This window comes from Coregonus lavaretus (assembly GCF_964263955.1).
Source record: "Coregonus lavaretus genome assembly, chromosome: 23".
Taxonomy (NCBI): domain Eukaryota; kingdom Metazoa; phylum Chordata; class Actinopteri; order Salmoniformes; family Salmonidae; genus Coregonus; species Coregonus lavaretus.
Window position 1 is genome coordinate 42775414 of NC_140010.1, and position 288358 is coordinate 43063771.

Here is a 288358-nt window from a genome sequence, read left to right on the forward strand (position 1 = left end):
AGCTTGCATCGCGTGAGACATGCAGCGTGACCCTAATCTGGGTCAATCCCCCCCCCACCCCACCCCATTCACATAACATTATTGAACATTTTTCCATTCTAAACCCCTTTAACATTTTAAACCCCTTTTCTACCAACTGAGTTTAATACTAACTACAGTGCCTTCAGAAAGTATTTACACCCCTTGACTTTTTCCGTATTTTGTTGTGTTACAGCCTGAATTTAAAGATTTTGTGTCACTGGCCTTCACACAATACACCATAATGTCAAAGTGGAATTATGTTTTTAGACATTTTTACAAATTAATTTGTAAAAATGAAAAGCTGAAATGTCTTGAGTCAATAAGTATTCAACCACTTTGTTATGGCAAGCCTAAATAAGTTCAGGAGTAAATAAGTAATATAATAAGTTGCATGAACTCACTCTGTGTGCAATAATAGTGTTTAATATGATTGTTGAATGATTACCTCAATCTCTGTACCCCACACATACAATTATCTGTAAAGTCCCTCAGTCAAGCAGTGAATTTCAAACACAGATTCAACCACAAAGACCAGGGAGGTTTTCCAATGCACAGGCAAAATCCTAGAGGAAAACCTGGTTTAGACCGCTTTCTAACAGACACTGGGAGACAAATTCACCTTTCCAGTAGTGGAAAAATTACCCAATAGTCATACTTGAGTAAAAGTATAAATACCTTAATAGAAAGTTACTCAAGTAAAAGTGAAAGTCACCCAGTAAAATACTATTTAAGTAAAAGTCTTGGTTTTAAATATACTTAAGTATCAAAAGTAAAAGTATAAATCATTTCAAATTCCTTATATTAAGCAAAGCAGACGGCACCATTTTCTGCATTTATGTTTAGTGAGTCCGCCATACCATAGGCAGTAGGGATGACCATGTTTCTCTTGATAAGTGCGTGAATTTCACAATTTTCCTGTTCTGCTACGTATTCAAACTGTAACGAGTACTTTGGGTTGTCAGGGAAAATGTATGGAGTAAAAAGTACAATATTTTCTTTAGGAGTGTAGTGAAGTAAAAGTTGTCAAAAATATAAATAGTAAAGTAAAGTACAATACCCCAAAAAACTACTTAAGTAGTACTTTAAAGTATTTTTAGTTAAGTACTTTACAACACTGCACCTTTCAGCAGGACAATAACCTAAAACACAAGGCCAAATCTAAACTGTTGCTTACCAAGATGACATTGAATGTTCCTGAGTGGCATAGTTACAGTTTTGACTTAAATTGGCTTGAAAATCTATGGTAGACTTGAAAATGGCTGTCTAGCAATGATCAAGAACCAATTTGACAGAGCTTGAAGAAATTCAAAAATAATAATGTGCAAATATTGTTCAATCCAGGTGTGTAAAGCTCTTAGAGACTTACCCAGAAAGACTCACAGCTGTAATTGCTGCCAAAGGTGATTCTAGCATGTATTGACTCAGGGGTGTGAATACTTATGTAAATGAGATATTTCTGCATTTAATTTTCAATAAATGTGCAAATATGTCAAAAAACATGTTTTCACTTTGTCATTATGGGGTACTTTGTGTTGATGGGTGAGAAAAAAATATACACTACCGTTCAAAAGTTTGGGGTCACTTAGAAATGTCCTTGTTTTCGAAAGAAAAGCAATTTATTTTCCATTAAAATAACATCAAATTGATCAGACAGTGTAGACATTGTTAATGTTGTAAATGGCTATTGCAGCTGGAAACGGCTGATTTTTTTATGGAATATCTACATAGGCGTACAGAGGCCCATTATCAGCAACCATCAGTCCTGTGTTCCAATGGCACGTTGTGTTTGCTAATCCAAGTTTATCATTTTAAAAGGCTAATTGATCATTACAAAACCCTTTTGCAATTATGTTAGCACAGCTGAAAATTGTTGTGCTGATTAAAGAAGCAATAAATCTGGCCTTCTTGAGACTAGTTGAGTATCTGGAGCATCAGCAATTGTGGGTTCGATTACAGGCTCAAAATGGCCAGAAACAAATAACTTTCTTCTGAAACTCGTCAGTATTCTTGTTCTGAGAAATGAAGGCTATTCCATGCGAGAAATTGCCAAGAAACTGAAGATCTCGTACAACGCTGTGTACTACTCCCTTCACAGAACAGCGCAAACTGGCTCTAACCAGAATAGAAAGAGGAGTGGGAGGCCCCGGTGCACAACTGAGCAAGAGGACAAATACATTAGAGTGTCTAGTTTGAGAAACAGACGCCTCACAGGTCCTCAACTGGCAGCTTCATTAAATAGTACCCGCAAAACACCAGTCTCAACGTCAACAGTGAAGAGGCGACTCCGGGAGCTGACCTTCTAGGCAAAGTTGCAAAGAAAAAGCCATATCTCAGACTGGCCAATAAAAAGAAAAGCTTAAGATGGGCAGTCTGAGATATGGTTTTTTCTTTGCAACTCTGCCTAGAAGGTCAGCATCCCAGAGTCGCCTCTTCACTGTTGACGTTGAGACTGGTGTTTTGCGGGTACAATTATTTTACACATGTAAATAAATGCCCACTTTGTGGGTTAATGGTAATACTGTCTCCTGCCTCCTCTCTGAACACCTTCACCACTAGGGTGGCCTTGTAACAATAATACAACTTTATTTGTTTTCCACCTGGACAACACACACACTCACGAGGGTGGAGGCAGCACATTGGTTAATTGCCTTGCTCAAGGCCACAACGGCAACGTAACAAAATGTGGAAAAAGTCAAGAGGTCAGAATACTTTCCTAACGCACTGTATATCTGGGGAAGGGTATAAAACAATTTCTACAGTGTTGAAAGTTTCCAAGAGCACAGTGGTCTCCATCATTGGGAAATTGAAAAAATATGTAACTACCCAGACTCTGCCTAGAGCTGGTTGTCCGACCAAACTGAGCAACCAGGCAAGAAGGACCTTGGTCAGGGAGGGGACCAAGAACCCAATGACTCTGACAGAACTACAGAGGTCCTTGGCTGAAATGGGGGGAACCTGCCAGAAGGACAACAGTCTCTACAGCACTTCACCAATCTGGGCTTTATGGGAGAGTGGCCAGACGGAAGCCACTCCTGAGAAAAAGGAACAAAGTACTTAAGTAAACACACTTTAAAGTACTACTTAAGTAGTTTTTTTGGGTATCTGTACTTTACTTTTTTTACTTTTGCCAACTTTTACTTTTACTTCACTACATTCCTAAAGAAAATAATGTACTTTTTACTCCATAGATTTTTCCTGACACCCAAAAGTACTTGTTACATTTTGACAGGAAAATGGTCCAATTCACGCTTTTATGAAGAGAACATCCCTGGTCATAATTAATGCCTCTGCAAGTTTTATCTTATTTTGTTGACTTCAAATAAATTGATTGTTTTAATGAGTATGTACAGCACTTTCCACATTTTGATTGGAATATTTTCAAAATCCAATAGAAGGTACTTAGCTAACATACAGTGCATTCAGAAAGTTTTCAGACCCCTTGACTTTATCCACATTTTGTTACGTTACAGCCTTATTATAAAATTGATTAAATAGTTTTTTCCCCTCACTAATCTACACACAATACCCCATAATCACAAAGCAAAAACAGGTTTGTAATTTGTTTTGCACATTTATGTCACGCCCTGACTTATGGAACTCTTGTATGTTGAGTCAGGGTGTGGAGATCTATGCTATTATTTCTATGTTTACATTCTAGGTATTGTGTTTCTATGTTTGGCCGGGTGTGATTCCCAATCAGAGGCAGCTGTCGCTCGTTGTCTCTGATTGGGGATCATACTTAAGTAGCCTGTTTGCAATCATTAGTTGTGGGATCTTGTTCCGTGCAAAGGCTTGTATTGTGTTTAGCCTGAGGACTTCACGTTACGTTGGTTTGTTGTTTTGTTCGTGTGTTTATTTTGATAAATAAACATGTATGCATTTCACGCTGCGCCTTGGTCTGACCCGTCCTTCAACGTCCGTGACAATTTATAACAAATAAAAAACGGAAATATCACATTTACATAAGTATTCAGACCCTTTAATCTGTACTTTGTTGATGCACCTTTGGCAGCGATTACAGCTTTGAGTCTTCTTGGATTTGACGCCACAAGCTCACACCTGTATTTGGGGAGTTTCTCCCATTCTTCTCTGCAGATCCTCTCAAGCTCTGTCAAGTTGGATGGGGAGCGTCGCTGCTCAGCTATTTTCAGGTCTATTCAGAGATGTTCAATCGGGTTCAAGTCCAGGCTCTGGCTGGGCCACTCAAGGACATTCAGAGACTTGTCCCGAAGCCACTCCTGCGTTGTCTTGGCTGTGTGGTTACGGTCATTGTCCTGTTGGAAGGTGAACCTTCGCCCTAGTCTGAGGTCCTGAGTGCTCTGGAGCAGGTTTTCATCAAGGATCTCTCTGTACTTTGCTCCGTTCATCTTCCCCTCGATCCTGATTAGTCTCCCAGTCCCTGCCACTGAAAAACCTCCCCACAGCATGATGCTGCCACCACCATGCTTCACCGTAGGGATGGTGCCAGGTTTCCTCCAGACGTGACACTTGGCATTCAGGCCAAAGAGTTCAATCTTGGTTTAATCAGACCAGAGAATCTTGTTTCTCATGGTCTGAGAGTCCTTTAGGTGCCTTTTGGCAAACTCCAAGCGGGCTGTCATGTGCTTCTACTGAGGAGTGGCTTCCGTCTGGCCACAATACCATAAAGGCCTGATTGGTGGAATGCTGCAGAGATGGTTGTCCTTCTGGAAGATTCTCCCATCTCCACAGAGGAACTCTGGATCTCTGTCAGAGTGACCGTCGGGTTCTTGGTCACCTCCCTGACCAAGGCCCTTCTTCCCTGATTGCTCAGTTTGGACAGGCAGCCAGCTCTAGGAAGAGTCTTGGTGGTTCCAAACTTCTTCCATTTAAGAATGATGGAGGCCACTGTGTACTTGGGGGACCTTCAATGCTGCAGAATTGTTTTGGTACCCTTCCCCAGATCTAAGCCTCAACACAGTCCTGTCTTGGAGCTCTACGGACAATTCCTTCGACCTCATAGCTTGGTTTTTGCTCTGACATGCACTGTCAACTGTGGGACCTTATATAGACAGGTGTGTGCCTTTCCAAATCATGTCCAACCAATTGAATTTACCACAGGTGGACTCCAATCAAGTTGTAGAAACATCTCAAGGATGATCAATTTCGGAAACAGGATGCACCTGAGCTCAATTTCGAGTCTTATAGCAAAAGGGTCTGAATACGTATGTAAATAAGGTATTTCAGTTTTGTATTTTTGATAAATTTGCAGAAAACCTGTTTTCGCTTTGTCATTATGGGGTATTGTGTGTAGATTAATGAGGATTCCCCAAAAAAATTCATCCATTTTAGAATAAGGTTGTAACGTAACAAAATGTGGAAAAAGGGAAGGGGTCTGAATACTTTCCAAATGCACTGTATTTAATCTGTTTTGTTTTATGTTCATAGTAACATTGTTGAGTAGTGTATGTGTGTGCGCGCATGTGCATGTATGTCTGTTTTTCACAACAAGAGGAACCAGAGACTGACAGGAGGGAAGGTTATTCTGACCTCAACTTCCCCTTCTGAACTTGAACTTCAAAACCTTGCATATAAAATGGCGTAAGCTCCTTTTCTAGACGTTTTGTACTAAAATAGACATAACCAGAGGCACAAATCTCACTCTTACAAGTCAATCAATTGCTTTTACCTAAGAAGCATAAACATAGCGCCTCCTCTTGAATCCGTTATCTTTGCTCACTAAGTTTGTGTATAGTGAACTAGGCTACACACAAAATATGTTTGGGGTGTTTGAAGACGATGCATTATCTAAACATATATCAATAAGGGGAACGTTTTCAGAACAATCTTCCTATAACCCCCTTTTAAAATCCTCTTAAAATCCCCTTAAAGTTAACCACCCCTCCCCTTCCTCCATCACTTCACCTCTCAGTGTGGGGACTTTTTCTGGTCAGGAAACCCTCGTCCCCCCTCCCTTTTGCCTGACACCCCCCAACTGCTGAGAACTCTAAGTCACTCCCAAGGCTTGTTTTGCTGCGGAGCCAGCGACTGTCATGTCTCTCTCTTCCCTCGTCTCTCTTTTGTGTCTCTCCCTCTCTCCACCTCCTCTCTCTCTCTCTCTTTCCTCCTCCCCACTCTCTCTCCCCACTCCTCTCTCACCCGGTCTCTCTCTTCCCTCCTCTCTCTTTTGTGTCTCTCCCTCTCTCCACCTCCTCTCTCCTCCCCCCTCGCTCTCCCCCCTCATCTCTCTACCCACTCCTCTCTCCTCCCCCCTCTCTCCTCCCCCCTCTCTCTCCTCCATCCTCTCTCTCCTCCCCCCTCTCTCTCCCCACTCCTCTCACCTCCCTCCTCTTTCCTCCTCCCTCTCTCTCCCCCCTCCTCTCTCTCCCAACTCCTCTCTCTCCTCCCCGTCTCTCCTCCCTCCTCTCTCTCCCCACTCCTCTCTCCTCCCTCCTCTTTCCTCCTCCCCCCTCTCTCTTCACTCCTCTCTCACTAACTCTTGCTTTGACTCTTCTCAGTATCGCTTCATCATCTCTCGTTCTTTCCCCTCCTCTCCTTTCACTTGTCTCTTCCACTCTCACTTTTTATCTTGTGATCAACCCTCCTGCCCCCCATCTCTCTCTCTACCCTCCCAATTCCTCCCTCCCTCCCTCCCTCCCTCTCCGTCTCCTCCACCTCTCCTCTTTCTTGCTCTCACACTGATAAACCCCTCTGTGTGTGTGTGTGTGTGTGTGCGTGTGCTCACTCCCCTACCTGCACTTGTTTGACAACTGACTCCGAGGTCAGAGAAGAGAAAATAGGGCAAACGAAAGAACAGGAGAGAGTGGAGAGGAGAGAGAGAGAGAGAGAGAGAGAGCGAGAGAGAGAGAGAGCAAGAGAGAGAGAGAGAGAGAGAGAGAGAGAAGGAGCATGTGGGGTGAGATGACAGAAAAGGTGATAGGAATGGGGTAGAGACCAGGGTAAAATGATTTTTAAAAGGATGTTATCGGAAGAATGAGAGAAAGACAGAAGGTAGAAGGAGAGAGGATGAAGTGAGATAGATGTGAAAGATGAGGGGTGCTGTGGCAGACATGTCTTAAGGGGTGACATTCCGACCTTCAAACAACGTGTGCGTGCGTGTGTGTTTTACAGTTCTCGCCTAAGGCTCAGTATTTACCATTGGAATTATGTTTAGAGGAACAAGCTCAGACAGTAGGGGCTTGGGTTGAAGAGGAGAAGCAAACAACATCTCGGCCCATCTTTACAGAGATCTTGTGGAACATTTTGTAATACAACCATGGGCTGCGTCTCAATCTACCACATCAGCCTATGTCGGCCTTCTGCATCTACGCTGGAAGGTGGCTGAACTACAGGAAGGTGGCCGAGCTAGTTTGTCAGATCATGAGACATCCCAAAAATAGGTCTTCTCACGAAAACGAACGGTTTGGCCTAAAAGCTACTATGACCACTCTATGGAAAGGGGGACTCTCACTAACACGATGGTGTTCTCCGTTTTGCTCTACAACCCACAAGTGTCACGGGACTCGTCTGAAGGTAACCCATACAAACGAATGGAGGTAGTTTTGTGCCAACAAAAAATAAGGGGTTAAATGTGTCCAAAAAAACAAAAATATTTCCTGAGCTTTCTTAGATCTCCTAGCTATAGGACAGATATTTCAAAAGCGTATTCATTTTTGACTGTCTTTTTGGCCATTTATGAATGTATTATTCAATGTGTTTCTATTGGCTATAGTAGTAAAGGCCAAATTCAATTAAATCATAAAAAAATGAAGGGAACCTAAAATTCAAAATCAAATAGCTAAATGATTCATGGTATGACCATCTTAAAACAATTCCATATGTTAGCTTAGTACCCCCCCCCAAACAGCTTAGACTTTTAGTTACGTGCCTTTGAATGGGGTATGGTAGTAGGTGCCAGGCACACCGGTTTGAGTGTGTCAAGAACTGCAACGCTGCTGGGTTTTTCACGCTCAACAGTTTCCCTTGTGTATCAAGAATGGTCCACCACCCAAAGGACATCCAGCCAACTTGACACAACTGTGGGAAGCATTGGAGTCAACATGGGCCAGCATCCCTGTGGAACGCTTTCTACACCTTGTAGAGTCCATGCCACGATGAATTAAGGCTGTTCTAAGGGCAAAATGGGGTGCAACTCAATATTAGGAAAGTGTTCCTAATGTTATGTATACTCAGTGTATATTTAAGCAATAAGGCCCGAGGGGGTGTGGTCTATGGCCAATATACCACGGCTAAGGGCTGTTCTTATGCACGACGCAACACGGAGTGCCTCGAAACAGCCCTTAGCTTTGGTATATTGGCAATATACCACAAACACCCGAGGTGCCTTACTGCCATTATGAACTGTTTACCAACGTAATTAGAGCAGTACAACATTTCATATTTTTGATGTCTTCACTATTATTCTACAATGTAGAAAATAGTAAAAAATAAAGAAAAACCCTGGAATGAGTAGGTGTGTCCAAACTTTTCACTGGTACTGTATATACTGTATATATAGCAGGCTCTTTTATCCAAAGCGACTTACAGTGTAGGTTGAAGATAAAGGTTAAGCCAACGTAACAATTCCATGCAGAAGCGTTAGAAAATAAACAAATTCATTGGACCAGCGCCGGAATGAAAACTACTGGACTTGAATGTTAGCAGTACAGAAAGTTCACCATCAAAGTAGAAAATAAACACAATCATAGTGATTTTAGCTTATAGTCACATGCATGCATTTTCGCATGGGTGGTCCCAGCGGGAATTAAACTCACGACCCTTGGCGTTGCAAGCGCCATGCTCTACCAAGTGAGACACACAGGACCTCCAACTTCCCAATATAAAGTTGCTAGGTCAGAAAATGCCAAAATAGTCTCTTAAAAGTACCTGGTCTTCTATTAGAGGCCCCCCCAAACACACCCTATTTTAGACCCCATTAAGGCATTATGTGCCTTTGTGCTGGATGCATTAACTTCAACACAAAATACAGATGAAGACGCCACTGTAATCGGTTAGCATTATGGCTAACAATAGGAAGTGTATAGCTCAGTTTGTGGGGAAACCCTTTGTTGCCACACACAGATCACTGTATCTGTGCTGTGGGGTTCAAATAATCCCTCAAGGTGTTTTGGGTTCTCCTCATTTCCCAATTAGAGATTTTACTCAATTAATTTAATAAACAGTGTTGTTAAAACATTACCCTCCCAAAAGCAGTATACTGGCTTGTGTCATCCAACTAGGTTATGTCAAATGACACGGAATATGCTGTTTATGGTCCTAAAATTACTCTTCAGGTAGTCAGAACATCAGTCAGAATATCTGATTTAAAAACAGACAGAACTAAAGTTACCAGTATTCTATATGCATTTTTGTTGTTTAATATTCTAGGTGCCACTGTTGAGTCATGCAAAGATAGAGAACCCTGTTTCGATACAGGTATAAACAGAAGTACTGCCTACAGTTGAAAGTGATCTTTTGTGATCCTATTCCCCATAGCAATATCCATATCAAAACTCCATGTATGTATTTCTTCAGCAAGAGATCCAGCAATATAAGCTGTATTTCTTGTCCTATGAATACTGATCCCTCAAGCTTGTGTGTGTGTGTTTTTCGACTTCCATGTCCATTGATTCAGTATACAAATTGGTCACGTATCCTCACACATTTCTGAATGAAGGCCTCTGTGTGTTTTGACTTCAGTGATTAGTAGGTTAATAGGGCAGTAGCCTACCCCATTTACAGGCAGGAGTGCCAGAACTGGCTAGGAATAGTGTCACTGCAGTGGCAGCACTTTCTTTTACATTATTGTTTCAACTGTGATTTTCTTGGAAATTATTTTGAAATGGGTGAGGGTGGACATTCCATTTTCCAAACAATGAACCATACATCCCACCCAAATGGGTCCCTCAATAATTGAACCCTTGCAACGAAGAACCATATACAGTGCATTCGGAAAGTGTTCAGACCCCTTCCCCTTTTCCACATTTTGTTACGTTACAGCCTTTTTCTAAAATTGATTAAAAACATGTTTTTCTCATCTATCTACACACAATACCCCATAATGACGACGCGAAAACAGGTTTTTAGACATTTTTGCTAATTTATTACAAATAAAAAACAGAAATACCTTATTTACATAAGTATTCAGACCTTTTGCTATGAGACTCCAACTTGAGCTCAGGTGCATCCTGTTTCCATTGATCATCCTTGAGATGTTTCTACAACTTGATTGGAGTCCACCTGTGGTAAATTCAATTGATTGGACATGATTTGGAAAGGCACACACCTGTCTATATAAGGTCCAACAGTTGACAGTGCATGTCAGAGCAAAAACCAAGCCATGAGGTCGAAGGAGCTGTAGAGCTCCAAGACATGATTGTGTCGAGGCACAGATCTGGGGAAGGTACCAAAACATTTCTGCAGCATTGAAGGTCCCCAAGAACACAGTTCGTTTGGAACCACCAAGAATCTTCCTAGAGCTGGCCGCCCGGCCAAACTGAACAATCTGGGGAGAAGGGCCTTGGTCAGGGAGGTGACCAAGAACCAGATGGTCACTCTGACAGAGCTCCAGAGTTCCTCTGTGGAGATGGGAGAACCTTCCAGAAGGACAACCATCTCTGCAGCACTCTTGGAGTTTGCCAAAAGGCACCTAAAGACTCTCAGACCATGAGAAACAAGATTCTCTGGTCTGATGAAACCAAGATTGAACTCTTTGGCCTGAATGCCAAGTGTCACGTCTGGAAGAAACCTGGCACCATCCCTACGGTGAAGCATGGTGGTGGCAGCATCATGCTGTGGGGATGTTTTTCAGCGGCAGGGACTGGGAGACTAGTCAGGATCGAGGCAAAGATGAACGGAGCAAAGTACAGAGAGGTCCTTGATGAAAACCTGCTCCAGAGCCCTCAGGACCTCAGACTAGGGCAAAGGTTCACCTTCCAACAGGACAACGACCCTAAGCACACAGCCAAGACAACGCAGGAGTGGCTTCGGGACAAGTTTCTGAATGTCCTTGAGTGGCCTAGCCAGAGCACGGACTTGCTATCATCTCAAGCAAAAGTGTGTCAGATTAGACAATATCTATATCATAGTCTATCAAGAGTGTGCATAAATAATTCAGGAATCCATTTATTTATTTGTAGACTACACAAAGCCCTAAATGTTTTAATCACATTGCATTTAAATTTGTAATGACATCACAACCAAAACATGATAAAGCATTCCTTGTGATGAGAACACTAAATGCAATGCAGTCCTTTCATGTAATGTCTTAAATCATTGCCTTCATAAGAATTTGTTAGATTATCAGATTAATTTTTGCTGTTTATTGGGTTGTCACCGTAAATCTTGATTTTTATGAGCGCCACAGCAGAGAAACAAATACCTTTTTTATTGAGCTTCCATGACATCACTTGCAATGTGAAATGGCGGATTGAGCAGTAAAATCTGAACCAAGGAGTGAAAGGGAAGCGTAAAGTCCGGAAAGGATCAATATCCAGAATTGGATCAGGAGTCGAGCTCTACACTAGGCTTAGCTTTCCCCAGACCAATTATTTCCTGTGTAATCCACTGTTTATGAATATAAATGTGATAAATTAAAGTAGCATTATGCCTACTCAGTTTGACCATTAGATCCAAAATGAAAACCAACCAATTCTAGGTCTAGGCCAGGGTTCTTCAATTCCGGTCCTGGAGGGCCGAAACACCTCTGTTTTTCATCCTCTCCTTCTAATCAGGGGCTAATTCAGACCTGGGACACCAGGTGAGTGCAATTAACTACCAGGTAGAAATAAAAAACAGAAGTGTTTCGGCCCTCCAGGACCTGAAATGAAGAACCCTGGTCTAGGCTATTTGGTCTAGGCCACATGTCAAACTCATTCCACGGAGGGCTAGGTACCTGCGGGTTTTCACTTCTACTTGATTGATGAATTAAGGTCACTGATTAGTAAGGAACTCCCCTCACCTGGTTGTCTAGGTCTTAATTAAAAGGAAAAAACTAAAACCCGCCGACCCTTGGGCCTCCATGTAATGAGTTTGACACCCCTGGTCTAGGCCCCTCAAGCTCAACTCTGGACCACGAAGCCAGTTCCACAGCTTCCACACTCTTACATAATACAGTGTAACATGCTTCTGAAAATAACACAGATAGAATACAGGAAAAAGTCACTCCCTGTCAAATTTGGGCAAAACTTATCTCTCTCCTCTCACCCGTCCCAATACCATACATGGGCTTGGTTGAGGAGAAGACTCCAAATGGAGAGAGATGGGTTCAGGACCTGGGAAAGCGTGCAATAGGGAAGAGTGGATGAAGAGGAGGGATGGATGTGCTGTGTCCTGAACACACACACTCACTAGTGTACAACAGTGGAGGCTGCTGAGGGGAGGACAGCTCATAATAATGGTCTGGAAAGGAGCTAATGGAATGGCATCAATGTGTTTTATGTATTTGATAACATTCCTATTCTGCTCCAGCCATTACCATGAGCGTGTTCTCCCCAATTAAAGTGCCACCAACCACCAACCTCCTGTTGTGGAGAAACTTGCCACTGGCACTTCTGCAAGATCAACCTTCCTATCCTTATCCTAACTGTAACCTTCACTTTATGGGACAAAACAAGGCTGCTTGGGTTATCATTGGACACTTCTAGCTACACAACTTGTAGAGAAGATGAATATTTGATCGAGCATCAGGGTGGAAATTTGAAGAATGAGGAACTGTTGTTCATCTAGTGCAACGTTTTTCTATCTGGTGCAACTGTTTCAGAAAAATGAATGGTTAGGAGTGCATTCTTTCAAAGAGGATGGGTCTATGTCTCTCTCGGTTTTCTGGTCAATAGAAGGACAATTATGAGCTCACATGCTTACTTAGGGCATCTGTGGTTCTGTCACCGAATTGGGAAGGTTAGGGATACAGACCTTTCCGTTCAAAATCACTGCATTTTAACAGACACAGGTTTAAAAGTATCGAGCGTCATGTGTTGTTGATAACAAGCACTTGTGTTATGCACTTTATCTTGCGTTGACCTTAGCTCTATTGACAAAGATTTTTTTCAGATCCACAAAGTGAATTGCACCCTACTCAGAGATATAGACATAGCCGTTATATTGGTGACAGAAGTATATAACCACTGATGTCAGAGGTGGGATTTTTTTTTTCTTGCTACGAGTGTACTACATCAACACACTGCCTGGGCTCAGGAGGCAGGTGGTGGTGGAGGAGGGTAACTCCAGACCCACTTCCTGAATCACAAAAACTGAGGGGTAGTGCTAGACAAACAGTATGAGCTTGCCTGTCGAGAAAATGTCAAAAGAAGCACAGTTTCTTACTCATTTTATAAATCTGAAAAAACCATTTCACAAACAACAGTTGTAGGCAACACTAAGCTTATACAATTTGCAGGTCGCTAGCTATACCCTCAACTCCTGCTTGTATGTATGTTTGTTTATCCATATGTGTTCTTACATGGCTTTCAGAGGGTGAATGGGCAAGACAAAGGATTTAAGTGCCTTTGAATGGGGTATGGTAGTAGGTGCCGGGCGCACCGGTTTGAGTGTGTCAAGAACTGCAACGCTGCTGGGTTTTTCACGCTCAAAAGTTTCCTGTGTGTATCAAGAATGGTCCACCACCAAAAAGGACATTCAGTCCATGACCTGACGAGTTGAGGCTGTTCTGAGGTCAAAAGGAGGTGCAACTCAATATTAGGAAGGTGTTCCTAATGTTTTGTACACTCAGTACATGTATTATGTTTATACATTAAATATTGTCTACTCCAAAAAATTGACATTGCAGTATTCAGACGTAGCCTCTAAACGTCAACGGATAAGGTGAACCGTCTGTTTTACCGTTAACCTGCGCTTTGGATTGGATCGCATAGAACAAAATACTTTAAATAGCTTATCTACTTACTACTGAGACGTGGGTCCAATTAAATGAGAGATGGGACAAATGGTAGCCTATACTAACTTGTTGTAGGCCTATAGGCTATTTCGTGACACGAAAGCCTATGAAACCATCACAGTCAGAAAAGGTGAGGAATTTACATTGATCATGTAAATGAAATAAATAGGAAATATATGCCTATTTCTAATTATTTTAGAATGCAAAGAAAAATTTTTTTTTGCTCTTCTCACTAACGGCAAATGTTTACATCTTGTTATTATATTTAGCTAGGCTACATGTTTTTTTGTTATGAATAAGAGTGTCATATATTCCCCATTTGCACAAGGCTACTACTTTTGCCTTCACACATGTTTTGGGGCATATTTTGTGCGTATGCAACATTTTATAAATGTGGCCCCAGGGCTTTTGGCACCGCTAGGTTGCTACGCAGTAGCCAACCAGCAGAGCTCGTGACTTCACGCTCCAGACCAGACACTGGGGGCCTGGTCATAATTGGCAACCCTTGTAAATACAGAAAACCAGAATTTAAGAACATCTTGTTTCGGAGTTGTGCTTGCAAGATACACTGATGATCCATCAGTCAAAGAAAGCAATCACGGGGCTCGTTTACTTTTCCTTGGCAGGTAATTTGAGAGCTCCTAACACGAGCATTACGGAACACCACTTTCTGAACTAGGGCATGGTTCTTCAATTCCCCCTGTATGTTCTAATGAGGCCAGCAGGGAAACAAGAAGCAGGTTAATTAGCTAAATTAAGTGTGGGGCCTTCTCCAATGGCAGGTGGCACATATGTATTAAACCTAGAGGGGAAGAGAAGAATTAGCAGATCTCTGCCAGATTATTGATAATCTGATGAACCCAATTGGAATGAGTCCCAAATGGGATTTGGAATTGGAATTCTGAGGACGGCACTGAGAAGGCCTTGGAATATCAGCACTGCAAATGCCGAAAACAGCCTACATAGCAATCTCAAATTCCCTCATTCTATTACCTTGTGTTTGTTATATGCCAAAGATACAGACAGTCTCTTGAAAGGACTTGAGGCACAGACAGAAAAGGCAGGCTTTTTAGGGTTTATCGGCCTGGAGAGGAGATATCAGTGCTTGAAGTGGAATGAAATAGGTGTAATATAATATTTTAGAGACAATATTCTGTAAGAGGTGCCGATACTGAAACAGTAGAAAATTCAAGGTGCTCATGATCTTTCAAGACAATATACTGATGTCAAAATTTAACTAATGGAGTCTTGTTAGTTTATATAGCCAGCCATTCACAGCAAGACAGGCACTCAATCATCAGTCTCAAACGACAGGCTGAGAATGCCGGCTTCAAGCTAACATGATAGAGGGGCACATACATACAGTGCATTCGGAAAGTATTCAGACCCCTTGACTTGTTACAGATTTTGTTACACTATAGCCTTATTCTAAAATGGATTAGATGGTTGTTTTTTTCACTCATCAACCTACACACAATACCCCATATTGACAAAGCAAAAACTGGTTTTTAGAAATGTTTGCAAAAACTGAAATATTACATTTACATACACTACCGGTCAAAAGTTTTAGAACACCTACTCATTCAAGGGTTTTTCTTTATTTTTACTATTTTCTACATTGTAGAATAATAGTGAAGACATCAAAACTATGAAATAACACATATGGAATCATGTAGTAACCAGAAAAGTGTTCAACAAATCTAAATATATTTTATATTTGAGATTCTTCAAATAGCCACCCTTTGCCTTGATGACAGCTTTGCACGTAACAAAATGTGGAAAATGTGGAAAACTGTACATAGGACAAGGAAGGTTTAGAAGGGCTGTGGTTGAGCACTGATACCCAGACAGAGATAAGACGTGCATACAATGCGATGTCCTGTGGAAAATGTGAGCGCTTTTCCACTCACAGCAACAAAAACAACAACAAAAACAGACATGTTCCTGTACTGGAGTCTTCAGAGCCACTGGCAGTGCCATAGCAACCATGGAATGGGATTTGATGTAATAGAAGGGGCGAATGGCCATGGTGACCAGCCCAGATTGCTGGTCAGTGTGAGCTATTATTTCCATGGAAATGGACCAGCTGAACGGTAATCCCTCCTTGTTTATGCCCTGCAGAAAGGGGAGGGGAGGGGGGTTTGAGCCTATGAACATTCAGAGTCAAGCTTCCCGCCCACTATGGTCAGAGAGAATAGTCTCTTTGCAATTTGACCCTGCAAGGCACCTATAGGGTCTCGAGAGCACTTATCCCCCGTTTTGAACCACCCTGAAGAGTAGACTCACTAACTCTCGGTTGAGGAACGTGAATGGAACACCATGGGTGTATTCAGTGAGGTGAAACGTTCAGGACGTTGCAGATAGAAATATAACATATAGGGCTGACAAGATTGTCTATTTTCCATGAATTCTCCATATCTGTTCTACAACATTTCTATCTCAATGTTTTGCCTTGTGACATACACACAATAGGATATGTAAGCACTCCCCCTTCCTTCCTGCCTTGTCTTTCATCTCTGGGACTAGTGGGAAGGGAAAATGCAATGCCACAACAATGTCTGCAGGCTTATTCTCATGCAAGGCAATAAATAACTGAAGTCATCGTGAGGGAAGCAATCAATGAAAACCCTATTAAGATAAAATAGTAACCTGAATGCCAATGCAAAATTAAACACAACCTTTGACAAAGTAGCATTTGAAGTCCCTAGTTTCTTCAAAGCATTGCAGTTTGCACTTATTCAATGTGCTCTTTGTAGGAGTAAATAACTGCATAGAGTACTTGTGCATAAGTATACTGAACAAAAATATAAAACTTAACATACAACAATTTCAAAGATTTTACTGTTACAGTTCATATAAGGAAGTCAGGCAATTGAAATAAATTATTTTGGCCCTAATCGATGGATTTCACATGACGAGGAATATAGATACGCATCTGGTTGTACACGTCGATCCAGAGCATCCCAAACATGCTCAATGGGTGACATGTCTGGTGAGTATGCAGGCTATGAAAGAACTGGGACATTTTCAGCTTCCAGGAATTGTGTTCCGATCCTTGCGACATGGAGCCGTTCATTATCATGCTGAAACAGGTGATGGCGGCAGATGAATGGCATGACGATGGGCCTCAGGATCTCGTCACGGTATCTCTGTGCATTCAAATTGCCATTTATAAAATGCAATTGTATTCGTTGTCAGTAGCTTTATGCCTGCCCATCCCATAACCCACCGCCACCATGGGGCACTTCTGTTCACATCAGCAAACTGCGGTTGTGAGGCCGGTTGGACTTACTGCCAAATTTACATTTTAGTCATTGAGCAGACGCTCAGTTAGTGAGTGCATAAATTCTTTCATACTGCCCCCCCCCGTGGGAAACGAACCCACAACCCTGGCGTTGCAAGCGCCATACTCTACCAACTGAGCTACACGGGGCCAATTCTCCCTCAACTTGAGACATTTGTGACAAAACTGCACATTTTAGGGTGGCTTTTCATTGTCCCCAGCAGAAGGTGCACCTGTGTAATGATCATGCTCTTTAAATCAGCTTCTTGATATGCCACACCTGTCACGTGGATGGATTATTTTAGCAAAGGAGAAAAGCTCACTAACCGGGATGTAAACCAAATGAGAGAAATAAGCTTTTTGTGTGAGTAGAACATTTCTGGGATATTTTATTTCAGCTCATGAAACCAACACTCTACATGTTGCATTTATACTTTTTTTGTTCAGTATAGTATGGCTTAAGGTAGTGTTTCCCAAACTCTGTCCTCGGGACCCCAATGGGTGCACATTTTGGTTTTTGCCCTAGCACTACACAGCTGATTCAAATAACCAACTAATCATCAAGCTTTATTTATTTGAGAATCAGCTGTGTAGTGCTAGGGCAAAAACCAAAACGTGCACAGAGTTTGGGAAACACTGGCTTAAGGGATAGTTCAGCCAAATTACCAAAATGTCTACATTTGTTTCCTGATATTGAAAGCAGTCTATGGCAAAGGAGAGACTGCAACCCACGCTCTGGTTTTTGTTGAACTAGCCACAAATGGCTAATGTTAGCATTTTCTAACCAAACACTCAATGAACTATGTCTTTACAGACCAACTGCCCCTAAAAACCAACTTCTCATGTAGAAAACAGACTGTGGCATCAATATGCGTCAGAAACATTTATTCTACTGTCAAATTTTACTAAAAAAGTGTAAATAGGAACATTTTGGTCATGAAGTCAGTCTCGTCCAAAACTGAGTTTTGAGACTTGTGGTCATGACTGCATCCCAACGTAACTGAAGGTTGGGTTTGTTTCAATCCTGCCCACACGTAAATCATCAATTCGGAGTGTAGCTGCACGCGACCCGATTGTAATGCCTGTGGTACATTTGGGTTACCTTTGGATATCCCTAATGAGCTAGTTAGGGTAAATTACACAAATGTACTGGGACAACATGCAAAAATTCCAATAGCTCCAAATTTCAATGATTTAAAAACCTCAAACCAACTAAATTGTAGAAATTCATTAATATTGAAAGCATTTAATAACTGAAAAGAATGTTATTGAACATAGTCTAATTTACATTGTGTAATTTATTGACGGTTCCTAACTAGCCCGGGAGATAGGCTATCCAAAGTCAACCCAACATCAAACCAACTTCCCACCTGCGAACACACAAACCACACCCCGAAACCAACTCACTTTTGAATTCTGTCATGGCTGCTAGTATTTCTTAAATTAACCAAATCTAAAACGAAGCCAAAGGGTGTGAAAGGTACTACTAAAATATCACGGGGTCAATAAAGCGACAGATAGATCTGAATGTCAATAAATAGTAGCCAGCTAGGTGGGTGCGGGACTTCACGCTGCATGACTCAGCTCATACCGAGACTCCAACTCAGGACCTCTGCTCCCAAACACACTAGACCACCCTCCTGAAGCATTCCAACCCATCGCCCTATTGAAAACGTTATTTTCAATGGCGCAAGGGGCGACACCTCAAATGTTTTGCTCTACAAAATTTAAATTTTATGGCATCTGATAGGGTTGGGCAGTATCCAGATTTTCATACCATCATACCGTTTCTGTACCATACCAGGGTATACTGTATTACCGAAAGTGCACACAATTTAGGCAAAGGGATCTTGATCCAGGAGTGGATTTAATGTCTCTAGTCTTTTTAGCTAACAATCCATTCCATGTCATTGCCAAAGAGACAAGCCTTTCTGCCATCTTCAGATATTAACATTCTATTATTAAATGAGCTCGAGGAAGACAGAGGAGTTGATCCTGATTCGATAACCCAAACAGCTTAAACGGTATTGAAACGCATACCGTCAGTATTTCAAAATACCTGGTATATCGCCCAAGCCTAGCATCTGATACACCCCAATTTGTTAAAGAAGCTAGCATAACTGTTATGGAAAACACTGAAATACTTGCTGCAGATTTGTTGCACGGTATCATGACAAATATCACAGGACAGCCTGATATTATTGTACATGTGGGATTAAACAGATTTGTATCAAGTCTGATGTTAGAGATTACGCATTTTGTGATCCAAAAACATTTATTCAAACCCAATTTGAGTGCTTCAGCCTCTAGTTCGGATTAAGAATACACAGTAATGAAGACCTTTTTCTGGAGCCAAGCAGAAGACGAACAAATGGTTTGAATTGCACTGAACACACACAAAAAAGGGGGGGGATACATGAACCAAAGAAATACATATTTGCATTACATTTATAAGTATTTAGCTGGTGTAACATGATTCGTGACACAGGACATTAAGATTCATTGGTATTCATGACACTGCATTAAACTTGATCGTGAAGATCCGGCATGACACTTAACAGGTATGAAACTGAGGTATATCCAGGACAAAAACTGCTTATGTTGTGTGTTACAGAATACAAATATAGTAATTGTAAATGTATGGAGGAGCCCGTCTCCTGGAATTGTCAGAGTAGGAGTCTATGGTTGGTTCTCCAATGCATGTTGCCGTCACATCTTCATTTAACTAAATAATATAAAGGCAGGGTGGTGATGACACTTGTGGAGAGTAAGAAACCACTGAGTTGCTTCTGCTGTGTAGTTAGTTGATTTAGTGTCCCTATGGAGTTTGGTTAACTCAAACCAGGGCCCATACCCAAAAAGCATCTCAGAGTAAGAGCGCTGATCTAAGATCAGGTCCCCCTTTCCATATAATATTTTTCAATATGATCTAAAAGGCTAAACTAATGCTACTGTATAGCAGCACTCCAACTCTGAGGCTCTGTGAATACAGGCCAAGAGCTAGGCACTGACAAGGAGATAAGACATTTGTAGAAACGGTACACTGGTCCTAACAAGTAAGTGCTCCTTTGTGCTGGTCCGTTAGGACCCCGATACAATCCGGTTTAAAAACGCCAAATGGTTTCTATTCATCTGTTCATCATTACATTTTAATACAAGGTAAAACCAGGCAACTGTCTGTAACATGATACCATATGTGGAAAGCCATTTCAAAGACGAATTGAACAGAACATAATTCAAGGAGTGAATGACTGGACAGAAAAACCTGTCTGCATAGGGGTCTTCCAGGACCAGTGTTGAAAACTACTGTGTGGCGAAGAGGTATAACGTGTAAAGATGGCTCAAATTGAAGATAGGGAATGCATACACTCTTCAGGGATGCTTCCCTTTACCTCGGCAACGATAAACTGAAAAAAAGAAAGAAAAGAAGAGTTTCAATAAAAATAAAGAGTAGACCTACATTTTAAGACAAGGCCGTTCACAAGCAATCAGATACAGTTTGATGATATTCTTTGAATATATTTTTAGTTCATCAAATCAAAGGACTATTCTTTCCCATGCATTTTACCAGTACCATCTCGTCAGCATTGGGTAAGAAATTGTCTTAACCCCTCCCCCCCCTCATCCACGCACCCTACGTTCAAGCCTCGCCATTTTGCTCCACGCCCCCAGGACCCGCCGCCGCAATATTGGGGACCAGGTATTCTCCTGCCTCACTCCTCGTCTCTGGAACAACGACCATCTCATGGATCTTCAATTCTTGTTCTTCCTCAATCTCTGGAACAGCCATGCTGACAATTTCAGGGCTCTTCGAGACGTTTTGTTCATCAAGCCCTGGAAGCATCTCAGGAACACTGGCCATCTCAGGGGTCTTCAATTCTTCCTCAATCTCTGGAAGTGTCACTGGAACAGCCATGCTCAACATCTCAGGGTTCTTCAATTCTTCCTCAATCTCTGGAAGCGTCTCTGGAACAGCCTTGCTGATAATCTCAGGGCTCATCCAGCCTATTTCTCCCAACCTGCTCAAACTGTTGGGGCAGTTAAAGCAGGCCTTTAAAAAAAAGGTCCAAAGCAGCCGTTTCTATCTTAATATCAAATCATTTCTGGGTAACAATTAAGTACCCTACCATTGATTACTTATAATTAAAATGATTTTTTTTTAAAGAAACAAATTGCTTCTTAGCAAAAGAGCAATTTCAAGCAGGAAATTTGCTAGGACTGTCTGGGAGTGGTCTGAGTGGGGAAGGGAAATCTGAAAACTAGCTGTTATTGGCAGAGAGATTTGGTACCTTCTTTCTTATTGGTCTATTAAGTACTTTACCACCTGGTTATGTCACCAGGCAGGTCAAAACTCCATCCCACCAAAACAGACTGAAATTTCAGGCTGTCTTTTCTAAAAGTGTTTACACTAAAAGGGCATCATCATAACTTTCACAATATCACAGTATTATTCCAACCTCATAATGTGCAAATATATATCAAACACAGGGAAATCACATTTTTGACTACACTGAGCCTTTAAGGCTTACTTCCACCCCTGGCACACCTTTCCTCTTTCGTCAGTGTGTGTGTGTGTGTGTGTGTGTGTGTGTGTGTGTGTGTGTGTGTGTGTGTGTGTGTGTGTATGTATGTATGTATGTATGTATGTATGTATATATATATATATATATATATATATATATATATATATTTCTTGTTTGTTATATTTTTTATTTTCATTTCATTTTTAATATGAATATTTATAATTTTTTTAAACTCTAAACCAAAGTGCTTTTAAATGAATAAAATAAATAATAAACAGAATGCATACAGGTCGTGTTCATTAGGGCACACAATGGAAAACGTTTTACAACACGAAAAACAAGAATGAGCGTTTCTTATTGGACAAGTCTAAGTAGTCCCGCCCTGTTTCAGCCTGTCGTCTTCCATTTGGTGCCTAATGAACACAACCCAGGTAAAACAGTCTTTGAGGGGAACAGAAGGGAACATACTTGCTGAAGCTGTTGCTTGTGTTGTCCTGGAGGTTCAACACCAGGTTATCTGCACTCAGGTACACCTTGTTCTGCGACGTCGCCACCTGGAGATCAAACAGTAGTCAGTAGGGTTGGGCGATGTCTGGAATGATACATTGTCCCATCATCCTGTCCAAACATCGTGGATATACGATTGTATTGTAAAAAAAAAAATTATCCGTTGCACACAGAGGGGTCAATTTGCGAGAGGAACGCAACTATTAAAATCCAGATGCATCCTGCTATAGAAAGTGGTCATTGTGCACCATCTAGTGGGCTAAGGAAAAAAGAAATCACTATTGCCCTTTTGACCACCCTTCCTTCCTACCTTCTTCACTGATCTCACACAAATTGATAGATGTAACAATGGTTTCATCACATAGCTTTCACCAATCCCACCATGTCTGATTAGTTAAGGGAGGAAGGAAGGATGCAATCTTAAAGTATTTCAACAGGGCCTATGAACGATTAACAAACAACTGGATTTCCGTACCGTCTTGGCAATATTCTGAGCCGCTCGGATCTTCCGGAGTTTCAGGTAGCCAGGGTTCTTTGTCACCGCCTCACCCAACTACAGTTACACAAATAAGAAAAGGCAAATTGGTTAATGTATCCCCATCTTGGTTCCTCAATATACCCCAGAGGGCATAGCCTAGCCCACATCCAGCAGGTTCTACTAGTCTGGCTTTGTCTATGATCCAGCCAGGACACAAATCACATTAGTCAACTCATTAAGTTGTGTCAGTTAAATTACACAAAGTTTTAAAAGGTGAAATGTGGCATGCACACGTCCTAAAAGCACCAGAAAGGTATTTCAAAGAGTGAATAAAATCAAGATAAACCCAGTGCACTTGTTCTTTTCAGTCAATGATGTGTAGACCAGAAATGGTTAATGTTATTTTTTTTGTTTTTTTAAAGGTGAACCTTTAGTTCATTCCATTTTAGACATGGTTAGCTTAACATTTCATGACACAATGAAGGCCGGATGGGCAAAATAAACCTACAAGCAAACAAAGAAGCCTGACAGACATCGGATGTGTTTGAAAACAGCTAGAAATGTAAATAAGCGTCAGTGAGCAAAATGTAGTATCCACTTGATCTCGCCAAACACCTTTCAGAGTGGTCAGAGAGCTTGAAGCAACAAAAATATAGATGTAGACTTTCCAAGGTAGATAGGAGCTCATCACTTTTCTGAGATCTCTGGCATCTTGTTTGAGATGGAACTAAGTTACAACTGATGTAAACAGAGGAACTGAACATCCCGTTGGAGATGTCAAAAATGAAGCATTGTTTTTGATTTTTACAAAATATGGAGATGCATTACTACCTGCCTGTATTGGATTTTTTTAAAGACAAAATCAGTGTACAGTCTCATATCTGCAGTGCATTTCTACCAGCATTACCATCTTATCTAGGGTCGCAAAATTCTGGTAATTTCCCCAGAATTCCCTGGTTTTCCAGAAATCCTGGTTGAAAGCCTCTGGATTTCCTGCTAATTCTGGGAATCTTCCAAATGGGATTTCTGGAAAACTTCCGGAATGTTGTTACACAAATCTTATCTATACACCACTGGAGACTGGTCGCATCTGTGAGATTAAAATTAAGAGCAATAGCTCACTACTGTTTAACCTAAAAACCACAACAAGAGAGTGACGTGCTGCCATAGAAATAGATCAAATAATAATACATCCATTTCTATGGATGCAGCAGTGTGTGTATGGTAGACCAACATGAGTGCAAGGGAAGGGAAAGTGTAACAGCTGGTCCAAATCGCTCCCTAAACCTCCATTTGGCCTTAGCCCTTCAATGTTTGCAGATCTGTAAGGTGGAAGCAATATTGTAGAGGTTCTTCCACTAAACCTATCCAGACCCTTCATATATATATAACATTGAAGGGTTAGGAAGCGATTTGGGACCGGCTTTAGCTGTGCGTGTGGTTGAGTGGAGTCTCCTCTTCAGAGCTCACCATTTTAGCGGCCTCTGCCTCTCCTTCAGCCTGGATGATCTTCTGCCTCTGGTCCTGCAAGGCTTTCTCGACATAGAAGAAGGCCCTCTGCGCCTCCTGCTGGGCTGGGGTGAAAATGCAGAGCGAGGTGATTACGTTACCGTGACCAGAGAAATGGTTCTAGAACTTTCTTTACTACATCAGGCAAACTCAATGAAGCATAGCCTTAAGCTACAGTCCAAGATTTGGAAAGCAGTTCAATGGTCATTGTAATTTTTGATATTTTCCCTTTGATTCTTTAAGAATTTAGGTCTAACTATTGTCTTTCTTTATCATAACCCAAAATATAAGGTTCATTACTCAATTGTTTATACAACAACAAGAAGGTAAACAACTAGTGCATAGCTTCAAATGGTTAAAACTGTGGATATCAGCAGTGAAGAATGTAACCAATTGTAAAATATACCTTAATAGAAAATTACTCAAGTAAAAGTGAAAAGAATTGCTCAAGTAATTGCTAAAATATACCCATTAGCCAACACTGTGGGTCACGTCAGGGGTTCAGGTGGGTTCGAAAAAAAAAGACTTTCAGTGCAAACTTAAAACGACTAAAACACATAATGTACCTCGTACCCGGCTCAATAAGGGGGCAAAAGCGGGCTTAGCCCCCTCAGTTGAAACTTGTGCCGTTTTAGTTTTATGTCCCTATATAAAAATAGCTAAAAAGTTCTAATGATTGAGGTTGCCGCAAAATATGTATCGTCGCTGCTCGGTGTCAGCACAATGGACAGAGCGTGTCGCGGTGTGTGTAGGGGGGCTATAGAAAGCCACTGGGATGCAGGGTTTCCGTTAGCCGGTAATTGCTGGCTTTTGGCCGATAAAATAAATTAAAAAGCCGATAAATACAATTGTAGCCGGCCAAACTGTCCGGGGCTGCCCTGCTGCTGAGGAGAGAGAACGCGAGAGAGGAGCCTTGGCCTAGGCTACTACTGTTTGCAAAGGGAGGTATTTATCATTGTAGTAAAACGAAAGTTTGAGTACGCCTATAGTGAAAAGCCTACAGGGCAGGACTCCAGACTGCGACCCTTTAGTCGCATCTTTGCGACCCTTTGACACCTGGCTGTGGGAGCACTTCTTTTTATTTTATTGGTTGCATTGGTGCGGGCTGCAGATTCATTCACCTCACTAAAAACATCCTATTTTTTAGGAGGCTTTTACCATTATTTGGTCAAACAGTGAAGTACATTATCCTCATGATTCCTGTAATGAATTGTTTTTGGAAAGTAAATACCAATAAAACATTAAGCTATAAAGTTTTGCATATGCTACAGATCCAAACAAGGAATAGTGTTTCTGAAATTAGTTATAGGCTGTTTTTAAGGACACGTAAATGTGGCTCCTCTGAAAAGGTAAGAAACAATCTAGCTGGTTGTTTTTTTTATCAAAATCTTGCTTTTGGATGTAGGGCGCTGTCCATGGTGCTGATAGAGCGCAGCAGAGATTTCGCGCCAACCGGTCACTTCTTGGTCAAAAGCATTTGAACGTATGTTTATTGTGGTATAGCGTGATTGATATAAGCAGAGTTCTATATAATCCCAATGCAAGACCCAAATGACGACACTGTGTATAGGTACATATCAGTATGTTTAATCATAGAAATAGATACATTCTAAATATTAAAGGTTTTCTTGGTAGTCTATTGGTTTTTGTGGTTGTAAATGGACCTGTACGTATTAGAAACGTGTTTATGGTAGGCTGGCATTGCTTAATTGTTTATATGGGTCGAACTTGATTCACAGAAGTGTATTGTGCCATATCACAACGGCAGGAGGCACTGTAGTAGGCCGTTTTGGTTATTTGGATCTCCATTCACCTTTAGTTTACTGCGTTTGGGTCACCAAGATCACTTTGTGTCTAAAAGCAAGCAGAGATCTACTGCTCAGATTTTTTTTTAAATCACTTAAAAAAAAAAAAAACACAAAAAAACATAAGCCTATGCAACATTAACCTATTAAAAACAGTTCTGTAGCAATGAGGTTTACGCAGTAGGCTACAGGCCCAATACATTATCACTGCATATTGGCTATTTTTACATTTTATTTTATTCACTTAGCAGACGCTCTTATCCAGAGCGACTTACAGTTAGTGAGTGCATACATTTTCATACACTTGCCCTGCCAACGTTGTTCTTCTCAGACCATTTTGAAATTATATTTCAAAATTGTAGGTATATGATCACACTGGTAATAGATAATGTGTTTTATTACTTGTGAAGCACAGAGAGCATAATAATTTGCTGTTCTTATTTTACTGGACTGATGGCCTGCATCTGATGGTCAGTCTGAGGGAGCAATGATTAACAACCAACTTGACAGAGCTTGTAGAATTAAAATCTAATAATAATGTGCACATTTTGTACAATCCAGGTGTGCAAAGCTCTTAGAGACTTATCCAGAAAGACTCACAGCTGTAATCGCTGCCAAAGGTCATTCTAACATGTATTGACTCAGGGGGTTGAATACTTACCTAATCAAGATGTATTGTTTTTATTTTTTATGTTAGAATTTTTCTTCCACTTTGACATTACAGAATATTTTGTGTAGATCGTAAAAATAAAATAATCACAATTAAATAAATTGTAATCCTACTTTGTAACAACAAAATGTGGAAAGTCAAGGGGTATGAACAATTTCTGAAGGCACTGTAATCAGAATTCAATATAATTCCAATGCAAGAAGCCCCAAAAAATGTGGCCCCTCGCCGATTTCAACTTCCCCCTTAGTCACTTTATCCTGCCGCCAGTCTGATGGACCAAAATAATTTTCAATATTAGCCTTTGAGAATTTACAATCAACAAAATAAAAAGCTAGACAATCAGGCCCCCATTGATTTTGTTTGAATGTTTGAGCATAACACAGCATTAGCCGTGTCAAAATGCGTACAATTGTAGGAAATTAGCTTAACTGCAAAAAAGATCAAGCTCCACGGCAAAATGTATAGAATTGCAGGAAATTGGCTTTAAAATGGCAACATTTTCTTTCAGCTCCATGGCAGGATGTGTGGAATTGCAGGAGATTAGCTTTGAAACAGCATTTTTTTCTCTGCTGCCAAGATAATATTTTTTACTTATTCTTTCCCCACTGTATGTTTTTTCACCGCTCAACAATTATGGTGGGTCGTGACTCAAAAGACACTTCAATTGGTGGGTCACGAAGCAAAAATATTTGGGGAACCCCTGATCTAGAGTGCAGTCTATGATTTTGAGTGGTTACATTTCCCCAGTCCCATCCCTCAGCTGTATACCAAAACAATGGGGACCCAGTTTAGTTTTTCAAATACCAGAATGTAGTTTTTAGTATTTGAAAGATTTTAAATCCTATAGGGTTCTGGTAAAAAAAAAGTAGTCTACTATATACGGAATAGCGAGGGTATGAGTGTGAGCCTCCTCACCGACTTGCTTGGCTTCCACGGCGGCTGTGTACTCCCTGCTGAAGCTCAGCTCGGTGATGGCCACGTCATCCAGGATGATGTTGAAGTCCTTGGCCCGTTCAAAGAGCTCCCGCCGAATCATCAGGGACACCTAATGACAGAAGAACCCTTTTAGTTCCATTGGTCCATCATTCTAAAACGCATTTCGATTAGAAAAGAAACTATTAAAACCTATTCCAAGTGAGAAGGCCATTACTGAGTTCAATTCGTTAAAGTACATTCAGTATGCTGCAGGTGCATGGAGCCAGGACAAATGTTGTGTAAATTTTTGCATAATGCAGAAAACTTCTTCAGACTCATTTATTTAACAAAATTAAAGGTGATAAAGTGCATATCGGTAGTGCAAAAGTTTAATAGAGCAACTACCTAGCTCTACTACAACTTTACCATAGCACTTTATCACTTTAAGAGAAACAGCATTCCCAAAACCACCCCTTCCTGTATACCTGAGCTCTCTGTGTGATGAGCTGCGAGGCGTTGAACTTGGCCACCACACTCTTCAGCACCTCATTGACAATGGAGGGCAGCACCTTCTCATCGTAGTCCTTGCCCAGCTGCTGGTACATGGCAGGTAGGTTGGAGGCCACAGGACGGGACAGCACACGCAGGGCGATGTTCACCATCTGCAGGTCTGTACCGGGACAGAGACAATAATGGGGAGGAGAGTCAGTGCCATTTTAGGTGATTTTCTAGACGCAATAGTGGAAAGGTGTCTTCCACATTTAACCCAACCCCTTTGAATCAGAGAGGTACGGGGGGCTGCCTTAATCAACGTCCATGTCATTCGCATCCGGGGAGCAGTTTTTTGGGGTTAACTGCCTTGCTCTAGGGCAGAACAGCAGATTTTTCCATCTTGCCGGCTCGGGATTCAAACCAGCAACCTTTTGGTAACTGCTCCAACGCTCTTAACCACTAGGCTAAAATGGTTGTAAATATCACAGTGGGCCTTTAACATAGCCTCCACTCACTGTTTGCCAGTCTTTCCTTCTCTATGAAAATAATGAATGTTCTTTATCCAATATTTCTTCCACTTGCCTCACTGCACCCAGGAGGCAAGACAATGTTTTGAATACATTCTGTACTGACACCACAGCAATAACAAAATAAATAAATTAAATCCATCCTGCCAAGGAATCAATGTGTTGCAATAACAACAGCAGGAATAATGGACCTCGTTACAATTCAGTAGATGTGGATCTAGTTTTAGTGGATGTCATTCTCTACAAATATACAGTTTAGAATGGCCCAGGCCACTGAATGAAGTGCTGTTGTTAAGTCCTTAATCAAATCACAAAAAGGACTGTTTAAAAAAGGTACAGTTTGTTCCTAGATGTGTTCCATCTAACAAAACTGAATAGCATCTCATATGCTACAAACAAGATAAGGTTTTATTTGATCCCAAGACACAGGATCATTTTGACCAGGATTAAATGTTCTGAAAAAAAAAAACTGTCCACTGCAGACACAAAAAAAGTGTAGCATCAAATCACCTTTGCTTCCGGTTAGGGATGATATCTTTCTTGGTCTCGCCCTTATGTCATAGATGACAGGGTACTGGAACCATGGCATCCTGTTAACGAGAATGTAGAATTAGGATAGCCTTGTTTAAACAGTCCACCAAAGACATGGATCACCCTCATCCCCCGCTGTGAAAACAGTTCAGGGTCGTTCGTGTTCATTAGGGCACACAACAGAAAACATTAAAACGTTTTGCAAAGGAAAACGAACATGAGTTTCTTATTGGACATGTGCAGGTAGTCCTTCCCTATTTCAGTCAGTTTTCTTCCATTATGAGCCTAATGAACACGACCAAACTCTGCACTGCCAGTCAAAGAGGTCAAAGGTGAGAGGTCAGCGATAATGAAGGACACCTACCTAAAGTGGAGCCCCTCAGCGAGTACCGTGTCCATCTGCATCCCACCAATCCTGTTGAAGATTATGGCCCTCTGACCACCTTCCACTGAGGAGAAAAGGAACAACTCATTTAAAACCAGTTGCAATACAGTCTATCAATGACGATTCAAACATGTGATCCAGGGGTAATGAGGATGTAAAGACATACGCGCAACTAGTCCCCCACTGATGCAATAGTGTTAATAGAAAATGTCCTGACAACTCCCCGGGATAGCCGTGTGAATGAAGGTTGAATTGCGGGAGGGGTCCGTACTGTTTGACAAGCAAGAGACAACACTGCTCTTTCTCAATGCCTTTCCTCTACTCGCGTCCTCTCTCTAAGTCGCATTGGAGAACATCCAATAACTCTACTTTTGAACCTTTCCTCCAATGTATTTGAGAAGGTGGTGAGTAAAGGAGAGAGGAATCGAGTTAAGATTGAGAAAGAGCCCTTGGGTCCTTGTAGCGCAGTGTTGTCTCTAGTCTGTCAAGCAGTAAGGTCACCCTCCCCCAATTCTCCTTTAATTTACAATGTTATCCCAGCTAAAGGTTGTCCATTACCATTAAAAAAGGTAGAGTCAGCAATGCATGACATAAATAGCAATATACGGTTGATTTCCACAACAACTTTGAGCATTGAAGTGCGAGGCTAAACTTGGTCTTGCAGCGATCACGTTGTAAGTATAGGCACAAAACTCTGATAGGGAAGAGGGTGGTAAGTTGAGCCAACCCTTGTTTCTATGAAACCATACACAAAATGTATCATGTGACCAAATATTTAGGAAGAGGTCATCATTTCATGAGTCTGAAGGAAGAAACCACATGGAAAAAGTGCTAAGCAAGTTCGGTCCAAAAAACAGATTTTCACAAAGTCAAATTAATGTGTTTTAGATTTCATGATGCTTGTATCTAAACCAAAGTAGATCGTTTCAAGATGTTTTGTACATCAGTTGGGGTCTCTATAAGCTACAATATGGAGGTCCTAAAAGCCAGGGTTGTGGATTCGATTCCCATGGAGGACCAGTACGAAAATGTATTCACTCACCACTGTAAGTCGCTCTGGATAAGAGCGTCTGCTAAAATAATTAATGTTTTCATGTAGCATGAAAGTGCATCCTTGTAGCTGTGTGGGCTAATATAGTCAAAATGTTTGCCTTGGGGTAAGTCACACCAATGGCCACCATTCCCCATACAAATGATGATTATGCAAATAAATAAATAAATATATATATATATATATATATATATATATGGGATGTAATGATTCACCGATACGCTTCAGTCTCCGATTCAAATGTTTAAGATGCAAGTGCGTCGGTCCCCGGACCCCAAACCGATCAAAATGTAGCATGCTTTAGTCAGAAAATGTATTTAAAAACATTACAAAATCACCAGTTCACTATTTTTTGTGGGGGGGCTCAATTGGTAGGGCATGGCGCTTGTAACGCCAGGGTAGTGGGTTCGATCCCCGGGACCACCCATACGTAAAAATGTATGCACGCATGACTAAGTCGCTTTGGATAAAAGCGTCTGCTAAATGGCATATTATTATATTACATTACATTACATTCTACCTTCGAAAATACCTCATCTTTTGTGAGCACTAATGCGTAACTGTATTGACCTACAAGTCATTTTGCATGACGAACAACCCCAGGCAATATCAGTAGCCTAGTCAAACTGCGCACTATGCCCAGCTTCGCGCGCTGACCAACGCGAGGTAGGCAGCCTGTTCCTGATCTTGCACATCTGTGCAGCACCTTCAGCATTCAAATGCTAAAGCGGCTTGCGTGATTAGGTTTTATTTAGTTGAGTGACAACCTATGTCATTTTCTAGGTTATGGTTCTCTATGTTCAGTTGAAAATGGTGTTTCACCGGGAATAAAAAGTAAGCTACCGGGAAACAACTCTCAACTGGCTATACCTGCTGAACGGGCTTACAATAGATTTTATTTGGATTGTTCAGATTCACCATCTGCAATAGTTTTGCTTTAAACAATCAGTGTATATGGTCATTTTTAGACAGGGTAAAGTAAGTCATTTCTTAACGAGGACACCAATCAATTTTGCATGGCCTAAGCGAGAGGAGATCACTTCTTAAACTTCCAAGTGGTAAAATCCAAAGTTGAATATTTACCACATTGGCTATGTCATAGCTAAGTTGTAAACGATAAATATGGATACATTACTAGCTCAAACATTTACATCTGCAATAATTACAAGTTGAATTAATGGGTGATGGTGATTTCAGAACCCCCAAAACATATGCTACACTGCCCTCTCTAATCTGATAGTGGGGTGGTACATCCCTAGTCTTCTTTATGGCTCAGCTCAGGTGCATATATAATTTAGTACATACATCATTTACACACACAAACAGAGAAGTCAGCTCAGACAGATCCAGCTCATGAACTCCATCAGCAGCAGATTTTAAATTTAGAATGGAAAATGAATGTGTTTACGCAACAAATGTTAGTACATCGATTTGTTTTCTAATCAAACCAAATATTTTCAAACTAAAACGTATTGTTCCTGTATCGTAGCCCATGTATCTAAATACTAAAAGATATGCATCTTTCCCTTTCAAGACGATGCAATACGTATCTAGATACATGGGCTCCGATACAGGAACGATACGTTTTAGTTTGAAATTATTCTGTGCAATTTGGTTTGATTAGAGAACTCGTTTATGCAACATTTGTTGATTTATTGATCAGCATTTTGATATGCTCTGAAAAGATATCTGATACATCGAAGCGAACAAGAGAAGAACTTTCCTCAAGCTCTGGGAGCGAAACTGAAAAGGAAGCCGCAGTCTTTACAGTTGAAGAAGTCGGAAGTTTACATACACCTTAGCCAAATACATTTAAACTCAGTTTTTCACAATTCCTGACATTTAATCCTGGTATAAATTCCCTGTCTTAGGTCAGTTAGGATCACCACTTTATTTTAAGAATGTGAAATGTCAGAATAATAGTAGAGAGAATGATTCATTTCAGCTTTTATTTCCTTCATCACATTCCCAGTGGGTCAGAAGTTTACATACTCAATTAGTATTTGGTAGCATTGCCTTTAATTTTTTTTAAACTTGGTTAAACGTTTTGGGTAGCCTTCCACAAGCTTCCCACAATAAGTTGGGTGAATTTTGGCCCATTCCTCCTGACAGAGGTGGAGTAACTGAGTCAGGTTTGAAGGCCTCCTTGCTCGCATACGCTTTTTCAGTTCTGCCCACAAATGTTCTATAGGATTGAGAAGCCATTTTGCCACAACTCTGGAAGTATGCTTGGGGTCATTGTCCATTTGGAAGACCATTTTGCGACAAAGCTTTAACTTCCTGACTGATGTCTTGAGCTGTTGCTTCAATATATCCACATAATTTTCCTTCCTCATGATGCCATCTATTTTGTGAAGTGCACCAGTCCCTCCTGCAGCAAAGCACCCCCACAGCATGATGCTGCCACCCCCGTGCTTCACGGTTGGGATGGTGTTATTCGGCTTGCAAGGCACGACCTTTTTCCTCCAAACATAATGATGGTCATTATGGCCAAACAGTTCTATTTTTGTTTCATCAGACCAGAGGGCATTTCTCCAAAAAGTACGATCTTTGTCCCCATGTGCAGATGCAAACCGTAGTCTGGCTTTTTTGTGGCAATTTTGGAGCAGTGGCTTTTTCCTTGCTTAGCGGCCTTTCAGGTTATGTCGATATAGGACTCGTTTTACTGTGGATACAGATACTTTTGTACCTGTTTCCTCCAGCATCTTCACAAGGTCCTTTGCTGTTGTTCTGGGATTGATTAGCACTTTTCGCACCAAAGTACGTTCATCTCTAGGAGACAGAAAGAGTCTCCTTCCTGAGCGGTATGACAGCTGCGTGGTCCCATGGTGTTTATACTTGTGTACTATTGTTTGTACAGATGAACGTGGTACTTTCAGGCGTTTGGAAATTGCTCCCTAGGATGAACCAGACTTGTGGAGGTCTACCATTTTTTTTCCTGAGGTCTTGGCTGATTTCTTTTGATTTTCCCATGATGTCAAGCAAAGAGGCACTGCGTTTGAAGGTAGGCCTTGAAATACATCCACAGGAACACCTCCAATTGACTCAAATGATGTCAATTAGCCTATCAGAAGCTTCTAAAGCCATGACATCATTTTCTGGAATTTTCCAAGCTGTTTAAAAGGCACAGTCAACATAGTGTATGTAAACTTCTGACCCACTGGAATTGTGATACAGTGAATTATAAGTTAAATAATCTGTCTGTAAACAAATGTTGGAAAAATGACTTGTGTCATGCACAACGTAGATGTCCTAACAGACTTGCCAAAACTATAGTTTGTTAACAAGAAATGTGTGGAGTGGTTGAAAAACGAGTTTTAATGACTCCAACCTAAGTGTATGTAAATGCTTGCAAGCCGAACATCACCATCCCAACCGTGACACACAGGGGTGACAGCATCATGCTGTGGGGGTGCTTTGCTGCAGGAGGGCCTGGTGCACTACACAAAATAGATGGCATCACAAGTAAGGAAATTATGTGGATATATTGAAGCAACAGCTGACTAAAAATGTTTATGCAGGCAAACGCTTGCACTGGTTTTAGTAACATGCATTGTAATTTAGCAAGCTAGCTGGCTAGTTATAACAACCTTATCTCATGCAAGCACATGGACTAAAGGAACTGCACCAACTGTCTTGCTTTTTGTAGATTGCATATTTCGGAAAACTAACTAAACCGACACATAATAGGCCCAGACAGTAACAGTGTTATTTTTGTATTAAGTCAAAGACGAGTTCACTTATGCGCCAGTCCAGCACTAGCTAACAGCTGTTAGCACATCAGCAGCAAAGGATTGCTAGCTAGCTAGGCTAACTACCACCCTGCTGGCTAGCTTTCAATGGTTACCTAGCCAGTTAACTATCCAGCTAAGTGAAGACATGATAAGGACAACCCTGCTTGCTTGGTGAAGTGTACTTTTGATTATTTAAATGCTCTGGCAGTGCAGGCTACTCACCGTCAAACCACCATACTCTCACGTTATAACCTAGGGCTGAATGATATTCAATGAGCAGCTCACATAGCGTGCCCTCTTCAGGCAACCATTGAACATTTTAGCATTTGATTCGCAGAAGTATTTGTTCATTCTATCGGCGCTTTATCCGTGGAATAAAGACCGATACAAATATATCTGTGAACGGCTAATATCAGTCAAACGATACATTGGTCAGGCTCTAATAGTATGGCTTGTCCTTACCTGTGTAGGTGGCTTCCTTGACTCCATAGGCAAGTGCTCCTGCCCCTATAAGCAGCTTGACCCCGAGACCTGCACCCCTTGGACCTGAGCCCATTCTGATAGCAATCTGCCTCAACTGCCCTAGCAAACCCTGTAAGATGGAGGGAGAGAACTTAAAACAATGGCAGCTTACAGGTCAGTCACAGACATCAGAGATGACATCAGTCACAGTGGTAGCTAGCTGGACTTTAAGAGCGTGTGGTTATCACATAAGAGCGAGCGTACTTCAAAATAGATTGTGTAACATTATCTACTACTAGCAAAATCTGTAGCTAGTGTTATTATGGTCTGATTAAAATCAGGCTCTAATACACAATTAATTGGTATATACAGCCCAAGACTTGTGCAAAATCGTAAAATGTTCCTTACAAGCCACAATATTTAATAAAATTACATTTAAAGTTACGATACCGGTAGTGCAGTTTTTCCTTTTGCTGCTTGAAATTTGACAAAATAACCACTTCTGGGGGGGAATGGCCCTAGTCCTAACCCTCCGATCCAACAGGTCCCAGACATGCTCTATTGGATTGAGATCCGGGCTCTTCGCTGGCCATGGCAGAACACTGACATTCCTGAATTACAGGAAATCACGCACAGAACAAGCAGTATGGCTGATGGCATTGTCATGCTGGAGGGTCATGTCAGGATGAGCCTGCAGGAAGGGTACCACATGAGGGAGGAGGATGTCTTCCCTGTAACGCACAGCGTTGAGATTTCCTGCACTGACAAGCTCAGTCCGATGATGCTGTGACACACCGCCCCAGACCATGACGGACCCTCCACCTCCAAATCGATCCCGCTCCAGAGTACAGTCCTCGGTGTAACGCTCATTCCGTCGACGATAAACGCGAATCCGACCATCACCCCTGGTGAGACAGGGAGAGCACTTTTTGCCAGTCCTGTCCAGCGACTGTGGGTTTGTGCCCATAGGCAACGTTGTTGCCGGTGATGTCTGGTGAGGACCTGCCTTACAACAGGCCTACAAGCCCACAGTCTAGCCTCTCTCAGCCTATTGCGGACAGTCTGCGCACTGATGGAGGGATTGTGCATTCCTGGGGTAACTCGGGCAGTTGTTGCCATCCTGTACCTGTCCCGCAGGTGTGATGTTCGGATGTACCGATCCTGTGCAGGTGTTGTTACACATGGTCTGCCACTGTGAGGACGATCAGCTGTCCGTGCTGTCTCCCTGTAGCTCTGTCTTAGGCGTCTCACAGTACAGACATTGCAATTTATTGCCCTGGCCACATCTGCAGTCCTCATGCCTCCTTGCAGCATGCCTAAGGCACGTTCACGCAGATGAGCAGGGACCCTGGGCATCTTTCTTTTGGTGTTTTTCAGAGTCAGTAGAAAGGCCTCTTTAGTATCCTAAATCTTCATAACTCCACAGGTGCATGTTCATTAATTGTTTATGGTTCATTGAACAAGCATGGGAAACAGTGTTAAACCCTTTACAATGAAGATCTGTGAAGTTATTTGGATTTTTACGAATTATCTTTGAAAGACAGGGTCCTGAAAAGGGGACGTTTCTTTTTTTGCTTAATAAATATATATAGCTTCATTTACTCTGATTTAAAAAATGGTAATTGGCATCAATGCACGTCATCTCTAGCCGACACCTTTGCTAACAGGTATTGTGTCAATTTAAAACTTGCACAAGACAGTTCACAGAATTGTCCATTTAAAGAAATGTACCCAATTTATTCATTACTACATTTAACTAACATTAGATAGTCCATCATAGATTCTTACCTTAGGCTCGATTCGGCAGTCTCGTTATCAAAACGTCACGCCAGGGTAAGCCGACACTAAACAGAGACCATAAGTGTTTCTAAAATCCCATATGGGAAAATTGAATGGTGGAAAAACGATTACAACCATTTCCCTGTTTGACCGCTAGGTTCTATTGCCATTATAACACCTCCACTGTGGAGCTCTATTTTATCTCAAATTTCGAGCTGCAGAAGGCGAAACGGCACAGACATCCAGTACGAGTATATTGTAATTGTATTCAACATTCTGGCTTGTAAGGAACGTTTACGATTTTGCACACGTCTCAGTTACAAAACAAGGGGGTGTGGACTAACGTTAGTAGCTAGCAAAGATACTCAAATGGGCAGTATACTTGCAACAGCACGAGGCATTTGGACGTCGTACTCAGTAACTGTGATATTAGCTATTTTAGCCTGCCTTTCTATAAGAATCTAAATGGTCTACCTCACAAGTTGCTTGCGAGCTATCATTCAAAAGCTTATGCTAGGTTGCAAAGCTAGCTAACATGGTTGCCTCTACGGCGTTCCGTTTATGTTCATTATTGCATAAGTTATTGCACCAAGTTAATTACACAATAAATCATGTAGCTAGTGTATTCACTAGCTGCTAAAAATGATGGGGTCAACTTACACCGGGCTCTTTATTCGCCATGCTGCGGACTTGTTGGAAAACGTAATTTGAAATGAATCCAAGGTCGCGTGTGTAGAAAGAAGCACTTCCTGTGGGTGGAGCGTCATTGAAAATGTAGTCTTTATTTATTTAGGCTAGCTAAACACAGCTGCTGCAAAAAGGCTCAAATTGCATACATTCCAGTATGATGCCATTTCCAGTATGCTGAAATTGTTAAATTATAAAAAACCGGAGGTAAAGCAATGGTCTCATTCTGAAATGTACAGAAGTTGAATTCACTGAAGACAATGACATTTTACACATTGCACATACATTTGGGTCAAATGTATTCAGTCCCTACATGGTCTATTGGCCCCTATCAGTCTCTAAAGCCTTGTTCACACTGGCAGTTTGAAGTGACTCAATTGTTTTTGTATATGACTCAAATGTTTTGTATGATCTTTTTCCTGCAGTCGGAACAGCCAAAAAGCACATGGAATCAAGATATTTCTAACCACATTTCAAACCACCTTCATAGGTGGTTTGAAATTAGATACAAATCTGATTCCTGCCATATGACTTGTGTCTGAATGGTCAGATCTGATTTATTTGTCCTCAAGTGGTTTGTAGACTAATTTGATATATCTTGTTACAACTAGCTAGCTACTCTGTTGACAGTTTGACAAGAACAACACTAACTTGTTAATTGTTTACAAACAAATGAGTGAATGTGCTAGCTAGCTAAACAGCTACCTAGCTAGCTAGTTGACTGCTGTCGCTAGCCAAAAAGGTTTTGAAAGTTGGATCATCTTATCCTTTGAGGCTTTAAAAGTGTTCTTACACTATGATTTTGAACATTCAAAGCAACTGGGAGACTTCCATGGCAGGCATAGAGTTGTTGTGCGTAAAACCAGTCTATTAATGCCAAATAATACAGTCAGTCCACCCTCAAAACACTAGCTTACTAGGGATTGTTTCATTATGCAGTGTAGTCTACGATCTATAGCTATATAGCCTACCATATTTAGCTGCTATTTACAGTGAGGGAAAAAAGTATTTGATCCCCTGCTGATTTTGTACGTTTTCCCACTGACAAAGAAATGATCAGTCTATAATTTTAATGGTAAGTTTATTTGAACAGTGAGAGACAGAATAACAAACAAACAAAAATCAAGAAAAACCCATGTCAAAAATGTTATAAATTGATTTGCATTTTAATGAGGGAAATAAGTATTTGACCAATTGACCCCCTCTCAATCATAAAGATTTCTGGCTCCCAGGTGTCTTTTATACAGGCAACGAGCTGAGATTAGGAGCACACTCTTAAAGGGAGTGCTCCTAATCTCAGCTTGTTACCTGTATAAAAGACACCTGTCAACAGAAGCAATCAATCAATCAGATTCCAAACTCTCCACCATGGCCAAGACCAAAGAGCTCTCCAAGGATGTCAGGGACAAGATTGTAGACCTACACAAGGCTGGAATGGGCTACAAGACCATCGCCAAGCAGCTTGGTGAGAAGGTGACAACAGTTGGTGCGATTATTCGCAAATGGAAGAAACACAAAATAACTGTCAATCTCCCTCGGCCTGGGGCTCCATGCAAGATCTCACCTCGTGGAGTTGCAATGATCATGAGAACGGTGAGGAATCAGCCCAGAACTACACGGGAGGATCTTGTCAATGATCTCAAGGCAGCTGGGACCATAGTTACCAAGAAAACAATTGGTAACACATTACGCCGTGAAGGACTGAAATCCTGCAGCGCCCGCAAGGTCCCCCTGCTCATGAAAGCACATATACAGGGCCGTCTGAAGTTTGCCAATGAACATCTGAATGATTCAGAGGAGAACTGGGTGAAAGTGTTGTGGTCAGATGAGACCAAAATCGAGCTCTTTGGCATCAACTCAACTCGCCGTGTTTGGAGGAGGAGGAATGCTGCCTATGACCCCAAGAACACCATCCCCACCGTCAAACATGGAGGTGGAAACATTATGCTTTGGGGGTGTTTTTCTGCTAAGGGGACAGGACAACTTCACCGCATCAAAGGGATGATGGACGGGGCCATGTACCGTCAAATCTTTGGATGAGAACCTCCTTCCCTCAGCCAGGGCATTGAAAATGGGTCGTGGATGGGTATTCCAGCATGACAATGACCCAAAACACACGGCCAAGGCAACAAAGGAGTGGCTCAAGAAGAAGCACATTAAGGTCCTGGAGTGGCCTAGCCAGTCTCCAGACCTTAATCCCATAGAAAATCTGTGGAGGGAGCTGAAGGTTTGAGTTGCCAAATGTCAGCCTCGAAACCTTAATGACTTGGAGAAGATCTGCAAAGAGGAGTGGAACAAAATCCCTCCTGAGATGTGTGCAAACCTGGTGACCAACTACAAGAAACGTCTGACCTCTGTGATTTCCAACAAGGGTTTTGCCACCAAGTACTAAGTCATGTTTTGCAGAGGGGTCAAATACTTATTTCCCTCATTAAAATGCAAATCAATTTATAACATTTTTGACATGCGTTTTTTCTGGATTTTTGTTGTTGTTATTTTGTCTCTCACTGTTCAAATAAACCTACCATTAAAATTATAGACTGATCATGTCTTTGTCAGTGGGCAAACGTACAAAATTAGCAGGGGATCAAATACTTTTTTCCTTCACTGTAGGTGCTATTTATAAAGGAGAAATTAAGGAGAATGAGAGGCTCATCACTCCCCCCTCTTTTATGCTGCTGCTACTCTCTGTTTATCATCTATGCATAGTCACTTTAACGTTTACATTTTAGTAATTTAGCAGACGCTCTTATCCAGAGCGACTTACAGTTAGTGAGTGCATACATTTTATTTTATTTTTATACTGGAATCGAACCCACAACCCTGGCGTTGCAAATGCCATGCTCTACCAACTGAGCTACATCCCTGCCGGCCATTCCCTCCCCTACCCTACCCTGGACGACGCTGGGCCAATTGTGCGCCGCCCCATGGGTCTCCCGGTCGCGGCCGGCTACGACAGAGCCTGGATTCAAACCAGGATCTCTAGTGGCACAGCTAGCACTGCGATGCAGTGCCTTAGACCACTGCGCCACTCACTGTACCTACAGTACATGTACAAACATTTTATTACCCAATTACCTCGACTAACCGGTGCCCCCGCACATTGACTCTGTACCGGTACCCCCTGTATATAGCCTCGCTACTGTTATTTTACTGCTTTTATTTTGTACTTATCTATTGTTTACTTAACACTTATATTTTTCTTAAAACTGCATTGTTGGTTAAGGGCTTGTAAGTAAGCATTTCACTGTAAGGTCTACACCTGTTGTATTCCGCGCATGTAACAATTGCAATTTGATTTGATTTGAAGATGTTGCAGAACTGATGTATTTGAAACACTACTCCCTTCTGCCCAGTTTCTCTGATGTTGTTACGGCAATCAAGCAGTTTTTACCATCCCTGTTACTGTCGCTTCTGCAGAGAGATCGTTTTCTAAACTAAAACTCATAAAGAACTACCTAAGAAGCTCTCGGTCTGATATGCGCTTTTGAACACCTGAGTAAGCTCCACATTTATTGCACTGGTGCCGTCGTAGCCTTGACCACGGCATTTGTTCATCGATATTCCCTTACTTTCAATCAGTTAAATTTGTTATTTTTCCAATGCCTGAGGTACTTTTTCAGTCACATTCCTGAAGCCCAAGAAAAAAACACTTCCTAGTACATATGGAAATGAACAAGGTTTATGACTTTTTGGAGAGTTACTGTCAAAATGATTTATTTGACAGTAACATGACAGGCGCATAGGCCCCCAGAGCTCGTAGGTCCCACCGCCCCCCCCCCCCCCCCCGTCCGTCTTGCGGGGGCTGTGTGTGATGAGGTGATTACAAAGGAGTCAGGCGCAGTAGGGTAAATCACAGAATAACAGATTTATTCTGAAACACAGAGTTACGCAGTAATGCATCAAAACACTCCAGGGTACAAAACAGCACTGGAAAATACAAGGCACACGGTGAATATTCCTGGCGATACAAAATACACGGAGCTCCACCGAGCTTCTCTATCCCCCACAATAAACAATCACACACAAAGACAAGGGGGCAGAGGGAACACTTATACAGGTACTGATGAGGGGATATGAACCAGGTGTGTGTAATAAACAAGACAAAACAAATGGAATGATGAGATGAGGAGCGGCAGTGCCTAGAAGGCCGGTGACGACGAACTCCGAAGCCTGCCTGAACAAGGAGAGGTGGCAGCTTCGGAGGAAGTCGTGACAGTACCCCCCCCCCCCCCCCCCCCTTGATGCGCAGCTCCAGCAGCGCGCCGACACAGGCCTCGGGGACGGCCAGGAGCACGCGGAGCAGGGCGAGCCGGATGGCGACGGTGGAAATCCCGCAATAGGGAAGGATCGAGGATATCCCTCACCGGAACCCAGCACCGCTCCTCCGGACCGTACCCCTCCCACTCCACGAAGTACTGAAGGCCCCCTACCCGACGCCTCGAATCCAGGATGGAACGGATTGAGTATGCTGGGGCCCCCTCGATGTCCAGAGGGGGCGGAGGAACCTCCCGCACCTCATACTCCTGGAGCGGACCAGCCACCACTGGCCTGAGGAGAGACACATGGAACGAGGGGTTAATATGGTAATCTGGAGGAAGTAATAACCTATATTTTACATTTACATAATTTAGCAGACGCTCTTATCCAGAGCGACTTACAAATTGGTGCATTCAACTTATGATAGCCAGTGGGACAACCACCTTTTTTTTATGGGGGGTGGGGGAAGAAGGATTACTTTATACTCTTCCAGGTATTCCTTAAAGAGGTAGGGTTTCAAGTGTCTCCGGAAGGTGGTCAGTGACTCCGCTGTCCTGGCGTAGTGGGGGAGCTTGTTCCACCATTGGGGTGCCAGAGCAGCGAATAGCTTTGACTGGGCTGAGCGGGAACTGTGCTTCCGTAGAGGTAGGGGAGCTAGCAGGCCAGAGGTGGATGAACGTAGTGCCCTCTTTGGGTGTAGGGTCTGATCAGAGCCTGAAGGTAAGGAGGTGCCGTTCCCCTCACAGCTCCATAGGCAAGCACCATGGTCTTGTAGTAGATGCGAGCCTCAACTGGAAGCCAGTGGAGTGTGCGGAGGAGCGGGGTGACATGAGAGAACTTGGGAAGGTTGAACACCAGACAAGCTGCAGCGTTCTGGATGAGTTGTAGGGGTTTAATGGCACAGACAGGGAGCCCAGCCAACAGTGAGTTGCAGTAATCCAGACGGGAGATGACAAGTGCCTGGATTAGGACCTGTGCCGCTTTCTGTGTAAGGTAGGGTCGTACTCTGCGAATGTTGTAGAGCATGAACCTGCAGGATCGGGTCACCGCTTTGATGTTAGCGGAGAACGACAGGGTGTTGTCCAGGGTCACGCCAAGGTTCTTTGCACTCTGGGAGGAGGACGTATGTTTCCATAGCCTCCGTTTTCGCCTGCGACAGGGGATATACATGACTCCTGGGCGGCACAGTGTCTAACCGGAGGTGGTGGTAATTTGGTTGCCTGCGTTTTGGAAAACGCTTGCGCCAAATCGAGGTATTCGGGGGGAATGCGCACAGAGGTATTGTCTGGACTTTCCACTGTGGTCGCACCAACGGAAACAGCTAGACACCTACCCTGACACTCCCGCGACCACCCTGTGAGAGCCCTCTGTGGCCATGAAAAGGTGGGGTCATGTAGTGCTAGCCAGGGAAGGCCCAACACAACAGGGAAATCAGGGGACTCAATAATGTGTAACGTGATTAGCTCATTATGGGTCTCATGCGTAATCATCGTGACTGGTGCTGTAACCTCCCTAACAAAACCTGACCCTAATGGTCGATTGTCAAGTGCTTTGATGGGTAATGGAATAGACAGGGGAACCAATGGAATACATAGACAAAGAGCTAAAGATCTGTCCATAAAGTTCCCAGCTGCGCCTGAATCTACCAGCGCCTTACACTTGGGAACTACCGTGTATTCAGGGAAATTGATGGTGAAATGCGCAGCAGAGAGCTCTGAGCGAGTGTGGGTTTGCGCTACCTGGGGTGACGCGAAAGTTCCCTGCCTGCCGCCTCCAGAACCAGAAGAACTCTGACGACATTGTGCAGCAGAATGTCCTCTCTTGCCACAAAAGTGACACTGGATCTGTCGTCCTCCGTTCTCCCGAAACGGGCAGGCCCCTTCCAGGACGTCCTCTCGAAGCCAGCAGGTTGTCCAACCGGATGGCCATGTCCACGAGTTGGTTGAAGGTCAACGTGGTATCCCGACAGGCTAGCTCCCTTCGGACGTCCTCACACAGGCTACATTGGAAGTGGTCGGTGAGGGCCCGCACGTTCCACCCGGACCCAGCCGCTAGAGTTCTAAACTCCAGGGCAAAGTCTTGCGCGGTCCTTGTCCCCAGGCTCAGATGGACCAGAAGTCTCCATAGTTGTCCAACGCGTCTCCTCCTTCACTCCAGACCGCGTTGGCCCACTCCAGGGCTTTCTCTGAGAGGCAGGAGATGAGGGCGGACACCTTCTCCCGATCCAAGGGAGCAGGGCTGATGGTGTTTAAATAGAGGTCCAGCTGCATGAGGAAACCCTGGCAGCGGGCCGCTGTCCCATCGTATTCCCTCGGTCGAGACAGGTGAATACCTCCGGGTGCTGGTGTGTGGGTGGCTGGATCCGGTCGCTCAGCTGGTTCCGCAGGGTCCGGTCCTCTCCTCTCCAGGCGCTGGACGGCCTGGAGAACCCAATCCATCGCTTCGCCCATGCTGGCTAACATGTTGGAATGCTCCTGGACCCGCTCAAAGACTCCAGGCATATTCCCCTCTCCTGCTGACTCCATGCTGTTGGGTGTGTGATTCTGTAGTGTGTGATTAGGACGGAGTCAGGCGCAGGAGGTGTGAATCACAGAATAATGGTTTATTCGGCCAGTACAGCAGTTCGCAGCAATACGTAAAACAACTACAGTGCGACTTAACGGCGTACTGGGAAAAACAAAATACATGGGTGAATATCCCGGTGAAAAGGTACATAAAACTCCACCGAGCTATCGACACCTCCACATGGAAACAATCACACACAAAGACATTGGGGGCAGAGGGAATACTTATACAGGGACTGATGAGGGGATATGAACCAGGTGTGTGTGAAAACCAAGACAAAACAAATGGAAGAGGAGCGGCAGTGGCTAGAAGGCCGGTGACGCCGAACGCCGAACAAGGAGAGGAGGCAGCTTCGGAGGAAGTCGTGACAGTATCACACACATAGTTTTTTCTCTTAGAGATTATTCTGAACTGAAGACACGTGTAACCACATTAAGTCTTAGCCTATTGGTGATAGTCGTTTACTCCGAGTAGTCTGTAATGTATCATGTATTTCATGTACACTGTAATTGTTTGAGAGTTAATTATTTAGTGACTAATAAATTGTATTAGTTAAATTGAGTAAATGCATTCCTCGTTTTACAGAGTAATTCCTTGATTGACTATATGCTTATAATTTAGTAGGTCTTTATATACAGTATACACATAGCATATTCTTAGGTATCACCTTGACATCCTTGATCTGCTTGCCTCAAATTAATGCTAGAACTTTGGTCACCAGGATTAGCTATTTGTATCTAGTCTCTTAATAATTGCATAATGGTGCAAGTTAGACACATGTTCATTATAGTCATACTAGTCTCTTAATAATTGCATAATGGTGCAAGTTAGACACATGTTCATTATAGTCATACTAAGTTGTGACGCAAGGTTCGCTACCTTGACTAGATCCTCTAGAGACGCACAGAGCCTGTTGCATTTATTCACATACTATTGGAGTCAGATTGATAAATGTAGTTTATTATTATATTCAACATAATTTCTACATAATGGTTGGATCATTTCCATTCCACTACAGGAGTACTATCCGTACCAAACTTTACATTGTATTCCCAGGTACTAGCATTTCATCCCATCCTAAAGGTATAGACATCATTCTTCCGCACCCTGGCTGAGTATAGAGGGATATGGTGTCTCCTATTGCCCTGGAAGAGGTGGTCTTCAGTGATAAATTACTTAAACAATGTAAACTACACTTTGGTCCTATTGTTAATTTCCGTTTGGTGCAAAATTGAAAAACTATGTAACTGGGAATCAAAATGGCATGCTAATACCTCAATAATTGATTGCGATCAGAACGGCAGCCTTTTGCATTCCCCCAATGGTCCAAATGATTAATCCGTACCCTTGCCGATATCGTGGAGAGTAATTGTTTGAGAACATTCCAAATTTTGAAAGACACACACATTACCATGCAACTCATTTTTTCCGTATTTACCACTTAGGTCAGCTATGCTGGCCTATGGAGTCCCTTGAGAAACCCAACTACCGAACCATCCAATGATGGGATATATAAATAAATTACCTTGGCTCCCGAAGGGACTGATCTCTTTAAAATACAGTATAAGCAACTTTTGGAAAGCTCATTTCTGAGCTAGCCATTAAAAAGTATGGTCCACAGATCTAAGTGAATCTGAACATCCCTTTAACGGAACCGAATATGGAAAAATATTACCTTGCCATCCCGTAATCCAAACCATGAATTTATACATTCTAAATTTGTTCACAGACTATATTTAACACCAAGGAAAAGTTTTATGATGAAATTGGCCCCAACTCCCAACTGTTCACTGTGGCCCCTAAATCAGGTAGGCACATTCCTTGATATGATGTGGGGGTGCCCTGCAGTTAAATGCTTCTGGGACAAAATTACAAAGTTAATTACAAAGTGCATGAATGTAAATATTCAATGTTGTTGCATCTGCTATGTTACTTAACGATGATAGCTCCTTGAATCTCTCAATCAGAGACGATTACTCTTGGCAGGCAGCACTGCCACAAAAAATATGTTGGCTTTTAGATGACGATCACCTCACTCTCTCCCAATCCGCTAGCGGATACAGTTACTATTAGAAGTTATAACATTAGAATTATCGACAGCGAGAATTAATGGTGCTAGTCTAGGAATATTTGAGGCCTAGAAAAATATACTTGACTCTGTAAAGAATAATCTCAGCTAAACAAATATAAATAAACAATCTATAAAGCCCAACACATACGTACAGTATATGTACAGTATATACTGTATACCTATTTTCATATTTTGTACTTTCTTTGATTTCAGGCCCACAGCGAAGGGGTGGTGTGGGGAGGGTTTTTCTCTGGTCGCCGGGAGGGGGAGCGGGAGGGTGGATCAATGTACTGTTTGAAGATTATTGCCTGTCTGTGATTTGAGCCCCTCACAAAAAAAGGAACAAAATAATAAAAAGTTGTTCACAAAACAAGGTCTGCCAACGGTATAAATACTTGATAGAACTGCAATACAGAACTCTGATACGCTCTGAATCTACACAGATAGCTGTATTGGTGTGTATTCTCCGGAAGTAGTTATTCTAAGGCAAATCTAAAAAAATATTTATTTGAAGTTATACATATCCTTAGAGGGTGGAGGGGGTCCTGTTGGAGTGATCTTGACCTGATAGACAGATCACCTGCAGAGATGGAGCACCTTATGGTTATAACTGGTTATCACTAGGTATGACCGTGTACAAAATCTAAATTGCCTTACATTTATGCTTAGTTGCAGTCAAAACAGCTCATAAACGTCTGTCAGTGGTATGAATACTTGGTAGAACTGCAGAAACCAGTTACCCACTATATGTACACATAGTGCTCTATTGGTGTATATTCTCCCCCAAATAAGTTATTCTACAGGAAATGTTATCTAAATACGAGAATTCCTATAATATCCTCCAATATTCTATATGTGCAACCTATTTTGGTATGTGGGTTGCTATAACATTTGGTTTGAAGTGACTTTTGAGGATTTGGGCATGCGTTTTTTTGCATCCTGCCATAGGCCCTTCCACTCCCATTGCTTCACTAGGAGCAATGCTAATGTTGGATGTGGGGTAAGTAAATAAAAACTAAGCCATATTTTTGGTCATTGTCTCTCAGGATCAGTGGATGAATCACTTTTTGTTAATACAATTAAGTATATTTCAAATTTCGGTGTACCGCCCCTTTAAATGGCAGTCATTTTTACCACAGAAATATGAGAACATATTTACTTCAAAATTCTGAAAACTAAATGATAGTACAATAAAATGATGGTAAATCAGCTTTTTAGTACTTTGGCAAAAAGCTGCACATTATTTAAGGGAAACATTTATATTTTTCGTTTTCCAGAAAATTTAAATTAACTGTACTTTGCTAAAAAAACTGTCTGTTTTGGTTAATCTTTCTTCTTCAGATAACATCATTTACATGTCTAATGATGTTTTGATAAGAATTAAGTTGATATTTTGCTATGATTGTTGCTTTTTCCAATAGTTTCTTCTTGGGGTCAAAATGACCCCAGTTGGTAATCCATGTATGTGAAATACTGTATGTTGTAGTATGAGGGTTAAGGCCTGCAATGTGAACAAGGCATAATTCATAGGCTAATGTAATAGAGTATTGTCATTAGTTACAGAATGTGTAAGAAAAGGCCCCATGAAGGTGCTTCAACTCATGAGTTTTGACCTTCGCGAGCATAATGCTGCAGGTCTAGGCAGCTCGGGCATGTGCTAAATTATGGATGATGTAGATTTGCATATGAAAAGTGCTGATATTTGGAAAAGTGCTGATGTCAGTAGAACACGTACTGTCTACACTGTGGCCATATGGTATCTAGTCTAGAGAATGTGTCCTCAATGACTTACCTGGTTAAATAAAGGCAAAATAAATACATACTTCTGGAAAAGAATGTGAGAAATAAAAGAGGCAGATTCATACACAAGGAGAAAAAGGCAGGTAGAATGACCCAATCTTTCCAACGAATGACTAGCAGAAGCACAATTGACATGTACACAACATTTTGGGTTTGAATTTTGGTTTTACACCCTGAAAATATTGATACGACAATATGTATTGACTTCTCATCTACAGGAGATGGAAGCACATCACCTTAGGCAGAGACAATGATTGCAGTCCAATTCTCTACCTACTTACAGTGAAGTCATAGCTATACTGAACAGAACACTTGATTTGTCTGCCCTGTATGGCAACATCCCTTTCCTTAAAAAAGTTCTGAACAATGTTACAGCTAGTGCACCTGATTTAGACATGGTCACCTAGACTAGTGCTCTGTAGTCCCATTTCAGCACCATGCCGCTGTCTTCAAGTGCTGCACAGTCTCTACAGGGCTCAAACTATTTCAGCACCGAGGTGTTGTCTGTCAATGCATAGACACGTGCTGAACGGTGTTATGATACTGATGGTTTGTACAGTTGTGGCTAGATGGAGTACAGTTTTATCTAGTTGTCGCGTCGGAGATAACAGCTGTTGACAACTGTAGCATTTTAGCCAAACCTAACCCTTTTCCTAACCTTAACCTCATTCTTCTAACCTGCTATGTTAATTCTCCTAACCTGCTGCGTTAATTCTCTTAATCTGCTGCGTTAATTCTCCTAACCTGCTACATGAAGTCACTTATGTCCGTAGCTGGGTTAGGCTTAGATAAAAAATGTGTTGTCAACAAACCATCAGTCCCGACAAACCATCAGTATCATCACAGCTCCAGTCATACACACACACCTGATACCAACTTCACTTAATTGTCTACAATATGTTTGCTCTGTGTCTGCTATGGGTTCTCATTCTAATGTAGACCAAGGTGTCCGAAATATCTATATTTTATTTACTCTCCTAAATAAAGGATGTTTTTACTTCATGAGCGAGAGCTGCACTTGTTCTCTCAAGACACGGTCACAAAAATAAATTTTGAAAGACTGTACAAGGACACAATCATATGAAATAACTTAATTTGGCAAACATTTGGCAAACCTACAGTTGAAGTCGGAAGTTTACATACATCTTAGCCAAACACATTTAAACTCTGTTTTTCACAATTCTTGACATTTAATCCTAGTAAAAATTCCCTGTCTTAGGTCAGTTAGGATCACCACTTTATTTTAAGAATGTGAAATGTCAGAATAATAGTAGAGAGAATGATTTATTTCAGCACATTCCCAGAAGTTTACATACACTCAATTAGTATTTGGTAGCATTGCCTTTAAATTGTTTAACTTGGGTCAAAGGTTTCGGGTAGCCTTCTACAAGCTTCCCACAATATGTTGGGTGCATTTTGGCCCATTCCTCCTGAGAGCTGGTGTAACTGAGTCAGGTTTGTAGGCCTCCTTGCTCGCACACGCTTTTTCAGTTCTGCCCACAAATGTTCCATAAGATTGAGGTCAGGGCTTTGTGACGGCCACTCCAATACCTTGACTTTGTTGTCCTTAAGCCATTTTGCCACAACTTTGGAAGTATGCTTGGGGTCATTGTCCATTTGGAAGACCCATTTGCGACCAAGCTTTAACTTCCTGACTGATGTCTTGAGATGTTGCTTCAATATATCCACATCATTTTCCTTCCTCATGATGCCATCTATTTTGTGAAGTGCACCAGTCCCTCCTACAGCAAAGCACCCCCACAGCATGATGCTGCCACCCCGTGCTTCACTATTGGGATGGTGTTCTTCGGCTTGCAAGCATCCCCCTTTTTCCTCCAAACATAACGATGGTCATTATGGCCAAACAGTTCTATTTTTGTTTCATCAGACCAGAGGACATTTCTCTAAAAAGTATGATCTTTGTCCCCATGTGCAGTTGCAAACCGTAGTCTGCCTTTTTTATGGCGGTTTTGAAGCAGTGGCTTCTTCCTTGCTGAGCGGCCTTTCAGGTTATGTCGATATAGGACTTGTTTTACTGTGGATATAGATACTTTTGTACCTGTTTCCTCCAGCATCTTCACAAGGTCCTTTGCTGTTGTTCTGGGATTGATTTGCTTTTTTCGCACCAAAGTACGTTCATCTCTAGGAGACAGAACGCGTCTCCTTCTTGAGCCGTATGACGGCTGCGTGGTCCCATGGTGTTTATACTTGCGTACTATTGTTTGTACAGATGAACATGGTACCTTCAGGCGTTTGGAAATTGCTCCCAAGGATGAACCAGACGTGGAGGTCTACAAATTTTTTTCTGAGGTCTTGGCTGATTTCTTTTGATTTTCCCATGATGTCAAGCAAAGAGGCACTGAGTTTGAAGGTAGGCCTTGAAATACATCCACAGGTACACCTCCAATTGACTGAAATGATGTCAATTAGCCTATCAGAAGCTTCTAAAGCCATGACTTTATTTTTTGGAATTTTCCAAGCTGTTTAAAGGCACAGTCAACTTAGTGTATGTAAACGTCTGACCCACTGGAATTGTGATACAGTGAATTATAGGTGAAATAATCTGTCTGTAAACAATTGTTGGAAAAATTACTTGTGTCATGCACAAAGTGGATGTCCTAACAGACTTGCCAAAACTATAGTTTGTTAACAAGAAATTTGTGGAGTGGTTGAAAAAAACTAGTTTTAAGACTCCAACCTAAGTGTATGTAAACTTCCGACTTCAAGTGCACAAATGATGATCCCTAGTCCTAGATTCAATCCAGACCCCAGAAGATCCGCTGTAAAGGAGTGTACTTTCACTAATGTCTCTAGTCGTACAAAAAAATGTGCCTAAACTCTCGGTAAGAAGAATGTCAGCAACTCCAGTTCCAGTTATGATGTTTAATGACAGATTATTTATTCATGAGTAAAGATGTGTGGTTTCTGGTAGTACAGAATGAAGATGAATTAGTAAAATATCAGGCTATCAACAATAGTACAATATTACAATGAAGTAACAAAACTGCTAGAGTACAATAAATAATATGTCACATTAACAATGACAGTTATAATTGCGTCAGTTATTCACATAGGGAAACCATACCTGGAAAGCTCCACAAGGAGGCAGGGCAGAGCTATAACTAAACAGGACAAATGGCTTTCAGCATGGAAATATGACAGCAACTTAAAAGAATGAGGAAGGAGGCAGTCTTGTGGTGCTTTCAAGACAACTCGGAAAATCAGAACTTCAGAGTTGAAACTTGCTTAGGTTTTTGGCGTAGCGCTTACTATTGGTTGATTATGATACCTTCCAAGTGAGAAACTCGTAGCTCATCTTTCTACGAGTTTCCAAGTCGAAAATGTCTGAGTTTTCCAAGTTCTGAGTTGTCTTGAACGCGGAATTAGCAATGCAAACCAGCAATTCTCCATCTCCATATTAGCATACAAGTTATAAAGAACTAGTGGAGGAATGTACATATGCTCATGGACACAATAGGATACAATAAAGGTTATGAAAAATACCTTGCGGTAAAATACCTTACGTGTCCACGGTTATAACAAAAACCCTGTATACTTTTGAAAAGGAAAAAGCGCAATGCTCGCTCACCATAAAAAATGTGTTGTTTATTTAAGCAAGGTTAGAAGATTAACGTTTCAGCCTTTATCAGAATAATCACACAAAGATAATGGACAAGTTCATATAGGGCACGGGAAAGACAATTAGGGAGAAAACTCTCTTCAGCTGGTGGTGCTAATGAGAGAGGGGGTGGTAGACTATACAGGTTGGTCCTCAGGAAGAGGGGTATTGTGGTCAATGTCTAGACCCACCTAATGATTTGCATATTCGCTATACATATGCGCAATTGGGCATTAGGCCACCACTGCAATCAATTAGCGAACGTAGGCTACAAGTTTAACTCGTGTGCTAAAGTAGAAAACCTAACGCAATATACAAGGAAATATGTGTCACGTGTGCCTATGGCTCTATTTAGTCATTTTTCTTTATTCCCTCGTGTGCTTTATTTTGAATGAATTAACCTAGAAGTGCTTTAAATATTTAACCTATTGTGTGCTGTGTTTTGGTTGATTTCTTATTTACTTATTTGAGTGACTTCGGGACCGGATGAGTGTGACCCTGCTCGGGATGAAGAGCTGAATGACGTGCGAGTGCGTACCAATGGTTTCCAGTTTGATGACGTTACTGATTAAGCTTTCTCCACCCTCTCCAGACATGACCTGCTATGACAAGACTGCAGAGGCCGCGACTACCGCATCGGAACCCCATGATGCCAACGCTGAAGTGACAAACGCTCCATGCCAAGCAACTACAGTGAAGGAAAAAAGTATTTGATCCCCTGCTGATTTTGTATGTTTGCCCACTGACAAAGACATGATCAGTCTATAATTTTAATGGTAGGTTTATTTGAACAGTGAGAGACAGAATAACAACCAAAAAATCCAGAAAAACGCATGTCAAAAATGTTATAAATTGGTTTGCATTTTAATGAGGGAAATAAGTATTTGACCCCTCTGCAAAACATGACTTAGTACTTGGTGGCAAAACCCTTGTTGGAAATCACAGAGGTCAGACGTTTCTTGTAGTTGGCCACCAGGTTTGCACACATCTCAGGAGGGATTTTGTTCCACTCCTGCAGATCTTCTCCAAGTCATTAAGGTTTTGAGGCTGACATTTGGCAACTCAAACCTTCAGCTCCCTCCACAGATTTTCTCTGGGATTAAGGTCTGGAGACTGGCTAGGCCATTCCAGGACCTTAATGTGCTTCTTCTTGAGCCACTCCTTTGTTGCCTTGGCCGTGTGTTTTGGGTCATTGTCATGCTGGAATACCCATCCACGACCCATTTTCAAAGCCCTGGCTGAGGGAAGGAGGTTCTCACCCAAAGATTTGACGGTACATGGCCCCGTCCATCGTCCCTTTGATGCGGTGAAGTTGTCCTGTCCCCTTAGCAGAAAAACACCCCCAAAGCATAATGTTTCCACCTCCACGTTTGACGATGGGGATGGTGTTCTTGGGGTCATAGGCAGCATTCCTCCTCCTCCAAACACGGCGAGTTGAGTTGATGCCAAAGAGCTCGATTTTGGTCTCATCTGACCACAACACTTTCACCCAGTTCTCCTCTGAATCATTCAGATGTTCATTGGCAAACTTCAGACGGCCCTGTATATGTGCTTTCATGAGCAGGGGGACCTTGCGGGCGCTGCAGGATTTCAATCCTTCACGGCGTAATGTGTTACCAATTGTTTTCTTGGTAACTATGGTCCCAGCTGCCTTGAGATCATTGACAAGATCCTCCCGTGTAGTTCTGCGCTGATTCCTCACCGTTCTCATGATCATTGCAACTCCACGAGGTGAGATCTTGCATGGAGCCCCAGGCCGAGGGAGATTGACAGTTATTTTGTGTTTCTTCCATTTGCGAATAATCGCACCAACTGTTGTCACCTTCTCACCAAGCTGCTTGGCGGTGGTCTTGTAGCCCATTCCAGCCTTGTGTAGGTCTACAATCTTGTCCCTGACATCCTTGGAGAGATCTTTGGTCTTGGCCATGGTGGAGAGTTTGGAATCTGATTGATTGATTGCTTCTGTTGACAGGTGTCTTTTATACAGGTAACAAGCTGAGATTAGGAGCACTCCCTTTAAGAGTGTGCTCCTAATCTCAGCTCGTTACCTGTATAAAAGACACCTGGGAGCCAGAAATCTTTCTGATTGAGAGGGGGTCAAATACTTATTTCCCTCATTAAAATGCAAATCAAGTTATAACATTTTTGACATGGGTTTTTCTTGATTTTTTTTTTGTTATTCTGTCTCTCACTGTTCAAATAAACCTACCATTAAAATTATAGACTGATCATTTCTTTGTCAGTGGGAAAACGTACAAAATCAGTAGGGGATCAAATACTTTTTTCCCTCACTGTATGGACTCTTGCGTGTAATTGGTGTGAGTGTGCCTGGGCCTGTCCTTGTGTTTTGTTCTGTGTTGCTTTCATATTATAACCCCTTTTAATATTAAGAAAAAATTAAAGATATTAAAGAACCGTAAACATTGACTTCTGCCTGTGTCTGTGGTATTGGGATTGAAATAACTTTGGTTTTTGACATATGCATTATGATAAGGTACTGTTGCATGAACGCACACATATATATAAAGGTATTATTGGTTAGGAAACAACAAAAGACAAAGGTGCGCCAGGGGGAAAATATGCTGAGGCATACAACAAGGTCGGGCAGGTTCTGGACAGAGAATATGCAAATGTATTCATGCACAGAACAGGTGAGTGATGTAGCACCCAAAACGGCAGGGAACGACAGGGAATATTGTACATCCTTGTTATAGTACGATTGACATTTATAGGTAATTTCCAATTGAGCTGACATATGCAGCCTTTACCGTGAATGTAGTCTTTGCGAAAGCAGTAAAACGTGCATAGCGAACCAACCATGATCGGATTGAATCTGGCCTTTAGAATTTCCCTAGTGAAAGGACTTTCCACCCAGTTTCAATTGTTGTACTGACCTCTTAGAGATGGACTGCTACCCACCACCTTGAGAGAGATTTACGCTTAGGTCTGCAGAGGGACAGATGGCCCTGGGAGGAACGCCATGGACAGAGTGTGAGAGGGGGACATAAAGAGACAGAGAGAGAGCGAAGGAGGGTGGGGGGGGGTTGGTATAGAGAGAGACAGGGAGAAAAAGAGGGCGAAGGGTGGGGGAGAACGAGAAGGGGCGTAGGGCTATTTTTTGACAAGCTCCATGTCCAACACAGACTGACCTCTACATTGGCCGGAATCCTTCCCATCGCCAAAGACACCTGGCAATCCGCCAGAGACCTGCCCTGACGTCAGCACCAGCTTGGGTTGCCAGATTCCAGACGTTGCCCGCGACCTTTGCAGGCCGCCCACTCTGGCCATAGCATGGAGCCAACTAAGCTGATTTAATAGTTATTTGATTACTCTGAAATCCAACGGCATTGAGAGATTAGAGCCAGCTCAGAGGGTCAGCTCAGAGTTTTTACCTCGAAATATGGTTCACAGACATTTTAGTTTTCAGAAAAACCAAAACACAAACAGACGTAACAATGGTATGATGCTTTTGCACATGGTCCAAATGTGAGTGATAGCTATAGTGGATAGGACCATTCACATCAAGCTTGGTGTGAATGGTCCTATCCACTATGGCTATACAGATGTAGGAACTTCATTTGAGCCAGTTTGCTACAGCAGGAAAATAATCCTGCCGCAACAGGAAATGTGAATTATGTGAATTATAATTCATGGACATTTTTTGTAAGGTTTGATACATTTCTCATTAGGGTAAATCAAGTCTGACATTTTAAAGTGCAAATTACAAACTTTAGAAGCCTTTTTAAACCTTGAATACACTTCAAGTTTGCATTTCCTGCTGAGTGATCAAATTTAAGTTACTACATACAGTGGGGAGAACAAGTATTTGATACACTGCCGATTTTGCAGGTTTTCCTACTTACAAAGCATGTAGAGGTCTGTAATTCTTATCATAGGTACACTTCAACTGTGTGAGACGGAATCTAAAACAAAAATCCAGAAAATCACATTGTATGATTTTTAAGTAATTAATTTGCATGTTATTGCATGACATAAGTATTTGATACATCAGAAAAGCAGAACTTAATATTTGGTACAGAAACCTTTGTTTGCAATTACAGAGATCATACGTTTCCTGTAGGTCTTGACCAGGTTTGCACACACTGCAGCAGGGATTTTGGCCCTCTCCTCCATACAGACCTTCTCCAGATCCTTCAGGTTTCGGGGCTGTCGCTGGGCAATACGGACTTTCAGCTCCCTCCAAAGATTTTCTATTGGGTTCAGGTCTGGAGACTTGCTAGGCCACTCCAGGACCTTGAGATGCTTCTTACGGAGCCACTCCTTAGTTGCCCTGGCTGTGTGTTTCGGGTCGTTGTCATGCTGGAAGACCCAGCCACGACCCATCTTCAATGCTCTTACTGAGGGAAGGAGGTTGTTGGCCAAGATCTCGCGATACATGGCCCCATCCATCCTCCCCTCAATATGGTGCAGTCATCCTATCCCCTTTGCAGAAAAGCATCCCCAAAGAATGATGTTTCCACCTCCATGCTTCACGGTTGGGATGGTGTTCTTGGGGTTGTACTCATCCTTCTTCTTCCTCCAAACACGGCGAGTGGAGATTAGACCAAAAAGCTATATTTTTGTCTCATCAGACCACATTACCTTCTCCCATTCCTTCTCTGGATCATCCAGATGGTCATTGGCAAACTTCAGACCGGCCTGGACATGCGCTGGCTTGAGCAGGGGGACCTTGCGTGCGCTGCAGGATTTGAATCCATGACGGCGTAGTGTGTTACTAATCGTTTTCTTTGAGACAGTGGTCCCAGCTCTCTTCAGGTCATTGACCAGGTCCTGCCGTGTAGTTATGGGCTGATCCCTCACCTTCCTCATGATCATTGATGCCACACGAGGTAAGATCTTGCATGGAGCCCCAGACTGAGGGTGATTGACCGTCATCTTGAACTTCTTCCATTTTCTAATAATTGCGCCAACAGTTGTTGCCTTCTCACCAAGCTGCTTGCCTATTGTCCTGTAGCCCATCCCAGCCCTGTGCAGGTCTACAATTTTATCCCTGATGTCCTTACACAGCTCTCTGGTCTTGGCCATTGTGGAGAGGTTGGAGTCTGTTTGATTGAGTGTGTGGACAGGTGTCTTTTATACAGGTAACGAGTTCAAACAGGTGCAGTTAATACAGGTAATGAGTGGAGAACAGGAGGGCTTCTTAAAGAAAAACTAACAGGTCTGTGAGAGCCGGAATTCTTACTGGTTGGTAGGTGATCAAATACTTATGTCATGCAATAAAATGCAAATTAATTACTTAAAAATCATAGAATGTGATTTTCTGGATTTTTGTTTTAGATTCCGTCTCTCACAGTTGAAGTGTACCTATGATAAAAATTACAGACCTCTACATGCTTTGTAAGTAGGAAAACCTGCAAAATCGGCAGTGTATCAAATACTTGTTCTCCCCACTGTATGTACTGATCCACTAAATTCCAAGGTCTGTCCAGCAGTGGACATGGAAACGAATCGAAAGCCCACTATTCTTTTTTTGTTTTTGTGATCAACATTTTATAAAAGCCAACTATTATTGATCAATTGATTAGTGTATCAAGAGAGTTATCACATCTGTTTTCTATGAGTTTTGATCAGTCACTAATCAATCTGTCATGAGTCATGACAGCCTTAACGCTACAAAAGTAGTTGATTTGGCTCTGGATGCTGAGACTAGTCACTCATTGAAAGGAAGGGAACTGGTGGCTCTCAAATACCAGAATTGAGCATACCAGATGGTATGGTGATGAGACTTTGTGGATGTAAAACGAAATTAATGTCCTTCTGTCTGTAAACAAAACATGTAGGATTAACCACAGATTCCTAGAATTAAGTCAGAATGCCCAGTTAGAGTAAGAGAGAGCACGAATTACAAAGAAAGAGAGAAAAAGAGAGAGAGGGAAAGAGAGAGAATGAGAAAGGGAAGGAGAGAGAGAGAGAGAGAGAGAGAGAGAGTGAGAGAGCGAGAGAGAGAGCGAGAGAGAGAGCGAGAGAGAGAGAGAGAGCGTGTACCACTAATGGATTCATCATTCTGTTGCACAGTTTATCATTTATCATCAGTTTATCATCTATCCAGATGCTAGCTAGCTACTGTAAGTAGCCTTGTCAGATAGCTTGAACATTGAACACACCAAGGTTAGCAGGTAACGTAACTAGCAGGCTAAAAACGCAATCCAACACTTACCTACCAGTCCATGAGAACGGTGGCGATTTCGGCATCACTCTTCCACCTTGTTTTTGTTCAAAGTGAAAACACAATACAAGAAGTAGGGTGACATTGGGGTGCCCATGACCTGCAGATTCCATCTTTAACTTCTTCCAGTGTGAAGTAATTGGTAGCTTGGTAAACTATATTTTCAGAGTAGGTTCCCCAACACTGGTATCGAGTTCACAAAAAAATGCACATCTGGCCAGTAGTTCAAAGAAGATTATAGAAGGTTTACACCACTCACTTACGGAAGTCTTATGTTTGTTAAGACTGAAAGCATCCAAATCTGAACCCACATGCATAGGATGAAACACATAGAAATAGTACCAATGAGTGTGCTGTCAAATTGCTGTGTTTGTTTGACAATTTTTCCTGTTCTAGTAATTCTGTTTCTATGCTGAAACATATATTTCATAGAGCCCACTCCATGCTGTCACCACTGGGCAAAAAGGGTCAATATCAGGGTCAAGTCTTTACCTAGAAATTTCAGGATATCTGATTGTTATTTTTTATATATAAGCAGTAGACATGCTCCAGATACGCATGTCCTTAATTCCAACCTGGTCTCAGAGCATTTCGTATTATTCTATATATAAATCCTAGACACTCCATTTAGTATGATATGTTATTGTTTCGTATGGTATGTATTAATTTGTGGATGTCCATCACCCAATTCGCATATGTTACGAATTACAATTTGAATTATATGTTACGAATTTGCAAAACATACAATATGTTACGAATTTGCTAAATGTACAATATGTTACGAATTTCAAATGTATGATATGTTACGAATTCTAAGTAAGTGGATAACGTTAGCTAGCTTGCTAACGTTAGTTAGGGTAGGTGCAGTGGTGGAAAAAGTACCCATACTTGAGTAAAAGTAAAGATACTCAATTAAAAGTGAATGTCACCCAGTAAAATATTACTTGAGTAAAAGTCTAAAAGTATTTGGTTTTAAATATAGTTAAGTATCAAAAGTAAACATAACTGCTAAAATATACTTTAGTATCAAAAGTAAAAATAAAAGTATCAATTATTTCACATTCCTTATATTAAGCAAACCAGACGGCACGATTTTCTTGTTTTATTATTTTACGGAAGATAGCCAAGGGCACACTGATGACATAATAGATACAAAGCATTTGTGTTTAGTGAGTCCGCCAGATCAGAGGCAGTAGGGATGACCAGGGATGTTCTCTTGATAAGTGTTTGAATTGGACAAAAAATCTGTCCTGCTAGGCATTCCAAATATAATTAGTACTTTTGGGTGTCAGGGAAAATGTATGGAGTAAAAAGTACATTATTTTATTTAGGAATGTAGTAGAGTAAAAGTAAAAGTAGTCAAAAATACAAGTAGTAAAGTAAAGTACAGATACTCCCAAAAATGACTTAAGTAGTACTTTAAAGTATTTTTACTTAAGTACTTTACAACACTGGCTAGGGGTTGAGAGCGAGAGTTGCACCCCTTCTCAAAAAACCTGCACTCGATCCCTCCGATGTCAACAACTACAGACCAGTATCCCTTCTTTCTTTTCTCTCCAAAACTCTTGAACGTGCCGTCTTTAGCCAACTCTCTTGCTATCTCTCTCAGAATGACCTTCTTGATCCAAACCAGTCAGGTTTCAAGACTGGTCATTCAACTGAGACTGCTCTTCTCTGTGTCACAGAGGCTCTCCCCACTGCTAAAGCTAACTCTCTCTCCTCTGCTCTTGTCCTTCTAGACCTGTCTGCTGCCTTTAATACTGTGAACCATCAGATCCTCCTCTCCACCCTCTCCGAGTTGGGCATCTCCGGCGCGGCTCACTCTTGGATTGCATCCTACCTGACCGGTCGCTCCTACCAAGTGGCGTGGCGAGAATCTGTCTCCGCACCACGTGCTCTTACCACTGGTGTCCCCCAGGGCTCAGTTCTAGGCCTTCTCCTATTCTCGCTATACACCAAGTCACTTGGCTCTGTCATATCCTCACATGGCCTCTCCTATCATTGCTACCCAGACGACACACAACTAATCTTCTCCTTTCCCCCTTCTCATAACCAGGTGGCGAATCACATCTCTGCATGTCTGGCAGACATATCAGTGTGGATGACAGATCACCACCTCAAGCTGAACCTCGGCAAGACGGAGCTGCTCTTCCTCCCGGGGAAGGACTGCCCGTTCCATGATCTCGCCATCACGGGTGACAACTCCGTTGTGTCCTCCTCCCAGAGTGCAAAGAGCCTTGGCGTGACCCTGGACAACACCCTGTCGTTCTCCGCTAACATCAAGGCGGTGACCCGATCCTGTAGGTTCATGCTCTACAACATTCGGAGAGTACGACCCTGCCTTACACAGGAAGCGGCACAGGTCCTAATCCAGGCACTTGTCATCTCCCGTCTGGATTACTGCAACTCGCTGTTGGCTGGGCTCCCTGCCTGTGCTATTAAACCTCTACAACTCATCCAGAATGACGCAGCCCGTCTGGTGTTCAACCTTCCCAAGTTCTCTCACGTCACCCCGCTCCTCCGCACACTCCACTGGCTTCCAGTTGAAGCTCGCATTTGCTACAAGACCATGGTGCTTGCCTACGGAGCTGTGAGGGGAACGGCACCTCCGTACCTTCAGGCTCTGATCAGTCCCTACACCCAAATGAGGGCATTGCGTTCATCCACCTCTGGCCTGCTGGCCCCCCTACCTCTGTGGAAGCACAGTTCCCGCTCAGCCCAGTCAAAACTGTTCGCTGCTCTGGCACCCCAATGGTGGAACAAGCTCCCTAACGACGCCAGGACAGCGGAGTCACTCACCACCTTCCGGAGACACTTGAAACCCCACCTCTTTAAGGAATACCTGGGATAGGATAAAGCAATCCTTCTACCCCCCCCTTACCCCACCCCAAAGAAAGAAAAAAAGAAAAAATAAATATTGTAAAGTGGTTATCCCACTAATAAGGTGAATGCACCAATTTGTAAGTCGCTCTGGATAAGAGCGTCTGCTAAATGACGTAAATGTAAATGGGTTAGGGGTTAAGGTTAGGGTTAAGTTTAGGAGTTAGGTTAAAGGGTTAAGGTTAGGGTTATGGAAAGGGTTAAGGTTAGGGTTAGGTTAAAGGGTTAGCAAACATGTTAAGTAGTTACAAAGTTACTAATTAGCTAAAATCCTAAAGTTGACATTGATGAGATTCGAACTCGCAACCTTTGGGTTGCTAGACGTTCACTTTATCATTTGTGTATCCGTATAAAAATAAATACATTCAATAGATATAATTTTTTTACATTTTTAGTCATTTAGCAGACGCTCTTATCCAGAGCGACTTACAGTTAGTGAATACATATTTTTTTATACTGGCCCCCCGTGGGAATCGAACCCACAACCCTGGCGTTGCAAACGCCATGCTCTATCAACTGAGCTACATCCCTGCCGGCCATTCCCTCCCCTACCCTGGACCAATTGTGCGCCGCCCATGAGTCTCCCGGTCGCGGCCGGCTGCGACAGAGCCTGGATTTGAACCAGGATCTCTAGTGGCACAGTTAGCACTGCGATGCAGTGCCTTAGACCACTGCGCCACTCAGGAGTTATATGATATGTAATATTCATCCTCATATGTCTGATGGAAAATGGGCTAAATCCAACTCATGAAAGGATGGTCAAACGCCCAAATAATTTTACCTGTTCAGGGGCCGAAAATCATTGTACTTCACATGGTGACATATTTGAGCGTACATTTGCACCATATTCTGTAGTAGGCTATACAAGACATGGAAAGGCAAAAATCGGCCTATATAATCCAAGGTGCTATTTCCAAAACACGTCTCTGCTATTTCTGTAAAAACAAAAAAGCAGTATAGCAAATTGAGAGCTCAAATCACAACACGTTTTCTGTAAAGATGCAAACGTAGGCCAATCTTTGCTAAAAATGTATTTGTCTTTTATTTACTTAACAGAAAATAAAAGTTGCATATCCTTTATACCCCTGCTTGCCCTATTTGTTATGGATGATGGATGCGATCGGTGCAGATTGGGTCATCAGCAGCGGTCCCTTGCAGTCCAGACCCAATGTGGTGGTAGTGTCGGTCTGTGATCCACTCCAAACTGCAAATGCATAAATCATGAATCATAATAACCATACAACAAGGTAGCTACTCTACCTGCTTCATTCATGACAAGAAAACTAACTGTAACAAGCTTTGCTGGCTAGCTAGCTAAGTTAGTTAGCTTGCTAGGTTATATTAACCAGTAATACAAAATACGCCTAAACGTTTTAAAACGTTAGCTGTCACCTTGAGGCTTGAAAAAAAAATACCCTTAGGGGAAGGCAATTTCGTTATTTGTTAGCTAGCTAGGCTACCAGTTAGCTTTTACCCCCTGTCAAGCCTAGCTAGTTGGCCCTACTGGCTGCTGGCCAAACTAAGATATTAAGATAAATAAAACATCTCAAATTAGCTACTCACTTTAGCGTTAACTTCTTTGAGGTCTTTTCTGAACAGCTTCTCACTTCTTTGTTTATCCAGTTGTAAATTTGAACACACATATCCAGTTGTAAGTTTGAACACACACGCAGTGTTGCCAACTCCTCAGTAAGGAAAGTAGCTATTGGCTGTCCTAAAAGTCGCTAGAAGTCGCTAAATGACGTCATCATCAAATCTGCATAATTTGCCATGTGCATGTAATCGTGATGGACGCTGTAGGAGAGAGGAATAACATCGTGGGAGAGACAAAGAGTGAGTAAAAAACACCCTAAATATGTTTAGAACTACAAATGAACTTTCTTCTGTTGATTCTTGTTTTTTTTTTGTCACAATTCTAACCCTCCTCCTTTATCCGGGCTTGGGACTGGCAAAAGTGACCCAAAAGATACACTCTGGCAGAGTTACTTTTTTTAATTTTTAAAAAATTTTTTTGTTTAGTTTTCTTAAGTTTGGTTTCGTTTTTAACCTTATGGTCCACTTAGGAGCCTACAACAAGTCACAGTAAAACATGAAAACATTTTGTTGTATACAATCTACATTAACAATCTAAATGGACCAAAAAGAGACAATAAAAAAAACTGTCAATGACAATGTGAGAAAATGATGGTAACTAGTCTGGCCCTAATTCAGGTTACATTTAATTTTTTTTCAGACCCCCCTCCACACACACACAGGCTGTGCTGGCTCACAGAAAGAGTGGGTCATCGTCATTTTGGTCAAGGTTCAGCAACTGAGGGAGCTGACTTAAATGAGTAAGCAGCTGATGTGCCAAAAAGCTACAAAACATTATCAGGCAGCTGGTGCTCATAACAAGCCTCACCAGACAGCTTCAGTCCATATCGAATGTACAGGATGGAGTTAAGGGTCTGCAAGGACATCCGATTTCTAAGTTTGCATTTTACCACACTCATCTGGCTGAATACTCTCTCGACTTCAGCATTCGAGTGTGGCAAGGACAACACAGACACAGCAGCCATGGCAATTTCTTGAAATGGGTTGATATCAGCTGCATCCCTGAACTTCCAAATCTCACTCCAGAAGTCCAGTGTGTTTTTTGACTCATTCCATTTACTTAGATGGATGGCACACCATTGCTGGACAATCTTGTCTATCTCTGCAGAGGAGTAGCCAAGGAGCTTGGCTATTTTTTCTATTTCTCCAGGGATCTTATTGTGCTTTAGAGTTTCCTCCACATTGAAAACTGACATGTACTGCAATGCTTCGATGTTGTCCGGCAGTCTCACCCTCAACTCATTAGTGAGGGAGATGGTGAAGGCTACACACCACTTTCGGACATTGTTTTCATCCTCAGACGCAAGGTGGAGCTCAGCTGCCTTTGACTCAAAAAGGTAACCAAGGTACGGTTTGGGACTGATGTATCCATCTATTGGCCCTTTGAGTACATCAACATTAGCCAGTGGATTCATTACCCTGCTGCTCACAGACTTGATCAGGCTAACCAAGCTGTCAAGTAGCTTAAGAGGATCTACTTGCTCTCCCTCAAAAGCCTTGATGGCCAACTGTACCTCACCCAGCACTGACTTCAAAAAAGTCAGATACAATATGTTTTGAGGATCACTGTACATGGAGTATAAAACCTCAGCCATGTAGCAGTGTTCACTGGACTTGGTGACTGCGAAATGCAGCCTAAGTTCCTCCCACTGGTCCAAAAATGCGTGAAACCGCGGGTTCAATGGAGAGCCAACGTGTGGCCCACACCTTGGTTATCTGTAAAGGTTTCTCCCAACAGTTCATGGTCTCATATATGGCATTGTAGGCCTCCCTGCGCTTTGGAGACACTGAAAACCAGTTATAAGTCTCTCGTACCAAGTACTCCACACTACGGGGGATGGTGTCATTGGAAGCATGACTTACAGCAAGCTGCAGAGAGTGGCACACAAAGCGAATAAGAACCAGATCTTTGAGCCCATACTCCTCCTTCAGCACTTAATGGACCCCATTGTTAATCCCCGTCATAACAGTGGCATTGTCAGTCCATATCCCCAGGAGTTTCTCTTTTTTAAGACAACACTTCTTGAGCAAAGCCACAACAGCACAGGCTATAGATTTGGCATCTCCTCCCTCCAACTCAACAAGCCCCAGAAATGTTGATACAATTGTCTGCTTGGTGTCACTAAAGTACCTTATCACAACCCCCAGGTACTTAGAAACACTTACATCCGTGGACTCATCGAGGAGGAGGGTGAAATGCTGGTCACCCACATCTGCGACCAACTTTTTCAGAAAGTATGGTGCTAGAACACCATTAATCATTTATGTGCACTTTGTCCTGTGCATTTTGAAGTGGGTAGCAGCAGTGGAGTCTGAGAAAGCAGCTCTACATGCTTCTCCAATGTGATCACATGCCAGCATGGGACAGTGTTCAGCGATAGCTAATGCCATGGTGGCCTCAGCCTTTTTTGCAGAGTCAATTTTTTTAACCATAAATGGCAGCTTGTTTTGGGTGGAACTGTTATAAGGCTTTGCTTTTTGAGTATGTTTTTGAGTTGTTATGTGTTTTTTTACATCACTAAGTTTGCCGTAGAAATCAGCCTTACAATACAGGCAGTATGCCCGTGTATCATCTCCAATAAACGGCTTCAACCAGCCTTTGAATTCAGGGTTTGATTCCCACTCCTTTCTGTATTTTTGAGTGTACAGTTTAGACTGAGACATGATGAGCTAGCCAGCTAGATGTTTAGCTTATGTCACAGAGAGGCACACACACAGTGGACGAGGTGAGTAAGTGACTGAGGCTGTCTGAGTCAAATGCAGTGATTTATTTTTGTGCAGTGATTTATTTTAGACAAAGAACATTTACATCCCGCCCTGAATGTAAGCCAGGCCGGGATCAGCCAGAGGTCTGGACGTGGAGGGGTGAACATCTCCTGCTCTGACTGCAGCTGGGAGGGACTGCTGCGCGAGGACTGGGCCGCCTGTGAGTGCTTTGGGACAGGGGTGGGGCCCACGGCAGCACCCGCTGCTCGTTGAGAAGAGTAAGAACGATACGTGCTTTCACGTCAGAGTCTCCAAAAGTCACCAATAACACCAGAAAAAGTTGCTAGATTTGTTGCTAGTCGATTTTTGGAAAATGTGTCGCTAGAGGGGTCTGAATACTCGCTAAATATAGCGACAGTCACGAAGTTGGCAACACTGCACACACCATTTACACAGTCATTTGTGCAAATAAAAAAAATGACAGTTGGAACTCCACAGCAGAAAATAAGTGATTGTTGTTGCTAGGCCACCAGTACAGTGCTTTTTAGCTTGGGTTTTGCGCGTGCCTTTATTATATTATATAAAAATTATAGCTAGTGTCTGAAAGAATTATATGGATTTAATATTTGTCCAATTATTGAGCATGTCCTCAACTCAAATAAGCATCAGAAATTGTCCTTATTTAGCATATCAAAATGCATATCAAGATCCTGATATGGACCTCAGTCAAGAGCATATGCATTGTATGTGCTGAGAAAATATTCTATGTAGGCCTACTGTCAGTATTTGTCATCATATAGAGAAAATAAGATGTCCACATCTCAGGAGATCTAATGAGTCAATATCCGGAGGGAATCTAAAAATTATTTGTGCATCAAAGAAAATATGGTTTATATTTGTGAAATTATTGAGCATGTGGTGAAAACTCAGAAATGCATCAGAAATCGTTCTTATTTTCAGCATATCAAAATCTGGATGTGAACCTCAGCCAAAATAAGCATATCTGGAATCAATATAGTTTCTTTTTTGAATGTGCTGAGAAAACACAGATATGCTGATGTATACAGTCAGTATTTGTCAACATGGAGAGAGAAAATAGGATGTCACATATCTCAGGATATTGAATGAGTCCATATCTGGCCATAGGAAATGTCCATGTGTGATATTCGGAGTAATCCCAATATCATATGTCTAAAAGACACATCTGGATTCAGAATTTGTCAGGATGTGGTGCATATCCACAAAACAGAAAATATGCATTGGAAATTGTCTGTATTCTGTAGAATATCAAAAAACGTGTCATGTAAAGATGTCCCCTGATATGGACCCTTTTCGCCCGGTGCACAGTCATAGCATAAAGTTAACAGATGGCACAAGCTTTTATGAAACAGGCATAGTTTTAGGCAGACGATTTAATCTTTGATTGACACATCCAGCTTGTTGAACATGGTTGGCTTTCAGTCTTGCACACATGTGCATGTGAAATTACTGTATGCAATTAAATGAAATGTTCCATGTCAATGCAGAAAGTAAACTCAAATTGAATCCTCATATGAAATCTGATGGGTAAGTGGTATTTTCCCATAGGCTATGAAAACGTACAGTTATGAATATAACTACTGTTCCCCGAACCGATTGCTCAGTTTGGCTGGGCGGCCAGCTCTAGGATGAGTCTTGGTGGTTCCAAACTTCTTCCATTTAAGAATGATGGAGGCCACTGTGATCTTGGGGACCTTCAATGCTGCAGACATTTTTTGGTACCCTTCCCCAGATCTGTGTCTCGACACAATCCTGTCTCGGAGCTCTATGGACAATTCTTTCGACCTCATGGCTTGGTTTTTGTATTGACATGCACTGTCAACTGTGGGACCTTATGTGACCGACCGGCTCAATTTGGTCTTATGTAGCAAAATTTGAAATTGTGTTTTTTACATTGGATAAAAGTAGAGACTCAGAGATATAAAATGGTATATCATACACTACAGTTGAGGAACAATGGGAAAGTAATTCTGCTTTGAATGTTGATAAACCTTTGAAAGTTTTGGTACCTACTAGAGAGCTCTTCTTTGTCTATACCCATTCAGCATCGTTCACACCCTCTTAAGCTTTAGCCCCACCCATCTCTTTAAGGGTTGATCTGAGCGTTCTGTCCAAACAACAGCAGTCAAGCACCCAAGCTAACTGGCTAACGTTGGCTAGCTTGCTAGCTACTTGCAGACACAAATAAGAGAACAGCTCACTGACCATTTTACTCACCCTAGCAGAGCTGGTTAGGCTGTTTTTATGTTATCCAGAGCATTGGTGACTATAACTGTGCTGCTGGCAACAATTTATGCTTTTCTGCCAACATTTACTGACACCGGCCATATTCAACGGGTGTTGAGCGTTCGTAAATTTGTCAGTTATTCTGCGCTCTGGCACACTCAGACGAGAGTGCTCTGAAATCGGAGTAGATAGCCAGAGCGAATTTACCAGCTACGTCTATCAACAGTTGTCACAGTGACATTCTAATGAAATGTTTACTTGCATATTGGAGTCTTTTATTAAGACATGTAGCTAGCTAGCTAGGTAAACAATGAACCATAATTCCAATTCATGATGTTACTACCCTGCATGAATCTGCAGGTAGCTAACCAAACAGGTTCAATGTTAGCTAGTTAACATTAGGCATTAACTCGCAAAGCAAATGGCTCTAAGATACAAATAATATTACTACACAGATCATTACACACGTAACGTTAGCTAGCGAGCCAGCCAGCTAACGTTAGCTAGCTAGCAAACAGTACACTTTAACTTTAAATGAAATTGACACTCTGTCAAAATTAGAAACGTGTGATATCTGAAAATATAGCTAGCTAGACTCTTACCCGTATACATCATGGATGGACGCTTCTCCCTGTCACGGATGCCATAGTTGCCCTTAGTTTGGTTGAAGAGGAAATCTGGAGACAGGTGTTTTCTCCATCTCCTTAGCTATCATAGTCTAATTCCACTGATTTCAAAACTCGGTCCTCCAGAAAGTGGAGCGCAACACTGATGCAGTTCTACTACGCAATATAAATATTTTTTAAAGCAGTGCTAGACAGAATTACCTACACATACTGACCAGCTGTGGCTAAACCAACTAGGCTCATAATTTAACCATTTTATTCGTATTTACAGATGCATACAAGTTTGTTATTAAGGCACATGAAAGTTCACGTTCCAGAAGGCATTTCTGCCAAAAAACGCATTTTGATAAAAAAAATGAGTTTATGTTCAAATGGCTCTCCTGTGAAGTAGTGACCCGCGACATACGCCTAGTTTTCTGAAACAAGTCACTTACAGTGGGGGAAAAAAGTATTTAGTCAGCCACCAATTGTGCAAGTTCTCCCACTTAAAAAGATGGGAGAGGCCTGTAATTTTCATCATAGGTACACGTCAACTATGACAGACAAAATGAGAGAAAAAAATTCCAGAAAATCACATTGTAGGATTTGTAATGAATTTAATTGCAAATTATGGTGGAAAATAAGTATTTGGTCACCTACAAACAAGCAAGATTTCTGGCTCTCACAGACCTGTTTACACAGGTTTATTACAGGCCTCTCTCATATTTTTAAGTGGAAGAACTTGCACAATTGGTGGCTGACTAAATACTTTTTTCCCCCACTGTATATACAGTACCAGTCAAAAGTTTGGACACACCTACTAATTCAAGGGTTTTTCTTTCTTTTTACTATTTTCTACATTGTAGAATAATAGTGAAGACATCAAAACTATGAAATAACACATATGGAATCATGTAGTAACCAAAAAAGTGTTAAACAAATCAAAATATATGCTATATTTGAGATTCTTCAAATAGCCACCCTTTGCCTTTATGACAGTTTTGCACACTCTTGGCATTCTCTTAGCCAGCTTCACCTGGAATGCTTTTCCCACAATCTTGAAGGAGTTCCCACATATGCTGAGCACTTGTTGGCTGCTTTTCCTTCACTCTGCCGTCCGACTTATCCCAAACCATCTCAATTGGGTTGAGGTCGGATGATTGTGGAAGCCAGGTCATCTGATGTAGCACTCCATCACTCTCCTTCTTTGTAAAATAGCCCTTACACAGCCTGAAGGTGTGTTGGGTCATTGTCCTGTTGAAAAACAAATGATAGTCCCACTAAGCCCAAACCAGATGGGATTGCATATCGCTGCAGAATGCTGTGGTAGCCATGCTAAATAAATCACAGACAGTGTCACCAGCAAAGCACCCCCACACCATAACACCTCCTCCTCCATGCTTTACGTGGGAACTACACATGCAGAGATCATCCATCTCACAAAGACATGGCGGTTGGAACCAAAAATCTCCAATTTGAACTCCAGACCAAAGGACAAATTTCCACAGGGAAAATGTCCATTGCTCGTGTTTCCAAGCAGGTCTCTTCTTATTATTGGTGTCCTTTAGTAGTGGTTTCTTTGCAGCAATTCAACCATGAAGGCCTGATTCACACAGTCTCCTCTGAACAGTTTATGTTGAGATGTGTCTGTGAAGCATTTATTTGGGCTGCAATTTCTGAGGCTGGTAACTCTAATTAACTTATCCTCTGCAGTAGAGGTAATTCTGGGTCTTCCATTCCTGTGGCGGTCCTCATGAGAGCCAGTTTCATCATAGCGCTTGATGGTTTTTGCGACTGCACTAGAAGAAACGTTCAAAGTTCTTGAAATGTTCCGTATTGCCTGACCTTCATGTCTTAAAGTAATGATGGACTGTCGTTTCTCTTTGCTTATTTGAGCTGTTCTTGCCATAATATGGACTTGGTCTTTTACCAAATAGGGCTATCTTCTGTATACCCCCCCCCCCACCACCTTGTCACAACACAACTGATTGGCTCAAACACATTAAGAAGGAAATACATTCCACAAATTAACTTTTAAGAAGGCACACCTGTTAATTGAAATGCATTCCAGGTGACTACCTCATGAAGCTGGTTGAGAGAATGCCAAGAGAGTGCAAAGCTGTTATCAAGGCAAAGGGTGGCTATTTGAAGAATCTCAAATGAATAGGTGTGTCCAAACCTTTGACTGGTAGTGTATGTCACGTCTACTCCCGCTCCTCCTCTCCGGCGTTGACGTCGCCGGTATACTAACCACCGGTCCTAGGGATCCATCGTTACGCACACCTGGCACCAATCATTACGCGCACCTGTACATCATCATGAGGCACACCTGGACTCCATTACCTCACTTTTACCTCCCCTATAGCTGGCACTCCCTTAGGTTCTTTCCCCAGTCAGTATTATTCCTGTGGTTATGCGTAGATGCTACTGCTATGTTGTCTCGTTCCATGCTTGTTTTATTAAACGTTTCACCTGCACCTGCTTCTTGACTCAGTGTCTTTGTTTCAATATAGACCGGTGTGTGCCTTTCCAAATCATGTCCAATTAATTGAATTTACCATAGGCGGACTCCAATCAAGTTGTAGAAACCTCTCCAGGATGATCAATGGAAATAGGATGCACCTGAGCTCAATTTCGAGAATCAAAGCACAGGGTCTGAAAACGTATGTAAATATGGCATATATATATATACAGTGAGGGAAAAAAGTATTTGATCCCCTGCTGATTTTGTACGTTTGCCCACTGACAAAAACATGATCAGTCTATAATTTTAATGGTAGGTTTATTTGAACAGTGAGAGACAGAATAACAACAAAAAAATCCAGAAAAATACATGTCAAAAATATTATAAATTGATTTGCATTTTAATGAGGGAAATAAGTATTTGACCCCTCTGTAAAACATGACTTAGTACTTGGTGGCAAAACCCTTGTTGGCAATCACAGAGGTCAGGCGTTTCTTGTAGTTGGCCACCAGGTTTGAACACATCTCAGGAAGGATTTTGTCCCACTCCTCTTTGCAGATCTTCTCAGTCATTAAGGTTTCAAGCCTGATGTTTGGCAACTCGAACCTTCAGCTCCCTCCACAGATTTTCTATGGGATTAAGGTCTGGAGACTGGCTAGGCCACTCCAGGACCTTAATGTGCTTCTTCTTGAGCCACTCCTTTGTTGCCTTGGCCGTGTGTTTTGGGTCATTGTCATGCTGGAATACCCATCCACGACCCATTTTCAATGCCCCGGCTGAGGGAAGGAGGTTCTCACCCAAGATTTGACAGTACATGGCCCCGTCCATCGTCCCTTTGATGCGGTGAAGTTGTCCTGTCCCCTTAGCAGAAAAACACCCCCAAAGCATAATGTTTCCACCTCCATGTTTGACGGTGGGGATGGTGTTCTTGGGGTCATAGGCAGCATTCCTCCTCCTCCAAACACGGCGAGTTGAGTTGATGTCAAAGAGCTCGATTTTGGTCTCATCTGACCACAACACTTTCACCCAGTTCTCCTCTGAATTATTCAGATGTTCATTGGCAAACTTCAGACGGGCCTGTATATGTGCTTTCTTGAGCAGGGGGACCTTGCGGGCGCTGCAGGAATTCAGTCCTTCACGGCGTTGTGTGTTACCAATTGTTTTCTTGGTGACTATGGTCCCAGCTGCCTTGAGATCATTGACAAGATCCTCCTGTGTAGTTCTGGGCTGATTCCTCACCGTTCTCATGATCATTGCAACTCCACGAGGTGAGATCTTGCATTGAGCCCCAGGCCGAGGGAGATTGACAGTTATTTTGTGTTTCTTCCATTTGCGAATAATCACACCAACTGTTGTTACCTTCTCACCAAGCTGCTTGGCGATGGTCTTGTAGCCCATTCCAGCCTTGTGTAGGTCTACAATCTTGTCCCTGACATCCTTGGAGAGCTCTTTGGTCTTGGCCATGGTGGAGAGTTTGGAATCTGATTGATTGATTGCTTCTGTGGACAGGTGTCTTTTATAGAGGCAACAAACTGAGATTATCTCAGCTCGTTACCTGTATAAAAGACACCTGGGAGCCAGAAATCTTTCTGATTGAGAGGGGGTCAAATACTTATTTCCCTCATTAAAATGCAAATCAATTTATAACATTTTTTACATGTATTTTTCTGGATTTTTGTTGTTGTTATTCTGTCTCTCACTGTTCAAATAAACCTACCATTAAAATTATAGACTGATCATTTCTTTGTCTGTGGGCAAACTTACAAAATCAGCAGGGGATCAAATATTTTTTTCCCTCACTGTATATATATATATTTTTTGTAATACATTTCTAAAAATCTGTCTTTGTCATTATGGTGTATTGTGTGTAGATTGATGAGGGGGAAAAAATATTTAATCCATTTTAGAATAAGGCTGTAACATAACAATGTGGAAACAGGGAAGGGGTCTGAATAGTTTCCAAATGCAATGTATGTATACAACCCTCTCATCGAGCTTGCACGCGCCGACTGTATAGTCGTAATCAGGTTCGAGGGTAAACCCCTAGCCATCAAATTCAACCTTTCAGGGGTCAAACCCACAGATCCCATATCTGCAGTCGTGGTTGCCAAACTCTCCTGTGCGCCTGGGATAATAGATCCCAAAGACACGGAACCCTCCACGGATCCCCGCCGACAAGCGGTTGATATCCGGGTACCAACGGGGAGCCGCCAAAATCAACAGACCCTCCTGATTGAACCTCTCCACAGTGGCCTGAATCAGATACGCCAAAGCGTCCATTCTCAAAGGTGCGCCCAGATCCCTCATTGAAAGTACAGACGACAATGTGCGTTTTCTCAAAATACGTAAAGATCTACGTTGGCTCTGCCGAACCCCACCCCATAGAGCTAGGAGCCCCCTTGAAAGTAGATCTGCACCCATGTTGAGAGATCTGGGATGATATGTCGCCCTGAGCGACAGGAAATGTGCACTGCTCCATACGAGCAGATAACGGGCAGGTTTAGGAGTGATGTACGCCACCGCCATCCTGTTGTCAGACCTTACCAACACATGCTGGCTCTCCAACATCGGAAGGCAATGCCTCAGCGCTAGCAAAAGAGTCAGTAGCTCTAGATTATTGATAAGCAGTGCCCTTTGCGCTGTTGACCAAATCCCTCTTTCCAAGTAGCCCACACACAGTGCTCCCCATCCCAGTAAGGATGCGGCGGTTGTGATCACCCCGTGGGACACTACCCGGCTCATGAGAACCCCCTGCAACAGCAGTCGCGGGTCCCTCCAAGGAATCAATGCCCTTAGACACAACAGGGATACTTTGAGCCACCGATGGCAGTCGCGAGATGCGTCCAGACGCGTAGCAATCACCCAGCACTGAAACGGACGCATCAACAGAAGTCCCAGCGGCACCACAGCTATCATAGAGGCCATCAGACCCAATAACCGCAGGCTCAAGTGAAAAGGCACAGAGTGCCCCAGCTGAAACCGTACCAGACAGGATGGGACGCAATGTTCCATCGCTGTTGGGAACTAAGTAACGGTTGTACCAACCGCTCTGTACTTCTGACACATGGGACCACCCGAATAGCCTGCTTTAGAAGGAGAAAGGAAATATCCTCTCTCAAGACAGGCGCTAAGACCTCATGGACCATTGACTTAATGACACCATGAAAAGGAGGATGCACAGCGAACTACAGACCGTACCCCCTCGTCACCTTCCTAATCACCCATAGTGAAACTGTGCATGCCCGCCGCTGGATGGCGCACGCTGCCAGTCTCCCATACTTTATCTCCTGAAGGGGCAGAGCGCCACCCTAAGGACTGGGACAAAAAAACGTTTTGGGCCTGTAAGTACTCCATAGCCGAGCCAAACAACCTTGTTGGCGAAACTGGCTCATCCAAATACATCTGCCTGTCCCTCTCAGGAATCTGGGACAACATCAACCAGAGGTGGCACTGAGCCACCACCGTCACCCCCATAGTTTTCCCCACAGCCAGGATAGTACAGCAGGACAGATGCAGCACAAAATCAGCTGTAGCCCAGATTTTGTCGAGAAGCTCTGAAACTGGCTCTTCGCCTCCACGGTCTTATTCAGCTCTTGCAGCAAATCGATATGATACATCCGCAGCATTGTGACTACATTCAACGACCGGGTCACCACACCCTCAGCCTGGTACACTTTGTCCAGCTGATCTGCCGAGAACCAGCACTGTTTATTCGGAAGCACCATGCTAGGAGTAACTCGCCAGCTTTCCATCCATTGGTGGTGTGCAAACAAGCCCGGCCTCCTCCATACCCTCTACATTCATGAACTCGCCATAACCTGGTAGCACCATCTTGGCTGAATGAGGGGAATCCCAGGTTGCCTTTAACTCATCTGCAGAAATATTTAAACAAGGATATGTGATGCTTCAAAGCTGAAGAGACAGGAGGTAAATACTTTCCACCAAACCTAATCCACCCCCAGGTGATCTGCCCCCCTACAACACAGCTCCAACAAAGGTGCATTAACCACCAATGGTTCACTCTCCCCAAATCCAAAGCCAGTTCACACCAGGGATAGTATATAATCCCCACAATCCGGACTCGGCTGGTTAGCCTTTTTGAATGTACTCTTACCACTGGCCATCTTACTCAAGCAAGGAAGCACTGGCTACACAAGCAGAGCAGAAAGTAGCTTTTAGCAAACACAAAACCCGATACAAAGACCCAAAAGTTTTCATGCACTTCAAAAGTTTGTTAGTTGCATGACACGTTCTTCCTTCAGGCAAGCTGAAGGGCAAAGAATTTAGGAAATTAATGCTAGCCCCGTAATCATAGCCAGGAAGGCGGGGGCTTCCAAGGGCGAGCTCGGCTTCCAAGGGCGGGCTCGGCATCCATTGGCCCTTTGGGCTTGATTTCAGTTTTCTTCAGCTGAATATGATTGACCCACCCGTAGTATGTTATACCGAGTGACCGACCAAAAGGGAACTGCAAGGTTGGCCGGTATTTTGTTGTGGCATGGTACCCCGCTAGAAGTAGTTTTGACAAATTGGGGCTGTTCAGGTTCTGAATCAGGGTAATTCCACGATAACGGAATTGCGCTGAGACTCAGATTTTTCACAAAAAATGTATAACAAACAAAAACTATTTATTTCAAAGTTTAACTAAGCATACAACTCTTTTTTTTTAATATAATGTATGCACGCATGACTGTAAGTCGCTTTGGATAAAAGCGTCTGCTAAATGGCATATTATATTATGCACAATTTAAACAGAACATTAAAAAATTAATTACTGGGAGAACTGTGCAGATGCAAAGTTTGGTAACTGCAGAAATAATGGGATGTCAGCGATGACATGATACATTGACTTTCAATAACCACATTTATTTTGCTAAGCGCACATTTTTATTTAAGTACTGAACACGACAAAACAACAAACAAACGATACTTGAAGTCTTGAGGTTACACAAAACAAACCTATACGGAACAAGATCCCACAACTAACTGGTGCCAACAGGCTGCCTAAGTATGGTCCCCAATCAGAGACAACGAGCTACAGCTGCCTCTGATTGGGAACCACCCTGGCCAACATAGATCTAAACGATCTAGACACTAAACATAGAAAACATAACATAGAAACTACACACCCTGGCTCAACATTTAAGAGTCCCTAGAGCCAAGGCGTGACATGTACTCAACTCTAGTGTGCTCTATTGTATATTGTACTGAACTATACTCTACTTTTCTTTACTGTACAGTACTGTACTCTTCTGTCCAAACTTGTGAATCCAACTGTGGTTTGTGACTACTATGATTTCCCATTCCGCAAATTCCGTTACCGAATTATTATTTTTTTTAAATTGGGGGGGGGGGGGGGGGGGATTCAGTAAAAACACAAATAATTGATAGGTTTACCTTTACTTGTTACATCTGTGAACTTTCATGATCCTCCTTCCTCATGAGGGAGAGAAATGAGAAAATATCTTAAAGATATGTGGGTTTTTGGTAACAGAATTTCAGAAGGCAGAGACATTTCTCCAAAACTAAATATGTGCTGATGAACTTCACATGTTGGTGCTCATGGGTTATTTTACTGTACATGGAAATGACCATCACCTGTTACTAGTTGTCAGCGGATGATTTAGGTGCAAAAAACAACCTATACCAGAAGCTTTTTGTCTTTTGGGTCAAAATAATGAAGATGATCTTCAACAATCTTCAACAGCGGCAGATTTGTTTCCCAACATGCTGGAGTTTCAGAAAAATTTTCTGCATCTGTTCATGGATAGTAATGGGGGCAATGGATATTGACCTTACTTTACTGGTGCTGTTTGGGGACATACAGAGGATGGCTCACCCCTTACAGTTCTGGGGAATTTCAACCTCCCTACGTCTACATTTGACTCATTTCTCTCTGCCTCCTTCTTTCCACTCCTCTCCTCTTTTGACCTCACCCTCTCACCGTCCCCCCCTACTCACAAGGCAGGCAATACGCTTGACCTCATCTTTACTAGATGCTGTTCTTCTACTAATCTCACTGCAACTCCCCTCCATGTCTCCGACCACTACTTTGTATCCTTTTCTCTCTCGCTCTCCTCCAACACTACTCACTCTGCCCCTACACAGATGGTAATGCGCCGTCGCAACCTTCGCTCTCTCTCTCCCACTACTCTCTCCTCTTCCATCCTATCATCTCTTCCCTCTGCTTAATCCTTCTCCCTCCAATCTCCTGATTCTGCCTCCTCAACCCTCCTCTCCTCCCTTTCTGCATCCTTTGACTCTCTATGTCCCCTATCCTCCCGGCCGGCTCGGTCCTCCCCTCCAGCTCCGTGGCTTGATGACTCATTGCGAGCTCACAGAACAGAGCTCCTGGCAGCTGAGCGGAAATGGAAGAAAACTAGACTCCCTGCGGACCTGGCATCTTTTCACTCCCTCCTCTCTACATTTTCTTCATCTGTTTCTGCTGCTAAGGCCACTTTCTACCACGCTAAATTCCAAGCATCTGCCTCTAACCCTAGGAAGCTCTTTGCCACCTTCTCCTCCCTGCTGAATCCTCCTCCCCCCCCCCTCCCTCTCTGTGGATGATTTCGTCAACCATTTTGAAAAGAAGGTTGACGACATCCGATCCTCGTTTGTTAAGTCAAATGACACTGCTGGTCCTGCTCACACTGCCCTACCCTATGCTTTGACTTCTTTCTCCCCTCTCTCTCCAGATAGAATCTTGCGACTTGTGACTGCAGGCCGCCCAACAACCTGCCCGCTTGACCCTATCCCCTCCTCTCTTCTCCAGACCATCTCCGGTGACCTTCTCCCCTACCTCACCTCGCTGATCAACTCATCATTGACCGCTGGCTATGTCCCTTCCGTCTTCAAGAGAGCAAGAGTTGCACCCCTTCTCAAAAAACCAACACTCGATCCCTCTGATGTCAACAACTACAGACCAGTATCCCTTCTTTCTTTTCTCTCCAAAACTATTGAGCGTGCCGTCTTTAGCCAAACTCTCTTGCTATCTCTCTCAGAATGACCTTCTTGATCCAAACCAGTCAGGTTTCAAGACTGGTCATTCAACTGAGACTGCTCTTCTCTGTGTCACGGAGGCTCTCCGCACTGCTAAAGCTAACTCTCTCTCCTCTGCTCTTGTCCTTCTAGACCTGTCTGCTGCCTTTGATACTGTGAACCATCAGATCCTCCTCTCCACCCTCTCCGAGCTGGGCATCTCCGGTGCGGCTCACTCTTGGATTGCGTCCTACCTGACCGGTCGCTCCTACCAAGTGGCGTGGCGAGAAGCTGTCTCCGCACCACGTGCTCTCACCACTGGTGTCCCCCAGGGCTCAGTTCTAGGCCCTCTCCTATTCTCGCTATACACCAAGTCACTTGGCTCTGTCATATCCTCACATGGCCTATCCTATCATTGCTACGCTGACAACACACAACTAATCTTCTCCTTTCCCCCTTCTGATAACCAGGTGGCGAATCGCATCTCTGCATGTCTGGCAGACATATCAGTATGGATGATGGATCACCACCTCAAGCTGAACCTTGGCAAGACGGAGCTGCTCTTCCTCCCGGGGAAGGACTGCCTGTTCCATGATCTCGCCATCACGGTTGACAACTCCGTTGTGTCCTCCTCCCAGAGTGCGAAGAGCCTTGGCGTGACCCTGGACAACACCCTGTCATTCTCCGCTAACATCAAGGCGGTGACCCGATCCTGTAGGTTCATGCTCTACAACATTCGGAGAGTACGACCCTGCCTTACACAGGAAGCGGCACAGGTCCTAATCCAGGCACTTGTCATCTCCCGTCTGGATTACTGCAACTCGCTGTTGGCTGGGCTCCCTGCCTGCGCCATTAAACCCCTACAACTCATCCAGAATGCCGCAGCCCGTCTGGTGTTCAACCTTCCCAAGTTCTCTCACGTCACCCCCCTCCTCCGCACACTCCACTGGCTTCCAGTTGAAGCTCGCATCTGTTACAAGACCATGGTGCTTGCCTATGGAGCTGTGAGGGGAACGGCACCTCCTTACCTTCAGGCTCTGATAAAAAAAAAACACATTGTAAAGTGGTTATCCCACTGGCTATAAGGTGAATGCACCAATTTGTAAGTCGCTCTGGATAAGAGCGTCTGCTAAATGACGTAAATGTAAATGTAATACAGTATGTCACTGTTATCGCTGTCTCATTGTCTGACCTTAGAGGCATAGAGGTTTGACAGCACCCCATTTGTCCCAATACTCCCCCCTTCCTTCCCTCCTTCCAGTGCTGCCATTCTGAACTGTAGACAGAGCTCTGAAAGTTGGCACTCAGTTCTCCAACTCAGCAGGGCTGCTATAGAAGCTGAGCCAAACTTAGTGGGGTCACGTCAGGATGTGAGGAAATTCAATTAAAGTCATCTTCACACCCACCCCAGTTGGTGACACGGGGAGTACCGGTGTGTACTCTGCTGATAGAGGCTGTAATATTGCTTGGCGCTCCTTCTGCAATATCTTTGGTCACACTGCTGTTTGGTCATGGCAAATCGGCGAGTCTCACAGGCAGGCTACAGGCAGAAGCGTGAGACGCTCCCATTCATTTCAATGAAACCCGGGCGTAAACAGCATAAAACTATCCTTTAGTTCTTTTTTCAAGAATTCATGCTCAAGAACACAGCTCACACTGGCAAAATGTACTTGTCCAGTGTAGCAGTGAAAAACCTCATATTTTTGCAGCACCCCTGTCAGTGTAGTGTAAAGTGGTACCTAAAAGGTATGTTTAAAGGCCCAGTGCAGTAAAAAACGTGATTTTCCTGTGTTTTATATATATTTCCACACTATGAGGTTGGAATAATACTGTGAAATTGTGAAGATTATGATAATACCCTTTTAGTGTAAGAGCTGTTTGAAAAGACCGCCTGATATCTCAGCCTGTTTTGGTGAGATAGAGTTTTGGCCTTCGATGGTGACATCACCATGCAGGAAATTAGTTAATAGACCAATAAGAAAGAGTTCCAAACCTTTCTTCCAATAACAGCAGATTTTCAATTTTCCCCTGCCCACTCAGCCCACTCCAAGACAGTCCTAACAAAATTATTGCTTAAGAAATTGCCCTTTTGCTAAGAAGCTATTTTTGTTTCTTTTTGACAATTTTAATTGAAAACAATCACAGTAAGGTACTTAATTGTTACCCAGAAATGATTTGATATTGAAATAAAAACGGCTGCATTGGACCTTTTAATAGAATGATTAACATATGGAGGAAGATGAAAGAGAAGCTTCTTCTCATATGTATTCCTTATTCCTTATTAGTCAGAATTCAGGGTTGTGTTCATAAGGGCAGTCAACAGAAAATGAAAATGTGCTTTCTTAATTAAGAAGTCCAGGTTCTCCCGAGTGGCGCAGCGGACTAAGGCACTGCATCGCCGTGCTTGAGGCGTCACTACAGACCCGGTTTGATCCTGGGCTGTGTCGCGACCCATGAGGCGGCGCACAATTTGCCCAGCGTCGTCCGGGTTAGGAGAGGGTTTGGCCAGCCGGGATGTCCTTGTCCCATCGCGCTCTAGCAACTCCTGTGGCGGACTGGGCGCATGCACGATGACACGGTCGCCAGTTGTACGGTGTTTCCTCCGACACATTGGTGCGGCTGGCTTCTGGGTTAAGCGAGCAGTGTGTCAATAAGCAGTGCGGCTTGGCAGGGTCGTGTTTCGTAGGACGCATGGCTCTCGACCTTCGCCTCTCCCGAGTCCGTACGGGAGTTGCAGCGATGGGACAAGACTGTAACTACCAATTGATATCACAAAAAAGGGGTACAACATTTTTTAAAAATAGTCCAGTTAGTCCGACCCTGTTTCAGTCTGTTTGCTTTGTTTGGTGCCTAATGAACACAACCTATTTTCTCAAAATGGAGAGTGGACCTTGAAGGCCTCCTTCAACCTATCAATTCATTACACACCTAGAAACAAGATGCACACCAGTTTCTACATTGTTAAAGTGACTAGTGTTCCATTTCTTAAAGTGGCCAGTGATTTCAATAGGCAGCAGCAGCCTCTAATGTGCTTGTGATGGCTATTTAACAGTCTGCTGGCCTTGAGATAGAAGCTGTTTTTCATTCTCTCGGTCCCAGCTTTGATGCACCTATACTGACCTCGCCTTCTAGATGATAGCTGGGTGAACAGGCAGTGGCTCGGGTGATTGATGTCCTTGATTATCTTTTTGGCCTTCCTGTGACATCGGGTGCTGTAGGTGTCTTGGAGGGCGGGTAGTTTGCCCCCGGTAATACATTCGGCAGACCGCACCACCCTCTGGAGAGCCCTGCAGTTGCGGGCGGTGCAGTTGCCATACCAAGCGGTGATCCAGTCCGACAGGATGCTCTTAATTGTGCATCTGTAAAAGTTTGTGAGGGTTTTAGGTGCCAAGCCAACTTTCTTCAGCCTCCTAAGGTTGAAGAGGCTCTGTTGCGCCTTCTTCACCACACTGTCTGCGTGGGTGGACCATTTCAGTTTGTCAGTGATGTGTACGCCAAGGAACTTGAAGCTTTCCACCTTCTCCACTGCGGTCCCATCGATGTGGATAGGGGGGTGCACCCTCTGCTGTTTCCTGAAGTCCACGATCATCTCCTTTGTTTTGTTGACGTTGAGTGAGAGGTTATTTTCCTGGCACCACACTCCCAGAGCCCTCACCTCCTCCCTGTAGGCTGTCTCGTCAGATTTGTTCAATGTCATATAAAACAATAGATACTTTAATAGATAAGTATAAATGATCCTTGTTGGATTGGTGAGAGTACTATTGAAAGTCAATCATGCGTACCTTTTGCCTTAGGCATATTTCTGCATGGAGAACATTGTCTCATTCAATTTTCCTTAGACAGAAAAAGGTAATGTGACGCAAGCCAATAATAAGATTCTCCCAAAGATAACCATCGGCTGGATTTAGTATCATATGCAGGTAGCCAGAGGCTAGCTTTTACATTTCTGAGAAATATTAACTATTGATAACACATGGTACTGTATGTGATGGCAATACAACACAAAAAAAATATATTTGTAATAATGCACACATTATGAATAGGCTATGTCATAACTTTACAAAATACCCTCTCTCCAAACAAAAATAAGCAATATGCAAATGTTTGCCAATTATTTTTAAAGTTAACTTCTGTTCTATTTATAGAATGTGTGCTTAGTCATTGTACTGTTCTTGTTAACAAGTACACACTGCATATGTGTGTACAGACAGACAGACAGAGGCACACACACACACTGTGCGCATGCACAAACACACTGCCCTTGTGAATTATTACATGCAGCCCTTGTGAATTATTACACGCAGCCCTGGTGAATTATTACACGCAGCCCTTGTGAATTATTACACACAGCCCTTGTGAATTATTACACGCAGCCCTTGTGAATTATTACACGCAGCCCTGGTGAATTATTACACGCAGCCCTTGTGAATTATTACACACAGCCCTTGTGAATTATTACACACAGCCCTTGTGAATTATTACACGCAGCCCTGGTGAATTATTACACGCAGCCCTTGTGAATTATTACACGCAGCCCTGGTGAATTATTACACGCAGCCCTGGTGAATTATTACACACAGCCCTTGTGAATTATTACACGCAGCCCTGGTGAATTATTACACGCAGCCCTGGTGAATTATTACACACAGCCCTGGTGAATTATTACACACAGCCCTGGTGAATTATTACACACAGCCCTTGTGAATTATTACACGCAGCCCTGGTGAATTATTACACGCAGCCCTGGTGAATTATTACACACAGCCCTGGTGAATTATTACACACAGCCCTTGTGAATTATTACACGCAGCCCTGGTGAATTATTACACACAGCCCTGGTGAATTATTACACACAGCCCTTGTGAATTATTACACACAGCCCTGGTGAATTATTACACGCAGCCCTGGTGAATTATTACACGCAGCCCTGGTGAATTATTACACACAGCCCTTGTGAATTATTACACACAGCCCTGGTGAATTATTACACGCAGCCCTGGTGAATTATTACACGCAGCCCTGGTGAATTATTACACGCAGCCCTGGTGAATTATTACACGCAGCCCTGGTGAATTATTACTGAGGGTGCTCCTCTTGGAGCCATGCCACTTCACCCTAGGCTAGCATCTCACAGCAGCTTAGATATACCACAGCATGCAAACCCTGCTGTCTTTATGATTGAGATCGCTCAGCCAGTGGCACAACCTCAGCCACAGGGCACAACCCTATTACAACACTGTATAATGGAGAGTTGGTGGTATTGACTGAATACATAGGTCAGTTAGATAGAATAGAACAAAAAACATCCTAATGACGTCTTGGGAACTTGCAAGCAGGTTTCCTCGCTGGGCAATCTAAGATTTGAGTCACGAGCAGTGGGGTGGTGCACTAAATAATATTGCAAGGGGATATATACTGCACTCGTTATCGCTCTGCATGATGTCATTTTCAAGCCAAACTTGAACCTCGAGGCATTCCGAAGAGCCTCAATTATTACACAGAATTTCCTCACCCTTTACTGTAATACCATGCGCACAAACACATACATGTACGCATGCACGCGTGTGCGCACACACACACACACACACACACACACACACACACACACACACACACACACACACACACACACACACACAGAAGGTATGTAAGATATTTGAGATACTATCCTGAGAGATTCCAAGGCTCTTCCTTTGTGATTCTGAAGTGAGGACTGCCCCTGTCATTGTATTAACTCCACTCAACAATCCAGAGTAGAATCAGGTCCTTAATCGATTTTCACCCACTCGCCTTAGGGGCCAGCATCACTTGTCCTTGGTAAGAAATCATGTAACTGACAAAATGAGTTCATGAGTGAGAGAGTGGTGTGTGTCAGTATGCCAAACAAAAACAATTTATTTCAAAGTTATCAAAGCATGCAACTCTATGCACAAGGACTACCTTTAACAATTTACACTGAACATTTTACAAAAACACATTTACTGGGAGAACTGTGCAGATGCAAAGTTTGGTAAGAACATTTCGGTAAAATCTCTGTTTTTTTATGTGTCCATGTTTTCCAAACACATATCTGCTCCGAATTAAGATTCAACAGTGTCTGCAGAAAGAATGGCCCCCATATATTTTGGGGTAAATATACACTACCGGTCAAAAGTTTGGACACACCTACTCATTAAAGGGTTTTTCTTTATTTTTACTATTTTCTACGTTGTAGAATTATAGTGAAGACATCAAAACTATGAAATAACACATGGAATCATGTAATAACCAAAAAAGTGTTAAACAAATCAAAATATATTTTCCATTTGAGATTCTTCAAACAGCCACCCTTTGCTTTGATGACAGCTTTGCACACTCTTGGCATTCTCTCAACCAGCTTCATGAGGTAGTCAACTGGAATGTATTTCAATTAACAGGTGTGCCTTCTTAAAAGTTAATTTGTGTAATTTCTTTCCTTCTTAATGTGTTTGAGCCAATCAGTTGTGTTGTGACAAGGTAGGGGGGGTATACAGAAGATAGCCCTATTTGGTAAAAGACCAAGTCCATATTATGGCAAGAACAGCTCAAATAAGTAAAGAGAAATGACAGTCCATCATTACTTTAAGACATGAAGGTCAGTCAATACGGAACATTTCAAGAACTTTGAACGTTTCTTCAAGTGCAGCCGCAAAAACCATCAAGCGCTATGATGAAACTGGCTCTCATGAGGACTGCCACAGGAATGGAAGACCCAGAGTTACCTCTGCTGCAGAGGATAAGTTCATTAGAGTTACCAGCCTCAGAAATTGCAGCCCAAATAAATGCTTCACAGAGTTCAAGGAACAGACACATCTCAACATCAACTGTTCAGAGGAGACTGTGAATCAGGCCTTCATGGTCGAATTGCTGCAAAGAAACCACTACTAAAGGACACCAATAAGAGGAAGAGACTTGCTTCGGCCAAGAAATTAGACTGGTGGAAATGTGTCCTTTGGTCTGGAGTCCAAATTTGAGATTTTGTGTCTTTGTGAGAAGCGGTGTGGGTGAACGGATGATCTCCACATGTGTATTTCCCACCGTAAAGCATGGAGGAGGAGGTGTGATTGTGGGGGTTCTTTGCTGTTGACACTGTCTGTGATTTATTTAGAATTCAAGGCACACTTAACCAGCATGGCTACCACAGCATCCTGCAGCGATACGCCATCCCATCTGGTTTGGGCTTAGTGGGACTATCATTTGTTTTTCAACAGGACAATGACCCAACACACCTCCAGGCTGTGTAAGGGCTATTTTACCAAGAAGGAGAGTGATGGAGTGCTGCATCAGATGACCTGGCCTCCACAATCCCCCGACCTCAACCAAATTGGGATGGTTTGGGATGAGTCGGACCACGGAATGAAGGAAAAGCAGCCAACAAGTGCTCAGCATATGTGAGAACTCCTTCAAGACTGTTGGAAAAGCATTCCAGGTGAAGCTGGTTGAGAGAATGCCAAGAGTGTGCAAAGCTGTCATCAAGGCAAAGGGTGGCTATTTGAAGAATCCCAAATATAAAATATAAAACACATTTTTGGTTACTACATGATTCCATATGTGTTATTTCATAGTTTTGATGTCTTCACTATTATTTCACAATGTAGAAAATAATAAAACTAAAGAAAAACCCTTGAATGAGTAGGTGTTCTAAAACTTTTGACCGTTAGTGTATATACTGTACGGTTAAGGAAAACACACATGAGCACAGGTAGAAATTGGGTACAATGTTTACCAATAGTATTAATGACTATAAAGATAACCCCAGATAAAAATGGACTGTCCCCATTCGAGAAAGTATTTGGAAGACCATACAGAATGCCCGAGTTAGGAGGTCCAGAGCAGGCAGAGATGGAAACTGAGAGCACCCTAGCCGAACACATGAGAAGGTTGTTTATTAACCACACCCGTATGTCAAAGGTTTTGTGCCCCACAGGTGAACTAAAGGAGAAGGTGACCTACTCTATCCAACCAGGTGACTGGGTGTGGATCCATTCCCTAAAGAAGAAAGACTGGAAGCAGCACCGTTGGGAAGGCCCCTATCAGGTTCTATTGGTCACCGCCTTTGCCATTAGAATAGCAGAAAGAGCAACCTGGGTCCACGTTACTGATAGAAGTATTTGTATGTTTAGACTAATGACTAAAAGTATTCCACCCCAATACTGTTTTACTATGTAAACCGTGTTAGAGTTATAAGACAATAAACCCACTAACATAGAAGAGGGGTAGAAACTGCTGGAGACAAACATTCTAGGGGAAAGGAGACCTAGAAACTGTCAAACTTAAACATTCTATACTGTGGAAAGTCACAGGCCGCCTAAAGGTGGGCGGAGCAAGTTCCTTTGTGTGAACGCAAATAAAAAGGCTGTGTGTGTTTTTAGCGGGAGAGCTCTCATGAATACAGAAACTGATTCATTGCAAAAATGGGACTTTGTTTAATTCATTATTAACTAGAGTCTTACAACCTCTGGGAATTATTCAAAGCTTGAGTAACAGTTGAGTTTAACTATTAGAGATAGAAATTCTCGTGAGAATTGGTCCTTCGAGCCGGATCTCAACAACCGTTTTTTGTCGTTCTAGGGAACCCCGAAACCATGCACAGGCGGGTCAAAGATCCGTAAAACAAAGACTTGGCCTCTTAAATTGAGGGTCTATTTCAGGCCGGTGGCAAACTGGTACACGACAGAAACGGTGACGAGATCCAACCAAAATTGAAATCCCAGCTGCAAGGATAAGGTCAGTAATTTTTATTCATGGATTTTTTTGGGGGGATTGATATCTGGAAACTGTAGTAGATGAAATTAACTGTTTAAATCTGCTGTAGTGAGGGTAGTAATCCGTCGATAATCCAAAACTGGATCGTCATCCGGTAAACCATTTTTCGACGTTTATCTAGAGACAACCATGCGCCAGTATTCTAGCGGGGGGGGGGGGGGGGGGGGGGGGGGAGTGTAAGATCAAAAGGAAGGAAGGAAGTGGGTCCGTATTGACTCAAGGTAATAGGCCAATACCAATATAAACTAGTTAAGAATGAGACAGTACAAAGATACAGTCAATAAAATATTAACAGGAAGGGAAATAATTATTATCGCGTGAGATAGATATCCATCGAAAATTGCGATAATTACTTGTTTCAAGGAAGGAATATACAATAAAACATTTAAGATGTTAAAGTCATTAACTAATTTGACACCTAATAGTTCATTAAAAGTCGTAAAATCATTTGACACCTAATAATTAATTAAAAGTGAGAAAATAATTGTTCAAGGTTCTCCGTAGAGAACAACAGAGGAGTTTACTACCATGGGAAGCAAATCCTCAAATGAGGTCCCGGAGTTAACCGGGGATGAGAAATATATGGAGTCTAAGGATAAGAGAAACCTCCATTATGGAACTAGGTGGAGGGAGAGGTATGGGTTTGAGGGGCGTCTAGACGTAGACAAACTTGAATCCATGGTAAAACAGATGCACAAGGTGTGTAGAAATAGAGTAGAGCGACAGCAAGTAGAGGGGCTAGACACTGCTAGGGTGTGGCTCTCTGTGGCTCGGAAGAGAGAGGAAGGTCAGAGAAGGAAAAAGGATGTTATGCAGAAGGAGGAAGTAAGTGAGAAGAAGGTGAGTGAGAGTGAAAGAGAAGTGAAGGTTGAGGTCTCAGTGCCTCCCCCAGAGCAGAGGGCAGAAAGGTTATATCTAGTCCTGGCAGAACAGGCTTGGAAAGAGAACCCAGATGATGAGGTTGTTGTGTGTAGAAGAAGAGTAGGACAGGTTCCCGCACCTCCCCCGCCATATGATGGCCAAGCCGGGAGGGGGGAGACCAGTAAAGATAAGAAAGAGGGGGAAGTGTTAGGAAGGGAACTCAGAAAACTTAGAGAAAGTAGGGAGAATAATAGACAGGACCGAGCAAGAAAAGAACAGAAGGGAGCAGAGTATTTAATAGCCACACTAGGTGAAATAGCTGGTAGGGGTAGAAACCCACGAGAGAGAGGAGATAGGGCAGGAAAGAGTGGGGGCTATGGGGAGGGAATAAGTGATTTAACTGTAATAAGGGAGGTCATTTTGCAAGAGAGTGTAAGGCACCTTTTACTTACTATAATAAGACAGGTCATCAATCCCGACACTGCAGAAACAAAGGAAAAGGCAGATAAGGGGAAAGAAAAAAGAGCGGGAGAAATAGGAATCAGGAGTCAGAGGAGGAGGAGGATGGAGCATGACTAGAACAAGGGGAAGATAGTAGTACAGATAGTGGAGAAGAAGGAAGGCTGGTGGAGAAAGGGAAAGCCCAATCTAGCATTAGGAGGAGGAGAATTAATAGTATGTGGATATTCATTTACTAACGGAGTCGTTATCAGGAGGCGTATGAGAAATCTTGTTGGAGAAAATGGTCACGTGTACGGGGTTGAGCATATGACGTCAACACATTGTATTTCGGTCAAGCTTTCAAGGGGTGATTATATTTGGGAAAAGTAGAAGTAATGTAGGATTATGGTCAAATTGACCATAGTGAAATGTCAAATGTTGATAGGGTTAACATTCCAAATTTGGGCACTATTATAGAAGAAAATATTCAGTAGGTTGTACGAATATTGATTGTGTGTTGGGAAATAGCGTTGTGTGAATGTGATATGAAAGTTGTGTGAATATGGGAATGCGTTAATCTGACGTTTTCAGAATAAGCGGTTGATATAATGATATCTTGGAGTTTGTAAAAACACTGCTTGTCATAGAATAGTGTGAGATGTTAGTTCAGGGAATAGTGACCAGTCTATAGGATTCCGGGAGGATTTTATGACTGAGGGGGCAGGGTCTAGGAAGTTAAAATTGATGGTCCGCTGGGACTAGATTAGGGTAAACTAACTTGTGGCAATAAAGAATCATTAGAAAACCTAATGGTTTGGTTGATATGAATAGACTTTACTAATGCCATGTTCTAGTTCGCAGGTAAAAGAGAGACAGTCCAGCGAGTATCAATCGAGCTTTAAGAGACACTTGAAGCAGAAATCTGAATAGTTTAATGGAGAATATTTCTTAGACTAATTCTGATTGTTATTACTTTATTCTATAGTTTGAGTAACACCAGTGACGTATGCAAATAGTTAATGAATTCTAGAACGAGATTTTGTTTTCATTACGTGGACCAGTGGAGTGTAGGTAGTTTTAAATATTATGCTGATGGGATAGCACCAACTTTATGTAGGTTCTAGATTTGTTAAACAACAAGTTGGTATTTTAAACTAAATTAATGCAATGGGCTGCAGCAATAACATTATCAGAAAAAGGCACAATCTAATGTGAAACAGCTATTACCTATGTCATTGATTCAGTAATGAGACCAGGAGGATAGTAATAATAGAAATCTAGGTAGAATAATTGAAGATAGGGACTAGCTGTCCAGATGACATTGATGAGGATGAGTTAAGGAATAAATGCAGAGACAATACAGAACGATACGTGTGAGGTTTTTGAATTGGCAGCAATTGAATTAGCGCTGCAGCAAGAACAGAAACCATACCTCACCTTAACAGTATTGGCAAAATATATTAAATTATTGTGTGACACAGGGGCCTGTCGCACAGCAATCTGTGCAGTCGACAGGCCCGAAGGGATTAGGATTAATGTTTTTGGGGGAAATTCCTAGTACGCTCTGCCTCAGGCCATCAATTTATAGAGCGATTATCAGCTCCTGTGACTTTAAAGCATGAAAATTCAGGAGGAGAAGCATGCATACCCGTACTGATATCAAGCCTATGTCCAGTTAATCTGCTAGGAAGAGACGCTATGACTCAGTTGAATGTAGCTGAAACACAGACTGTGAGGGGTATGAAGGCATATGTGGTACGGGATAACATGGTAGTGAGCGGGGAGGGAGAGCCAGGCTATAACCAGGAATTTGGGAAAGTTTGACCCTCAGGAAGGAAGCCAAATTTTAATTTATGTAGATGATATTCTATTGGCTAATCCCACTCAAGAGGGATGTAAGAAAGATACACTCCAATTGTTAACCTTTATGGCAGAACAGGGACACAAAGTTAGCAAAAGGAAACTTCAGCTCTGGCAGACCGAGGTGATTTACTTAGGACATACCATAACTCAGGAGGGGCGAATGTTAAACTCATCCAGGAAAATTGCTATACTTGAAGCACCAAAACCGTTAAACAAGAAACAAATGATGAGCTTTTTGGGAATGATAAACTACTGTAGAGTTTGGGTACCCCATTATGCACTGCATACTGGTAAATTAAGTGATCTTATCTATGGGAAGGTAATGGCAGCCCATGATAATATCATTTGGAACTCTGAGGCGTAGGAACAATTTATAGAGATAAAAAAGTTGCTCACTTCCCAATCAGTCTCAGCTTTTCTTAGATATGACAGGCCTTTTACCCAAACGGTAGATTGTAGGGAGGGATATTTGACATTGGTCTTGACTCAGAAACATGGTGATGAGGGAGATTTTTTAGTGGACTATGAGATAAAACTGGGTTAATTACGAACATAGAGTTCTTTGTTGCTAGGCAAATAACTTAATTAGGTAATTTCACTGTGTGTGTGTGTGTGTGTGTGTGGGTGAAGTGGGAATCTGACCTAGGGTCGAATTGCTCGCTCTTACTTAAATCCATGGCTGTCCTACGTTATCAGTCCTCAAACAAAGTGTAATAAGTGGCCAGGGTTGAGCAGAGTTCAGGCTAAACCTTTGTCTCTCCTTGGCTATCTTCTTGATTGATTACAGCATGATGGGGTGGGATTTGTGTATGTTTGAAAGATTTAAGTATGGACCTGTCATGTCCAACAATCAGTCTTCAGGTCAAGCCCGGGAGAGCCGGGGTTGAACAGAGTTTAAACTAAACATTAGTGTTTTTGCAAGATAAGGGATTGATTGATTGTATTACTATTGATTCTGAACTGAATGAAAGTCGAATTTAGCCGTCATCATAGACAAAGAAAGTGGGCGGAGCGATAAAAAGCAAGGGGCAGTCTCTAAAGAAGGGATATGGCATAAGAATAATTTACCAATATTACCTAAGTGATTGTTTAGGCAGAGCCATGTGGGCAGAGCCATGTGTCAACAGGGGGGATGATGGTAGAAGGTAGGATTAAAGCTAACTAGACGGAGGAGAGGACTAAATACTTAAATACAATTTTTTTTATTTGGGTACAGTCTAGAAAGAAAGTACTAATATGAACGGTACGATTACAGAGGGGTTAAGGAAAACACACATGATCACTGGTAGAAATAGGGTATAATGTTTACCAATAGTATTAAGGACTATAAAGATAACCCCAGATAAAAATGGACTGTCCTCAGTAAGTATTTGGTAGACCATGCAGAATGCCCGAGTTAGGAGGACCAGAGCAAGCAGATAGAAACTGAGAGCACCCTAGCCGAACACATGAGAAGGTTGGTAATTAACCACACCCGTATGTCAAAGGTTTTGTGCCCCACAGGTGAACTAAGGGCAGGGGAGGGGTGGCGGCTTTTGGGAATATGGGGGACCCTGAGCTGCATCATAGTCCTAACAATATTTTTGATACAGCCAGATCCACCACCTCCCAGCATGAATAGAACCTATTCTCTACCATTGTCAAGAAATAAAAGACAAACGACCCAACATACCGACCGTCAAGGACGAGTGATATATAAAATAGGAATTAGAGAGGGACAGAATGTAGGATTTAAAATAAGGATTAGGGATGTAGCCAACGGATGGGGCACATGTCAACAAGCAACAGAATGGGATAATACCCCACTATATTTGTGTTCGGCCCCAAGGTGGAGTGTTCCTGGGCTCAAGTGTTTAAACATACTTGGGGGCGTGGAGATGAGACCGGGCGGGACTGGACATCCAGATGGGGGTTAAAAAGAAACAAAGACATCCCAAATTGCAAGTTGGAAATAGTGGTGACAGTAGAAAAGGTCACGAAAGATGAATACGGACGGGATACCTGTAGACAAGTACAATTAGTAAAAACCGAAGAGAAGAAGCCCACAGGTCCTGTATTGAATCCCTTGTTGAACGACCAGGGCTTTGGGGCAAACTAGTTGTTATGCATGTTCCACTGGGTGACCAACCATGTTGACTGCTCCAATGTCACAGGCAATGTTTTCTTGTGTGTTGGATTTGGGATCTAACCAAAATTAGGTTAACTGTACAGGGATACGGTTGGCGAGATTGAAAAATGCGGCTAACCCACCTCAGTTCACTCTAACTCCAGGGGAGTACCAGTGTAACAGACACAAGAATGGCACCAGAAATTTGGGAGATTTCAATGAATGTAAGTCAGTAGTTAATGTTACTGATCTAAGTTCAGAGGCACAGGGGAAAATACTAAACCTCACAGCCCCTGTAACCGATGTGTGGTGGGCATGTACCAGTAAAGGCCGTATAAGGCAGACATTGCCAAAAGGGTGGGTAGGTACCTGCGCCCGGTTGTACTGGTTCAGCCAGTTAGAATTAGTCACCAGAAACCAAGGAAAGGGTTAAACAGACGTAGAAGGAGTTTTGACCAGAAGGAGAATAGCCTATTTAGATGGATGCGATTGGGATACCAAGGGGGGTACCGAATGAATACAAAGCTATGAATCAAGTAGGGGAAGGATTTACTACAACGTTCTTTTGGTGGGTTACGATTAATAAAAATGTGGATTGGATTAATTATATATATTACAACCAACAACGATTTGTGAACCAGACGAGAGATGCGGTGAAGGGGATCTCAGATCAATTATCTGCCACCTCGCTCATGACTTGGCAAAATAGGTTGGCTCTAGATATATGTTTCTGGCAGAAAAGGGCGGTGTCTGTAGAATGGTGGGGGGCCATTGTTGCACATTTATCCCTAACAACACCGCACCGGATGGTACGGTCACCAGAGCTCTTGCAGGATTGACTGCTCTAAGTGAAGAATGGGCTGAGAACTCAGAAGTTAATACATCTTTGATAGGGTGGTTTGATGAAATGTTTGGTAAATGGAAAACCATAGCAGCCACCATCTTGGGGGCTGCCATCACATGTATGGGTATGCTTGTATTATGTGGTTGTTGTCTTATTCCCTGTGTCCGAGGGTTGGTGAGTAAGGCGTAGGAGAATGCAGTGTCTCAACAGATGGTGAGATATGGACTGACTCCGGACTCTGACCAGTGGAATGTGAAATACGATCCTCCAGGCTTGGTGGATAACGAGGACTTTGACCCTAAAAAAACGCAATTGGATGAAACTTGTCTTAGTTCTAATGTGTGAAGGTCATGGTGAAAATCTTAACAATGAAGAGCCATGACTGGAAGTAGTAATAGAACTGACCCCAGACATAAAGACATAATTGTAAATACATTTATCCTGAGTGTGAAAAATTTAGTCAAAGGGTGGATTGATAGAGGATTTGTATGTTTAAAGTAATGACTAAAGTATTCCACCCCGAAACTGTAGTACTGTGTGAAATGTGTTAGAATCATAAGAACGTAATCTGATGAGAAATGTAGCAGAGTTAGATTTAGAACTAGGACATTGTGTTATTGTGTAGTTGTACCAGCTGGGTGTAACTTCGAGAACAAGAACAAAAAAAGAGGTTTTGAGACCAGATGTCCATCCCACATGGAGGGGGAGTGAGAGGCTTGCAGAATGTTGTGAAACGCGATAACCATGTAAGAGTATAGTGGGAAAATACAGCCTGCCTGAGCAGGCATAGCCTAGACTCAAAACTTGAGTGTGTATAAAAGGATTGACCCGTCTTGAGAGGGGCAGAGCGCTCATGAATAAAAGACTGATCTAATTGCAGACTCGGACTTTGTTTAATTCTTTGTTAACCAGAGCCTTACAACTTCTGGGAATTATTCAAAGCTTGAGTTATAGTTGAGTTCAACCATTGAGATAACAAAATTCTCATGACACCCTCACATATACACCCATACATACCCACATACTGTGCCTTCTATGACCTCTGTTTGATGTGTTTTTATCTCTACCATGTTGATTCCTGCCTAATTTCAGTCCTTTGAGTACTTTTGTACTCATATTTGAAGATGTATTATTTGATTAATTGTCCTTTCTTCAAATGCTGTCTTTTATCTACCTATCAACACTATAAATATAAAGTCGAATACAAATTATTTTACAACATTCCCTATCTTGACTGGTATAGTGTATTTGTAGTTTATTTCTTTATCAATGGTTGTATTTGATTGTTTTCCAGTTTTTTATTACAATCCCTACCATGGATCGTGTTGGGTGTTCCATTATTCAACCCTTCTATAGGTAGTTTGTATTATTTAGAATAGCCATGGAGTAATATTGGTGTCTCTATTGAGATATTACTACTGTAATACATAATATAGTCCATGAAAAGATTAGATAAAAAACATCTTGTCATGCCAAACTCATATGCAGTATGCTCTAACTAGGCATAAAATGAGCCAAGATGTGACTGATCAGAAGAGCCATGGTGTTTCCTTGGCATCTCTATATAGCTGCTCATCAATGTACAGTTTATCAACCACCATAGAGACGAGTCTATTCATTTGTCTGTGTTTTTTTTTTACATTGGGTAAAGTATTTTCCTTCTGTTTCGGATTTCTTTTGGGAACTGGTAATTTATTCCATAGTTTGGCCTTTGAGCTCACTTCCTTTTCTTTGAAACATGGTGATCTGCTGGAAGTGCTCAAAACAAGCTATTCTCTTTTGGTTATTGAACGACAGTAAGTGAAGTGGATTTACACCCGGTAAAGGAATTGTGGTAATGGAATTTCATTATGGGTCCCTGATCTGTACTACACAGAAATGCATAATTATGGATATGAATGTAATTCTCTTGATGGTAATATATCCTAAATAGGTACACAAAGGTACTGTTTAATTAAGCAATAAGGCCCGAGGGGGTGTGATATATGGACAATATACCATGGCTAAGGGTTGTTCTTACGCACGACGCAACACAGAGTGCCTGGATACAGCCTTTAGCTGTGGTATATAGGCCATATTCCACTAAACCCCGAGGTGCCTTATTGCTTAATTATACAGTTTTGAAAATGTTGCTTTAATAAATAAATTCATAATAAATTCACTCAGCCAGAAAAAGTAGTCCGGACAAAAGTATTGTTGCTAGACTGGTTGCTATGCAACATAACCCCAGGCTAGCTATCAAGCTAAGAGTTAGGTCTACATAGCTACCGGTTATATTGTCAGGGTAAATTAGAATGATTTAGCTAGCTAGCTAACAGTTACATACCATATGTATCAGTTCACAGGTGGGCAGCTTTGCCACGGCCCTCTTTTCTCAACTTTTTAATTATGCCGACAGACACATTGTTGCTCGCTGTGAATTCGGTGTCCTTCTGTATACTCCATGCCAAACTGAGAGGGGGGTCGTTGATATGTCGGCTCAAATCAACTCCGAGTCCAGCGTAGCTGCTAATCCCATATTGTTCGCCATTCATGTTTCTCACTGAACCATAAAAGTCCCGTAGAATGACGTTCAGCTCTGTTTTTTTTGTATTCCCAAACTCACAATGTATCCCTTTTTCTGCACACCAGTCAGTGAAGCAGGTAAGTGCCCACTTAGTTTGTTTCACGATTTTCTTTTCATTTCGGGTTCTCTCAAGATCATCTAAATGCTTCTTTTCTACATCGGCATGTCAAATTATTGTTGATGTAGCCATTTTATCGAGGTGAAAAGGCGCAATGATATCAAGGTGAAAAGGCTAAACGTCGTAGTCATGGTATACAGTCTCACATACACACGGCTAAATGCTGTTTTAGCCAATCAGCATCCAGTATCCAAACTACCTGGCAAATGCAATATCCAACTTTGCATATTTGGGTATTATTCTACACAATGGCTATTATTTTAATGAACTCTGCCCCAGAAGACTGTGTGATCACGCTCTCCATAGCCAATGTGTGTAAGACCTTTAAACAGGTTAACATTCACAAGGCCGCGGGGCCAGACGGATTACCAGGACACATACTCAGAGTATGCACTGACCAGCTGGCAAGTGTCTTCACTGACATTTTCAACCTCTCTCTGACCCAGTCTGTAATACCCACATGTTTCAAGCAGACCGCCATAGTCCCCGTGCCCTTGAACGCCAAGGTAACCTGTCTAAATGACCATCGCCCCGTAGCACTCACATCTGTAGCCATTAAATACTTTTAAAGGCTGGTCATGGCTCACATCAACACCATCATCCCAGACACCCTGGAGCCACTCCAATTTGCAACAGATCCACAGATGATGCAATCTCTATCGCACTCCACACTGCCCTCTCCCACCTGGACAATAGGAACACCTATGCGAGAATGCTGTTCATTGACTACAGCTCAGCAGCGTTCAACACCATAGTGTCCTCCAAGCTCATCACTAAGCTAAGGACCCTGGGACTGAACACCTCCTTCTGCAACTGGATCCTGGACTTCCTGACGGGCCGCCCCCAGGTGGTGACGGTAGGCAACAACACATTGCCATGCTGACCCTCAACACGAGGGCCCCTCAGGGGTGCGTGCTTAGTCCCTCCTGTACTCCCTGTTCACCCATGACTGCGTGGCCACACACGACTCCAACACCATCATTAAGTTTGCTGACAACACGCCGGTGGTAGGCCTGATCACTGACGACGGTGAGACAGCCTATAGGGAGGAGCTCAGAAACACGGCAGTGGGGCGCCAGGACAACAATAGGAGCTGATCGTGGACTACAGGAAACGGAGGGCTGAGCATGCCCCCATTCACATCGACAGGGCTGTAGTGGAGTGAGTCGAGAGCTTCAAGTTCCTTGGTGTCCACATTACTAACGATCTATCATGGTCTACACACACTAACCCAGTCGAGCCTCAGGAGGTTTGGCATGGTCCCTTAGGTCCCCAAAAAGTTATACAGCTGTACCATTGAGAGCATCTTGACTGGCTTCATCACCACTTGGTATGGCAACTGCTTGGCATCCGACCGCAAGGCGCTACAGAGGGTAGTGCATACGGCCCAGTACATCACTGGGGCTGAACTCCCTGCCATGCAGGACCTCTATACCAGGCAGTGTCAGAGGAAAGCCCTCAAAATTGTCAAAGCCACCCAAGTCATAGACTGTTCTCTCTGCTACCGCATGGCAAGTTGTACCGATGCACCAAGTCTGGAACCAACAGGACCCTGAAACTCGTCAGTCTATTCTTGTTCTGAGAAATGAAGGCTATTCCATGCGAGAAATTGCAAAGAAACTGAAGATCTCGTACAACGCTGTGTACTACTCCCTTCACAGAACAGCGCAAACTGGCTCTAACCAGAATAGGCCCCGGTGCACAACTGAGCAAGAGGACAAATACATTAGAGTGTCTAGTTTGAGAAACAGATGCCTCACAGGTCCTCAACTGGCAGCTTCATTAAATAGTACCCGCAAAACACCAGTCTCAACGTCAACAGTGAAGAGGCGACTTCGGGATGTTGACCTTCTAGGCAGAGTTGTAAAGAAAAAGCCATATCTCAGACTGGCCAATAAAAAGAAAAGATTAAGATGGACAAAAGAACACAGACACTGGACAGAGGAAGATTGGAAAAAGTGTTATGGACAGACAAATCAAAGTTTGAGGTGTTCGGATCACAAAGAAGAACATTTGTGAGACGCAGACCAAATGAAAAGATGCTGAAGGAGTGCTTGATGCCATCTGTCAAGCATGGTGGAGGCAATGTGATGGTCTGGGGGTAGTTTGGTGGTGGTAAAGTGGGAGATTTGTACAGGGTAAAAGGGATCTTGAAGAAGGAAGGCTATCACTCCATTTTGCAATGCCATGCCATACCCTGTGGACGGCGTTTGATTGGAGCCAATTTCCTCCTACAACAGGACAATGACCCAAAGCACAGCTCCAAACTATGCAATAACTATTTAGGGAAGAAACAGTCAGCTAGTAATCTGTCTATAATGGAGTGGCCAGCACAGTCACCGGATCTCAACCCTATTGAGCTGTTGTGGGAGCAGCTTGACCGTAAGAAGTGCCCATAAAGCCAATCCAACTTGTGGGAGGTGCTTCAGGAAGCATGGGGTGAAATCTCTTCAGATTACCTCAACAAATTGACAACTAGAATGGCAAAGGTTTGCAAGGCTGTAATTGCTGCTCATTCTTTCTAACCTTGTCAATGACTACATTTCCTATGCATTTTGCTATATTTCCTATTTAAACTCATTTCATGTATGTTTTCATGGAAAACAAGGAAATTTGTAAGTGAACCCAAACTTTTGAACGGTAGTGTGTGTATATATATATATATATATATATATATATATTATATATATACAGTTGAAGTCGGAAGTTTAAATACACCTTAGCCAAATACATTTACATTCAGTTTTTCACAATTCCAGCATTTAATCCTAGTAAAAATTCCCTGTCTTAGGTCAGATAGGATCACCACTTTATTTTAAGAATGTGAAATGTCAGAATAATAATAATATATAATAATAATAATAATAATAATATAATAATAGAATAGAATAGAATAGAATAATAGAATAATAGTAGAGATAATTATTTATTACAGCTTTTATTTCTTTCATCACATTCTCAGTGGGTCAGAAGTTTACATACACTCAATTAGTATTTGGTAGCATTGCCTTTAAATTGTTTAACTTGGGTCAAACATTTCCGGGAGCCTTCCACAAGCATTTTTTTAACTTTACAGCCTTATTCTAAAATGGATTAAATATTATTTTTTTCTCATCAATCTACACACAATACCCCATAATGAAAAAGTGAAGAGTTTTTTATTTGTTTATATTTTTTTGTCTATAGAAGGTCCCACAGTTGACGGTGCATGTCAGAGCAAAAACCAAGCCGAGGTCGAAGGAATTGTCTGTATAGCACTGAAACAGGATTGTGTCGAGGCACAGATCTGGGGAAGGGTACCAAAAAATATCTGCAGCATTGAAGGTCCCCAAGAACACAGTGGCCTCCATCATTCTTAAATAATAATATAATAATAATATAATATGCCATTTAGCAGATGCTTTTATCCAAAGCGACTTACAGTCATGCGTGCATACATTTTTTTTTTGGTGTACGTGTGGTCCCGGGGATCGAACCCACTACCTTGGCGTTACAAGCGCCATGCTCTACCAGCTGAGCTACAGAGGACCACAATGGAAGAAGTTTGGAAACACCAAGATTCTTCCTAGAGCTGACCGCCCGGCCAAACTGAGCAATCTGGGGAGAAGGGCCTTGGTTAGGGAGGTGACCGAGAACCCGATGGTCACTCTGACAGAGCTCCAGAGTTCATCTGTGGAGATGGGAGAATCTTCCAGAAGGACAACCATCTCTGCAGCACTCCAACAATCAGGCCTTTATGGTAGAGTGGCCAGACGGAAGCCACTCCTCAGTAAAAGGCACATGACAACATTTACATGTACATTTACATTTACGTCATTTAGCAGACGCTCTTATCCAGAGTGACTTACAAATTGGTGCATTCACCTTATAGCCAGTGGGATAACCACTTTACAATATGTTTTTTTTTGTTTTTTTCTTTGGGGTGGGGTAAGGGGGGGTAGAAGGATTACTTTATCCTATCCCAGGTATTCCTTAAAGAGGTGGGGTTTCAAGTGTCTCCGGAAGGTGGTTAGTGACTCCGCTGTCCTGGCGTTGTGAGGGAGCTTGTTCAACCATTGGGGTGCCAGAGCAGCGAACAGTTTTGACTGGGCTGAGCGGGAACTGTGCTTCCACAGAGGTAGGGGGGCCAGCAGGCCAGAGGTGGATGAACGCAATGCCCTCGTTTGGGTGTAGGGACTGATCAGAGCCTGAAGGTACGGAGGTGCCGTTCCCCTCACAGCTCCATAGGCAAGCACCATGGTCTTGTAACAGATGCGAGCTTCAACTGGAAGCCAGTGGAGTGTGCGGAGGAGGGGGGTGACGTGAGAGAACTTGGGAAGGTTGAACACCAGACGGGCTGCGGCATTCTGGAGGAGTTGTAGGGGTTTAATGGCACAGGCAGGGAGCCCAGCCAACAGTGAGTTGCAGTAATCCAGACGGGAGATGACAAGTGCCTGGATTAGGACCTGTGCCGCGTCCTGTGTAAGGCAGGGTCGTACTCTCTGAATGTTGTAGAGCATGAACCTACAGGATCGGGTCACCACCTTGATGTTAGCGGAGAACGACAGGGTGTTGTCCAGGGTGTTGTCCAGTGTCACGCCAAGGCTCTTCGCACTCTGGGAGGAGGACAAAACTGAGTTGTCAACCGTGATGGCGAGATCATGGAACGGGCAGTCCTTCCCCGGGAGGAAGAGCAGCTCCGTCTTGCCGAGGTTCAGCTTGAGGTGGTGATCCGTCATCCACACTGATATGTCTGTCAGACATGCAGAGATGCGATTTTCCACCTGGTTATCAGAAGGGGGAAAGGAGAAGATTAGTTGTGTGTCGTCTGCGTAGCAATGATAGGAGAGACCATGTGAGGATATGACAGAGCCAAGTGACTTGGTGTATAGCAAGAATAGGAGAGGGCCTAGAACTGAGCCCTGGGGGACACCAGTGGTCATAGCACGTGGTGCGGAGACAGATTCCTGCCACGCCACTTGGTAGGAGCGACCGGTCAGGTAGGACGCAATCCAAGAGTGAGCCGCACCGGAGATGCCCAACTCGGAGAGGGTGGAGAGGAGGATCTGATGGTTCACAGTATCAAAAGGCAGCAGACAGGTCTAGAAGGACAAGAGCAGAGGAGAGAGAGTTAGCTTTAGCAGTGCGGAGAGCCTCCGTGACACAGAGAAGAGCAGTCTCAGTTGAATGACCAGTCTTGAAACCTGACTGGTTTGGATCAAGAAGGTCATTCTGAGAGAGATAGCAAGAGAGTTGGCTAAAGACGGCACGCTCAAGAGTTTTGGAGAGAAAAGAAAGATGGGATACTGGTCTGTAGTTGTTGACATCGGAGGGATCGAGTGTAGGTTTTTTGAGAAGGGGTGCAACTCTTGCTCTCTTGAAGACGGAAGGGACATAGCCAGTGGTCAAGGATGAGTTGATGAGCGAGGTGAGGTAAGGGAGAAGGTCACCGGAGATGGTCTGGAGAAGAGAGGAGGGGATAGGCTCAAGCGGGCAGGTTGTTGGGCGGCCGGCCGTCACAAGTTGCAAGATTTCATCTGGAGAGAGAGGGGAGAAAGAAGTCAAAGCATAGGGTAGGGCAGTGTGAGCAGGACCAGCAGTGTCATTTGACTTAACAAACGAGGATCGGATGTCGTCAACTTCTTTTCAAAATGGTTGACGAAATCATCCACAGAGAGGGAGGGGGGGGGGGGGGGGGATTCAGCAGGGAGGAGAAGGTGGCAAAGAGCTTCCTAGGGTTAGAGGCAGATGCTTGGAATTTAGTGGTAGAAAGTGGCTTTAGCAGCAGAAACAGATGAAGAAAATGTTGAGAGGAGGGAGTGAAAAAATGCCATGTCCGCAGGGAGTCTAGTTTTCCTCCATTTCCACTCGGCTGCCCGGAGCCCTGTTCTGTGAGCTCGCAATGAGTCTTCAAGCCACGGAGCAGGAGGGGAGGACCGAGCCGGCCGGGAGGATAGGGGACATAGAGAGTCAAAGGATGCAGAAAGGGAGGAGAGGAGGGTTGAGGAGGCAGAATCAGGAGATTGGAGGGAGAAGGATTGAGCAGAGGGAAGATATGATAGGATGGAAGAGGAGAGAGTAGCGGGAGAGAGAGAGCGAAGGTTGCGACGGCGCATTACCATCTGAGTAGGGGCAGAGTGAGACCTTCCAACAGGACAACGAGCCTAAGCCCACAGCAAATACATCACAGGAGTGGCTTCGGGACAAGTCTCTGGCCCAGCCAGAGCCTTGAACCTGATCAAACATCTCTGGAGAGACCTGAAAATAGATGTGCTGCATCGCTCCCCATCCAACCTGACAGAGCTTGAGAGGATCTGCAGAGAGGAATGGGAGAAACTCCCCAAATACAGGTGTACCAAGCCTGTAGTGTCGTACCCAAGAAGATTTACTTAAATGTGATATTTCAATTTCTTATTTTTAATACATTTGCAAACCTGTTATTGCTTTGTCATTATGGGGTATTGTGTGTAGATTTTTTTTTTTATCAAACATTTAATCATTTTTAGAATAAGGCTGTAATGTAACAAAATGTGGAAAAAGTCAAAGGGTCTGAATACTTTCCGAATGCACTATAGGTAGGAGCAAGTTGTCACATTCGTTGAGTAAAGGATTGGACCAAGGTGCAGCGTGGTATGCGTACATGTTTAATGTTAATAATAAACACTCGACAAAATAACAAAGCAACTGAACGTAAAGTTCTTAAGGCTATACAGCAAACAAGCCAAACACACAGAAACAAGATCCCACAACTAAAGGTAGGCAAAATGGCTACCTAAGTATGATCCCCAATCAGAGACAACGATTGACAGCTGCCTCTGATTGGGAACCACACCCGGCCAACATAGAAATACATAACATAGAATTCACACCCTGACCAAACCAACTAGAGAAAACCGGGCTCTCAAGGTCAGGGCGTGACAGTACCCCCCCCCCCCCCCCCCAAAGGTGCGTACTCCGGCCGCACCAACCTGACTCATTAGGGGAGGGTCTTGGTGGGCATCCAGCCTCGGTGGCGGCTCCGGCCTCGGGTGCAACGTAGGTATTAACCTCTTCTTTTCTGGCTCCCCGTAGTTCACCTGGTCCGGTCTGGACCTCGGCGCGATGCTTCCCCTCTCAGTCCTCCCACGATGCACCAAGTCCTGTCTGGACCCTGGTGTGGGAGCCCCGAACCCTGGAGAGGTGCTGACATCTGGTTCTGGCTCTGCAGTTCTCCCGCGATGCACCAAGTCCTGTCTGGACCCTGGTGTGGGAGAGTAGACGACCGGACCCGGACTGGGCAACGGTGGAGCAGACTGCTCTGGCACTGGAGTGGAGCCGCTGACCAGAGCTGAACTGGACCCCGGTGGAGCGGACTGCTCTGGCTCTGGACTAGAGCAGCTGACCGGGGCTGGACTAGGCACCGGTGGAGTGGACTGCTCTGACATTGGACTGGAGCAGCTAACCAGAGCTGGACTGGGCACCGGTGGAGCGGACTGCTCTGGCACTGGAGTGGAGCAGCTGACCGGAGCTGGACTCGGCACCGGTGGAGCGGACTGCTCTGGCACCAGCCGTACCGGGCTGGGGACACGCACCACTGTTCTGGTGCGAGGAACAGGCACGGGCCGCACCGGGCTGGGAACACGCACCACTGGTCTGGTGCGAGGAGCAGGCACGGGCCGTGCCGGACTGGAGACACGCACCACTGGTTTGGTGCGAGGAGCAGGCACGGGCCGTGCCGGACTGGAGACACGCACCACTGGTTTGGTGCGAGGAGCAGGCACGGGCCATGCCGGACTGGAGACACGCACCACTGGTTTGGTGCGAGGAGCAGGCACGGGCCTTACCGAACTGGGGACACGCACCACGGGTCTGTGAAGGCGCCCTGGCGGCACAGTGCGCAATGCCGGCGCATAACCTGGTGCCTGCACGGTCACACACTCCTCAAAGCGAGTGCGGGGAGTTGGCTCTGCTCTGCAACCTGGCTTCGCCAGCCTCTGCTCTAAGTACTGAGCTCTCTGCTGCTGAAGGCTTAACTCCTCTCTCAGCTCCTCCTGTTGCCTGGCCAACTCCTCTCTCAGTGCATCCACTGACTCCTTCTCCCTGTGAGCCTCCTGTAGCGCCTCCCTCTGAAGGGAGAACTCCTGCTCCCTCTGAGCTGACAGCCCCCGCAATGTGGTGGTCTCTCTCAGACTGCTGAGCTGCAGGTCTTGGAGGGCCTCTACTATAGCGGCCTCCTCCTCCTCCACAGTCAGCCTTTTCACGGCCTCCTGCTGCTTCGTCGACCACCGTGTGCCCCCCCAAAATGTTTTCTTGGGGTTGCCTCTCGGGCCTCCTTCGTCGTCGTGCACTTCGGATTCGCCGTTTATCCTTCCTCGCTGTCTCCGTCTGCTCCCACGGAAGGCGATCCATACCTGCCTGGATCTCTTCCCAAGTCCAGGATCCCTTACCGTCCAAAATATCCTCCCATGTCCATGTTGTCTGCTCTTCCTGTTCACGCTGCTTGGTCCGTTGGTGGTGGGATCTTCTGTCACGTTCGTTGAGTAAAGGATTGGACCAAGGTGCAGCGTGGTATGCGTACATGTTTAATGTTAATAATAAACACTCGACAAAATAACAACGCAACTGAACGTGAAGTTCTAAAGGCTACACATCAAACAAGCCAAACACACAGAAACAAGATCCCACAACTAAAGGTAGGCAAAATGGCTACCTAAGTATGATCCCCAATCAGAGACAACGATCGACAGCCGCCTCTGATTGGGAACCACACCCGGTCAACATAGAAATAAATAACATAGAATTCACACCCTGACCAAAGCAACTAGAGAAAACCGGGCCCTCAAGGTCAGGGCGTGACACAAGTCCATGTAATGCTTTGTAGGTTAGCAGTAAAACCTTGAAAACAGCCCTAGCTTTAACAGGAAGCCAGGCTAGCACTGGAGTAACATGATTAAATGTGTAAATGATTTAAGACAGCACAGAACAGTAAAGTAGAATTCAGTACAGTACAGTAGAGTTCAGTTCAGTACAGTAAAGTATAGTTCTGTACTGTACAGTAAAATACAATACATTATAGTGTACTCAACTCTAGTGTGCTCTACTGTGTACTGTACTGAATTTTCTCTACTGTAAAGTACAGTAATGTACTGAACTATACTCTACTTTTCTTTACTTTACTGTACTGTGCTCTGCTGTGCTGTGCTGTACTGTGCTGTCCAAACTTGTGAACCCAACTGTGGTGTGTGACTACTATGATTTCCCATTGCCAATTTGGTAATAGAATTTCAAGTTTTAATTACTTAATAATTCATCAACAAATTTGATATCAGTAAATACACTGTAACTAATTGATAGGTCTACCTTTACTTGTTACTTCTGTGAAATGTCATTATCCTCCCTCCTCATGAGGGAGAAAAATTAGAAAATATCTTAAAGATATGTGGGTTTTTGGGAATAGAATTTCAAGGCACAGGGCAATGTTTCTTAAATTTACACAAGGCAGAATAATTTATCCAAAACGAAATATAAGTGTTGATATTAGTTGGCAGGGGTCTTTACTTCAACATGATTGTGTTTTGATATATTTCTAATACCTTTTAAGACTTTTTCTAGAGGATGTTTTCTAAGACCCCTTTTCCATCTGTTTGACCAGAAATCAAAGCCTTTGCTTATTCCTAATTTCTTGGATGGAAAATCGTGGAGAAATCTATATATGCCTTCATTTCTAACAAAATATAGACTCTTAGCTTTCATTTGACACCCAATTTGACATGCTCCTACAAACTTGTTGTTGCACATGTTGGTGCTCATTGGTCCTTTCACATGGAAATGACCAGAGAGAGAGAGAGGAGGGGAGAAAGTAATCTATCATCATAATGGATTCCCTAGACATTGTTGACAGGATTCTGAAAACTATTTTCAATCACTGTCGGTGCTTCAAATTACAAAGCCTGACAAGCTATGTTAGTAATTGCTGAGTGCCACCAGATTTTTTGAAGGTACAGCAACAGTGCCCCTCGATGAAGGTAGAAAAATTGCTATCCAAAGCAAAGTGTAAAGTCAAAAAATTCCCAAAGGTCAATGTAATCATTTACATTTATGTCATTTAGCAGACACTCTTATCCAGAGCAACTTACAGTTAGTGAGTGTATACATTACTTTAATTTTTCATACTGGCCACCGTGGGAATCGAACCCACAACCCTGGCGTTGCAAACGCCATGCTCTGCCAACTGAGCTAATCCACTTCCACTTGTCAGTCAATCCTCTCTTCATACAATGGGAAATGAGATGATGGCCTGGTCCCAGAGCTGACCAACTTCTATGGTCAATGGCTATACACTTTTTAAAAGAAGGTGCTATCTAGAGCCTAAAAAGGTTCTCCGGCTGTCCCCATAGGAGAACCCTTTCAAGAACCCTTTTTGATTCCAGGTCGAACCCTTTTGGTTCCAGGGATAACTATTTTGGGTTCCATGTAGAACCCTTTCACAGAGGGTTCTACATGGAAGTCAAAAGGGTTCTACATGGAACCAAAAAGGGTGGACCTAGAACCAAAAAGGGTTCTCCAATGGGTACAGCCAAAGAACCCTTTTGGAACCCTTTTTTTCTAAGCGTGTACAGCACAAACAGATTTGGGAACAGGGACGGCCTGTTCAATAGGGCGATATGGGCGACGCACTGCCAAACGGGAAAAGGAAGGGATTTTTTTTCTAATCAATTATATCACGGCAACAGTAGTTATCAGTGTTGTAATCTATACGTCTGATCTGCCACAGTGCCACACTGCCACTAAATGTCGAATCAGGCTAAAGTCGTGCTTCAAATGGCTCCACCCCCTTTTGGGGCGATTTCAGTCAGATTGAAAATCGCCCAGAACTTCTGTCATAGACTCCCATGTAAAATCAATTTTTTTCAAATTTCAGAGCCTTCAATACAATCTCAATGGGTGTCTGTGGGCTTGCACTTACGCGCTTTCGTCACATGAACGTAACTAAGAAAAGAGAGGGTAGCAGCGTCAATCAATTCACTACTACTATCAACATGGCTAGGCTTCAGTGCAACTCGGTTGTGTCTTTGAAAGAATTTCCTTTTTGTCGGCGAACAAATGAAGATAAATTGGCAACGAAACAATTAGGACCTCCCAGACCAAATTTAATAATTCAACAGGTTTCTACTAAAGGGGGGAAGTCCTACACCCGAGGATTTTCCAAAAATTGGTATGAACGAAAAACCTGGCTAGCAGGCTGCGATGTAGCTAATGCAGTTTTCTGCTACCCCTGCTTACTCATTCACCCTGAAGGCGGCACGGCAGACAGCACCGCTTGGACAGCGACTGGTGTAACCGACATGCACCATCTTTCAGAAAAGATTAAGAAACATGAGCTGTCAAAGACCCACATGGATAGCTGTTTGAGAATTTCTGCTTTGGGGAGAGTGAATATTGCCACTCAACTGGATGAGGGATACAGGCTAGCTGTCCGCCGCCACAACGATGAGGTTAGCAAGAACCGCCATATCCTCAGCCGGCTAATCCAGTGTGTGAAGTTTTGCAGCGTGTTTGAGTTAGCTTTGCGAGGCAAAGATGAAACTGAGGGCTCCACCAACCCTGGTATTTTTCTTGGACTTGTCAACTTTGTGGCACAATTAGATGAGGTGTTTGATGACCATCTTAAAAATGCTAAAGATTTCAAGGGCACATCAAAGACCATTCAAAACGAGCTACTGGAGTGTATGCTAGCGGTCACGAGGGAACATATTGTGGAGGAGGTGAAGTCTGCGAACTTCGTAGCTATCCAAGCTGACGAGACCACGGACGTTTCTACACAGACACAGTTGGTGCTTGTGCTGAGGTACATAGATAGCAAGCACAAAGTGCAGGAGCGATTTTTTGAGTTCCTTCCCATTTCGGAATCAACCTCCGTCTCAATCGCCAGTGTACTTTTGGAGAGACTGAACAGTCTTTTTGCCGATGACAAGAAAGTCAAACTCATTGCGCAAGCTTACGATGGAGCCAGTGTGATGAGGGGAGAGAAGGCTGGTTACGTGCATTGCTATGCGCATCAGCTGAATTTGATCATGCAGCAAGCTACTTCTCGCATCAAAAAAGTGAACATTTTCTTTTCCGATCTGAGCGGGATTACAACTTTTTTTTCCCGGTCACCCAAACGCACCAGCATTCTTGACCAGACTGTTGCACGAAGACTGCCCAGACCTTCATCCACACGGTGGAACTTCAACAGCAGAGTCGTGAACACTGTCTACGAGAATCGAGACGACCTCATAGAATGTTTTGAAGCCATCCGGACGGGTTCATTGGGTTCATTTGACCAGGGCACAGTGAGAGAGGCATCTGGCTACGTGAGGATGCTGCATGATGAAGATTTAATTTTTTTCCTGCGGCTTTTTCACAAAATCATGCCCCACGTCGACATTCTGTACCAGAAGCTACAGAAGAAGGACATCGATGCTGTCTTTATCAAAAGTGCCCTCGACAGCTTCACAAGCAGTGTGCAGGCCATAAGGTAAGATTAAACAATATCATTCGATCTTTCTCAAAGCAGAGCTTTATTTGAAAATGTATGCATGAAAGGAGACTGCATTTGTGTTTGAAATTACATTATTCTCATTATATATGGCCAGTGGTGTAATCTATTTTATTTTATATACTATGTGTACTGTGCAGTGGTGCTCATAAGTGTATGAACACATTCTAAAGTTGACTAAAAAGAGGAATAAAAAAATAAAAAAATAATCTTTTGGAAATTTATCTTAATGACTTAATTAAAAAAGTTGGAAAATCCAACCTTTATGGACACCAATTTTCTTTTCTTTTTTATTCCTCTTTTTAGTCAACTTTAGCATGGGATCATAAGCTTATGAGCACCACTGTATACTGTGCTGAACATCCAGGCTATGTGAGACACAAAGGCTAACTTAAACAATAAAGACTTTATGCATCCCTGCCCATTTTAAGTGGAACTGAAGTATTTGTACTATACATCATGGATACATTGCATATACCTGTGCATCACATAGACAACAATACTGTACAAAGCCAACAAACACATTGGTCTGTTTGCCTTCAGGGACTCCTCTCAACAGCAGCTGCAAGAAGCAACAGGAGCCAAAAGACCCAGAACAGCTTTGAGAGAAGAGGAGAAGCAGAGGCTGTCTGAAGAGGTCTGCAACACCATCCTGGATCACATCAAAGAAAGGTTCTCTTTCTCTGGCCACCTTGTGAGTGCTACCTTACTGCAAGCAGACATGTTTGAAAGGTACTGCCATTCATTTCCTGATGAGGCTCTGAATGCCACTGTGAATGCATACCCCATGCTGAGCAAGGCAAAGCTCAAGACAGAACTATCTCTGATCTATGAGAATCCTGAATTCAAGGGAGGCTGTGGTGCACTGGCACTGTACCAGGTTCTCATGAGCTACAACCTCCAGGAGACGTTCTCTGAGACTGTGACTCTGTTGAACATCCTCATAACTACTCCCATGACAACAGCTGAAGCTGAGAGATGTTTCTCAACTTTGACACGAGTTAAGACATTCCTGCGAAATTCAATGGGCCAGGAACGTCTGAATGCACTGGCCATGCTTTCCATGGAGAGGGAACTAGTCCTCAGCATGCCTGATTTCAATGAGAAAGTCATTGAACGCTTTGCTGTATTGAAACAGAGAAGAGAACAGTTTCAGTACAAGTAATGTAGCCTCTCTCTCTCTTTGTCCCTCCCTCCCTGTCTCTTTAACACACACACGCCCAAATCAGTTCACAGTTGATGTTGTTTAAAATAGTTATTTTTCATTTAAAAAAAAGTAAAACAAAACAAAATATCTGTTCATGTTCATTTTTACAAATCTATACAATTGGCCAGAATATGGTTGTTCATATTTACAAATCTATACAATTGGCCAGAATATGGTTGTTCATTTTTACAAAGCCATACAGATAGCTGTGTTTACCTTTTCTAGAAATTACTTTCAAATTCTGTTATCAAGCAAAATGTCTATCACTGTTCATTTTCACAAATCTATACAAGAGGGCAGAATATGGAAGTCTATAAAAATGTCTTATTACCAATAACTTGCATCAATGTTTTCAGTAGCCTCTATCAAAAGCTCCTGCTTGCTTGTTGTGAATTATGCTCAGGTGCACATATTTCCAATTCAACCATGAGGCAAAAAATGTGGTAAAAGCTCTTGTTGATCCTGCAATCTGAACAAAAACCAAGATGCTGTATTTTCAGCTGATATTTCATTTGTTTATGGAAATGCATATTGTTTATGCAGTGTTGAGGAATGTGAAAGAACACCCTTGATTATTTTTACTGTGATAACTTATTTTGATTTTGTAAGCCAACACTTTTGAGATCAGTCAATAAATGCTTCTGGTTTTGACTTATATGCTGCCCCTGTCTTCATGTTGTTGCTGGACATATCTTTTTAAAAATGTGTGTAGGTCACCTAAATCATCAGAAAAATTGCCCCCCCTGAGAATTTTTTCAGGAGCCGCCACTGTTTGGGAACAAGCTAATGCGATGAGAGTTGAGAGTTAAAGAAATACGAGATGGAGGCTCAGTTTTGTGGGATTTGCATGCCTTGACCCTGTTTCGAGATTATGGACTACATAATCTGCATAATGTGCCAAATAGCATGCTATCTGTGAGGAGTTCAACCAACCTCATTACTCAAATGTGGTATGTGGGGGGAAACAGTTACCGCCTGGAGATGAATAGATAACAAGCCTGAGATGAAGCGCTGATTAGGGCTAAAATAGCTGTCAAAAATAGCTGTCCAAAGTGCACTGTCTGGGATATGTCAGTTGTATAGGACCTATGCTATTATACTGTACAACCTTCACAACCTATACTGTTGGTCCTGTTACCCAGATATTTGGTGACACGTGAGTATATTTTGTATAGTTTTATTTACAAGGAGGATTTATAAATATACTGTATGTTATATCTTAATTTTTTTCTACAGAGCTCCATCCTTCGTTTCCTACCTGGGGAAACCTTCACTGGTCCTGGATCAAAATGTTGGAGTACAGATTAACAAAGGCAAAGGGGGCTAGGTTTGAAGATAGAGATGCAGCCATGATGTAGTGCAGTTCAGTGGCGTGTATTCATAGATACCAAGGGAAGACAGGCTCCACCAAAAAATATACAAAAAATGTAACACAAAAACAATATTTTGTTTCTCTGTGTTTCATAATTTTCCTTCAATTCGCAAGAGTCTGAATGTATCTCACTGGAGAAAGCATCCGAGCGAGTGAAACAGCACCCCTCTGTCTCAGTATGTGTAGCCCATGTTTCTGTCTGACCAAAAAGTTTAGGACATTGTTGCTGCCCGTAGCATTTAATTCAATAACTAGGGAAGCCAGCAAGCATTTGGTCTCCCTTGATAACAAAAATATTATAAAATATAGCCAATCAACTTTGAGCTAAACTGAGTGAGCTCAAATGTGAATGGTCCTGGCGCACCAACACTAAGTGTCAAGAGAAGCCAATTTGGAAATGGCTTCACACAAATCACATAACATCGAAAGCAAAACGTAATTGACAGAAAAAATTTGAATTGTTGCATCTCGTTGTGTCATTGTCCTCCGGTGGCTAGCTAGCTAGCTAAAATCGACCCTTTCCTAAATTAGCCATGGATGGAGATAGGGATTTTGACTTTTACTTAATTCTCTGTACTGGCCAATGATTATAAAGGCGATTCTTTGTGCCCCTAGCCTGAGAGGATGGAAGTTCAATATGTAGCTAGATGTAGTAGGCTAATGTTAACTAGCTGGCTCATCTTTGCCCATGAAAGGAAGTTAGGCTAGTGAGCAAGCATTTTAGCCAGGTAACCTAGGACAACAAAAACTAAAAGCGTGTACTCTCTGAAAGAGAGGAGGATGGCATTGCCGTTCCTCTACAAGTAGGGTGGGTCAACATGTTTTTTCTACTTGCCCGCACGCGCGCGCACACACACACACACACACACACACACACACACACACACACACACACACACACACACACACACACACACACACACACACACACACACACACACACACACACACACACACACACACACACACACACACACACACACACACACACACACACACACACACACACACACACACACACACACACACACACACACACACACACACACACACACACACACACACACACACACACAGTCTTGTATAAGTAACCTTGTGGGGACACACAATTCAGTCCCATTCAAAATCCTATTTTCCCTAACCCTTACCCTAACCCTAACCCTAACCTTAACCTTAACCCTAACCTTAACCCTAACACTAATTCTAACCTTAACCGTAAACCCCCTAGAAATATAATTTTACCTTGTGGGGACTAACAAAATATGAACTAACAGGTTAAAGAGCAAACGATGCAATTATCACAACACATAGGTTGCAAAATAGCTTTTTTTCCTGGCTTGTCTTCCCTAGTGATTTTACCCATACACCCCTACTGGTGTAGTTTGTGAGGAATTTGCTTCCTCCTCATAGCTAATTTTAGTAGCTCATACTGTAGCTCTATTCAGTTATGTTCTGTTTTCCCCCCAGTTCTTTCTATTTCATCACAGAACTGCTTCTTCTAACGAGTTGCTCTATCACTCACTTAGAAAATCAATTTATGTCTGAATTCGGTCCGATTCTGATGCGTAAAACAAATGTCAACAAAAGGTCACGAGAAGCCTCGAAAAAGCAATAACCCTGTGGGCACAAACTGGTTGAATCAATGTTGTATCAATGTAATTTGTCAACATATTGTGATGTGGAATCTATGTGGAAAATACACAGATCTTTAACGTTATATCCACTATCAGAAAAAAACAATAGGCTGGGCAGCACCTTCTACTGGAGAGTTAATATATCTACATTTTAGTCATTTAGCAGACACTCTTATCCAGAGCAACTTACAGTTAGTGAGTGCATACATTATTTTTGTTATTTTTCATACTGGCCCCCTGCAGGAATCGAACCCACAACCCTGGCGTTGCAAACACCATGCTCTACCAACTGAGCTACATCCCTGCCGGCCATTCCCTCCTCTACCCTGGACCAATTGTGCGCTGCCCCATGGGTCTCCTGGTCACGGCCGGCTACAACAGAGCCTGGATTCGAACCAGGATCTCTAGTGGCACAGACCACTGCGCCACTCGAGAGTACAGCTATCCATTTGGTCTCTCCATCTGGAGACCTGAATCCAACATAAGCAATTATTAATTTGTGGACAAACTGGATATTGAATTGTGTTTGGTTCTCAACGCAACCAAATATCATTTGAAGGAGATGTATCTTCTGCTTTGATAGTTCAATCTGTGCCACTGACTTAGTCTGGCTTTATTTCCAGTTTGTCTACAAATTAATAATTGATATGTTGGATTCACGTCTCCATCTCAACTTTAAATGCACTTTAAATAAATATTATTCTTCAACCATTTTTGTTGAGATGGAGATGTGAATCCAACATATAAATTATTCATTTGTAGACAAACTGGAATTAAACCCTAAATCAGTGGCACAAAAGATACATCTCCTTCAAATGTTGATATTTGTTTGCGTTGACAACCAAACGCAATTCAATATCACTTTTGCAATACAGTAAATGGTAGGGCCGGGACAATAGCATTATCGCGATAGTCGTTAGTATCGTGGCAAAGAAACAAAACACGAAGCAGATTTGACTTCTTTAGGAAAACAGCCCTAATGTTGGAAACAAACATCATTATGTTGTCATCCAGAGCTGCATTTATTTATTTTCCAAGCTGTAGCACACAATATTTTACATACAGCTTGTTTTTAAAGGACCAAAGGGTCCGCTTACTTCGTGTTTTCATTTTTGCCGTGGAAAAAATATTGCGATACTGGTATCGTCACAGCCCTAGAAAATAGCCTATTAACTTGTCGACAAGTTAATAAACAAATTATATGTTGGATTCACGTCTCCAACTTAACCAAGTTAAAGAATAGGATTAAGCCAGTGGCTCAGATGAAACTATGAAAGCATTAGATACATCTTTTAAATGTTGATATTTGGCTGTGTTGTCAACCAAACACAATTCAATATTACTTTTGTAATACAGTAAATAGCCAAAAGTTAAGGCTATCTTACAAACTAATGTAACAGTATTTATTCAACACATCCATGGCCACATTGAGGTTACTGTAGCTATAAATGTCTTCTTATGTAATCATACAAAGCGTGCATGTTCAACATAGCATGCAAAGGTCGCAGGTCTGTGGAAATCTTCACAATTGCTATAATAATCTGTGCAGAATCTCGAACAGTATTGATCACTTGCACTATGTACTTTTAATGTAATCTCAACTGCAATCCAGGTCATTTGGTTGTGCTATTAGATGAAGCACAGTGATAACACATACATTTGTATAAATACAAAATATTTGACATTGTATTCTCATTTGAACTTTGTTGTGCTTTTAAATGTTTGAAAGTGCAGTGATAACACATTTAGATGACAACTAAACCAAAAATCAGACATTGTTTTCACATTAGAATTTGGTTGTGCTTTTAGATTATTGAAATCATAGTAATAACACATTGGGAATTCAACAAACTTTCTTTTTAAATGGGTGACTAAAGATTGAAATCGTATTGATCAATGTCTCAACCAAATATTATCCCAATTGATGTGCCCAGTGGGAAAGCTCCTTTCTCTGTAAACACACTAAAATGGGATTTCTGACGTTGGTGACTGGTGACCAGTTTTTCGGCCACACCATCTGGGGATGAGATTGTCTCGCTGTATATGGGGGAACAAAATATCAAATGTCAGTAATTGAATGATAATCCTAATCCCAAACGGAAATTTGTCTGTAATCCAGAGGTCTCTGTTCCAAGTGAAGAGACTCGCCCCAATCCAGTCTGCTGCCTTGGTAGTCTTTGACGAAAATAGATATTTCAACAAAGGTCTATTAATGTCATACATAGAAAATGTGATAATGTTGTGTTGTATTATGTGTTGTAGATGTGGGAGTGTTTTAGGTCAGTAAAAGCTTAATGAAGAGGTTATATGGTCCGGTTTCCCGGAAACAGATTAAGCCTAGTTCTGGACTATAAAGAACTGTCAATGTAGAATCTCTATCGAAATAGCTTTTTGTCCAGGACTAAGCTTAATTTGTGTCAGGGAAACCGCCCTTATAAGCGCTAATGTACTGTTGTGTATAAATCTGCATTGAATAAGTAACTCCACCTCCATCAGGATCACCTGGAGTAATATAAGGCATGCGAACAGTTGTCTTTTTGAGCCTATAAATCAACAACACAAAACCATCTTCCTTCCTAAGTATAATGATGTGGGCAAATATGGGTCAATAGGGTCTTTAGTCATTGATACAGGAAGTGTAAACATGTATTTTCTACGCAGATGAAGTGAAAAAATGTCATAGTCTAGAGAGGCATAACATGAACACACAACAACAGGAAGAATAGCTGCTGCTTCGGCAAAAGCTAATGGGGATCCGAAGAATAAACCAAGATATGCCAACATATTATGCAAAATACAGAGAGCACATTTTCATTATGATAAATTCAATTCAATTAAATACATGCCACATCAGTATTCACTGGGATGCCTGATATTCTCTTGCCACTGCACAAGGAGATCTTATACAGTAAATAATTTTGCAGTGAAAATCACAGGGGACCGAATGAATAGGGAAAGTACATTTCTCAGTTCAATGGACTTAGACTGTTTCCTATTCTTGTCTGAGCAAATTGGGGCATGGTTGCCTGCCTGCTCTCCACTGTTGCATGTTTTGGCTAAGTTAAGATCTCAGCTGCTGCCAACAAGGACTCAATTGATTAGGCTGCCTCAGTTGAGAGGTTGATTTATGATTCTTAATGTTATTTCACTCAAACCTAACTCTTTATCACTTCTGGTAGACTAGTGGAAAATTACATAGAGCAAAATAGAAGAATATCATTTTTGGGGGGTAAAAACAACTGTGAGCGGGAATTGTTATGAAATGTCATAAAATATTAATGTTGCCGCGTCTTATCAAAAGAGCATCTCGGGTTAACGACATCTCACGTTGATTCAGCCTGTATTCTCGTTCATTTCGGGAGGGCACGTGAGCCGACGAGTAGGCTAGAGCGAGCGCGCTGGCTCTTCAGGGGATGGGACAACGGAAGCTCCGTTCATTCTTCCCTCGAAAGAAGATATGGTCAAGCGCAATTCTGCTGCAATTTTGAAGCAAATCCTATTTAGAATTGTGTAAATATTGGGAACATGACCCAGGCCCCTTTCAGAATCAATACGTTAGTTTGTGATAATAATTTGGCTGGTTTGAGAAACGCCGATCGTTGACTAGTGGTTTGAGAAACGCCGATCGTTGACTAGTGGTCCGGGACCTCTCGTCACCAATGGGGTAGCAGCTAGCTGGATACGAAAACAGAGCCTCAACTCCGTGTTCAGTCCCAGAGCAAGGGACAGCTCATCGCCTGTCGAAGCCTTCTGTGGTGAAAAGGTTCAGCAACCAAGTGCTGAACTAGCCTATTCGACTTCAACAATCCTCATATTTGACTGAATATGTACCAGGTGCAGGTAAGCTTACGATTTTAAAAGCAGTCTTCCAAAAGCCAGTTTTTCACGCCATAATATGACATGTGTAGGCTACATAACCTAGAAAAAACGATGTGATTATATAGCCTACAGACTGCTTGAGGACATTTTATGGAAGTAAATTGAATTACTCTACATTTTTTTTGTGCGAACAAAAGATGAATGAAGATAGGAATTAAGTGGTTTTTGCAAGCGTGATAAAACATTAACATACACTGTGTTCAAAACATTAGGAACACCTGCGCTTTCCATGACAGACTGACCAGGTGAAAGCTATGATCCCTTATTGATGTCACTTGTTAAATCCATTTCAATCAGTGTAGATGAAGGGGAGGAGACCTGTTTTAAAGAAGGATTTTTAAGCCTTCAGACATGGATTGTGTATGTGTGCCATTGAGGATGAATGGGCAAGACAACAGATTTGAGTCTTTCAACGGGGTATGGTAGTAGGTGCCAAGCATACTGGTTTGTGTCAAGAACTGCAACGCTGCTGGGTTTTTCATGCTCAACAATTTCTCTTGTGTATCAAGAATGGTCCACCACCCAAAGGACATTCAGCCAACTTGACACAACTGTGGGAAGCATTGGAGTCAACATGGGCCAGCATCCCTGTGGAAGGCTTTCGACACTTTGTAGAGTCCATGCCCCGACAAATTGAGGCTGTTCTGAGGGCAAAGGGGGGTGCAACTCAATATTAGGAAGCTGTTCCTAATGTTTTGTACACTCAGTCTATATGAACCAGCCACAGAATGCCCACATAACGTTACATTTACATTACATTTTAGTCATTTAGCAGACGCTCTTATCCAGAGCGACTTACAGTTAGTGAGTGCATACATTATTTTATTTTTTTCATACTGCCCCCCCGTGGGAATCGAACCCACAACCCTGGCGTTGCAAACGCCATGCTCTATCAACTGAGTGAGACAGACTTGTCTTTTAGTGATTTAAACTCCGGTTTAACATGCTGTTCTCTGGATTGAGTGAGTCATGATTTGGTTTCTAGTAGTGGACCACTTCACAACATCCTAAGGTAAGCTATCATGACTGTGCCTGTGAAAAGTAGTACTCACTTATACAGTGCATTCGGAAAGTATTCAGACCCCTTTACTTTTTCCACATTTTGTTACGTTACAGCCTTATTCTAAAATTGATGAAATTGATTTTTTTCCTCAATCTACACACACTACCCCATAATGACAAAGCAAAAACAGTTTTTTGTTGTTGTTGAAATGTTTGCTTATTTATAAAAAATACAAAACTGAAATATCACATTTACATAAGTATTCAGACCCTTTACTCAGTACTTTGTTGAAGCACCTTTGGCAGCGATTACAGCCTTGAGTCTTCTTGGGTATGATGCTACAAGCTTGGCACACCTGTATTTGGGGAGTTTCTCCCATTCTTCTCTGCAGATCCTCTCAAGCTCTGTCAGGTTGGATGGAGCGCGCCGCTGCACAGTTATTTTCAGGTCTCGTCAGAGGTGTTAGATCGAGTTCAAGTCCGGGCTCTGGCTGGGCCACTCAGCCAGAGTGGCTTCCATCTGGCCTGATTGGTGGAGTGCTGCAGATATGGTTGTCCTTTCTGAAAGGTTCTCCCATCTCCACAGAGGAACTTTGGAGCGGTGTCAGAGTGACCATCGGGTTCTTGGTCACCTCCCTGACCAAGGCGATTCTCCCCCGATTGCTCAGTTTGGCCGGGCGGCCAGCTCTAGGAAGAGTCTTGGTGGTTCCAGACCTCTTCCATTTAAGAATGATGGAGGCCACTGTGTTCTTGGGGACCTTCAATGCTGCAGAAATGTTTTGGTACCCTTCCCCAGATCTGTTCCTCGACACAATCCTGTCTCGGAGCTCTACGGACAATTCCTTCGACCTCATGGCTTGGCTTTTATATAGACAGTTGTGTGCCTTTCCAAATCATGTCCAATCAATTGAATTTACCACAGGTGGACTTCAATCAAGTTGTAGAAACATCAAGGATGATCAATGGAAACAGGATGCACCTGAGCTCAATTTCGAGTCTCATAGCAAAGGGTCTGAATACGTATGTAAATAAGGTAACTGTTTTTGCTTTGTCATTATGGGGTATTGTGTGTAGATTTTACTTATTATTTAAAATCCATTTTAGAATAAGGCTGTAACGTAACAAAATGTGGAAAAAGTTAAGTGATCTGAATCCTTTCAAAATGTACTGTATATCCGCTTTTCTGAAAATAAAGCAACCCTTACATACTGATTTCACAGGTACTTCACTTTAAGCCTTTTTTAGATCATCCTTTTAGCTGCACTATGTGTTCTAATCTTTTAAAAGCATTCTGACAAGGCAAAGACTTACACTGGATAAGAATTATCTTGAGTAACGATCCCTGACTGAATATGATGAATAAGTTCGCAAACATGATAGGTGGGCAGCATTTGATTTTATGCCCATTGGAAGATTCCAAGGAAGTGCATTTTTCGTCACTCTTGTATTGCTACACATCATCTAGTAGCCTTCTATATCGCAATGCTCCTCGAACCATGCGGAGGCAAAAAAGATGACGGGACACTATTTGGCAGCCATCAAGTTTTATCTCACTAACATGAATACTCAATGCACAGTATACTGATGCAATGTCAGGGTGGAAGGGCAAATACACCTGAGTACTGAGAAGAGACACTAAGTGAGAACCTTGAAGCCAGTGCCTGTATTCTTTGTGAATACGGGCCAGAAGTACTGTTGAATTTTCTGAAACCAGATGAGGGAATCTCAGTACAATCAGTGAAGGTAATCAATTACTTAAACCCCCCCTCATGCAGACATTAATTTTATTTTTAAAGCATCACTGTATGTCTAAGTCACTGTTTGTTTATTTCATGAAAATAACTCCAAATATATTTTTTGTTATTTCCCTGAGCGTCTTTTTGCCATTGTAATTCTCAGTCTGATTGTGTGGGCGTATTGATACAAATTTAAATATATTTACATACACAGCCCTGATTGGCGGATAGGATCGTCTAGACCAGGGGTACTCAATTCTTACCCTACGAGGTCCTGAGCTTGCTGGTTTTCTGTTCTACCTGATAATTAATTGCACACATCTGGTGTCCCTGGTCTAAATCAGTCCCTGATTGGAACAATGGAAAAATGCAGTGGAACTATCTTCGAGGCCCAGAGTTGAGTTTGAGGGGTCTAGACTTTACCCCTTCAAAGTAGGAGAATCCATATGAAAATAAAAGATGACTGGTCATTGGTAAGAATAATCAGATCAGATTGTGATGTCATGATCTGGGCCAAAAACTCATCCCACCTGAACAGGCTGAAATTCCAGGCATTTTTTTCAAACAGCTCTTACACAAAACGGCATTATCACCATTTTCATAATTTCAGAGTGTTATTTAGACCTCATATTGTGGAAATCAAATTTTTTTTAAACAGGAAAATCACGGTTTTTGACTGCACTGCCCCTTTAACTACCAGGAAGAGAAGAAGTACTCTGGACCTCAAGGCTTTGAGTAACCCTGCCCAAAGAAGTGGTGGTGCATAATCTGCACAACACAACTTTCACTGGTGCTTCTTATGTACTATGTAATGGAAAGTTAGAGAGGAACAATGAGAATCTATATTACTGAAGTATTTCATTTCTGATCATGGTGAAAATTCAAAATGGAGAATGTTTCACTTCTTACATGCACTTGAATGGGTGTATTGACCCAGGGCAGGCATGTAGGCTATTTTTTTCCTCTCTATACTATAGAATGGATGCGAAATAACCTGTCTGTGTATGTTTTCCTGTTCAGTCCCCCTAGATTGATCTGTTCCTTTACCTCACATGGCTGTATGTCATGTAGGTCTGACCGATAGCTATTCTATACACATAGTCTGTCTCTCTGTCATCTGTAACGGAAGAAGCATTGGCTGCATACTTGTCCATTTCCATCAGTGTCAAACTCTGGCCTTCGAGGGTTGGTGATGTATAGAGTGCACTGTTAAAATGAAGCGCTTTGTAAGACCAAAACTAGTGGCAACTGCGGTGCCACAGACTTGAAGGAGACAACCTTAACTATGCTGGAGTTTTGAAACGCATCATCCTGAGATGTTTTGAAACATTAAATGGTTTGTTGTAACACTACTAAATCAAGTGTTGTGCAACACCTTGCCAGGGACTGGAAGCACTAACAGAAAAAATTTAACTTTTTTTGTTTCGAGTCCCGTTTAGTGCAGAATTAGATGCCTTCTCTTTTGGTGTCGTTTCCTCTCTCTAAAGCTTCTTAACACCAGTATGATGTTTTTATTCATGTCTAGTGTAGAATTAGATCCCTTTTTCTGAAGTCTCTTATTGTTTAATATTGTTTTATGTATTTGATCATTTGCCATTTTATACCATTTTGGCAGGTATTGTCAAGCACGGTGTTCAAACCACCAGCACTAACTGGAGGTTGAACTGCAAGATTTGAGGATTCTGCACTTGCCTCTTCTGTTGACAATCGTGAATGTGGGAATGGGTGCTGTCCTCATTGAGTGTCAATTTGCCTGATGGTTTTGGTATCCGTTCATCATTATCCATTACACCTCATCGCACAACAAGCTTAATACTAATATATAAATATACTTTTCTAGTCTACAAATGTTGAATTACTCACAATCCTCTAAAAACAGAGTTACGTGGCAAGATAGGAAATGCAAGGTGATTAGTTTAATCACTATTTTCTCTCTTTGGTTCTCCTCATGAAATATACTTACATTTTGAGCAACATATTAATAAGTTGGATTTATTCATACATTCTTTTTGGTAAATAAAATTAACAAATCATTGAAATGACTTGCACACATTTAAAATATATATATTTTGGGGGGTATTTGGACACTTTATTGAGACAGTTTTGAAATGACAGAGGGGTACAGATAGGTTGGGGAAACGATTGAAGGGTTGGAGCAGGGAATTTAACCCCGGTCAATGGTTGGAGTGGGGAATTTAACCCCGGTCTTCAGTAGGGAGAGAGGTGAAGTGTCTAAGCCAGGTGCGTTACTGCTAGACCACGGGCTCTGCACGACGTGCATTCATTTTTATTTATTTATTTTATTTTAATTTTTTTGTCAATTTCAATTCACCCCAGAATAATTTCTGGTTGAGTGGGTAAAATTCCAACAATGTGCCATCTTACTACCCCTCCTGTTTCCAATCTGTCTAAATAAAGCATTGAAAAAATAAAGGTGGAATTCCACAAAAAAAGATTCTCCATAGGCCCTTATCATCAGTCAATATTTAGGCTATATACCATTTGCATTTCTAAACCATTGATTGTATGAGAAACATTGTTTTTGTGTTTTGATGCTGCCTTTTACATGCACTGAATCCCCTGAAAGTGTTTTCACAACACTCTTAAAAACACCAATATTCAGGTTGAAGAACCACTTTGTGTTTCAGAGTACTTCATTTCTGTTTTAAAACACATGCTGTGTATAAAAGCACTACATTGGGTTTTACATTCAAACACCCTCCAAACACCAGATCTCAGCTTAGGTGCACTACTTTTCATGGTTTCATTACACAATCATGGGGTTTTGAGACTTTTTATTTTACTTTTAAGAGGCAAAGGGAGAGCACGACACAACAGCTGAAGTTGGCTATTTTTGTGGGCTGAAGAATGAGCTTTAGGGGGAGAAAAGATGGTGAGACCCAGCTTAACTCATAAATGTCCTCCCTCCTGCAGTTTATGGCTCGAGGTTGATTTGACCCAGCGCTTTGATAGGAATTTAATGGCCATGTCAAGGTGGTGCCCCTGAAGAGAAAACAATTGTGAAAATGAAAAGGTGCGGGCGGCACAATGTGCTAAAAGCGTTTAACTTAGGCTAAACAATTAATGATTTTTCAGCTAAATGTTCATATTGGTGACTCAATGAGTCGGAGGTCCAGGCCTTGTGCCTGGCTGGGTCTTGCTGGTGCTTTTAAAGGGTAGGTTGACTTTTTAGACATTCATGGTTTTTCAGACAGTTTTGAAGTCCTGGATTCAGATTTGTTTAAATAGCCATAGCTAAAGTTTTTATTTTTTATTTTTTTATTTAACCTTTATTTAACAAGGTAAAAACCCATTGAGGTTAAAAACGTATTTTGCGAGGGCGACCTGGCAAGAAGGCAATACAGGGAAATAGCAGTGTGTACATAAAATACAAAATACTCACAAAAGACAGTGTTACAGATACATTTGAAGATTACAAACAACTGGCGCTGTCAAAAACAGTGTCGTCGATCAGAGTCTTAAAAACAGCCAAGGACACTAACTCCCTAACTTTAATATATTTTAAAGCATGTTCCAGGATGAAGGGGCATTATGGGAAAAATATTGTTTCCCCATCTCAGTTCTAGCCTTAGGAACAGACAAGGAAAGCAGCAAATGTGAACAAAGACTGTTGAGTGACTGATCTGGTCAGCAAGGAACAGAGATGCAAAGGAACTTGCCCTATCAATGCTTTGTACACAAAAGTGTAATAATGCTTTAGCCTCCTGGTGGAGAGAAAGGTCCATTGCACCATTGTAAACAAATCACAGTGATGGGTGAGAGATTTAGCATTTGTAATACATCTTAAAGCACCACGATACACTGTGTCCAGAGTTTTTAAGGTACTTGCTGAGGCCTGCATATAGACAATATCAGCATAATCCAGCACCGGTAAAAAAGTGCTTTGAACAAGATCCTTTTTGACCAACAGAAAGTTAGTCACCACCTAACCAAAAACCAATAGGGGTGATAAGGGCATGGTTTGCATTTTAAAAATTGTATAGACAAATCATGATTCGAAGTTACTAAGATGTGATTAGGCCACACATTTGGAACATGCAAACCATATGCCTCTATCCTAACTGTCTAAAAAGTGAACCTACCCTTTAAATGTCTCTGTGCATTTGTAGACCACCAGAATGATTTGAGGTGAAAACACAGCTTCAAAGAAAACAACCAATACGACCAGAACACACTATGATTTGCGGTCTCTCTGAATGTTCAGATAAGAAAATGGACAGCGAAAATGCTCCATCCACAACTACATGCTGTTAAGTGCATTGGGGCTCCGTAATTTGTTCCCAGAGGTCTCAATCTTTAAAACTGTGGGACAATACAATGTGGTTCCACTTGACTGTTCAGCCAATGCTAAGTTAACCCTTTTCATACCTGCGCTGAGGAAAAATCACTTTGACCAATCTCTGATTTAAACTAGTAAAGCATAACACTTAAAGAAAATGTTCACACAATCTAACCAGCATCCAGTCTGACACGTCATTGTTCAGAGGTTTGATGTTATTGATTGGCTGTTTCAAAGCTGTTGAACAATAATATATAAGGTTGCTTGTATTCTGGGCAGTGCTTGAAGTGAAACTAATATCATTATGTAGGATTAACATGCTATAAATGTGTTATAAGCACAATCTCCGTCTTGAATTATGTCATTTATGTCATGGAAAACTGAGAATGCCATCTTTGTCAAACTGAAGGTTATTGTCATGTAGTGATTTTGGAGCAACGGAAGCTTGCATCTGTGCACATGAACCTAACCATCCTAATGGAAGATACACATAGTCAAGCTCTGGCTTAAGTGCTAAGTCCCACTAATGACATTGTGGCCTCTGAAAGATAACGCAACGTCAATGTTTGCTTTTCTTTTTTCATAGGGAATTAAGCGCAGCGATATCAGGATTTTCAGTCCATGTTAAGAAACTGGAGAAAACAACTACATTTATACAAATGCAATGGCACAACATAATTTGGAAGCCCTCACTTGATACGAAAGGGTGAGACATTTATGACAGTGATTTATGAAGTTATATTGAATAAGTGGACTTAATCAAATTGGGAGATTGTGTTATTACAGGATCACACATCACTTGTATCAATGTGTGGTTGTGCTTCCATTTTGTGTGATGCCGTGTGCTTATTTGGATAGAGAGCGAGATGGACAGAGTGAGAGAAAGAGGAGTGAGGGGGAGCCAGAGAGGTGCTGTCTAAAGGAAAGGTTGTATCGCAACCATAGACCTGTGGATCGATTGGAGTCGGTTGCTGAACCTCAGATTACCGGATGATAGACTAATAGGAAATGTGTGTGAAAAAACGGTTGGCTGGTACCCATCTGAGCGGTCGGCTGTGAATGCCCTCACCCGCTAGTACACTTGAGCTGATTAACTTAGGTTCTGGCCCTCTACAGGATGTCTGGTAAGAACAAGGCAGATTATTATCCTTTCAGGGGTTTATTCCTTTTTCTTCTTCACCAACATACATTAGGTACACACAGACACACTTGGAATTACTTTGAATATTACTTGTTGTGAACTGTTGTAGTTAGTTTTGATGCACAGGGGAGAGCAGCGAAGGGACCGGACAAGAGCGAGTCCTTGTATATGTCTGGCCGAACTAGAGGGGCAGCTGATAGCCAGTGTCACTCTAGAGCAGTGTTTCCCAACTACTCGGAATACCCCCAACAGTACACATTTTTGTTGTAGCCCCGGACAAGCACACCTGAATCAACTTGTCAACTAATCATCATGCCCTCAATGAGTTGAATCAGGTGAGTTACAACAAAAATGTGTGATGTTGGACGTACTCGAGGACTGGAGTTGGGAAACAATGCTCTGGAGAACCATGGGGGCCAGGAAGGTGCCGGCACCAACGCACGTAAGGAGCTTAGGGACCGCCCCATGAGGGAGGTGCACAGAGATGTGGAGACAGTCCTGGGCCGCCCCATGGAACGCCACAGGGGAGGCGGAGGATCCTCTAACTCAGCTGGTGCATGACTGCTGGGGCCCATCCGTGGGCGCTGAGTAAGATGCCGGAGGCTGGCCACAGCTTAAGGAGGTGGCTCACGTACTGTTGCATAGGAAGGCGATGGCTACCATGGTGGAGCAGGTGGGGACCCCTGGGCGAGGCATATCAGGGATCCAGGGGCAGGAAACGGTGGGTCCCCCAAGTCAGGGGGCTGAGGGCCTAGCAGGGAAAGAAACAAGCTGACTAGGGAACTTGATGCCTGGCATTAGGACAGGCGAATGGGTGTCGGCGTGGGGGCTACAAACTGGCTAGGGGCAGAGACTGCAGACCTAGAGGGGCCGATAACTCGGAGCATAGCGGGACAGGAGACTGGGCTTGTAGCAATGAGGGAGCTGACTGCTTGCCGACTGAGGCTGGGTGTCTCGGACCAACTGAGGGCAGAGGCTGTGGACCTAGTATGGCAGTGAACCTAAAGTATGGCGGAGTAGTGGACTGAGGGCCGATTAGGGCTGGAGACAGCAAAACTAGAACGGCTGAAGTCTGGGAGCCTAGTGCTGATAACGTTGGGCCTGGCAGGGAAACTGGATCTGGGCCTCCTGGAGAGACTGGTAATTCTGAGCCTAGCGGGTCAGGAACCTGATGATGACCTGGTGCTAGACCCGGAGGGCCGACTAGGTCTGGAGACAGCAGACCTAGTACAGCTGAAGACTGAGGACCTAGTGCTAGGGACTGAGGGTCGACGAGGGCTGAGGACTGAGAACCTAGTGGCACAAACCTGGGGCATAGTAGGGCAGGAAGCTCTAAATCTGGCGGGCTAGGCAACTGCCTACCAAATAAGGCAGGGGATTGTGATCTGAGCAGGACAGGAGACTGCAGACAGAGGGGGGCAGGATATACTGGACCTACCGGGAAGTCCACTCCTGCGTTATCTTGGCTGTGTGCTTAGGGCTGTTGGTGAACCTTCAACCCAGTAAGGTCCTGAGCGCTCTGGAGCAGGTTTTCATCAAGGATCTCTCTGTACTTTGCTCCGTTCATCTTTCCCTCGATCCTGACTAGTCTCCCAGTCCCTACCGCTGAAAAACATCCCGCATGATGCTGCCACCATGCTTCACCTTAGGGATGGTGCCAGGTTACCTCCAGACTTGACGCTTGGCATTCAGGCCAAAGAGTTCAATCTTGGTTTCTCATGGTCTGAGAGTCCTTTAGGTGCCTTTTGGGAAACTCCATGCAGGCTGTCATGTGCCTTTTACTGAGGAGTGGCTTCCGTCTTGGCACTCTACCATAAAGGCCTGATTTGGTGGAGTGCTGCAGAGATGGTTGTCCTTCTGGAAGGTTCTCCCATCTCTACAGAGGAACTCTGGAGCTCTGTCAGACTGACCATTGGGTTCTTGGTCTCCTCCCTGACCAAGGCGCTTCTCCCCCGATTGCTCAGTTTGGCCGGGCGGCCAGCTCTAGGAAGAGTCTTGGTGGTTCCAAACTTCTTTCATTTAAGAATGATGGAGGCCACTGTGTTCTTGGGGACCTTCAATGCTGCAGAAATGTTTTGGTACCCTTCGCCAGATCTGTGCCTCGACACAATCATTTCTCTGAGCTCTACGGACAATTCCTTTGACCGCATGGCTTGGTTTTTGTTCTGAGATGCACTGTTAACTGTGGGACCTTATATAGACAGGTGTGTGCCTTTCCAAATCATGTCAAATCAATTGAATTTACCACAGGTGGACTCCAAGTTGTAGAAACATCTCAAGGTTGATCAATGGAAACAGGATGCACCTGATCTCAATTTTGAGTCTCATAGCAAAGGGTCTGAATCCTTATGGACAGTGCCTTGCAAAAGTATTAAGCCCCCTTGGCGTTTTTCCTATTTTGTTGTATTACAACCTGTAATTTAAATTGATTTTTTTTTGGATTTCATGTAATAGACATACACAAAATACTCCAAATTGGTAAAGTGAAATGAAAAAATAACTTGTTTCAATGAATTCAAAAATATACAGTGGGGAAAAAAAGTATTTAGTCAGCCACCAATTGTGTAAGTTCTCCCACTTAAAAAGATGAGAGAGGCCTGTCATTTTCATCATAGGTACACGTCAACTATGACAGACAAATTGAGGAAAAAAAATCCAGAAGATCACATTGTAGGATTTTTTATGAATTTATTTGCAAATTATGGTGGAAAATAAGTATTTGGTCACCTACAAACAAACAAGCAAGATTTCTGGCTCTCACAGACCTGTAATTTCTGCTTTAAGAGGCTCCTCTGTCCTCCACTCGTTACCTGTATTAATGGCACCTGTTTGAACTTGTTATCAGTATAAAAGACACCTCTCCACAACCTCAAACAGTCACACTCCAAACTCCACTATGGCCAAGACCAAAGAGCTGTCAAAGGACACCAGAAACAAAATTGTAGACCTGCACCAGGCTGGGAAGACTGAATCTGCAATAGGTAAGCAGCTTGGTTTGAAGAAATCAACTGTGGGAGCAATTATTAGGAAATGGAAGACATACAAGTCCACTGATAATCTCCCTCGATCTGGGGCTCCATGCAAGATCTCACCCCGTGGGGTCAAAATGATCACAAGAACGGTGAGCAAAAATCCCAGAACCACACGGGGGGACCTAGTGAATGACCTGCAGAGAGCTGGGACCAAAGTAACAAAGCCTACCATCAGTAACACACTACGCCGCCAGGGACTCAAATCCTGCAGTGCCAGACGTGTCCCCCTGCTTAAGCCAGTACATGTCCAGGCCCGTCTGAAGTTTGCTAGAGTGCATTTGTATGATCCAGAAGAGGATTGGGAGAATGTCATATGGTCAGATGAAACCAAAATATAACTTTTTGGTAAAAACTCAACTCGTCGTGTTTGGAGGACAAAGAATGCTGAGTTGCATCCAAAGAACACCATACCTACTGTGAAGCATGGGGGTGGAAACATCATGCTTTTGGGCTGTTTTTCTGCAAAGGGACCAGGACGACTGATCCGTGTAAAGGAAAGAATGAATGGGGCCATGTATCGTGAGATTTTGAGTGAAAACCTCCTTCCATCAGCAAGGGCATTGAAGATGAAACGTGGCTGGGTCTTTCAGCATGACAATGATCCCAAACACACCGCCCGGGCAACGAAGGAGTGGCTTCGTAAGAAACATTTCAAGGTCCTGGAGTGGCCTAGCCAGTCTCCAGATCTCAACCCCATAGAAAATCTTTGGAGGGAGTTGAAAGTCCGTGTTGCCCAGCGACAGCCCCAAAACATCACTGATCTAGAGGAGATCTGCATGGAGGAATGGGCCAAAATACCAGCAACAGTGTGTGAAAACCTTGTGAAGACTTACAGAAAACGTTTGACCTGTGTCATTGCCAACAAAGGGTATATAACAAAGTATTGAGAAACTTTTGTTATTGACCAAATACTTATTTTCCACCATAATTTGCAAATACATTCATTAAAAATCCTACAATGTGATTTTCTGGAGAAAAAAAATCTCATTTTGTCTGTCATAGTTGACGTGTACTATGATGAAAATTACAGGCCTCTCTCATCTTTTTAAGTGGGAGATCTTGCACAATTGGTGACTGACTAAATACTTTTTTTCCCCACTGTATATAACGGAAAACTGGTGCATGCATATTTATTCACCCCCTTTGCTGTGAAGCCCCTAAATAAGATCTGGTGCATCCAATTACCTTCAGAAGTCACATAATTAGTTAAATAAAGTTAACCTGTGTGCATTCTAAGTGTCACATGATCTGTCACATGATCTCAGTGTGTATATATACACCTGTTCTGAAAGGCCCCAGAGTCTGCAACACCACCAAGCAAGCGGCACCATGAAGACCAAGGAGCTCTCCAAACAGGTCAGGGACAAAGTTGTGGAGAAGTACAGATCAGGGTTGGGTTATAAAAAAATATCAGAACTTTGAACATCACACGGAGCACCACCGTTATTAAAAAATTGAAAGAAAATGGCACCACAACAAACCTGCCAAGAGAGGGCCCCCACCAAAACTCACGGACCAGGCAAAGAGGGCATTAATCAGAGGCAACAAAGATACAAAGATAATCCTGAAGGAGCTGTAAAGCAAAGATTGGAGTATCTGTCCATGGGACCACTTTAAGCCGTACACTCCACAGAGCTGGGCTTTACGGAAGAGTGGCCAGAAATAGTCCGGGTAGCCATGATTTGCTGTTCAGGAGTCTTATGCCTTGGGGGTAGAAGCTGTAGAAGCCTTTTGGACCTAGACTTGGCGCTCCGGTACCGCTTGCCGTGCGGAAGCAGAAAGAACAGTCTATGACTAGGGTGGCTGGAGTCTTTGATACTTTTTAGGGCCTTCCTCTGACACCGCCTGGTATAGAGGTCCTGGATTGCAGGAAGTTTGGCCCCAGTGATGTACTGGGCCGAATGCACTACCCTCTGTAGTGCCTTGCGGTCAGAGGCTGAGCAGTTGCCATACCAGGCGGTGATGCAACCAGTCATGATGCTCTCGATGGTGCAGCTGTAGAACATTGAGGATCTGAGGACCCATGCCAAATCTTTTCAGTCTCCTGATGGGGAATAGGCTTTGTCGTGCCCTCTTCACGACTGTCCTGGTGTGTTTGGACCATGATAGTTTATGGACACCAAGGAACTTGAAGCTCTCAACCTGTTCCACTACAGCCCCTTCGATGAGAATGGGGGCATGCTCAGTCCTCTTTTTTTCCCCCTGTAGTCCACAATCATCTCCTTTGTCTTGATCACGTTGAGGGAGAGGTTGTTATCCTGGCACCACATGGCCAGGTCTCTGACCTCCTCCCTATATGCTGTCTCATCATTGTCGGTGATCAGGCCTAACACTGTTTTGTCGACGGCAAACTTAATGATGGTGTTGGAGTCGTGCCTGTCCATGCAGTCATGGGTGAACAGGGAGTACAGGAGGGGACTGAGCATGCACCCCTGAGGGGCCCCCGTGTTGAGGATCAGCGTGGCAGACGTGTTGTTACCTACCCTTACCACCTGGGGGCGGCCCATCAGGAAGTCCAGGATCCAGTTGCAGATGGAGGTGTTTAGTCCCAGGGTCCTTAGCTTAGTGATGAGCTTTGAGGGCACTATGGTGTTGAACGCTGAGCTGTAGTCAATGAATAGCATTCTCACGTAGGTGTTCCTCTTGTCCAGTTGGGAATGGGCAGTGTGGACTGAAATAGAGATTGCATCATCTGTGGATCTGTTGGGGCGGTATGCAAATTGAAGTGGGTCTAGGGTTTCTGGGATAATGGTGTTGATGTGAGCCATGACCAGCCTTTGAAAGTACTTCATGGCTACAGACGTGAGTGCTACGGGTCGGTAGTCATTTAAGCAGGTTATCTTAGTGTTCTTGGGCACAGGGACTATGGTGGTCTGCTTGAAATATGTTGGTATTACAGACTCAGTCAGGGACAGGTTGAAAAAGTCAGTGAAGAGACTTGCCAGTTGGTCAGCGCATGCTCGGAGTACACGTCCTGGGAATCCGTCTGGCCCTGCGGCCTTGTGAATGTTGACCGACTTAAAAGTCTTACTCACGTCGGCTACAGAGAGCTTGATCACATAGTCATCCGGAACAGCTGATGCTCTCATGCATGCTTCAGTGTTGCTTGCCTCGAAGTGAGCATAGACGTGATTTAGCTCATCTGGTAGGCTTGTGTCACTGGGCAGCTCACGGCTGTGCTTCCCTTTTGTAGTCTGTAATAGTTTTCAAGCCCTGCCACATCCGACGAGCGTCAGAGCCGGTGTAGTACGATTCAATCTTAGTCCTGTATTGACTCTTTGCCTGTTTGATGGTTCGTCGGAGGGCATAGCAGGATTTCTTATGTAGCTTAGCATCTGCGTCATCTGACCACTTCCTTATTAACCGAGTCACTGGTGCTTCCTGCTTTAGTTTTAGCTTATAAGCAGGAATCAGTAGGATAGAGTTATGGTCAGAGTTGCCAAATGGAGGGCGAGGGAGAGCTTTGTACGCGTCTTTGTGTGTGGAGTAAAGGTGGTCTAGAGTTTTTTTCCCTCTCGTTGCACATTTAACATGCTGGTAGAAATTAGGTCGAACGGATTTAAGTTTCCCTGCATTAAAGTCCCCGGCCACTAGGAGCACTGCCTCTGGATGTGCGTTTTCCTGTTTACTTATGGCCTTATACAGCTCATTGAGTGCAGTCTTAGTGCCTGCATCGGTTTGTGGTGGTAAATAGACAGCTATGAAAAATATAGATGAAAACTATCTTGGTAAATAGTGTGGTCTACAGCTTATCATGAGATACTTTACCTCAGGCGAGCAAAACCTTGAGACTTCCTTAGTATTAGATTTTATGCACCAGCTGTTGTTTACAAATATACACAGACTGCCACCTCTTGTCTTACCGGAGTCAGCCTTTCAATCCTGCCGATGTAGCGTATATCCCGCCAGCTGTATGTTATTCATGTCGTCGTTCAGCCACGACTCGGTGAAACATAAGATATTACAGTTTTTAATGTCCCGTTTGTAGGATAACCGTAATCTTAGGTCGCCTAATTTATTTTCAAATGATTGAAGATTGGCTAATAGGATTGATGGAAGAGGCAGTTTACTCGCTCGCCGTCGGATCCTTACAAGGTACCCCGACTTACGTCCACGATATCTCCATCTCTTTCTAATCAATTTTAGAATAAGGCTGTAACGTAACAAAATGAGGAAAAAGTCAAGGGGTCTGAATACTTTCTGTAGATGCTGTATTCTATTTTATTGAACAGAAGTGCCTCATCCTCTGATGCGTTGAGACGTGTTTGGGAGAGAGACATTGGACATGCATTCAGTGAGGAAGAATGGACTTCTATCTGCGAAAGGGTCTACCCCAAATGCACCTCCATAATCATTTGTGGTAGACCCTTTCAATTTTGCTGTATGCCATGGGCTCTGCAACCCTGTTCCTGCAGCTACCCAATGCTTAATTTGGGAAACCAAGCGCAATCTGTTCGGGAACATCGATAGTAGCATGTTTTCACAACAAAACATATTTCATTAAACTGTTGACAGCCCCTCTCTCTGCGCGCTGAATAAAGGAATGAAGGGGAGAGGGGAGGACATGGAAACACATGATGGCGAGATATTCTGTAGCTAAAGGTAATGTCAGCCTATTAATTATGAACATATAGAAATTGCCCTATTACTAGGCTATTCAAAATCAAATACAAATTCACTGTATTTGTAGGCTAACTCTGAATTTGTTTAAGACCAGTTATGTGCTAAAGATATCTTAAATTAGTATGTTTTTCTGCCATGTGTAATATGCGGTAGGCTATGTATTGTATAACGGCACAATCATTATTTTAATTCTGGTGGGGTTTTTCGGGCTTGGGCTCTTATATAGGCCTATGATATGTGTCGTGACTTGACTTACTTTAATGTATGACTGTTATTTATCGAATCACCTATGTTTAATATTCACTCGATTAAATGAATCATGTAACAATTAACTCATTAGGACTTTGGGGCACCATGGAAGAAGTTGTTTAACGAGTTACCATCTCCCGAATTAAACTCTTAGAAGATATGTTATATATATTGATAAGTCACTTATTAAATAATTACTTCTTATCAGTCTCATTCTGAATGTCACATAATCCTTGAACCTGCAAGAACCCTAACCTTATTGATGAATGGGGCGGCAGGTAGCTTAGTGGTTAAGAGCGTTGTGCCAGTAACCAAAAGGTCGCTGCTTCTAATCCCCGAGCCGACTAGGTGAAAAATCTGTCGATTTGCCCTTGAGCAAGGCACTTAACCCTAATTGCTCCTGTAAGTCGCTCTGGATAAGAGCGTCTGCTAAATGACTAAAATACACAAATTGGCTTAATTATTTATTTACTAACTAACTAACTAAATAATAACAATACAAACACACATACAGTTGAAGTCGGAAGTTTACATACACCTTAGCCAAATACATTTAAACTCAGTTTTTCACAATTCCTGACATTTAATCCTAGTAAAAATTCCCTGTTTTAGGTCAGTTAGGATCACCACTTTATTTTAAGAATGTGAAATATTAGAATAATAGTAGAGCGAATGATATACAGTGGGGAAAAAAAGTATTTAGTCAGCCACCAATTGTGCAAGTTCTCCCACTTAAAAAGATGAGAGAGGCCTGTAATTTTCATCATAGGTACACGTCAACTATGACAGACAAAATGAGAAAAAAGAATCCAGAAAATCACATTGTAGGATTTTTAATGAATTGATTTGCAAAATATGGTGGAAATTAAGTATTTGGTCAATAACAAAAGTTTCTCAATACTTTGTTATATACCCTTTGTTGGCAATAACACAGGTCAAACGTTTTCTGTAAGTCTTCACAAGGTTTTCACACACTGTTGCTGGTATTTTGGCCCATTCCTCCATGCAGATCTCCTCTAGAGCAGTGATGTTTTGGGGCTGTCGCTGGGCAACACAGACTTTCAACTCCTTCCAAAGATTTTCTATGGGGTTGAGATCTGGAGACTGGCTAGGCCACTCCAGGACCTTGAAATGCTTCTTACGAAGCCACTCCTTCGTTGCCCGGGCGGTGTGTTTGGGATCATTGTCATGCTGAAAGACCCAGCCACGTTTCATCTTCAATGCCCTTGCTGATTGAAGGAAGTTTTCACTCAAAATATCACGATACATGGCCCCATTCATTCTTTCCTTTACACGGATCAGTCGTCCTGGTCCCTTTGCAGAAAAACAGCCCCAAAGCATGACGTTTCCACCCCCATGCTTCACAGTAGGTATGGTGTTTTTTGGATGCAACTCAGCATTTTTGTCCTCCAAACACGACGAGTTGAGTTTTTACCAAAAAGTTATATTTTGGTTTCATCTGACCATATGACATTCTCCCAATCCTCTTCTGGATCATCCAAATGCACTCTAGCAAACTTCAGACGGGCCTGGACATGTACTGGCTTAAGCAGGGGGACACGTCTGGCACTGCAGGATTTGAGTCCCTGGCAGCGTAGTGTGTTACTGATGGTAGGCTTTGTTACTTTGGTCCCAGCTCTCTGCAGGTCATTCACTAGGTCCCCCTGTGTGGTTCTGGGATTTTTGCTCACCGTTCTTGTGATCATTTTGACCCCACGGGGTGAGATGTTGCGTGGAGCCCCAGATCGAGGGAGATTATCAGTGGTCTTGTATGTCTTCCATTTCCTAATAATTGCTCCCACAGTTGATTTCTTCAAACCAAGCTGCTTACCTATTGCAGATTCAGTCTTCCCAGCCTGGTGCAGGTCTACAATTTTGTTTCTGGTGTCCTTTGACAGCTCTTTGGTCTTGGCCATAGTGGAGTTTGGAGTGTGACTGTTTGAGGTTGTGGACAGGTGTCTTTTATACTGATAACAAGCTCAAACAGGTGCCATTAATACAGGTAACGAGTGGAGGACAGAGGAGCCTCTTAAAGAAGAAGTTACAGGTCTATGAGAGCCAGAAATCTTGCTTGTTTGTAGGTGACCAAATACTTATTTTCCACCATAATTTGCAAATAAATTCATTAAAAATCCTACAATGTGATTTTCTGGATTTGTTTTCTTCTCAATTTGTCTGTCATAGTTGACGTGTACCTATGATGAAAATTACAGGCCTCTCTCATCTTTTTAAGTGGGAGAACTTGCACAATTGGTGGCTGACTAAATACTTTTTTCCCCCACTGTATTACAGCTTTTATTTCTTTCATCACATTCCCAGTGGGTCAGAAGTTCACATACACTCAATTAGTATTTGGTAGCATTGCCTTTAAATTGTTTAACCTGGGTCAAACGTTTCGGGTAGCCTTCCACTAACTTCCCACAATAAGTTGGGTGAATTTTGTCCTATTCCTCCTGACAGAGCTGGTGTGACTGAGTCAGGTTTGTAGGCCTCCTTGCTCGCACACGCTTTTTCAGTTCTGCCCAAAAAGTTTCTATAGGATTGAGGTCAGGGCTTTGTGATGGCCACTCCAATACCTTGAATTTGTTGTCCTTAAGCCATTTTGCCACAACATTGGATGTATGCTTGGGGTCATTGTCCATTTGGAAGACCCATTTGCGACCAAGCTTTAACTTCCTGACTGATGTCTTGAGATGTTGCTTCAATATATCCACATCATTTTCCTTCCTCATGATGCCATCTATTTTGTGAAGTGCACCAGTCCCTCTTACAGCAAAGCACCCCCACAGCATGATGCTGCCACCCCCGTGCTTCACAGTTGGGATGGTGTTCTCCGGCTTGCAAGCATCCCCCTTTTTCCTCCAAACATAACGATGGTCATTATGGCCAAACAGTTCTATTTTTGTTTCATCAGACCAGAGGACATTTCTCCAAAAAGTACGATCTTTGTCACCATGTGCAGTTGCAAACCGTAGTCTGGCTTTTTTATGGTGGTTTTGGAGCAGTGGCTTCTTCCTTGCTGAGCGGCCTTTCAGGTTATGTCGATATAGGACTATTTTTCCTGTGGATATAGATACTTTTGTACCTGTTTCCTCCAGCATCTTCACAAGGTCCTTTGCTGCTGTTCTGGGATTGATTTGCTTTTTTCGCACCAAAGTACGTTCATCTCTAGGAGACAGAACGCGTCTCCTTCCTGAGCGGTATGACGGCTGCGTGGTCCCATGGTTCATCCTTGTTTGTACAGATGAACGTGGTACCTTCAGGCGTTTGGAAATTGCTCCCAAGGATGAACCAGACTTGTGGAGGTATTTTTGTTCTTATGTCTTGGCTGATTTATTTTGATTTTCCCATGATGTCAAGCAAAGAGGCACTCAGTTTGAAGGTAGGCCTTGAAATACATCCACAGGGACACCTCCAATTGACTCAAATGATGTAAATTAGCCTATCAGAAGCTTCTAAAGCCATGACATCATTTTCTGGAATTTTCCAAGCTGTTTAAAGGCACAGTCAATTTAGTGTATGTGAACTTCTGACCCACTGGAATTGTAATACAGTGAATTATAAGTGAAACAATCTGTCTGTAACAATTGTTGGAAATATTACTTGTGCACAAAGTAGATGTATTAACCGACTTGCCAAAACGATAGTTTGTTAACCAGACATTTGTGGAGTGGTTGAAAAACGAGTTTTAATGACTTCAACCTAAGTGTATGTAAACTTCCGACTTCAACTGTAGGTTATTGATTACTAACGTAATACAATGAAAACAGGTCCCTAGTGGACTGGACTAACATTAGCATGAATGCTTGGGTAGTGGAGGGGTCAGAATGGAAGGGAGAGACAGAGATTCAAACTATCGTAGTTACTTTGGAGACTATGTTCATAGTAATCATAATACTTATGCAACCTAATAGCGCTCATTCGGATTAGAAATGCAACGTATTTACGGGTAGCTGTCCTCGAGAGTTGAGTTGATGATGTAGGACTCTGGTTTGCCCACCAGAGATCCAATGTCCTTGGTAGAGTTTCTGGTCGTAGTGGTGGTTACAATGGATACTTCAGATGTACCTGCGGTTGTCTGAGAGGGATTGTCCTCTATCTTGTGTCTTGAGATGGACGACTATACAGTGAGGGAAAAAAGTATTTGATCCCCTGCTGATTTTGTACATTTGCCCACTGACAAATAAATTATCAGTCTATAATTTTAATGGTAGGTTTATTTGAACAGTGAGAGACAGAATAACAACAAAAAAATCCAGAAAAACGCATGTCAAAAATGTTATAAATTGATTTGCATTTTAATGAGGGAAATAGGTATTTGACCCCCTCTCAATCAGAAAGATTTCTGGCTCCCAGGTGTCTTTTATACAGGTAACGAGCTGAGATTAGGAGCACACTCTTAAAGGGAGTGCTCCTAATCTCAGTTTGTTATCTGTATAAAAGACACCTGTCCACAGAAGCAATCAATCAATCAGATTCCAAACTCTCCACCATGGCCAAGACCAAAGAGCTCTCCAAGGATGTCAGGGACAAGATTGTAGACCTACACAAGGCTGGAATGGGCTACAAGACCATCGCCAAGCAGCTTGGTGAGAAGGTGACAACAGTTGGTGCCATTATTCGCAAATGGAAGAAACACAAAATAACTGTCAATCTCCCTCGGCCTGGGGCTCCATGCAAGATCTCACCTCGTGGAGTTGCAATGATCATGAGAACGGTGAGGAATCAGCCCAGAACTACACAGGAGGATCTTGTCAATGATCTCAAGGCAGCTGGGTCCATAGTCACCAAGAAAACAATTGGTAACACACTACGCCGTGAAGGACTGAAATCCTACAGCGCCCGCAAGGTCCCCCTGCTGAAGAAAGCACATATACAGGGCCGTCTGAAGTTTGCCAATGAACATCTGAATGAATCAGAGGAGAACTGGGTGAAAGTGTTGTGGTCAGATGAGACTAAAATTGAGCTCTTTGGCATCAACTCAACTCGCCGTGTTTGGAGGAGGAGGAATGCTGCCTATGACCCCAAGAACACCATCCCCACCGTCAAACATGGAGGTGGAAACATTATGCTTTGGGGGTGTTTTTCTGCTAAGGGGACAGGTAAACTTCACCGCATCAAAGGGACGATGGACGGGGCCATGTACCGTCAAATCTTGGGTGAGAACCTCCTTCCCTCAGCCACGGCATTGGAAATGGGTCGTGGATGGGTATTCCAGCATGACAATGACCCAAAACACACGGCCAAGGCAACAAAGAAGTGGCTCAAGAAGAAGCACATTAAGGTCCTGGAGTGGCCTAGCCAGTCTCCAGACCTTAATCCCATATAAAATCTGTGGAGGGAGCTGAATGTTCGAGTTGCCAAACGTCAGCCTCGAAACCTTAATGACTTGGAGAAGATCTGCAAAGAAGAGTGGGACAAAATCCCTCCTGAGATGTGTGCAAACCTGGTGGCCAGCTACAAGAAACGTCTGACCTCTGTGATTGCCAACAAGGGTTTTGCCACCATGTACTAAGTCATGTTTTGCAGAGGGGTCAAATACTTATTTCCCTCATTAAAATAAAAATCAATTGATAACATTTTTGACATGCGTTTTTCTGGATTATTTTGTTGTTATTCTGTCTCTCACTGTTCAAATAATCTTACCATTAAAATGATAGACTGATCATGTCTTTGTCAGTGGGTAAACGTACAAAATAAGCAGGGGATCAAATACTTTTTTCCCTCACTGTACATTATTTCATGCAAAAATATTATTTGTGGTCTAGGCTCCCACCCTTTGGATTAATTAGCAGTAATGTGCCCAACATCAACATGAGGCTTTTTTTTATTGCCAATCAAGTATTGGACATGGTTTATGAAAACATTGCAACAAAATAATGATACAAAACTTTTTCCAAAAATATTTCTTCATGGAAAATGACGATATAGTTATGCACTTGTAATTTGTACTTGCTAATAGATTTTTTACAAATATTTACACCATATTCCATGGGTTTTCTGACCACAAGCAGTTGAATACATTTTAAGTGTTTAAGTGTTGATTATTTGTTGTCAGGAGAGCACAGTGCATGGAAGAAAGCAGTGAGATATGCAACATAGCGTTATGTTTCTGCAAAATGTTCACTGCTAGCGTGCGATGCCAAGAGTGTGTCGTCCGGGTTAGAGGAGGGTTTGGCTGGGGGGGCTTTACTTGGCTCATCGCGCTCTAGCGACTCCTTGTGGCGGGCCGGGTGCCTGCAGGCTGACTTCGGTCGTCAGTTGGACGGTGTTTCCTCTGACGCATTGGTGCAGCTGGCTTCCAGGTTAAGCGGGCAGGTGTTAAGAAGCGTGGTTTGGCGGGACATGTTTCGGTGGATGCATGACTCGACCTTTGTGATTACCCACAAGGACAAGGGGGCAGAGGGAACACTTAAACAAGTACTAATGAGGGGAATATGAACCAGGTGTGTGTAATTGACAAGACAAATGGAATGATGAGATATGGAGCGGCAGTGGCTAGAAGGCCGGTGACGACGAACGCCGAAGCCTGCCCGAACAAGGAGGGGAGGCAGCTTCGGAGGAAGTCGTGACAGTTGCCTTACAACCTGGAATTAAAATGGATTTTTTGGGGGTTTGTATCATTTGATTTAAACAACATGCCTACCACTTTGAAGATGCAAAATATTTTTTGTTGTGAAACAAACAAGAAATAAGACAAAAAAACAGAACTTGAGCGTGCATAACTATTCACCTCGCCAAAGTCAATACTTTGTAGAGCCACCTTTTGCAGCAATTACAGCTGCAAGTCTCTTGGGGTATGTCTCTATAAGCTTGGCACATCTAACCACAGGGATTTTTGCCCATTCTTCAAGGCAAAACTGCTCCAGCTCCTTCAAGTTGGATGGGTTCCGCTGGTGTACAACAATCTTTAAGTCATACCACAGATTCTCAATTGGATTGAGGTCTGGGCTTTGACTAGGCCATTCCAATACATTTAAATGTTTCCCCTTAAATCACTCGAGTGTTGCTTTAGCAGTATGCTTAGGGTCATTGTCCTGCTGGAAGGTGAACCTTTCTCCCAGTCTCAAATCTCTGGAAGACTGAAACAGGTTTCCCTCAAGAATTTCCCAGTATTTAGCGCCATCCATCATTCCTTCAATTCTGACCAGTTTCCCAGTCCCTGCCGATGAAAAACATCCCCACAGCATGATGCTGTCACCACAGTGCTTCACTGTGAGGATGGTGTTCTCGGGGTGATGAGAGGTGTTGGGTTTGCGCCGACAGTGTTTTCCTTGATGGCCAAAAAGCTCAATTTTTCTCTCATCTGACCAGAGCACCTTCTTCCATATGTTTGGGGAGTCTCCCACATGCCTTTTGGCGAACACCAAACATGTTTGCTTATTTTTTTCTTTAAGCAATGACTTTTTTCTGGCCACTCTTCCGTAAAGCCCAGCTCTGAGGAGTGTACGGCTTAAAGTGGTCCTATGGACAGATACTCCAATCTCTGCTGTGGAGCTTTGCAGCTCCTTCAGGGTTATCTTTAGTCTCTTTGTTGCCTCTCTGATTAATGCCCTCCTTGCCTGGTCCGTGAGTTTTGGTGGGCGGCCCTCTCTTAGCAGGTTTGTTGTGGTGCCATATTCTTTCAATTTTTTAATAATGGATTTAATGGTGCTCCGTGGGATGTTCAAAGTTTGGGATATTTCTTTATAACCCAACCCTGAATACATATGCACGCACCACTTTTCCGTTATTTAATTTTTAGAATTTTTGTAAATAAGTAATTTTTTTCATTTCGCTTCACCAATTTGGACTATTTTGTGTATGTCCATTACATGAAATCCAAATAAAAATCAATTTAAATTACAGGTTGTAATGCAACAAAATAGGAAAAACGCCAAGGGGGATGAATACTTTTGCAAGGCACTGTAAAAACCAAACACACTATCATGTCAACAATCTGCATATCTAGCTTTAGTTAGAAATCTTTTTCACGCTTCGTTTTTTCTTTTGGGGTCAGATCCAAAAACCGCGAATGATGCTTGTTTCTGTCAACATTTTCTTAAAACGTTATCCCTATTACCAGGACAGTTTATCTGCAAACGTGTTAGCTAGCTTGTTGGCTTCGTCTGCTCTGTGTTTGTTTCTGGCTGCTGTAGCTTGCAAGTGTCTTTCCCTCTTTCTCTTTGGACTCTGGAGCCATGGCAGCAAGGTCGTTTGAGTAGGTGGGATTTAGCGCAAAGACGCACCTTGCCCAGAAGGCCAGCCCAATGTGGCTCAGGGCTCAACCCCCTTGTTTCCATTCAAAGTGAAAACACAAGACAAGAAGTGGGGCGGCTTGGGGGCGCCCACGACCTACGGATTCCATCTTTAAATTCAGACTAAGTCAGTGGCACAAAAGATACATATCCTTTAAATATTGATATTTGTTTGCCTTGACAACCAAACTCAATTCAATATCACTTTTGCTATGAAGGAAATAGCCTATTAACTTGTCGACAAGTTAACAAATGAAATGTGGGATTCACAGCTCCAACTAAACCAACAATAAAAGTTAAAGAATAAGATTAAGCCAGTGGCTCAAATTAAACTATCCAAGCATTAGATACATCTCTTTTAAATGTTAATATTTGGTTGCGTTGTCAAACACAATTCAATATTACTTTTATAATACAGTAAATAGCCAAAAGTTAAGGCTATCTTAGAAACTAATGTAACAGTATCTATTCAACCTTAAAATGAGGAGCACATCCATCGCCACATTTTGAGGTTACTGTAGCTATAAATGTCTTATGTAATCATAGAAAGTGTGCATGTTCAACATATCATGCATTGTTTACAGGTCTGTGGAAATCTTCACAATTGCTATAGTAATCTGTGCAGAATCTCGAACAGCATTGATCACTTGCACTATGTACTTTTAATTTATTTGGTTGTGCTATTAGATGAAGCACAGTGATAACGCATTACATTGTTGTATAAATACAAAATATCTGACAATTTATTCCCATTTTAACTTTGCTGTGCTTTTAAATGGTTGAAAGCGCAGTGATAACACATTTAGATGACAACTAAACCAAAAATCTGACATTGTTTTTCCGTTGGATTTGGGTTGTGCTTTTAGATGGTTGAAAGCATAGTGATAACACATTGGGAATTCAACAAACTTCTGGCTGTCCTTTTTGAGTGGGTCAATAAAGGTTGAAATGTCATTGATCAACGTCTCAACCAAATATTACCCAAATGTCCACGTTGAAATGACGTGGTGTGCCCAGTGAAATGTAATTCACTTGAGATAACAAAAATGAATGAAAGATTCAGACCTCCCACCCTCTACAGACAGGGTTGAGTATTGGGTGGGGATTCTAATGAGCAGCTAGTGTGACAGGGATGGGGCAAATCTGACCTTGGTTCTGAAATTAATGCAAGAAATAGAAGGCTTGAGGCTAAAATGGCTTTTTCTCAAGGCTGTATTAGGAGAAGCCTGTCCCTGTAGGACTGTGCTGTGTGGGATATGGTATTTTCTCTCCACAAATTATAGACTTGGGGGCTTAGTCTTACCAATTGCTTGCCTTTGTTAGACTCTTTCCAATTGTGCTACAAGTATGAATGAATGTGCTCATATTATGGCGATAGAAAACTATAATTCTGTCAAATTGATTACATTCAGCCTGGAAATTAATGTATTAATATTTAGTTGATATAGATCAGAATTCAGGTGCAGTGCTTTTTTTTTTTTAAGGTACAGAAGTATGCCCCATCAGGGATTTCTTACAATTAGTCCTTTAACCTCATTTCCACCTTTTATGGTACTAAGCAGAGACAGTACTACAGTATAATGGTCTTTTTATGTATTTTTATTTTTCATTGTCCATGCAATTTTCTCCCTAAGCCGTTAGCTGTTTCAAGACAGTGACTCCAATTCCTTTTTCTTTGCTCTTTACTGAGCCTACTTATATTGTAATTCCTCTTAAAGTCTTCCGAAAGAGACCTCGTTCACGTTCTCCGAGAAGATTCAGAGGGTGTGAAATAAGCCCCAAAGCTCATTATTACTCTGTCAAGTCAAGCTGCCCTTTTTTGTTAACAAGTATAGTGAGTTGATTTCTAGAACTCTAATAAAAAGGGTATTTCTAACTTCACAACTTACTGTACAGTGACAGCGTGAGTGGGATTTCACATTAAATCCTTGGCTCGTACTCTCCCGAACTGTCAGTTGATTTACCTCACAGTGAGGTAAAGGACACTCAAATAAACTTTATGAATGAGTAAGCATGCTGATTCGCATCAGGTTGAACTTTGACTGCTTCAAATTAGGAGTAAAGTCCCATGTAATCCTCATGAGTCATGAAACATTTGTACAGCAACTATCAAAAGGTGTTAGCTCAATGGACAGAGAATAGTTCAACACCAAGGGCTGTGATTGGGTTCCTAGGAGTGGGTGGTGGAGGAAGCTGCGGAAACTGAGGATGTTTGGTAATACCACTTAAATCTGACTGATGTAAAGCATTCTGGTGTGGTTATAATGCATTGTAAGACATAAGATCTATGTAAGATCTATTATGTTGAACAGTTCTGAAACCACGGAACGTCTTATGTCTCGTAACAGTGTTTGTTATGGGTCTTTATATTCTTTGATGTTCTAATGTTGGTGAACTATCGAAGCCCTTTATGGCTTTTGAGAGGTATAGTGGAAACTTAAACATTGATTGATGTATAGAAGAAAATACATAACAAAAACGTATATTACCAGGTGCAGTTAAGGTCAGACATAGGGCACCACTTAGCTAAAGGGCTGTTTCAAGTATCTCACTACAATGGTTTAATCGGAGAGAAAGCTCAATGTTCAACATTAGAACTACTTTGTCTGCTCAGTATGATTAAAGCAGAGAGGATGCTTCATCAGCAGGCCAGGAACCTTAAAGCTCTGGGTATTGATGTTCGTCATGCATCCTGTCAAATTACTTGAGAGAGAAAGTGAGTCTCCCGAGTAGCGCAGTGGTCTAAGGCACTGCATCGCAGTGCTAGCTGTGCCACTAGAGATCCTGGTTCGAATCCAGGCTCTGTCGTAGCCGGCCGCGACCGGGAGACCCATGGGGCGGCGCGCAATTGGCCCAGCGTCGTCCAGGGTAGGGGAGGGAATGGCCGGCAGGGATGTAGCTCAGTTGATAGAGCATGGTCTTTGCAACGCCAGGGTTGTGGGTTCGATTCCCACAGGGGGTATGAAAAAATAATGTATGCACTAACTGGATAAGAGCGTCTGCTAAATGACTAAAATGTAAATGTAAAATTTAGAAAAAAGCAGATGGTTGTCTGAAAGAACACAGCAGGCTGGGAAGACTGAATCTGCAATAGGTAAGCAGCTTGGTTTGAATAAATCAACTGTTGGAGCAATTATTAGGAAATGGAAGACATACAAGACCACTGATAATCTCCCTCGATCTGGGGCTCCACGCAAGATCTCACCCCGTGGGGTCAAAATGATCACAAGAACGGTGAGCAAAAATCCCAGAACCACACGGGGGGACCTAGTGAATGACCTGCAGAGAGCTGGGACCAAAGTAACAAAGCCTACCATCAGTAACACACTACGCCGCCAGGGACTCAAATCCTGCTTAAGCCAGTACATGTCCAGGCCCGTCTGAAGTTTGCTAGAGTTCATTTGGATGATCCAGAAGAGGATTGGGAGAATGTCATATGGTCAGATGAAACCAAAATATAACTTTTTGGTAAAAACTCAACTCGTCGTGTTTGGAGGACAAAGAATGCTGAGTTGCATCCAAAGAACACCATACCTACTGTGAAGCATGGGGGTGGAAACATCATGCTTTTGGGCTGTTTTTCTGCAAAGGGACCAGGACGACTGATCCGTGTAAAGGAAAGAATGAATGGGGCCATGTATCGTGAGATTTTGAGTGAAAACCTCCTTCCATCAGCAAGGGCATTGAAGATGAAACGTGGCTGGGTCTTTCAGCATGACAATGATCCCAAACACACCGCCCGGGCAACGAAGGAGTGGCTTCGTAAGAAGCATTTCAAGGTCCTGGAGTGGCCTAGCCAGTCTCCAGATCTCAACCCCATAGAAAATCTTTGGAGGGAGTTGAAAGTCCGTGTTGCCCAGCAACAGCCCCAAAACATCACTGCTCTAGAGGAGATCTGCATGGAGGAATGGGCCAAAATACCAGCAACAGTGTGTGAAAACCTTGTGAAGACTTACAGAAAACGTTTGACCTGTGTCATTACCAACAAAGGGTATATAACAAAGTATTGAGAAACTTTTGTTATTGACCAAATACTTATTTTCCACCATAATTTGCAAATAAATTCATTAAAAATCCTACAATGTGATTTTCTGGAATTTATTTTTCTCATTTTGTCTGTCATAGTTGACGTGTACCTATGATGAAAATTACAGGCCTCTCTCATCTTTTTAAGTGGGAGAACTTGCACAATTGATGGCTGACTAAATACTTTTTTTCCCTCACTGTACACAACGGTTCTTCTTTATTTTTTACTATTTTCTACATTATAGAATAATAGTGAAGACATCAAAACTATTAAATAACACATATGGAATCATGTAGTAACCAAAAATGTGTTAAACAAATCAAAATATATATTTTTCGATTTTAGATTCTTCAAAGTAGCCACCCTTTGCCTTGATGACAGCTTTGCACACTCTTGGCAATCTCTCAACCAGCTTCACCTGGAATGCTTTTCCAACAGTCTTGAAGGAGTTCCCATATATGCTGAGCACTTGTTGGCTGCTTTTCCTTCACTCTGCGGTCCAACTCATCCCAAACTATCTCAATTGGGTTGAGGTCAGGTGATTATGGAGGTCAGGTCATCTGATGCAGCACTCCTTCACTCTCCTTCTTGGTCAAATAGCCCTTACACAGCCTGGAGGTGTGTTTTAGGTCATTGTCCTGTTGAAAAACAAATGATAGTCCCACTAAGCGCAAACCAGATGGCATGGTGTATCACTGCAGAATGCTGTGGTAGCCATGCTGGTTAAGTGTGCCTTGAATTCTAAATATATAAACAACCGTGTCACCAGCAAAGCACCCCCACACCATCACACCACCTCCTCCATGCTTCATGGTGAGAACTACACATGCGGAGACCATCCGTTCACCTATGTTGTGTCTCACAAAGACACAGCGGTTGGAACCAAAAATCTCAAATTTGGACTCATGAGACCAAGGGACAGATTTCCACTGGTCTAATGTCCATTGCTTGTGTTTGTTGGCCAAGGCAAGTCTGTTCTTCTTATTGGTGTCCTTTAGTAGTGGTTTCTTTGAAACAATTCAACCATGAAGGCCTGATTCACACAGTCTCCCCTGAACAGTTGATGTTGAGATGTGTCTGTTACTTGAACTCTGTGAAGCATTTATTTGGACTGCAATTTCTGAGGCTGGTAACTCTAATAAACTCTGGGTCTTCCTTTCCTGTGGCGGTCCTCTCGAGAGCCAGTTTCATCATAGTGCTTGATGGTTTTTGCGACTGCACTTGAAGAATCTTTAAAAGTTCTGGAAATGTTCTGGATTGACTGACCTTCATGTCTTAAAGTAATGATGGACTGTCATTTCTCTTTCCTTATTTGAGCTGTTCTTGCCATAATATGGACTTGGTCTTTTACCAAATAGGGAATCTTCTGTATACCACCCCTACCTTGTCACAACACAACTGATTGTCTCAAACGCATTAAGAAGGACAGAAATTCCACAAATTAACTTTTAAGAAGGCACACCTGTTAATTGAAATGCATTCCAGGTGACTACCTCATGAAGCTGGTTGAGAGAATGCCAAGAGTGTGCAAAGCTGTCATCAAGGCAAAGGGTGGCTACTTTGAAGGATCTCAAATAAAAAATATATTTAGATTTGTTTAACAATTTTTTGGTTACTACATGATGTGTTATTTCATAGTTTTGACATCTTCACTATTATTCTACAATGTAGAAAATAGTAAAAAATAAAGAAAAACCCTTGAATGGTACTGTATATTTTTTAAAATCAATTTAGGGCTGACCCGATTTAGTCGACTGGTCGATTGTTTGGTCGTTAGGCTGTTGGTTGACCGAGATTTCTTTAGTCAAGCAGTAGCAACAAAATAAAAAATACACGTGTTTGATTTGCGCCTGTGAGTGGACTAATCCATTGTGGCCTTGGGGATGGCACAGTCCATCACTCAAAGAAATGTACTACTGAAATTGTATATGGTTATATTACATAAGAAGAATGGTGCAACACTAATAAAAATAATATTATTTTATAACAAATACACCTTTTCCCGCGTTGGATAGCTGTCCGCGGTTCTGAAACATCAGTGCGCTGTTGAATTTGCACCTTTTCCTATACGTGTTGCTATGTTCATAGCGATGTTACCTAGCATATTGGTGTTGAGAACAATGCAGCCGAGGCAGCGGTGGAGTTCGGAGATGAGAAAACAGCTCTTGCCTTAATTGTCTAAGAAAAGTGAGGAGCGAGGAAACCTCAACTTAATTAGGTCTATAATCAACAGCCTAACTCTAGCTACAGAAATAAGACAGATCCTGCTTGTGTTGCCATTTTGAGTGTTTGTTTAATAGCCTACTGATTCCGTGAGCACCAAGCCTCATGCAACCACAACATGTCGGATGAACAAGTTCACAAATGTGTCTGTTTTTAATCTTTGCTATGCTGTAATAAAGGCTTTACACCCTTTTTTTCTTGTTAGAACAACCTCTGGTATTAATTCCAATTTATTTAGTGTTTACACTGTTCCAAATTGTTAGAACAATTATATTTAAAATAATAATAACCCTCCCTTTTCTTGATCTTCTTATTGTTGTTATTATTATTATGATATCATTATTATAAGTCATTTCATTATCATTAGTAGGCTTAGTATAGCAGCCTTGTATAATCACCATGGAGTTGTAGGCCTAATAGTGCATCCTGTTTAGTCTTAAGACTAACTTATGCCCATATTTCAATACTTACAGTGCATTCGGAAAGTATTCAGTATTCTCTTTTTTCACATTTTGTTACGTTACAGCCTTATTCTAAAATTGATTAAATAATTTTTTTTCTCATCAATCTACACACAATGCCCTGTAATGACAAAGCGAAAATTGGTTTTTAGAAATGTTTGCTAATTTATTCAAAATAATAAACAGAAATATACCTTATTCACATACGTATTCAGACCCTTTTTTACCGCTTTTTCTCCCCAATTTCGTGATATCCAATTGGTAGTTAGTCTTGTCCCATCGTACAGACTCGGGTGAGGCGAAGGTCGAGAGCCATGGGTCCTCCGAAACACGACCCCGCCAAGCCGCACTGCTTTTTGACACACTGCTCGCTTAACCCGGAAGCCAGCCGCACCAATGTTTCGCAGGAAACACCATACAGCTGGCAACCAAAGTCAGCGTGCAGGTGCCCGGCCCGCCACAAGGAGTCGCTAGAGCGTGATGGGACAAGGACCTCCCAGCCGGCCAAACCCTCCCCTAACTCGTACGACTCTGGGCCAATTGTGCGCTGCCTCATGGGTCTCCTGGTCGCGGCCCGCTAAGACACAGCCCGGGATCGAACTCGGATCTGTAGTGACACCTCTAGCACTGCGATGCAGTGCCTTCGACTGCTGCGCCACTTGGGAGGCATTATTCAGACCCGAAATTGAGCTCAGGTGCATCCTGTTTCCATTGATCATCCTTGATGTTTCTACAACTTGATTGGAGTCCACCTGTGGTACATTCAATTGATTGGACTTGATTTGGAAAGGAACACACCTGTCTATATAAGGTACCACAGTTGACAGTGCATGTCAGAGCAAAAACCAAGCCATGAGTTCGAAGGAATTGTCCGTAGAGCTCCGAGACAGGATTGTGTTGAGGCACAGATCTGGGGAAGGGTACCAAAACATTTCTGCAGCATTGAAGGTCCCGAAGAACACAGTGGCCTCCATCATTCTTAAATGGAAGAAGTTTGGAATCACCAAGACTCTTCCTAGAGCTGAGCAATCGGGGGAGAAGGGCCTTGGTCAGGGAGGTGACCAAGAACCCGATTGTCACTCTGACAGAGCTCCAGAGTTCCTCTGTGGAGATGGGATAACCTTCCTGACAGACAACCATCTCTTCAGCACTCCACCAATCAGGCCTTTATGGTAGAGTGGCCAGACTGAAGCCACTCCTCTGTTAAAGTCACATGACAGTCCGCTTGGAGTTTGCCAAAAGGCACCTAAAGGACTCTCAGACCATGAGAAAGAAGATTCTCTGGTCTGATGAAACCAAGATTGAACTCTTTGGCCTGAATGCCAAGCGTCATGTCTGGAGGAAACCTGGCACCATCCTTACGGTGAAGCTTGGTGGTGGCAGCATCATGCTGTGGGGATGTTTTTCAGCGGCAGGGAGTGGGAGACTAGTCAGCATCGAGGGAAAATAAACGGATCAAAGTACAGAGATCCTTGATGAAAACCTGCTCCAGAGCGCTCAGAACCTCAGACTGGGGCAAAGATTCACCTTCCAACAGGACAACGACCCTAAGCACACAGCCAAGACAATGAGCACACAGCCAAGACAACGCAGGAGTGGCTTCGGGACAAGTCTCTGAATGTCCTTGAGTGGCCCAGCCACAGCCCGGACTTGAACCCGATCTAACATCTCTGGAGAGACCTGAAAATAGTTGTGCAGCGACGCTCCCCATCCAACCTGACAGAGCTTGAGATGATCTGCAGAGAAGGGGAGAAACTCCCCAAATACATTTGCCAAAAAATATTAAAACCTGTTTTAATCAAACAGTGCACTTAAAGCATCAGACAAGCATAGTGCATATTTTAGTTGATTTGATTAAAACACATAGGATGTGTTTATATATGGAAAGATACACGTTTTAAATGGATTGGTCGAAAGAACAGAAGACTCTCGGTCGACCAGTTTTTTTGATTTGTCAGGGGCAGGCCTAAATCAATTATAACTATAAATGGCATACATTTGCATAAAATAACTCACCAACTGTAACTCTTAAACCGTTCAAGCTGAAGACACCAAACCAACTTTCTCATGTTCAGCCTATCCTAAATAGAAATATGTAAACTTTTATCATTTTTTACATTATTAGCTCAGAAAGTGTTTTGTATCGTTACATACAGCCGTGGAAAACTATTGGATATCAGAGCGGCGGTAACTCACCAGCATTACGACCAGGAATACGACTTTCCCGAAGCAGATCCTTTGTTTGCTCTCCCCAGGGCAACTGAACTGATTCCAGCGGCTGACCCAAAACATTGCCGGCGGAGGAGAGGCACTCGGAGCGGCCTGCTGGTTCGATTTAGGAGGCGTGCACACCACCCACCGCTTCCAAGTATACTACTCGCTAATGTTCAGTCTCTGGTTAACAAAGTCGACGAACTCCGGGCAAGGATTTCTTTCCAGAGAGACATATTTTATTTCACGGAAACATGGCTCTCTTGGGATATTCTGTCGAAATGGGTCCAGCCAGATGGGTTCTCAGTTCATCGCGCAGACAGGAATAAATATCTCTCCGGGAAGCAGAAGGGCGGAGGTGTGTGTTTCATGATTAACGACTCATGGTGTAATTGTAGTAACATACAGGAACTCGAGTCCTTTTGTTCAACCGACCAAGAATATCTCACAATTAAATGCTGACCGTATTATCTTCCAAGATAATTTTTTGGGTTATAGTCACGGCTGTGTATATCCCGCCTCAAGCTGATACCACGACGGCCCTCAAAGAACGTCACTGGACTTTATGCAAACTGGAAACCACATCCTGAGGCTGCATTTATTGTAGGCGGGGATTTTAACAAAACAAATTTGAGGACTAGGCTGCCGAAGTTCTATCAACATATCGACTGTTGTACTCGCGCTGCCAAACACCTCGACCATTTCTATTCGAACTTCTGGGATGGTTATAAGGCCCTCCCCCGCCCTCCTTTCAGCATATCTGACCACGACTCCATTTTGCTCCTCCTTTCCTATAGGCAGAAACTCAAACAGGAAATACCCGTGCTAAGGACTATTCAACGCTGGTCTGACCAATCGGAATCCATGTGGATTGGGATATGTTCCGGGTAGCTTCCGAAAATAATTTAGACGAATACACTGAAACGGTGACTGAGTTTTCAGGAAGTGTATAGGTGATGTTGTGCCCACTGTGACTATTAAAACCTACCCTAACCAGAAACTGTGTATAAATGGCAGCATTCGCGCAAATCTGAAAGCACGAACCACCGCATTCAACCATGGCAAGGTGACTGGGATATGGCAGAATACAAACAGTGTAGCTACTCACTCCGCAAGGCAATTAAACTGGCAAAACATCAGTATAGAGACAAAGTGGAGTCGCAATTCAACGGCTCAGACACGAGACGTATGTGGCAGGGTCTATAGACAATTACGGACTACAAAAGGAAAACCAGCCACGTCGCCGACACCGACGTCTCGCTTCCAGACAAGCTAAACACCTTTTTCGCCCGCTTTGAGGATAACACAGTGCCACTGACGAGGCCCACTACCAAGGACTGTGGCCTCTCCTTCTCCGTGGCCAACGTGATTAAGACATTTAAGCATGTTAATCCCCGCAAGGCTGCCGGCCCAGACGGCATCCCTAGCCGCGTCCTCAGAGCATGCGCAGACCAGCTGGCTGGTGTGTTTATGGACATATTCAATCTCTCCCTTTCCCAGTCTGCTGTTCCCACATGCTTCAAGATGGCCACCATTGTTCCTGTACCCAAGAAAGCAAAGGTAACTGAACTAAATGACTGTCGCCCTGTAGCACTCACCTCTGTCATCATGAAGTGCTTTGAGAGACTAGTCAAGGATCATATCACCTCTACCTTACCTGTCACCCTAGACCCACTTCAATTAGCTTACCGCCCCAATAGATCCACAGACTATGCAATCGCCATCACACTGCACACTGCCCTATCCCATCTGGACAAGAGGAATACCTATGTAAGAATGCTGTTAATTGACTATAGCTCAGCATTCAACGCCATAGTACCCTCCAAGCTCATCATTAACCTCAAGGCCCTGGGTCTGAACGCCGCCCTGTGCAACTGGGTCCTGGACTTCCTGACGGGCCGCCCCCAGGTGGTGAAGGTAGGAAACAACATCTCCACTTCGCTGATCCTCAACACTGGGGCCTCACAAGGGTGCGTGCTCAGCCCCCTCCTGTACTCCCTGTTCACCCATGACTGCGTGGCCAAGCACGCCTCCAACTCAATCATCAAGTTTGTAGACGACACAACAGTAGTAGGCTTGATTACCAACAATGATGAGACAGCCTACAGGGAGGAGGTGATGGCTCTGGGAGTGTGGTGCCAGGAAAATAACTTCTCGCTCAACGTCAACAAAACAAAGGAGATGATCGTGGACTTCAGGAAACAGCAGAGGGTGCACCCCGCTATCCACATCGACGGGACCGCAGTGGAGAAGGTGTAAAGCTTCAAGTTCCTTGGCGTACACATCACCGACAAACTGAAATGGTCCACCCACGTAGAAGGAGCAACAGAGCCTCTTCAACCTCCGGAGGCTGAAGAAATTCGGCTTGGCACCTAAAACCGTCACAAACTTTTACAGTTGCACAATTGAGAGCATCCTGTCGGGCTGTATCACCGCCTGGTATGGCAATTGCACCGCCCGCAACCGCAGGGCTCTCCAGAGGGTGGTGCGGTCTGCCGAACGCAGTACCGGGGGCAAACTACCCGCCCTCCAAGACACATACAGCACCCGATGTCACAGGAAGGCCAAAAAGATCATCAAGGACATCAACCACCTGAGCCACTGCCTGTTCACCCCGCTATCATCCAGAAGGCGAGGTCAGTACAGGTGCATCAAAGCTGGGACCGAGAGAATGAGAAACAGCTTCTATCTCAAGGCCATCAGACTGTTAAATAGCCATCACTAGCACATTAGAGGCTGCTGCTGCCTATTGACATCACTGGCCACTTTAAGAAATGGAACACTAGTCACTTTAATAATGTTTACATATCTTGCACTACTCATCTCATATGATCTCTATAATATTCTACTATATCTTAGTCCATGCCGCTCTGTCATTGCTTGTCCATATATGTATATATTCTTAAATTCCAATACTTACTAGTTTTGTGTGTATTGGGTATATGTTTTGAAATGGTTAGTTATTACTTGTTAGATATTACTGCACTGTCGGAGCTAGAAGCACAAGCATTTCGCTACACCTGCTAAACACGTACATGTGACAAATAAATTGTGATTTGATTTGATCAACTATAATTATATAAATGTGCATACAGTGGCTTGCAACCTGGAATTTAAATTGATTTTTTGGGGGGGGGGGGGGGTTATCATTTGATTTACACAACATGCCTACCACTTTGAAGATGCAAAATATTTTTTCTTGTGAAACAAACAAGAAATAAGTAAAAAAAACAGAAAACGTAAGCGGGCATAACTATTCACCCCTCCAAAGTCAATACTTTGTAGTGCCACCTTTTGCAGCAATTACAGCTGCAAGTCTCTTGGGGTATGTCTCTATAAGCTTGGCACATCTAACCACAGGGATTTTTGCCCATTCTTCAAGGCAAAACTGCTCCAGCTCCTTCAAGTTGGATGGGTTCCGCTGGTGTACAGCAATCTTTAAGTCATACCACAGATTCTCAATTGGATTGAGGTCTGGGCTTTGACTAGGCCATTCCAAGACATTTAAATGTTTCCCCTTAAACCACTCAAGTGTTACTTTAGCAGTATGCTTAGGGTCATTGTCCTGCTGGAAGGTGAACCTCCGTCCCAGTCTCAAATCTCTGGAAGACTGAAACAGGTTTCCCTCAAGAATTTCCCTGTATTTAGCGCCATCCATCATTCCTTCAATTTTGACCAGTTTCCCAGTCCCTGCTGATGAAAAACATCCCCACAGCATGATGCTGTCACCACAGTGCTTCACTGTGAGGATGGTGTTCTCGGGGTGATGAGAGGTGTTGGGTTTGCGCCGTTTTCCTTGATGTCCAAAAAGTTCAATTTTAGTCTCATCTGACCAGAGTACCTTCTTCCATATGTTTGGGGAGTCTCCCACATGCCTTTTGGCGAACACCAAACGTGTTTGCTTATTTTTTTCTTTAAGCAATGACTTTTTTCTGGCCACTCTTCCGTAAAGCCCAGCTATGTGGAGTGTACGGCTTAAAGTGGTCCTATGGACAGATACTCCAATCTTTGCAGCTCCTTCAGGGTTATCTTTGGTCTCTTTTTTGCCTCTCTGATTAATGCTCTCCTTGCCTGGTCCGTGAGTTTTGGTGGGCGGCCCTCTCTTGGCAGGTTTGTTGTGGTGCCATATTCTTTCCATTTTTTAATAATGGATTTAATGGTGCTCCGTGGGATGTTCAAAGTTTGGGATTTTTTTTTATAACCCAACCCTGATCTGTACTTCTCCACAACTTTGTCCCTGACCTGTTTGGAGAGCTCCTTGGTCTTCATGGTGCCGCTTGCTTGGTGGTGCCCCTTGCTTAGTGGTGTTGCAGACTCTGGGGCCTTTCAGAACAGGTGTGTATATATACTGAGATCATGTGGCAGATCATGTGACACTTAGATTGCACACAGGTGGACTTTATTGAACTAATTATGTTACTTCTGAAGGTAATCGGTTGCACCAGATCTTATTTAGGGGCTTCACAGCAACGGGGTGAATACATATACATGCACCGCTTTTCCGTTATTTATTTTGTAGAATTTTTTGAAACAATTTATATTTTATAATTTCACTTCACCAATTTTGACTATTTTGTATGTCCATTACATGAAATCCAAATAAAAATCCATTTAAATAACAGGTTGTAATGCAACAAAATAGGAAAAACGCCAAGGAGGATGAATACTTTTGCAAGGCACTAACATTTGCATAATATAACTCGCCAACAGTAACTATTGAACCATTCAAGCTAGAGACACCAAACCACCAAATCATGTTTAGGCTAGCCTAACTTCAAATTCTTAAACTATAATTATATAAATTAGCATAAAATAACTAACCAACAGTAAATCTTAAACCGTTCAAGCTATAGGCACCTAAAGAACTTTCACATGTTCAGGTTATCCTATTTATTTATTTATTTTTATTATACATTTAGCAGACGCTCTTATCCAGAGCGACTTACAGGAGCAATTAGGGTTAAGTGCCTTGCTTAAGGGCACATCGACAGATTTTTCACCTAGTCGGCTCCTCCTATCCTATCAATCAGTCGATCCTTCACAAGCTAGCATGCACACCTCATTTTAAGATGTAAGACCAACTTTAAAACATTCAGGCTATCCCATCTTCAAATTCTTTAAGATCTTTATCAACTATATAAATGTGCATTCATTAGCATAAAATGACTCACCAACAGGAACTCTTGAACTGTTAAGCTAGAGACACCAAACCAACTTTCACATGTTCAGGCTATTCTAACTTCAAATGCTTTTAACACTTTAGTATTTGTATTTATTATGGATCCCCATTAGCTGTGTGCTAAGGCATCAGCTACTCTTCCTGGGGTCCAGCAAAATTAAGGCAGTTATACTTTTTTATACAATTTTAAAAACATTACATTACATTCACAACAGATTTCACAACACACTAAGTGTGTGCCCTTAGGCCCCTACTCTACTACCACATACAGTGAGGGAAAAAAGTATTTGATCCCCTGCTGATTTTGTACGTTTGCCCACTGACAAAGAAATGATCAGTATAATTTTAATGGTAGGTTTATTTGAACAGTGAGAGACAGAATAACAACAAAAAAATCCAGAAAAACGCATGTCAGAAATGTTATAAATTGATTTGCATTTTAATGAGGGAGATAAGTATTTGACCCCCTCTCAATCAGAAAGATTTCTGGCTCCCAGGTGTCTTTTATACAGGTAACAAGCTGAGATTAGGCGCACGCTCTTAAAGGGAGTGCTCCTAATCTCAGTTTATAACCTGTATGAAAGACACCTGTCCACAGAAGCAATCAATCAATCAGATTCCAAACTCTCCACCATGGCCAAGACCAAAGAGCTCTCCAAGGATGTCAGCGACAAGATTGTAGACCTACACAAGGCTGGAATGGGCTACAAGACCATCGCCAAGCAGCTTGGTGAGAAGGTGACAACAGTTGGTGTGATTATTCGCAAATGGAAGAAACACAAAATAACCGTCAATCTCCCTCGGCCTGGGGCTCCATGCAAGATCTCACCTCGTGGAGTTGCAATGATCATGAGAACGGTGAGGAATCAGCCCAGAACTACACGGGAGGATCTTGTCAATGATCTCAAGGCAGCTGGGACCATAGTCACCAAGAAAACAATTGGTAACACACTACGCCGTGAAGGACTGAAATCCTGCAGCGCCCGCAAGGTCGCCCTGCTAAAGAAAGCACATCTGTGCAGCAGCTCTCCCCATCCAACCTGACAGAGCTTGACAGGATCTGCAGAGAAGAATGGGAGAAAGCTTTCAAGCTTGTAGCATCAAATTTGCTTTAACAAAGTACTGAGTAAAGGGTCTGAATACTTATGTAAATGTGATATATTTTTTATTTTAAGAAATTTGCAAAAAAAATACTTATGTAAATGTATAATAAATATACTTCTCTGTTGATATCAGAGACATTATCAAGCATTTAACACGTTATCCAGATACTGACTGCACATGGTGGTCTATAGCTGCTTCCCACCAGAATGGGCTTTAGGTGAGGCAGATGAACCTGTAGCCATATTACTTCAACAGTATTTAACATGATCAACCATAACTATTATTATTATTATTACTATTATTATTACTAACATAACCATTACTATACAGTAACTCTTGAACTGTTCAATATAGAGACACTAAACAAACGTTCACCTGTTATCATATCCTATCAATCAATCCTTCACAAGCCAGCAATCACACCACATTTTCAGGAAATGTACTTTTCTAGTTTTCAATTAAAATGTTCAAAAATAAACAAAAATATCTTCTTAGCAAGAGCAATTTCTCAAGCAATAATTTTGCTAGGACTTTCTGGGAGTGGTCTGAGTAGGAAGGGGAAAACTGAAAACTAGCTGTTATTGGTGGAGAGGTTTGGAACTCTCTTTCTTATTGGTCTATCAACTAATTTACCTCCTGGTCATGTCACCAGACAGGCCAAAACTCCATCCCACTAAAACGGGCTGAAATTTCAGGCTGTCTTTTCAAACAGCACTTACGCTAAAAGGGCATTATCATCATTTTCAGTATTACAGTATATTTCCAACCTCAGTGTGGAAATATATATAAAACACAGGAAAATCACATTTTTGACTGCACTGGGCCTTTAAAGTTGTATACATTTATCAGGCCTGCGGCAGAAATGCTACAACGGTCTGCTTCCAAATGATGAGGTAAGTATACAGCCCAAATAGCAGCCCACAAAGTACAGTAGCAATGCCGTTTCCTATCACATTGACTCATATTGCTTGTTAAGTATGAAAATGTATGCACTCACTAACTGTAAGTCACTCTGGATAAGAGCGTCTGCTAAATGACCAAAATGTAAATGTTAAAAACAGCACCGTTTTAACTTGCATTGCTTTTTCTAAGGCTCCATAGTATTGAAGTGGGGCACAGCAGGAGCTAGCAATATGACTTAGTCCCCAAGCCAGTCAGCACACTAGAGACAGTCCATTTTCACCAATAACACAACACATGAACTTAAAACACAAACACACAGCCAGCTACACACACACGCAAACACACTTGCTCTGTCAATTCTCCCAACTGGCCTCTAGTTAAAATATTAAACAAAATACCATGTTTGTCCATCATTATCTTGCTCGCATTGCTGAGCAGATGCTTGTTTGAGCTACCCTCATTGTGGACACATGACAAATTCTTCCCAATTTCTATACAGTGGGGAAAAAAAGTATTTAGTCAGCCACCAATTGTGCAAGTTCTCCTACTTAAAAAGATGAGAGAGGCCTGTAATTTTCATCATATGTACACGTCAACTATGACAGACAAAATGAGAGAGAAAAAAATCCAGAAAATCACATTGTAGGATTTTTAATGAATTTATTTGCAAATTATGGTGGAAAATAAGTATTTGGTCAATAACAAAAGTTTCTCAATACTTTGTTATATACCCTTTGTTGGCAATGGCACAGGTCAAACGTTTTCTGTAAGTCTTCACAAGGTTTTCACACACTGTTGCTGGTATTTTGGCCCATTCCTCCATGCAGATCTCCTCTAGAGCAGTGATGTTTTGGGGCTGTTGCTGGGCAACACAGACTTTCAACTCCCTCCAAAGATTTTCTATGGGGTTGAGATCTGGAGACTGGCTAGGCCACTCCAGGACCTTGAAATACTTCTTACGAAGCCACTCCTTTGTTGCCCGGGCGGTGTGTTTGGGATCATTGTCATGCTGAAAGACCCAGCCACGTTTCATCTTCAATGCCCTTGCTGATGGAAGGAGGTTTTCACTCAAAATCTCACGATACATGGCCCCATTCATTCTTTCCTTTACACGGATCAGTCGTCCTGGTCCCTTTGCAGAAAAACAGCCCCAAAGCATGATGTTTCCACCCCCATGCTTCACAGTAGGTATGGTGTTCTTTGGATGCAACTCAGCATTCTTTGTCCTCCAAACACGACGAGTTGAGTTTTTACCAAAAAGTTCTATTTTGGTTTCATCTGACCATATGACATTCTCCCAATCCTCTTCTGGATCATCCAAATGCACTCTAGCAAACTTCAGACGGGCCTGGACATGTACTGGCTTAAGCAGGGGGACACGTCTGGAACTGCAGGATTTGAGTCCCTGGCGGCGTAGTGTGTTACTGATGGTAGGCTTTGTTACTTTGGTCCCAGCTCTCTGCAGGTCATTCACTAGGTCCCCCCGTGTGGTTCTGGGATTTTTGCTCACCGTTCTTGTGATAATTTTGACCCCACAGGGTGAGAGCTTGCGTGGAGCCCCAGATCGAGGGAGATTATCAGTGGTCTTGTATGTCTTCCATTTCCTAATAATTGCTCCCACAGTTGATTTCTTCAAACCAAGCTGCTTACCTATTGCAGATTCAGTCTTCCCAGCCTGGTGCAGGTCTACAATTTTGTTTCTGGTGTCCTTTGACAGCTCTTTGGTCTTGGCCATAGTGGAGTTTGGAGTGTGACTGTTTGAGGTTGTGGACAGGTGTCTTTTATACTGATAACAAGTTCAAACAGGTGCCATTAATACAGGTAACGAGTGCAGGACAGAGGAGCCTCTTAAAGAAGAAGTTACAGGTCTGTGAGAGCCAGATATCTTGCTTGTTTGTAGGTGACCAAATACTTATTTTCCACCATAATTTGCAAATAAATTCATAAAAAATCCTACAATGTGATTTTCTGGATTTGTTTTCTTCTCAATTTGTCTGTCATAGTTGACGTGTACCTATGATGAAAATTACAGGCCTCTCTCATCTTTTTAAGTGGGAGAACTTGCACAATTGGTGGCTGACCAAATACTGTTTTTCCCCACTGTAACACTGTGTGTTAATGGAGGCGTCTTGATTTAAAGTGCTGTAACAGTACTGCAACCCTTCTGGAATTTCAACACTGGTTTTCAGTCCATTGAACTAATTGCTAGCTGCTATAACCCACACTGGATATAGCATGCAGATCAGGCTGTTGAGTGCGTATATGTGGATATGTATTGTCATTAGAAAACAATTTATTTTCACTTAAATGTAAAGTGTGGTCTACAGTAAATGGTGAACTGGAGCATGCCACTGCGGAAGTTGACCCATGCATTATTACATTAGCAAACAATAATGCATATGCAGATTCTGGGAAATGAATGTTGCAAATTTTGTCTGCCTTTAATCTACAGTAATCCTAGCACAACTAAGCCCTACCCCTGATCATTGACCCCAACCTAAACCATAGCCATAATCCAGATTGTAGATATTCAGAACATATGACGAGCTTGTCTTCGGCCTGTGATTATGCTGCCTACCCCCTCCACTCCATCACTCCATTTCAATCCCTTTACAAGGGTACACAATGACATCGTCACATAATAGACCAGAGCCAGGAAGTCAGACCCCAATCCTCACCTGAAAAGGGGGTCGTGTTCATTAGGGCACACACATTTTTAAAAAGTGTCTCTTATTGGACAGGTTTGGATGGTACCTTCCCATTTCTGACTGTTTTCTTTTAGAAAGAGCCCCACTATTTAGCAGGGAGCCTGTCCTCTCCTCTAGGGCATCTGTACTGTAGTTACAGTCACGGAGACTCAGGCAGAAATAACCACAGGAGGGATGCTCTCATACAAGATTTATTAGAAAGAGCTCTGCCGGATTACTGGTGGTTATAAATACATAAAACCTTTTGTGGTCAAATATTTTCAGTCAACACAATTTTTAACCTCACCTGACACACGGTGACAGACAGCTAGAGACATGTCCCCACCTCTACTGTTGCCCTTGGCTTGCTTTCAGGAGGTTGTTGGCCCCCATACATATGCTCTTGGCAGTATGCTGATGATCAGTGTCTACGACATTTAAAAGCTCAGCAAATAATAATGTATATTAGGTTGAATTATTAATTTTCTAAATAATTAATACAAACTAAGGACCATTCCATTTATGTAATTCCTCAAAGAGGATGTTCATTTTACGCCATTCTGTCCTTGCAGAAAACGCACAACAAATGAATCCCAATTCCCTAATCTCAATACTAATTTGATCCAGTGAGAACAAGGGAAGGAGTCGTGGTGACATAGATATAGGCCATGTTTCCTTTTATGTAGGTCTATGAAACAAAACACTGCACTTCGGTTTGCATCTACTATCAAATGTTATGCCCACACTACATTATATTGGCCGCATTCCAGAGAACCAGTATCAGTTGAATAACGTGTATGTAATTACCCTAGAATAGGCTAGGACGCTGGCATGCATTTATGCCGTGTTAATTGTGTTTACTTTACTTGAATTAGCAGCAGTGAGCACTAATGACGTCCATTTACTTGCATACAGTACCTGGTGCACAATAATTACATCACCTATTACCTCATAGTAATCTTAGAATAATGTCTCTGTACACTGAGTGTACAAAACATTAGGAACACCTGCTCTTTCCATTACATAAACTGACCAGTTGAATCCAGGTGAAAGCTATGATCCCTTATTGATGTCACTTGTTAAATCCACTTCAATCAGTGTCGATGAAAGGGAGGAGACAGGTTAAAGAAGGATTTTTAAGCCTTTAGACAATTGAGACATGGATTGTGTATGTGGCATTCAGAGGGTGAATGGGCAAGACAAAAACATTTAAGTGACTTTACATTTACATTTTAGTCATTTAGCAGACGCTCTTATCCAGAGCGACTTACAGGAGCAATTAGGGTTAAGTGCCTTGCTCAAGGGCACATCGACAGATTTTTCACCTAGTCAGCTCGGGGATTAGAACCAGCGACCTTTCGGTTACTGGCACAACGCTCTTAACCACTAAGCTACCTGCCGCCCACTTTGAACAGGGTATGGTAGTAGGTGTCAAGCACACCGGTTTAAGTGTGTCAAGAACTGCAACGCTGCTGGGTTTTTCACGCTCAGCAGTTTCCTGTGTGTATCGAGAATGGTCCACCACCCAAAGGACATCCAGCCAACTTGACACAACTGTGGGAAGCATTGGAGTCAACATGGGCCAGCATCCCTGTGGAACGCTTTTGACACCTTGTGGAGTCCATGCCCTGACAAATTGAGGCTGTTCTGAGGGCAAAAGGGGAGGTGCAACTAAATATTAGGAAGGTGTTCCTAATGTTTTGTACACTCAGTGTAAGTGTTGCCAATATTTCCAAAGTTGCTAAAAGAACATGAGGTCAGGAGATCCAATCAAATGCAGATGATTTGGATTGATTTTCAATCCAATCAGGTTCTAATTCTATGGCTATTGGGACTTCAGATGTGCTTGACTTGCAAATGTGATGCGTCATTATACAGATGTGGGATAGTTTTGTCGAAACAGATGCGGTGGGATTTTTTTTTTTAAGCCTCAGCCCAGATCGGCTCTGCACTACTGGGAGTCTCAAGGGTCGGAGGTAGACTGTTTGCTCAGCATACGGCAGGTTTATTTTTAGGTCTGAAACGCAACTGCAACTCCCAAGCCACAATGATACTGAAGAGCTTTACAGCCGCATAAGATGCATGCATGGGTAAAAGAGTTGGAGAAAGAGACGTTAAGGTGAGAGACCAATATCTTCTTATATCCCAAAAAAAGACAGTGCTGACTACATGGAGGATGCTAACTGGCCACAAGCCTCTAGTGCAGAGAAGTTAATGTGGGTCCTTTATTGTAGGAACAGCATTTTGACTTTTGACTTGACTTTGACTTTTATTTTGATATGCTCTTCTGGAGGTTAAGAGAAGAGCAGAGGTTAATTTAGGCAGTCTTGAGATTGGTGTGACTGCAGGTGCCATGCTCATTAGTTTTATTATTTTGCCTTTCCCTAAATTGTATAGTACTCTGCTATTGGAATACAGAGTTGCATTGTACCTGATCATCATTCATACTATCGGTCTTACGTTAACATAGAAAAGACCCTGAACAGAGTCCCCTGAATGCAACAAAGTCAAACTTTGGGGGTGGTCTCTAAATAATGCTAATTTAAACATTATCCTATTTGTTTAAAATACCATTTGTACTGCTACAGTGGTAAATATTAAAATAGAAGCTTATTCCAAATTAAATGAACGCCCACACCTCTGTGTCATGGTTTAACCATTTTTTTCCCATGTGGCTGCGCTTGTAATCCCGGGACAGTCCCGTATCTCAGCCCCTTTTCAGGTGTCCCAACTTTTCTCTACAAAAAATATGCTTTTGTCAGCAAGACGCATCAATTAATTTTGGCTACAAGAGTGTAGACCCAATGACAATCGCCAAATGTCATTAAATTTTTTGGTGTTTTGTAACAGATGTCTCTTTCCATTCATCAAATGGATGCTGGAATTATTTTTGGAGTGGACGAACATGTGCAGGTAGCCTACTTTTTTAAGTGATTTGTTTGACAATAAAATGGTTGTGTTCATGCCAAAAAAGTATGTCTTTACTATTAGGCCCATACATTTTTTATAAATGTATTTTCATAGGAGGTCCCGTGAAAACAATTGAGACCCGAATGTCACGGTATAATTCGCACTCGGGCCCTGAGCCATCTATAAACTGAAGAACACTTTCGAAGTCGAAAGCCATATAACATTGAACAGTTGAGGAAAGAAGTGCTCAAGAGTGTATCTACAGTTGAAGTCGGAAGTTTACATACACCTTAGCCAAATACATTTTCACAATTCCTGACATTTAATCCTAGTAAAAATTCCCTGTTTTAGGTCAGTTAGGATTACCACTTTATTTTAAAAATGTGAAATGTCAGAATAATAGTAGAGAGAATTATTTATTACAGCTTTTATTTCTTTCATCACATTCCCAGTGGGTCAGAAGTTTACATACACTCAATTAGTATTTGGTAACATTGCCTTTAAATTGTTTAACTTGGGTCAAACGTTTCGCGTAGCCTTCCACAAGCTTCCCACAATAAGTTGGGTGAATTTTGGCCCATTCCTTCTGACAGAGCTGGTGTAACTGAGTTCGGTTTGTAGGCCTCCTTGCTCGCACACGCCTTTTCAGTTCTGCCCACAAATGTTCTATAGGATTGAGGTCAGGGCTTTGTGATGGCCACTCCAATACCTTGACTTTGTTGTCCTTAAGCCATTTTGCCACAACTTTGGAAGTATGCTTGGGGTCATTGTCCATTTGGAAGACCCATTTGCGACCAAACTTTAACTTCCTGACTGATGTCTTGATGTTGCTTCAATATATCCACATAATTTTCCTTCCTCATGATGCCATCTATTTTGTGAAGTGCACCAGTCCCTCCTGCAGCAAAGCACCTCCACAGCATGATGCTGCCACCCCCGTGCTTCATGGTTGGGATGGTGTTCTTCGGCTTGCAAGCATCCCCCTTTTTCCTCCAAACATAACAATGGTCATTATGGCCAAACAGTTCTATTTTTGTTTCATCAGACCAGAGGACATTTCTCCAAAAAGTAAGACCTTTGTCCCCATGTGCAGTTGCAAACCGTAGTCTGGCTTTTTAATGGTAGTTTTGGAGCAGTGGCTTCTTCCTTGCTGAGCGGCCTTTCAGGTTATGTCGATATAGGACTCGTTTTACTGTGGATATAGATACTTTTGTACCTGTTTCCTCCAGCATCTTCACAAGGTCCTTTGCTGTTGTTCTGGGATTGATTTGCACTTTCCGCACCAAAGTACGTTCATCTCTAGGAGACAGAACGCGTCTCCTTCCTGAGCGGTATGACGGCTGCGTGGTCCCAATGTGTTTATACTTGCGTACTATTGTTTGTACAGATGAACGTGGTACCTTCAGGCGTTTGGAAATTGCTCCCAAGGATGAACCAGACTTGTGGAGGTCTACAATTTTATTGGCTGATTTCTTTTGATTTTCCCATGATGTCAAGCAAAAGGCACTGAGTTTGAAGGTAGGCCTTGAAATACATCCACAGGTACACCTCCAGTTGACTCAAATTATGTCAATTAGCCTATCAGAAGCTTCTAAAGGAAGCTGTTTAAACGCACTGTCAACTTAGTGTATGTAAACTTCTGACCCACTGGAATTGTGATACAGTGAATTATAAGTGAAATAATCTGTCTGTAAACAAATGTTGGAAAAATTACTTGTGTCATGCACAAAGTAGATGTCCTAACAGACTTGCCAAAACTATAGTTTGTTAACAAGAAATTTGTTGAGTGGTTGAAAAACAAGGTTTAATGACTCCAACCTAAGTGTATGTAAACTTCCGACTTCAACTGTATCGGAGTTTGAGCATAATCGAGGAAGAAAGAGACGGCGAAAGTAGATCAAACCAAAAATGAGCTTGGCAGAGGAGTGGAAAAATCTAAATGTCAGTGTGGTGTTTAGGTAGTTGTTTACTTTTCTGTTTTGGTGTGTGTCTGGAAAGGAAATGCAAAAGAGGAGTGAAACTGATAGCTATGCTGTGTTGTGGTCCTCTGTAGCTCAGCTGGTAGAGCATGGCGCTTGTAACGCCAAGGTAGTGGGTTCGATCCCCGGGACCACCCATACACAAAAAATTTATGCACGCATGACTGTAAGTCGCTTTGGATAAAAGCGTCTGCTAAATGGCATATTATTATTATTATTATTATTGTCGTTGATCGTGCAGTGGGTTACCCGCCCTGAGACCTGAAGTAGTGTCGCCATCACCCCGACCAAGTCCATCCCACTGGGTACACCACGTAATTTAAACATGGACATTTTGGTCATATTTGATTGAGAAATTGATCAATGAGATTTCAACCACCCACACAGTCAGAAGTTTGTTGAATGCCCAATGTGTTATCTCTATCCTTTCAACCACAACTAAAAGCACAACCAAATTCCAATGGAAAAACAAGACTGGATATGTGTTATCACTGTGCTTCATCTAATAGCACAACCAAATGACCTGGATTGCAGTTGAGATTACATAAAAAATACATAGTGCAAGTGATCAATGCTGTTCAGATTATTACAGCAATTGTGAAGATCGCCACAGACCTGCGACCTTTGCATGCTATCTTGAACATGCATGCTTTCTATGATTACATAAGAATACTTTTATTTTTACAGTAGGCAAACCTCAATGTGGCCATGGAAATGTTACTCATCTTAAGGTTGATAAACACTGTTACATTAGGCTATTTCCTGAATTACAAAAATATTATTGAATTGTATTTGGTTGACAATGCAACCAAATATCAACATTTAAAGGATATCTATTGCTTGGATAGTTTAAAAAATAATATACAGTGCATTCAGAAAGTATTCAGACACCTTTAATTTTTCCACATTTTGTTACGTTACAGCCTTATTCTAAAATTGATTAAATACATGTTTTTCCCTCATCAAATAATAAAATGTCACTCTGTGATCAGAGTCACTGACTCGATAATGACAAAGCGAACCAGGTTTTTATAAATCTTTGCAAATTTACAAAATATAAAAAACAGAAATACCTTATTTACATAAGTATTCAGACCCTTTGCTATGAGACTTGAAATTGAGCTCAGGTGCATCCTGTTTCCATTGATCATCCTTGAGATGTTTCTACAATTTGATTGGAGTCCTCCTGTGGTAAATTCAATTGATTGGACATGATTTAGAAAGTCACACACCTGTCTATATAAGGTCCCACAATTGAAAATGTAAATCAGCACAAAAACCAAGCTATGAGGTCGAAGGAATTGTCTGTAGAGCTCAGAGACAGGATTGTGTTGACGCACAGATCTGGGGAAGGGTACCAAAAAATGTCTGCAGCATTGAAGGTCCCCAAGAACACAGTAGCCTCCATCATTCTTCAATGGAAGAAGTTTGGAACCACCAAGACTCTTCCTAGAGTAGGCCGCCCAGCCAAACTGAGCAATCGGGGGAGAATGGCATTGGTCAGGGAGGTGACCAAGAACCCAATGGTCACTCTGACAGAGTTCCTCTGTGAAGATGGGAGAACATTCCAGAAGGACAACCATTTCTGCAGCACTCCACCAATCAGGCCTTTTATGGTAGAGTGGTCAGACGGAAGCCACTCCTCAGTAAAAGGCACATGACAGCCCACTTGGAGTTTGCCAAAAGGCACCTAAAGGACTCTCAGACCATGAGAAACAATATTCTCTGGTCTGAATGCCAAGCGTCTGGAGGAAACCTGGCACCATCCCTACGGTGAAGCATGGTGGTGGCAGCATCATGCTGTGGGGATGTTTTTCAGCGGCAGGGACTGGGAGACTAATCAGGATCGAGGGAAAGATGAACGGAGCAAAGTACAGAGAGAGCATTGATGAAATCCTGCCTCAGAGCGCTCAGGACCTCAGACTGGACCTTCCAACAGGACAACGACCCTAAGCACACATCCAAGACAGCGCAGGAGTGGCTTCGGGACAAGTCTCTGAATGTCCTTGAGTGGCCCAGCCAGAGCCCGGACTTGAACCAGATCGAACATCTCTGGAGAGACCTGAAAGTAGCTGAGGATCTGCAGAGAAGAATGGGAGAAACTCCCCAAATACAGTTGTGCCAAGCTTGTAGCGTCATACCCAAGAAGACTCGAGGCTGTAATCGCTGCCAAAGGTGTTTCAACAAAGTACTGAGTAAAGGGTCTGAATACTTATGTAAATGTGATATTTCCATTTTTTATTTTTTAATAAATGTGCAAACATTTCTAAAAAAGGTTTTTGCTTTGTCATTATGAGGATTATCTAGATTGATGTGGGGAAAAAACGAGTTAATGTGTGTAAAGATAAGGCTGTAACGTAATAAAATTAGGAAAAAGTCAAGGTGTCTGAATACTTTCCGAATGCACTGTATGTACATATTAAACAATTGCTATTAATTAAACAATGTTAACATTTCTTTTCATGTAAATCCAGTCTCATTTTTGTTGTTGTTATTTAAAAATGCTATCTAGTTCACTGGAACAGCAATGAGTAGTTATAAACCACCCCATGTAAAATCACATTCCCTGCTAAACTGTGTCATCAGTGTTCATCCACATAAAAAAAAACGATACTATACTGTATGCATAATCTTAGGTGGCTAAATAAAACAAGTAGCTACCTTGCTACAGATAACTTTTTATCAAGTAGAGATCCTCCATACTCAGTATTGTGACATTGAAACCCAGATCTTTTTATGGGACGATTATTAAACCCTGATAATGTCATGCTGCCCCTCACACGGTTGTCTTCAGTTTAAAGGGGCAGTCCATCCAGGTATCATACCCTGTATGTCTTTCTTTTTGTCATCTTCTGAACATGAAACAGTATATTAAGTAATCCTCTTAAGGTAATGATCTACTTCAATTCAGATTTCTTTGGTGGACCACCCGTTTAAGTTATTTCAAACTGCCTATTCAATTCTTTGATATAAAAAAGACATTGTCAGCATCCACTTTCAGTTTTTTTCTACCACAGTGTAAGATAGAAATGCATGTTAAATTAAAACCATAGAACTTGAGTTACTAGAATGGACATTCACATTCAAGTCAATGTTCTGTGATAGGTGTACAGGCGACCATATTGAGTGTACCCACTGTCAAGTTGCCAGTGAGATTTTTTTTCTATGTTCTAGTTATTCTATATCTATGGTTAAAACAGCCCATTAAATGGTAATTTTAGGAAGTGGAATAGAAACCATTTGTCACCACTGACACAAGTCATTGTTGATCTCACTGTTATAGGGGAAAGGGGAAAGGGCTGTTGCCATGGTGCTGAAGGAGCTTCCGGGTAAAAAGGCATCCTCAGAAGGAAATCCCCTCCTCACCGTGACAACCAAGGTGGGCATGATGACCACCGACAGGAAGCAGCAATCAAGCACTTCCTGGTTTGGTATACTGTACACAACTGTGCTTTTTTGTTTCGATTTCTTTGCGTAGCAGACACTGCTAGCCAAAGTAACTCACATGGCTTGGAATTCTGCACACATTTTTATATACAGCCTGACAGTGAACCAATTCAGGTTAAATGCAGTGCCAGGGGCAACACATCAGTTATATGCCCCACTGGGATTTGAACTACCAACATGTCACCAATGATGTTCCTATTTACTTGGCTTGCTGCTGGCTGCCTGTGAAGGTATTTTTGCAAGCTAGAGCTAAAGCCACATTTTTTTAATTTCACCTTTATTTAACCAGGTAAGCCAGTTGAGAACAAGTTCTCATTTACAACTGCGACCATATAGGCCCTTTCCAACAATCAACAATAAAAAGAGAATAATATCAAATCTGTTTCGCAGCTGCACCTTTCTATTTCCGCAAACAAACTGCTACATGCACTCAAGGCCTTATAAAAAGATTGGTATTGTCAATTTATATTACTGTTCTAAAACGATGTATGATATTTTCACATGTTAATTTTAAATCCATGAAATAACCTGGGGTGAAATTACTTAATGTGTAATATTTTTTACATTAAAACTCAACCACCCACAGGGGCCTTCTGAGTGGTGCAGCGATCTAAGGCACTGCATTGCAGTGTGTCAAGAAGTAGTGCGGCTTGGCGGGGTCGTGTTTCGGAGGACGCATGGCTCTCGACCTTCGCCTCTCCCGAGTCCGTACGGGAGTCGCAGCGATGGGACAAGACTGTAACTACTAATTGGATATCATGAAATTGGGGATAAAAAAAAGTGGTAAAAGTACCAAAACATAAAAAATATTAATAAATAAACATAAAAAAATTCTAAATCTAAATCAACCACCCCCAATTGAATATACTGTATCATTTGTTGTAATACAAAACATAATCTTACACTTTTCCTGTATTAACATTGCCAAAAATGTCCTTATGCAGACTGATTTCAACAGTTTAATTCAAAATGAGATTTCTGTCATAACTTGGGGTGGCAAAATGAAATGTAATTTACACGCCAAACGTAGAAGCTGCTTAGCTTTTCTTTTCTGCTTACTCTCTCTTTCTAGTGTTACAGGACTGCACAGGATTACATTTAGAATTAAATTAATCCAAGCAATCTTGTTTTTGTTGGATATGATTTTGCATGTGTATGAAATGGGCTTTAATGCAGCATTATATTTTCGTGAATATGCTGTATTTGCAAAACTGATCTCTCTTAGTTATCCCACAATGCTATATTTGTTACCCCAGAAATTGAGCTTTTTGTTTATTCTATTTTGGCTCATCAATATATTCTACTATGCACTAAAATAGGCTTTTGGTGTTAGTAGTTTGTTTTATTGAAATGCTGATGGTAGAAATGTATGTGCTTGTTGCCCTCCAATAACTGTCTCAAAGCACACTGAATGCACTGTGTTTAGTGGTCACAGTGATGAGGAGTATGTGTGTGCCTGTGCATGTGTTTGTTGTTTCGCCCCTTACATTTACGGGGGGCGACAGGTAGCTTAGTGGTTAAGAGCGTTGTGCCAGTAACTGAAAGGTCGCTGGTTCTAATCCCTGAGCCGACTAGGTGAAAAATCTGTCGATGTGCCCTTGAGCAAGGCACTTAACCCTAATTGCTCCTGTAAGTTGCTTTGGATAAGAGCGTCTGCTAAATGACTAAAATGTAAATGTAATTTCCGTTAGTTCTACAGTATATTTTCCTTAATATGAGTCATTGACCTATGTATAGCCTATATACAGGTAATTGCCAAAATAAAGGAAACACTTCTGGCGGCTCTGTTATGGTGTGAGGTGCATTTTCCTGGCATGGTTTAGGTCCACTCAACCCCTTAGAGGGCAAGGTAAACGCCGATAAATGCACAGCCATTCTGAGTGATCACCTACAGCCTATGGTGAATCATTTCTATGCTGATGGTAGTGGTCTCTTCCAGGATGACAATGCCCCCATCCACAGGGCATGAGTGGTTATTGAATGGTTTGATGAGCATGAAAACAATGTAAACTATATGCCATGGCCATCTCAGTCACCAGATCTCAACCCAATTGAACAGTTATGGGAGATTCTGGAGCGGCGCCTGAGACAGCGTTTTACACCACCATCAACAAAACACAAAATTATGGAATTTCTCATGGAAGAATGGTGTGACATATGTGACACTTCCACCATACAACAGGACCTTAACCAACTAGCCAACTGGTCAGAACAAAACAAGATGAAGCTCAACCCAACAAAGTGCAAAGTCACGTACACCTGTTTTAGCCACAATCCTGACCCACCTCCGCCATTATCCATCTCCGTTCACACACTTGAGGTGTCCAGCACCAAAGTGCTCGGCGTGACATTCCAAGTCAATCTAAAATGGAACACGCACATCTCCGACATTACCAACAAAGGTGATGATGAACTATCTTCGCCACTTTAACCTCCCCCCAAAGACCTTCTGACAGTCTACACCTGTTTTGTCTGTCGAGTGCTCGAGTACGCCAGCTGTATGGCACCCAGGTCTCACAGCCCACCAACACAACCAACTTGAGAAGATCCAATGACGTGCAACCAAAATCTACGTAGGCCTATGTATGCTGCAATTCAGCTTTTAGCTGCAAATGTGTACAATTCAAAATAAACTTTAAGTATATATAATGGAGTCGCATCCCTCCAATAGAGTTCCAGATACTTCTACAATCTATCCCAAGGCGCACTGAAGCTGTTCTGGTGGCCCAATGCACTATTAAGACACTATGTTGGTTTTTCCTTTTATTTTGGCAGTTACCTGTATTGATACTGTACTAGATATCTAAATACCCACATGAGAAAATACCATAGTATACTATGGTATAAATACTATAGTTTTCACTATTCAAGTGTTTTTGCAGACTTTACTGTAGTATTCACTGTGGTGTTTTTGTGCACATGACTGTAGTATACTGTAGTATTTACACTTTACTATAGTTTAAATACTGTAGTATTTTATTTTTTAGTGTATATACAATAGTAATTACTGTAATGTTTTTGTGGACTGTAATATACTGTAGTGTTTTTGCGGACATTACTGTAGTATTTACTATAGTGTTTTTGTTTTCTTGACTTTGACATAGAAGTGTGGGCTTTCTACATGAGGAAACCTACTGGACAAGTACTAAAAGAGCTAATTTAGGACTGGGGTCTGAACGGATAGTTCAGAGCTTCTACTCTTTTCTATAACCTGTAGGGAACACAATATATGGTCTATCCTTGGCATGTAGGTTATTTCACTTATGGGTGGCACACATTGCGATATGTGGGAGGGGAATAGGCAGGGTATATACAAGTTAAATACTGTAGTATTACTATAGTTAAAAAACGGTTGTGTTTTTGCGGACTGTAGTGTTTTTGCAGTCATTACTATAATATTAACTACAGTGTTTTTTGTTGTTGTTGCTAATACTGTAATATTTAGTATAGTATTCTACAGTGTACTACACAATTCTATAGTAAGTACTACTTGTGATTGAGGGATACTACAGTATGTACTATATTTTCTACTGTATACTACAGTTTACTACAGAATTCTATAGTAAATACTGTTTTTTTTTTTGCGGGTAACTGGAGGACCAAGTGCTCTATGATCGATGGAAGCTCCAATGTTGGTGGAATTGGAGCCTTAAGCCAGTATTAAATCCATTCCAGAAAGTGGCTTTCCATCCATCAATCAATCAATCAAATGTATTTATGAAGCCCTTTTTCTTAACCTGAGCAATGACGCTTTCCTTCCAATAACGCAACATTCCTTCCTCCATAGTAATTCACTCGTATATGCTGCACCTCATCATCCACTTCAAGTAAATGTGGGTACCAGGGTTGTGGTCAATTCCATTTAAATACGCTTAGAATGTCAAAAAGTTAACATTGCTGGAATTACCTTGCCGTTTTGGAGACAGTGATGCGTTTGCTAGCAAAGAGATTTGCGGTGGCTAATTAACTGGAAATAAGTGAATTGTTTCGCCCCACAGCTATTCAAGATAATTAGTGAGCCAGCTAAAATGGTTAACAATAGTTAGCAATCACTTCTCCACCTATTTTGCTAGCTACACTGTGCCTGCCGTGTCAATAAGGTCTCCAAAAATGACGTGCTGTCTCCAGTTTTGTTTACACTTTGCCATTTTGACACTGTGTATCCACTTTCTATGCGCATTCAGTCAAATCCATTGTTGTCCTCATTGAAAAAAATTGAATTGACTGCATTTAAATGGAATTAACCCCGACCCTGGTGACGTATTGTCTCCGGCCATTCACATTGGGGTTGACTTCATAGCCTATACATCTTGTGTAATGTGGATTAGGATTTCGAAGGCAGACCAGATTTGGGGACATCGTCGGGAACTAGAACCGATCGTCAGTGATACTGCCAATGTTTACAGCCAGAGATTAGGCCATGGTTAAGCTTTAAGAGTAGGACGATCACAGAGGAGTAATTTGATAATAGATCAGTGTATAGTGCATTCGGAAAGTATTCGGACCCCTTCACTTTTTACAAATTCTTTACGTTACAGCCTTATTCTAAAATGGATTAAATAGTTTTTTTTCCCTCATCAATCTCCACACAATACCCCATAATAACAAAGCAAAAACTGTTTTTTAGAAAACTGAAATATCACATTTTCATAAGTATTCAGACCCTTTAATTTGTTGAAGCACCTTTGGTAGTGATTACAGCATTGAGTCTTTTTCGGTATGACGCTACAAGCTTGGCACACCTGTATTTGGGGAGTTTCTCCCATTCTTCTCTTCAGATCATCTCAAGCTCTGTCAGGTTGGATGGGGAGTGTCTCTGCACAGCTATTTTCAGATCTCTCCAGGGATCGGGTTCAAGTCCAGGCACTGGATGGGCCACTCAAGGATATTCAGAGACTTGTCCCGAAGCCACTCCTGCGTTGTCTTGGCTGTGTGCTTAGGGTCGTTGACCTGTTGGAAGGTGAACCTTCGCCCCAGTCAGAGGTCCTGAGCACTCTGGAGCAGGTTTTCATCAAGGATCTTTCTGTACTTTGCTCCGTTCATCTTTCCCTTGATCCTGACTAGTCTTCCAGTCCCTGCCGCTGAAAAACATCCACACAGCATGATGCTGCCACCCCTATTCTTCACCGTAGGGATGATATTGGCCAGGTGATGAGCGGTGCCTGGTTTCCTCCACATATGACGCTTGGCATTCAGGCCAAAGAGTTCAGTCTTGGTTTCATCAGACCAGAGAATCTTGTTTCTCTATGGTCTGAGAGTCCTTTAGGTGCCTTTTGGAAAACTCCAAGAGGGCTGTCATGTGCCTTTTACTGAGGAGTGGCTTCCGTCTGGCCACTCTACCATAAAGGCCTGATTGGTGGAGTGCTGCAGAGATGGTTGTTCTTCTGGAAGGTTCTCCCATCTCCACAGAGGACCTCTGGAGCTTTGTCAGAGTTACCATTGGGTTCTTGGTCACCTCCCTGATCAAGGCCCTTCTCCCCCGATTGCCTAGTTTGGCAGGGTTGCCAGCTCTAGGAAGAGTCTTGGTGGTTCCAACCTTCTTCCAGTTAAGAATGATGGAGGCCACTGTGTTCTTGGGGACCTTCAATACTGCAAAAATGTTTTGGTACCCTTCCCCAGATCTGTGCCTCGACACAATCCTGTTTTGGAGCTCTACGGACAATTCCGTCGACCTCATGGCTTGGTTTTTGCTATGACATGCACTGTCAACTGTGGGACCTTATATAGACAGGCGTGTGCCTTTCCAAATCCTGTCCAATCAATTGAATATACCACAGGTGGACTCCAATCAAGTTGTAGAAACATCTCAAGGATGATCAATGGAAACAGGATGCATCTGAGCTCAATTTCGAGTCTCATAGCAAAGGGTCTGAATATTTACGTAATTATGGTATTTCTGTTTTTAATTTGTAATACATTTGCAACAAATTCTAAAAACCTGTTTTCGCTTTGGCTTTATGGGGTATTGTGTGTAGATTGATGAGGAAAAAAGTAATTTAATCCATTATAGAATAAGGCTGTAACAAATGTGGAAAAAGTGAAGGGGTCTGAATACTTTCTGAATGCACTGTATAGAAATCTTTTTAATGGGATTGAATTTACTGACAGAATACAATGAAGCTATCTTTAGGAGTCTCTCTGTTTTGGGTACTTTCGGGATTACATGGGCATGGCAGCAAAAGGAATGTTCTCTGGTCTCTTATAAATGCTACAGAAATGTTATAATTTTCTGGCACTAGAATTTCAAACACACACACACACACACACACACACACTGTGCGAGTGATGTGGATGGAACTCTAACACATACTACATCTTTGAGATTTCATATGCTGTAGAACGTTCTGTTTTTGCATACCCAAACGGCCTACTATTTAGGACACAAGTCCGGGTATCCGGACACAGCCCCTCATTCTCGATGGTTGGTATTCACAACCGTTAGCAAGCCTTCTAATAGGTTTATGGAGGGTCAACTAATTTGGAGAGGGGGATCATAAAAGCCATTCCAAATGTCTTTCTCATTCCCAATTAAAGGGGTTGTAATGTCTGAGTCATTAGAGTCTACCTCCCAGAGACAGTTATAAGTCTAGGTCACACTAAGACGCTATCTCGTTTTCCTTCCCAAATAGACATGGGCGAACATCCATAGTGCACATGGGCATGTACTGTATGTATGCCCTCGCCGAACACAACACAACACGCATGCACAAACACGCACAGTGGTTTAATGGTGGATGGTGTCTATGGTAGAGGAAGCGGTGCTCTCTGTATCTCCCAGCTACTGTTTATCTGTTTGAAGGCAACGCACTGTCACAGAGGGGTCTATATAACATCCCCAATGTTGCACAATCTGACATACACTACAAGTCAAAAGTTTGGACTTTTTGGAAGTTTAGAATTTTTTTTACATTGTAGAATTATAGTGAAGACATCAACACTATGAAATAACACATATGGAATCATGTAGTAACCAAAAAAGTGTTAAACAAATCAACATTTATTTTATATTTGAGATTCTTCAAAGTAGCCACCCTTTGCCTTGATGACAGCTTTGCACAGTCTTGGCATTCTCTCAACCAGCTTCATGAGGTATTCAGGTGTGCCTTCTTAAAAGTTATTTTGTGGAATTTCTTTCCTTAATGTGTGTGAGCCAATCAGTTGTGTTGTGACAAGGTAGGGGGGTATACAGAATATAGCCCTATTTGATAAAAGACCAAGTCCATATTATGGCAAGAACAGCTCAAATAAGCAAAGAGAAACGACAGTCCATCATTACTTTAAGACATGAAGGTCAGTCAATCCAGAACATTTCCAGAACTTTGAACGTTTCTTCAAGTGCAGTCGCAAAACCCATCAAGCGCTATGATGAAACTGGCTCTCATGAGGACCGCCACAGGAATGGAAGACCCAGAGTTACCTCTGCTGCAGAGGATAAGTTCATTAGAGTTACCAGCCTTAGAAATTGCAGCCCAAATAAATGCTTCACAGAGTTCAAGTAACAGACACATCTCAACATCAACTGTTCAGAGGGAACTGTGTGAATCAGGCCTTCATTGTCGAATTGCTGCAAAGAAACCACTACTAAAGGACACCAATAATAATAAGAGACCTGCTTGGGCCAAGAAACACGAGCAATGGACATTAGACCGGTGGAAATGTGTCCTTTGGTCTGGAGTCCAAATTTGAGATTTTTGGTTCCAACCATTGTGTCCAACTACACTTAACCAGCATGGCTACCACAGCATTCTGCAGCGATACGCCATCCCATCTGGTTTGGGCTTAGTGGGACTATCATTTGTTTTTCAACAGGACAATGACCCAACACACCTCCAGACTGTGTAAGGGCTATTTTACCAAGAAGGAGAGTGATGGAGTGATGCATCAGATGACCTGGCCTCTACAATCCCCCGACCTCAACCCAATTGAGATGGCATGGGATAAGTCGGACAGCAGAGTGAAGGAAAAGCAGCCAACAAGTGCTCAGCATATGTGGGAACTCCTTCAAGATTGTTGGAAAATCATTCCAAGTGAAGCTGGTTGAGAGAATGTCAAGCGTGTGCAAAGCTGTCAAGGCAAAGGGTTGCTATTTGAAGAATCTGAAATCTCAAATATATTTTGATTTGTTCAACACTTTTTTGGATACTACATGATTCCATATGTGTTATTTCATAGTTTTGATTTCTTCATTATTATTCTACAATGTAGAAAATAGTCAAAATAAAGAAAAAAACTTGAATGAGTAGGTGTGTCTAAACTTTTGACTGGTACTGGATATGGGATCTATATATACCTCAGTCACGTGAGATATATCATCCATCAACAATAGAAAGTAAAGGATATCATATTGTATTATATGTCATAATACTGTAAGCTGCGCTGTGTTTATTGAACATCAAGGAATACACAGGGTCACTATTTAGTCAAGTGATGTAAATAAATATAATTTATGATTTATTTTAAGTGTTTTTTGTTACACTTTCACTTTTACATTTCATTCTCAAATGAGACAACATTTAATGTTTTATGTAATTTGTCACGTTTTATGATTTGTGTTTTGAAGATCTGTTTCGCAACTCGTATGGTCAAGGGATTTTGGCAGCTGTTTCAATATGTGTTGTATGCTTGGTTTCACCATCACTCCTCTTTGGTTCTGCTTCATCAAAATCAATTCCTCTCCTCATCCTCAAAATGTGTTGCTTAGCTGTGATCCGATTAATCTCAATCCCTATGAATTCAGGCATAAACTTGAAGTGTTCCATATCCTGTTGATAGTACTCATCAGTTTCTAAATTGACTCTTTGATTGAAATGGACCTTAGCCCCCCTCAAGTTTGCCTTCCGTTACTGTATCTAACCTTAAGGGTGTTATACATAAACAAAATTAAACAATCTAGGGCATCAACTGTCACCAGTGATATTCACCTACATAAAAAAGACATCCTTGGTGTGCCACAACAAATCGGTTCGTGGGATGGATTTGGCTCGCAAGCCACGAGTTGCAGACTCCTATGGACTATCCTTCTGCTGCAGCATTTCTTTCTTTCTTTCTTTTTATGTTTTCTGTTTTCCTCACTGCGTCTCTCCTCCCCAGCTGGTCGGTGAGCAGCAAGAGAGCCGCCCGCTGCTGAGCCCCTCCATCGATGACTTCCTGTCAGAGAGCCGCATCGATGGTCCCGTGGTCCGGCCGGTCACCTCCAACACAGCAGGTAGCCCTCTCTCATTACCCACAACTCATTAACGCCCTCATCTGCTCCTCTCCTCTCTTTCTCTGTCAGCTAGTCCCAATTTGTTCCCTGCCGCACCCTTCCCCTAGGCAAGTGTTTCCCAAACCTCTCCTCGAGGGCCCCCAGCCAGTTCCACTTGAAGTATTCCAGTACAAGCACACCTGAATCAATGGCAAAGGTTCATGAAGATGCCGGAATTCAGATATGACGTCATTGTTTCAGTACTATCCAAAGAGTTTTTAAACAACGGCACATGACATGGTTCAATATACCAATAAATCGCAAACAATCTTCCCATTGGCAGTCGTCTCAAAGCTAAAATTGGGATAATGTACAGTGCCTTCAGAAAGTATATACACCACTAGATTTTTTCCCCACATTTTGTTGTGTTACAGCCTGAATTTAAAATGGATTAAATTGTGAGGGGTTTTCAGTGGCCCACACACAATACCCCATAATGTCGAAGTGGAATTGTGTTTTTTGAAATTTACAGAAGTTTATAAAAAATGTAAAGCTGAAAATTATTGAATTAATAAGTATTCAACCCCTTTGTTAAGGCAAGCTTAATTAAGTTCAGGATAAAAAATGTGCTTAACAAGTCACATAATAAGTTGCATGGTGCAATAATAGTGGTTAACATGATTTTGAATGACTACCTCATCTCTGTACCCCACACATACAATTATCTGGAAGGTCCCTCAGTCGAGCAGTGAATATCTAACTCAGATTCAACCACAAAGACCAGGGAGGTTTTCCAATGCCTTGCAAAGAAGGGCACCTATTGATAGATGGGTAAAAAAATTAAAGCTGACATTGCATATCCCTTTGAGCATGGTAAAGTTATTATTTACACTTTGGATGGTGTATCAATACACTCAATCACTATAAAGATACAGGTGTCTTTCATAACTCCGTTGCCGGAGAGGAAGGAAACCGCTCAGGGATTTCATCATGAGGCCAATGGTGACTTTAATACAGTTACAGAGTTTAATGGCTGTGATAGGGGAAAACTGAGGATGGATCAACAACATTGTAATTACACCACAATACTAACCTAATTGACAGAGTGAAAAGAAAGAAGCTTGTAAGAATAAAAAATATTCCAAAACATGCATCCTGTTTTTTTTACCCAGTAAGTTGACTGAACACATTCTCATTTACAACAACAACCTGGGGAATAGTTACAGTGCAGAGGGGGATGAATGAGCCAATTGGAAGCTGGGGATGATTAGGTGGCATGAGGGCCAGATTGGGAATTTAGACAGGACACCAGTGTTAACACCCCTACTGATAACTGCCATGGGATCTTTAGTGACCACAGAGAGTCAGGACACCCGTTTAATGAAAGACAACACCCTACACAAGGCCAATCACTGCCCTGGGGTATTGGGATCTTTTTTTTAGACCAGAGGAAAGAGTGCCTCCTACTGGCCCTCCAACACCACTTCCAGCAGCATCTGGTCTCCCATCCAGGGACCGACCAGGACCAACCCTGCTTAGCTTCAGAGGCAATCCAACAGTGGGATGCAGGGTGGTATGCTGCTGTTTGCAACAAAGCACTAAAGTAATGCTGCAAAAAATGTGGCAAAGCAATTAACTTTCTGTCCTGAATAGAAAGTGTTTTGTTTGGGGCAAATCCAATACAACACATTACTGAGTACCACTCTCCATATTTTCAAGCATAGTGGTGGCTGCATCATGTTATGGGTATGCTTGTAATCATTAAGGCCTGGGGAGTTTTTCAGCATAAAAAATAAATGGAATGGAGCTAAGCAAAGGCAAAATCCTAGAGGAAAACTTGGTTCAGTCTGCTTTCCACCAGACACTGGGAGATTAATTCAACTTTCAGAAGGACAATAACCTAAAACACAATGCCAAATCTACACTGGAGTTGCTTACCAAGAAGACAGTGAATGTTCCGGAGTTACTCAGTTTTGACTTAAATCTGCTTGAAAATCTATGGCAAGACTTGACTTGTCTAGCAATGATCAACAACCAATTTTACAGAGCTTAAATATTTTTGAGAAGAATAATGGGCAAATATTGTACAATCCAGGTGTGCAAAGCTCTTAGAGATTTACCCAGAAAGGTGTGAATACTTATGTAAATGAGATATTTCTATATTTCATTTTCAATACATTTGCAAACATTACAAAACATGTTTTCACTTTGTCATTATGGGGTATTGTGTGTAGATGGGTGAGAAAAAAATGCATTTTAAATTCAGGCTGTAACACAACAAAATGAGGAATAAGTCAAGGGGTATGAATACTTTCTAATGTGCTATACTGAATACTGTGCTAATGATACAAAATACAGTAACGGAAAGCCACGTACAATACAGCGAACTTAGCAAACAAGGCATTTGTGGTATGTGCATGGGGGCTGGCAATTTTATGAACCTCCCTGTAGGTGCTCTACAAACTACCTACAGACTATCAGCATTTCAACAGCATGTCTTTAGCCTCTCAGTAGCATCTCAACAGTATATATCATCATTTTCAACCAGGTAGTCTATAGTCCTTCTATAGATGCTCAACAAACCATCTGTAGACTATCAGCAGCATTTCAACAGCATATCTGTAGCCTGCCTGTCAGTAATATTTCAAAAGTAAAACCCCTCACTTGCACAAATGCCAAGCCCATCTCTAGATGATCAACAAACAATCAGGAGACTATCAGCAGCATCTCAATTGCATATCAGTTACAACTTAACAGCATATCTGTTGTCATTCTAGTAGCGATCTGTAGATATGCTTTGGGACTATCCGAATAAAGTTCAACACAAGTTGAGCTTAGTTGACAGTCTACAGACTATCTACTTCACATTCAAATATGTATCAACTGATGTTCAGTGCATTCACTTACACTCTAGTAACCCTCTGTAGATATGCATTGGGATAAATAAAGTGAAAGACTATTTCATTAAGTTAATATGCTATAACCACACAACACATCCAAATGTGCAACTGTTGTGTTGGGATGACTGAAATTACCTTTTGACACTGGAGCACCTTGGGAAACAAACAAACAATCACTATGCTTAAACTTGTCTTTCCTAGTTAGTGATAAAGAAACGTACCAGAGGCATAATGTTAAAATCAATCTTTTAATTAACAAAAATCACAACATTGTCTACAACATTTTTGGCCTAATGGCTAAAGGCTGCCAGTGGAAATGTCGGGCCGTTGCCCGAGGAGAGAGTGAGTGAGAGACATTGCAGCACCAAGTTAGTTTAATTCAACCAACACAAAGTTTCAGTAAACCGTGCAACACTACTGTAAATGTGCCCCTGAAAGTATGTGCCTCCACCATACACTGAGGGCATGTGTAGGCTAAAGTATTGTTGCACGGTATATCAAAACTTCAGTAGTATCACAATACCAGCATTTGACAATGTTCAATATAATATTTTTTTTAGGACCGGTAGTATCGAATGTAATAAGGTTCTGTTGTCCTGCAACAAGGAAAACATGTTTGTCCTCTTATCTTAGGGTAGTAGTTCACCTTTCTCTTCATCTCTGTGACATTTACTTGAATATCACCCACCATATCTTCTGTGCATAATGTTGCCAGATCTGCGAGTTGTTCACAGAAAGGCAACACCTCTCTGTTTACTATGAAAAGCTCATCAACAGGAGCGGTGGTGGCAACAGTGTTCCTGGACACACCCGCCTTTCGGAAAGCCGAGGTCATAGTGTAGCCCTTCTTCGTCAGGTTCAGCAGCCTCTGGTATCTGGTGACAACGTCTTTGATGTTGCCTGCTAAAGAAATACAAAAGCAGAATACAAAAGCAATGTTAATTTTCCATGTCATCTCTGCTCTGCTACAATGTTTCAGTATGTGCTACTGCTCCTCGCATGCAAAAGCAATGCAGACGACTCATTGTGTTTGGTGGCTTATCCTGGACTAATGAGTTGCTGAATGTGGGCGAATCGTCAGTGGGAGATTGTGCTAGAAACCTGAAGATTTTTGTCTTGTTGGTATTCTATGTACTGACAGAAGGAATTTAAGTAAGAATCCATAACATAGTTCCTCATTTGGAATAATGTCACCTACCTTCTGTTTCGGCAGTCATCTCGCTCAGTTGCTGCTCAAGAAATGCTCTATCAGCCTCCAGGTCTTCCACTCGAGCCTGGAGGATCTCTGCTTTAATCTTCCATTGAACCAATTTCTGGTTCATCTGCATAATTTTTTCACTTGAACTCCAACAACATGAAAGAACATATAAAAATATATCTTATATTGTAACATGCGTTACCAAGAAAGCATAACGTGAAAGTGAAATGAAACGTTGCCCCTAAAATAAATGAAATGATGAATATATGAAAATGATATGTTGATGTACAGTATGTACATGGCCAAGACTATTTTAACACACTGTGTTGTGATTATAATGGCCTATTATGCAGTAGGGTGTCCAACACACTTGGCATGCCATCTTGAATTGACTTTAGGCCCATTCTGAGAGAGAGCCGGGGCTAGCTCGATTCAATCAGGAGAGACGCTGGTTGGAGCTAGAGACCGGACAGTTGACAGCTGGTTTGTGCATCGACATTGTCCGATTCAGATTGGAAAGCAACAGGTTTTTGAGTGTTGACGTGGGGGGTGTTTGACCAACACTGGGCTGTGACTGGAGCAGAGATGGATGGAAAGGTAGGGGGGTTAGAAGTTGAGGAGGATGGGATGGAGTGGAGCGGTGGAGGGGGGAAAGGGTGGAGGAAGAGTAGTGCGAGTAGATATGAAAAAGAGGAAGACCGAGGATCTTTTGCAGGTCTCGTCAGGGGAGAGTAGTGATGAGGGAGGTTCGGTTCGCAGTGTTGTATGGAGAGAAGTGGAGTTCAAGGTGTTGGGGAAGTTTAAGGACAAGAGTGGAGTCACGGCGGGGAGTCCGATCGCATTGGCTAGTGACTTGTAGAGTAAAGTAAGAGAGGTTGTGTCTGCTAAAAGTCTTTGATGGAAGTTTGGTGGTGGTGCGTATCAATGCTAAACAGCATGAGAAGGCTCTCAAACTCAAGCAGGTGTGTAAACGTGGGGTTGATAGTAGCATGCCGGATCAAACCGGACGGCAGTGGGTGAAAGGAGTTATTATGGCAGTCCCAGAAATTGTTAACATAAAATAAATAAAGGATCTGTTAAACTACTTGAAGGGAGGCTCTCTTATTGATGCAAAGTGCCTCCAGATGACACAAGAAGGGAAGGTGGATAGCCTGTCAAAGCTACTAAACTTTGAGGATCCGGTACTGGCAGAAAAAGTTAGGATATGCAAGCTTATGTTCCCAAACCATAGCGTTGATATAACTGTTAAAGGTTTGGGTATGCGGCAGTGTGTAAAGGCAAAAGGAGATGTGCGAAGTGTGGGGGAGAACATGAATGCGGAGATCCAGTTAAAGTGCTGTAACTGTGTTGCGCAGTGATGAAAAGACAAGTAGAAGTGCAGCAGGTGAGTCGTGAGCGTAACATCTCAAAAGCAGTAAAGGTAGTCCACGCAGAGACAAGCAGGGCACATAGAAGAGCAGGTATTCCAGGACAGATTGGGATGCAGGTTGGGCGTGATGTAGGGAGAAGAATGGGAGAGAACACTAGACTGGTAGACATGAGGAAGGTTGTTACATATGTGCAGTAAGTGAGAAATCTAAGAATAAAAGGATTGAGATAATTTTGGATAAGGCAGGAAAGTATCTAGGGATCACAGGACTGACATGGGAAAATGTGAGGGATGACCTCGAGATTGGGAAGCAGTCCAGCCAGGAATCATGTCTTGGTTAATTTACATAATGGTGTTAATCCTCCAATGGAATGCGAGAAGTTTGATAGCCAATGGACAAGAGTTTCTTGAGAATTTACCAGCTAAACCAGATGTGATATGTCTCCAGGAGACATGGCTTAATTTCACGTGTGAGTTCCAAATATCTCCAACGGTCCCCCCAGCGTGGGTTATTTTATGCACTTGATGTCAGAATGCGCTCACTGTTCCATAATGTGATTGTTACGCAACAGGACAGTTAATCCACGCTGCCCTCAAACCAAGACACGCTGCCTGCTAATTATCTATATATCTATGTTTCAACTAAAACAGTTTGAAATGAGGTGTGTTCTGCCTCCTCATTCATTCACATAGAAAAAGCCCATTTCCCTGTCGGGCGGACAATTTACATTTGAGGCATGCTATGCTAATGTTAGGCGAGGCAAGGATTAGCTAGATGAGCCGGACAAACTTCTCGCCCAGTGTTTTTCCAGGTCAAGTATGGAGACGTTTGAACAGAACCTGCCCTAACTTTTTCCCCCTGACATTGCCAGGACATGTGTGCATTCCATCAAAGTACAGTAAGTGCCTAATTACATTATCATAATAGTTTTTCTATATCGTGTTATGTCGTTTCTACTGTAGCACACCGTATGTAGCTATGTATGGAGCATAATGTATTCTCTGTGTATTCCTTTATAACCGCAGACACGCAGGTTACTAATTTCATAACCTTTATGGTGTTACACTCGATTGTGCTTATGTAGCTAGCTACATGCTTCTATTAGCTCTGTAAAACAATGCTAATGGCATCAGAGAAGTATTAGCTTTTGTTGTATCTTTTGAATCTGCCCTTATCTTGACCATGACCTGTGTATTAATTTGGCCTGTCCTGATATTGTATTCTAATTACTAATAATTCCTCATTATTCTGTACTTTTAGAAACCACACACACAAACAGTAATGAACATTATTTGCAAACATCATAACTGGAACTGGACATCTTTCTTGCCGAAGATTGAGGGCAACTTTTGTATGCTAGCAACATTCTGTTTGAACGTACACTTCTTTGCAGTTTTAGTGGAGGAAAAAACTGCAAGAAAATACATAGGCCTATATGTAATGGTTGTCTATTTTTTTGAAGTATTGGTAGTGATTGAGCAACAAAAACTAAAACAGCAAGAAAAGACTGCCAACATATTTATATGCATAACCCATATTTCAATATTCATGTAGTGATTGAACAACAAAAACTGCATTCTCATCCCCCACCCCTAAAGGCATAGTATCAAGGCAGGTCACCTGTCAAGTCAGTCAGTCAGTAATTGCGCAGTTGTGCTCAATAGTCCCCAAAGCGTGGCGTAACACACAGAGGTGTGTCACAAGCTAAACACATGTACTTTATCAACCTCCTCTGCTTCCTTCTCCTGGCGCTGGACAGGCAGACTTTGCTGTGCCTCCTTGTGCGACTGCCTTGAGCAGCAGTTTGTGGGACTTCGGAGGGAAAATGCAGTGCAGTGAGACATAGGGGATTGTCTGCAGCAGGACGGCCCCCAGTGGATGGGTGCCGAGGGGTGTGGCGCTCGTTCAGCAGCTCTCTCATGAGGTTCTCTCTGTACTTTTGGTCATCATCTCACCAATGGGGGAGAGGGAGAGCGAGTGGGGAGGATGATGAGGGAGTGGGTAGGTGGGTGAGATATTGTCAATGTAATTGCATAATGGAACTGTATGTGATTTGTATGTGAACTATATGTCCAATTACAAAAAAAAAACGTGTTAAATAATCATCTCACCTGTTAGCTGGCGGTGAACTATGTGGCCACTGAGGACAGCAGTGTTGACCAGATGGAAAGATATATTCTTATACCACTTGGTCGTTTTCCAAGCACATTCCACAAAGCTGTTTACCATGTCCACCTTATCCACTGCCCCCGTTTTGAGGTTATAGTCAAGCACACAGTCTGGTTTGATCTTTCTCTCTCCTGTCAGGTGGTCCACCTTTCCTGTGGCCAACATGGTTGCTGTATGGACAGTGGATAGGACATGGATGTATTGTTTGTCAGCTGTTTACCGTTCTCCTTGAACTCCACCTCCCCACTCTGCATCTTCCTGCTTCCAAATGCCTGCATCCCTTTCCTGTTGGAACGGTCTGTGCCACAGGCCCCTGTGCGGTTGGAGAGCAGATGCTGGAAGTGTGTGGGACTGCTGTACCAATTGTGTGGCCCTTCCCGAGATGAGGAGCCAGCATGGTCATCAGCACAAACCCAGACACCCCAAGCCCCTCATAATGTTGGATGTCAGTGGTGGACCCTGTGTAGACTATAATGTCCTAGACAAAATCCTGTCTTCACGTCGCACATAACAAAGGACTTGACCCCAAACCTGTGCCTTTCGGAGGGAATATATTGATGGAACATTGTTGACGAAATGCAGGCATCGCAGCAGAACTAGGAAGTAGTCTTGGGAAAAGAGTGGCAAAGAAGGAAAGGATCCGTGCTCCAGTAGTCCCTTAGGGAGTTCTTCTTCACTATTCCCATGAGAATGACTGTCAACAGGAAGGGATACATTTCACTAATTGTGGTTGTCACCCATTTAGCGAGCTTCCCCCTCACTCCTGGCTCTCTCTTCTCCTGTAGCTCCAAGGCATAGCGATTGGTCTCCTCCACTACGTCTCCCACCAGCTCCTCTGTCAGAAACCGCTTGAAGCACTCTGCCTCAGAGGGAGATAGCAAAGGGCTTTGCACTACAGACTCATCAAAGCCAACAGCAGGGCCAGGAGGGTGAAATGGCTCCTGTACTTCACCCACTGTTGGTCTGCCTCCATCACCACCAGCATCTTCAGAGGGATCTGGGACTTCGTTGGTGTGCAAGGAGTCCTCGGATTCTGGGTTCTCAATGGCCACAAGGTTGGGGGGGCAGCTCCTCACTGTCACTGTCAGAATCTGATTCCTGACTTTCACTCAGAATTAACCAAAATCTCCAGAGTTTTTGCATTTGTGAGTTGTCTCCTTTTGAAAGACATTGCTAATGCTACAGCTTAGCCCACTAGCTACACACATAAACATCAACACTGAATTGCTCAGCGTGAGTGTCAGAGGTTACTTGATTGACTGCCGGCACGCACCACTTGTATGAATAAATCAATATCAGAAAATGGTTTGTGTGGTGTTTTATTCACGTTTTCAAGTACTGGTGACAAATCATGCATTCCGATTCTTGCATAGATTGTAATGGACACATACAGTATGATGTGTGTAAAATCCATTTTCAAGGTTATTATTCAAGGTTATTTTCAAGGTTAAATAAAAATAAAATAAAATAAATAAAAGGTTGTACTGATTATGATGAGCTAATGCTAAGCTAATTGCCAGTTGTGTGGAGCCATGTTTGTTGACATTCTGGGTGTCATGTAAACGTCTGTCAGACCAAAGATGTTATAACAAAACGAGGGGAAGGGATGGTTCTAATCAAATCAAATTGTATTTGTCACATGCGCCGAATACAACAGGTGTAGACTTTACCATGAAATGCTTACTTCCGAATTATTTCCCAACAATGAAGAGTTAAAAAGTAAGAACATGTAGCATTTTTTTTAAACAACTAGTAACACAATAAAATAGGGGTGTACGTGGAGGAGGAAAAGAACAAAAGCTGCTTATGTAAGATTAAGACCAATGTAGAAAAATGGGAAAAGATCAAAGTGATTAAAATGGTTGTGGTCCCACAATTTAATTATATCTCTGCAATGTTACCTATGAATATTCCAGACCGGTATTTTAAACAATATGACAAATTAACTAAATACTTTTTGTGGGATAGGAAAAAATCCAGGACTAATATGAAGATGATGTGCTCACCAAGGGATGTAGGAGGCTTGGCTTTACCAGATGTTAAATCGTACAATTTATCATTTGAAATGGCTAAATTGGCGAAGCATTGGGGCAAAAGGGGATGCTGGCTTGGATTGAATAACAATAGAACGGGAACTAAGTTATCCTTTCACCCCTGTTGATACTCTGTCACATAGTCTTACAGGGGAGAGGTCTGTTGAAACTCCCAACCCAATTTTGTTACACTCAAAAGAGGTGTGGAGAACAGTACATAAGATATGTGGAATTTCACATCTAAAACAAGGATACTCATCATTGTGGCACAATAATAATAATAATAATAATAATATGCCATTTAGCAGACGCTTTTATCCAAAGCGACTTACAGTCATGCGTGCATACATTTTTGTGTATGGGTGGTCCCGGGGATCGAACCCACTACCCTGACGTTACAAGCGCCGTGCTCTACCAGCTGAGCTACAGAGGACCACAATCCAAGGCTACGGATAGGAAAGAAGTCTGTGTACTGGAAACAGTGGCTAATGAAAGGAATTCATACTATAGGTGATCTGTACAATGAAGATGTTTTAATGTCATACTCAGATTTGGTACAAAAATATGATGTGGGAGACGAGGGACATTTCTGGAAATATTTACAATTGAGGGAGTGTTTGTTAACCGGCTATCAACAACATCCAGGAAAGAACCCAATAGCTGAGTATTTGGAATTACCCAAACATAAAGCAGCCATTTTGTACTCAATATTTAGTAATCTGCTGAGTAAAGACTAAACACCTCTGAACAATATGGCAAATTGACCTTAAGTGTAAAATTGAGGATGATACCTCGTTGAAGATCTTGTTCAGCTCAGGGAGGAACATAAGGGAAGCCAGGGGGAAACTTACTCAATATAAGATACTACATATGTTTTATTGGACCCCAACAAGGCTTCATAAGATGCGTCTGACCAACAATTCTCTGTGTTGGAAATGCCAAAAAGACACGGGGACATTTTTACACGCAATATGGGAACGCACATTAGTGCTACCTTTCTGGAAGGATGTTTTGAAATATCTGGAGGAATGGTTGGGGTTAACAATTCCAGTTTCACCAAGAATATGTCTCTTGGGCGATAGAACAGAGTTACCTAATGTAACAAATGAGGAATTTGCACTGATCACTGTTGGTATCGTTACAGCAGCTAGAGTAATCCTTAGAATTTGGAAGGGTCATGCCACTCCTACTCTGAAACAGTGGATAGAATCAATGTTGGAGGTAGCATCTTATGAACAAATGCTTGCTAGGATCACTGGTAGAAACAACAATTCAAGAAGCTGGCACGCGTTTTATTTGGCATGTTGTTTCTAAGACTAGGAGGTGATGACTTATGCTTGTGAACCCATTTTAGTCCTGTATTGTAGCTTGTGAGATACTATTTGACTGTGTATGTATGCTATGTTGGAGGATATGTCTGGATGTCATACTCAATGTTTTTATGCTGTACATAGTTTTTTTGTTTTTGTTTATTTGTTCGTTTGTTTGTGGAAAAAATATATAACTTTAATAACAAAAAAACGAGCATTACTTCAATCTTCTTGGGGTAACAGTTGGAATAATGGGACAATTCACAGTACAACGCATTTCTCATCCCTGGATTGAGGTACTTTTTCCAAACTATATCTCGCGCTGGCTCCTCGTTGTCGTAATCTATACAGGAAGCCTGTCTGAACCTAGTGCAGCTGTAAGCAAGTGGGTCTGATCTGTTGGCTAACAGTAGGCCTACATAGTAGTTTTTCTCAACAAATACAATACATATTCTCTTGGCTGAGGTCCATATCAGGATCTTGATATGCATTTTGATGTACTAAATTGTCTGAAGCTTATTTGTGTTTTGAGGACATGCTCAATAATTTGATAAATATTAAATCCACATAATTATTTCATACATAAAGGCGCAAACCGCAAGCTACAAGCACTGTAACTGGTAGCCTAGCAACAAGAACCACTAGTTCCAGCTGTCATTTTTTTATTTGGGTGCCACAAATGAGTGGGTAAATGGTATGGTTGAACTGACAACTGGAAAAACAAAGAAGTGAGAAGCTATTCAGAAAATACCTCAAAGAAGTTAACGCTAAAGTGAGTAGCTAATTTGAGATGTTTTATTTGTCTTATTAACTAGAATCAAGAATGTTAGCTAATTTGGCCAGGAGCCAGTAGGTCTAACTTAGCTAGCTAGGCTTGATAGGGGGATGACTTCAGGCTGATGAGAGAGTTTCACAGATCCCCATCTGCTACATTCACCTCCCAAACTCACTCCATAGCGACCCCAGCGGTTGAGATGAGCGCAACTGTAGTCAAGAGTCCAGCTTGCTTAGCGAGTACCGCTTCCCCCTGATTCAGCTCATACGGAGACTCAAACTCTGGACCTCAGCTTCAAAAACACATGTGACCGCCCTCCTGTACCATACCAACCCATCACGCTATTAAAAAAGGCCTTCTTCAATAGCGCAAGGGGTGACACTTCAGGCTGAGGAGTGAGTTTCGCAGATCCCAATCTGCTACACTAATACAAGTCTTCAAGATCCAGCAAGGTTAATCATCAAAATAGCATGGTTTGGTGACCCATGCTTATGTGATGAGAACCTTGCCTGAGACCTGAAGACGTGTTAGACGTGTTCGTTTCAAGTCTCCGGCAAGGGTACTCATTATAAGGGTAACGTGACTGTCTGGGTTAAGACTTTGTTAGCCTACTGAGCTAAAGCCTAGGTATTGGTTATGTGACGTGAAGTGTAATACAGGTGGTTCGGGGACCACACTTGCATGATAAGTAACTTGTCAGAGACCAGTTACATTGTCTGGCACACAGGAGACCTGGGTTAGAACCCCATCAGTCAAACTAACACGTCTTCAGGTCTCAGGCAATAAGGTTGCTCACCACATGCATGGATCACCAAACCACCTCTGTTGCACTCTCATTGAGGTGCACAGATCCTTCTGCTTCTGTTTGTCACAGAAAGTGTTGTTGTCGTGCAGTGGGCCTGAGTTCAAACCCAGTCAGCTATATTGGTGCTGTGATCTCTGAGTATGAGGTCAATGGGGGGTGAAATGTAACCGAGGTCCACGCTCTTTTGATGAGTAACCTTGCTGGAGACTTGTTAGCTTCATGTACTCATCCGGATGGGCTTTAGCTAAGTGGGCTAAAACAGTCTTGTGACATGCAGGAGACCTGTTTCGCACCCAGTAAGTCACAAGAGCAAGAAAAGCTATTTAAAAACTGGTAAACTTGAAATTATAGTTTGTAAACTTGATACACAGACAACGAATGCAATATTTCCCATATTGAAACTGAATATCTAAATATTACATTTGAATATTAAATTAAATTAAAATTGAATTTTAAAACCGACTGCAATATTCATTCAATTCAGTTTCAGATCATAAAATACAAGTTCAATTTATGAATTAAATGATTCAATTCTGCCTACAAATTCAAAAATATTAAATTCAAATACAGTTTCTGTTGGCACTGAAATCGCTCCATAGATTGGATGTATGTAGAAACTGTCCCATTACGGAGAATATCCTAGCTCCTTATATTAAATTAAGGACATGCATATCTGTGGTCCTCTGTAGCTCAGCTGGTAGAGCACGGCGCTTGTAACGCCAAGGTAGTGGGTTCGATCCCCGGGACCACCCATACACAAAAATGTATGCACGCATGACTGTAAGTCGCTTTGGATAAAAGCGTCTGCTAAATGGCATTATTATTATTATTATTATTATCTGGAGCATGTCTATTCCTTATATCTAAAACAATGACAGATAACCGGAAATATATACATAAACATATCCCCTGATATTGACTCTTTTTGCCCAGTGTATAGGTTTTGAAACTATTGAAAATGCATGCATGTCTGAGATGTCTCTGACCCCTCACAGTATAGTTTGGCAGTCATTTATGCAAGGAATTGACTTTTAGTGGACCTTCCCAAGTCTGAACATGGCCCTACCTGATTGATCTGTTAGATGAACTGATCAATAATCTTCACAACACTCAATTTAATTTCTGTAGAGATGCTCACAAGGTTTGGGCATGCGGCAAGTGGATATGCTGCAAGATGGGATTTCTAAGAACAGCACCACGCTCTCCAGGATGGCAAAGAAACTTCAGAGTATCTGTCTCAAAAGAATGAAAAGGCATCGGAAGAGAAAAGGACAGAGAATAGGCAGAGTTAATGTCCTCACCCACAGTTCTGCCACAAAATAAAGGTACTGTATGTTTCATCCTGACATATACAGTGAGCAGATTCTTTGTTGTTTTGTCTCTGTACTCCAGCACTTTGGATTTGAAATTAATAAATGACTATAAGGTTAAGATGCAGACTATCAGCTTTAATTTTAGTGTATTGTCAGCCATATCGGGTGAACCGTTTAGAAATTACATCACTTTTTGGACATAGTCAACCCATGTGCAATAAAGAAGTCAAAAGTTTAGTAATTGGTCCCATATTCATAGCACGCAATGATTACGTTTATAGAAGCGGTCTAAGGCACTGCATCGCAGTGCTAGAGGTATCACTACAGACCTGGGTTCGATCCCAGGCTGTGTCGCAGCTGGCCGCGACCAGGAGACCCATGAGGCGGCGCACAATTGGCCCAGCATCGTCCGGGTTAGGGGAGGGTGTGACCGGCCGGTGATGTCCTTGTCCCATCACGCTCTAGCGACTCCTGTGGCGGGCCGGGCGCATGCACGCTGGCTTCGGTCGCCAGTTGTACGGTGTTTCCTCTGACACATTGGTGCGGCTGGCTTCCGGGTTAAGCGAGCAGTGTGTCAAGAAGCAGTGTGGCTTGGCAGGGCCGTGTTTCGGAGGACGCATGGCTCTCGACCTTCGCCTCTCCTGAGTCCGTACGGGAGTTGCAGCGATGGGACAAGACTGTAACTATCAATTGGATATCACGAAATTGGGGAGAAAAAGGGGTAAAAAGTACAAAAATATGAATAGTAAATAATATATTGTGTCATTTTGGAGTCACTTTTATTGTAAATTAGAATAGAATATGTTTTCTAAACACTTCTACATTAATGTGGATAGTCCTGAATGAATGGTGAATAATGATGAGAGAGAAAGTTACAAACGCACAAATATCATACCCCCAAGAAAGACATGCTAACCTCTCATATTACAATAACTGGAGGTCAGCATTTTTGGGGGCGGGCTATGATATATATGCCCCTAACTTTTTCACTCATCATTATTCACGATTCATTCAGGATTATTCGTAATCATGGTAGCATCCACATGAATGTAGAATTTTTCATTGTCCCAATACTTTTGGAGCTCACGGTAAGTCCTTAAATAAAAAAAACTCCAGTGATAACTACCTTTATCATTTGAAAACAGTCGTTTAGAGCTTAGATTTAAAGGCATCACCAATTTGGACTTTTAATAATTTATAGCCATTGATTCCTGAAGAATAAAACTTGCCTCATGAGCTTAGTTCAACCCCATCAGAACCCAAAATATAATCTTGTTTTACTCTATTGTTTGTAAATAATGTAATTGTAAACAACACTGTATAGCCTCAAAACATATACTGAACAAAAATATAAACATGTAAAGTGTTGGTCCCATGTTTCATGAGCTGAAATAAAAGATACCAGAAATTTTACATATGCACAAAAAGCTTATTTCTCTCAAATGTTGTGCACAAATTTGTTTACATCCTTGTTAGTGAGCGTTCCTCCTTTGCCAAGATAATCCATCCACCTGACAGGTGTGGCATATCAAGAAGCTGATTAAACAGCATGATCATTACACAGGTGCACATTGTGCTGGGGACAATAAAAGGCCACTCTAAAATGTGCAGTTTTGTCACACAACACAATGCCACAGATGTTTATTTCTCTACCAACGTCGTTTTAGAGAATTTGGCAGTACGTCTAACTGGCCTCCCAACTGCAGACCACGTGTAACCACGCCAGCCCAGGACCTCCACATCTGGCTTAATCACCTGCGGGATCGTCTGAGACCAGCCACCCGGACAGCTGATGAAACTGAGGAGTATTTCTGTCTGTAATAAAGCCTTTTAGTGGGGAAAAACTCAGTCTGATTGGCTGGGCTTGGCTCCCCAGTGGGTGGGCCTGGCTCTCAAGTGTGTGAGCCTATGCCCTCCCTTGCCCACCCATGGCTGCACCCCTGCCCAGTCATGTGAAATCTATAGATTAGGGTCTAATGATTTCCTTATATGAACTGTAAGTCAGTAAATCGTTGAAGTTTGTTGCGTTTATATTTTTGTTCAGTATAGTTAAAACTATAATGTTGATATCATGGATGGTCAGTCATTGCATCCTTAGCTCTGTTTAGGAATTTGAGAGGTTACATTTCTCCAGCTCCATCACTCAGCTGTTTACCAAAACTGTGGCGGGGTATCACTTAATTTTTTGAACTGCAGATTGCCTCTTTAATGGGTAGGTTGATTCCTTGTTCACTAATGATACTTTGATACTATTTAATTCCAGTACGCCAGAGGACGCTTTGGAAATACATGGAGGAGAAAGACATGGGTGTTTGGAATGTTGGAGATCCAGACGTCCCATTCTTCGGTTTGTGAAGAGGAGGAACAACGAGACCCTGGTTCCTGTCATCAAGAAGCACGTGAAGCATCAGAGTATGGTAGTCAGTGACGAGTGGAGAGCATATGCAGGTCTTTGACATGAGGACTACAGGTCAACCACAGTCAGAATTCTGTAGACCCGCGTACAGGTCTGCACACTCAGAATAATGAGAGTGCGTGGCAGACTTACAAGAAGGAAGTGTGGCATCTGCATGGAAACCGGTCAGATAAGTCCCTAAAGAGGAAGCTCTGCTTCATAGAGTGGATATACGTTGGGCAGGAGACACAAACATGGAGTCCTTGGTAGACAAGGACATAAGGAATGTGAAAAACAGGCTGTGATGGTTTTGACCTTTTGAAACTCAAAACTTGTGCATCACCCATGTGCAGCACACACCATACACATACACAATCTCTCTATGGGTCACCATAAACACAGCGTTCTTCAACTGGTCATTCAGTACAGTTTCCTTTGAATTAAACATTGCACACTATTCTGTCGAACTGAACGCACCGCTGGCAACATTATGCATGGTGGGTGATATTCATGTAAAGGTCACAGAGATGAAGAGAATGGTAGCGAGCTACTAAACTTCCAACTAAGATAAGAGGACAAACATGTTTTCCTTGTTGCAGGACAACGGTACATTGTTACATTCGACAGTACCGGTACAAAGAAAGAAAAACGTACATTGATTTTTTCCCAAAAATTGAATTGAACCCTGGTGCTGCAATGTCTCTCTTTTTCACTCACTCTCTCCTCGGGCAACGGCCCAACTTACATTGGCAGCCTTTAGCGATTAGGCCAAAAATGTTGACAGACAATGTTGTTAAAACATTAAGTTTAACATTATGCTTCTGATGCGTTTCACCAACAGGAAAGATACGTTTAAGCTTAGTGATTATTTGTTGATTTATTTCCTTAATTAAACAATTTGACACAACTGTGGGAAGCATTGGAGTCAACATGGGCCAGCATCCCTGTGGAACGCTTTCGACACCTTGTAGAGTCCATGCCCCGACGAATTGAGGCTGATCTGAGGGCAAAAGAAGGGGGGGAGTGCAACTCAATATTAGGAAGGTTTTCTTAATGTTTTATACACTCAGTGCACAAACATTATTGAAAAAAAGAGTTAGAAAAATAACCTTTTATTGAGTAAATGTATATATTGGTTCTCCTAGAGAGATGAAAATGCTATAAATTGAAGGTTATTAGTTGATGTGAAAATCAGAATTTACCAATTTTAGGGTTGTGTCATTAGATTTGGGGTGGGGTGGGGTGTGGTGGGGTCGCCAGAATTTTGGATGAAAAGAATGGGTTCCCAGAAATTCTGCTGAAAAAGTTTGAATACCACTGGCTTACAGGGTAAGGAAGCCAATGTAATTTTGTAATTTGGGTGAACTATCCCTTTAACAGCATAATCGTTGTCATTCTAGTAACTATCTGTAGATATGCTTTGGGACCATCCAAATAAATTGTAAATAAACAGTGCCGCCAAGGAAACTAAACCAAAGCATGTGTTGCTGTCATACCTTGTCCATACACTGCTTACAGGGTAAGGAAACCAATATGTAATTTGGGTGAACTATCCCTTTAAGTTGTAACTGATATGCAATTGAGATGCTGCTGATAGTCTCCTGATTGTTTGTTGATCATCTATAGATGGGCTTGGCATTTGTGCAAGTGAGGGGATATACTGTTGAAATATTACTGACAGGCTACAGATATGCTGTTGAAATGTGGCTGATAGTCTACAGATGGTTTGATGAGCATCTATAGATGGAATATCCAAATAAAGTGTTACCTATTAGATCAACTAAGTGGAAGTGGGAGGAGGATACTCAAGTGATAGGTTTGGTTAACACTGACCTAAGCCCTAGCCCTTAGATGTTTGCAGATATGTAAGGAGGAAACAATATGGTAGAATTCCTACCACTGCACGGTCTGCTTATACTTATCCAGACCGCTCAGATCTGCAAACACGGAAGGGTTATAGGGTCAGGAGGGAGGGGAGGGGGGGGGGGGGGTAGAATTAGAATGGTTGTCTGTCTCTTTGAATGCATTACATGTGCTCCTAGAAAGTGTTACCAACATTGTTAATGCAACAGGAACACAACTACATGTATATGACTGTACACAGACATGACCTTCTGTTTGTGTGTCTCCTCAGTTCTATCCTCAGCCCTCGACCTGGTGGACCTGAGTGAGCCCAGTGAACGCGGGAGCAGTAGCAGGAAGGGCAGCGTCAGGGAGCGTCCGAGCCCCTTGGGGAATGCTAAAAACAGCCCCCGGAGAGGGAAGAGACCCGAGGAGACAGAGCTCATCCAGGTGGAGGTGGAGCGCTCATCGAGCCCCCACACCCCACGAGCCCCCGAGAGGGTCTCCCTAGACTCAGGTACTGACTGCACGGTGTGTGTGTTGGGATTGAGGGGGGTGGGTGGATGTTTGTGCATGGGGGGGTTCGTGTGTTTTAGTGTTACAACATGCAGCTGTCTTCATACTGTGTACCTACAGCAACATCATTAGTCATTCATATTGGGAGGGCACTTACAGTGCCTTCAGAAAGTATTCACACCCCTTGACTTTTTCCAAATTTTGTTGTGTTACAAAGTGGGATTATAATGGATATAATTGTCATTTTTTGTCAATGATCTACACAAAATACTCTAATGTCAAAGTGGAAGAAACATTCTAGCATTTGTAAAACAATTATAAAAAATAACACACTAATATATCTTGACTAGATAAGTATTCAACCCCCTGAATCAATACATGTTAGAATCAGCTATGGCAGCAATTACAGCTGTGAGTCTTTCTGGATAAGTCTCTAATCTCTTGCCCCCTAAGATAAAAAAAAAACTAAAAAAACACCAGAATTGTACAATATTTGCTCATTATTCTTTAACAAATTATTCAAGCTTTGTCAAGTTGGTTGTTGATCATTGCTAGACAGCCATTTTCAAGTCTTGCCATAGATTTTCAAGCCGATTTTAATTCAAAACTGTAACTAGGCCACTCAGGAACATTCAATGTCGTCTTGATAAGCAACTCCAGTGTATATTTGGCCTTGTGTTTTACGTTATTGTCCTGCTGAAAGGTGAATGTGTCTGTTGAAAAGCAGACTGAACTCAGCCCCCACTCTCTAGGATTTTGCCTGTCAATCAATCAATCAAATGTATTTATAATGGCCTTTTTACATCAACAGTTGTCACAAAGTGCTTATACAGAAACCGAGCCTAAAACCCCAGAGAGCAAGCAATGCAGATGTAGAAGCACAGTGGCTAGGAAAAACTCCCAAAAAGGCAGGAACCTAGGAAGAAACCTCTGAGGGGTGGCCAGTTCTCTTCTGGCTGTACCGGGTGGAGATTATAAGAGTGCATGGCCATTAAGGTCAGATCGTTCTTGAAGATGTTCAAACTAGAGGTCTTCACGGTTCCACCTGTACCTGAATACCAGAGAAGGATTACTTTTATACTATTCCAGGTATTCCTTAAAGAGGTAGGGTTTCAAGTGTCTCCGGAAGGTGGTCAGTGACTCCGCTGTCCTGGCGTCTTGGGGGAGCTTGTTCCACCATTGGGGTGCCAGAGCAGCGAATAGCTTTGACTGGGCTGAGCGGGAACTGTGCTTCCGTAGAGGTAGGGGGGCTAGCAGGCCAGAGGTGGATGAACGTAGTGCCCTCGTTTGGGTGTAGGGTCTGATCAGAGCCTGAAGGGAAGGAGGTGCCGTTCCCCTCACAGCTGCGTAGGCAAGCACCATGGTCTTGTAGTAGATGTGAGCCTAACTAGAAGCCAGTGGAGTGTGTGGAGGAGCGGGGTGACATGAGAGAACTTGGGAAGGTTGAACACCAGACGGGCTGCAGCGTTCTGGATAAGTTGTAGGGGTTTAATGGCACAGGCAGGGAGCCCAGCCAACAGCGAGTTGCAGTAATCCAGACGGGAGATGACAAGTGCCTGGATTAACACCTGTGTAAGGTAGGGTCGTACTCTGTGAATGTTGTACAGCATGAACATGTAGGATCAGGTCACTTGTCTCTTCCTCCCTCCTTCCTACTCCCCATGCCACTCGCTCACAGTCCTCTCGTGCTTTATCAGCGCCGGTTAATAAAGTAGTTTAAAAAATGACTTTTCTGCTGCTTCCCTCACTCGGATCAGATCGGACCAGGTCTGGATCCAACCAGGTCTATACGGAATGGGTCTAGTTGTCCTCGGGTCCGGGTGGGAAAGCCCCAGGTCCATATCGGGTTAGGGTGGGAAAGCCTGAGGCCCTATGTACGCCTATGTAGATATTCCATAAAAATAATTTGTTTCCAGATACAATAGCCATTTACAACATTAACGATGTCTACACTGTATTTCTGATCAATTTGATGTTATTTTAATGGACAAAAAAATTGCTTTTCTTTCGAAAACAAGGACATTTCTAAGTGACCCCAAAATTTGGAACCGTAGTGTATGTGATTTACTTGGAGTTTGCTCAAGTATGGTTTGTGTGAAAATTTGCATCACTGTTATGTTCCTGTGTTGTTGGATAGCATTATGCTAACAGTACTTTGTGGATGGAATTACGCTAACAGTTATGCTTGTCTATATTAGATAGCATTATGCCAAAAGTTCTATGTTCTTGTCCATGTTACCGGAGCGCTAAGTCTTCTTAACATCTTCTACCCCCAAGCCATAAGACTCCTGAAATGCTAATCATGGCTACCTGGACTATTTGCATTGTCTCCCCACCCCACCCCACCCCACCCCCTCTTTTACGCTGCTGCTACTCTCTGTTTATTATCTATGCATAGTCACTTTAATTCTACCCACGTGTACGTATTACCTCAATTACCTCGACTAACCTGTGCCCCTGTACATTGACTCTGTACCGGTACCCCCTGTATATAGCCTCCCTACTGTCTATTTTTTACTTAACACTTATTTTTCTTAAAACTGCATTGTTGGTTAAGGGCTTGTAAGTAAGCATTTCACTGTAAGGTTCACCTGTTGTATTCGGCGCATGTGGCAAATACAATTTGATTTGATTTGATGTTGTTGGATAGCATTATGCTAACAGTTCTATGTTTCTGTCCATATCTTGTGGATATCATTATGCTAACAGTTCTACACTCTTTATTCCTTCTGCTCAGTCAGGTCCTCCTCTCCTTTGGAGAAATGGGAGGAAGTGAATCTTCACCCCGAAGGCTCCCTGAATGACAGCAGGAAGAGAAGATACGAGAAGAAGTGCACCTCACACCACTCCTCCAGTGAATTACTATGGTAAAGAAGGCAGTCTCTGAAATCTGTATAAGCCTGCAAATGGCTACACTGTCCACTTTGTCCACTTTAAACCTCAAGCCTTAACACGTTAGAAATAGAGTTCAATCAGGTATGTGCTATAAGTTACAGAAAACAAAACATAAAAAATGAAATATTGCTACTAAAGTTAGAAATGTGTTGTACAACTGTAGTATTACAGTATATTGTAGTGGTCTAGTAGTATACCTTACACTGTAGTATATCTTGTATATCTCAGTTGAAGTCGGAAGTTTACATACACCTTAGCCAAATACGTTTAAACTCAGTTTTTCACAATTCCTGACATTTAATCCTAGTAAAAATTCCCTGTCTTAGGTCGGTTAGGATCACCACTTTATTTTAAGAATGTGAAATGTCAGAATAATGGTAGAGAGAATGATTTATTTCAGCTTTTATTTCTTTCATCACATTCCCAGTGGGTCAGAAGTTTACACTAAATTAGTATTTGGTAGCGTTGCCTTTAAATTGTTTAACTTGGATCAAACGTTTCGAGTAGCCTTCCACAAGCTTCCCACAATACGTTGAGTGAATTTTGGCCCATTCCTCCTGACAGAGATGGTGTAACTGAGTCAGGTTTGTAGGCCTCTTGCTCGCACACGCTTTTTCAGTTCTGCCCACACATTTTCTATAGGATTGAGGTCAGGGCTTTGTGATGGCCACTCCAATACCTTGACTTTGTTGTCCTTAAGCCATTTTGCCATGACTTTGGAAGTATGCTTGGGGTCATTGTCCATTTGGAAGACCCATTTGCGACCAAGCTTTAACTTCCTGACTGATGTCTTGAGATGTTGCTTCAATATATCCACATAATTTTCCTTCCTCATGATGCCATCTATTTTGTGAAGTGCACCAGTCCCTCCTGCAGCAAAGCACCCCCACAGCATGATGCTGCCAACCCCGTGCGTCATGGTTGGGATGGTGTTCTTCGGCTTGCAAGCGTCCCCCCTTTTTCCTCCAAACATAACGATGGTCATTATGGCCAAACAGTTCTATTTTTGTTTCATCAGACCAGAGGACATTTCTCCAAAAAGTACGATCTTTGTCCCCATGTGCAGTTGGAAACCGTAGTCTGGCTTTTTTATGGCGGTTTTGGAGCAGTGGCTTCTTCCTTGCTGAGCGGCCTTTCAGGTTATGTCGATACAGGACTCGTTTTACTGTGGATATAGATACTTTTGTACCCGTTTCCTCCATTATCTTCACAAGGCCCTTTGCTGTTGTTCTGGGATTGATTTAGTACTTTCATCTCCAGGAGACAGAACGCGTCTCCTTCCTGAGAGGTATGACGGCTGCGTGGTCCCATGATGTTTATACTTGCGTGCTATTGTTTGTACAGATGAACGTGGTACCTTCAGGCGTTTGGAAATTGCTCCCTAGGATGAACCTGACTTGTGGAGGTCTACAATTTTTTTTCTGTGGTCTTGGCTAATTTCTTTTGATTTTCCCATGATGTCAAGCAAAAGGCACTGAGTTTGAAGGTAGGCCTTGAAATACATCCACAGGTACACCTCCAATTTACTCAAATTATGTCAATTAGCCTATCAGAAGCTTCTAAAGCCATGACATCGTTATCTGGAATTTTCCAAGCTGTTTAAAGGCACAGTCAATTTAGTGTATGTAAACTTCTGACCCACTGGAATTGTGATACAGTGAATTATAAGTGAAATAATCTGTCTGTAAACAATTGTTGGAAAAATTACTTGTGTCATGCACAAAGTAGATGTCCTAACCGACTTGCCAAAACTATAGTTTGTTAACAAGAAATTTGTGGCGTGGTTGAAAAACGAGTTTTAATGACTCCAACCTAAGTGTATGTAAACTTCCGACTTCCGACTTCAACTGTATACCAGAAATGTTTACCCTTCTTTCTCCCCAGGTCAGCAGAGTTTAAAACAAATCCATCTGTGAAAAACTCCTTTGAAGTCAATAGCATTGATGAGGAGGACCACATGTCAGCACTAAAGGTCTATACAACCTCCATTTACATGTATACTTATAGAAAAGTATGTGAAGTTATGGTATCTTCCTTGAAAATAATAATATACAGGTCAAGTTTCATCACAAAGTGTGATGGTGTAAAAAAAGCTATTTTAAATGATATATTGGTGTCTCCATTGCCTTCTGGGATTATAAGTGTGACCCCTCACACAGTTAGAGGTGAGGGTTTTCGCTGACCTTATGTGTGTGTGCGTGGCCGTCTGTGTCCTACAGGACCCAGTACCCCGACAAGTGCGGCCCAGTCTCTGTCACGTCTTGGGCAGACATCATTCCCAGGAGGAGGAGTTTGTAAGGGCAAAGGCTGCTGTAGAGGTGAGAGATTAATAAACACACACACACACACACAAGTGCACGTGCACACACAGACACACACACACATCTAAGGTATTTGTTTGCTGGTAGTAGTAGTTGGGTAATGACTAAAACTTAAAAAAACATCCTACAGATCTGTTATCTTCAAGTTTCAAAGTTTATTCTCCACGTGCACAGGATACAACAGGTGTAAAACAGAATAGTGAAATGCTTACCTTGAAAGCTCTTTCCCAACAATGCAGTGATAATAATAATAATAATATACAGTAGTTAATAATAGGAAATAGAATAAATTTTTTAAGTAAAAACAAAAACACAAGAACTACGATGAGAGTTAAAGAAACACGAGAATGCACGTGTATATACATGTCAGTGCCAGTACGTTATTCAATGTGCAGGGGTAGTGGAGTGGTTGAGGTGGGTTTATACATAAAAAGTGACTGCTAGTAGGATAAGGGGACTGGTAGCAGGAATATATAAATACTTATGGTAATATGTGACCGACCGCCTTGATTCGGTCTTATGTAGCAACATTTGAAATTGTGTTTTTTACATTGGATAAAAGTAGAGACTCAGAGCTAGAAAATGATATATCATACACTACTGTTGAGGAACAATGGGAAAGTAATTCTGCTTTGAAAGTTGATCAACTTATAGCCCCACTTTTGAGAAAATGGCCCTTGAATGTTTTGGTACACCTACTGTAGAGCTCTTCTTTGTCTACACCCATTCAGCGTCGTTCACACCCTCTTAAGCCTTAGCCCCACCCATCTCTTTAAGGATTCACATGTGAGGCCATGTGGTAAACACATGCTATATCAAATCAAGTTTATTTGTATGCACAGGATACAGAAGGTGTAAACGGTACAGTGAGTGGTTACTTGCATAGTAGCAACATCAAAAACAGAAAGTGTCCAGATCAAAATATTTTATAAATATTTTATCATTACTAGATGACGCTTACCCGAAACACTTGTCTAAATTGATGGGTCATATGAAGGAAATGGTATAACCACACCCCAGCCACATCTAGCTAATTGGATGGGCCGTAATCACCCCCAGACAAACCTGGCTAATTTGATGGGTCATGTAGTGGAGTCTTTTGTTTAGACATGTAGCCAGCTAGCTAAACAATGAACCAGCATAATCCCAACTCATACTACTACCAATACAAACATTTTCATATGGCTGTATTATGAATCTGCAGGCAGCTAAAGCTAACAAACTAGGTTCAATTTTAGCTAGATAACATTAGGCTATAACTAGCAATGCAAATGGTTTTTCTGATTCAAGTAATATTACTACACAGTTCATACAAGTAACGTTAGCTAGCGAGGCAGCAAGCTAACGTTTGCTACCTAACTAACAGTATGCTTTAACTCACAATAAAAACGACTTTCTGACAACATTAGAAACTTATTTCTGAAAATGTAGCTAGACTCTTACCCGTACACATGGATGAACGCTTCACGGTAGACTAGAACCATTTACCTCAGTTTTGTTTGTAGCTACATCTTGTTTGGCCAGCGTTGTGTCAAGTCACTCCGGTTCACACTGACCGTGGCTGTGCAACTGATATGTTGATAACGCCTGGGCATCAATGTTGTTGAGAAAAGTAGCAACACTTTTGTAGTTCTTGATGGCTAACGTTATATCTTTCAAAAATGGCGCGGTAGAAAGGACTGTCAACACATACTGAACAGCTCACGTTATAGATGAACGCATGCTACATGGCAGACAAATCCAAACTCATCTCCCGGCATGTACAGCCCATCCGTTATCTCAGCCAATCATGGCTAACGGGAAGGTTCCTGTCTGTTTCCGTGGCTAAACCAACTAGGCTCATAATTTAACAATTTTATTCATATTTATGGATGGAATACAAGTTTGTTATTAAGGCACATGAAAGTTCACATGTTCCAGAAGGCATTTCTGTCAAAAAACGCATATAAAAATTACATGTTTACGTTCAAATGCGGCTCCTGTGAAGTAGTGACGTGTGACTTACGCCTAGTTTCCTGAAACGAGTCACATATACTAATGGTAATATATACAATGCCTTCAGAAAGTATTTACACCCCTTGACCTTTTCTACATTTTGTAGTGTTACAGCCTGAATTTAAAATGGATAAAATTAAGATTTTTTTGTCACTGGCCTACACACAATACCCCATAATGTCAAAGTGGAATTATTATTATGTTGACAAATTAATTAAAACATGTAAAGCTGAAATGTCTTGAGTCAATAAGTATTCAACCCCTTTATTAATGCAAGCCTAAATAAGTTCAGGAGTAAAAATGTGCGTAATAAGTTGCAATAATAGTGGTTAACATTATTTTTTAATGACTACCTCATCTCTCTACCCCACACAAACAATTATCTATAAGGTCCCTCAGTCAAACAGTACATTTCAAACACCGATTCAACCACAAAGACCAGGGAGGTTTTCCAATGACTCCCAAAGAAGGGCACCTATTGGTAGATGGGTAAAAATAAAATAAAGCAGACATTGAATATCCTTTTCAGCATGGTAAAGTTATTAATTACACCCAGTCATTACAAAGATACAGGTGTCCTTCCTAACTCAGTTGCCGTAGAGGAAGGAAACAACTCAGGGATTTCACCATGAGGCCAATGGTGACTTTAAAACAGTTACAGAGTTTAATGGCTGTGATAGGAGAAAACTGAGGATAGATCAACAACATTGTAGTTACTCCACAGTACTAACCTACAGTGAGGGAAAAAAGTATTTGATCCCCTGCTGATTTTGTATGTTTGCCCAATGGCAAAGAAATGATCAGCCTATAATTTTAATGGTACGTTTATTTGAACAGTGAGAGACAGAATAACAACAAAAAAATCCAGAAAAACGCATGTCAAAAATGTTATAAATTGATTTGCATTTTAATGAGGGAAATAAGTATTTGACCCCCTCTCAATCAGAAAGATTTCTGGCTCTCAGGTGTCTTTTATACAGGTAACAAGCTGAGATTAGGAGCACACTCTTAAAGGGAGTGCTCCTAATCTCAGCTTGTTACCTGTATAAAAGACACCTGTCCACAGAAGCAATCAATCAATCATATTCCAAACTCTCCACCATGGCCAAGACCAAAGAGCTCTCCAAGGATATCAGGGACAAGATTGTAGACCTACACAAGGCTGGAATGGGCTACAAGACCATCGCCAAGCAGCTTGGTGAGAAGGTGACAACAGTTGGTGTGATTATTCGCAAATGGATGAAACACAAAATAACTGTCAATCTCCCTCGGCCTGCGGCTCCATGCAAGATCTCCCCTCGTGGAGTTGCAACAATCATGAGAACGGTGAGGAATCAGCCCAGAACTACACGGGAGGATCTTGTCAATGATCTCAAGGCAGCTGGGACCATAGTCACCAAGAAAACAATTGGTAACACACTACGCCGTGAAGGACTGAAATCCTGCAGCGCCCGCAAGGTCCCCCTGCTCAAGAAAGCACATATATAGACCCGTCTGATGTTTGCCAATGAACATCTGAATGATTCAGAGGAGAACTGGGTGAAAGTGTTGTGGTCAGATGAGACCAAAATCAAGCTCTTTGGCATCAACTCAACTCGCCGTGTTTGGAGGAGGAGGAATGCTGCTTATGACCCCAAAAACACCATCCCCACCATCAAACATGGAGGTGGAAACATTATGCTTTGGGGTGTTTTTCTGCTAAGGGGACAGGACAACTTCACCGCATCAAAGGGACGATGGACGGGATCATGTACCGTCAAATCTTGGGTGAGAACCTCCTTCCCTCAGCCAGGGCATTGAAAATGGGTCGTGGATGGGTATTCCAGCATGACAATGACCCAAAACACACAGCCAAGGCAACAAAGGAGTGGCTCAAGAAGAAGCACATTAAGGTCCTGGAGTGGAATAGCCAGTCTCCAGACCTTAATCTCATAGAAAATCTGTGGAGGGAGCAGAAGGTTCGAGTTGCAAACGTCAGGCTCGAATCCTTAATGACTTGGAGAAGATCTGCAAAGAGGAGTGGGACAAAATCCCTCCTGAGATGTGTGCAAACCTGGTGTCCAACTACAAGAAACGTCTGACCTCTGTGATTGCCAACAAGGGTTTTGCCACCAAGTACTAAGTCATGTTTTGCAGAGGGATCAAATACTTATTTCCCTCATTAAAATGCAAATCAATTTATAACATTTTTGACATGCGTTTTTCTGGATTTTTTTGTTGTTATTCTGTCTCTCACTGTTCAAATAAACCTACCATTAAAATTATAGACTGATCATGTCTTTGTCAGTGGGCAAACTTACAAAATCAGCAGGGGATCAAATACTTTTTTCCCACACTGTAATTGACAGAGTGAAAAAAGGGATGCCTTTACAGAATAAAAATATTCAAAAATATGCATCCTGTTTGCAACAAGGCACTAAAGAATACTGCAAAAAATGTGGCAAAGCAATTAACTTTATGTCCGGAATACAAAGTGTTATGTTTGGGGCAAATCCAATACAACACATTACTGATTACCACATCATGTTATGGGTATGCTTGTAATCATTAGGGACTGGGGAGTTGTTCAGGATAAAAAGTAAACGGAATAGAGCAAAGAGTAGGCAAAATCCTAGAGGAAATCCTGGTTGTCTGAATTCACCTTTCAGCAGGACAATAACCTAAAACACAAGGCCAAATCTACACTGGAGTTGCTTACCAAGAAGACAATTAATGTTCCTGAGTGTCTGCGTTACAGTTTTGATCAAAATCTACTTGAAAATCTATAACAAGACCTGAAAATTGTTGTGTAGCAATAGAAGCTGTTTAGCAGTCTGTTTGTCTGAGCCAATTTTTCAGGCCTTTCTCAGACACCGCCTGGCATTGGGGCTGGGAATTTCCAGGGACCTCACGATATGATATTATAATACTTAGGTGCCGGTACAATATGTATTGTGATTTTCACGATTTTATATGTATTGCGATTCAATACTGTGATTTATTGCGATTCGATGTTCCAAACCTATTGCTGCAGAGGGACAAGAGAGAGCCATGAGAAAATGAGTTTTGATCAGTCATGGAAATAAAAGTGCTGAAAACAAATTGGCTCTCTATTTAAAAAGAAGATGGAGAACAAGCTATGAAGGAAAAATACTGGAGTTTTGGTGCAGCTACAGACAACTAGAGCAAAATTAGTATTGTGATATTGTCAAAACGATACGATATATCGTCAAAAATAATATCCCGATATGTAACTGTAACGATTTTTGCCCTCATTACTACTGGCATGTACGTCATGGATGGCTGGGAGCTCGCCCCCAATGATGCGCTGGACCATCCGCAACACCCTCTGTATGGCCTTCCGGTTGTGGACAGTGCAGTTGCCATAACAGACTGTGATACAACCAGTCAGAATGCTGTCAATGGTGCAGCTGTAAATGTTGCTGAGGATCTGAAGATCGTTCAGTCTCCTGAGGGAGAAGAGCCGTTGCCATACTTTCTTCATGACTGTTCTGGTGTGGGAGGACCATGTTAAGTCCTCAATGATCTGGACACCGAGGAACTTGAAGCCCTTGACCCTCTCCACTGCGGCCCTGTCAATGAAGTCCAGGATCCAGTTGCAGAGGGAGGTGTTCAGTCCCAGGGTCCCAAGCTTGGAGGTTACTATGGTGTTGAACGCTGAGCTGTAGTCGATGAACAGCATTTTCACATACTGTAGGTATTTCTCTTGTCCAGGTGGGGGAGGGCAGTGTGGAGTGCAATTGAGATTGCATCGTCTGTAGATCTGTTGGGGTGGTATGCAAATTGGAGTGGGTCTAAGGCAGAGTATATAAGCGGAGTGAGTAGCGGAGCGTGCCCAATTTGACTGGAGCGTGGAGCGAGGTTCCCAAAGGCTGGAGCGTCTGCCTTTTCGCCCGCTCCAATTTTGCTCCAGTAGCGCTCATTTCAGGAGCTCAGGGCATGCCCACCCTAGCATGCATTTGTAGTCTACTTGTGTGCTGCTAATAACCCCTTGCTTTAGCTACTGTCATGGAGTTTGCTAAATATTTTAATAAAGAAACTGATAAAACACACAGCTGCTAAATCAAGGTGACTTACAAAGATGAGGACCAAGAGCAAGAGAGGGAGTGCGGTGATGTAGTGTCTACAACTAAATAATAATTGTGGAAAAGGGGAAGGGGTCTGAATACTTTCTGAGGCTGTAATTGCTGCCAAAGGTGCCTCAACAAAGTACTGAGTAAAGGGTCAGAATAGTTATGTAAATGTGATATTTCAGGTTTTTATAATAATATAATAAATTAGCAATATTTTTATAGAACTGTTTTTGCTTTGTCATTATGGGTTATTGTGTGTAGATTGATGAGGGAAAAAAACGATGTAATACATTTTAGAATAAGGCTGTAACCTAACAAAATGTGGAAAAAGTAAAGGGGTCTGAATACTTTCCGAAGGCACTATATATAAATTGTAGTCGTACTTTATCAAAGGCCTTTTCAAAATCAGCTATGATTACTAGGCCTGGTTTCCCAGATTTTTCATAGCTCTATTGTTTCCAGTCTTATATTATCTCCAATGTATCGCCCATGTAAAAAAAACCTGCCATCCAGCCCTGGAGTTTTCCCGGACTTAAAGGCTTTACGTCAATAAGTTCCTCATCTGTAATTTGGCCTTCACATGAGTGTTTCTGTACAGCTGTTAATTTGAACCTATTAATAGAAAATAATCCTTACAATTAACTTCAGTTAGTGGCGATGGAGGAGACTGAAATTAAACAATATTCTTAAAGTACTTTGCTTCCTCTTTCAAAATATCGTTTGGTGAATCATGGATGACTCCTTCATTTGTAACAAGTTTCTGTAAATTATTTTTGGTAGCATTTCTATGTTGAAGATAAAAAAATAATTTGGTGAATTTTTTCCATATTCCATCCAGTTCGCTTTATTTTGATAATATATTACACTTGATCTTTCTTGAATAAGTTCTTCCTGTTCTTTGGGTTTTTCCTTATTCTGTGCCTCTATGGTACAGTTGTTATTGGTATCTATCTGTACTGTAAGTTCCTCTATTTCCTTTGTTAAAATGAACCATTTTGACCTAAATTGTTTTTGTTTTAAAGATAAATATTGAATTGAATAGGCTCTAAATGCACATTTGAAAGTGTCCCATACAATATGGGGATCTGCTGAACCTATGTTTTTTAGGGAAAGTCAGTTATACATTCTTCTGTCTTGGTTAAAAACAAGTTGTCATCCGGTAGGCTATGGTCTACACCTATTGTATTCGGCGCATGCGACCAATACAATTTGATTTGATTTGATCATCATTATTTGATATTAAAAATAAAGAAAAACCCTTGAATGAGTAGGTGTGAACCTTTCTATTTTCATAGATTCTACATATTGTAAATTAAAGATAAATATTTTTGCTAAGAGTATTATTATATTATTAATCGATTGACTATGACTTTTTAAATCACCCAGAAGTGCTATTTGCAGAGTTAGCTCCAGGTAAATGTTGCAGAGCTGGGATGGTTGTATCCCCCATATATATAACATTCTATTTTTTGCAAGAATTTTGTATAATAATTCAAATTGAAAAACTTTACGTTTTGAATCCAACGTCTTTTTGTGTCTTCCCATGTATTTTGCATTCTGTATGGCACAGCTGTAAATGTTTTGGTCCTTAAATTAAACTGGTATACTTTTTTATTTATCACAATTTTCTTTAGCCAATTTTGGTCTTTAATGCAGGGCCAAGAGACAAGTTCCTTACTTTCTCCCCCTTCCACTTGCCTCTTCCATTTTTGCGGTAATGCTGCAATTAGTTGGTTGTAATTTTGAGTAGAGCAGACATTTCCATATATTTTTGTTAGCTGCATGTGTGACATAACTCCACGAGTCCTATTTATGATATAATCTACAAAGATTATACCATAATATTTGTTGTAATATTTGTTATTTCTTTTCTGGTGGATTAAACTGAAATTGCAACCAACTTTCTATGGCTTGTTTTAAAAATAGCAATATTTTGGAGATTATTTCATTTTCAAATAACCGAAAGTGAGAGGTTGTAATCTGAATAAAGGGAAAAAGGACGTTCTTGAACACGGGGTGACCCATTCTTACTAATCTGCTAGATAACCAGTTCGGATTTAAGTATATAGAAATTACCATAGCTCAAAATATGCATGACACAGTATACTTTAAATGCATGCAAAGTTGTTTGTATAATATTTGGGTTATTCAAGATATATTAAAGTTATATTTAAAGATCTTGCTATGTGTGCATGGATATTTGTTTATGTGTGACTGTCCAACCCGGGTTCAAATAGTAATTGGGTTAGGGTTAGTGCAACTATTTTGGATACTATTTGAACCCATGTCTGGTGAATGTAATGTACGCCTCTCATCCCCTTTCCATCTGTATGGGAAATTGTTACTTGATCCTAAGTGAATAAAAGGCCAAAACCGATAAGACAGTACAGAAAAGTCAGATACAGTATATGAGTTTACACTGGCATTATCTGAGGATTCTCTGTATATCTATCTATAGCTCTTGCAACAGCCAGTAGCTGGAAATGTTATGGAGGTTTGGGTATCGGAGCTGAAACAAAGCACACAATGAACTTCATCAAAGTATTCGATTACTCCGTTGAGCCCTCATTCTTCTCCAACCTTCTCCACCTCACCTTCCTCCTAACCTTCTCCCCCTTTCCGTCCTTGTGTCTCCCCTTTCAGTTGAATGGGGGCATGATATCAGTTCTGCCATGCCATATGTACAGTGCTGTAAAAATGCTGACCTCTTTGTTTGCTATCAAACTGTTATGTTACTGCAAGTGATGTTGTTTTCCACTTGATCAGTCCATTGGTTCAGTTCAATTGTGAATAGAGTTGTCTTTATTTGTCTCACAATGCATTATAAAGAGTTAGTTAATTTGACCAGGGAATAACATCCCCTCATATTAATGTCCCAGGTGTGTGTGTGTGTGTGTGCACGTGGGTGCGTGTGTGTGTTCATGTGTGCATCCATGTGTGTATGCATCCCATTTCATTAACAACTATAGACCTCTAAAATTCAAATCTGGACCTCGAAGTCTGTGTGTTATTCCTGTGCGCCACCAATCGCTTCCAGTTCAGTCAACTCAAACAAATGAAATCCTCTTACCTGACTGATGAGAACAAATTCTGACAATAGCGAGCCCACTTTCCCTACTTTGGCTAAATCACAATTTGTTCTGCCACTGATAAAAGCTGTATTTATACTGCATTAAACTGCACTGCTCTTGACACATGTCATTTAAATTTAGGTAATCAACCACGTGAATAGTGAATATCATCACTGCAAAAGATAACCATATTGTCAGTAATAATCTTGTGACCATAAAGTTGAATTCCACTGTTAGCCCATTTGGGAAGCCCACTGTGGTAAGCTCGTCCAGTGCTAATACTTCAAATATCATAAATATGGATACCCCTGCTGTTTTCAAATCGCGTAGAGGGCTTGAGCTGTTGCATATCAACGTGCAAAGTTTGATGTCAAAGATCGACCTTCTTGATATCTGGGTGCAGTGCTCCCGAGTGGCTAGCTGTGCCACTAGAGATCCTGGTTCGAATCCGGGCTCTGTCGTAGCTGGCCGCGACCGGGAGACCCATTGGGCGGCGCACAATTGGCCCAGCATCGTCCAGGGTAGGGGAGGGAATGGCCGGCAGGGATGTAGCTCAGTTGGTAGAGCATGGCGTTTGCAACGACAGGGTTGTGGGTTCGATTCCCACGGGGGGCCAGTATGAAAAAAAAAAAAAAAAGTATGCACTAACTGTAAGTCGCTCTGGATAAGAGTGTCTGCTAAATGACTAAAATGTAAATGACATGAGCCCGGATATGTTCATTCTCACAGAGACTTGACTAAATGGTTCGATCCTGGATAAGGACATTGACATTACTGATTTCAACATCTTCAGGTGTGACAGACTGAAAAAGGGGAGGGGTGGCATGTATGTCAAATAAACTCTTGTGGCATCATGTTCTCTAAATATCACTATCCCCAATTTTTTTAAACTTTTAGTTATAGATTTGGCCATAAGCCAAAATATGCATTTATCTGTTGCAAGGATTTACTCTGTAGCTGATTGCCAGCTTTTCAGGTAATTGAGAAATAGATGCACCTCCTCAATCAAGAAATGCTACTTTCTATCTCAGATTCTGATGATGGTCTGTCTAAATTTAGGAAAACAGTTAATGCACTAAAGCGTGGACATTAATCTCCCTCCCTGCCTAAGCAAGCTGTCAGGGTCTAGCATATTTACTGAGAAAAATTTGATAAGTGATGCTTTTAATCAATGTGTTATCTCTGCAGGCCTTTTATTTGAAAGAAATTGTGGTTACATTTACCCTGACCAGTCAATCGACTGCTTTTCCCTCTCTCAGACTCTAGTTGGCATGATGGAAGATCCATCAACTTCTAGTGAATCTTTGTTTTCTCTCTACTTGTGATGTGCTAGACACCCTGCTTAAGATGGATCAAAAAAAAATCCACTGGGGCTAATTTGCTTGATCCTTTCTTGTTGCAGCTTTCTGCTCCCCTAATTGTGGAATCATTGACACATTTTTAACCTGACAATTATCTTGAGTGCTATCCCTAGGGTCTGGAAGGCTGCCCATGTGCTTCCTCTCCATAAAGGTGGTGACCCCTCTGACATTAATAATGATCACCCGATCTCTAAACACTTGCCTATTGAAAAATGTTCAAACTTCTATCAACACAGCTAAGATATTTTCCAGCTATATTCTAAGTCTCCATCAGTCTGGTTTCTGGCCAGGTCATAGCACTTTATCTGCTGCATCTTTGGTGATAAATTACATTGTAAATTGCATGGACAAAAGGCAGCATTGTGATGCCGTTTTTATAGGCCTGTGGAAGGCTTTCGACATTTGACCTGTCACCATTATTAATTTGTAGACTGTCTGAAATTGGCCTGGGTCAGGCAGCCTGCATTTGGTTTGAAAACTACCTGACAGACAGGACACAATGTGTTTCTTCTGATGGTGTTAAGTTAGGTTTCCTTGATAGGAATAGGACCGTAAATAGCAGAAAACAAATAATTCAGTTAACATTCATACCGGTTATAGGTTATGGTGATATCGCTTATATGAATGCAGCTGCCACTGTGCTGAAGCCATTGGACACAGTTTATCATAACGCACTACGCTTTATTTTGGGTGACAGGTTCAGTACACATCATTGCTTTCTGTATCAGAAAGTAGGCAGGCCCTCTTTGAAGTCTTGTAGATGCATTGCACTCTTTTTGTTTATAAAGCCCTCCTGCATACATATGAGCTACCAGACTCGGCCTCAGGGATGGTTAACTCTGGAGATCCCTTCGATCTCCACTGAGTTAGGTAAATCTGCTTTTAGTTTTGTTACACCTTACTTATGGAATAATCTCCAAAGCTCTCTAAAATTGGAAGAGTTGGTGACTCTAGGGCAATTCAGATGGCTGATTGAGGACCTTTTTACTGAAGAATGCGTTTATTTTATATGATTTGTGTTTTGCTTTTCGTGTATTGATGTGTATAGTGTATATTAATGTGTATGTTTGATACAGGGCTCATCTGTAAAATAGATGTTGGTCTCAGCATGACTCCCTGTCAAAAAAAAGGTTACATTAAAAAATATAATCAGAAGATTTGGCAGTGTATTTGCTTCTTCTGTTCCCATTGTAAATGGCTTCTTTCCAAATATAGCGTATCTATCTATTGAGGCTAATTTGAACCGACAAGACCCACATTTAGCAGCGGGAGAAATATGCTTCAGTAAATGGGTGAAATTATGGATTTTTGTTCAAATCCTGATTTTCAAGTCGCAGTGTGTCATCTTGGACAGAGGCCAGTGGGGGCATGCAAATCGAGCATGTCGACACAAGCAAACAAAACACGCAATTGCATCTTTGGATTCGGTTTTGACATTTGGAGGGATATACAGTGCATTTGGAAAGTATTCAGACCTATTACTTTTTTCACATTTTGCTACATTACAGCCTTATTCTAAAATTGATTAAATTGTTTTTCTCCCCTAATCAATCTACACACAATACCCCATAATGACAAAGCAAAAACAGGTTTTTAGAAATGTTCGCAAATGTATTGAAAATAAAAACTACAATATTACATTTACATAAGTATTCAGACCCTTTACTCAGTACTTTGTTGAAGTACCTTTGGCAGCGATTACAGCCTCAAGTTTTCTTGTGTATGACTCTACAAGCTTGGCACACCTGTATTTGGGGAGTTTCTCCCATTCTTCTCTACAGATCCTCTCAAGCCCTGTCAGGTTGGATGTGGAGCGTCGCTGCACAGCTATTTTCAGGTCTCTCCAGAGATGTTTGATCAGGTTCAAGTCCGGGCTCTGGCTGGGCCACTCAAGGACATTCAGAGACTCGTCCCGAAGCCACTCCTACGTTGTCTTGGCTGTGTGCTTAGGGTCCTTGTTCTGTTGGAAGTTGAACCTTTGCCCCAATCTGAGGTCCTGAGTGCTCTGGAGCAGGTTTTCATCAAGGATCTCTCTGTACTTTGCTCCGTTCATCTTTCCCTCGATCCTGACAAGTCTCCCAGTCCCTGCTTCTGAAAAACATCCCCACAGCATGATGCTGCCACCACCATGCTTCACTGTAGAGATGGTGCAGGGTTTCCTCCAGATGTGTCGCTTGGCATTCAGGCCAAAGAGTTCAATCTTGTTTTCATCAGACCAGAGAATCTTGTTTCTCATGGTCTAAGAGTTCATTAGGTGCCATTTGGCAAACTCCTAGCGGGTTGTCATGTGCCTTTTACTGAGGAGTGGCTTCCGTCTGGCCACTCTACCATAAAGGCCTGATTGGTACCATAAAGGCCTGATTGGTGGAGTGCTGCAGAGATGGTTGTCCTTCTGGAAGGTTCTCCCATCTCCACAGAGGAACTCTGGAGCTCTGTCAGAGTGACCATCGGGTTCTTGGTCACCTCCCTGACCAAGGCCCTTCTCCCCCGATTGCTCAGTTTGGCCGGGCGGCAAGCTCTAGGAAGAGTCTTGGTGGTTCCAAACTTCTTCCATTGAAGAATGATGGAGGCTACTGTGTTCTTGGGGACCTTCAAGCTGCAGACATTTTTTGGTCCCCTTCCCCAGATTAGTCCTCGACACAATTATGTCTCGGAGCTCTACGGACAATTCCTTCGACCTCACTGTGTTCTTGGGGACCTTCAATTCTGCAGAAATATTGGGGTACCCTTCCCCAGATCTGTGCCTCAACACAATCCTGTCTCGGAGCTCTATGGACAATTCCTTCGACCTCATGGCAAATGTGGGACCTTATATAGACAGGTGTGTGCCTTTCCAAATAGTTTCCAATCAATTGAATTTACCACAGGTGGACTCCAATCAAGTTGTAGAAACATCTCAAGGATGATCAATGGAAACAGGATGCACCTGAGCTCCATTTCATGTCTCATAGCAAAGGGTTTGAATACGTAAATAAATAAGGTATTTCCGTTTTTTATTTTTAATAAAAATGCTAAAAACCTGTTTTTGCTTTGTCATTCTGGGGTATAGTATTGATTAAGAAAAAAATATGTTTAATCCATTTTAGAATAAGGCTGTAACATAACGAAATGTGGAAAAAGTGAAGGGGTCTGAATACTTTCCAAATGCACTGTACAGTAGCTTGGTCCTTGCAAGTTTGTGGATATTAGGGCTGACCCCATTTAGCCGACTGGTCAATTGTTTAGTTGATAGGCTTTTGGTCGACAGATGTTTTTTGTCGAGCGGCTCACAAGACACCTGTCTGATTCGGGTCTGTCTCAGTGGACTAATCCATTGCGGAGGCCGTGGGAATGGCACAGTCCATCACTCTAAGACGGGCATCGGCAACGTAAGGCACGCGTGCCGCGAGGGTATTTGCCTTGGCACGCCAAGCAATTTTATAAAATTATGAAAATAAGTGAAATTGCATTTGTTTCGAAATTGCATTGGTTTTTCCTAAAAATAGCTACTGCTTTGGACCTGACACTGTTTGTGAGAGTATTCCTTAGACCTACAGTATGTGTGAAGATAATGTGTCTTGGGTATCATTTTAAATGTTGAGTCAAGAAGAAGGGGAGTGTGGCTAAGATGCACAAGGCACGTCTCTCTCCAAAATGCGATCTCTCCTGCCAATTCGTGCGCATTCGTTGTTTCAGACCTCAATTGTGTTAATTATTTTCCCTTTCATTGTTAGTGTCTATCAATTAACCATTACGGACACTATATATACTAAAGTATGTGGACACCCCTTCAAATTAATGGATTCGGCTATTTCAGCCACACTCGTTGCTGACAGGTGTATAAAATCGAGCACACAGCCATGCAGTCTCCATAGTTTGTGAAGTGGAAATATCTAGGAGCAACAACGGCTCAGCCACAAATTGGTAGGCCACACAAGCTCACAGTAATGGTCTGGGTCTTTTTCATGGTTCGGGCTAGGCCCCTTAGTTCCAGTGTAGGGAAATGTTAACGCTACAGCATACAATGACATTCTAGACGATTCTGTGCTTCCAACTTTGTGGCAACAGTTTGGGGAAGGCCCTTTCCTGTTTCAGTATGACAATGCCCCCGTGCACAAAGCGAGGTCCATACTGAAATGGTTTGTCGAGATTGGTGTGGAATAACTTGACTGGCCTGCACAGAGCCCCGACCTCATCCCCATCGAACACCTTTGGGATGAATTAGAACGCCGACTCTGAGCCAGGCCTAATCGCCCAACATCAGTGCCCTACCTCACTAATATTCTTGTGGCTGAATGGAAGCAAGTCCCCGCAGCAATGTTCCAACATCTAGTGGAAAGCCTCCCGAGAAGAGTGGAGGCTGTTATAGTTTCTTTGGTTTCGGTAATTTCTGTTAATGCATTCAATAGGCTATATTATTTATACCGTCGTTTACTGTTCTCATTGTCGGAGTGGACACGTTGTTTGCAGAGCTCACAATCTATGCTACAATTGTGAGAAACAAGTTTTGGTTTATTTAATTTAATAGTTTCTAAATTCATTCTTTAAACAGCAAGTAAAGTAAGTCTGTTTTTACATCCATTGAGAATGACAATAGTTCCTCAATATATTAGATAAATCCCTTTCGATAACCACCCAGCCTCTGGGTGAAAGGGAAAAATGTCATGCCCTTATCCAATGGGCCGGACCCAGTTGATAGTTGAAACAATGTTTCATGTTCATTGCAGACAGGCGGCGTAGAGAGATGAATGCGATTTAAAAAAACATGAACAAACTGCCATGTGTAGCCAATGTGATTTATAGGATATTTATTTAGATCAGGATATTTTCTACCTGAAATGTTTTTATTTGTTGGCTTTATTTAGTTGGCAATACAAGTTACTTGCATTGGTATATAGGCCTATCTCTGTGTTCTGCTCTTAAGTTATTTAGCTGCTAATGGCTCACGGTGTAGGCTATCATACAATGTGTTCATTTGGCAGAGGCAGGTGCTCTTGCATTAGATTAATTTAAACTTTTAGATTTCTATAATTTTCATTTCGATTTAGATAAAATTTAGATTAACCACATGACAATGATGTTGAGATACTAAGATGTTATTAAAATTGAAATTAAACTGCTCCACAAAAATTAATTAGAAAATCATAACTGGCACGCAGATCAGTAGAAATTGTAAGATAAATTGTAAATTGGCACTCCACATGAAAAAGGTTGCCAACCCCTGATGTAGCTTTTTACCGGCAACTTCAGGTGTTTAACGTCAGAATTTGTGAAGGCCAGCAGCGGGAGGAGTAGGAGGGTTGTGATTTTTTTATCTTGATCACTGGCTCCCTCTGAGTCATTTGTGTGTCTTAATTATTTCATCAAACAGTGTGCTTAAACATCAGACAAGCTCTGTGCATATAGTTGATTTTATTAAAACGTTTATAGATGGAAAAATACACGTTTTAAAATATCTACCAATTAATTGATTTTTTGGGGTCGGGAACAGCCATAGTGGTTATAGTGGAAATAGCGCATTGAAGATTTGGAAGAGAATGGTACATAAAGCCAATGACCCAATCCTAAACTATTCCATTGCTTTTACCTCTCTAGACCCTTTAATTGTTGACCCTCCCTATCGGCTCTTACTAGCATTGTATTTATTTAAAACATGTATTGTCACATACACCGAAGGCTATGTGGAGTTTATACCATATTGCTTACACCAGAGTTGTCTTCAATATGAATGAAACGGAAGAAAACAGACCGATAATTAGTGAAACGGGGATATCCTATCTGTAGAATATGAAACATTTGTGTTCTGTTGAGAAACAGTTTGCTACAGTGTGCCCTAATGAACATGACCCTGTAGTATCCAGCTCCCATTAGATCCCATAAGGGTGTCACCAAGGACCATGGGAATGGGATATGTCCAGTTGATGATTATGAGATTGGGCCTTTGTGAAGCAGAAATAAATTCCAACACCTCTCTTTCTCTTCTGTTCTCATCAGTCAGACACAGAGTTCTGGGATAAAATGCAGGCAGAATGGGAGGAACTGGCTCGCAGGAATTGGCTCGAGGAAGAAAATGAAGGCCCGATACCACCCAGCGTCTCTCCAATTGAGAAGGTAAACTCATCCAACACCAACTTCTTTCCTCAACACTAATCTTAATCTGGAAAAATCTCCCAGGAGAGGTTCCAATATCATTTACCTAAACTTTCCCACCAATCCCAGAATTTATTCACAAAATGTCTATCCATTCAAAGAGATGCAATTACCAACCATAATCCCTGATACTAATCCCTGATATTACTCCCAGAATTAACCTTTTAAAACCACAAGCGAGGGTACAAAACACCACCCCTTCCTCAAGGCTATCTAATCCAAGATTTAACATGGAGCTGTAATCTCGATGTAATCACCAAACCCTTGAATTCATCTTCAACCTATCACTAACCTAAGAATCCCACAACTGCACTCATTTGGTATAGGTAGTGTAAAGCTAACATGAGATAAAGTGATGTGTTGCCTCAAATGACACAGACCGCTGATGGTTGATACTTAATCTAGAATTCTCTCTCATCTCCCTCTATTGTCTCAATTGGAACAGATTGTTGCTCAAATGTTGAGAGATCACAATAATGAGGGAGGAAGAGAGAGGGAGGAAGAGAGACGGAGCGAGAGAGAGGGGAGGGAGAAAGGGGAGTAATGGAATAGTAAACAACTACCCCCCCATTGGTTTAACAGTCTTATTAAAAACATACATTTACCTCATATTATTTTCTTTGCAGTCAATATATGTTTCCTCCTGGAATTATTAAAAATATTGTTCTGAAAGATTGTGTTTCACATTTATTCGTCAAAAATAATGCTGCAGTTGTCACTCCAGTTGATAGGTAATAATAACTACCTACCATAACACATAATGCCCCGACCATATTCTGCCAAAATATATTGTGAAAATGTATATGACAATAAACATACCGGTATGTAATATCAACATCCATTCCCCAAAATGAAGAAAATCTGTTATATTTATATTGCTATTACATTATGTTATTATTTGCATCATAATTCGTTTTTTTTATAGGTTATACATCCTCCATGGTGAAGACCTCCATATGTCGGAGGGTTGCCTTTGTCCTTGAATTCTTATCTGAACATATGGCTGCTGTCAACAGCATCGAACAAAACTCTAATTTTCTATATATACATTTCAAATACCCCTAGGACCAAACAGACCTGGGTTTAAATACAGTGTGGAGAACAAGTATTTGATACACTGCCGATTTTGCAGATTTTCCTACTTACAAAGCATGTAGAGGTCTGTAATTTTTATCATAGGTACACTTCAACTGTGAGAGACGGAATATAAAACAAAAATCCAGAAAATCACATTGTATGATTTTTAAGTAATTAATTTGCATTTTATTGCATGACATAAGTATTTGATCACCTACCAACCAGTAAGAATTCCGGCTCTCACAAACCTGTTAGTTTTTTTTTAAGAAGCCCTCCTGTTCTCCACACATTACCTGTATTAACTACACCTGTTTGAACTCGTTACCTGTATAAAAGACACCTGTCCACACACTCAATCAAACAGACTCCAACCTCTCCACAATGGCCAATACCAGAGAGCTGTGTAAGGACATCAGGGATAAAATTGTAGACCTGCACAAGGCTGGGATGGGCTACAGGACAATAGGCAAGCAGCTTGGTGAGAAGGCAACAACTGTTGGCGCAATTATTAGAAAATGGAAGAAGTTCAAGATGACGGTCAATCAGCCTCGGTCTGGGGCTCCATGCAAGATCTCACCTCGTGGGGCATCAATGATCATGAGGAAGGTGAGGGATCAGCCCAGAACTACACGGCAGGACCTGGTCAATGACCTGAAGAGAGCTGGGACCACAGTCTCAAAGAAAACCATTAGTAACACACTATGCCATCATGGATTAAAATCCTGCAGCGCACGCAAGGTCCCCCTGCTCAAGCCAGCGCATGTCCAGGCCCGTCTGAAGTTTGCCAATGACCATCTGGATGATCCAGAGGAGGAATGGGAGAAGGTAATGTGGTCTGATGAGACAAAAATATAGCTTTTTGGTCTAAACTCCACTCGCCGTGTTTGGAGGAAGAAGAAGGATGAGTACAACCCCAAGAACACCATCCCAACCGTGAAGCATGGAGGTGGAAACATCATTCTTTGGGGATGCTTTTCTGCAAAGGGGACAGGACGACTGCACCGTATTGAGGGGAGGATGGATGGGGCCATGTATCGCGAGATCTTGGCCAACAACCTCCTTCCCTCAGTAAGAGCATTGAAGATGGGTCGTGGCTGGGTCTTCCAGCATGACAATGACCCGAAACACACAGCCAGGGCAACTAAGGAGTGGCTCCATAAGAACCATCTCAAGGTCCTGGAGTGGCCTAGCCAGTCTCCAGACCTGAACCCAATAGAAAATCTTTGGAGGGAGCTGAAAGTCCATATTGCCCAGCGACAGCCCCGAAACCTGAAGGATCTGGAGAAGGTCTGTATGGAGGAGTGGGCCAAAATCCCTGCTGCAGTGTGTAAAAACCTGGTCAAGACCTACAGGAAACGTATGATCTCTGTAATTGCAAACAAAAGTTTCTGTACCAAATATTAAGTTCTGCTTTTCTGATGTATCAAATACTTATGTCATGCAATAAAATGCAAATTAATTACTTAAAAGTCATACAATGTGATTTTCTGGATTTTTGTTTTAGATTCCGTCTCTCACAGTTGAAGTGTACCTATGATAAAAATGACAGACCTCTACATGCTTTGTAAGTAGGAAAACCTGCAAAATCGGCAGTGTATCAAATACTTGTTCTCCCCACTGTACATATAGTATTTAAATATTTGTATTTGAAAATACACCTTTCTGTGTTTTTTGAGTATTTTAAAATACATGTCAATACTTTCCAAATACATTCCAATATTTTACTACTTGTATTTTCAAAGAAACTTTGTCTAAATACTTAATTTAAAATGTATTTTAAACTAATTGAAATACAATTAATAGTATTTCAACCCAGGTCTGGTAAATACTAATTTGTTTGTATAATGGGTAACAACTTACTTTAACTACATATCCATAACACATTCATTACACATCTATAAGCATTTCATGAACGTGTTATAACAGGTCCTAACCACATTATTTAAAGGTTAATTAAATATATCCATAGCATATTTATAGCACATTCATGTCATGCTAGGCAAGAGCTCATATTTAGGTATCTTAATCGATGCATCATTACAATGACAGCATAGTGTCATCATTGTGGCTGTTCTCAAAAGTGTGCTTCTGACATTTCCCCCACCGGACTTACCTTCTTCTTCGTCTTCGTCTTCTTCGTCTTTGTCTTCTTCTTCTTCTCACTGAGGTCAATGGTGCATGAAGATCTCCACAGGGTTGAATCCTCAGGGTAAAGTTTACGGATCAAATTGTGTAGTTCAGTGTCATAACTATTTCGTAACTCATTAACAGCCCTCCTCTACATCACAATTAAGTTGGTCATACTGGTCTATAACTCACACTTGGAGGGTCTAGTGGCCGGGGACTTTAATGCAGGGAAACTTAAATCCGTTCTACCTAATTTCCACCAGCATGTTAAATGTGCAACCAGAGAAAAAAAAACTCTAGACCACCTTTACTCCACACACAGAAACGCATACAAAGCTCTCCCTCGCCCTCCATTTGGCAAATCTGACCATAATTATATCCTCCTGATTCCTGCTTATAAGCAAAAATTAAAGCAGGAAGCACCAGTGACTCGGTTAATACGGAAGTGTTCAGATGACGCAGATGCTAAGCTACAGGACTGTTTTGCTAGCACAGACTGGAATATGTTCCGGGATTCTTCTGATTGCATAAAGGAGTACACCACATCAGTCACTGGCTTCATCAATAAGTGCATCGATGACATCATCCCCACAGTGACTGTACGTACATACCCCAACCAGAAGCCATGGATTACAGGGAACATCCGCACTGAGCTAAAGGGTAGAGCTGCCGCTTTCAAGGACCGGGACTCTAACCCGGACGCTTATAAGAAATCCCGCTGTGCCCTCCGACGAACCATCAAACAGGCAAAGAGTCAATACAGGACTAAGATTGAATCGTACTACACTGGCTCCGATGCTCGTCGGATGTGGCAGGGCTTGAAAACTATTACAGACTACAAAGGGAAGCACAGCCGCGAGCTTTCCAGTACCACGAGCCTACCAGATGAGCTAAATCACTTCTATGCTCGCTTCGAGGCAAGCAACACTGAAGCACGCATGAGAGGATCAGCTGTTCCGGATGACTAGGTGATCACGCTCTCCGTAGCCGATGTGAGTAAGACTTTTAAGCAGGTCAACATTCACAAGGCTGCAGGGCCAGACGGATTACCAGGACGTGTACTCCGAGCATGCGCTGACCAACTGGCAAGTGTCTTCGCTGACATTTTCAACATGTCCCTGACTGAGTCTGTAATAGCAACATGTTTCAAGCAGACCACCATAGTCCCTGTGCCCAAGGACACTAAGATAACCTGCCTAAATTACCACCGACCCGTAGCACTCACGTCTGTAGCCATAAAGTGCTTTGAAAGGCTGGTCATGGCTCACATCAACACCATTATCCCAGAAACCCTAGACCCACTCCAATTTGCATACTGCCCCGACAGATCCACAGATGATGCAATCTCTATTGCACTCCACACTGCCCTTTCCCACATGGACAAAAGGAACACCTACGTGAGAATGCTAGTCATTGACTACAGCTCAGCGTTCAACATTATAGTGCCCTCAAAGCTCATCACTATAATATATAAAATATCATATAATATGCCATTTAGCAGACGCTTTTATCCAAAGCGACTTACAGTCATGCGTGCATACATTTTTACGTATGGGTGGTCCCGGGGATCGAACCCACTACCCTGGCGTTACAAGCGCCATGCTCTACCAATTGAGCTACAGAGGACCAGGATCCCTCTGCAACTGGATCCTGGACTTCCTGACAGCCGCCCCCAGGTGGTAAGGGTAGGTAACAACACATCTGCCACGCTGATCCTCAACACGGGGGCCCCTCAGGGGTGCGTGCTCAGTCCCCTCCTGTACTCCCTGTTCACCCATGACTGCATGGCCAAGCACGACTCCAACACCATCATTAAGTTTGCCGACGACACAGCAGTGGTAGGCCTGATCACAGACAACAATGAAACAGCCTATAGGGAGGAGGTCAACAACCTCTCCCTCAACGTGATCAAGACAAAGGAGATGATTGTGGACTACAGGAAAAGAGGTTTGAGCACACCCCCATTCTCATCGACGGGGCTGTAGTGGAACAGGTTGAGAGCTTCAAGTTCCTTGGTGTCCACATCACCAACAAACTATCATTGTCCAAACACCCCAAGACAGTCGTGAAGAGGGTACGACAAAGCCTATTCCCCCTCAGGAGACTGAAAATATTTGGCATGGGTCCTCAGATCCTCAAAAGGTTATACAGCTACACCATCGAGAGCATCCTGACTGGTTGCATCACTGCCTGGTATGGCAACTGCATGGCCTCCGACCGCAAGGCACTACAGAGGGTAGTGCTTACGTCCCAGTACATCACTTGGGCCACGCTTCCTGCCATCCAGGACCTCTATACCAGGCGGTGTCAGAGGAAGGCCCTACAAATTGTCAAAGACTCCAGCCACCCTAGTCATAGACTGTTCTCTCTGCTACTGCACGGCAAGCGGTACTAGAGCGCCAAGTCTAGGTCCAAAAGGCTTCTTAACAGCTTCTACCCCCAAGCCATAAGACTCCTGGACAGCTAATCATGGCTACCCAGACTATTTGCATTTTCCCCCCACCCCAACCCCTCTTTTACGCTGCTGCTACTCTTTGTTTATTATCTATGCATAGTCACTTTACCTCTACCCACAAGTACGTATTACCTCAATTACCTTGACTAACCTGTGCCCCTGTACATTGACTCTGTACCGGTACCCTCTGTATATAGCCTCCCAACTGTTCTTTTATTTTACAGCTGCTCTTTAATGATTTTATTTAATTTTTTATGATATTTATGAATTGTATGCAGTCAAAGTAGTCATCAATTTTCCCATTCTTAAACCATTGATAGCTAAGGACTTCATGGTAATTAACTGTGCAGTTTGCCACTCTGATCTATAACACCAACTTTAAAGGTCTATGTATGAATTCTATGCAGATGCAATGAAGCCTTTTATCTACTTCCCCAGAGTCAGATGAACTCATGGATACCATGCATCCAGTATGAAGGATGTTAGAGGTAGTTTTGCGACTTCCAGTCATTGCGCTATTGCTAGTTAGCAACTCCCTTCAAACTGCACACAGAGACATAAAAAGTGTATCCACTGGTTCATCTGAATCATTGCCAAAATCCAGAAGTATCCCTTTAAAGGAAATATGCACATTTTATTAAAATTTTCCAGAAAACAATTGCTGAGGACATCGCTGAAGAATCCTACTATTTACATTTTTCAGATAGACCTTTCTTGAATAGATTTGACAAAGATTAATTTTCAAAGCATTCAAATCAAATTCCACATTTCAGACTCCTAGCAATAACTATGAGTAAAACGTACTAACACAGGGTGGTAAAGCTAGCTAGCATTTCCCCCTTAAAGGCTCTGCATGGTCAATCCGGCCTCCGCAGAAATCAGAGTATTCATACTTCTTGCGCTTCGCGGAGCAGAACAGAGCTGTTGTTAAGGAAGTTGTCGTCAAGGAAGTGGGTAGCTGCAGCCCATTATGGTGACTGGAGTATGGGCGAGTTCATTAGGAAACCCATTAGCTACTGCACATGCAGCAGCTACTCTTCCTGGAGTCCAAATAAAACCTACAAATACAGTAATAGACAAGAACAACATAAGATATTACATTAAAAGAAGAGTTTTATATATAGGAAAGTCACCAAGAGACAACAGAAATACTATTTACACACTATTCATACATATTCATACTCTTATATACAGTACAGTTAAATTAGATCTTTAGAAAGAGGAGAGGCGCTGTGATACAATATGGGTTTTATCTGTTTTTTAAAGCTAACTTGCTTTTTTGCCTGAGTAACCTCTGGTGGCAGAGCATTCCACGATGGCTCTATACATAACTGAGCAACGCATTAAATCTGTTTTCGGTTTGAGTACCATGAAGAAACCCAGCGAGTGGGTGTGTCGAAAGGAGTGGGTGTATGAAAAGGGAATCAGCTAATTGGGCAGATTTGTTGCGTCGATAAGCCGGTGTGAATGACTAGTGCACCGGTGCCTGCCGAACTGAGGTGCTTCTCACTGGGCAGCTGTATCACGGCGTCGCCGCCGGCGGTACCTAACGTGGCCATTTTTCCCCCTTCCATGATTTTATTTAAAATAGGATAGCAGCCTACACAAGAAATATCAAATATTGATAACCATCTAGATGTCACCTTGATACATACATACAGTCTACTACTCAATTGGGAGGGCATGAACGGCAACAACACCGGGACACAGTGCTCTTCGCTCCCGCTTGCCAAGCACTACTGACTGGCAATGGCGTGGGAAGTATAGCTACCTAGTAGCCAATATCAGGGTGACAGTCACAGTAAGCACATGCAAGACACATACAAGAAACAGTACACCCATCATCAGTACTTTTAATGAAAAATAAACAATCGTCACTTTTACAACTCAAAATATACAATTATTTGTGTAACAGTGAAATACGACTCAGACTCATCCTCTGGCTTCAAAGCAGAAGTCCAAACTCTTGCCGTACGGTAGCTCAAAGTATGGTAGTTGTGTGTTAACTTAAAGAAACTGAAGGAAAAAAACAGCTCAATCAAAACCGTCTAACCTATAGATAGCAGAGCGCTTTCGACACACCCACTCCTTTCCAACACGCCAACTAGTTTCCTTTCGACACACCCACTCCTTTCCACACGCCCACTACTTTCCTTTCGACACACAAACTTGCCCATACTCCAGTCAACATATTGGGCTGCAGCTACCACTTTCTCCTGCCGTGAAGCTCGATGGTCAAAACGAAATCAACTGGTTTCTGTCTCTTAATTTGTCCTGTTTTAAAAGGTTCATAATGTGCCAAAGTACAATGGAAATAGTGAAATAACATTGTTAACTAAATGTTTCATGAGTTTTATGACGATTAACGTGTTAACTTTGTGCCAGGGGCTTAGCTAGCTAGCTACATTAGTGATAGCGCCGAGACCACTAGAGGGCGTAGTTCTTCCTAATGTCGTATTACCGCTAGGTGTGGACACCGTCAGCACAGCCAGTAATACACTTGTGTCCCCCATGGACTGGCTCGTACATAAAACATCCTCCATTCAGGCTGCAAAGGCATCGGTTTCCTCCTTAACTCGATTTAAAGTAGCAAATAATTGACCCTTTCAGATATTTATGTAGTTGGTGCTGTAGATTAACTAATGGGTTCTAACTTGATAAATGGGTTCTAACTTCTAAATTCGTTGTTAGTTTACAATTGTACAATTTATGCTCCCCGCATATAAAAACCACGAAGACTGCCGGAAAGCCCCGAAAGCAAGATCGTAATATCTGTGACTCACACAGTGGAGGAACATATTGCATGTAGCTTACTGTGCATGATAAGCTGGTGGGTACCAAGTGGCATTTTTCTACAATATTCATAACATACAAATTTCATCAATTACATATGAAAAAACATATTTAAGTGAACATTAGCAAGCCAGCAGCAGATGAAACAGAAAGTGAATTCTATCCTCCTTCTCTCCCCGGTTTTAGCTTGCAGCTATCACTGTCTAGCTGGCTAGGTTTAGGATATTTACTAGCTCATACCAGTGACAAACTTAGCTATGTTATCGACATATGGAAGTACACAAACAACATCTAGCTCACTTATTTTGCCAGCTAGAAAGAAATAGCCACAAATTCATTCAGAAATGGAAGAAGAGAATAGCTAGCTATAGCAGTTGAAGAAGCAACTGTGACAACATTGATCCTAAGAGTAAGATAAAAATGAATAAATAAAAACGTTCCTATTGAGCAAAATCCACAATCCACCCTTCCAAAGAAAGTCTGGCTCCAGGGCTTCTCAGAAATGCCACCAGAACCGCGATCGGATCCATGGCCGAAGCGTTGTATTTCAGTTTAGCCTGCACTCGGCAGGCCGTATAGAAAACTCCCCCTGAGCCACAGAACGGCCAAATTATCTCAAATCAAATTAAATCACATTTTATTTGTCACATACACGTGTTTAGCAGATGTTATTGCGGGTGTAGCGAAATGCTTGTGCTTCTAGCTCTGACAGTGCAGTAATATCTAACAAGTAATATCTAACAATTTCACAACATATACCCAATACACACAAATCTAAGTAAGGAATAGAATTTAAGAATATATACATATATGGACAAGCAATGACAGAGCGGCATGGACTAAGATACAGTAGAATATTATAGAATACAGGATATACATATGAGATGAGTAATGCAAGATATGTAAACATTATTAAAGTGACAAGTGTTCCATTTCTTAAAGTGGCCAGTGATTTCAATAGGCAGCAGCGGCCTCTAATGTGCTAGTGATGGCTATTTAACAGTCTGATGGCCTTGAGATAGAAGCTGTTTTTCATTCTCTCTGTCCCAGCTTTGATGCACCTGTACTGACCTCGCCTTCTGGATGATAGCGGGGTGAACAGGCAGTGGCTCTGGTTGTTGATGTCCTCGATGATCTTTTTGGCCTTCCTGTGACATCGGGTGCTGTAGGTGTCCTGTAGGGCAGGTAGTTTGCCCCCGGTAATGCGTTCGGCAGACCGCACCACCATCTGGAGTGCCCTGCGGTTGCGGGCGGTGCAGTTGCTGTACCGGGCAGTGGTACAGCCCGACAGGATGCTCTCAATTGTGCAACTGTAAAGGTTTGTGAGGGTTTTAGGTGCCAAGCCGAATTTCTTCAACCTCCTGAGGTTAAAGAGGCTCTGTTGCACCTTTTTCACCACACTGTCTGCGTGGGTGGACCATTTCAGTTTGTCAGTGATGTGTACGCCAAGAAACTTGAAGCTTTCCACTGTCTCCACTGCGGTCCCATCGATGTGGATAGGGGGGTGCACCCTCTGCTGTTTCCTGAAGTCCACGATCATCTCCTTTGTTTTGTTGACGTTGAGTGAGAGGTTATTTTCCTGGCACCACACTCCCAGAGCTCTCACCTCCTCCCTGTAGGCTGTCTCGTCATTGTTGGTAATCAAGCCTACTGCTGTTGTGTCGTCTGCAAACTTGATGATTGAGTTGGAGGCGTGCTTGGCCACGCAGTCATGGGTGAACAGGGAGTACAGGAGGGGGCTGAGCATGCACCCTTGTAGGGCCCCAGTGTTGAGGATCAGCGAAGTGGAGGTGTTGTTTCCTACCTGGGGGCAGCCCGTCAGGAAGTCCAGGACCCAGTTGCACAGAGCGGGGTTCAGACCCAGGGCCTCGAGCTTAATGATGAGCTTGGAGAGTACTATGGTGTTGAATGCTGAGCTATAGTCAATGAAGGCATTCGTACATAGGTATTCCTCTTGTCCAGATGGGATAGGGAAGTTTGCAGTGTGACGGCGATTGCATCGTCTGTGGATCTATTGGGGCGGTAAGCAAATTGAAGTGGGTCTAGGGTGACAGGTAAGGTAGAGGTGATATGATCCTTGACTCTCAAAGCACTTCATGATGACAGAGGTGAGTGCTACGGGACGATGGTCATTTAGTTAATTAACCTTTGCTTTCTTGGGTACAGGAACAATGGTGGCCATCTTGAAGCATGTGGGGACAGCAGACTGGGATAGGGAGAGATTGAATATGCCGTAAACACACCAGCCAGCTGGTCTGCGCATGCTCTGAGAACGCGGCTAGGGATGCCGTCTGGGCCGGCAGCCTTGCGGGGGTTAACATGCTTAAATGTCTTACTCACGTCGGCTACGGAGAAGGAGAGCCCACAGTCCTTGGTAGTGGGCCGCGTCGGTGGCACTGTGTTATCCTCAAAGCGGGCGAAGAAGGTGTTTAGCTTGTCTGGAAGTGAGACATCGGTGTCGGCGACGTGGCTGGTTTTCCTTTTGTAGTCCGTGATTGTCTGTAGACCCTGCCACATACAGCATGGTGTATGGAATATCTTCGAGATGCCCTAGCCCATAGCAGATTTCAGAATACAATTCTGCTGGAGGTGTCGCATCAACCCACGCGGACCATCTGACAATCCATCCACACACAGCCCCTCAGTCCCGGCCAAAACGTATCTTTCCCATAGGCTTGTACTATCTATAGTATGACAGCACCAGCAGTTGGCTACCAACAACTGTCAGACATGTTTACATTTGGTTAGTTTGTGTTATTTAGATGGAAAACGTGAGCTAAATACGGTAGCTCTATAGTTACTCTTAGAAGAAAAGGTTCCAAAAGGGTTCTTCAGCTGTCCCCATAGGAGAACCCTTTTTGGTTCGAGGTAGAACCCTTTTGGTTCCATGTAGAACCCTTACATTGTCATTGTAATATGACCTCTTGCATAGCATGACATGAGTGCACTATAGATACGCTATTGATATATTTCACTAACCTTTAAAAATGTGATTGGGACCTGTTATAACACTTTCATGAAATGCTTATTGATGTGTAATAAATGCGTTATGGATATGTAGTCAAAGTAAATCATTACACTTGTGGTATGGAAGAAGAATCATTAATGATCAGCTTTATGGAGACTTAGTGTAAGTGTTGGGCAGTGGTGGGAGTGGAGGGACAGTTAGGGCTCAAGTCCCACTGGTTCACACTGCTGCCATGCCCTGAACACAATGCCTAACTTGATTGGCTGCGGTTATAGAAATTCATCCATGTAATTGGATGATTTGTAATAGAATGAGCTACACTGTATAGGTCCCCATGAATAACACATATTTGAATGCCTCACTGAGACAGTTATTATACCTAGGCGTTAACCTCACATATACTCATGGCAACTGATGCTACAGTCGTGAAACAGTTATCGTAAAATTATAAATTTGTATTGTTTCATGAATTAGCTGTTATACCGCAAATACCCTACTGTCAATGATATAATATTAACCATGTACTTGTATTCATATGACCATGCAGACATTATTTACACAAATGTATGCAATTCATTCAAAAAGATGCCTGTGATATTTACAGGGCTACTACTTTCACACCAACAACCCGTACAAAGAGTGGCCCAATGCTTTTGAGGAAGGGCAGCAGAAGGCCAGAGCGGGAGACCTGAACAATGCTGTCCTGCTACTGGAGGCGGCCATTTTGCAGGACCCTTCGGACTCGGAGGTAAAAAATTGTTGAGTCCAGTGGTGTAGTGGAGGGTATACACAGGTATATGCCATATACCCACGTATTTTTCAGTGGGCATTGCGTATAATAATTTCTTAATCCCCATGATGCGTATTAAAGTAGTGTAATGGAGGTATACGTCGTATAAATGAATAAGGCTGATGGAACAGATCAGAATGTTTAGCTTAAAATGTTGATTAACTATTATTTCTTCACATTTTAGGCGCAGCTATGTGCACACGGCGGTAGACCTACGCGCAAATGTTCGAAAACACAATTTGCGGAAAACACCGTTCTAAAATGTGCACCGCACATGCGAGCGGTTTCATGGACAGAGATGGAAATATCTGTTAGAAATGTAGAAAGGGGAGATCTAAAGATGCAACAACTACTAGTGCTGAGCGATTATCCGACATTTCGGTTAATAAAAAAAAAATTAAGAACTAATTGACCTATGTCGATTCAATTATTTGAAAAACATTTCGTTTGCGCACATTGCACATTTTCTGTAAAGATAAATCCAATCAAGCCCGAACTGTGCAGGCCAATATTCTATATAGTTTAGCGCAGAAAACATGGTAATGAACTACATTGACCATAATCCATGAAGCCTGCTACGTGAAAGAGACAGAAGAATGCGCGATCGAGAAAGATAGAGCAGTTGCTTCGCAAGGTAGCTCTACCTGAAAATACATGCTCTAAGTTATTGATAGTTGCTATTCATAAAAGTATGCCTTATTTACTTTGAAGAACTAATAAAATAGTCATCAAATAAAACAAATGTAACATACACAACAACTGAAATATTTTATTAAAGTAAAGTAATGTGAATAAATGATGGTTAGTAAGTGATAAGCAGTAATGTGCAGTCACTACCATCATGGGATTGTATTTTTATTTTTATTTTGTGTTGTTACAGCATTCAACCAACATAATGCATAGTACTCCCTGACGAAGGCCATGCAGCCGAAACGCGTCAGAGTAAAAAAAAAAACGTTGTTTCCATTGAACATGCCGTACAAATAAAGGCATTTTAATTAATTATATGAAGAGTGCCTTGGTCCTCCTTTCTTTTTAATGCATACTGCATTTAATGTAAAACATTTTTAATCAAAACTGATATCGAAAACGGTGACAATTTTTTAATAATCCAACCGAAACCGAACCAACCTCAAAGCACTAATCGCTCAGCACTAGTTGCTAATATGACTAGGATAATGCCTTTGGCTGATAGACAATGAAAGAAAATGGAAAGAAAACCAATAGAACAGGAGAACGCATAGGAGGAAGTCGATCAAATAATTGCCTCCACGTTTCTATGGTGGGATTTTGGCTATAGGCTATTTTGTGCAAAATAAGACATCTCTCATAATATGAAGTAAAACGTCCTGGTTTCAAACAATTAAGAAACAGGAAAAAATATAGCGACGCTAATGATGGGGCTAACCGTCTTCTGGTAGATGGAAAGGCTTTCTCAAAAACCTTCTCAATTAAATGTTAACTAGCTAGAAAGTAGCCTATGCCCACCTGGCAGAATGATATCATGATTATTTGCGTCAATCCAGTGACCATTTATTTAGCAAATTCCATTTTATGTGCGACAGAAACACCACTAACCAAACAACAGTGCTAGGTGCCTTCGCAGTTGAATTAAAGCGTAACTACACAAAATAAATGTCATGCATTTTTTCCCCGACCTCAAATGTGGTCTCCCGATGTGGTTTAAGCATTGTTATGGACTTAGAACATTCCATTTTGTTGATTCTTTTTTTAATAAAACAAGTGTGACTTGGAGAGCGAATACCAGAATTTTTTTTTGAAAATCAGAAACCTGTGAATTTCTGGCTCAGTTAACAGTCTCATTTATTTGTTTTAATAGTAGGTCTACTATTAACCTACTAGCACAATACAGCTTTGGTTGGCCTGACTGTGAAAGACCAATATGGAATTTATCAATGTTTGTTTACCAGTACTCTTTTAAGGTTTCCTTGGTGAGGAGGTGGGTGACTTTTCATTACCAAATAGATAACATTTTACTTTATTGAATCGCATTCGAGAAATGTATCTTGAGAAATCTGCTAAATGTCGCCGCACCAAACAAAAAAATGTCACTTTTTCTTTGGAAGAGAAGGGATAGAGTGCCGTCTGAAACCATTAAGTGCGCCTCGTCAGATTTTTTTCGATAGTTCGGCAGTCTCTCTTTTGGCCTAGTGCGGGTGAAGTAAGCCTCTGTTTCATGCAGTGCGCCAGAGCAGTTCTTCCACTTTCAGGAGAAATGGTAATGCATATGAATATGTGTTAATTGCATGCAAATAAAGGTTGCTTCGCTACCTCACCCACAACAGAAGCACAATCATGGTCTCGGATTCGCAGGTGGAGGACTTCTGTGAGAGGTTGCTGTAATGCCTGAATTCGACCCAAAACCAACGAGGAAGTCTGCTGCAGTCTTGAGCGGTTGTATGAAACCAATCGGTACATCAAGCAAAGCTTTTAACCGTGCCAACCCGCTCTTAACTTCTATTCAGTTCCACTCGCCATAAGTTCGGCGTCTGAACTGTGCGTAAAATTTCCTTTAGTGAAGTACTGGTTAGCTCGGAAGTACTGGTGTAGTATTGTTTGACTGTGTTGGATGTGTTAGTTTGGGTGAATGGTTGAAACCCTCTCTGCGTCTTCAGGCTTGGCAGGTTCTAGGCACCACACAGGCCGAGAATGAGAACGAGCAGGCGGCCATCGTGTCACTCCAGAGGTAAAAAAATTAGTTGTTTCTACTTACAGTGCCTTCAGAAAGTATTCAGACCCTTTGACTTTTTCCACATTTTGTTACGTTACAGCCTTATTCTAAAATGGATTAAATAAAAACATATCCTCAGCAACTTACACACAATACCCCATAATGACGAAGCAAAAACAGTCATTAGAAATGTTTACTAATGTATTAAAAATAAAAAACAGATACCTTATTTACATAAGTATTCAGACCCTTTGCTATGAGACTCGAAAATTGAGCTCAAGTGCATCCTGTTTCAATTGATCATCCTTGAGATTTTTCTAAACTTGATTGGAGTCCACCTGTGGTAAATTCAATTGATTGGACATGATTTGGAAAGGCACACACCTGTCTATATAAGGTCCCACAGTTGACAGTGCATGTCAGAGCAAAAGCCAAGCCATGAGGTCAAAGGAAGACAGGATTGTGTCGAGGCACAGATCTGGGGAAGGGTACCAAAAAATGTCTGCAGCATTGAAGGTCCCCAAGAACACAGTGGCCTCCATCATTCTTAAATGGAAGAAGTTTGGAACCACCAAGACTCTTCCTAGAGCTGGCCACCCGGCCAAACTGAGCAGTCGGGGAGAAGGGCCTTGGTCAGGGAGGTGACCAAGAACCCGATGGTCACTCTGACAGAGCTCTAGAGTTCCTCTGTGGAGATGGGAGAACCTTCCAGAAGGACAACCATCTCTGCAGCACTCCACCAATCAGGCCTTTATGGTAGAGTGGCCAGACAGAAGCCACTCGTCAGTAAAAGTCACATGACTGCCCGCTTGGAGTTTGCCAAAAGGCACCTAAAAACTCTGACCATGAGAAACAAGATTCTCTGGTCTGTTGAAACCAAGATTGAACTCTTTCGCCTGAATGCCAAGCGTCACGTCTGGAGGAAACCTGGCACCATCCATACCGTGAAGCATGGTGGTGACAGCATCATGCTGTGGGGATGTTTTTCAGCGGTAGGGACTGGGAAACTAGTCAGGATCGAGGCAAAGATGAATGGAGCAAAGTACAGAGAGATCCTTGATGACCTGTTCCAGAGCGCTCAGGACCTCAGATTGGGGTGAAGGTTTACCTTCCAACAGGACAACGACCCTAAGCACACAGCCAAGACAACGCAGGAGTGGCTTCGGGACAAGTCTCTGAATGTCCTTGAGTGGCCCAGCCAGAGCCCGGACTTGAACTCGATCGAACATCTCTGGAGAGACCTGAAAATAGCTGTGCAGCGACGCTCCACATCCAACCTGACAGAGCTTGATAGGATCTGCAGAGAGGAATGGGAGAAACTTCCCAAATACAGGTGTGCCAAGCTTGCATACCAAAGAAGACTCGAGCCTGTAATCGCTGCCAAAGGTGCTTCAGCAAAGTACTGAGTGAAGGGTCTGAATACTTATGTAAATGTGATATTTCAGTTATTATTTTTTATAATTTTGCTAAAATTTCGAAAAAACAGTTTTTAGTTTGTCATTATGGGGTATTGTGTGTAGATTGATGAAGGGAAAAAAATATTTCATACATTTTAGAATAAAACAAAATGTGGAAAAGGTCAAGGTGTCTGAATACTTTCCGAATGCACTGTATATACAGTGAGGAAAAAAAGTATTTGATCCCCTGCTGATTTTGTACGTTTGCCCACTGACAAAGACATGATCAGTCTATAATTTTAATGGTAGGTTTATTTGAACAGTGAGAGACAGAATAACAATAAAAAAATCCAGAAAAACGCATATCAAAAATGTTATAAATTGATTTGCATTTTAATGAGGGAAATAAGGATTTGACCCCTCTGCAAAACATGACTTAGTACTTGGTGGCAAAACCCTTGTTGGCAATCACAGAGGTCAGATGTTTCTTGTAGTTGGTCACCAGGTTTGCACACATCTCAGGAGGGATTTTGTCCCACTCCTCTTTGCAGATCTTCTCCAAGTCATTAAGGTTTTGAGGCTGACGTTTGGCAACTCGAACATTCAGCTCCCTCCACAGATTTTCTATGGGATTAAGGTCTGGAGACTGGCTAGGCCACTCCAGGACCTTAATGTGCTTCTTCTTGAGCCACTCCTTTGTTGCCTTGGCCGTGTGTTTTGTGTCATTGTCATGCTGGAATACCCATCCACGACCAATTTTCAATGCCCTGGCTGAGGGAAGGAGGTTCTCACCCAAGATTTGACGGTATATGGCCACGTCCATCGTCCCTTTGATGCGGTGAAGTTGTCCTGTCCCCTTAGCAGAAAAACACCCCCAAAGCATAATGTTTCCACTTCCATGTTTGACGGTGGGGATGGTGGTCTTGGGGTCATAGGCAGCATTCCTCCTCCTCCAAACGTCGAGTTGAGTTGATGCCAAAGAGCTCGATTTTGGTCTCATCTGACCACAACACTTTCACCCAGTTCTCTTCTGAATCATTCAGATGTTCATTGGCAAACTTCAGACGGCCCTGTATATGTGCTTTCTTGAGCAGGGGGAACTTGCGGGCGCTGCAGGATTTCAGTCCTTCACGGCGTAGTGTGTTACCAATTGTTTTCTTGGTGACTATGGTCCCAGCTGCCTTGAGATCATTGACAAGATCCTCCTGTGTAGTTCTGGGCTGATTCCTCACCGTTCTCATGATCATTGCAACTCCACGAGGTGAGATCTTGCATGGAGCCCCAGGCCGAGGGAGATTGACAGTTCTTTTGTGTTTCTTCCATTTGCGAATAATCGTACCAACTGTTGTCACCTTCTCACCAAGCTGCTTGGCGATGGTATTGTAGCCCATTCCAGCCTTGTGTAGGTCTACAATCTTGTCCCTGACATCCTTGGAGAGCTCTTTGGTCTTGGCCATGGTGGAGAGTTTGGAATCTGATTGATTGATTGCTTCTGTGGACAGGTGTCTTTTATACAGATAACAAACTGAGATTAGGAGCACTCCCTTTAAGAGTGTGCTCCTAATCGCAGCTCGTTACCTGTATAAAAGACACCTGGGAGTCAGAAATCTTTCTGATTGAGAGGGGGTCAAATACTTATTTCCCTCATTAAAATGCAAATCAATTTATAAAATTCTTGACATGAGTTTTTCTGGATTTTTTTGTTGTTATTCTGTCTCTCACTGTTCAAATAAACCTACCATTAAAATTATAGACTGATCATTTCTTTGTCAGTGGGCAAACGTACATAATCAGCAGGTGATCAAATACTTTTTTCCCTCACTGTACATGTATACAGTGTCACAGGTGGGATCGAACCCTGGTCTCCAGCTCTGATTTTTAAGTCGGAAGAGTCCAACTCACCTTCACTACAACAGCACAACTATGTTGTTTAACTTCATAGGGTTAACAGCAAACAGAATCATTTACAAGGAAATTCCTCATCCATTACCTTTTTCAACCTCAATAACCTAATTCAATGGGTGTTATGTGCATCAGCAAAAGATTGAGTCTCTCGCCAAGATCTACAAAATATGATAACTGTTATAGTTGTCATATAAGATATTGTTTATAAAACCATATTTGAAAGATTTCTGTCTTTCCAGGTAGGTATTCAACCCTCGTAACTTAAATCTTCTCAGCACAGCAGTTACATAATGTCATCTGATATCCGTTTTTCTGTGTCTTCACTTCTCTTAAACAATGTAATCCAATGTAATTGTTACACTAAAATGTATATCAGCACCAATACATCCTGTGGCCTATAATCCTAGCATAACTCACTGAGACAGCTTGTGCAAACCTCACTACCTCTCTTTTCCTTGTTTACAAAGAGGATTTTTTCATATGTTTTATTATTCCAAAATTTCAAAACTTTCCAAGGAAGATCCATTCTCCCCATCCTACCTGGAGCGACCTCACCTGGTGCGCACAAAAAACTAAGACAAAACCAGCACATCCCAAATAGGCAATCAGCAGTATTCCCTGTTTGCAAGTACTTTCTTGCACATAAATCACAACAGTCCCTGTCTGCAGGTGTCTAGACCTCCACCACAACAACTTGCCAGCCCTCATGGCCCTGGCGGTGAGTTTGACCAACACGGGCATGCAACAGGACGCCTGCGAGGCCCTGCACCGCTGGATCTGCCACAACCCCCGTTACAAACACCTGCTGCTAGGGAGCCGGAGCCCCTTGCTGCAGGGGTCCCCCGGCACACCGCGCAGGGGCCGTCCCCATACGCCAACCTCTTGGTACGCCCACCTCTTGGTTACAATAATTATAGCTTGCAGATATATTGCTTTATTCCTTGTTATAAGCATATATGAGCCTTTATAATGTACAGTGTCCATATTAGGACAGCTTCAGTCTCAACATGACTTCGTTCAATCTCAGGATATCGTAACAATGTCTTAACATATTGAGCCTATTTGGCAAAAAATGATGCCCTTCGTTTCTGAAGGAGCTCATTTAAAATGTCTGCACACTTTACTTAAACTTGCTGAATCCATGCACTTTGGTTACTGTCTTGAAGCACATAGGGTGCACAGTGTGTCAGCACAGTGAGTGTGTGTGTGTGTGTGTGTGTGTGCGCGCTTGCAGCAGCCAGCTGGCGGAGGTGAAGGGATTGTATCAGGAGGCCGCCCTGCTGAACACAGATGGGGTGGACCCGGACCTCCAGACAGGCCTTGGGGTCCTGTTCAACCTCAGCTCCGAGTTTGACAAGGCTGTGGAGGCATTCAACTCAGCCCTGTCTGTCAGACCTGAGGTATCCATTAATATAGTACAGAGACACACAAGCACCCACTTAGACACACACTAAACACACACTATGCACCAACCTATCACAAAAACACCTAAACCTACCACACGCACATGCACACACACACACACCCTTCCACCCCCACCCATTCTCGTTATGTTGTCTGTCAGGACTATCTGCTGTGGAACCGCCTGGGGGCCACACTGGCTAATGGGGACCGTAGTGAGGAGGCGGTGGAGGCATACACCCGGGCCCTGGAGCTCCAGCCGGGCTTCATCAGGTCCCGCTACAACCTGGGCATCAGCTGCATCAACCTGGGAGCGCACAAGTAGGCAAGGGGGTTGGGATGGGTTGAGCTGATTGAGAGAGTGAGAGGGCAGTCAGATAAGGAGAGAGAGGAGTAAGAGATGTAGTAATAATAATAATTTATTCAACCTTTATAGCGCTATTCATTACATAAAGAATCTCAAAGAGCTTTAAAACAACAAAAATACATGCAATTTAGAAAAAACAACATCACAACATCATGAGATGGACAGCCATTAGAGAGTTCATGGCTTGAGTGGTCATCTGAGGGAAGGGGCAAGCAGGCAGCACGGTCTTATCAAGGTGTCTCGTGTCTACAACCAAAATGAAGCACCCACTTAGATGATCCTACGGCAGTCACGTGGCGCCAGAAAGCACACCACATTTCATAATATGTAACTTGTCCTCCCTACGATCCTTATCACTGCACACCTCTGCCGTCTTGCTTTTCGGCCTTACTCCATCCTCAACCTCCGAACACTGGCTGGCATTCGAATCAAATCAATTGCCAGCTAGCCCGTTAACATTAGATAGCTAGCCAAATAAACAAATGACTTGCCAGCTTCAGTCTTAATGCTGTGGTTGATTCTGATGATATTAGCTATGTTAATTGTTCATTCTTAAAACAAAAAGATTGTATGGGAAAAAATATTTACAAAACGCACTAGAGGTCTCTGCTTAGGCTGCTACAAGGGCGCCATGGCAGCTGTAGAACGATGTCGTTGAAGGCTTACTTTCCTGTGGGGTTAGGAATAGTATCTCCTTGTTAAAGTGACAGGTTTAAAGGGATAGTTCAGCCAAATGACAAGTTTACTTGATAGACTGGCTACTTTGACAAAACCAAAGCATTGATTACAGTCTTTCCTTGTTCATAGACTGCTTTCAAAGTAAGTATATAGACTTTTCATTTAGCTATCCCTTACTTTGGGGTGCTACCAATGCTAACAGGGGCCCTACCTCTCCAATTGTTTTACACTCAACAATGTTAATGCTTTTAAAGCTGTTTGTAAACAAACCCATATTTTGGGTTACAGAATATCTCGGTCCATGTACTACTTTCTACTTATTTACATTTTACATTTTAGTCATTTAGCAGACCCATAAGATGAATTGAAGTTGTAATAATGGAAAACTATTCCTTTAAGATGAAGTAAAATTGTAATAACAGCGAACTATCTCTTAAGATAAAGTAAAGTTGTCATAATTATCCTTTTAAAGTTGATTTCACCTTTTTCCTCATTTTTTTAGGGAGGCAGTTAGTAACTTCCTGACTGCCCTTAACCAGCAGAGGCAGAGCCAGAGTCACCAAGTCATGTCGGCAAACATCTGGGCTGCCCTGCGGATTGCCCTCTCCATGATGGACCGGCCCGAGCTCTTCCAGGCTGCGAACCTTGGAGACCTGGACCGTCTCATGAAGGCCTTCGAAATGGGGGGGGTTATGTGACCAGGTTTAGTGGGGCTCGTCAGATAAACAGTTTGCTAATTGGCTAGAGGGTTGCCAGATTGGTGACCAAGAATGTCTTCCGTTAATGTAAAGCTGAATTAATGTCTGACAGGAAGAGAGATGGATGTTTTTGAAGATCGGAAAAAGAGGGGAGGGATTGTAGAATAATGTAGGTGTTGTGGGATTTGAAATGCAATTACAGTGGAAATATTGGAAGACCTGAACCAACTTGGGAAATATACACACCCTTTTACTTTAGACTGGCCTCCAGCGGCTGAAATTAGGCTACAATAATGCAGCCATAGAACAAAAGTGGTCATTTACTCCCCATTCGCTTTGGTATGGCACTGTATACAACTTCTGCTGTGTGGTCAGATGCCATCTACTTTAAGTGGATGGGAAGATAATGTTTTTAACCCTTTGAAACGGTTTTGCACCACTGCAATGGGGTACTACAAAAACATTTTTATCCCCGAAGAGCACAACGTTGACTGAGAAAAGCAAAGAAAGAGTCTGCTGTAAAATAGAGGAAAAACAAGCCATGCATGCCCGGCAATCACATTGTGAAAGAACTGAAGCCTTATACTAAGTGAAATGATATCAAATGCACAAGTCGTAATCACTTTTATAGACAGCAGGTACTGATGGTCAAATTGTGTGTAGTAGCATAGACTGGAGTCCTCTTGTGTATAGTTTGTTTTCGTTTTGTACATACCTGTATTTATTTGGAATATCACTTCCATGCAATGCTCCAAGTACAGTATGTAATATATGATTGGTTGACAGGTCTGTCAAAGGTCTGGTTGACAGTAATCTCCTTGGAAATCTATTTCTCCTCCACTGGATGCTGATACTTTCTCGCCAGTCATAGTTTTACCCAGACGACACAAGCACACACACGCACGTGCAAAAACAGACACACACACACTAGATGTACAGTGCCTTGCAAAAGTATTCATCCCCCTTGGCGTTTTTCCTATGTTGTTGCATTACAACCTTTAATTTAAATTGATTTTTATTTGGATTTCATGTAATGGACATACACAAAATAGTCCAAATTGGTGAAGTGAAAAAAAAAAAAAAAACTTGTTTCAAAGAAGTCTAAAAAATAAATCACGGAAAAGTGGTGCATGCATATGTATTCACCCCCTTTGCTATGAAGCCCCTAAATAAGATCTGGTGCAACCAATTACCTTCAGAAGTTCTTAATTAGTTAGATTGCACACAGGTGGACTTTATTTAAATGTCACATGATCTGTCACATGATCTCAGTATATACAGTGAGGGAAAAAAGTATTTGATGGTAGGTTTATTTGAACAGTGAGAGACAGAATAACAACAAAAAAATCCAGAAAAACACATGTCAAAAATGTTATAAATTGATTTGCATTTTAATGAGGGAAATAAGTATTTGATCCCTCTGCAAAACATGACTTAGTACTTGATGGCAAAACCCTTGTTGGCAATCACAGAGGTCAGACGTTTCTTGTAGTTGGCCACCAGGTTTGCACACATCTCAGGAGGGATTTTGTTCCACTCCTCTTTGCAGATCATCTCCAAGTCATTAAGGTTTTGAGGCTGACGTTTGGCAACTCGAACCTTCAGCTCCCTCCACAGATTTTCTATGGGATTAAGGTCTGGAGACTGGCTAGGCCACTCCAGGACCTTAATGTGCTTCTTCTTTGTTGCCTTGGCCGTGTGTTTTGCGTCATTGTCATGCTGGAATACCCATTCACGACCCATTTTCAATGGCTGAGGGAAGGAGGTTCTCACCCAAGATTTTACGGTACATGGCCCCGTCCATCGTCCCTTTGATGCGGTGAAGTTGTCCTGTCCCCTTAGCAGAAAAACACCCCCAAAGCATAATGTTTCCACCTCCATGTTTGACGGTGGGGATGATGTTCTTGGGGTCATAGGCAGCATTCCTCCTCCTCCAAACATGGCGAGTTGAGTTGATGCCAAAGAGCTCGATTTTGGTCTCATCTGACCACAACACTTTCACCCAGTTCTCCTCTGAATCATTCAGATGTTCATTGGCAAACTTCAGACGGCCCTGTATATGTGCTTTCTTGAGCAGGGGGACCTTGCGGGCGCTGCAGGATTTCAGTCCTTCACGGCGTAGTGTGTTACCAATTGTTTTCTTGGTGACTATGGTCCCAGCTGCCTTGAGATCATTGACAAGATCCTCCCGTGTAGTTCTGGGCTGATTCCTAATCTCAGCTTGTTACCTGTATAAAAAGAGCCAGAAATCTTTCTGATTGAGAGGGGGTCAAATACTTATTTCCCTCATTAAAATGCAAAACAATTTATAACATTTTTGACATGCGTTTTTCTGGATTTTTGTTGTTGTTATTCTGTCTCTCACTATTCAAATAACCCTACCATTAAAATTATAGACTGATCATTTCTTTGTCAGTGGGCAAACGTACAAAATCAGCAGGGGATCAAATACTTTTTTTCCTCACTACAGTGCATTCGGAAAGTATTCAGACACCTTGACCTTTTCTACATTTTGTTTTATTCTAAAATGTATGAAATATTTTTTTCCCTTCATCAATCTACACACAATACCCCATAATGACAAAGCAAAAACTTTTTTTCCCTCAATGTATACACCTGTTCTGAAAGTCCCCAGAGACTGAACACCACTAAGCAAGGAGCACCACCAAGCAAGCAGCACCATGAAGACCAAGGAGCTCTCCAAACAGGTCAGGGACAAAGTTGTGGAGAAGTACAGATCAGGGTTGGGTTATCAAAAAATATCTGAAACTTTGAACATCCCACGGAGTCCCATTAAATCCATTATTAAAAAATGGAAATAATATGGCACCACAACAAAAATGCCAAGAGAGGGCCGCCCACCAAAACCCACGGACCAGGCAAGGAGGGCATTAATCAGAGAGGCATCAAAGAGACCAAATATAACCCTGAAGGAGCTGCAATGCTCCACAGCGGAGATTGGAGTATCTGGCCATAGGACCACTTTAAGCCGTACATTCCACAGAGCTGGGCTTTACGGAAGAGTGGCCAGAAAAAAGCCATTGCTTAAAGAAAAAACTAAGCAAACAAATTTGGTGTTCGCCAAAAGGCATGTGGGAGACTCCCCAAACATATGGAAGAAGGTACTCTGGTCAGTTGAGAGAAAAATTGAGCTTTTTGGCAATCAAGGAAAACACTATGTCTGGCGCAAACCCAAAACCTCTCATCACCCCGAGAACACCATCCTGTGGGGATGTTTTTCATCGGCAGGGACTGGGAAACTGGTCAGAATTGAAGGAATGATGGATGGTGCTAAATACAGGGAAATTATTGTGGGAAACCTCAAGTCTTCCGGAGATTTGAGACTGGGACGGAGGTTCACCTTCCAGCAGGACAATGACCCTAAGCATACTGCTAAAGCAACGCTCGAGTGGTTTAAGGGGGAACATTTAAATGTCTTGGAATGGCCTAGTCAAAGCCCAGACCTCAATCCAATTGAGAATCTATGGTATGACTTAAAGATTGGTGTACACCAGCACAACCCATCCGACTTGAATGAGCTGGAGCAGTTTTTCCTTGAAGAATGGGCAAAAATCCCAGTGATTAGATGTGCCAAGCTTATAGAGACATACCGCAAGAGACTTGCAGCTGTAATTGCTGCAAAAGGAGACTCTACAAAGTTTGACTTTGGGGGGGGGGGGGGGGTGAATAGTTATGTTTTTTTGTCTTATTTCTTGTTTGTTTCACAAGAAAAAATATTTTGCAACTTCAAAGTGGTAGGCATGTTGTGTAAATCAAATGATACAACCCCCCAAAAAATCCATTTAAATTCCAGGTTGTAAGGCAACAAAATAGGAAAAATGCCAAGTGGGGTGTACCCACACACACACACACACACACACACCTGCTTGCGACATCCGTCACATGAAAGGATGTCTGCCTCTCATCTCTACTAGCATCTCAGTAGCAACTAGTGACTTCCAAACAGTGCTTTGTGTTACCTGGCTTGGAAGTGTGGCAACAACCGCTGAAAATGAAATCCGTCCAAAGCAGCCGTCATGTTCAAACGGGATTAAGTCAACGGCAGAAACAACAACAGCGTGGAAAATGCACTCAAAAGACACCTGTTAAAACAAGTTATACAAGTCACCCGCTCATTCATGGGTTTTACGAATTAGTGTTTGATGAGCAATGTTTTCAAGCATAAATCATCTGCTTTTTCACAGGTTTACTTTTTAAAAAGTTCTGTTTTTGAGGATACATTACACAGTTTACTCTATCTTTCCAGAAAAAAAAGGTGTGGTGTTTAACGTTATTATTGGTTTACGACTGAATTGGTAGTGGGCATGCGTGTTGAATTGACAGTAAATTCCCTATGCAATATACAGTATATTTGTATAACATTGACTGTTGTGTCATATTTGGTTTAATGAACCAATCTCATTGTTTCTTTGGGAGTTTGAACATCTGTCCACATGCAAAGGCTAAAGACATTATGATAAAACAATTTTTAAGCAAATGTGTTAGAGTTTGGCTGGAACAAAAGCCTGCTCTCTGGAACTGGAATTGGAGAACCCTGATTTACACTAACCAATTCCCCATTTCCTTAGAACTTACTTATGGTCTTTTTAGCTACCTTCTCAGGTTATCAATAAGTTTAATGTTGGCTTCGGAATTTGACAATGTTGGCTTGTGTAATGTAGTATAATAATGTTTATTGACATGGCCATTTAATTTGTATATACAGTACAATGTTCCTAAACTGTTTCCCCACTATTTCTACACTGTAAATAGATTGCACTGTATAAATGAAAGTGTTGGGCACATACAGTGCCTTCGGAATGTATTCAGACCCCTTGACTTTTTCCACATTTTCTTACAGCCTTATTCTAAAATTGATTTTTTTTAAATCCTCATCATTCTACACAAAACCTCATAATAACAAAGCGAAAACAGTTTTTTATTTTTTTATTTTAGCAAATGTATTAAAAATAATAAACAGAAATACCTTATTTACATAAGTATTCAGACCCTTTGCTATGAGACTCGAAATTGAGCTCAGGTGCATCCTGTTTCCATTGATCATCCTTGAGATGTTTCTACAACTTGATTGGAGTCCACCTGTGCTAAATTCAATTGATTGGACATGATTTGGAAAGGCACACACCTGTCTATATAAGGTCCCACAGTTGACAGTGCATGTCAGAGCAAAAACCAAGCCATGAGGTCGAAGGAATTGTCCGTAGAGCTCCGAGACAGGATTGTGTCGAGGCACAGATCTGGGGAAGGGTACCAAAACATTTCTGCAGCATTGAAGGTCCCCAAGATCACATTGGCCTCCATCAATCTTAAATGGAAGAAGTTTGGAACCACCAAAGATGTTCTTAGAGCTGGCCGCCGGCCAAACTGAGCAATCAGGGGAGAAGGGCCTTGGTCAGGGAGGTGACCAATAACCTGATGGTCACTCTGACAGAGCTATATTCCTCTGTGGAGATGGGATAAACGTCCAGAAGGACAACCACCTCTGCAGCACTCCACCAATCAGGCCTTTATGGTAGAGTGGCCAGACGGAAGCCACTCCTCCGTAAAAGGCACATGACAGCCCGCTTGGGGTTTGCCAAAAGGCACCTAACAAGATTCTCTGGTCAGATGAAACCAAGATAGAACTCTTTGGCCTGAATGCCAAGCGTCACGCCTGGAAGAAACCTGCCACCATCCCTACAGTGAAGCATGGTGGTGGCAGCATCATGCTGTGGGGATGTTTTCCAGAGGCAGGGACTGGGAGACTAGTCAGGATCGAGACAAAGATTAACGGAGAAAAGTACAGAAAGATCCTTGATGAAAACCTACTCCAGAGCGCTCAGGACCTCAGTCTGGGGCGAATGTTCACCTTCCAACAGGACAACGACCCTGAGCACACAGCCAAGACAACGCAGGAGTTGCTTCGGGAGAAGTCTCTGAATGTCCTTGAGTGGCCCAGCCAGAGCCCTGACTTGAACCTGATCGAACATCTCTGAATACTTATGTAAATGTGATATTTTTTTATACATGTGCAACATTTTCAAAAACACTTTTTTTGCTCTGTCATTATGGGGTATTGTGTGTAGATCGATGAGGAGAAAAAAAAAAAATTAAACAATTTTAGAGTAAGGCTCTAACAACATGTGGAAAAAGTCAAGGTGTCTGAATACTTTCCGAAGGCACTGTACAACAAAACCTATATCAAAATTTGTATTTACAGCATAATACCAATATATTTAATGCATTTCTCTAAGAACAACTAGTACATGTATTAGCAACTGAATATGTTTTACTCACAAGCTACAGTTCAAATACCGCCTGTAACCACATGTACTCAACCTAAATCAATAGTTTGCCCAAATTACCAAATATGTTAGATGTTTTCTTATAATGAAAGTCGTCTATGAGCCAGCCATCACCATGGATAATTGTCTCTCCTGACAAATAGAAACATCTAAACATATATCTTTGTAATTTGCGGAACTATCCCTTTAAGGCAACTTAACTAAATATACCTGTACTGATCAATATGTAATATGTTTTGCATGTAAACATGTTGTGAAGTCATATCCTTTGTAAGCATGTACCCATCATTAGTTGTCACTTAGCTTTTCCCAATGTTCATGCCACTGTATAGTACACAGTATTCCTGTAAAGAAGAATGAGTCATGTTACATAACATGAATGCCATCTCTCTTTTCTGGATGTCTCACAGCTGCAACACATTTTCACTAAATAAAGTCACATAACAGTACTATTATAGCCCAGTGATGCCCTTGTATTGGAATCATTACCACATCCCTGATTGAAATTAAACATACACTACCGTTCAAAAGTTTGGGTTCACTTAGACATTTTTCGAAAGAAAAGCAATTTTTTGGTCCATTAAAATAACATCAAATTGATCAGAAATACAGTGTAGACATTGTTAATGTTGTAAATGGCTATTGTAGCTGGAAACGGCTGATTTTTAATGGAATATCTACATAGGCGTACAGAGGCCCATTATCAGCAACCATCAGTCCTGTGTTCCAATGGCACGTTGTGTTTGCTAATCCAAGTTTATCATTTTAAAAGGCTAATTGATCACCTTTTGCAATTATGTTAGCACAGCTGAAAACGGTTGTGCTGATTAAAGAAGCAATAAAACTGACCTTCTTGAGATTAGTTGAGTATCTGGAACATCAGTAATTGTGGGTTCGATTACAGGCTCAAAATGGCCAGAAACAAAGAACTTTCTTCTGAAACTCGTCAGTCTATTCTTGTTCTGAGAAATGAAGGCTATTCCATGCGAGAAATTGCCAAGAAACTGAAAATCTTGTACAATGCTGTGTACTACTCCCTTCACAGAACAGCGCAAACTGGCTCTAACCAGAATAGAAAGAGGAGTGGGAGGCCCCGGTGCACAACTGAGCAAGAGGACAAATACATTAGAGTGTCTAGTTTGAGAAACAGACGCCTCACAGGTCCTCAACTGGCAGTTTCATTAAATAGTACCCGCAAAACACCAGTCTCAACGTGAAGAGGCGACTCTGGGATGCTGACCTTCTAGGCAGAGTTGCAAAGAAAAAGCCATATCTCAGACTGGCCAATAAAAAGAAAAGATTAAGATGGGCAGTCTGAGATATGGCTTTTTCTTTGCAACTCTGCCTAGAAGGTCAGCATCCCGGAGTCGCCTCTTCACTGTTGACGTTGAGACTGGTGTTTTGCGGGTACTATTTATAATCCAATTATAAATTATGGATTATGTTTTCAATGCTCATAAAAGTGCGGCAAATGTGTACATTTGCCTGTTTCAAAATGTATTATTAAAAACAAGCTGTTCAGTTACTTACTACTCTGCCCCTCAGTGACTGCCAGCATCGGCAGCTCCGCCTCTGTGGTCGCACAGGCCGTACGAACATTGCTTGGATTGTGTTGCCAGCTATTTGCTATGAGGGGGAACTGCCCCAATGAAATCGCAGGATTTCATAGCATAAATTATGACAGCTCAAAATAAATGGACCATTCTGGGGCGCTCAAATGTGCGTTCAGTCAAACTTCTGGCTCTGCTTTCGTCTCCTCTCAATGAGTCTCTTGCGCCAGATGGCTTACTTCTGCATGTGACTAAATATGCTCTATCAGGTACAGATGGCGCTAAAGCAAAAAGCAAATTGTAATTAACTTGTAAATAAATAATCTTAACAGTCATATGAGCCTGGGACCTGATAAACCGGACAATTATATCCAACAAGAGTCGAAGGACAGAGGCATACACTAGCTAGAACCTTCTCATCGTGGATCTGGTAGGACAAAAAAGCATGGCCAATTGTATTGTTTCCCCATGATGTTGTTTGTCAGGTTCTACTGTTGGTGACAGGGCGACATGTTGTGTGGACTAAAACAGCATAAAACCGGGTGTATCACAAAGCATGATCAAATTAATTAGCCAGCTACAGTAATTTTGAGAAACAGTGAGTAATAGTTTGGTTAATTATTTTGTCAAATTAACCAGTTCTCTACCTTTTGATAAGTAGCTAGCTAGCTATAGCTAGCTGGTAGCTTGCTAGCTAGTTAGCTCCCATTCTAATTTCAAGTCTTTCTAAACTCATATCTGACTAACTCAGAAATATTTCAGAATTAATGTTAACTGGCTAGCGCAACATGCATTGTGAGATTGTTAGCTATCCCCAGTTAGATAATGTGTTTTCACTTATTGCATATGCGTGCTTGTTGCGTTCTGCCTGGTGCACTCATTCGTTCATGAGCTGGCTGCTCATTCTAAATAATATAATATAATCTGTTCAAAACAGTGGCAACATGTGCAGCAGTGGTCATTCGGTTTTTGACATGCAAACGTGAAATAGGTGTATTTATGCTGTTGTTCAAATGCACAGATAGATTTATATAAATTCTCAAAGAAACAACCGGTAGTTCGAAAACATGCCATCATTTTTCTGTAATGTTGCTTTGTTGGTAACTCTAACTATCTTGCGCCCTGGGTATTCAGCCAATCAGCGGCCGCCGCTATTCCAATTCCAAGTCAGCTGTGGAGGACTACGCTGACAATACCGTCCAACTCCGCCAAATCTCATGTCTGGTAAAACAACCTGCAAAACAACCTGCTGTGATGGCCACCTTGAGAGCCGGACATTCATTTAACCTTTCTCCCCCTTGCAAATTATCATTCACCTTGCAACATACACTTAGTGATATTTTCAAGTAATGACATGACAGTTTTCATTTCTAATATCCCAAACACACCTTTATTGTTGATATTTGTTACATTCGGTTGCTTCTTATATTTACGTAGTAACTGTCACAATCTTAACGAAGAAAACTGTTTTCTTTGTTTGTTTCTGTTTTACCTTAAAGGTCCAATGCAGCCTTTTTTTATCTCAATATCAAATAATTTCTGGGTAACATTGAAGTACCTTACTGATTTGTTTTCAATTAAAATGGTCAAAAGAAACAAAAATAGCAAGACTTTTGCTAGGACTGCCTGGGAGTGGTCTGAGTGGGGATGGTAAACTGAAAATGTACTATTATTGGCCTATTAACATCATGGAAGGCAAAACTCCATCCCACCCAAACAGGCTGAAATTTCAGGCAGTCTTTTCAAACAGCTCTTACACTAAAAGGGCATTATCATATTTTGCAAATAGTCTGGGTAGCCATGATTAGCTGTTCAGGAGTCTTATGGCTTGGGGGTAGAAGCTGTTAAGAAGCCTTTTGGACCTAGACTTGGCGCTCCGGTACCGCTTGCCGTGCGGTAGCAGAGAGAAAAGTCAATGACTAGGGTGGTTGGAGTCTTTGACAATGTTTGGGGATATAGAGGTCCTGGATGGCAGGAAGCTTGGCCCCAGTGATGTACTGGGCCATACGCACTACCCTCTGTAGTGCCTTGCGGTCGGAGGCCGAGCAGTTGCCATACCAGGCAGTGATGCAACCAGTCAGGATGCTCTCGATGGTGCAGCTGTATAACTTAATGAGAATCTGAGGACCCATGCCAAATCTTTGCAGTCTCCTGAGAGGGAATAGGCTTTGTCGTGCCCTCTTCATGACTGTCTTGGTGTGTTTGGACCATGTTCGTTTGTTGGTGACGTGGACACCAAGGAACTTGAAGCTCTCAACCTGTTCCACTACAGCCCTGTCGATGAGAATGGGGGCGTGCTCAGTCCTCTTTTTTCCCCCCTGTAGGCCACAATCATCTCCTTTGTCTTGATCATGTTGAGGGAGAGGTTGTTATCCTGGCACCACACAGCCAGGTCTCCGACCTCCTCCGTATAGGATGTTTCTTCGTTGTCTGTGATCAGGCTTACCACTGTTGTGTCGTCGGCAAACTTAATGATGGTGTTGGGAGTCGTGCCTGGCTATGCAGTCATGTGTGAACAGGGAGTACAGGAGGGGACTGAGCACGCACCCCTGAGGGGCCCCCGTGTTGTGGATCAGCATGACAGATGTGTTGTTACTTACCCTTACCACATGGGGGCGGGCCGTCAGGAAGTCCAGGATCCAGTTGCAGAGGGAGGTGTTTAGTCCCAGGGTTCTTAGCTTTGTGATGAGCTTTGAGGGCACTATGGTGTTGAACACTGAGCTGTAGTCAATGAATAGCATTCTCACGTAGGTGTTCCACTTGTCCAGGTGGGAAAGGGCAGTGTGGAGTGCAATAGAGATTGCATCATCTGTGGATCTGTTGGGGCAGTATGCAAATTGGAGTGGGTCTAGGGTTTCTGGGATAATGGTGTTGATGTGAGCCATGTCCAGCCTTTCAAAGCACTTCATGGCTACAGACGTGAGTGCCACGGGTCGGTAGTCATTTAGGCAGGTTATCTTAGTGTTCTTGTGCACAGGGACTATGGTGGTCTGCTTGAAACATGTTGGTATTACAGACTCAGTCAGGGACATGTTGAAAATGTCAGTGAAGACACTTGCCAGTTGGTCAGCGCGTGCTCGGAGTACGCGTCCTGGTAATCCGTCTGGCCCTGCGGCCTTGTGAATGTTGACCTGCTTAAAAGTCTTACTCACATCGGCTACGGAGAGCGTGATCACCTAGTCATCCGGAACAGCTGATGCTCTCATGCATGCTTCGGTGTTGCTTGCCTTGAAGCGAGCATAGATGTGATTTAGCTCGTCTAGTAGGCTCGTGTCACTGGGCAGCTTATGGCTGTGCTTCCCTTTGTAGTCTGTAATAGTTTGCAAGCCCTGCCACGTCCGACGAGCATCAGAGCCGGTGTAGTACAATTCAATCTTAGTCCTGTATTGACTCTTTGCTTGTTTGATGGTTCGTCTGAGGGCATAGCGGGATTTCTTATAAGCGTCCGGGTTAGGGTCCCGCTCCTTGAAAGCAGCAGCTCTACCCTTTAGCTCAGTGCGGATGTTGCCTGTAATCCACGGCTTCTGGTTGGGGTATGTACTTACGGTCACTGTGGGGACGACGTCATCAATGTACTTATTGATGAAGCCAGTGACTGATGTGGTGTGCTCCTCAATGCTATCGGAAGAATCCCGGAACATATTCCAGTCTGTGCTAGCAAAACAGTCCTGTAGCTTAGCATCTGCGTCATCTGACCACTTCCGTATTAACCGAGTCACTGGTGCTTCCTGCTTTAGTTTTTTCTTATAAGCAGGAATCAGGAGGAAATAATTATGGTCAGATTTGCCAAATGGAGGGCGAAGGAGAGCTTTGTATGCGTTTCTGTGTGTGGAGTAAAGGTGGTCTAGAGTTTTATTTCCTGTTAGAAATTAGGTAGAACAGATTTAAGTTTCCCTGCATTAAAGCCCCCGTCCACTAGGAGCGCTGCCTCTGGATGAGCGTTTTCCTGTTTGCTTATGGCCTTATACAGCTCATTGAGTGCAGTCTTAGTGCCAGCATCAGTTTGAGGTGGTAAATAGACAGCTACGAAAAATATAGATGAAAAACTCTCTTGGTAAATAGTGTGATCTACAGCTTAACATGAGATACTCTACCTCAGGCGAGCAAAACCTTGAGACTTCCTTAATATTAGATTTCGTGCACCAGCTGTTGTTTACAAATATACACAGACCGCCACCCCTTGTCTTACCGGAGTCAGCCGTTCTATCCTGCCGATGTAGCGTATATCCCGCTAGCTGTATGTTATCCACGTAGTTGTTCAGGCACGACTTGGTGAAACATAAGATATTACAGTTTTTAATGTCCCGTTGGTAGGATATCCGTGATCGTAGGTCGTCTATTTTGTTTTCCAATGATTGTACGTTGGCTAATAGGACTGATGGTAGAGACAGATTACTCTCTCGCCGTCGGATCCTTACAAGGCACCCCGACCCACGTCCACGATATCGCTGTCTCTTTCTCATGCAAATTACGGGGATTTGGGCCTTATCTGGTGTCTGTAGAATATCCTTCACTTCCGACTCGCTGTCCTGATATCCAGAAGCTCTTTTTGGTCATAAGAGACGGTGGCAGAAACATTATGTACAGAATAAATTACAAATAATGCGAAAAAACACACATAATACCACAATTGGTTAGGGGGCCGTAAAATGGCAGCCATCTCCTCCGGCGCCATTATAGCTACTGCATGTGGTTCTAAAGAGGTCTGCGCCGATATCACCTCCCATTTACGTAGGGGGAAATGGTTTCCCTGATGTTATTTATCTAAGTATCAAAATTATGCACGTTTTCCTAGTTAAACAGTAATGCTAAATATTATATTTATTATAGTAAATTATACTTATTGTTAAAAGTAATTTAATCATCGATATACAGTGGGGAGAACAAGTATTTGATACACTGCCGATTTTGCAGGTTTTCCTACTTACAAAGCATGTAGAGGTCTGTAATTTTTATCATAGGTACACTTCAACTGTGAGAGACGGAATCTAAAACAAAAATCCAGAAAATCACATTGTATGATTTTTAAGTAATTAATTTGCATTTTATTGCATGACATAAGTATTTGATCACCTACCAACCAGTAAGAATTCCGGCTCTCACAGATCTGTTAGTTTTTCTTTAAGAAGCCCTCCTGTTCTCCACTCATTACCTGTATTAACTGCACCTGTCCACACACTCAATCAAACAGACTCCAACCTCTCCACAATGGCCAAGACCAGAGAGCTGTGTAAGGACATCAGGGATAAAATTGTCGACCTGCACAAGGCTGGGATGGGCTACAGGACAATAGGCAAGCAGCTTGGTGAGAAGGCAACAACTGTTGGCGCAATTATTAGAAAATGGAAGAAGTTCAAGATGACAGTCAATCAGCCTCGGTCTGGGGCTCCATGCAAGATCTCACCTCGTGGGGCATCAATGATCATGAGGAAGGTGAGGGATCAGCCCAGAACTACACGGCAGGACCTTGTCAATGACCTGAAGAGAGCTGGAACCACAGTCTCAAAGAAAACCATTAGTAACACACTACGCCGTCATGGATTAAAATCCTGCTCAAGCCAGCACATGTCCAGGCCCGTCTGAAATTTGCCAATGACCATCTGGATGATCCAGAGGAGGAATGGGAGAAGGTAATGTGGTCTGATGAGACAAAAATAGAGCTTTTTGGTCTAAACTCCACTCGCCGTGTTTGGAGGAAGAAGAAGGATGAGTACAACCCCAAGAACACCATCCCAACCGTGAAGCATGGAGGTGTAAACATCATTCTTTGGGGATGCTTTTCTGCAAAGGGAACAGGACGACTGCACCGTATTGAGGGGAGGATGGATGGGGCCATGTATCGCGTGATCTTGGCCAACAACCTCCTTCCCTCAGTGAGAGCATTGAAGATGGGTCGTGGCTGGGTCTTCCAGTATGACAACGACCCGAAACACACAGCCAGGGCAACTAAGGAGTGGCTCCGTAAGAAGCATCTCAAGGTCCTGGAGTGGCCTAGCCAGTCTCCAGACCTGAACCCAATAGAACATCTTTGGAGGGAGCTGAAAGTCCGTATTGCCCAGCGACAGCCCCGAAACCTGAAGGATCTGGAGAAGGTCTGTATGGAGGAGTGGGCCAAAATCCCTGCTGCAGTGTGTGCAAACCTGGTCAAGACCTACAGGAAACGTATGATCTCTGTAATTGCAAACAAAGGTTTCTGTACCAAATATTAAGTTCTGCTTTTCTGATGTATCAAATACTTATGTCATGCAATAAAATGCAAATTAATTACTTAAAAATCATACAATGTGATTTTCTGGATTTTTGTTTTAGATTCCGTCTCTCACAGTTGAAGTGTACCTATGATAAAAATTACAGACCTCTACATGCTTTGTAAGTAGGAAAACCTGCAAAATCGGCAGTGTATCAAATACTTGTTCTCCCCACTGTATATACTCTACCATTCAAAAGTTTGGGGTCACTTAGAAATATCCTTGTTTTCGTTAGAAAAGCAAATTTTTTTGTCCATTAAAATGACATCAGATTGATCAGAAATACAGTGTAGACATTGTTAATGTTGTAAATGGCTATTGTAGCTGGAAACGTCAGATTTTTAATGGAATATCTATATAGGCGTACAGAGACCCATTATCAGCAACCATCAGTCCTGTGTTCTAATGGCACGTTGTGTTTGCTAATCCAAGTTTATCATTTTAAAAGGCTAATTGATCATTAGAAAACCCTTTTGCAATTATATTAGCACCGCTGAAAACTGTTGTGCTGATTAAAGAAGCAATAAAACTGGCCTTCTTGAGACTAGTTGAGTATCTGGAGCATCAGCAATTGTGGGTTCGATTACAGGCTCAAAATGGCCAGAAACAAAGCACAGAACAGCGCAAACTGGCTCTAACCGGAATAGAAAGAGGAGTGGGAGGCCCCGGTGCACAACTGAGCAAGAGGACAAATACATTAGAGTGTCTAGTTTGAGAAACAGACGCCTCACTGGTCCTCAACTGGCAGTTTCATTAAATAGTACCCGCAAAACACCAGTCTCAACGTGAAGAGGCGACTCCGGGATGCTGACCTTCTAAGCAGAGTTGCAAAGAAAAAGCCATATCTCAGACTGGCCAATAAAAAGAAAAGATTAAGATGGGCAGTCTGAGATATGGCTTTTTCTTTGCAACTCTGCCTAGAAGGTCAGAATCCCGGAGTCGCCTCTTCACTGTTGACGTTGCAGCTAATTAGCATTTCATTTTAGGGGGGTAAATAGGACAGCGGAGTCACTCACCACCTTCCGGAGGCATTTGAAACCCCACCTCTTTAAGGAATACCTGGGATAGGATAAAGTAATCCTTCTACCCCCCCCCCCCCCCAAAATTGTAAAGTGGTTATCCCACTGGCTATAGGGTGAACGCACCAATTGGTGAGTCGCTCTGGATAAGAGCGTCTGCTAAATGACGTAAATGTGCCCTTGAGCAAGGCACTTAACCCTAATTGCTCCTGTAAGTCGCTCTGGATAAGAGCGTCTGCTAAATGACTAAAATGTAAATGTAAATGTAAAATGTAAATACAGGCGAATATATTGATAAAAGTCACCTTGTCCTAGAGAGATTTACACGGTTATTAAAACGTCTCGCCAGGGTAAGCCTACACGAAACACATTCCTTATTTTAAGTGTTTCGAAAAATCCCCTATGGGAAAAATGAATGGTGGAAAAACGATTGGAACCATTTCCTTGTTTGACCGCTAGGTTTTATGGGTATTATGACTCATACTGTGGTACTCTATTCGCCGGCTAGCTCTACGGCTTCTCTCCATGGCTCTCGCTCTGGTAATCCAGCCTCCACTCTTTTGCCATCGCGTGGGCCCCAGCCGTCAATCTCATTGATTAAGTCTCTGCTCTCTCTTTGTTTTTTCTCTGCTGGCGAAGGTTGTGTTTCAGATGTGTTTTGGACTGTGGGTTCTAGTGCTAGCTGGTTTAGAGTAGTCTAGTTGGGCTCTGGCTTGCTGGTTAAGAGTGTTGTGCCAGTAACCGAAAGGTTGCTGGTTCTAATCCCCGAGCCGACTAGGTGAAAAATCTGTCGATGTGCCCTTGAGCAAGGCACTTAACCCTAATTGCTCCTGTATGTAGCTCTCGATAAGAGCGTCTGCTAAATGACTAAAATGTAATGTGGATTTATCTGACATTTTATTGGATCTAAATCACTGTCATGCACCTGCCCAATATCTCCTCTCTATTTCTCCTGTTTGCGCTCTGCCCTGGATTACTATGGTTTCCCCCTCCCTGTTTTTTCCTGACCAAACATTACTCCCCCCGGTCTTCGCTGCCTGAATAATAACCATCGGCTCATGAAACTCAAAACTTGCCTTTGATTTCATTGCTGTTCTGGACTGTTTCAATATTACCCAACATGTCAATTTTCCCACTCACATCAAGGGACACATTCTTGACCTTGTCTGCTCTGTTGGCCTCAACCTAACTCATATTTCACCCTCCCTGTTCCCACTGTCTGACCACAAGATCCTTAATTTATCTCTTACCTCATACTCACCCCACAACACTGACACACCTCATCACCTTCTGTAACATCAAAGCTGTTGACCCCCTCCAACTCTGATGCCATCTGCTCTGCCCTGCCCCTTGACCATGCCCCCAACTCAGCTGATGAATTAGCTGCCCAATTGAATACTGCACTATCTGTCTCCCTCAACTCTCTGCCCCCCTCCGAACTAAACCTGTCTCCTCCTCCTCCTCCCCCTTGTTTACCCTTGAGCTCTGCGCCCTGAAGCAAGCTGGCCGCCGCCTGGAGCGCCTGAGCAGGAAGTCTGGGCTCACTGGCCACGCTGAGGCCTACAAACTCAACCTCTCCACCTATAGAGATGCCCTCTGTGCTGCCAGGTCCACCTACTTCTCCAACATCATCAACAGCTCCAATAAGAACTCCCGGACTCTGTTCTCCACTGTCAGCAAACTACTTCAGCCCCGTGACGACACCTTCTCTACTTCCTCCACAGCACTCTGCAACTCCTTCAGTTTTTCAAGGACAAATTCACAAAAATAAACTCATTACTGACTGATCAACCTCCTCCAGCCGCCCCTCCCCCTGTCAACCTCCCAACTGCCACCCTGAAACCCGGCTCTCCGAATTTGCCCCCATTGACTCTTCCTATATCTGAAAACTCATCATTTCATCCGAGACTACAACTTACTCCCTGGATCCTCTCCTCATTGTTCTCATCAAAGCCTGCCTGCTCTCTGTCCATATACCACACACATCGTTAACCTCTCCCTCACCCATGGAACTGTCCCCTCAAACTACAAAACAGCTGCAACCACCCCATCTTGGCTCCTGGACTCTGCCAATGCATTTCAAGGCTGCGTTGAGACAATGACTTATGAATGACCCAAGACCAGCTCAGTTAATCCCTACCATTGTGACGCTGAGTTGTGATAATGCTGCATTTGTCTGACATTTGTGCATCTGTAATCTTCTTACTCATCATTATTCACGATTTATTCAGGACTATCTGTAATCATTAGAGCATATACATGAATGTATTACATTTACATTTTTAGTCATTTAGCAGACGCTCTTATCCAGAGCGACTTACAGGAGCAATTAGGGTTAAGTGCCTTGCTCAAGGGCACATCGACAGATTTTTCACCTAGTCGGCTCGGGGATTAGAACCAGCGACCTTTCGGTTACTGGCACAACGCTCTTACCCACTAAGCCACCTGCAATGTAGGAGTGTTTAGAAACATATTCTTATTTACAATAAAATTACTTTACCATTTTGGTATCTGTATTTCTTAAGATCCCCATTAGCCGCTGCAAAAGCAGCTTCCTGGGGTCCACATGAAACATGACATAATACATAGTACAGAACATTATTAGTCAAGGACTGAACTACATAAATGTAAAACGTCAAACACAGCCTACATATTAGTACATATACACAATATCTAGGTCTAATACATAATAGTGCAAATTACAATACAAGATATACAGTACCAGTCAAAAGTTTGGACACACCTACTCAGTCAACGGTTTTTCTTAAATTTTTTTACTATTTTTGACATTATAGAATAATAGTGAAGACATCAAAACTATGAAATAACACATATGGAATCATGTAGTAACCAAAAAAGTGTTAAACAAATACAAATATGTTTTATATTTGAGATTCTTCAAATAGCCACCCTTGCCTTGATGACAGCTTTGCACACGCTTGGCATTCTCTCAACCAGCTTCACCTGGAATGCTTTTCCAACAGTCTTGAAGGAGTTCCCACATATGCTGAGCACTTGTTGGCTGCTTTTCCTTCACTCTGCTGTCTGACTCATCCCTAACCATCTCAATTGGGTTGAGGTCGGGGGATTGTGGAGGCCAGGTCATCTGATGCAGCACTCCATCACTCTCCTTCTTGGTAAAATAGCCCTTACACAGCCTGGAGGTGTGTTGGGTCATTGTCCTGTTGAAAAACAAATTATAGTTCCACTAAGCCCAAATCAGATGGGACAGCATATCGCTGCAGAATGCTGTGGTAGCCATGCTGGTTAAGTGTGCCTTGAATTCTAAATAAATCACAGACAGCGTCACCAGCAAAGCACCCCCACAACATAACACCTCCTCCTCCATGCTTTACGGTTGAAAATACACATGCAGAGATCATCCGTTCACCCACACCGCATCTCACAAAGACACGGCGGTTGGAACCAAAAATCTCAAATTTGGACTCCAGACCAAAGGACAAATTTCCACCGGTCTAATGTCCATTGCTCGTGTTTCTTGGCCCAAGCAGGTCTCTTCTTATTATTGGTGTCCTTTAGTAGTGGTTTCTTTGCAGCAATTTGACTCTAATGAACTTATCCTCTGCAGCAGATGGAACTCTGGGTCTTACATTCCTGTGTCAGTCCTCATGAGAGCCAGTTTCATCATAGCGCTTGATGGTTTTTGCGACTGCACTTGAAGAAACTTTCAAAGTTCTTGAAATGTTCCGTATTGACTGACCTTCATGTCTTAAAGGAATTATGGACTGTCGTTTCTCTTTGCTTATTTGAACTGTTCTTGCCATAATATGGACTTGGTCTTTTACCAAATATGGCTATCTTCTGTATACCTCAATAATGAAACTGCCTGCTGAGTCTGCCTCTACACTTGACATTGCGAACAGTATGTTTTTACTAATTAAAATGGCTGCTCCTCTAGTTTTAGAATGAAAATTGGAATGATATGATTGACCGATCCACCCTCCTTTTAAACGAGAGTGGTCGAAAGTGTGGAGATGTGTCTCCTGGAGAAAGGCGATATCTACTTTAAGGTGATTTAAATGAGAAAGAACCCTTTTAGTTTTCACTGGGTGATTTAAAGATTTAACATTCCAGCTAGCAAAAGTGACTGAGCAACCAGCTGTCCCTCTCATGATATTAGGCCTAGCCATGTAATGACAGGTGGGAAAGGATAGATGCCAGATTACAATAACAACTGATCCATATTTTTTTTCTCCAAAGAATAGCTAATAAAAAAAACAAAAGTTGAAGAATAAAAAACATAAACAAACAATACTCTAAAGTCTGGTATGAAAAAGAAAACCCACCCTGGTCACCTAATAGAACAAGGTAACCGCTAATCCCCACGCAGCGATATCCACACATAATGTGCTTGTAGTGGGGAACACTAAACCTATCAAGTAGAGAGCCCTGCTGAAATAGTGATGGATTTAAAACAAGTTGCGCATAATAAATAAATAAGAAATACTTATTTACAACCCAAAACTAGGCTGTTTTAAAAGAAAGTATAAAACATTTTATATATCACATCTTACAGCAGTACCACTAAGTTAGCAGCAATGTCTTTAAAGAAATGACATAACCTAATAATATAACTGTGCTTTATCTACCCTGGATACGGGTACCATCGAGAAATAGAAATGAGCAGCTTCATGGTGATAAAATTAAACGTTAAAACAAAAGGAGAATTGACTCACCAGAACTAAGGCACTAACGTTACCTAATAAAACAATATCAACTGATACCACTGGCAACGCTATACAGTATCTACAAAAGAGAGACAGAGTCTGCAGTGGTAGACACATTCGCCCATTACCCTAATCACCAAATAGGTAAACATTCAGCCATTTGCTTCATCCGACCTCAGTAGAAAGTTCGCCGTTACGAAGGCCATCGCCTTATGGGGGTCTTGGAACTCTTTCTCTGTGCTGTTGTAGTCCCCTGTAGCTCAGTTGGCAGAGCATGGCGCTTGCAGCGCCAGGGTTGTGGGTTCGTTTCCCACGGGGGGCCAGTATGAAAATATATGCACTCACTAACTGTAAGTCGCTCTGGATAAGAGCGTCTGCTAAATGACTAAAATGTAAAAAAATTAAATGTTGTATGTTATACAGAGCCGGGCAGGAAAAGCCACACCATACCGAACATCGGTCCGTCCACGGAGCAGACTCTTGACATTGTTTAAAGCGACACGGTCACAAGCAACGCTGGGGGCATAGTCTGGGAAGATGGGTGCTCCGTTGTATCGAAGTGGGCCAAATTCTCTGGCATGCCGAAGAACATCAATACCATCCTGATAGTAGTGTAGTTTAGCCACAATGATGTGAGGTTTTCTGCTAGGCTTTCGTGCTTTAGAGCCCCGATGTGAGCGGTCTACAAGGACGTCTTTATCTATTTTGAGGGCTTCCTTCAATAACTTTGAGACCGATGAAGTAGAACTTGAGCCCGGGTCCTCAGCTACCCCCATGATCCTGATATTGGATCTTCGCATATAACCTTGTAAAATGTATGCATTGTTCCTTAAGGCTAGCCACATCCGTTTCAAGTTTCTTAACCGTGGTTTGTAGCGTAGTCGTATCGTCCGAGCATGTTGACAAGCCTTGTTCCATGTCGGAGACAGTTTTTTGAACTGTATCTAGTTCAGCACGAACCATTGCTGTATGCTTTGCGAGTTCATTCTTGACTGCTTGTAACTCCGACTTAATCAAATTAAAGTCCTCACTGAGCGCCTCCTTGAGTTCCGACTTGAGTATAGATTAAACATCCGCTCTGAGGACAGCAAGAATCTCGGCCTTCAAATCCTCGGTGTTCATTTCTTCGCCGAGCTGAGGGGAGGAGCCGCTGCTCCCACTTGTTGAGGAACTCGAGCTCCTCGTCTTGGGCCTAGTGTTTTCTCTTTTACTTTTTAACTTAAACCTTTGCAGGTTATGCGCCATTTACGCATTAAAACAAAATTAAAAGTTGAACAAAGTAGAGAACATCATTCAAAGGCTGTGTTTCCTAGTTCTTTTTGGGTCAAAGCACAAATAAAGTATTAAATAAATTAGATTTCAGCTGGAGCTCGGAAAAACGTAATCTACTCCATGGCTTGCTCACTAACTCACCATTTTTTTTTAAGAAGTTGGTCGGCTGTTTGAACCATTAAAGGGTGCTATGCTATTCTTGGGTAGAGGAATGACCTATGCCTACCTCCATGTCTGAGGGCACACACTGTCTTCTAGGCTTAAATTGAAGATGTGGCAAACAGGAGTCACAATTTATTCCGCTACCAACCTCAGCAATTTACCATCCAGGTTGTCGGTCCAGGTGGTTTGTCCTTATGTATAGATAGCAAAAAAAATTATCACCTCTTCCACACCCACGTTGTGGAACTCAAAACTACAGTGCTTGTCTTTCGTTATTTGGCTCATTATGCATGAATATGAAGGCTCAGCATTTGTTGTTTCATGTCATGCCTAAATTTGCTAATCTTGTCAACAAAAAAGTTATTAAAGTGATTGGCAATATCAAAGGGTTTTGTTATGAACAAGCCATCTTCCTCAATGAAGGATACCATTCATTTATATTGGGCACAAAATAATCTGAAACGCAACCAAAACAAACAGAAAATGCAGCCAACAAGTTTGTAGAGTCACAAGCTTGATGTAATAATTGTGTGCTAGGAATATGGGACCAAATACTAAACATTTGACTACTTTAATACAGTGCCTTCAGAAAGTATTCACACCACTTGACTTTTTCCACATTTTGTTGTGTTACAGCCTGATTTTAAAATGGATTGAATTGCGATTTTTTTTGTCACTGGCCTACACAGAATACCTCATAATGTAAAAGTGGAATTATGTTTTTTGAAATGTTTACTAATTAATAAAAAAATGAAAAGCTGAAATGTCTTGAGTCTATAAGTATTAAAGCCTAAATAAGTTCAGGAGTAAAAATTTGCTTAACAGGTCACATAAGTTGCATGGACTCACTTTGTGTGCAATAATAGTGTTAACATGCTTTTGGAATGACTACCTCATCTCTGTACCCCACACATACAATTGTCTGTAAGGTCACTCAATAAAACAGTACATTTCAAACACAGATTCAACCACAAAGACCAGGGAGGTTTAACAACACCTCGCAAAGAAGGGCACCTATTGGTAGATGGGTAAAAATAAAAGAAGCAGACATTGAATAACCTTTTGAGCATGGTGATGTTATTAATTACACTTTGGATGGTGTATCAATACACCCAGTCACTACAAAGATACAGGTCTCCTTCCTAACTCAGTTTCCGGAGAGGAAGGAAACTGCTCAGGGATTTCACCATGAGGCCAATGGTGACTTTAAACAGTTACATGGCTGTGATAGGAGAAAACTGAGACTGGATCAACAACATTGTAGTTACTCCACAATACTAACCTAATTGACAGAGTGGAAAGAAAGAAGCCTGTACAGAATACAATTATTCCAAAACATGCATCCTGTTTGCAACAAGGCACTAAAGTAATGCCTATATTTGGCGCTGGTAAAACATTCTTATTCTAGTTGGAGCGTCAGTGCTCGGAAGTCCTCGGGACACTTCACACGGATGAAGGCCTGTTTTTTTTTTTTTTTTGTATCTTGTGTGTTTGGGATATATTTATGACATATTTGTTCTATAGGAAGTTTAGTGTTCTAGGTGGGGGCACTACCAGTCGTTCACTTTCTTTGATTAAAAATATTCTAACACTCGTCACGTTTTGGTAATAATATATTTACAACCTTTCAGATATGATGACCAATGTGATTAAAGTTATGTCGTGGAATGTGAACGGATTAGGTTCATATTTTAAAAAACGAAAGTTATTGAATTATCTTAAACAAAAACACTCAGACATGATTATGCTTTAAGAGACCCACTTGCTGGAAAATGATGCTCCTAGGGTGGGAGACAGATGGGAGGGCAGTGCTTACCATAATACATTCAATCCCAAAAAAAGGAGGTCTTTATTCTACTTTCCAAAAGTATACATGTTTAAGTGGAAAAAGAGTTTAGGAACAAAGAGGGACAAATCTTCATTTTACTTGTAAAGGTTTCAGGACAAAGTATGAAAATGTATACACTCACTAACTGTAAGTTGCTCTGGATAAGAGCGTCTGCTAAATGACTAAAATATATATATTTTTTTATTGGGAAATATCTAATCTCTGAATGAGGAGGATACAGACTTCTTCCTTCAATTTAACAAAATAATACTGGTGATTTTCCTCTGGTATTAGGGGGGGATTATAATCAGGTCCCTGATGCATTTTTAGATAAATCCAAAACCCAGGACCTCAAAAACTAAAGAAGCAATTAAAACACTGTGTAAAGATGCTGGTCTTGCCTCCCGAGTGGCGCAGCGGTCTAAGGCACTGCATCACAGTGCTAGAGGCATCACTACAGAGCCGGGTTCGATCCTGGGCTGTGTCGCAGACGGCCGCGACCGGTAGACCCATTAGGCAGTGCACAATTGGCCCAGCATCGTCCGGGTTAGGGGAGGGTTTGGCCGGCTGGGATGTCCTTGTCCAATTGCGCTCTAACGACTCCTTGAGGCACATGCACACTGACTTCGGTCGCCAGCTGTACAGTGTTTCCTCCGACACATTGGTGCGGCTGGCTTCCGGGTTAAGCGAGCAAGTGTGTCAAGAAGCAGTGCGGCTTGGCGGGGTCATGTTTCGGAGGACGCATGGCTCTCGACCTTCGCCTCTCCTGAGTCTGTATGGGAGTTGCAGTGACGGGTCAAGACTGAAACTAACAATTGGATATCACGAAATTGGGGAGAAAAAGATTGGGGAAAATATTTGTTAAATAATACATTTACCGGTAGCTGGTCTTTATGATATATGGAGATTCATCAATCCAACTGCTCGTGATTACACATTATTTTTGAATAGGCACACTGTTTATTCACGCATCGACTACTTTTGATCTCACATTCTCTCATAGATAAAGTGGGTGCTTGCAGTGTGGGCACGATAGCTGTGACAGATCATGCACCCATTGATCTGACTGTTGGAATAGGAGAAGAAACAGAATAATGTAAATGTTGGCGAATGAACACCAGCTTCTTACAGGACAACATGTTTTGTTCCTTAAAACACATAACAATATTCTTTGAAACGAACAATGACAGTGCTAAACAGGTACATGTCTGGGAAGCTTTTAAAGCTTACATACGCAGAGTAATGATACAATGATCAGCTACTATTAAGAAATTTGATAAACAGAAAAACTTGAAACAGAGCTCAAAACGCTGGAGAGGGAATATTGGTCCAATCCTAACAACATTTCTCTGGTAAATCTGACGAAAACCCAATAGGAGCTGAATGCTTTATTCAGTAAAAAAGATGAATGTTCCCTGTACAGGCTGAAGCAGAGATGGTACGAATCAGGTGAAAAGGCAGGAAAACTGTTGGCCAGTCAATTGAAATCTAGAGAAACAGATCGGCAAGTAGGTGGAATCAGAAATAACAGGCAAGCTGATTACCAAACATAAAGACATAAACAATATATTTCGAGACTTCTATCAGGAACTTTTTACCTCAGACGGTCCTTTAGATATACAGAAAGCAGAGGCATTCTTTCAGAATTTGAACCTTCCTAAACTAACAGAGGAAGACAGGAATTGGCTTGACCGCCCCATTACTTTGGAGGAATTGACCGAAACTATAAGACAAGCACCCAGTGATAAAACTCAGGGGTTGGATGGGATACCCAGTGATTTCTATAAAAGGTTTACAGAGCAGCTTAGCCCAGAAATATTGAAAACATTTAACACCTCGATTGACACAGGTGAGCTCCCACCTTCTATGAGTGATGCAGTAATCACCCTAATCCTCAAAAAGGCAAAGGATCCCCATGAGTGTGGGAGCTACCGTACAATTATTTTGATAAATTGTAATGGTAAATTGTTAACAAAACGTCTGGCTATGAGGGTGAATCATATCATTAAGAAAATCATAAATCCAGACCAGGTGGGATTTGTTTAAAGGCAGAACTTCATCTGATAATCTTGCATGTAATCTGGAAGGCAAAATATTTGAATACTTCAGTGGCAGCCTTATCCCTAGACGCAGAGAAAGCCTTTGATAGGGTGGGCTTGGACTACCTGCATTATAATATAAATACATTAGGATTTGGACAGGGCTTTCAGAATATTATTAAATGTATGTACAACGACCCCAAATCCATAGTAGTCACTAATGGACTACGATCATCTCCATTTTCAGTAGGACGAGGCACAAAACAAGGTGACTGTCTCTCGCCTCTCCTATTTATTATAGCAATAGAACCATTAGCTGAAGCCATTAGGCTGCATCAGTCAATCAAAGGGGTTATAATGGGAGGTAGGGAGAATAAACTACTGCTTTATGCAGATGACATATTACTATTAATGTCAGACCCCCAACTCTCCATACCGCCTTTACTGGACCTAGTAAATGCATTTCCAGAGATATCGGGCTATAAAGTAAACTGGACCAAATCTGAAGTAATGCCCCTATCAAAACATTGTCTGAGAAATGACTTCCTCAGCTGGAGGTTTCAATGGGTCCCTTAAAACTTGAGGTACCTGGGGATCGCTTTAAATCCTGGTCTAGAGAACATGATTTCTGAAAACCTTGAACCCACTGTTGAACAAAATTCAACTCCAGTTTAAGAGCTGGGATACGCTACAAATCTCATTATGGGATAGGAAACAGGTTATAAAGATGGTCATAGCTCCTAAACTGAATTACATCATCGGCATGTTACCACTGTCCATACCTGTCTATACCTTTAAATCCATAGACAAAATGATTACTTGGGCCGGTAAAAGGGCCAGGATGAAACTAGCGAGATTACAGGCAAAGACTGAGAAGGGAGGATTAAAGCTCCCTAATATGCAATTATATCAAGAAGCCTTTGTGGCTGCCCAAATAGGCTCTCTCTTTATTGAGAACTAGACTAGGCCAATTTGGGTGGACATGGAAGAGGAACTTAATGCCATTCGGAATATCAGATTATTTGAGTCAACAAAAGGTGGGACTGCAGAATCCAATAATGTCCCATACTAAACATATATGGAGTCAGATTCATAAGAGAGAGAGATCTTCACCTTTCTTGACAAGCTCTGCTTCGTTACGGAACAACACAAAATTGAAAATACAGTGGGGGAAAAAGTATTTGGTCAGCCACCAATTGTGCAAGTTCTCCCACTTAAAAAGATGAGAGAGGCCTGTAATTTACATCATAGGTACACGTCAACTATGACAGACAAATTGAGAATTTTTTTTCCAGAAAATCACATTGTAGGATTTTTTATGAATTTATTTGCAAATTATGGTGGAAAATAAGTATTTGGTCACCTACAAACAAGCAAGATTTCTGGCTCTCACAGACCTGTAACTTCCTCTTTAAGAGGCTCCTCTGTCCTCCACTCGTTACCTGTATTAATGGCACCTGTTTGAACTTGTTATCAGTATAAAAGACACCTGTCCACAACCTCAAACAGTCACACTCCAAACTCCACTATGGCCAAGACCAAAGAGCTGTCAAAGGACACCAGAAACAAAATTGTAGACCTGCACCAGGCTGGGAAGACTGAATCTGCAATAGGTAAGCAGCTTGGTTTGAAGAAATCAACTGTGGGAGCAATTATTAGGAAATGGAAGACATACAAGACCACTGATAATCTCCCTCGATCTGGGGCTCCACGCAAGATCTCACCCCGTGGGGTCAAAATGATCACAAGAACGGTGAGCAAAAATCCCAGAACCACACGGGGGGACCTAGTGAATGACCTGCAGAGAGCTGGGACCAAAGTAACAAAGCCTACCATCAGTAACACACTACGCCGCCAGGGACTCAAATCCTGCAGTGCCAGACGTGTCCCCCTGCTTAAGCCAGTACATATCCAGGCCCGTCTGAAGTTTGCTAGAGTGCATTTGGATGATCCAGAAGAGGATTGGAAGGATGTCATATGGTCAGATGAAACCAAAATATAACTTTTTGGTAAAAACTCAACTCGTCGTGTTTGGAGGACAAAGAATGCTGAGTTGCATCCAAAGAACACCATACCTACTGTGAAGCATGGGGGTGGAAACATCATGCTTTGGGGCTGTTTTTCTGCAAAGGGACCAGGACGACTGATCCGTGTAAAGGAAAGAATGAATGGAGCCATGTATCGTGAGATTTTGAGTGAAAACCTCCTTCCATCAGCAAGGGCATTGAAGATTAAACGTGGCTGGGTCTTTCAGCATGACAATGATCCCAAACACACCACCCAGGCAATGAAGGAGTGGCTTCGTAAGAAGCATTTCAAGGTCCTGGAGTGGCCTAGCCAGTCTCCAGATCTCAACCCCATAGAAAATCTTTGGAGGGAGTTGAAAGTCCGTGTTGCCCAGCGACAGCCCCAAAACATCACTGCTCTAGAGGAGATCTGCATGGAGGAATGGGCCAAAATACCAGCAACAGTGTGTGAAAACCTTGTGAAGACTTACAGAAAATTATTTTCCACCATAATTTGCAAATAAATTCATAAAAAATCCTACAATGTGATTTTCTGGAGAAAAAAAATCTCATTTTGTCTGTCATAGTTGACGTGTACCTATGATGAAAATTACAGGCCTCTCTCATCTTTTTAAGTGGGAGAACTTGCACAATTGGTGGCTGACTAAATACTTTTTTTCCCCACTGTAGGGGGACAAATGGTTTTCTGGAAAGATTGGTATAGAAAGGGGATGAAGAATATTGGTTGTCTGTATCAAGAAAACACATTTTCCTCTTTTGAAGAACTAAGGTCCAAGTATAATTTACAGAAACAAGACATTTGGAGATATCTCCAGCTTAGAGATTGTATGTTTAAGGTAGGACAGAATAACAACAAATTCCCTGTACATTCTGATATGTGTTAAGATAGAAATCCTTTGCAAATTACACCATACAGCAGGGCTTATATATAGCCACCTTATAGGTGGATTTAATGGAACTTGTAAGGGCCTAAAGGCCGTATGGGAAAAATACCTTTTGGAGAGGAGGAATGGAACAAAATAGTACAACAGATGCTCCTCCCTATGAGAGATGCCCGGTCCAAACTGAATGAAAAGTTTGTTTCCTTTTCTATCTTCTTTATTGTATATCCTCTACAGGATCGGTGTCCCTATACCGGGACGGTTGTTGCTAACATGCACTAATATGACTAGAATGACGTTGTAAGTAACAGCAAACTTTCCAGGACATAGACATGTCTTATATGGGCAGAAAGCTTAAAGTCTTGTTAATCTAACTGCACTGTCCAATTTACAGTAGCTATTACAGTGAAGAAATACCATGCTATTGTTTGAGGAGAGTGCACAACAACAAAAAACTTTTATCACGGCAACTGGTTTGATACATTCACCTCTGAAGGTAAATAATTTACTTACATTCAGTAATCTTGCTCTGATTTGTCATCCTGAGGGTCCCAGAGATAAAATGTAGCATAGTTTTGTTTGATCCATTTTTATATTGAAATATAGGAACTGGGTTCTACAGTTTGAACCCTTGCTGTCTCTGGCTCCACACCCACCTCACCCGGCCATCTAAATATTGTGCAGTATTGCAATGCTTCACTGGATCAATCTGAAACTTTGCACACACACTGCTGCCATCTGGGGGCTAAAGTCTATATTGTGCCTAAACTCCTGTATGATATTATGGCTTTCTCTTGCATTTCAAAGATGATGAAAAAAAAAAAAAATAGAAAACGCATGTTTTTTTGTTTGTATTATCTTTTACCAGATCTAATGTGTTATATTCTCCTACATTCATTTCACATTTCCACAAACTTCAAAGTGTTTCCTTTCAAATATAATCAAGAATATACATATCCTTGCTTCAGGTCCTGAGCTACAGGCAGTTAGATTTGGGTATGTCATTTTAGGTGAAAATTGAAAAAAAGGGTCAGCTCCTTAAGAGGATATATATTCATGTCTGTCAAGTTATTGTTTAGTGCTAAATGTAATTCAATTGTATTGTTATATCTTGAAAGGAAACAATAAAAACTATAATTACAAATAAACCTCACTGGCAAATAAGCCATTATTTATTTGTAAAAAAATGTAAAAAAAACAAGCAGACTTTATTGACTTACTGTGTGAAGAAGAAAATGAATGAGAAGCTCAGCTTATTAGTGGTGGACGTGGTGAGTTAAGACAATCAGACATCCCCTCTGTATGTACCTAGAAAGAAATCAGACACATGCTCATTGCTCACATGGAGCGCTTCAAACAAAAGACAATGAATTTTTTTTAACAAATAATATAATAAACTTGTAAATGATGGTTATGAAATAAACCAAAACTTGTTTCTCACAAGTGTAGCAGGTTGTGAACTCTGCAAACAAAGTTTCCACTCAGATAATGAGAACGGTAGGCTAAATGACTAATTAATACATTCATTAACAGAAATTAATGTAACCAAATGATGGAGGATTAACAGTACATTTACTAGGCCTACTGGTGACATATATAATGGGGAATTGATAAAAAAATATGTCAATCAATGGGCAAACAATTCACACAATGAATGCGCAAGAATTGTCAGGAGAGCTGGGTGCATTCTGGAGAGCTGAGTGCATTCTGGAGAGCTGAGTGCATTCTGGAGAGCTGAGTGCATTCTGGAGAGCTGAGTGCATTCTGGAGTGCCGAGTGCATGTATTCTGGAAAGAGACGAGACATGTCTTCGCCACACACCCCTCCCCTTCTTCTTGCAAAATGTGTTATTATACTCTCAACATATTTGTTACGTTCCCACAAGACAAACTCAAAATGTCACTCACAAAGGGAACTAACAAAGAAAATCACTGACAACAAAACAGAAAGTGGTTCAAAAGGGGTTCTGAATGGCACCCAATTGGGTGCGCACTGAATGTTGGCAAAGCCACTAGTAAGGGGTTCTAAAAGACACCCACCATGGATGCCCAAAGGTTTGCCTCCGAAAAGACAAACTAAAAGGAAAACCCACAACAGAAAAGGGTGGAAAAAGAATATGAAGCCAAAAAAAAACGGGGGAAACCAAAACTCAGGCTTCTTTCAAACTTATATAGGTTGAGTTTCCCAACATCTCTCAAGCTCAACTAGAGCACTGGGCCAGCCACTCCAGTTGATAGCACCTGGGCCAACACGTGAGGAAGTTACCACCTCACTGCGGAGCTTCGCTCTCTTTTCAGGATTCACTCGATAGGCATGTTGTTTGATCGGTACCGAGTCCCCAACGTCAATGTCATAATCTACTACATTTGACTGGGTTGGCACATTTGAGAATAAACCCTGATATTCTAAAAGCAGTGCAACAATGTCACCTTTTTACTCAGGAGACAAGTGTGCCAAAAAGACATTAAGGTTTTCTAGAATCTCAGAGTTACTCAGCTGTCCCACAGGCACAGGGTGTATTGGGCTTTCCTCATGCTCTTGAGGAAGACTATAGTCAACGGTGACAACAGTGGCTACAGGCAGAACATCACTATCGGTTTCCACTGACTTTGCCGCCCGATCGTAGCGGATGAAGTATGGTTTCAACATGTTGACATGCTCTGGTGTGGCAATGATGTAATCCAGATTACCTATTTTTTTCACTGTGGGGTAAGGGCCTGAAAAAGCGAGCCTGCAACAGTGACCCCAGAACGGGCAACAAAACCAGGACTTGGTCACCGACATCAAAAGTGCAGTCTCTGGCCTTTCCATCATACCAAACTTTCATTTTCGTTTGCGCCCTCTCCAGATTCTCACTGTCAAACTCACAGGCACGGTGTAATTTGTTTCAAAAAGCGCTAACGTGCTCCAACAGATTTGTTTTTATTTTTAATGTGTCGCTCTGCAACAACGTCTCTCTCAGCAAACTCAAAGGACCTCTGACATGATGTCCAAACACGAGTTCATTCGGACTAAAACTGAGAGATTCCTGAACAACCTCATGTGCTGTAAACAGCACAAGAGGGATCCCTTCATCCCAGTCTTTCCCAAACTCAAAGCAGTAAACTCTTGTAATGGAAAATTGTATCATGTGAAGAGACAGCCTTGAAAATGTTCATCTTGTCTTTCGTGTCATAAATAATCCTTGGTTCCTGCCTGTACTTGGTAAAGATATGTGGGGTGGGGGCGACATGACCCCTCCTCAGGACCATCTGGCAGAACGCCCAGAATATGTTCTATAAATTAAGATAGGAGACGGTGCCAGACACAAACAGGAACCAACCCTATGTAACTTGTCTGTGGAATAATTATATAAGATAACAATACTGGGTGATTTGAAAAGTCATATTCAATCGATCAATAATATAAGAATACTTTTAGCAAAAATGTTTATATTTAATTTACAATCTGTAGAAACTATGAGAATAGAAAGGTTCAGAACTTTTGTGAAGCATCACACCACAGTTGTAAAATATATGGCAAATAGAAATCCAATATGGATGGTGTTAAGAGATAGATGGGAGGGGTTGAATGGAGCTGAAGGGTGGGACTAATAACAACAAGATAACAAATGTAAAATATACTGTGTCTGTAACATGTATATAGGTTCAGAACTTTTGGGAAACAGCACAGTTAAAAATATGTGGCAAATAGAAATCAAACTGGATGGACATCAGAAGTAGATGGGAGAGGTTGAGGGAAGAGTAAGGACAGGACTAAAAACAAACAAAATATAACTATTGTAAAATACATTTTGTCTGTAAAATGTAAATAGTACGTATAAGCTGGAAGTAGAAATCTAAGTGTTGTTGTTCATGAGTTTACTCCAATTAGGGGAGGGGTGGTAGAGTTAGCCAAAAATAATGAAGGAAAATATATTTTAAAAAGATGTGTGTATATATACACTACCGGTCTCTCAACCAGCTTTATGAGGCAGTCACCTGGAATGCATTTCAATTAACAGGTGTGCCTTCTTAAAAGTTAATTTGTGGAATTTCTTTCCTTCTTAATGCGTTTGAGCCAATCAGTTGTGTTGTGACAAGGTAGGGGTTGTATGCAGAAGATAGCCCTATTTGGTAAAAGACCAAGTCCTTATTATGGCAAGAACAGCTCAAATAAGCAAAGAGAAACGACAGTCCATCATTACTTTAAGACATGAAGGTCAGTCAATACGGAACATTTCAAGACACAGGTCAAACGTTTTCTGTAAGTCTTCACAAGGTTTTCACACACTGTTGCTGGTATTTTGGCCCATTCCTCCATGCAGATCTCCTCTAGAGCAGTGATGTTTTGGGGCTGTCGCTGTCGCTGGGCAACACGGACTTTCAACTCCCTCCAAAGATTTTCTATGGGGTTGAGATCTGGAGACTGGCTAGGCCACTCCAGGACCTTGAAATGCTTCTTACGAAGCCACTCCTTCGTTGCCCGGGCGGTGTGTTTGGGATCATTGTCATGCTGAAAGACCCAGCCACGTTTCATCTTCAATGCCTTTGCTGATGGAAGGAGGTTTTCACTCAAAATCTCATGATACATGGCCCCATTCATTCTTTCCTTTACACGGATCAGTCGTCCTGGTCCCTTTGCAGAAAAACAGCCCCAAAGCATGATGTTTCCACCCCCATGCTTCACAGTAGGTATGGTGTTCTTTGGATGCAACTCAGCATTCTTTGTCCTCCAAACACGACGAGTTGAGTTTTTACCAAAAAGTTCTATTTTGGTTTCATCTGACCATATGACATTCTCCCAATCCTCTTCTGGATCATCCAAATGCACTCTAGCAATCTTCAGACGGGCCTGGACATGTACTGGCTTAAGCAGGGGGACACGTCTGGCACTGCAGGATTTGAGTCCCTGGCGGCGTAGTGTGTTACTGATGGTAGGCTTTGTTACTTTGGTCCCAGCTCTCTGCAGGTCATTTACTAGGTCCCCCCGTGTGGTTCTGGGATTTTTGCTCACCGTTCTTGTGATCATTTTGACCCCACGGGGTGAGATCTTGCGTGGAGCCCCAGATCGAGGTAGATTATCAGTGGTCTTGTATGTCTTCCATTTCCTAATAATTGCTCCCACAGTTGATTTCTTCAAACCAAGCTGCTTACCTATTGCAGATTCAGTCTTCCCAGCCTGGTGCAGGGCTACAATTTTGTTTCTGGTGTCCTTTGACAGCTCTTTGGTCTTGGCCATAGTGGAGTTTGGAGTGTGACTGTTTGAGGTTGTGGACAGGTGTCTTTTATACTGATAACAAGTTCAAACAGGTGCCATTAATACAGGTAACGAGTGGAGGACAGAGGAGCCTCTTAAAGAAGAAGTTACAGGTCTGTGAGAGCCAGAAATCTTGCTTGTTTGTAGGTGACCAAATACTTATTTTCCACCATAATTTGCAAATAAATTCATTAAAAATCCTACAATGTGATTTTCTGGATTATTTTTTCTCAATTTGTCTGTCATAGTTGACGTGTACCTATGATGAAAATTACAGGCCTCTCTCATCTTTTTAAGTGGGAGAACTTGCACAATTGGTGGCTGACTAACTACTTTTTTCCCCACTGTATATATATATATATATATATATATATATATATATATATATATATATATATATATATACAGTGGGGAGAACAAGTATTTGATACACTGCCGATTTTGCAGGTTTTCCTACTTACGAAGCATGTAGAGGTCTGTCATTTTTATCATAGGTACATAGGAGACGGAATCTAAAACAAAAATCCAGAAAATCACATTGTATGATTTTTAAGTAATTAATTTGCATTTTATTGCATGACATAAGTATTTGATCACCTACCAACCAGTAAGAATTCCGGCTCTCACAGACCTGTTAGTTTTTCTTTAAGAAGCCCTCCTGTTCTCCACTCATTACCTGTATTAACTGCACCTGTTTGAACTCGTTACCTGTATAAAAGACACCTGTCCACACACTCAATCAAACAGACTCCAACCTCTCCACAATGGCCAAGACCAGACAGCTGTGTAAGGACATCAGGGATAAAATTGTAGACCTGCACAAGGCTGGGATGGGCTACAGGACAATAGGCAAGCAGCTTGGTGAGAAGGCAACAACTGTTGGCACAATTATTAGAAAATGGAAGAAGTTCAAGATGACGGTCAATCACCCTCGGTCTGGGGCTCCATGCAAGATCTCACCTCGTGGGGCATCAATGATCATGAGGAAGGTGAGGGACCAGCCCAGAACTACACGGCAGGACCTGGTCAATGACCTGAAGAGAGCTGGGACCACAGTCTCAAAGGAAACCATTAGTAACACACTATGCCGTCATGGATTAAAATCCTGCAGCGCACGCAAGGTCCCCCTGCTCAAGCCAGCGCATGTCCAGGCCCGTCTGAAGTTTGCCAATGTCCATCTGGATAATCCAGAGGAGGAATGGGAGAAGGTCATGTGGTCTGATGAGACAAAAATAGAGCTTTTGGTCTAAACTCCACTCGACGTGTTTGGAGGAAGAAGAAGGAGGAGTACAACCCCAAGAACACCATCCCAACCGTGAAGCATGGAGGTGGAAACATCATTCTTTGGGGATGCTTTTCTGCAAAGGGGACAGGACGACTGCACCGTATTGAGGGGAGGATGGATGGGGCCATGTATCGCGAGATCTTGGCCAACAACCTCCTTCCCTCAGTAAGAGCATTGAAGATTGGTCGTGGCTGGGTCTTCCAGCATGACAACAACCCGAAACACACAGCCAGGGCAACTAAGGAGTGGCTCCGTAAGAAGCATCTCAAGGTCCTGGAGTGGCCTAGCCAGTCTCCAGACCTGAACCCAATAGAAAATCTTTGGAGGGAGCTGAAAGTCTGTATTGCCCAGCGACAGCCCCGAAACCTGAAGGATCTGGAGAAGGTCTGTATGGAGGAGTGGGCCAAAATCCCTGCTGCAGTGTGTGCAAACCTGGTCAAGACCTACAGGAAACATATGATCTCTGTAATTGCAAACAAAAGTTTCTGTACCAAATATTCAGTTCTGCTTTTCTGATGTATCAAATACTTATGTCATGCAATAAAATGCAAATGAATTACTTAAAAATCATACAATGTGATTTTCTGGATTTTTGTTTTAGATTCCTTCTCTCGCAGTTGAAGTGTACCTATGATAAAAATTACAGACCTCTACATGCTTTGTAAGTAGGAAAACCTGCAAAATTGGCAGTGTATCAAATACTTGTTCTCCCCACTGTATGTCAATGTAACAGGTCAAAAAGATAAGATTACAAGAGAGGGGCTCTGGGATTGTTTACTTTAGAAGGTGCCTATTCCACTTAACCGGACACTGTATCATCTGATGTGTCTGAAGTATGATTCTGTGTATACGCACAAGATGCAGTAAACTCGATTAAGATTTTCTAGAATTGATTAAGATGTGCAAACTAAGTACATGTTCTTCAAGGACTTATAGAATGTCCACTACCAAGTTTTCTGATGAGTTTACCAATTATTTGTATCTCTCCCTTTGAAATGCTTTCGGAGGCAGGTGCCTTGGGGGAACAGTTAGTATAAAGGTACCCGAATCCGGCTGTTAAGGGAGCTCCCAAAATAAGTAAGGCCTGGCAATTTTGTTTGCCTTGAAAATGTTCATCTTGTCTTTCGTGTCATAAATAATCCTTGGTTCCTGCCTGTGCTTGGTAAAGATATGAGGGGGGCGACATGACCCCTCCTTAGGACCATCTGGCAGAACGCCCAGAATATGTTCTATAAGTTAAGATAGGAGACAGTGCCAGACACATACAGGAACCAACCCTATGTATCTTGTCTGTGTAAGCAGTATATAAGAGATCTAACGGGACTGCCCTGACAGAGCTCCTGACAGACATGTACTATGGTGCATCAAGTTTGTTGGAACCTCTCCAGTTAACTGACAATAAAGAATGATTCATTTAAGATTGACTTTGAGTGTCCCATGTGTAGAATTTCTCACTCTCAACAGACTTCAAAGTCTGATGAAATCTCTCAAGAGCACATTGAGACTCTGGGTGGTAGGCACTAGAGGGACAATGGGTAACACCCAGCTGTTGTAACACTTGCTGGAAGACCTTTGAAATGAAATTCGAACCTTGGTCTGACTGCACTACCTGCGGAAGTCCAAACATTGAAAGTAATTTCACCAGGGCCTTAACTATACTGGGAGCAGTGATTTTCCTCAGTGGAATGGCCTCAGGAAAATTAGTGGCAGCGCACATAATGGTCAAGAGAAACTGATTACAACTCTTTGCTTTGGGCAAATGACCAACACAATCCAACAAAACCCTGCTGAAAAGTTAGTGCCACCGGTACAGCTTGGTTCGGTTTACCCGTCCGCTGGCCAATGCGACAGGATTATTATTTTTTCTCCCCAATTTCGTGATATCCAATTGCGATCCAATTACGATCTTGCCTCATCGCTGTAACAACCAATGGGCTCGGGAGAGGCGAAGGTCGGGTTATGCGTCCTCCAAAACATGTCCCACCAAGCCGCGCTGCTTCTTAACACCCGCTCGCTTAACCCGGAAGCCAGCTGCACCAATGTGTCGGAGGAAACACCGTTCAACTGACGACTGAGGTCAGCTTGCTGGCATCCGGCCCGCCACAAGGAGTCGCTAGAGCGCGATGAGCCAAGGAAAGTTCCCCGGCCAAACCGTCCCCTAACCCGGACGATGCACCGCCCTATGGGACTCCCGGTCACAGCCGGCTGTGACAGCCTGGGGTTCAATCCCAGGCTGTAGTGATGCCTCAACACTGCAATGCAGTGTCTTAGACCGCTGCGCCACTTGGGAGAAATGTGACAGGATTTACAGTAAGAAACAACATCCTGTTTCAGACCAGGCCAGAAGAAGTTATGCAAAATAAGGTCATACGTCTTGTTGACCCCAAGATGGCCTGCCATACTACCATCATGAGCCAACCTCAGTATCTCTTGTCGAAGTGTAACTGGAATGACAATTTGAGATACAATGGGCCAATCGTCTTGCCCAGAAGTGGCGTGAGAACGCCATTTCCTCATTAGAACACTGTCTCTGTTAAAGTAACCCTCACGAACTTCATCAAACTCCTCCTCTGGACGTATCTCAGCAAAAAGAGGGGAGAGGGGAACATCTTTACTCTGTTCCACAATCAGCTGCTTCCTAGACATCGAAGTGTCAACTGTAGGGATCCTCTCTTCCTTCGGCAGTCTTACAAACTCGCTCACCTTTGGGGTTTTCCAAAGAGTGGTCAACTCATGAGGTTTAGCAAAATCAGGATCACCCATAAATGTCTCAGACAGATTGACCATGGTGGGATCGCCGACATCCTCCTCAACACTAGACTTGCTCTCGGCAACTTTCTTAGACATAGCACATGTAACGGCACATGCTAGGAACACTCTAGAGTACTTTTCTGATAACCAATCAGGTTCCTCTACTCTGGGTTCCTTACAAATGACAGGATTTGGCACAACTTTCCCTCCAGCCAAATCGTTTCCCTAAATGAATGAGACCCCCTTCACTGGTAGGCTAGGCCTCACTCCAACGACAACGGAACTAGAAATAAGATCAGACTCGAGTTCCACATTATACAAAGGAACTTCCATGCAACCCATCTCCATTCCTTGTGCTAACACACTAACCAGTTGCTGAAGTGTCAGACAAAGGCATAACTCCTTCCAAAATGAAGGACTGGGCTGCCCCAGTGTCTCGCAGTATCTTCACTGGCTGCTTAACAGCATCGCCACTCTGCAGAGACACAAACCTGTCTGAAACAAAGGGTTCATACACATATGATCAAAAATCTTGTTTAGGAGATACCCCAGTCCCAACCAGAGACTTAATGGGCTGGAGTGCTCCCACAAAAAGAAACAGCTTTTTCTCTCTCAAATTTTTCTGTTTCAATTTAGGACACTGAGAGACAATGTATCCTTTCTCACGTCAGTAATGTCAAACTGGTGGATACGAAAAAACAGTTGTTTTCTGCCAACCTTTATCTTTGGGCACTGTAGAAAAGGACTGAAACCTCACAGTAGGAGGTTACTTCTCTGTATTGCTTTTTGCATAGGGATAACTACTGGGTGCTTTGTGAAGGTAGTTTTATGTGTCAACACAAACTCATCTGCAAAAACTGCAGCTTTCTCAAGAGTGAGATCCTTGTGCTCATAAATGTAGGTTGCAACCCTTTTGTGAAGGCAATTCTTGAATTGCTCGAGAAGTATGAGTGTCTTTAAATCCTTAAGGTTCTTGACCTCTTGAGAACCACACCACCGATCACTTGCGAACTCAACATGGTTTTGTGATTCTGTTTTTAGTAATTTACGGAACTGTTGTCTGTAGGCCTCTGAGACCAACTCGTAAGCCCGAAGGATAGCAGCTTTAACAGTGCCATAATCTGAACTCTGGTCAAGAGATAAAGAGGCATATACTTTGAGCCTTTCCCACAAGAACACTTGAGGAGCAGTGACCAAATATCTCACGGCCATTTTAGGGATGTGGCAATCCTCTCAAACAGAGTCAAATATAAATCCACCTCCTTATCATTGAAAGGCGGTACAAGTCGGCTGTTCTGACCAAGATCAAACTATGTTGAGGGTGTAGGATGGCCTGATTGGATTCGGAGTACTTCCAGCTCCATCTCTTTCAATCGAATGATATGCACACTTCTTTTTGTTCTAGTCTGGCTGCATGCTCTCGTTCTCTTTCCCTGTGCTCGAGCAAAACATTTTGTTGCTCCAACTTTGCCTTTAGTTCTAACTCCCTTAGTTGCACGTCTACGGGATGTACTCTACCACCTGTAGGACCCATTTCATCAACCTCCCTCTCCAGAAGGATTTCCTCCTCCACCAAAGCAGCACCGATCAACTCTTTGACTTCTGCTTTTGGATCGCCAGATGTCACCTTGATGTCATAATGCTTTGCAATGACGAGCAGATTCGCTTTTGTCATGTAGGGTTTTCCACAAATGCTTCCAACTTAAAGTCCAGGGCTTTATTTTGATTTTATTAGCCTGTGTGTTTATGCAACTTTCAAAATGATTCCACCAGTCTTATAACCCCTCAAGGTGGGTGTCAGTGACAAACTCTACTCAAAAGTGTATTTTGAACCCTCAAATATCTGGGCACAGCAGAGCTTCAGAATAGGTGACGAGAGCGACTACCATACTCATGGGAAGAAATATCCTGGATGAGCCCCCATTTTGTTACGTTCCCACAAGACAAACTCAAACTTTTCATTGAAATGAAAAAAGGCTGGGCTGGTTTTCTTTCATTACAACTCATCAGTGGAGGCTCCTCAGAGGAGGAAAGAAACATTAAATAGTTGTCCTTTTTAGATAAACCTATACTAAATATATTGATGTCACCAAATAATTGATTAAAACACACTGTTTTGCAGTGAAGGTTTACAGTAACATCAAAAGCAGTCTGTAGGGTAGCACCATGGTGTAGCCGGAGAACAGCTAGTTTCCGTCCTCCTCTGGGTACATTGACTTCAATACAAAACATAAGAGGCTCATGGTACTCACCCCCTTCCATAGACTTACACAGTAATTATGAAAACTTCAGGAGGACGTCCTCCAACCCAAGGTTTCGCAACCCCCCGGGTGCACGTTTTGGTTTTTGCCCTAGCACTACACAGCTGATTCAAATAACCAACTCATCATCAAGCTTTGATTATTTTAAATCAGCTGTGATGTGCTAGGGCAAAAACCAAAATGTGCACCCGGGGGGGTGTCAGGACCGAGTTTGGGAAACCCTGCTCCAACCTAACAGAGCTCTTGCAGCATGAACTGACATGTTGTCCACCCAATCAAAGGATTAGAGAATTAATCTAGTAGTGAAAGCAAAAGCTATGGCTAGCTAGCACTGAATCAAATGTGGTAAGTAGTTGACTCAATGCCACTCTGACATTGCTCGTCCTAATATTTACAGTACCAGTCAAAAGTTTGGACACACCTACTCATTATAGGGTTTTTCTTTATTTTGACTATTTTCTACATTGTAGAATAATAGTGAAGACATCAAAACTATGAAATAACACATATGGAATCATGTAGTAACTAAAAAAGTGTTAAACAAATCAAAATATATTTTATATTTGAGATTCTTCAAAGTAGGCACCCTTTGCCTTGATGACAGCTTTGCAAATTCTTGGCATTTGCACACTGGTGACATTCTCTCAACCAGCTTCACGAGGAATGCTTTTCCAACAGTCTTGAAGGACTTCCCACATACAGTATGCTGAGCACTTGGCTGCTTTTCCTTCACTCTGCGGTCAAACTCATCCCAAACAATCTCAATTGGTTTGAGGTTGGGTGATTGTGGAGGCCAGGTCATCTGATGCAGCACTCCATCACTCTCCTTCTTGGTCAAATACAGTGAGGGAAAAAAGTATTTGATCCCCTGCTGATTTTGTACGTTTGCCCACTGACAAAGACATGATCAGTCTATAATTTTAATGGTAGGTTTATTTGAACAGTGAGAGACAGAAAAACAACAAAAAAAGTGTGTAAAATGTTATAAATTGATTTGCATTTTAATGAGGGAAATAAGTACCGTAATTTTCGGACTATAAGCCGCGCCTTTTTTCAAATTTTTCGACCCTGCGGCTTATATATGTCACGATCGTCGAAAGGAGGAGACCAAAGCGCAGCGTGTTGAGCGAACATCGTAGACTTTATTTAATTAAAGAAACCACGATCAAAACAACAAACCAAATAGGACGAAAGTGAAGTCCAAATACTGATATACACTAACAGCATCAAGGAAACAAAAACCCACAAAACCAAGGTGAACTCACACAGTATAAATATGGCTCCCAATCAGAGATAACGAGCCGACAGCTGACACTCGTTACCTCCGATTGGGAGTCATACGACTAATCAACATACAATCACCCAACATAGAAATGAAACAACCAGAATACCCAACATAGAAATACACCCAACCAAGGAAAATGAACAACCCTGGCTCAATAATAAAGTCCATGGAGCCAGAGTGTCACAGTACCCCCCCCTAAAGGTGCGCACTCCGGGCGCACCAGCATACAGTCTAGGGGAGGGTCTGGGTGGGCGTCTGTCCATGGTGGCGGCTCTGGTCCAGGTCGTGGTCCCCACCCCACCTTAGTCACTTTCCGCTTCCGTAGCCCCTTCCACATGACCACCCCCCAACTAAACCCCACTGGATTAAGGGGCGGCACCGGACTAAGGGGCGGCACCGGACTAAGGGGCAGCACCGGACTAAGGGGCAGCACCGGACTAAGGGCCAGCACCGGACTAAGGGGCAGCACCGGACTAAGGGGCAGCACCGGACTAAGGAGCAGCACCGGGCTAAGGGACAGTACCTGACTGAGGGGCAGCACCGGACTGAATGGCGGATCCTGGCTGGCTGGCTCTGGCGGATCCTGGCTGGACGGCTCTGGCGGATCCTGGCTGGACGGCTCTGGCGGATCCTGGCTGGCAGAAGGCTCTGGCTGATCCTGTCTGGCAGAAGGCTCTGGCTGATCCTGTCTGGCAGAAGGATCTGGCTGATCCTGTCTGGCGGAAGGCTCTGGCTGATCCTGTCTGGCGGAAGGCTCTGGCTGATCCTGTCTGGCGGAAGGCTCTGGCTGCTCCTGTCTGGCGGAAGGCTCTGGCTGATCCTGTCTGGCGGAAGGCTCTGGCTGCTCCTGTCTGGCGGAGAGCTCTAGCGGCTCCGGTCTGGCGGACGGCTCTGAAGGCTCATGGCAGACGGGCGGCTTTGCAGGCTCAGTACCGACGGGCAGCTCCTGCGGCGCTTGGCAGACGGACAGTTCAGACGGCGTTGGGCAGACGGGCAGTTCAGGCGCCGTTGGGCAGACGGGCAGTTCAGACGGCGTTGGGCAGACGGACAGTTCAGGCCCCGTTGGGCAGACGGCAGACTCTGGCCGTCTGAGGCGCATCGTAGGCCTGGTGCGTGGTGCCGGAACAGGAGGTACCGGGCTGAGGACACGCATCTCAGGGCTAGTGCGGGGAGAAGCAACAGGGCATGCTTGGCCCTGGGGACGCACCGTAGGCCTGATGCGTGGTGCCGGAACTGGAGGTACCGGGCTGAGGACACGCATCTCAGGGCTAGTGCGGGAAGCAGCAACAGGGCATGCTTGGCCCTGGGGACGCACATAAGGCCTAGTGCGGAGAGCAGCAACAGGGCATGCTGGACCCTGGGGACGCACATGAGGCCTAGTGCGGAGAGCAGGAACAGGCCGGGCTGGGCTGGCGACGCGCACCGTATCTCTGGTGCGAGAGGCCGGAACAGGCCGGGCCGGGCTGGCGAAGCGCACCGTATCCCTGGTGCGTGGAGTAGGAACAGGCCGGGCTGGGCTGGCGACGCGCACCGTATCCCTGGTGCGAGTGGCCGGAACAGGCCGGGCTGGGCTGGCGAAGCGCACCGTATCCCTGGTGCGTGGAGTAGGAACAGGCCGGGCTGTGCTGGCGACGCACACCGTAGGCTTCGTATGAGGCTCAGGAACAGGCCGAACCGGGCTGGCGACGCGCACCGTACACTTAGTGCGAGGGGCCGGAACAGGCCGTACCGTACGGGGAACACACACTACTGGCTGTACCTCGGGATTAGGAACGGGCCGGACCGGACTGGTTACACACCCCAGTACCTCTCGCCGAGCCTCTACACCTTCCTTCCCTGCTTTACCCAGTAGCCCCCTTAACCTGGTAGCCTCCTGAATCCGTCCCTTCTCTGCCTCCGTCAGCCCCCTTAACCTGGTAGCCTTCTGCATCTGCCTTGTGGCCGCCTCCTGCTGCTCAGTCGCCCAAGCCATGTGCCCCCCCCCAAAAATTTCTTGGGGTTGCCTCTCGTCCTTCCGACGTTGGCTCTGCCGACGCCGTTGCTCCTCTCGCCGTCGCCTCTCCACCGTCTCGCCCCATGGACGGCGATCCATACCCTCCAGGATCTCCTCCCAAGTCCAGGACCCTTTACCGTCCAACAGTTCCTTCCATGTCCAGACCCTTGGCTCCTGGACGCGCTGCTTGGTCCTTTTATGGTGGGTTTTTCTGTCACGATCGTCGAAAGGAGGAGACCAAAGCGCAGCGTGTTGAGCGAACATCGTAGACTTTATTTAATTAAAGAAACCACGATCAAAACAACAAACCAAATAGGACGAAAGTGAAGTCCAAATACTGATATACACTAACAGCATCAAGGAAACAAAAACCCACAAAACCAAGGTGAACTCACACAGTATAAATATGGCTCCCAATCAGAGATAACGAGCCGACAGCTGACACTCGTTACCTCCGATTGGGAGTCATACGACTAATCAACATACAATCACCCAACATAGAAATGAAACAACCAGAATACCCAACATAGAAATACACCCAACCAAGGAAAATGAACAACCCTGGCTCAATAATAAAGTCCATGGAGCCAGAGTGTCACAATATAACGGTGCGGCTAATCTATGGATTTTTACAGCTAACGGCCACTAGAAGACCTCCTAAATCTATGGATTTTACAGGTTACAGTCCACCAACTTTAACTCTATGGGCTCTATGACCGGTCCGCGCCCCCCACCTTTAAGCGCGGGCTCCAGCAGGAAAAGCTGGAGGCCGGAAAAGAGTGAGACAGGTAGCGCGCAAAAGTAAAAGTGGAACCGAGAGTGGTACGAGAGACAGAACGAGAGACAGAACGAGAGCAAAACAGACAGACATTACGAGAGCGAGACAGTTTGTCTCTTTCCCGACAATCCCCCCTGTGCACGAACCCTTACATATGGTAATTAAACATTAAAACACCTGCGGCTTATAGTCCAGTGCGGCTTATATATGTACACATCATTCAATATCATTCAATTTAGCTGCTGCGGCTTATACTCCGGTGCGCCTTATAGTGCGGAAAATATGGTATTTGACCCCTCTGCAAAACATGACTTAGTACTTGTTGGCAATCACAGAGGTCAGACGTTTCTGGTAGTTGGCCACCAGGTTTGCACACATCTCAGGAGGGATTTTGTCCCACTCCTCTTTGCAGATCTTCTCCAAGTCATTAAGGTTTCGAGGCTGACGTTTGGCAACTCGAACCTGTGGTGTCTAAGGAATTTATGACTTTGCTAACGTTTGCAAATGGTATCTTGGAGGATGTTGATTCAGCTTAGGGAAGCATCTGGGGAGCAGTTTTATAGGGGCACCCCATAAAACAGAGGAAGTCTGTTGTGTGGAGTCATGGGATTGGTCTCTAGGGAAAACCACCCATATCATGTTAAAGATTATAAATACTTGGTTGAGACAAAGGAGGACAGGACAACATATTATTTTGGGTCATTGTTCTCCAGATGCCTGCAGATGTCTGTAAACTTACGCTGAAATCTTGTGATATAAATAAACCTTTGTAATCAAAGTACAGTGTAAGCGGACTCCTTGGGCTCACAGCATAATTAGCATTATTATTTAGATACAACAAACCTTCAGCTCCCTCCACAGATTTTCTACGGGATTAAGGTCTGGAGACTGGCTAGGCCTCTCCAGGGCCTTAATGTGCTACTTCATGAGCCACTCCTTTGATTCCTTGGCCGTGTGTTTTGGGTCATTGTCATGCTGGAATACCCATCCACGACCCATTTTCAATGCCCTGGCTGAGGGAAGGAGGTTCTCACACAAGATTTGACGGTACATGGCCCTGTCCATCGTCCCTTTGATGTGGTGAAGTTGTCCTATCCCCTTAGCAGAAAAACACCCCCAAAGTATAATGTTTCCACCTCCATATTTGACGGTGGGGATGGTGTTCTTGGGGTCATAGGCAGCATTCCTCCTCCTCCAAACACGGCGAGTTGAGTTGATGCCCAAGAGCTCGATCTTGGTCTCATCTGACCACAACACTGTCACCCAGTTCTCCTCTGAATCATTCAGACGTTCATTGGCAAACTTCAGACGGCCCTGTATATGTGCTTTCATGAGCAGGGGGACCTTGCGGGCCCTGCAGGATTTCAGACCTTCACGGCGTAGTGTGTTACCAATTGTTTTCTTGGTGACTATGGTCCCAGCTGCATTGAGATCATTGACAAGATCCTCCCGTGTAGTTCTGGGCTGATTCCTCACGTTCTCATGATCATTGCAACTCCATGAGGTGAGATCTTGCATGGAGCCCCAGGCCGAGGGAGATTGACAGTTATTTTGTGTTTCTTCCATTTGCGAATAATCGCGCCAACTGTTGTCACCTTCTCACCAAGCTGCTTGGCGATGGTCTTGTAGCCCATTCCAGCCTTGTGTAGGTCTACAATCATGTCCCTGACATCCTTGGAGAGCTCTTTGGTCTTGGCCATGGTGGAAAGTTTGGAATCTGATTGATTGATTGCTTCTGTGGACAGGTGTCTATTATACAGGTAACAAACTGAGATCAGGAGCACTCCCTTTAAGAGTGTGCTCCTAATCTCAGCTCGTTACCTGTATAAAAGACACCTGGGAGCCAGAAATCTTTTTGATTGAGAGGGGGTCAAATACTTATTTCTCTCATTAAAATGCAAATCCATTTATAACATTTTTGACATGCGTTCTTCTGGATTTTTTGGTTGTTATTCTGTCTCTCACTGTTCGAATAAACCTACCATTAAAATTATAGACTGATCATTTCTTTGTCAGTGGGCAAACATACAAAATCAGCAGGGGATCAAATACTGTTTTCCCTCACTGTAGCCCATACATTGCCTGTAGGTGTGGTTTGGATCATTGTCCTGTTGAAAAACAAATGATAGTCCCACTAAGCGCAAACCAGATGGGATGGCGTATAGCTGCAGAATGCTGTGATAGCCATGCTGGTTAAGAGTGCCTTGAATTCTAAATAAATCACTGACAGTGTCACCAGCAAAGCACCCTCACACCACCACACCTTTTCCTCCATGCTTCACGGTGGGATCCACACATGCGGAGATCATCCGTTCACCTACTCTGCGTCTCACAAAGACACGGTGGGTGGAACCAAAAATCGCAAAATTTGGACTCATCAGACCATAGGACAGATTTCCACCAGTAATTTCCATTGCTCGGGTTTCTTGGCCCAAGGAAGTCTCTTCTTATTGTTGATGTCCTTTAGTAGTGGTTTCTTATTAGCAATTCGACCATGAAGGCCTGATTCACGTGGTCTCCTCTGAACAGTTGATGTTGAGATGTGTCTGTTACTTGAACTCTGTATAGCATTTATTTGGGCTGCAATTTTTGAGGCTGGTAACTCTAATGAACTTATCCTCTGCAGCAGAGGTAACTCTGGGTCTTCCTTTCCTCTGGGTCTTCCATTCCTGTGGCGGTCCTCATGAGAGTCAGTTTCATCATAGCGCTTGATGGTTTTTGCGACTGCACTTGAAGACATTTTTAAAGTTCCGGATTGACTGACCTTCATGTCTTAAAGTAATGATTGACTGTTGTCTCTCTATGCTTATTTGAGCTGTTCTTGCAATATACTGTATGTAATATAACATTATTATTAGGCCTAGCAATCTTCATTTTCAAGGTGATGACTTCCATTTCTCAAAACAGTACTGCATTGAATGTGTAAGTTCACATTTCAAAGGAAAAGTTATCACCCAATGGGGGATTTGTACTTACAGTGCCTTTGGAAAGTATTCAGACCCCTTGACTGTTTCCAAATACATGTTATGTTACGGCCTTATTCTAAAATTGATTAAATTGTTTTTTTTCCCTGATCAATCTACACACAATACCCCATAATGACAAAGCAAAAACAGGTTTTTAGAATTTTGTGTTAATTTATAAAAAATTAAAAACTGAAATATAACATTTACATAAGTATTCAGACCCTTTACTCAGTACTTTGTTGAAGCACCTTTGGCAGCGATTACAGCAGTCTTCTTGGGTATGACACTACAAGCTTGGCACACCTGTATTTGGGGAGTTTCTCCCATTCTTCTCTGCAGATCCTCTCAAGCTCTGTCAGGTTGGATGGGGAGCGTTGCTGCACAGCTATTTTCAGGTCTCCCCAGAGATGTTAAATCGGGTTCAAGTCCGGGCTCTGGCTGGGCCACTCAAGGCCGCTGAAAAACATCCCCACAGCATGATGCTGCCACCACCATGCTTCACCGTAGGGATGGTGCCAGGTTTCCTCCAGATGTGACGCTTGGCATTCAGGCCAAAGAGTTCAATCTTGGTTTCATCAGACCAGAGAATCTTGTTTCTCATGGTCTGACAGTCTTTAGGTGCCTTTTGGCAAACTCCAAGCGGGCTGTCATGTGCCTTTTACTAAGGAGTGGCTTCTGTCTGGCCACTCTACCATAAAGGCCTGATTGGTGGAGTACTGCAGAGATTGTTGTCCTTCTGGAAGGTTCTCCCATCTCCACTGAGGAACTCTGGAGCTCTGTCAGAGTGACCATCGGGTTCTTGGTCACCTCCCTGACCAAGGCCCTTCTCCCCCGATTGCTCAGTTTGGCCGGGCGACCAACTCTAGGAAGAGTCTTGGTGGTTCCAAACTTCTTCCATTTAAGAATGATGGAGGCCACTGTGTTCTTGGGGACCTTCAATGCTGCAGAAAGGTTTTGGTACCCTTCCCCAGATCTGTGCCTCGACACAATTCTGTCTCGGAGCTCTACGGACAATTCCTTCGACCTCATGGCTTGGTTTTTGCTCTGACATGCACCGTCAGCTGTGGGACATTATATAGACAGGTGTGTGCCTTTCCAAATCATGTCCAATCAATTGAATTTACCGCAGGTGGACTCCAATCAAGTTGTAGAAACATCTCAAGGATGATCAATGGAAACAGGATGCATCTGAGCTCAATTTCGAGTCTCATAGCAAAGGGTCTGAGCAAAGGTATTTCTGTTGTTTATTTTTAATACATTTGCAAACATTTCTAAAAACCTGTTTTTGCTTTGTAATTATGGGGTATTGTGTGTAGATTGCTGAGTATTATTATTTTTTTATCCATTTTAGATTAAGGCTGTGACGTAATAAAATGTGGAAAACGTCAAGGGGTCTGAATACTTTCCGAAGGCACTGTATGCCGCAAGTGAGCTTGTCAAGACACATATTTGCAGGTGATGTAGTTCATTTGATAATCAGAACATGCCCGTGGACTTCTGGTAAGAATGCTTTAGTGAAAAAGTGTTGGGATCAGTTCCAACTACATCAACGATTTTGATTGGCTGTTAAGGATTTCGTTACCAGATATAATTATTTGCTCAGCTTGTAGGCCCAGCATGTTGCCTAATTTTGAGAAAAGCTAGCAGCTAGCCATTTAAGACCAATGGTTTAAACCAATGGTCTTAGCAAAGGTTCAAGAGTAGGCCCCCCAGAATATTTTTTACACTTCTTCCACATTACTTTACCGAAATCCCCACCCACAATGGGGACTGGTGAAATGTATCCACTCTCAAATTGGACTGACCATCCATAATATCAAAATTATAGTTTCAACCATGTTTTGAGGCTATACAGTGTTTGTTTACATTTGCTTTGTTTACAAACATTGGAGTAAAACAAGCTTATATTTGGGGTTCTGATGGGGTACCACAGTTGAACTAAGCTCATGAGGCATTTATAAGTTATAATCTTCGAGTCAATCGGTACATGCTGTATCGATAATGTATAAGTGCAAAAATGTGTGTAGCAACTGCAGATTGCATTTACATAAAAAAATGGTATGTGTCAGTGTTGTACTGGATATTACCATGCAAATGAAATATCAAACATACTTTGCTCTTTCCTTTTCAAATTGGCAGGCATTATGCACAATTCATCACGAAAATGATAATGCAATATATATATTTTTAATTAACATTTCGTCACAAACAATGCATACCCATTTGGGAAAATAAATTGGAAATGTGATATTGATTTATCATTTGCCAATTTGAATTTAAGTTTTATGAATGTCACAAACCTACCATAGTCAGGGAGGATACCATTTTAATCTGATCTATTTCTGTCGTGTAGCAGAGCAAGAAAGCGATCTGTTTACATTTTAAGTCATTTAGCATACACTCTTATCTAGAGTGACTTACAGGAGCAATTAGGGTTAAATGCCTTGCTCAAGGGCACATCAACAGATTTTTTCACTTAGTCGGCTCTGAACTAGCGACCTTTTGGTTCCTGGCCCAACGCTGTTAACCACTAGGCTACCTGTGTTGGTGTTATATGGGTCATTCCACCAATGGATACACACCTTTTGGGTCCTGTAATTTGGTAAAAAAGTGCCAATTAAAGTAACAGGGTTGACGATCTAATCTTAAATCAGCAATAAATCCCCTTGTCACAAGGGGAATGAAATGTTGTTGTGTGCAACACGGAGGGGCAATTGAATGCAAGCTTCACCATTTTCGTTATTGTCTATCTATGGGTAACAGGGTTGACTAGTTATGCATGACGCACTCAGTTTTCCACCAGAAAACACCAGAAAATTGCTTTTACATTATGATTTGACTATTAGACTGTTTCTTTTGAAAACAAAAATTACTAAGGAATATTTTCACCATATTAAAACGAGAGTTCAGTTCACGTAACAGGGTTGACCTTAAAATTAGGGACAAATGTAAATGAATCACTAATCACATGAAATACATATTCATCTTCAGAAATATTTTTTTCAAAGCAACAAAATAACTAGGGCTTTACAATGATTCTGAAAACCTGGGGTTAAGTGGGTTAAAATCTTAATAGAAGTCGGAAAAACATTATATAGAACATGTCAAAATGCTGATTTTTGGCACGAAAGAAAGTCAGATTTATTGAATTTTCTATGTGGTTTATACACTAAGTATACAAAACATTAAGAACACCTTCCTAATATTGAGATGCACCCCCCTTTCCCTCAGAACAGCCTCAATTCTTCAGGGCATGGACTCTACAAGGTGTCAAAAGCATTCCACAGGGATGCTGGCCCATGTTGCGCTTCCTCCAGTTGGCTAGATGTCCTTTGGGTGGTGGACCATTCTTTATACATACGGGAAACTGTTCATCGTGAAAAACCCAGCAGTTCTTGACACAAAGCAGTGCCCCTGGCACCTACCCGTTCAAAGGCACTTGCCCATTCACCCTCTGAACGGCACACATACACAACCCATGTCTCAATTGTCTCAAGGCTTAAAAATCCTTCTTTAGCCTGTCTCCTCCCCTTCATCTACACTGATTGAAGTGGATTTAACCTCTACGGGATCGATGTCCCATATACGGGACGGTTGAGCTAACGTGCGCTAATGTGATTAGCATGACTGTTGTAAGTAACAGCAAACTTTCCAGGACGTAGACATGTCTTATATGGGCAGAAAGCTTAAATTATTGTTAATCTAACTGCACTGTCCAATTTACAGTAGCTATTACAGTGATACCATGCTATTGTTTGAGGAGAATGCACAACAACAAAAAACGTATCACGGCAACTGGTTTGATACATTCACCTCTGAAGGTAAATAATGTACTTACATTCAGTAATCTTGCTCTGATTTGTCATCCTAAAGGTCCCAGAGATAAAATGTAGCATAGTTTTGTTTGATAAAATCAATTTTTATATTGAAATGTAGGAACTGAGTTCTACAG

At 42.5% G+C, this 288358-nt stretch overlaps 2 protein-coding genes across 5 annotated transcripts; one reads left to right on the forward strand and one right to left on the reverse strand.

Moving 5' to 3' along the window:
* Nucleotides 1–19412: 19412 nt before the first annotated feature.
* Nucleotides 19413–37281, reverse strand: phb2a (prohibitin 2a). 4 transcript variants are annotated; one of them, XM_084188301.1, is made up of 12 exons: nucleotides 37185–37281; nucleotides 36534–36589; nucleotides 34746–34875; nucleotides 29478–29562; nucleotides 29093–29172; nucleotides 28049–28233; nucleotides 27564–27693; nucleotides 24135–24238; nucleotides 22662–22739; nucleotides 22148–22233; nucleotides 20790–21184; nucleotides 19413–20563 (listed from the first exon to the last, which is right to left on the reverse strand). In XM_084188301.1, exons 3-11 carry the CDS (start codon nucleotides 34837–34839, stop codon nucleotides 20797–20799), a joined length of 1230 nt encoding a protein of 409 aa, XP_084044427.1. In that variant the 5' UTR covers nucleotides 34840–34875; nucleotides 36534–36589; nucleotides 37185–37281; the 3' UTR covers nucleotides 19413–20563; nucleotides 20790–20796. The 4 variants fall into 4 exon arrangements, with proteins under 4 accessions (XP_084044427.1, XP_084044429.1, XP_084044426.1 ...); XM_084188303.1 differs by lacking the exon at nucleotides 20790–21184; XM_084188300.1 differs by lacking the exon at nucleotides 36534–36589 and having other exon boundaries at nucleotides 37185–37275.
* A 78041-nt stretch (nucleotides 37282–115322) lies between these two features.
* Nucleotides 115323–237830, forward strand: pex5lb (peroxisomal biogenesis factor 5-like b; the record flags this gene model as incomplete). Its single annotated transcript, XM_084188034.1, is given in 17 exon segments — nucleotides 115323–115337; nucleotides 166664–166759; nucleotides 175918–176032; nucleotides 194414–194638; nucleotides 197375–197504; nucleotides 199417–199504; nucleotides 199752–199850; nucleotides 216327–216443; nucleotides 228507–228650; nucleotides 231329–231399; nucleotides 235207–235258; nucleotides 235261–235284; nucleotides 235288–235329; nucleotides 235333–235571; nucleotides 235921–236086; nucleotides 236251–236408; nucleotides 237635–237830. Coding segments are annotated over 17 exon segments (1977 nt in total).
* Between the last annotated feature and the right edge of the window lie 50528 nt (nucleotides 237831–288358).

Coding starts and splice junctions, on each gene's coding strand:
- phb2a (XM_084188300.1), bottom strand. CDS start 37,205: ATGGCGAATAAAGAGCCCGGT. Junction 34,876..37,184: donor TGGCGAATAAAGAGCCCGGT/GTAAGTTGACCC, acceptor TCCATCTTACAG/GGTTTGCTAGGGCAGTTGAG. Junction 24,239..27,563: donor CGTGGAAGCCAAGCAAGTCG/GTGAGGAGGCTC, acceptor TTTTCACCCCAG/CCCAGCAGGAGGCGCAGAGG.